Source organism: Spermophilus citellus, assembly GCF_964194105.1.
Source record: "Spermophilus citellus genome assembly, chromosome: 14".
NCBI classification, from domain to species: Eukaryota; Metazoa; Chordata; class Mammalia; order Rodentia; family Sciuridae; genus Spermophilus; species Spermophilus citellus.
In genome coordinates this window covers 1159953-1401666 of record NC_138194.1, presented here as the reverse complement: position 1 = coordinate 1401666, position 241714 = coordinate 1159953, and the positions used below count along the sequence as shown (strand labels likewise).

General features: G+C 46.2%; 2 protein-coding genes and 1 pseudogene across 3 annotated transcripts; 2 read left to right on the top strand and 1 right to left on the bottom strand.

Moving 5' to 3' along the window:
* The first annotated feature begins 10622 nt into the window (after nt 1-10622).
* On the top strand, nt 10623-19656 carry LOC308633134 (1-acylglycerol-3-phosphate O-acyltransferase PNPLA3-like). Its single transcript, XM_081265681.1, has 6 exons — nt 10623-11378; nt 14355-14566; nt 15607-15682; nt 16481-16541; nt 18102-18305; nt 19357-19656. The coding sequence occupies exons 3-6, from the start codon at nt 15638-15640 to the stop codon at nt 19479-19481; spliced, it is 435 nt and encodes a 144-aa protein (XP_081121807.1). The 5' UTR covers nt 10623-11378; nt 14355-14566; nt 15607-15637; the 3' UTR covers nt 19482-19656.
* A 1399-nt stretch (nt 19657-21055) lies between these two features.
* LOC308633195 (beta-parvin-like) lies at nt 21056-43629 on the top strand (the record flags this gene model as incomplete). The annotated part of the gene is made up of 6 exons (XM_081265735.1): nt 21056-21214; nt 26984-27124; nt 32887-33002; nt 35232-35290; nt 38952-38971; nt 43493-43629. Exons 1-6 carry the CDS (start codon nt 21073-21075, stop codon nt 43627-43629), a joined length of 615 nt encoding a protein of 204 aa, XP_081121861.1. The 5' UTR covers nt 21056-21072.
* A 23966-nt stretch (nt 43630-67595) lies between these two features.
* LOC308633194 (vitrin-like) lies at nt 67596-201954 on the bottom strand (annotated as a pseudogene). Its single transcript has 5 exons — nt 201891-201954; nt 77357-77488; nt 73730-73960; nt 70324-70825; nt 67596-67774 (listed from the first exon to the last, which is right to left on the bottom strand). The product of its transcript is annotated as a vitrin-like (transcript).
* Between the last annotated feature and the right edge of the window lie 39760 nt (nt 201955-241714).

Genomic DNA, 241714 nt, shown 5'->3' with positions numbered 1-241714 from the left:
TTGTTCTTTAGAGCTAGGTCTACTTTATACTACATTCGTTGCCCTTATGCCTCAAATTATTTTTGGAAAATCTTATTTTCCTAAAGTACAGAAAATGTTGTTCATTTCAGTATCAACTACAGTGACAAAAGACAATAACATGTACACAGGAGAAATTTTGCAAGTGTTTTTGAAGAACTGGAATATAAACAGAATGAAATAAAGCAAGTGTGCATATTTTTAGACCAAAAATAAAAATAGAGACATAAAATACTGCGTTATTTCACAGCCTTGAAGGTAAACAGAAGTCAAGGAATGTTGGCATTATACTGTTTACCAAAGTATTGTTGACTTCTGCATTTTTTTTGCAAAACACTAGAATTCATAACAGTTAGGAAACATGCTCACAAATCTACTGCTACTTTTATATCAAATGTAAAAATCTCTCAGTCAAACATCCACGTTTCTTCCCCAACTTGCACACTGTTTCTCATACATCTTAAACCACTTTCATCCCTTGGCTTCCGTAACAATTCATTTTCTCTGCACACTCCTTGGCTCTTTGATCTCCTACTTACTCTTTTGTATATATCCTGTCATTTAAACACCTAATCATCTATTTTTATTCTTTATCCTCATATCATTTTTTACATAACATGACATTTTAACATATCTGTTTCTTTGTATGAACATAGCTCAGCTTTCACTGTTTTATAAAATTTTGTTCTCACTAAATCAATGCTATAGAATTACATTAAGTTTCACTGTTCTCTTACTATATCACCACTCCTACAATAACAGGAAAAATACCTCATTTATGATTTTGAAATTGTATTCTTCAGTTCTGGCCCCATATCATAGAATTCACAATCTTCAGGTTTAACTATTTATACCAAAGCAATAAATATTGTTCCTTTCATAATACACTTTATATATAGCATACCTTTATAGGGAATAGTACTATTTATGAAGACATTGAGTTATTATCTCAGAATGTAAACATACAAAATGGCCATTGAATAAAATTGTTTTGTTACAGAAAGAGTTTTCTGAACCATGGGTACAATGGAGCTACTTGTTAGCAGGTTAGAAAGTATCTTTGTAGTGGAAATCACTGCGCATCTGGTTTCTCCCAGCACCCAGCTTCAAAACACATTGAAATAGAACACGTTGCTTTTTTTTTCCTTTGTGAAATCTTTAAATAAATTTGGAGAAGATATTATCTCATCATGCTTTCTTTTAGAATAATGTTTCAGGACTTCAATTACAAACAAGAACAACAGAAACTATTTCACAAACATGTTCTATTTTTATCCTCATTGGTATTAACAATCATGCAGCATTCATTTTTTAGAAGTGATTTTTTTTTTGTGGAAAATAAAAGTATGTTTATGGTACAGTAAATGTACCTCAGATGCATAATGACACTTGACAGATTTTAGCCTCTAATGCATAAATCCTACTTCAACATCACTGATGTAATCTCTGAAAATCTAAGTATTAATTTGAGAGTATCATTTTGTTTACATCATCTGACAAGAGGATTCAGAGCGCATCTTATGTAAATTGCAATTATACCTAGAACACTTTTTAGAGCCATCTTCATATTACACTTTACATAATTTAATTGTATTCACTTGCTTTTTCTTTTGAATGGGAATGAAGGATACAGTCTAAACACAAGACACTAAAATTAAAATAACACTACTTGAATTCTAAATAGTAATATGATATTGTAAGAGCTATCGGGCAAAGGTATTTCTCCACTGAAGACTGAAAATGAGAATTTTTCCAAAAAATACATAATTAGAATTTTAAAGCACATAATTATCTGTCATTCTAAAATGTGTTTTATTTGAAATAACTTTAGATGTGCAAAGAAAGGTGAGAAAATATACATGATACCATATACTTTTCATCCAGTTTCTCCTAAATTTAACTTCTCATGTAATGATATTAATTATATATTCTTGGAATACAGGTGATATAAAATGATGCATTTAGTTGCCATATTTCCTTAGTTTCTTTCAAATTGCAATTCCTTGTCCCATATTATAATATATAATGTGTATATATTATATCAAATGTAAAAATCTCACATTATATAAATGTGAGTATATATTGTTATTAATTCTGTATAAAGTAGAATGCCCCTAGATTTGGGTTTGTCTGATGTTTCTATTACACTGGTCTATCAACTGTCGGGAAGAATACCGCAAAAGAGAAATGACTTTCTCATTATAACATTTATCATATCATGGGATTCAATGCCACGTGACCTTACTGGTTAACTGAGATGATTGAGTTAAGAGAGCATCTGCCAGTCTCTCATCTGTAAGGGTATTTACCTTTTTCTTTCCAGACTTTACTAGAAATGTGTCACCAAATGCAGCGCTCACTGAAAAGGGGAGGAATTAAACTCCTTCTTCTGGAGGATAAGTAGCAAAGAATTGTGGATGTTTAGTAAAGCACTGAATAATTAATAAGATTTTTAAGAAGATAGGTAAAATTATACAAATATACTGTTTTTCTTGATAGATTTACTACAAATTTGCATTTAATTTACCACTTTTAATTTACCTATTATGTTCCAGGAATATTAATATGTATCTGTAAATTATTATGTAAGATGTATATGATTTGGGGGCTGGGGATGTGGCTCAAGCAGTAGTGCACTTGCCTGGCATGCATGCGGCCCGGGTTCTATCCTCAGCACCACATACAAACAAAGATGTTGTGTCCGCCGAAAACTAAAAAATAATTATTAAAAAAACCTCTCTCTCTCTCTCTCTCTCTCTCTCTCTCTTTAAAAAAATATGTATGTGTTTAATGTTACATTCTTAAATTTATGACAAAATTTAATGTAAATAACATTAAAGGTGTATATGTACATATGTGTATATTTTTTTTAAATTCTTCTCTTAGTCCTATTGATTTATATTACCTCATTGCCATATGTCTTACTGAATTCTTATTTGTTAATCAAGGACAATATTTTATACATATATCTGTACAGTAAATGCTCTGAAAATGTTTGTGAGACTATACAAATGAATAAAATTGTGAAAAAAATCTCAAATGAATGAGGCTGGTCTTAAAAAAAATTATCAAATTAACATTCTGTGTATAAATATGAAATGTCAGTACTAGAATAGCTAGTTAGTTATTTTACAGTCAAAATAAAAAAAATTCATGTGTATTATATATACATATCTTCCTACCATATGTACCAATTTGTAAGCGCACATAGAAAAAATCTACCCAAAAGCAATCTTCTAAAGATTTCATTATATAGACTTAAAAAGATAACCATTTAAATATTTCCTACAACTCAAAATTTATTAAAAGAAACTATCCTGTTGTACAATTTTAGAAGTTGTATATTCATAAAAGTTAAAAGAGAGACTAGTGTGAAAAAGTTTTTGTATTATCATTATATTTGTGTTGAAAAAGTAACTCATATATTCCAAATACAAAATAGAAACTGAAAACAATTCTCACAGATTTGTACATCTGTGTTCCCTGTTTATTCCTTGGAAGCACCATTCAGGATGGCAAGAATGTGATATAAACCATCTCATTTACTGCAGCATTTAGGATCATCTGAAAAGCAGCCAATCACAGGGGAAAACTGCAAAGAACAAAGGTGAGCATTCAACAGTCTTTGAAATGTCTAGAGAAGGCCTCCACACACCTATGCGGCTTCCTGCTATACTGTTTTCAAATAGTACACATAACATTAGGAAGAACGAGAGAATAATCAGGGGAAGTAAAACCATATTGATTTACTTTTATATAGTCATGGATGAATTTAGTATATTTGATGTGTCAAAATTAGTAAAATCTATTTTTTTCAAAAGTATGCTTTTATGTTCCATTTTTATTAGTCAAGAGAAAAATTCCCAATATGAAAAGTAAAATAGCTGCTAGGTTTCTTTTGTGGAAGTAAAGTTATTGCAGTTTTTATTATTCATAGGCAACTTGTGGAAGTAAATTGGTTATCTAATGATTAAGTAGACTCATGGATTTTCAGTTTTTTCATCACTTATGAATGATTTAACATAAAAATATGATTCATTTAAATATTCAAAACTACTAAATATTGCAAATTTGTCTGTTTCAATAATAGTCTATTGAAAAAGACACTGTAGTACATTTGAATTTCTGAGATTAAGCATATGCAAAATAAATATTTTTTTTTCAGATTTCTAGAATACTTTTATCCAATGACTCAGGAGTTATAAAAGTGTGCAGTATGTGGGGCTATATTGTCAGTACTTCTAAATTTATCTAATTTCTCAATTTGTAAAATAATTATAGCATAATGCTGTGCATTAGGGATTTAATGGGTTAAAAATGTTCCAAAAATATAAATAACAGAATTCACAAAATATTTTAATAGAATCAAGATCATTCCCAAATAAGTAAATGTTTAAATTCCTTATTACCTAAATCTCAAAAATAATCAATTATGGAAATTCAAGAAAATCCATAAGTATTTTTCAAGTCACATTTGGTTGGGCATTCTAAGCAAAGAGTTTAATTTAAACCCTGAAATATTAATTAGCCAAAGTACATACATCTACTGTTTAATCGGTATATATGGAAAAAAATGCTCTCCCTATTTATTTATGAAAGTAATTTACTAGCATATAGGTCCATGAGAAAAAGTATTTTGATTATTTCACACCAACATTCTCTTAAAGGATTTTGAAACCATACATTCAAAGACACTCTGAGAATCCATACCAATGGGAGCTTCATTTCCAGATATCTTTGGTTTCCTACCATGTGGGATTCTCAAGTACCTCCTTGTTTTGTTACCATTTCTCCTTTATCAGAGTCAGAACAAAGAGGTTTGCACCAAGTTTCCTATTTCTTAGCTCCGCACTGGCTTTATCTAGACTTAAATCCAAAAGCACCTCCCTGCTCCAACATCATTTGCCACAACTTCATCATGAAATGGAAGAGAAAAGAAGGCACTTAGGGAAGAAAGATAAAGGCAGGCAGTGTTCTCATTCATTTCTAATCCCTTTATTCCTTCCTCTAAAATTCTACTCCTGAATAATATATAGGGACCACTAAGAACTCCATCTGTCTTTGAGCCTCTTTCTTATACTCTTAGCATGTGTCAGGCACCATGCTAATCAAATGGTGTGTGATGGTGGGCAAGGCAGCAGAGGTCATGTCCTCATTGACCAGAGCAGCTTCATGGTGGGGGGTAAGAAAAGCTTAAAAGCCACAGAGTTCTTTTATACTTATGCATATCCTCCTTAATAGTTTGAAAAGTAAGACTGTTATGTGTCCAAGTCAGATGGTAGCTGGCATGCACTTTAAAAATCTAAAATAAGCAACAGAATAAACTTGGTTAAAAGCACATTCAAGTATTTCTTTCCACTCAACATATCATTATGGTGACCCTCCCAGAACTGTCATTTTTACTGTGCATATAGCAATGAACAAGTCTGGAAAAAACTCTGCCCTCAAACAGCCTATACTCTGGTGAAAAGTGATAGATAATGTGAAAGTATGAGGTTAGCATTACCCTATCATCAAACCAGAGGAGAACATTATAAGAAAACTGCAGACCAGTATCTATAGATACAAATGTCCTTAATAAAATATTTGCACATCAAATACAACAGTGTATGAAAAGAATTATACTATACCCAAGTGGAATTTATCCCAGATATGCAACATCTGGGAAAATCAACTAGTGTAATCATTAAATCAAAAGGATAAAAGAGAGAAACCACGTGATCATATCCATAGATTCAGAAAAAGCATTTGACAACATAACACTCATTTATAGAAACTAAAAATAGAAGGGAACTTCTTCAACTTGAAAAAAATATATCTTTAAAAACCCAATAACTAGGGATGGAGTTGTGGCTCAGGGGTAGAGCACTTTCCTAGCATGTGTGAGGCACTAATTTATACATAATAAGGGAATTCTCACCTTTTCTTTGGTGGTAATAGGTCAAGAGATATAGATAAGTTTCCCTAGGGCCTGAATGGTGAGCTCATGATTGGAGATGTTTATAATTTAGGGAAACAAGATCTGGATCTTGATTGCAGAAGAGGCCAAGGTGTGGGATCATGAGAGAGAGAGAGAGAGAGAGAGAGAGAGAGAGAGAGAGAGAGAGAGAGAGAGAAATATAGACAGAGATACAGGGACCCAGGGCTAAGGGGTATGCTGCCAGGCACTGTTGCTGGGTACTCTGTCCAGCACATTGAACTTCACAATGACTCTTTTCTCCTCCAGGATACAGAGAACTTAAGCTCTCAGAGATTAAGCCATACCCACTAGGTCTATGGCAGAGCTCTGCCTTGCACCTTCTGTGGGGATGCATCAAGAAAGTGACCTCTACAAGGAACACACCTTCATCAGACATGTAATCTGCCAACACTTTGAACTTGGACTTGTCAGCCCACAGAATGGTGAGAAGTAAGTGATTGTGTATAAGCCACCTTGCTGGTGGTATTTTGTCACACCAGCCTGAATGGGGCACAGACAGGGCACCAGAAAGCATCTAGGCTTCAGCTTCCCAAACTCCGCCCCCCACCCTACACTGTCCTCTACTTACCCCCCTCAGCACCTGTCAATCACTATTTTTATTTATAAGTGATACTTTTGAAATGGAAACTTCATGTCATTTTCATTAAGTGAAAAATCCCTACCACTTGCCATGAGTCAAAGACAATCACACCAAAACGAACGAACCACCAACACAAACCCAAATCCAAACCCAACCAAAACCAAACCCGCAAGGAAACAAGCACACTAAATTCTATTCAGATGGTGGTGCCTACTTTAGGCTGGCTCTCCCTGCGATAAAGGCAAATGAGAAAGAGTCACAGGGATGTTAAGAACCCCAGTGGGCACCACCTGCGACTTTCTTCCGGACTCTGGAAAGGTGGTCCCCTCGGTGCAGAGCGCTGGACGCGTTGGAGTTCTGGACCACTCTGGAGTTGGGCGCGCCCCTGCTCCGCCCCACGCCGGGCTGGAGAGCGAGGGGGCGTCCTGCCGGTCCATTGGGTCTGCCGCGGGCTCATTTGCATGGTCCGAGGGGGCGGGACTGGAGGGTGACGTCACGCAGGGAATGCCTAGGGGGCTGCACCCGCTCCGGGCTGGGAGCGCCGGCCGGTGGAGTGGAGTGGCCGTGGCCTCCTCCCGACTCGCACCCAGATCCTGCCCAGCACTGTGCCCCGCCGCCGCCATGTACGACCCCGAGTGTGGCTGGAGCCTGTCCTTCGGGGGCAGCGGCTTCTTGGGCTTGTATTACGTTGGGGTGACCCACTGCCTGAGCGAGCGCGCTCCGTATCTCCTCCACAACGCGCGCATGATCTTGGGCTCCTCGGCCGGGGCGCTGCACGCCGCCACCTTCCTGTCCGGGATCCCGCTGGGTGCGTCCCGGGCCGCCGGCACTCCGCGCTGGGAGGGAGCGTCTGCTAGGCTCGGATGCCGCGATCCCCCGGGGCCCTCGGAGGAGCCGGGAAGGGTCACTGGACACTGCGAGTGCATCTTGTAGGTCCCCTACCCAGACTGATTGCCTCCTTCGCAGCGTCCTTTGGAGTACTGCAGTGTCGCTGGAGCTTGAGGGAGCTGTCACTGGACCCGGGAAGGGGGAGCACCCCAGAGAGGCTTTTCGGGCCAGCGCGGAGGTTCCAAGAGACGTTTGCGCCTTCGCACCTGAGGCCCTGTATGGTGCCCGGGCTTGAAGGGAGCTCCCCGCCCCAGAACTGAAAGTGAAGTATTTCGGAGGAGAGGGAGGGACGTGGGGTGTGGGGTGAGGCTGGTCCCTGAGGTCTGAGTTGCCGAGGGGCTGATTGGCCCTGGATGTGACCAAGTACAGAGTTTGACTCCCAAGGTGGGCGTGGATTGGAGGGACTGGAGACATCCGGACCTCTGCCCAGCTCTCCCGGGCAACCTTTGGGTGGACTCCGAGGCAGACCAGCTGGTTTGGAGTCCTGATCACCCCAGGGGCAGAGGGTGGAATAGGAAAGTTGTGAACTCTCCCTCCTTCTCCAGTGTTTGGGACCCTTCCTAGAGGAGTTGGAATGGATTCTTGGATATTCCCCATCCCATCCTCTTTCCAACCCCCCACCCCACCCCAGCTCACTGTCACTGTCAATGAAATCCCAGACATTTGGATTTTGGCCTGCTGAAACATTTATCCACGTGGTTGCTGTGGGAAGGGAGGAGCTGGGTTTGTTTCTCCCCAGGCCAAACTGCTGGTCTTGGCATCCTTCCCAGGACCCACATGCCATCGCTCAGGGATTTTGAGCCAATAGGCAGGGTGTGGGGCAAGTGGAAGCATGGAACTGATGATACCCAAAAGTGCCCAGGAAAATAATGCCCCTTATCAGTTTATCTGGGCTCTTTAACAATTTACTCTTTGGGGAGTGACTTGGCTCATTGGGGAAGCCCTTGCTGGTAAGCAAAGCTGTGCCATTGGGCAGGATTAGTGAGCAGACCCTGTGCTGACCGGGATTTGGGGATTAGAGAGAGGCTGCCCTGGCTGTCCGCCTGCTGGCTGTCTCCCTTGTGAGGGAGAAGGGAGCAAAGGGCAGACAGTTTGGCCTCTAGGAGGATTAGACCGGCCACGTGACCATCTGCACACCCTGGGCTTTAGCAATGATAAGAGCCACCTCTTGTATTCTGGAGTGATCTCTGTGCCTCTGCTTGAACAGATGTTTGATTGGGACAAGGTTTGTTTGATTAATTGTTCATTGGCACTGGGGATTGAACCCAGGGATACTCTACCACTGAGCTTCATCCCTAGCCCTATCTATCTATCTATTTATTTATTTATTTATTTATTTTTATTTTGGGACAGGGTCTCCCTAAACTGTCCAGCCAGGCCTCCAACTTGTGATCATTCTGCCGTAACCTCCTGTGTAGCTAGAGTTACATGCATGTGCCACCATACCAGGCTTTGGACGAAGTTTAAATGCACTGACCCAGGGGGCCTGAATGATACTAACTCCTTTACAGAGGGGGTTCCTAACTAGGCAGAGGACAGCACAGCCTGGGGCTATGGCTGTCAGGGCACATGGAGGCGCAGGGACCATCAAGTTCTGCAAAGTGGATCTCAGGTTTTGTTAGGAGCTACTCCCTGGAGACTCTGGTTCCTGTTCTAATCCCCTGTCCTACAGGAGGAAGCTGCCGAGGAGCATTTCCCAGGCCTGTCGCTTGGCACAGGTCCTCAGAGCATCTGAGTGGAGGCTGGGTTTGGCAGGAGAGATAGACAGACTGCCAGCAGTGGCAAATTCACCACGCTGGCCAGGCTCAGAGCTCGTGGTCGGGAGAGGGTGTGGGTTGTGAGTCTGTGAGTTGAGGTCAGGGTTGGATCGAACAGGCTGCCTGTCCTTGGGCAACCCTGAATTTATGGCTGGCCAGGTCTGAGGCTGGACGAGATGGTCCATGTACAGAACAGAGGGGGCCAGACCAGATAGAGCATGACCGTGCTCTACATCTGCATTCGGTCTGGTATTTCTGGCATTAGAAACTTAAGGTTGAGACTAATTATTTATTAGTGGTCTCTTCTGAGTGGAACATCTTGCCGATCATATTTTACCTAATCTCTGTCTCTAAAAGTTGGATAGATTTTGTCCTACATGGGGAAGGTGGTGTGACATTTGGGCAGGTGGTAAAGCACCTTGCTGAGGTCACTCCATTACCAAGACCTGGAAGCGGGATTCTAACTTGTGTGCAAGGCTACATTCTTTCTCCTGCACCCTCCAAAGTGGAGACCATCGGCGTGGAGGCTGAGATGCTGCTGTGTTCTGGCTCGGGCTTTGTGGGCATTGCATTGGGGTGCTGTCAGACCCACAGGCTGCTGCAAGGGGGAGGCTTTTCCTGTGGCTGAAGCAGTAGAAATGCACCATAAACCCCGTGAACCGTTTCATGTTTCCTGGTGGCCATGTTGACTAAAGTCAAAGACTCAGAGAAATGTCACTGAGTCCACTAAGCTCAACATAGTATCATTTTACATCTAGTCAGTATAAATCATTATTAATGAGGTATTTCCTACTAAGCCTTTGAAATCCAGAGTATATTTTACGGGTCTTGATTTGGACCAACCACGTTCAAGGGCTGAGTGGCCACGTGGGGCTACCGTATGTGTAGGGTTGCAGCTTCTTTGTGAATGCTTTCTGAGTGGCAGACAGTCTTCTGGTCTTGACAAAAGGTCTCTATCTCCAGGGTGGTAATCTTTTTCTATGCATTTGTCTCCTGTCCCCAGACCGGGTCCTGCAGGTCATCATGGACCTCACCTGGAAGGCCAGGAGACAGAACCTTGGTGTCCTGCACCCGTCCTTCAACATGGGCAAGTACCTCCGAGATGGTCTGCAGGAGAACCTCCCAGACAACGTCCACCAGCTCATCTCAGGCAAGATCGGCATATCGCTCACCAGGGTGTCTGACAGGAGGAACGTGCTGGTGTCAGACTTCCAGTCCAAAGCTGAAGTGGTGGACATGAGTGCTTTGCTTATCTGGGTGTCCTCACGTGAGAAAGCCACACCCAGGGCTGACGTGGGCCCTGCACAGGGCGACATACATTCTGTGCACACTGGGTGATTTGGTCTGCCCTGGCCGCATGGCCACACTGTCTAGGGACCTCTCCTGGCTCAGTTCCAGAGCTCCGCTGGCTCTCTGCAGATTTTATAATGAGGCGGGCTTCTCAAGCCAAGCCCCCCAAGGTGGGAGTGGCTTCTTTGTCTCCACTCTCAGGGTCTAGCATAGACTAGATATTTGCCATGAGACATTTGCTGATGTCTTTCCTAAGAGTTCCTTGAGGGAATGGCAGGGCAGTACAAAGGCACCCCCTGGCATGTACAGTCAGCACCCTGGCAGGCAAGTTCCTCCCGTTTCACTTTGCTTCTGGAAGCTTTATCTAAACAACCCGCACCTGCCAGTTCCTTCATGTATCCATCCTTGTCCCCCACTCTCCCCTGACCAGTGTGGCCTCCATCTCACACTGCAGCCCCAGGGTCTCCTGGAAGCTTGTCAGAACTACAGAATCTCTGGCCCTACCTGTGACCTGCTGCAGAACTACCTGGGGGCACAGAGCTGTGGTCCCACCAGCTTCCTGGGGACTCTCATGTGCATCAGCATTTGTGAAGCACTGTTCTAGCTACCCAGTCCACTACTGTGTCCCACCAGTGATGACCCAGTGTGGCTGTCCGGGAGGTCAAGCCCCAGGACAATTGTGTTGGCCAATTGTTCATGCCCCGTGTAGTAAGGCACCTACTCTTGCAGAGAGCATTCAAGGTTGGCGCCATGTTTGGAGAAGGCTGGAGAGGCCGGGCTCTCACTCTTGTCTCTGCAGGCCCTGCTCTGTTCCTGCTTCATCCCCTTCTACTCTGGCCTGATCCCTCCTACCTTCCGAGGAGTGGTAAGTGTGTGGGGGCGGCAGAGAGGGCTGCAACCTGGAGACCTCCTTTGAAATGCTCACTGCTCCCACCTACAAGGTTCGAGGCCCAGGTGCCCCCGGACCACGTCCCCATGCGGGTCCCTGGGCCTCTCAGTCTTGCAGACAGAATCCTTAGCAGCACCAGCTTCCAGGCACTGGGCAGCAAAACCTCCTCAATGTGTAATTAATGACCTTGCTGTGGGTAAGGTACACTGCAGGCTCACTTAACCCGCTCGTGAGCAGCGCAGGTAGGTTCCCACTGGCCTAGTTAAGGTGTCAGAGGCTTAAGAATCTACTGCTCCTAGGGAAGAGCTTTGTTTTCCAGAGAAGGCAGAACTGTCGTGTTTTCTAGCAGCAGCAACAAAAATCTGTACGTCTGGTCTGACACCCGTCTCTGCTCTGTTGTGTTTGCTCTTTTGTGAAGCTCAGGAGAAAGTTGGGGCTGTGGAATGCTCCCTTTTAGGGTCATTTTTAAACTCATGAGGAAGTAGCAGAATGATAAGACCCTGCCAGCCCCTCAGGAAGAGTGAGCTGGAGGTGGTGGTGGATCAACCCTCCTGAGGCGGGAGGTGCATGGCCACTGTGTCAGGGCTCTGCTGTCCCCCACCACAGGGCTTGTCTCATTCACTGCAAGGCAACTCTTGTCCCCACAGGTCAGTACCCAGGACAGGTGTCCACAGGGTCAATTGGGGACCTGGCCATTGAGTGACCAAAGCACATTTTGGATTCTGATGTTGGCCCCTTGTCCTGTTAGTGGCTTCAATATGTATTTCATCTTCTCAGAACTAAGCAGAGGGCCCCTGGGGCACTGTGGTGGTGACCCCAGATTCCCCAGTGCCCATTTCTGGCTTTTCCTCCTGGTAGGAAAAGCAGCCCAGAGCCCCCTTGGGGCATGCTTCCAGGTGGTGCCCCAGAGCCCTGCTCATCCCCCCACTTCAGGAGTTCCGTGCCAGACACATGTCCATCCTGATTTACAGATGAGAAAACTGAGGCCCCGGCTACAGTGTGGTCACTCCAAGCTCTGTGTGGCAGACACCTGGAATCAAGTTCTCACTCTCCCTCAGCATAGCTGTGACACTTTGGACATATTTCTGAACCTCTCTGAGACTGACATTGCAAAACGGGGTTCTTCACGCGGCATCAGGGTAGATGGAGAAGAGCTTGAGGTCAATAGTGCAGGTCCAGCTTAGACCAGAGCCTGCCAGGGGCGTGGCCAAGGTGGGCTACTTTATCATCATTGTCATCGTTCTTCTGCCCCGGGCCAGAGGCCACACCTAGAGATTGTCCCATCATTAGATCAGCTGGACACAGTGACCACCCAGTCAGCATGCTCAGGGGAGTCCTGCCAGAAACAGGGACAGACTTTCCTGAGAGTCAGCCAGAGCATTGCCCTGGCAGAGCGCTAAGCACCTGGAGAGGTTCCACATAGCAGAGGAATGTCCTTGAAGGAAAGATGGTCGCCCCTCCACAGCCTTCACCAAAGGTTCACATGCTAGGTCCGTGCTCCTTCATGCCCACGAGGCTCCCGATGCCCGGTTCCATCTGCCACTAAGCTGTGCAGCTGCACTGGGTGTGGGGCTGCTCAGTAGTCCTGTGCTCAAGGATGGAAGGAAGGAGGGACAGAAGGAGGGAAGGAAAGAGGGAAGGAAGGAGGGAAGGAGGGAAGGAAGGAGAGAGGGAAGGAAGGAGAGAGGGAGGGAAGGAAGGAGAGAGGGAAGGAGGGAGGGAGGGAAGGAGAGAGGGAGGAAGGAGGGAAGGAGGGAAGGAAAGAGGGAAGGAAGGAAGGAGGGAAGGAGGGAAGGAAAGAAAGAGGGAAAGAAGGCCGGACAAACATAACTACAATTGTGAACAAGTTGCAGGCTCACATCGGGTCAGTTTTGGACTCCAGGTGATAGTCTGTTGCTGGCCAAGGTGTGGCCAGCACTTCCATGCTTCGCTGGACCTGTTTTGGGCTGAGCTCTGCTCCCAAGGCTGGCTGGAAAGTCCTCCCTCTGTGGGCCCTGGTGGCTCTGCTGTGGTGGCTGTGACTGGGGATCATCCCAGACACTGATGCAGCTGTTCAAATGGTTGGAAAACCTCCCTACCTGGCTTAGCTATGGGCAATAAGGGTTTATGTCACACTGTGTCCCCAGTGCACAGAGCATCTCTAGTTTATGTGGCCCCTTTGTATGTGTTCTTTGGAAACACCGGTGGGGATCCCTCCAGCCTTGGCCAGCACAACAGGGTCTGGACCCCACCCTCCACCCGCCTCATTGCCAGGTGCCATCATGCAGTACAAACACCCCCTTACGACAGTATATAGCAACCCCGAGAGCCAGTGTAGAGCCTGGCCTTCCTACAAGGAACACAGAGGCGCCCAGTGAGCAAGAGTGGCTCTCGAAGCCCGTCTCCTGCTCTGTCCACCTGCAGTGGCTCCCAGAATTCCCCGCCAGCATCCTGAAGACACAGTAAAGGTAGCTGGTCCACCATGCGGCCAGCGCAATGGTTTCATTAATGAGGTTCTTGGCATAAAAGTTAGCTAGCAGAGATTGAAATAAAACACACAGACTCAGTTACCTTATTTCTATGGCCAGGTCCCAGACGGCTCCCCTCTCTGGTTCCCACCTCTAGCCGCCCAGCAGGGCAGCAAGGATTACTCAGGGATAGCAGGAGAGAGAGAGTGAACACGCCGGGGAGTAGCCTTTTATTGGGGAACAAGAAATTCAGGGGAGAATTCCATCCAATGAAGGTTGAGGGGGGACCGCACTCCAAGGTCAGGGTCAGTGATTGGGCCCCCGGGGTCAGTGGTCAGTCACACCCCCACACGGACGGGTTCTCTCATCAGGAGAGGGCCGGGAACGCTCCGACACAGCCAGAGCGCCTCAGACCCAAACCGGGAGTCGCCCAGTCTCGTGTGAGGATGGCTCCCCACAAGCTGGAGCTGCAGACGGCTTCAGTCCCTTTCTCCTTCCTTAAAAGCGTTACATAGATGGCGCATTCAGTGACAACCTACCCCTTGCGGATGTCAAGACCACCATCACTGTGTGCCCCTTCTACGGGGAGTTTGACATCTGCCCTAAAATCAAGTCTACAAACTTCCTTCACGTGCACGTCACCAACTTCAGCTTCCACCTCTGCCTGAGGAACTTCCACCTCCTGCCAGATCGATTTTCTTCCCCCCAGGCTTCAAGGTGAGTGGTGCTCGGGTGCCGGTCTTCTCTGTGATGGGGTGGCCAGCACCCTGGCAGAGCGAGAAGTGTGAAATAATCAGTAAGAAATAAGACAAAGCCAAAGACTGGATTTAAAAGTGGGCTCCTGATGGGTCTTTCAGCCCTGATGGGAACTGGAACTGAGCAAATTTAAAAGGCCCCATTCTTTATTTAAGGGGAAGTACATCAAAATCAGGGGTAAGGTTTCAGTGTGGGAGGGGTCTTGCTTAGGTGCCTGTTTCTCGGTGTGGCAGGGGCTCTTTGACCCTCAGGTTGTGAGCTCAGATGGCACCAGCATGATCTGGGCTCTCTCGAATGGGGGAGGTTTCACCAGTCGTTCCCAGAGAAGCAGCTTCTCTGTCTTAACGGCTTGAACAGACCCATAGTTCCTGTGTGGCCTGTGACATCTTTCCCCTGCTTTTTAAATTCAAACGATGGTCAGTTACTTGGGGTTCTTGGATCTTGGACCTAAGGATACGGCAACCTATTATCACGACACAAGAAAGAATTCGTAGCACACATATTATCCCAACAATAAACCAGGTAGAGTGTTTAACATATTTCCAGGGTTACAGCCGTTTAATTTATGAAGTATTGTTCAGCTAGAAACGCAGGGTCTGTGCGCCTGATCTTGCTTTTCTGCATACCCTGGGTGTGATCATGTGACTCCGTAGGTTCCAGCTATTATCATGGCTATGCCCAATGCCCCTCAGATGATTTTTAACCTTTCCCCAATCCCATTGGGAAGTGTGATATTTGGCTGTAGTAACACAGACACACTTAGAGTCAGCCTGGCATTTAAGCTTTTGTTCAAATTTGAGGGTAGAAAGCTGCTTACTGATATTTATGACAGTAGCTTTCAAAACACTGAATTTAGTCTCAATCTTTTCATCAATATTCACCTCATTGTATGGGCTTTGGAATTATTTTGAGCCAAATTATTAAGAAAATGAGCTTTAGCTTTAACATTTCTTAAAGTTACATGACATTTATCACCTTTTCTCCCTATTCTTACATTTCAGTAATTAAAGCATAAGGAGATTGAGCACAGGCATGCTGGCCGGAGCAGGGACCTTCCCTGTGCTTCCTGTCCATAAGGTTAGGGGAGCTGCTTCTCTGCTTTAGTGGCTCAACAAACCCATAATTTATACACGGCCTCCAACACTTCTCTGCCTCCCTGATGGGATTGTCTCTCGCTCAAGCAAACAAGAACAGCTCCAGGAAAAGCTGCTTGTCTCACGAGTTTGGTGATGGCCACCCTGACCATGGGCATCCCCAGGCCACATGGACATCCACATGGACAGGGCCAAGTGCTCCAAGTAGTGGGGGCTGTGGCTCAGGCATTAGGATTTCTCTTCCTTCTTTTTGCAGCGCTGGGTGGAACCCAGGGCCTTGCTGACACGCAGCCCAGGATTTTTTTACTTTTTTTTACCACCCTGGTTCTGACTGAGTCCCCCCAGGTGAGCAGGTGTGCCCTCTCCTGGTGGAGGTCTTAGAATCCTTGCACATTCACACAGTAAGGAAGGGTGTAGGGTGTGTGCTCACCAGCACTCACCTGCACCCGGGCTCCACGGACAGGAGGCTGTGCAGCTCAATGGACTCTCATGTCCTGCTGTCCCAGTCACAGCTAGGACGGGCCCTGAAATTTGTTGGTGGAGGCTTGTCCTACAGCCAGCAGAGCCCAGAGACACAGCACCTGGCAGCGAGGTCTCTGTGGAGAGGTGACATTCAGGCCAAGGCAGCAGGAAGGGCTCTCTTGGGAGCACCAAGACCTGTATCTGGGTACAGGCTAAGCAGCTCAGCCTGGAAGGTTCTGGGGGGATGTTGGTTTGGCTTTGAGATGACGTTTGAATAAGCGGTGCTCAGCGCCCCCCACACTTGCTGGCTTCCTTGCAGATGATGAGAGAGATATGCCTTCGGGGGTATTTGGACGCCTGCAGGTTCTTGGAAGAGAATGGTACGTGTGGGCTTTGTGGCCATCTCAGCCTGTGGGTAGCAGGATGTTCACATGGTGATGGGATTGCCTGATGTCATGATGCCCAGAATGTGTCCTTGTTGTTAAGCCGCACGCGTCTGTATTAGGGTGGAACCGTTATTACACGGTTCAGAACTGTTTGTCTTTAATGCTAAGAGTCAGTTGAGGGTTGAGGCTTTGGATTATCCTTCAGCTGAGGCCAAGGAGACAATATGAGGACCTTGGTGTATTTATCTACGCAGAAGGTCAGTGCTGGGCTATGTGCTAGGGACACTGCTGTGAGCAAATGTGGCCTCTGCGGGGCTGGGGATGTGGCTCAAGCGGTAGCGCGCTCGCCTGGCATGCGTGCGGCCCGGGTTCGATCCTCAGCACCACGTACCAACAAAGATGTTGTGTCCGCCAAGAACTAAAAAATAAATATCAAAAATTCTCCCTCTCTCTCTCTCTCTTTCTCTCTCTCTCTCTCTCTCTCTCTCTCTCTCTCTCTCTCTCTCCTCTCTTTAAAAAAAATGTGGCCTCTGCTGGGCTCAGGGAGAAGTGAGCAGATGGCCATGTGCTGTTGGGAGCCCTGCTCCAGGGTCACGCAGGAGGGATCTGCAAGTAGGACTGCCAGAGGCTGTGGCCCCCTGAGACCTCCTCTGAACAGGAGAGCTGGGTCTCAGAGGCTGCAGTGGGCCCGAGGCCTGCAGGCTGGGCTGCCAGGGGCAGGCGAGGGAGAAGGACCTGGGAATGACCGACGGGAGAGTCGGGAAGGGGCAGATCCAGGATGAAGTCCTGGCTCAGCTTCCACTCTGGGGCAGGGGAGATGGGGTCTGCTTGCTGCTCGGGGCCCTTGGGAGGGCCCGGGTTGGCTGGAAGCCGGGAGCGTGTTCTAGGGCCCCAATTCCATGGTGCAGACTTCAGAGTGGGGCGTGGGCGTGATAGAGATGTCCCTGTGCGCACACCTTGACCAGTGGCACCTTGGGCCTTCTGACCTGACCGCAAGCCCAAAGACACTGACACTGCCTGTGACCTGCCCAGCCCAGCAGTTTAGTCCTCTAAGGGCAGAGGCCACTCGTTGGGGTCAGGGGCCAGGTCCAGGCCCAGGGAAGGGCATGCACAGGGGCATGATACTACCTTGCCTCCTGCTGTCTTTCCAAGCCAACCCTGGCTCTGCCATGCATTAGCTGTGTGACTTTGGACAAATCTCTTGACCTCTCTGCTTCTGATTCCTTGGCAGGAAGATGGAGTCAGGAAAGTGGTGGGCTGCCCTGGAGCCTGACGGGCAGGGTTTAGCTCAAAGCCTGACGGTGCAGGCTCCACCCATGGGATTGCGATTAGAAATGAGCTATAATCCTTGTCTTTCAACCTTAAGAATCCAGGTGTAAAGCGGGGGTTGGCAAGCCACCAAGGCAGGAGCCAGTCACATCTGTCCACACGAAAGCTCCTTCCTCCCTGGCACCTAGCTGATCCTGGGCCTGAGGTCCCCGCTGGCCCCCTGGTAGCGCTGTGCTGGGTAGTCCCTGCTGCCCACCTCCTCTCAGGCCTTCTCTGCTCTCCTAGGCATCTGTGACCGGCCCGAGCTATGCCCAAGTTTGTCCTCAGAGGAGGAGGAGCCAGAGGCCATCTTGCCCTGCTGGGAGGACCAGAGGCAGCAGCTGTCCCTGATCCTGGGGCTGGCGGAGGGGGAGGAGCTGATGGAGCGCCTCAGCACCCTGCCTTGGGATGAGTACATCCTGGACACCTTGTCACCCAGGCTGGCCGCAGGTGGGGGTTCGTCTGGGGGTGGTCGGAAGGTGAACCCGAGAGCAAAAGTGCTTCTCTCCCGCGTTGTGGGGGCCACAGGGCAGAGTGAGACCAGCACCCAGCTGCACGCAGAGCCTCCCTTCCTCCCACGGGGTCATGACCAGGAGGAAGATGGACCCCAGCTGAGCCCAGTCCTGGTTGCCGGGCCCTCGGCTCAGCTTCCTGAGTGTCCCCCGGCCCAGCTAGGCTGGTGTTGGTGGAGCCGGGGCCAGGTCCCTGGGACGGGGCACAGTCCTTCAGAATGCCTTTCGGGTCCCTGCTCCCTGCCTGTCCCCCGCCCCTGGTTCCTTCCTCCAGATCCTCTCCTGGTTTCCCTCAAGTTAGACCTCTGTGTCATCGGTGCTGAAGGGACAGTGTTGGGGTCTGAGGGTTTTGTCCCCTCGAATCACAGGTTGAAGTCCTCTCCCCTCCCCAGGTTGTGGCATGAGGGGTGAGGGCTTGGGGGTGAACAGGTAGTGAGCAGGGTCCTCATGAGCGGATGAGTGCTCCTATGAAGGAGGTGCCTTCTGGGCAGGAGGGCCCTGGCCACACACCCAGACACCAGGATTCTGCTGGAGCCCTGGACGTGGGCCTCCCGGCCTCCGAACTGTGAGCCGCCGTCCCACAGCAGTTGTGGTGGCAGCCTGAGCAGGCCGGTCAGGTGGAGGAGGCCACAGGCCAGCTTCTGAGGCTGCATTTGGGGCCACCCAGAGCAGATGCAGTTCCTGGGCTTCACGATACTGGTGCCCTCGGAGCCGGAGACCCAGCTGCCTTGGCAACTCCAGACCCCCCTGTTGATTCCATCTTGTGTCACCTGCCACGGGGATGCCTGCCCCCCACCACCTCCGCAAGGGCTGCCCTCCCCATTGATCTTCCGTGGCTCCTGCTCTGAAGGAGCCACCTGGTAGAGCCCGCCCCACGGCCAGCCTGACGCTCCTGGGCTCCAGGCTGAGGGCACTGCCCACCGAGCTCCGCCTGGGTGAGTGGCCACCTCTTCTCTTGGTGAAGCCAGATCTCTCCTTGTCTCCCCCAGGACTGGCGGGAGCCATGAGCCACAGGCTTGGCTACCAGAGCAGGCTGTTCAGCCTCCTGCCTGTGCGGGTCATGTCCTTCGTCATGCTGCCCGTGGAGTCGGCCGTCGCCCTCCTGCACAGGTGAGCTTCCCGGCTGCCTCTCGTCTCCTGTGAGGGTTAAATGAGGGGACAGGTGAAGGCCCCGGCCCAGCCCGGCTCACAGCCTGCATGCGGTGCCCAGAGTTGCCCTGCTGTCCCGGGGGCCGGGGCAAGTCACCACCAACTCACAGACCCCGAGACTCCCGCAGCTGGCTGCGGCCTCTCGTAGCATCAGGCTCAGCAGCTTGTGACCTCATGGGGAAACTGAGGCCTGGAGACGCTGGGTCACAGCTGAGGTCTCGGAGCTGGCTGGTGGACCTGGCGGGGCCTGGTATTGTATCTTGCCCTTAGGCCTGTTCATTTATTTAGTGGTGCTCAAGAAATGAACAGAGTGTGGCCAGCAGTCCTGCTGTTTGTTTGGGCCCCTCCTGTGCTCCGTTCCTGCCCCTCTCCACCAAATAAATAAACAAAACACAAGTTGGAAAGAGAAAAGGGAGGAGGAGGAGAGCAAGAGTCGTCAGGCAGGGCCCAGAGCGGGCCAGGGTCCCGGGTGCAGGTCTCGGTGCTGTGCTGCAGGAGTCGGTTCTGGGGCCCAGGCCCAGGTCGGCCTTGGACAGCCCCCGTGACGTTCCAGGCCTGTGGTCAGGGGCAGGAGGCGTCTGCTTCCCTGGTGCACACGGTGCGCCTGGGGGACGTATGGACAATCAAGGCCGTCCAGGCTGCGCAGTCCCGTCCTGGGAGCAGGGCTGCTGCGGGCAGGGCTGGCCGGGGAGCACGGCTCTGGGACCTGCCAATCAGCAGAAGCAGCCCCAAAGCACCACCCGGAGCCCAACTGGGGAGTTTGTTGAGAAAAGGCTGCCTGGAAAGAGGGAAGTTCACCTCCACAGGCAGATGGGAACATGGAGGCCTCAGCCGTGCTCTTCACAGCACCAAAGTGCAGCAGCAGTGACCCAAACACACAGCGACTGATGAGAGGGTCAACAGCACATGTGTGCAGTGGAACAGTCTGCAGCCATAAAGAAGGAACAGGGTGGACCCAGGCTGCAATGTGGGCAGAGCCGGACAACAGGAGGAAGAAGGAAGAGAAAGAAGCCCGTCCCAGAAGGCCAGGAGCAGGAGGCCACAGGACAGAAGACAGGTCCTGGTTGGGAGGGCCCGAGAGGGACAGACGGGGCTTCTGTTCAGGGCGGTGGCGAGGTTCTAAAGTGGACGGGGCTTTTGCACAACTCTGAGGTGGTACCACACCCACTGGATGGTGTGGCAGTGGATTGTCTCTCACCAAAGCTGTTTTATAAAGTGCTGCAGGAAGCAGGGGCTGCGAGCTGGCCAGAGGCCAGGCTGACCCTCCAGCCACAGCCTGGGGCTCCCCCAGCCCTGAGGGGGGGCCCCTTCCTGCCTGGGGGCCGGGGGTGGCAGTACCAGCACTCACTCCCGTGCCCCCGCCTCGGGTCACCTCACCTCCTGGCTCACGTCATGCCCCCCGCAGGAAGGAGGCCCTCCTCACCCGGCGCTGGGAGCTCCCTGGGCAGCCCCGGCCTCCAGGGCAGGTGTGTGGGCTGCGTGGGCTGAGCCCCTCCTGCCCTGGCCGTGGGCTGGGAGAGGCCTGTCTGGTGGCCATCGTGGTGTGGGCTGCGGGGATGGCCGTCCCTTCCTTGGCTCACGGCCTGCTCCCCCAGGTCCTGCTGGACTGGGTCAATGACGTGCTGGTGGAGGACAGGATCATCGTGAAGCAGCTGGAGGAGGACCTCTACGACGACCAGGTGCTGCAGAAGCTGCTGGGTGAGTGGCAGAGCCCGGGCTGGGCCACCGTCCTCACAGGGCCACCCTGGCCGATGTCCTGATCGGAAGGGGTCCAGGGACAGTGGCCTCACACTTGAGGGTGTGGTTCAGGAGGGAGGCAGGAGTGGAGGCCGCAGTCACCCAGCTCCTTCCTGGGTCACCGGGGACAGAGCGCCACCCTGAACAGCGCACGTGGCACTCAGCGTGGCCGGCGCCCGGTCTGCGGTCACTGGGAGGACTTAAAATGAGAAAGACCACGGAGAAGCTGGCCAGGGTGGCTGCTGCCTGGCTCCCTGGGGTCCCCTGGTCCTCGGGGTGACTGGAGCCTGGCACATCTGTGGGTGGGGCGGGAAGGGTCCTGCAGTTTGGTGACCACGTGGATGGGGCCACTTCAGTGGGAAGGGGGGGGTGACGTGCGCGGGGCCTGCTGGCCTCGGCGCCCTGGACCCCCGCCTGCTGACTGTGGCATGGCTTCCCATCCTCGGGACGCTCTGGGGTGTCTTCAGGGCCAACACCTGGGAGAGCCTGTTCATGTGCCTCTTCAGTGTCACCCTGAGACTCCAGGCCCCCGCGTTGGGTGGGGTCGGCAGACCCGCATCAGGGCCTCCTTCCTCCCAGCACCCGCCCTGTGCTGGACCCCAAGCCAGCCTCGTCCTCCCTGCAGACCCCACGGAGGCCCCTCCCTGGGGACGGGGGCGGGGCAGAGGCTGGGGCGGGGGCTGCAGGACTCTGCGGGGTGTTGGGGGCCACGGACTGGAGAGAGAGCAGCTGGGGGCGCAGACAAGATGGGCTGCCTGGAGGAGGCGCCCTGGGGCTGGAGTAGGAGGGGAGCCTCTGCCCAGGGAGGGAGGCCAGACACCCAGGGCGGCCTCTGCAGAGCGAGGGTGTGGGGAGGCCCAGTCCTTCACTCTGGGCGATGTAAATGGCCCTGCCACCGTCTCACCTGCTGAGGGAGAGCGCTGGGTCACATCACCTCCTGGACGGCCGGGGAGTGTGCGGAGCCGCACTGAGTGACCACGCCCTCCAGTCCTGATGCCCACGGGGATCTGAGAGATGGCTGAGACTGGCGCGGTGCTGCCGGGACTCGGAACTTGGTCTTGTCCCCCTGCTGGGGTCCCAAGGCCAGTCTTCTGAGTAGGCGTGTCCCCCTGGGCTGAGCCACTTCACCTGTTCTGCTGCGGTCCCACCCCTTGCCTTGTTTGGGATAGAATGTTCCAGGGAAGTGCCCTGGTGTGTCCCCTTCTCTGCTCTGCCTTTGGCTGTGGCTTCCTAGATGTCACTCGACCTGCTGATAGTGGACATCAGGAAGCTAGACTCAGCCCCTGAAACCTGACCCCTGGCCTCGTTTGAATGGCTTCTCCCCAGTCAAAGGGGTCAGCCTGTGCTGGCTCTTTTCACTGACCCCTAGGGTCAGAGCAGCCGTCACAGGACCCAAAGAAGAAGGTGCCTCTGTCTCTGTGGGTTGTTTCGTGCCACCCAGTCCCTGGGGTGACCCTGGTGTTGTGTCGTGAGGAATGTGACAGGAGGGGTCCCCTGTCCTCCGGACTGCACTTGGAGGGAAGCTGTTGTCACCGTGAGGTCACCCGCTCCTTTGTTCAGGGGCTGGCAGTGCCAGGGCGGGTCTAGGCAACCCAGGCTCCAGACACAGGGTGAGCCTAAGGGCCACCAGGTGTGTGTTCCAGCCGAGGGTGGACAGAGGACGAGGTGCATGTGGACGGTTCAACCTGAAGCCTAAGGAGCCGCTGTGAGGGGCAGGGAGCCCGGGGGAGAGCAGCCTGTGGGCGCGGGGGCAGTTGTGGCACTGGACAGCCAGGGACCCCGCCCAGGAGCCGACCTGCGCACAGGACAGGGAAGGACGTCCAGGCCAAGGCTCTGACACCAGGAAGTGCCTGTTGTGTAGACGGTCAGTGGTGGGGGGGACAGCCGTGCAGACGCGGTCGTGGGACGAGGCTGGGAGGACAGATGGGGCCAGAGGGCGTCCAGCCTGGGAAGCAGCGCTTCTCTCCCACATGACAGGAGGCCACTAGAGGCCCTGAGCAGGGTCCTGACATGGTCTCAGCTGGAGATTTAAAAGGCCACGTGGGCTTCTGGGTGCAGAGAGATGGGAAGGAGGGTCAGGAATTGGCGCAGGGACGTTGACCAGGCTGTCTTTGCAGGTCTGACCAGGGCAGGAGTGTGACAGGGACAGTGTTCTGGGGGTGACAGCTGCCCGGGGAGGAGCTCTGCATCCTGAAGTCCACTGCTAGGCAGGAGTCTGGAGTCCAGCCGCAGAGTCCATGTGCGCTCAGGGTCCTGGATTGGACGGCGTCACCTGGAAGAGGGGGCTCCAAATTCCTTATTTGACTGAACTTCAGGTGGCCAACGAGGGACGTCGGTTTGGCTGAGGCAGGATCCCGTCTTAGGATGATTCTGGGGTTCCAGGATGAATCTGAAGTGTCCCTCAGGCTGTTTCATAGTTATCGTGACTTTGTTGTGAAGGGTCAGTGGGTGGGTGCCAATGTCCCTCTGTCCAGTGGAGCTGACTTCCTCGGGTGCTGTGCACAGCCATTTCCAGCAGCTGGGTGCTGGTGCAGACTCGTTCCCAGCAGCCAGGTGCTGGTCACTCTTTTCACACTGGACATGTGAGCTGGTGGAGACTGTCAACTGAGGAGTCCAGAGCAGCACACTGACCTTATCTGTCACTGTCCTCAAGGTACAATGGGTGGTGAAGCAGACTGGGCTCTCAGCTTCCCTCAGAAGGACTAGTGACTGTGAAGACTTAGCTCCTTGTGGACTCTGGGCCTCGGGGATCTGGCTGCTGGGGGGATGTTTTATTGAAGCCGTCGCTCAAGTTGGCCTTTTCTCTCTACCTGGAACAGACACTTCCTAGTGTTTTCATGAGCAAACTTGAGCCGTGCTCTTCTGAAACTTTTTGTTTTTATAAATGTGGATTTACCTCTTTGTTTCTGCTCCACCTGTCTCATCTCAAAAAAAAAAAAATGTCCCCAGGCCTTGCAGAGTGGTGTGAGGTTCAGTGACCGGATCTCAGGATCACAGGACAGGCTTGAATTTGTGTCGCATCAGCCGCGGTGGGGTATGAACAATGCCATCCCCCGCCCGCGTCAGGGCCATCCTTTGGAGCAGGCGTCCTTGTCCTCTGGCTGTACTTCATGTCCTTTCGGTTCCCTCTTCAGTTGGCCCCGCGAATGCAGCAGTTCCTCGAGCTGCAGTGGCCGCGAGCCTTGCTGCGCGCCTTTGTCTTGTGCCCAGCGTGGGGGAGGCTCCCTTGGCTCCGCAGCCTTGTCACAGTGGCCAGGCTGCTGGTCCTCCTTGTTTGAGGGTCCCCAATAAGTACTCGAAAGGCCACTTGAAAGTCTCTTGTTTGTCCATGGGTCAGTGTCCCACGTTGAAGACAAGGACAACGTTCAGGGATATTCAGCTGTCGACAGAACACCCCAACGTCGTGCCAGGTGTGGGACCTGTTGTGACCCTGAGGAGACGTGTTGGTAGCCCGCGTGACTCTTGAGCGAGGCCCAGATTCCAGGAGAGATCTTGCTGCAGGCATTTCACTCCTTGGCTACAAAAGGCAAAATCTAAAACCAAATACGGGATTTTGGCCGAGTACCAAGGCCAAAGTTGCCACCTGTGCATCTGAGGAGTGGGCTGTGGTGGTCAGCAGGAGTGGTCAGGAAGAAGAGGAGCCAGCAAAGCAGCTGGGCAGGATCGGCCACAAGGAGTGTTGTACTGGGAGGGACCGAGGGTGCGTCCAGGAGGCGGGGTGAGGAGTCCGGGACAGAGAGGGCCTCTGAGCTTGGCCATGTGGAGATTGCCGCGGGTGAGGACCCCGTGGCTGGTCCCAGAGGAGCTGCCAGTCTCCATGGCAGGCGGGTTTCTGGGGCACATCTGTGCTACGTTGCTCTTTATGGGCAGAGGGTGCCATGCCGACGGCCGTGGGGGCTCCCGGGCCGGCTACTGCTTCTGCTAGCCCACCCCTGCCCACTTCCTCTGTGTTTGCAGCCCCCATTGCTGTCACCATTGCCTCCCAACTCCCTGAGGTCCAGCGGCTTTTCTCTGTCTCTTTCTGAGCTGGGAAAAGAGTCCAGGCCCCGGCGAAGCCTGGGCTGCTCCCGTCTCAACAGTGGGCAGGGTGATGTCTGGTGGCCCAGCAGCCACGTCCCTGGTTCCCTGCCACGTGGAGTGCCACCCAGGACCCAGCCCAGGCCACCCCAGGCACAGCCAGCCTCCCTGGTCTCCGTTACGGCTGGGTGTGTCCCCCTAAAACTCACACGCTAAAGCCCGTCCACCCCACAGGGTGAGACTGTTTGGAGAAGTCGATTGAGGCCTCGTGGTGGGGGCTGGGCCACGGTGACTGGTGTCCTTATAAGGAGAAGAGATTGGGACCCAGACACACAGCGGGGCCATGCGAGGACAGGGAGAAGGTGGAGTCAAGGAGCCGGAGGAGGCTCAGGAGAAACCAGCCCAGCCGCCCGGCCTCAGGCGGGCAGCCCCGGACACGAGGACCACTCTCGGCTGTCCCCCTCCTCTGAGGCCTTGTCACGCTGCCTGGGGATGGGTGCAGTTTCCTTCTCTGTCTCTCCACCTCCACTTCCACCCCAGGTGACGTGGCTGGCAGGGGACAGGAGGGGTGTACCGGGTCCCCGTCTGTCCTACTGGACTGGGCTCCTGGGCCCCGGATCTGCCCTGTGCTAGGTCCTGGGACACTCATGCACCCGGCTTGCTGGGTTTCCAGGGTGTTTCTGGGACACTGGATTCTTCAGCAGGGCTGATGGAATCAGGTGGAGGGACCCGTGTGCCAGGCGTCACCGTCCCCAGGCCGGCGTGGTGGGCTCTTGTTTCCCTTCCTTCTTGCCCTCGGCCCAGCTGGATGGTGCGCAGTTGGTGTGTCCAGGACCCCCTCGGTCACCTCCCACCCAGCCTGTCTCTGCACTCGGGACCCCTTGTCCCTGCCTGCTGAGCTCCAGGACTCTGCCTGTCACCTAGCAGGTGGGGTTTTAAACGCCCTCCTGGGACCGTCCCGGGACACTTTGGCCGTTTGGAGGAGGTCTGGCCCCGACGTCTGAGCCTGGAATCTACGAGTGGGGGGGAACCGGGTCCTCCGCACGCTGCCCTCACCAGGGCGGCTGGAGCGCCGGTGCCCGCGTCTGCTGTCCCCTGCCCTCACCTGCTGCTGTGCTCGCTCCTCAGGGAAATTGAAGGAACGCAGGCCGCGGCCGGGTCTCTGGCTCAGTAATTGAATCTTGAGCGCAGGTGACAGTCCCTGTACTCGCCAGGCCCCTCCCGGTTGCTACTCCCTCTAGGGAACAACATGGCGCCAGCCCCGTGAAGCTCTAGCAAACTTCTCTGTGTGTCAGAACGTCCACGGGGCCAGTGGGAGTGGCACGCAGGAGGGAGGTGGCCCCAGAGCCTTCCTGGCCCCGCTAAGCTCATGTCCCCAGGACGGGCTCCTCACCGAGCTGCCCACTCCTCCAGGTGCCCCTTGCCCTCAGTGGGGTCTTCCGTGACTCTTCCATTTTGTGTTCATGGATTGATCTGGGGAGGGGGGGCTCCACGTTTCACCCCTGCAGGGGGGCTCCACGTTTCACCGTCATGCTCTTCCTTCTGGTGTGGAACGACCTTGGACTTGGGGTTCTTACTTTCACATCTCAAAACTCCCCGTGTCTTGCAGTCACCTGCTCCACCTCGGGGGCCTCAGTCAGCAGGTGACCAGGCCACCCTGGCCCCTCCTGCCTCCTCTGACACGCAGCCTCCAGTCTCGTCCTTCTCTTGCAGAGAAGCTGGCGGACCGCAAGCTGAACGTGGCTGAGGTGACCCAGTCTGAGATCGGGCAAAAGCAGAAGCTGCAGACAGTTCTGGACGCCGTGTTGGACCTGCTGCGGCAGCACGGCTGGGCGCTGAGGTGGAGCGTGGACTGTGAGTGGCGCAGGGAGGGCGTGTCTTTTGGGGGTTTGGGAGGTACCAGAGATTGAACCCAGGGGCACTCGACCACTGAGCCACGTCCCCAGCCCTATTTTGTGTTTATTTAGAGACAGGGCCTCACTGAGTTGCTTAGTGCCTCCCTGTTGCCGAGGCTGGCTTTGAACTCACCATCCTCCTCTCTCAGCCTCCTGAGCTGCTAGGATTACAGGCGTGTGCCACCGCGCCTGGCAGGGAGGGCGTGTTTGGATGGAGCCTTTGCCTCTGCACATTCCCCCCCCCCAAGGCACCTGGCCCTGGAGGTCAGAGACCTGCTCACCCTCCTGCCCCACGGGAGGGCAGTGCAGAGGGGAGGGGCAGGAGGCCACAAAGCGGGCTGCTGGGCACACCCTGAGGGCGGAGAGCAGAGGAGTGGCCCCAGCTGGACGGGTCAGGGAGACTTCAGAGGCAGGGCCGTCCCCAGGGGCTCTTGTGGGGACTCGACTCCTGCCGCAGTCTTGGCTGGGCACAGAATCACGAGCCACCACACAGCTTTGTAGATTCAAACAGCAAATCTTTATTCCCGAACTCACACCGGCCTCCACACACGTTCTGGGGCAATCCCAGTTCTGCTGCCGCCCAATTCACCTACTACACGAGGCTTTTTTCCCAAAATCCTCTCTGAATCTCACGAGAACTCCAAGGGAGCTCAGGTAGCAGGAACGCCCTAATTCCAGCAGCAATAATCCTCGACATCGAACTTCCCTAAAATCCAAGGTCTTAAACTGGGAACGCCCTTAACCCAAGGACCGGGATACTTCCTCAAACCTGATCAGCTCTAAACCCGGATCCGCCTTGGTCTTTGAGCAAGGTCACCTTACATGCAATGTCAACAGCGAAATCATTAACATGGGGTACTCTAGCAAGGAAATTTTGATGCGTCATTTCTACTTGGTAATGGCCCTCAGCATCTCCCCCCTTCTGATTAATTAAACAACAAGCAATGTGGCTTAAGGACCATGCCTGGTAGGTTGTCCAATTCAACATATGGTTCTTACCTGTCATGGGAAAACTGACCTTTAGGCGTCAGCCTCCTGTCTTAGGTTGAATCCACTGCAATCAGATCAACCCGTCACTGACTACCGGTCCAGCATTCAGCCATGCTTGTGGATAGGCCTATGCACCAGTGGGGGGGTGAGGTTCTTGCCTCACCTCTGTTGGCCCCCAAATTTAGCCTTGGTGCCAGTGGGGGGGTGAGGTTCTTGCCTCACCTCTGTTGGCCCCCAAAATTCTAGACCATCACTAGTAGAAGGGAGGAGGATACAGAAATGCCACGACACCAAGCCAATTGACAGCTCCTTTGGAAAAATTGTGTCACTGGTGACACCATCAGCAAAGATATGCCAGCATTACCACAATTAACATGGGGTGCGCTGGCAAGGAAATTGCATCACTGGTGACACCATCAGCAAAGATATGCCAGCAGTACCACAATTCGCTGCATCAGACGATAGTTCACAATGCATGCAACTGATATATAGTCCAGGCAAGTTCTGCAGGCAGTTCAAATCGGAGGAGTCTATCAATTTGTCCATTTCTTCCCAAAGTAAATCGAGTCCTTGATTGAGCATTACTTGTTGAGTTATATTCATTGATGCATCAGTTCATACAGTTTACTGTGATAGCTATCGTAGAAGCTGTAGTTTGGTTTTATCTTAGTCTTCACCGGCACTGGGATGGAGATGGGAATTCTGGCAATGATGCTAAAGAGACATTATCCTGAACAGAATTATTAAATATAATGAAAAGGAAAGGTGAAAGTAAACAAACAGATCTGTTAACCTCCTAAAAAACAATCCTTAACAGCTGTTTACCTAATTTAAATTAGTAAGCAAACAGATCTGTTAACCAGCTTTAAAAACAATCATTAACAGCTGTTTACCTAAATTAAATTAAACCATTTAAATCACGTGAATAAAAAAAAATTCGGATCCATTTTTTCATGAGCGTTCCTCACATATGAAATATGGACATACACACGTACTGACATACAACACAAAACAGTGCACACATAACATACAACACATAAGACAATAAAGGCCTTGTAGTTTTACCTAGGTGAAATCTCCATTGCAATGTTTAAAAACTCTACAGTCAAAAAATAAAACATAGTCAAAAAATAAAACTGATCAGAAAAACATTAACCTAGGTTTGTATGAGCTCAAAAAAATAAAATAGAACTTTACGATGTGGGAAAAATGCAATAATAAAATAGATATTGAAAAAAGCACCGTGGTTAATCACTGTCGCAGATGTAAGAATAGCCAAGCTGGAGCTCTGGATATCAGCTGTTATGGATTTGAGTCAAATCATCTTTTTCTTCTGTAGAAATTGCTTTAGTTAGTGTCTCTGGAATCCAAATTGGCTGCTGTTCTCCCTGTGGAAACAAACACAAACGGAACCCCGACTCCAGACAATAACTGGATCAGGACCTTTCCATTGTCCTGTTAGAATATCTTTCCAAAGTACCTTAGGCTTATGTACATTTTTCGGATACATATGTCTTTCCGAAGCACTAAGTCCTGATGAATCCAAATTTAGAAAGTTTAGAGTAAAAAGGGTTATTTTATCTTTGGGGGATATATACTCCTATAAGATCCTTTTAAATGTAAGTCATTCAAAAGCATTCTGCCTTAGTTCTTAGAATTACTTTAGTCCTTTTAATTTTTTGATGTGGTTTTAAACCATAGTTGTCTTAGCCTCTTGCATTTTCTATCTGAAATACCTTTCCTTGACATTTTCAACCATTTTCTATCTCATTTCTATCTTCTAGTTTTCTTCTAAGGTTTTTATATTTACCCTTAGTTGCTTTTTTCTCTCCTAGTTTTCTTTTGTTTCCTATTTTGTGGGTTTAAAATTCTTGTCTTTCTACATCTTTTTTTATCTTCCTATATCTTTTTTATCTTTCTACATCTTCTCTTTTTTTTTTCTTTACCTTTCTGTACTTCTGTTTTTAAAGTTTTCCACTTCAAATTTTTAATCTTCTTATCTAAATATCTTTTATCTTATTATCTTCCCATTTTCATGGTTTTTTTTTCCTCCATCATGAAGGCATCTTAACCTCCTTCAATTTGACCTTTTAAAGCCTTTTGCAACTTATTTAGACATTTTACAACTTTTTACGTTACCACACAAAGATTATCTCATCTCCCTCTTTTTGGTTTAATAAGTACATTTAAATAGTTTGATGAGTAAAGCAATCTTTTTTCCGCCATGAAGGTATCTCGACCACCTTCAATTTAACCTTTTAAAGCCTTCCAATTATCATCTATACTGTACTTTTAAATGTACTTTTTCACCACCTACAGCTTCACTCTTTTAAACGAGGCTTAGATTCTGTTTAAATCGCTTAATGTTAGTTTACATGGCTGCCCTTCAACCAAAGGCCTTTTTTTTACTCCATTAAGAAGCTTTGTCTCAATCTGCCATGTACAAATATCTTTCTCTTCTTTCTTCCTTTCTCAAGCTTTTAAATTAAGTCTAGTTTCCTCAAAATCTTTTTAAATGGCATTTTACAACTTTTTACTTTACCACAAAGAGATTATCTCATCTAGAAACATTTCTTTTTCCTTTAACCTTTTATATTAAAATATATTTCCACATCTTGAATATTTTTATCTCTTTTTAACCGTTAACCCTTTTTATAAATTCACATTCTGAAACAACCCTTATAAAATTTCTGATTTAGACAAATTACTCCACTTTAATAAGATGAAATAATTTCATGTTTTTTAAGGTACTATAATATTGTAATTGAAACCCAACTGAAACTTCTTATACTTTTTGTATATAAATTACACATGATAGAATCTTAAGACTTAGTAACCTTGTTTCAGCAAAGACACAGACCAAAGCAATATTAAACTTTTTTCCATTTACCAATTTATGAAAACACACATAATGTTTAAATATATTACCTTATGGAACTTAGTAAGTAAAGAGTACTTGATTTCATATTTAGTGGTTGATATTTTAACACGTTAGCTTTGTAAATTAATCAGATGTCTGTAAAAACCAAGATCTTAGACAAGTATAGTAAACAGAACTAGGCATCTCTTTCTTGTTGAAGAAAAATCCTTCTACAGGATACCATGATGGTCCCATTGATATACTTAATAACTCGTCTTTAAAAAGCCATGGGCTACATTTTTGTATTGTATCAACATATGCCCTAACTGTTCTTGGTCTTACTGGGGTGCCTTCTTCCTCTAACAATTTCTCTTCCTCGGAGGCGAACAACTTCAAACCTTGAGTCAACCATTTTCCCCAGTTTGCCTGAGAAAGTTCTATGAACAGGCAACTTGAAATAAAAAAAAATAAATCACAACAAGAACACATTGGTTTTTGAAATGGTCACCCATTTTTTTTGCTGTCCTTCAGGAGTGAGCAAATTCACTTACCCCCAAGCTTCAGACATCCCGAGTACGGGCCACCAAATGCCGCAGTCTTGGCTGGGCACAGAATCACGAGCCACCACACAGCTTTGTAGATTCAAACAGCAAATCTTTATTCCCGAACTCACACCGGCCTCCACACACGTTCTGGGGCAATCCCAGTTCTGCTGCCGCCCAATTCACCTACTACACGAGGCTTTTTTCCCAAAATCCTCTCTGAATCTCACGAGAACTCCAAGGGAGCTCAGGTAGCAGGAACGCCCTAATTCCAGCAGCAATAATCCTCAACATCGAACTTCCCTAAAATCCAAGGTCTTAAACTGGGAACGCCCTTAACCCAAGGACCGGGATACTTCCTCAAACCTGATCAGCTCTAAACCCGGATCCGCCTTGGTCTTTGAGCAAGGTCACCTTACATGCAATGTCAACAGCGAAATCATTAACATGGGGTACTCTAGCAAGGAAATTTTGATGCGTCATTTCTACTTGGTAATGGCCCTCAGCAGACTCCAAACCCCCAGGACCTTCATTCTAAGAGAGCTGTTTTACCGAAGGCCCCCAAAGCAAGTCCCCAGGAACTTGGGCCAGCCTCAGGAAGGTGCCACAGGGTGAGCTGGCTGTAGGAGGGTGTGACGTCACAGTGTCCCCAGCCCAGGCACTCAGCGAGAGGGGAGAGCTGACCAACAGAAGCTGGACCACTCTGGTCCATTGCCCCCAACCCCTGCAGGGCAGTCGGGGTGCAGAGCTCTCCCTGCTGGCCCCGTGGCCCTGGGGCCTGGGGAGCTGGGCCCAGGCTGCGGAGAGGGCTCCTGCCCTGGCCTCTTGGCTGAGAACTTGGAGAGACCCAGCCTCGAGGGTGCAGGGGCCATGGGTGGGGATGGGCAGAGGTGGCAGCTGCCCAGCCTCGGCCTGCACTCTGGGGCTGGAGAGAGTGGGCGGCCACAGAGACTGACCTGGGCCAGGCGGGAGTCGGCATCCAGCATCCCAGAGACTCTGTCCTGGACAGCCCACCCCGATGGGACAGCCACTGGCCTCGAGGGAGAAGTCACTGGGAGCCAAAGATGATGGCGTCATTACTGTGGTGGCACGTGGCCGTGACTCGTCCTCCTCCCGGTTCACTGCTTTAAAAGCCAGGCTGCTTTAGAAAGTGGTCGTACGGTCACCCAGGGCAGAGGAAGGAAAGAACTAGAAAGGAGAGAGGAGCTCACGCTGGAGGCCCGGCGCGGTGCTGTCCACGGCCTGTCCTGTCCTTGCCTCTGAGGTCCGTGGGGACACCGCCCTGTGGACGGCCGGATTCCCTGAGCCTCTCTCTCCTCCCTGCCACAGCGATCCACGGGAAGAACCTGGTGGCCATCCTGCACCTCCTCATCGCCCTGGCCACCCACTTCCGGGCCCCCATCCGCCTCCCGGAGCACGTGTACGTGCAGGTGGTGGTCGTCCGGGTGAGTAGCCAGCGGGTGCGTCCTGCGTGGGGAAGGCAACGTGACGTCCCCTTCCGCAGCCTTCCATCTGCAGATTTTCCCTCTCAAGCGCCTACCTCTGGGTCTGGCCCTGGCTCCGAGGTGGACGGCGGGGGGCGGACAATGGCGCTGATTGGAGCAGAGGCAGCGGCTGCAGGGTGTTGAGGTTTAATTTTCCAGATTTTTGAAAAGAACATTCATTTCTCTCCAAAGCCAACTCGTTGGAATTCAATCCCTTGAATGTGCTTATTACTGGAGGAGGCTGGGCCGGCGGGAGGAAATAGATCCCCAAATTAAAGGCTCCGAGCATTTGCGGTGGAGCACGTCCCACATCCCCATTATCTCTTTTTTGGGATTCATTTCTCTTGATTCACTCGGAGAAGGACTGGGACCCCCGGGCCTGCCCTGCCCCCGCTACTTCCCCCGGCACTGGGTGCGGGGCCCCGGGGTGCGGGCACAGTTTTGTTGGTGAATGTACTGAGCAGCTCGCAGGCACCAGGCGCTCGCTGGGCTGCTGGGGTCTCGAGATGAGGAGACCCCCTCGGGCCTGAAGGAGCAGCTGCCTCTGCTCCTGGGAACCTGGGGGTCTCAGGGCTCTACGTCCCTGGAGACGTCCGGCCATGCGTTCTGATTTTTGGACTCACCAGTTCTGTGGCGCCTGCGGTCCACGAGAACCTGGCTGAGACGCTGTTTTCTGAAGCCATCTGACCGCCCCGTCACCCCGGGTGCTGGCTTGGCCTGGCTGGAAGGCCCCTCTCTGGCACTAAGCAAAGGTCACCTGCCTGCTCTGCCCGCTTCCTGCCTAAGGAGGATGTCTGTGGCCAGCACGGTGACGTGGGCCCCAGGAGGCCATCCTGTGGTCCCTATCTTGGATGCCTAGTCGCAGGCAGCCGGCCGGGAAAGGCTTCCCAAGGACACGGGGAGCCTGGTTTCCGAGCCCACCTAAGTCAGAGTCGGCCGGGCTGGCGCAGGCTCAGCGTCCGGGTGTCCCCTTTCAGGCTTGCGCTGGGTCCAAGGCAATCTTGGGTTTGCGGAATGTTTGACCCCAGCAAGTATTCGAGGTGCCTCCCACACTGACCGGGGTTCACAGGGCCACACCCAGCATGGAGGAAAGGGAGGGGGGGCTCCGAGCTGGCCGCACCGTTGCTCAGAGGCTGGCCTCCCGGCCTCGTTCGAGCCGCCCTGCCTGCCCTGCCATCCCCTGGTCTGTCCCCGCACGTCTGGACTTGCTCGGGCGTCCGGTTCGCTAGTCCAGGCGGGGCCATGCAAGGCCCGTGGGATTTCAAGGATGGAATAAACAGAGGCCAGGGCCACGTCCACCTCCTACCACAGGGCCTGGGCTGTACCACAGGGTCACTGACCTGCAGTGACTTCCCACCAGAGTCCACTACCTTTACACTCTTCGGCTTTAAGTCTCCAATACCTTGGCCTGGGCCCAGCACCCAGTAGGCACCTAGTGCGTGTTTGGTGTGTGAACAAGTGAACAGGACGTCTCTGGCCTCGCCGGGAAAACTCTTCTGAGACTCAGTCAGCCTGAGGCCCCGAGCAGGCTGCTGGCCAGGGCCAGCCGTTCCTCATTAACAGGGGCCAGCCCCAGAGGCTCAGGAGGCCACGCTCGGGAAGGAGGGAGACTCAGATCTCGGGTGGGCTCATGGGGGCCGCCGCCTCAGGAAGCGATCCCCCATCCTGCGAGGGGTCCGGCAGGGGCCTGCGGTGGTGGTGGCATTGAGTGGCCACCAGGGTCCCCCCAGAGCGCCTGCAGCTGTCACCCCACAGCACACCTCCATGACCTGTGTACCCGCCCAGCCCCGAGGAGCGGCCGGTGCCGTGGGGTAGCCCCCCGACTGCTGAGTCAGAGCAGCTGTAAGAGGGGAGGAGGGCAGGCGGACGGGAGAGCCAGAAGTCTGAGGTCAGGGGTCAGCAGGGAGCTGTTTCACTGGGTGTTTCCGGCTGTCACTCCCCATCCTTCAGACACCCTCCGCCCCTCCTTGGGGCACACTGAGTCCCTCTGGGGACTCTGAGCCGGGCGCTTCCTCCAAGACCCCCTCTGAGGCCCGCTGTCAGGCCACACGGGGGACAGTTGCCGTAGGTTCTCCCCGGCGGCCACCTGAAGAGCCTCTGAGCCGTGGGGAGGGAGCTCCTGCCCGGGGACCCTGTGCGTGGCGAGTCCTCTCACCTCCTCTCTCTGCTTCGCTTCCCGGGGACGAGCAGAAGCGGGAAGGCCTGCTGCACTCCAGCCACGTGTCGGAGGAGCTGACCTCGACCACAGAGTAAGTGGACCGTCGGGCCCTCCAGGCCCTGCGCCCGAGCGAGCCCAGGCTGCAGCTCAGCCAGGGACACCCGGGTCTGAGGGCTGTCCCTGTGTCCCTTGCCCTCCGGGAGCCTTTACGTGTAGGCCATCCTGGCCTCCCCTGCCAAACACACTCCAGCTTCGCCCTCGGAGTCCATTCTCCTTCCTGTAGAAGGGCTTTAGGGATGTTGGGTGGAGGCCGAAGGTGCAGGAAGGCCCTGGAGACCGGCCCTGCCGGGTACCTATCTGCAGCTCCCTCAGAGGGACGCCACGGGTCCAGTCCCCGCTTGCCTTGGACAAGTGAGGCTCTCTGGGAAGGCCAGAGGGCCACTTCTCAACTGTCTGAAAGGCTTCAAACCCCTCGGAAGTAGCAGATCCAATGGTCGGTTCTGTGGTGGCCGTCAGGACGCCCGCCGAGGACCTCAGAGTTCTCTGCCTCCGCACTAACCTGCTGCAGGTGAGGCAGGAGGTTCAAAGAATCCATCGTCAGCAGACCCACCAGCTCCGTGCACAGGGAGGGACACTGGGCTGTGGGTTCATGGACAGCCTTTCAAAGCTGGGAGAGGGGAAACCAGTCCCTCGCTCGCAGCCCGTGAGCTGTTGGGGAAGCTGTGTCGAGGTGGCTGCGTGTGTGTGGTCTGCCATGCGGCCCCTGGGTGCTCTAAGCCCTCGAGAGGGAATGAGGAGAGTTGGGGGGGACTGGTGCTGTGCCCGGCATCGTGGTCCCTGGGCAGCCGGGCGTCCAGCAGTGAGAAGCTGCTTGGGAGGAACTGGGATTGGGGTGGCGTCCGGCCGCCGACTGTCACCTGGACCCACCTTGGAGCCTGTTCATTTGCTGGCAGTATGTGGTCAGCGGCTTGGGCTGGGCTCAGCCGGGCGGTTCTTTGGCCAGTCTTGCCAGGGCTGCTGTGTGACTGTGGACATCCAAGGGCCACCATGGGGCTGGGCAGGCCTAAGTGAGTCCAGTAGAGTATTCCCCAGGTCCCCTCAGCACTCAGAGCATGTGACAGGTCTCCCTGGGCCAGGGGTGGAGACAGACCCCACCCTCCAATCAGGAGGGGTCCAGCCCATTGCTGCAGGCAGACGTGCAGCCCTGGACCACGCCACGGCCACCTTTCCCCACCCCCTACCTCCGAGGATAAAAGGACCGGAGAGGGGGGGGGGTCGTGAGCCCTGCAGCCAGCCTGGGTGAAGCCCGACAGGTGCAGAGGGGAGTAGGGTGGGAAGGTGGCCTTGACATCCACCAGCCAGGATCAGCACATGGGGGCCTGATGCCCGCCAGCCCCGGCTGGGCACAGAGAGGCTGTTGGACTTGGCTCCTCTCCTGAGGGCTGTGGGCCAGGGTGCAGGCAGAGAGCCTGTCAGCAGAACGCAGGATCCTGCCCGGGGCAGGTGGCGAGGTAGGTGGAGGGGGCAGGTGGAGAGGCAGGTGGAGGGGGCAGGTGGAGAGGCAGGTGGAGGGGGCAGGTGGCAGGGGCAGGTGGCGGGGGCAGGTGGTGGGGGCAGGTGGAGAGGCAGGTGGCGGGGGCAGATGGAGGGGCAGGTGGAGGGGGCAGGTGGAGAGGCAGGTGGAGAGGCAGGTGGAGGGGCAGGTAGAGAGGTGGCAGGGGCAGGTGGAGGTGGCAAGTGGAGGGGGCAGGTGGAGAGGCAGGTGGCGGGGGCAGGTGGAGAGGCAGGTGGAGGGGGCAGGTGGTGGGGCAGGTGGAGAGGCAGGTGGTGGGGGTAGGTGGAGAGGCAGGTGGCGGGGGCAGGTGGAGAGGCAGGTGGAGGGGGCAGGTGGTGGGGCAGGTGGAGAGGCAGGTGGAGAGGCAGGTGGAGGGGCAGGTGGAGAGGCAGGTGGAGGGGCAGGTAGAGAGGTGGCAGGGGCAGGTGGTGGGGGCAGGTGGAGGTGGCAAGTGGAGGGGGAAGGTGGTGGGGCAGGTGGAGAGGCAGGTGGAGGGGGCAGGTGGAGGGGGCAGGTGGTGGGGGCAGGTGGAGAGGCAGGTGGAGGGGGCAGGTGGAGAGGCAGGTGGAGAGGCAGGTGGAGGGGGCAGGTGGAGGGGCAGGTGGAGGGACGCGTCCCCGAGGGAGTCTTTGGGGGGATTTGCACACAGGCCGGCTGAGAGCCAGGGAGCCAGCCCGGGTTTCCCGGGTCTTGGGCTCTTCCGGGAGGGCAGTGCAGGGAGTGGAGGCTGTGGTCCCTTCCCGGGCCACGCCAGCCCCGTCCCACCAGCCTTCTCCTCACCTGCCCACTCTGGGTTGCTCCCTCCGCCCCTCGTCTCCCATGGCCACCGAGGATCTGGGGATCATCCTGCTGTGCTGCCTGTCCTCTGGTACCTCCCCACCGGGCCCTTGTGCGTCCTCCTGCGACGAGGCATGCTGAAGGCATCATGGCCACCACATCCCGTCTCTGTCCCTTCTGGTCTCTCTTAGCGGCAGCCCTGAGGTCACCCTCTCCAGAAACCTCCCCTGGGAGGCTCAGGTGTCTGTCTCACCTTTGGAGTCCCAGGCCGGGCCCTCCGTGTTGTCCCTGCGGTGTTTAGTTCTGTGTCTCCCTGGCCTGCACATAGTAGGTGCTTACATCAGCGTCTGTTAAACAAGACAGAACCCGAGCACCCGTGCTACAGGGATCTGGGGAGGAAACAGAGCTCAACTGCGGCCCCTCGGGAAGGTCGCGTGGGGCAGGGCTGTGCCCCGGGCACTGGCGCCTTCCAGAGAAACTAGTCGTCCTTGTCCTTCACGGGCTGGCCTCCTCACGGCATGCCCTCAGTGACATAGGGCTTGGGGCCATTGCAGCCCTGGACCCGAGGTCTGTGGCCCAGGCTGCTGGGAGACCTGCAGGACTGGGTCCCTCCTGTGACTCGTATGCAGCCCCTACAGAGGGCGACTCAGGTGGCTGGCGTGCCCACCGAGGGGGTGACCTGCTGCCAGTCTTGTGCAGTGTCAGCCCCTGCACCAGCCCCCTGCATGTGTCCACAGATGGACAGAAGGGAGCCAGGTGGGATTCGGGTCCCATCAGGGACACTTGAACTGGTCAGCCCTGCCCTGTCATGTTGCTTACTGAGCCGCTGATGACCGTCTGACAGCTCTCTCCCCCTCCCCTCTCTGTCTCCCTCTCTGTCTCTGTCTCTCGGTCTCTCTCTCTCTCTGTTCCTCTCTCTCTCTCTCTCTCTCTCTCCCCCTCTCTGTCCCCCTCTCTCTGTCCCTCTCTCCCTCTCTGTCCCCCTCCCTCTCTGTCCCCCTCTCTCTCTCTCTCTGTCCCCCTCTCTCTCTGTCTCTCTCTCTGTCTCTCTCTCTCTCCCTCTCTGTCCCTCTCTCCCTCTCTGTCCCCCTCCCTCTCTGTCCCCCTCTCTCTCCCTCTATGTCCCCCTCTCTCTCTGTCCCTCTCTGTCCCTCTCTCCCTCTCTGTCCCCCTCTCTCTGTCCCCCTCTCTCTCCCTCTATTTCCCCCTCTCTCTCTGTCCCTCTCTCCCTCTCTGTCCCCCTCCCTCTCTGTCCCTCTCTCCCTCTCTGTCCCCCTCCCTCTCTATCCCCCTCTCTCTCTGTCCCCTTCTCTCTCTGTCCCCCTCTCTCTGTCCCCCTCTCTCCCTGTCCCCCTCTCTCCCTGTCCCCTCTCTCCCTGTCCCCTCTCTCCTTGTCCCCCTCTCCCTCTTCTTGTTGCAGGCAGATGATGGGCCGGTTTGGTGAGTACCGGGGTGCCCTGGGGCTCATGGGTCACACGGGGAGTGGAGCCAGGGCCCAGGGCCGTGGGGCCCCAGGGCAGGAGGGGCAGGGTGGAGGAGGGAGGGGACTGCCTGTGTGACCGCGGGTGACTGGGTGCCTCTGGGAGGGAGGGAGGGGCCTTTGTGGAGTGGGCTCCTCACAGTCTCTGGTTTAACAGCCCTCCCTGGGGTCAGGCCACCGAGGCTCTCATTCCAGCTGGTGACCTTTCGCTGCCCCTTCATCTGTGTCCCTCCCCAGCAATGGGGAGAAAAGGGACAGAGGACCGAGTGACATGAGTGAGGGCCCTGCTCCCCTGCAGCTGGTTTTCCTGCAAGTTTTCAGGGGTGTCCCAAAGAGGGTCCTGACCACTTGCCCACCCCCCACTGAAGCCTGGGACCCCATCACCAATGAGGGGTGGCAGCACAGGGACCAGCCACGTGTGTTGGTGTCTGTACCCCCGAAGGTGGGCAGCCCAGCTGGCCTCCTGGACAGAGCCACCTGTGGGGGACTTTTCAAACCAGGAGCACTGGCCCCCAGGGCCTGTTCTCCAGCGGGTGGGGAGGGGCCGGCACCGTCAGGAGGAGAAGGCCCCGCCCGGCTGGCCCTGGTGCGGTCACTGGGGTCCTGGGTAGGATGCCCCTGAAGCCCAGCCCCGAGGCTGTTCTGGGGATGAGCCAGCGCCACGTCCTATGACTTCCCCAAGGCCTGGGATTCCAGAGGAGGCAGCACACTGTCCCCTGGGCTTCCTCGGGAGACCTCAGGCTGTGCCAGGACTCACCGCCACACGGGATTGTATTCTACCCTTTTTCATGTCGTTCTTATTAAGAAACAAATAAAGGAGGAGGGGGGAAGGCTGGTCACCAAGGGAGAGGCTGCAGGAGGGCAGCCCAGGGCTGGCGTGGGGCGCCCGAGAGTACCCGCCGGGCACCCTGCCCCTTCCTGCTCAGAGCAGCTCAGACCCTGGGGTGACACCGACAGAGGGGCCCAGGCCCTCGCGTCCTCTGCGGCCCGTAGACTCGGCTGTGGGAGGTCACGGAGCATCAGCTTGGTGGGGGCCCGGGAGTGGGCGGGCATGGGGCCCGGCCTGGCCTCTGAGGGGAGGCTGAGGCCACCAGAGGCCCGAGGGCTGTGCTCGCTCAGCTCTGAGCGCCACCCGGGGCTATTAGTGGGTGACAGGAGACTCGTCCTGCCCCCGGCCTGGGCTCCTGCTGACGCAGACAGCAAGCTCCTGGTCCCCCGGGCCTCAGGGGGGGCGGGCTGGGGAGCAGGGGTGGCCGAGGTGCACCTCCCGTGGCCCCCTTCAGCCCCGCTGCCCGGGTCTGACCACACACACTGCGTCCTCCAACGCCGTGGCCTCCCCACTTGCCCCTCGCAGCTGCCCCTCGCAGCTGCCGGGTTCTTTGCACTATCCATTTCTGGGGGGTCCTTAGCCTTCCTAATACATTCCTGCCTACCCGAGGGTCTCTCTGAGCACCCTTTGCACACCTCCCCTCTGGCCTCCAGGCCCTGCTCCCGTGTGGAGGCTCCACCTGAGGCCCCAGGCCTCCTGCCCCCTCAGGATTGCTCCACGCTCGTCCCGTCAGCTCCTGGCTCCGATGTCACTTACCCAGTGACTGCAGGTGCTCCCACCCGCCTCACCTATTGGCCGAGGGCTCTGCACAGGGAGTGTGTAGCTCTTGCCCGTGTCCATGTCTACACCCGCCGGGCTCCTCGTGCCTGGCAGACCAGGTGGACCTGTGGGCTCCTGCCCCTCCTCCCTGCTCAGGGCTCCTTGAACTGCAAGTGTCCTGTGGGCTGGACAGCCCAGGGCGGCACCCCAGCCCCCACCGAGTGCCTGAGTGCCCGCAGCAGCTCCTAGACACTCTGGGAGCTCCCAGGGCACCAGGTGGCCCCTGGTGACACTGCTGCTGGGCTTTGCCAGGAGCCCGCTCCTGCCTCTCTGTCCCCAGGGTCCTGCAGAGGTGGGGAGCAGGCTTTTCTCTGGGTGGAAGCGCTCTCCAGGGAGCCGAGGTTGTAGTCTGGTCTCCATGGCGATACCTGGCTGTGCCTCTTCTCGCTGGCAGCCGCCCCCGCCCCAGCACTGGGCCCTTCCCAGGCTGCGTGAGGACAGGGACACCGTGTGCTCCCTTCACCTCTCCTCCTCCTTACAGCCTGACCTCGCCCCTCCTGGCCTCCCGGTTCCGGCCAGCAGAGCTGGTTCTGAAACTGTAGCCTGACGCCACGGCACTGCCCAGTGCCCGCTGCTCCCACGGCGCCCGGCTGCCCCCGCCAGCTTGCTCACGCCCACCCCCCACTCTTGGCCTGACTCTGGGCTTCCTCGCCCTCTGTTCCACGTGCTGTTCCTCCGCCTGGAGCGCCGTCCTCCCTCCTCCTCTTGTCCAGAAAGCCCCCTCAAACTGCAGGACTCCTTCGTCCTCAGGGAGCACCAAGGGACAGAGGCCAGCCCTGACCTCCTGGACTGGGCTTTCCTGCACTCCCGCCTCCTCTTCCTGGACTGCAGTGGGCAGGGACCGTGCCCACTGCTTTCAGAGCAGGAAGTGCGCTTGGGGAGGAGGCCGTTCACCTCGAAGCCTGTGGACCTTGTGCCGCTGGGATCAGAGCCCGGACCCACCTTTATCCCCTCAGGCACACAGATGTGTGCTGGGTCCTGTGGCTAGTCCTCACTGTCCCCCTTCAGAGCCCTCCAGCCCCTGGTGCAGGTGAGCGGCAGCCGGCATGGGCGTCCCCTCCTGCCCGGCGGCCTCCCGTGTGGCCTGACTCCACCAGCCCAGCAGTGGCCTGGCTAAATATACCAGCTGACGTCAAGCGCTCTGCTCCCGGGGCCTCCGTCAGCAGTGTCTAAAGCTGGGTCTTGCCTGGTGACGTTGAGCCCTTTTTGTGCCCTTGACAGATTGTCTCATTGGGGACAACCTGATTTGATGGCGGTAAAGTCGTTCACATCTGCTGCGGTGGAGGCTGAGGCTGGGAGGCCGGCCGGGAGGGCCGTCCAGGCTCTGGGCGGAGGAGGCTTCTGCCCCCCCACCCCAGGCGCATGTGCAGGCTCCTGGGCCCCAGGAGCTCTGGGCTGGGCAGGCCAGCTGCAGCGTCCACCACCTCCTGTCCCTGGCCCTGGGGTGTCCAGCTCTTTCCCTTAGGGCCTGGAGGAGGGAGGAGGCAGCTGCTCCCTCCAGCAGTGGCCTGGCGGCTCCTCCCTCCTTCACTGTCCTGTGACAGGTTGGGGGTGACACAGATGCTGGCCTGGCCACCCCCGGGAGGGCAGGGAGGCCCCCATGCAGGGTTCAGGCCTCTGCTGTCCTCGTCTTGAGCACCGCCTGCCCCAGAGATCCCGAGGCAGAAGCCGGAGGCCCCAGGTCCCTTCCATGCGCTCTCCTGCTGGTCCCTTCTGCCAGCGGCCGTTCCCGCAGCTCTGTGCTCCTGTCCACCTGCCCCCCTCAGGGGTCAGCCAGCCAGCCCCGTGCCCTCCCACGTGCTCAGCCGTCAGGGGGCCACCCAGGTGGGGGTCAGAGCAGCGAGGGGCCCTCCTGGGAGGAGGAGGGTGGACGGGCACTGCAGGGGGCGTGAGCCACCCATCCCGTCCCTGAAGTTGTCCCTGTGGACGCAGACTCCCCGGGATGCTGTCGGGAGCTGCAGTGTCTCAGTTCCTTTGCTCTCTGCACGCTGGGGCCCACCCTTCCCCGAGCAGGAGCCAGCCAGTGCAGGGGACAGGCATCCACGGTCCCAGGCGTGGGGAGTGGATGGTCCAGCACAGAAGTGCCTCTCAGTGAAAGGACAGCTGGTGGAGGCTGGGAGCCCCTCAGAGGTGCCTAGGGGTGCAAGGCAGTGAGGCAGCCATAGGGCAGGTGCAAAGGCCCCGGGGCAGGCTGTGCCTGTAGCTCGTTGCAGGAGCAGTCAGAGGCCGGTGGGTGGAATGAAGTCAGGGGCCTGAGTGTGGAGGGTGCCTGATCCACCCCTGGGCCCACTGGAGGGAGAAGGGCCTCTACTCTAAGCATGGTGAGGAGCTGGGCTCAGTGGTTTGGGCGGGAGGATAAGGAAGGATTCAGTAGCGCTTTAAAGGGGAGGATGGGGAAAAGCCAGAGGCCCGCTGGGCAGGAGGCTGCAGGGCCCCAGGGTGCGGGCAGCCTGTGTGTGGGCCCAGCTGCTTTGGGGAGGCAGAGGTGACTGGATCTGCAGACGCCGTTCACAGGTAGACATAGGACGTGGAGAGGGAGAGTTGGGGACGGCTTGAGTGACAGGAGTGGCCGGGCAGCTGACCCAGTGCCATCCTGTGGCCCGTGGAGAGCTTCCCGCCCTGTTGAACAGCACTTCGGAGGCCTCCTGTGTGCGCGGTGCCGGGGCTCCCGGCTTGCCCAGCCTCCTTGAGGGCGCCCCCTTCAGTTCTGGCAGGAATTAGACTCTGGGCGGGCGGGAGCGTCAGGCAGAGCGTCCCGGGGAGGGGACCGGCCATCAGGGCATGAGTGGCCTCCATCAGCCCCTCTCCCGTCCCCTCCTGGCCTGTCTTGCAGAGCGAGACGCCTTCGACACGCTCTTCGATCACGCACCGGACAAGCTCAACTTGGTGAAGAAGGTGAGCCGGTCCCCCCACCTCCCTGACCTCTGTCTCGACACCTGCTGGGCAGAAAATAAAGTCAAAATGTGCTAGAGATGTAGTTCAGTATTATAGCACCCCTGAGTTCAATCCCCAACATAAATACATATGCCTGCATATATTTATATAAACAAATTTTGATAAATTAAATAAATAATTATGTGAACAGTGTAAACAACCACCACACTCTATACAAATCATAAACAAAACAGGGATAATATTTACATATGTAAGTAAAAGCATATATGACTTTATTAAAAATGAGAACATGGTTTACATGTGTTTTAATTTCAACTTATATTATCCTCAAGTAAAAAGTCAGAAAACTTTTATTTCAGTTCAAACATATAGATATAAAAATTAAAAAAAAATATTCATTGATCTGAGAAAGCCTACTGAACAATACTGAAACTACACTGTTATATATTTTGGAAATTATGATTTAAGTGAAACTTAAAAAGAGATATGATTTAGAGAAAATATAACCCACAAAATTCTGAATAACTCTATTACTTTAGAAATCCTTCTTTTTGAAGTTTTTGTAGTAATAGATGGACAGAATTCTGTTATTTACTTTGCTTTTTTATAAGTGATACTAAAGACCAAACCCAGTGCCTAACCTGTTTGTGTTGTGGGGGAACCTCAGACTCTGAGCTACAGCCTCAGCCTTATAAATCCTTCTTCAAACCACATTTATCAGCTATACTTATATTGTCATGAAGAGCAGATATTTTGAATCATTGCTATTCATTACAAGGCACAAAAAATTTTCATGGAGAATCCATATGTATTCATAAAAAGCTGTGATGAAAAACCTTTGAGTGAATATTTAAATTATATTAAAGTAGCAAAAATGGTGGAATGTGATGGACATCATTATCCAAAGTACATGTTTGAAGACAAGAGATATGAAAAATTGTGGTATGTAGAATTATAATGTAAAAAAAGAGAGTACATATATAAAGACATAAATTGGCATAAACATACTTTATACACAAAAATTATTAAGGAACATTACCTGTTTCCTATTTCTCTGCCCCCTATTATCTCAGTCCCATGAAGGCAAGGATTCTTGCATTTTGCTCACTGCTTGGTCTTTAGTTTCTTCAAAAATGTCTGACACATAGAAGATACTCGATTAATAATCATTGTGTTCAATAAATGACAACATTATATGAGAAGCTCCATAAGGAGGAAGAAGACAGCTTTATAGCCTCAGATTTCCCCACCTGCTTTTCCTTGGCAGAAAGAGAGAATTCCCACTTTATGACCAATGCAGAGCACCTGGCACAGCCCTGCAAAGCCCTGACTCTCCCCAGGGTCCTGCCAGGCCCAATGGGTGAGGAACATGGGGGCCTCCCATGTACTCCATGGAGCACATCCTGGCCCTAAGTCATCCACTTGCAGGTGATTTGGAAGGCACAGTGCTTGGAGCCCATTTCACAGCTGAGGAGACTGAGGCCCAGAACAAAGATAAAAAGAGCAAGGTCAGCCAGCAGGTCAGTGGGGAAGCTCAGCTTGGAGTCCAGGGCTCCTGCTCTCCTGATGGGCTCACGCTGTGAATCAGGGAAGGAAATCCACAAAGGATACCTTCAGGAACCCCCAACCTCTGGTGCCCATGTCAAGCCCACCACCTTGGCACACCTGGTGTTCGTTAACCACTGGGATTACCATCCTTTTCTTCCCCATATCACTGCTGTCCCTTCCTGAAGAGGAAGCACAGGCCCAAGCAGCTGTGCTTAGGGGCCTGTCACCTCTACTTGGGCCCCAGCCTCAGCCCACTCATCCTCAGATTGAAACTCTCTCAATTCCCTCTTGTTCCCTTTATATCTCTCTCCTCAGTTTTATGGGGGGCTGTGGCAAGAAAGAATTGGGGGCGGATGCCGCAGCACAGAGACTGTCCTTTCTCAGTTCTCTCTTCCCCGGGAAATGAGGGGCTTCAGCTGCCCGGTGATACAGGTGGGGGGAGCTGGCCTCTGGCTGCTGGGACGGCTGCACATCTGGGGGCAGGGGCCAGGGAGGGAGCTGAGATGCATCACCTGTGTGTGCTGGAGAGGCAACTGGGCATGTGGGCATGTGCCTGCCCCACTGGAATTAGGGGATCTAGGGACAGGCAGAGCCCCAGAGTGGGGGCAGGCTGTGGCAGTGCCTTGGAGACAAAGCCCAGCCCCCCTGAAAAAGAAGAAAGAGCTATTTTCTAAGTCAGGAGCCTGCCCTTCTCCACAACACCCCCTTCTAGCCACACCGCAGAGCCACACACTAGCCACCCCTCCCAGCCATCCAGAAGCCACCTCCAGCTGGGCCTCCCTCTCTCTATCCCTCTCCCCAGCTGGCAGGGGCACTCCATGATGCAGCCCAGGTCCTTGTCCATGAGAACTTGCATGCGCGTGTGCATAAACACACATACACACACACACACACACACACACACACAGACACACACATTTTATTTTTCTCAATATCTCCCCTCCACTACACACCTCCAAGTCTATCCCTGGCAACTCTTGGAGCTCTGCTACTTAGTTATTGTGTGGAGCCTCTCTTTTCCTCATCTGGAAAATGGAGCCAACCATTCCAAACAAGAATGTTTGACTTTGTTTTTTTTTTGTTGTTGTTGTTGTTGTTTTTTTGTTGTTTTTTTTTTTGTTTTTTTGTTTTTTTTTTTGCGGGGGAGCAGTAATAGGGATTGAACTCAGGGGCACTCGACCCCTGAGCCACATCACCAGCCCTATTTTGTATTTTATTTAGAGACAGGGTCTCACTGAGTGGCTTAGTATCCTGCTAAGTTGCTGAGGCTGGCTTTAAACTCCTGATCCTCCTGCCTCATCCTCCCAAGCTACTGGCATGCAACACCAACTGGCCACTGTTTGGAGTTTTTGAAATCATTCATAGGTAATCCTTGGCCCTCAGCTCATGTTCATGGCCAAAGGCAGGGGGAACAGAAAAAACTAGGGGTTTGGAGTTCAAATAGGGGTTCTGTAGCTGACTAGCTGAGAGACCTGAAAGAGGTGACTTACTAGATCCCTGAGCCTCAGTTTCCTCATCCGAAAAGCAGGAATGATAGGACCCACTGTACAAAGCAACTCAGAGACCCTGCGGGGAGAAGCCAGCCCTGTGCAAGCTGTGAAGTGTGCTGCCAGAAGGTGAGAGCCATCCTGATGTTCCCCTCCTCCCAGACTTCCCAGCCTGAGGCCCTCCACAGGAATGCACCTCCCCAGTTCCCCAGGTGCCAGGAGAGCTAGGAGGTGGCTAGGGGCAAAGAGCCAGGTGGTCTGAGTGGGGCCTAAAGGTGGTCTTCAGGGGACAGTGGACAGAGCCCCTCCTTCCCACACCTCCTGCCCCCCTCCAAAGATGCCATTCTGCAGCCATCCGAGTCCCTTGCTCTCCAGGAGGCCACCTCCTCTCTGACATCATCTGTAGTCAATTCCCCCAAGGGCCATCCCCAATTTTCATTTCCTCTCACTGATCCTCACACACAGTCCCTCTGCACACCCGGAACAGCCTCTGTCCTGAGCTGGCTCCGCTCACCAGATTTGTGTTGCAGCTCACAAACCCAGGCGCTCAGCTGGGACAGGCTTGCAGAGTGCATCATGTCCAGTCCCCTTCCTCCTCTGGGGCCTCATGGTGGGGATGGGAGTGGGAAGAGGAGCCAGGGCCCCACCCACCCATTCAGCACCTTTGTGTTGATTAGAAAAGGACACCCTCTGTAGGCAGAGGCCCTCTGGAGCAGCCTGCACAGGGTTGGTAAGCAGAAGGCAGGTGGGATTTCGGCCCCCACTCGCCCTTGGCCACGAACCTTGTGCAGTTTGCAACCTGGACCGCTCTCCACAGTGGCCCTGGCTGAGCCTAGGGAGGCATGCTCAGAAAACCGGGACTGGATGCCACTTGGAGTCCCTACAACAGAAATAATCCAAGAAGGTTATAGTAAGTCCTGGAACAGCTCAGGAGGTGAAAAGTCACCAAAGGAAGTTGATCTTCAAGCTGCATTTGAAGCAAATGTGAAGATGGAAAGGGCCTTCCATCTCTGGAATTCCTGTAGTTAGAGAGTGGGGTCCCGGGTTGGGAACAGATCGGAGCAATGGGCAGAGATAAGGTTCACAATGAAGACCAAAGGAAGACCTGGGGCCAGGCTCGGTGACGCATGCCTATGGTACTAGCAGCTCCAGAGGCTGAGGCAGGAGGATTGTGAGTTCAAAACCAACCTCAGCATTTAGCAAGGCCCTAAGCAACTCAGTGAAACTCTGTCTCTCAATAAAATACAAAAAGGGCCCCGGGGTGTGGCTCAGGGTTTAAGTGCCCCTGGGTTCAATCTCTAGTACAAACAAAAACAAAAAAGAAAACCAAGGAAGACTTGGGAGTCTGCAGTGTTGAACTTGAGGTTACATCAGGTGGTCAGGGCCCACGATGGATAAAGGGATAGGGAAGTCGGGTGCGAAACAGCTGATGGTCCTGTCTTAGGTCCTGTCACTGCCCGAGGTGGTAGAGAACTGGGTCTGTGTTCAAGTGCAGCCTCGCCCATGTGCCTGGTCTGGCCTGTGCCTCCTTCTGGCCCCAGGATCCCAAAGTTGTAAAGAATCACTAGAACAGCAAAACACATTCCGGCTTTCCCAAGGCTTGAAGGGAACCCGTTTCCATCCTCTGTCATCTACACCTGACTGATCGTTCAAGCCTAGTTCAAATATCACCTCTTCTGCGAGGCCTTCCCTGATGCCAAGCCCTGACATCTTCTCAGCTCCCATGACTTCTTGGACTCCAAGTGTCACCACACAGACATGGTTTCTCTCAGTTTCTTGGACACCCCCACCAAACTAAGAGCCTCTGAGCCTGGCTCTAGAGGACCAGGCAACAGGTTTGGTGGACGAGAGAAGCCAAGTGGACACATGCTCACACCTGGGTCTCGGAAGGACAGTCCACTGCACAACTGGGTCAAGGAGTAAAGGTTCACGGATATCCTCACAGCCAGGCCCCAGGCCATGATTGGCATCAGGGCCAGGGCTTGTCAGTGGGGGCAGGGAGGCAGGCTGGGAGGACTGGCCTATAGAGGGGGATTCCTGCCCATCCTAGCCCCTCCTCCTGCCTGTTCCCCTTCCCATAAGTCTCGTGTTAAGCTCTGGGTAAGCTCCAGGAAGCCAAGGCAGAGGATATCCAAGTGACATCTGACCCGTTCCTCTGATGGGCATCCTGCCCATGTTCTGTCTTGCTCCACATGCCAGAACAGTCCCTGGAGGGCTCTGCCTGATCTTCTAGGGATCCCAGGCCCTGTTCTGTATATCCACCGGCCATTCCTCCCACCCACTCGGACTGGACCCAGCATGGCCAAGCCAGGAGAAGGGAAGCCAGGGAGCCTGACTTCTGGGATTCTGGCCTCAGCTTCACCCTTAACCTATGGGGTTCCTGTAGTCGAGTGTGTGATCCTGGCTGACCCTCCGACTGTCCTCACTGAGGACTGAAAGGCTCCCTGAAGGTGAGAGGCTCCAGAGAAGGCCAGAAGAGGACTGATTGGGTGCCGAAGCCTGGCCCGGGCCCCAGGCTGAGGAAGCATGATCCTGCTGGGCTATTGCAGACCCAGTATCTCAGCTCAGCTCCTGCTTCCTGTGCAGGCCCCCAATTAGCCTGGTGCTTTGTTCTCAAGTGCGTTGGTCAGATCGCTTGGCCTGTACCTCTGGAAGAGGGAGAGGAGGGAGGGAGGGAGGGAGGGAGGGGGAGGAAGGGAAGGAGGGGGAGGGGGAGGGCAGTATTAGGGGGGAGAGCAGGGGGGAGGGGGGAGAGCAGGGGTTAGGGTGGGGGCGGGGATGGGGAGCCGGAGGAACTCGATGCTAATTAAGTCTCATTAAAAAAAGAAGACGACAATGAGGAATAAGGAGAAGAAAGAAAACCCCATTGGAGGCGGAGGGAGAGGCTTGCTGAGGAAGCAGAATAGCGGAGGGAGGGAGGGAGGGAGAGAGAGAGAGAGAGAGAGAGAGAGAAGCGCACAGGCACATGCATGCCCACAAAAAGACATGCGCACACACACCCCTCTCCCTTCTGGCAGGCTGTGCCCTGCTTCCCGCCCTTGGCCCTGCTCTGCAGCAGCCTGGCACCGTCCAGCTTAGGCCCAGAAGCCTGGGCTGCCTTCTGGTGCCCAGGGCTGTGGCACTCAGGACCCAGCACACTCAGACTCCAGTCCTGGCTCAGCGCCTCCCAAGCTCTGGGATTTGGGCTAATCTCCTCCCGGGACCTCAAATATATAAACCTCATATACATAAACTATATATATACCCAGCCATTGTCTTAGAACTTCCTTTGGCTGTTCTCTGTTCTTAGAACTCCTGTTTCCTGCATCCCGTGTTTTCTTTTTTGGATTATCCTTTAATTAAAAAAAAAATAGTTACACATGGACACAATATCTTTATTTTGTTTATTCCTTTTTATGTGGTGCTAAGGATCAAAGCCACTGACTCACGTGTGCAAGGCAAGTGCTCTGCACTGAACCAGCCCCATCCCTTCATTTTAGTAATATTGTTAGTCTCTTGAGAAAAGATATTTGGGACATAAGATTTGGAAATCTATATGAAAATGATTAGTTGATGGAATTTCAGGTTGAATATAATCTAAATATATTGCTTGATATTTTTTGGCAGTTTCAATATTATTCTGATTCTTGACTTTATATTTGTCTTATTTTTCCTCTTTTAGAAGCTTTTTATCTCTGATCTAACATTTCAGGATGATATACATTTAAAAATTTTCACTTATTCTGTTATATAGTTGTATATTTGTTTCTTTCAGTTCTTTTTTTAAGATTTATTTTCTTTTTAGTTATATATGACAGTAAAATGTATTTTGACTTATTATACATATATGAAATATAACTTTCCATTCTTATGGTTGTATAGAGTATGTCCAATTCATTTTATTCTATTCCCCTCCCTTCCTTTCATTCCCATTTGCCTAATCAAATGAACTTCTGTTGTTTCCCTTGCCCCTTATTGTGTGATAGCACCCATAGAGCAGAGAACATTCAGCCTTTGGTTTTTAGGGATTGGCTCATTTCACTTAGCATGATAGTCTTCAGTTCCATCCACGTACCGACAAATGCCATGATTTTATACTTCTTTATGGTTGAGTAATTGTATATTTATACCACAATTTCTTTATCCATTCATCTGTTAAAGGCACGTAGGTGGGTTCCAGAGCATAGCTATTGTGAAATGAGCTGTTGTAACCGCTGATGTGGCCACATCACTCTAGCATGCTGATTTTACGTTATTTGGGTATATGCCAAGGAGTGGGATTACTGGGTCAAATGGTGGTTCTATTCCAAGTTTTCGGAGAAATCTCCATGCGCCAATTTGCAGTCCTACCAGCAATATATTAGTATACCTTTCTCCCCACATCCCTGCCAATATTTGTTATTACTTGTATTCTTGATAATTTCCATCCTGGCTGTCCTTCAGTTCCATGAATTCTTTTAAACATTATTTCTTTGATATTCCCCTCTTTGATTTTCCCTGGTCTCCCCTTCTGGAATGATTATAATTGGATATTAGGCTTATTTATTTATTTTCATATTTGCCATCTGTTTTCCATTTTCTTTGCCTTTTGTTCTATTTTTCAGGAGAATCCTTCATTTTATCTTGATTTGTTTTTTTTCTCCTGTTTTGATTGTCATCATTTTGATTTCAGTGTTTTGATCTTTAAACATTTCCTTTTGTTTGGTGTATGTGATATTATCTCTAATTTCAGCAATGAAGATAACAATAGACTTTTTTTTAAGAGCTGTATGAAAATTAAGAGCAATCATACCAGTACATCACTTAGAAAAGTCCCTGGTACACAGAAAGCACTCAGTCATGTTAGCTTTTTTTTCTTTAAAGGTATCAGAGATCTTTTGAAGTTTTGTTCTGTGTCTGTATTTTCTGTTGTGGGTGTTTTGTCATCGTTGTTTTTGTCTTTCTTATTGGATGGAACCTTTTATCAAGTGTCTAAGGGGTTCAATAAGTGAACAGTTTTTTAAAACCATGACACTAAGAAGGTTACCCAAAGCTCTCTAGTTGTGGTTTTGGTGGATTGCCCTGGAGTCTTCCCTAAAGGATGTTCACGCCTTCACTCTTGGACAGTGTGATTTACATGAATTCCCTATTCTGCGGGAATGTCAGTCATGTTTAAGTGCCCCCTCTTTGGATTTATTCAGTTTTCCAGAAAAAATATTATCCAATTACTTTCCTTGGGAGAAGGAGTTTAGATAATAGGTATTATTGGAACCTATGTGGATAGTAGGTTATAGGTCTCACCCCAAAAAACATTTTATTTATTTATTTCTTGGTGAGGTGCCTCATTCTTGTCCCATACCATACCTGACTCTGTTAAGTTGGAGCATGTTCCTTTCAGTTTCTTCAGAGACCAAATTCTGATGTCTCGTAGAGACATTGCAAGGAGAGGCAGGTTCCTTGGAGATCAGACTACTTTACATACTTTCATATAAAATTTTTAAGTCTTGTAAATACATGATTCATCTATGCATTTCATATTTCTAACTTCTAAGCTTTTAAGGCACTTTGGAGAAAATATACTAGCTTCTTTTAGGAACTCCCTTGGATTTCTGAGCTGCTGAGTTAGTGACCTTTTTAAAAATTTTTCAGGGGCTGGAGATGTGGCTCAATTGGTAGCGTGCTCACCTAGAGTGTGTGAGGCACTTGGTTTGGTTCTCAGCACCACATAAATGTGAAATAAAGATACAGTGTCCATCTAAAAACTAAAGAAATAAATATTTAATTTTTTTTCTTTTGTATTTCTGGGAATTGAAACCCAGGGGAGTTCTCCCACTGAGATACATGCCCAGCCTTTTTTACATTTTATTTTGAGACGTGTCTCACAACACTTGAACTTGCAACTCTATTTTAGCCTTTCTGGTAAACTGAGCCTCCAAGCCCAGTTTAATGACTTTTTCTGAATCTGTTTTCTACCTTCCAAAAATAGGTAGTTATCACTTGACATTTGTCTTTTTTAATATTCTCTCTTGATGTTGTGGGTTTTTTAAAAAAAATTTAAATGTTTATTTTTGGTAAGTTTTTGGGAAGGGGCTGTTCTAGCATGTTTTAAAATCTAGTATGTATTTGCTTTCATCACTGTTAATTTTCCTTTTATTTTTTACTTCCTAGGATTCTTTGGATTTCCTATTTTTGTAATAGTTTTCTCATAAATCTATCAAGTTCTGTGAGTTATCCCAAAAGGCTTTTAAAAAATAAATAAAAATAAATAAATAAAGATATTGTGTCTATCTACAACTTAAAAAAAAGATTCTATCTTACCTCAGTCAGAATGGCTAGCATCAAGAATATAAAAAATAGCTGGACACTGTAGCATATGCCTGTAATCTCAGTGTCTTGAGAGGCTGTAGCAAAATCTATACATTAACTTCAATGGTGCTATCTTTGTTAAATTTTACAAATCAAGAGCGTTAGTGATCCCTTCCTTTATTTCTCTGAAGCTATTTAAGTTTAAATTAAGCAAAAGTATATAAAATAAAAATTTTAGTTCCTAGGCTGGAGATGGAGCTCAATGGTAGAGCACTTACATGCCTAGCATGTGTGAGTCCTTGGGTTCAGTCCTGATACCATCAAAAGTAATAATAATAAAAATAATACTTAAGTTTCTGAGTCTGACTAGTCACAATTTAAATACTCAGTAGCCATCTGTGGCTAGTGGCTGTCATAGCGTGCCACATAAATCGAGCATATTCCCATTATTATAGAAAGTTGAATTGGCAGTACTATTCTAGAATTTTAATATTTTCTTTAAATATATCTTTTGTTCTTGATGAAATTAAAATCAGTGTATTCATTTGTTATTCATCACTACTATAAAGTATATTAAGTGTCTAATGATAATAAATGGCATTATATGAAAAGGATATTGTAGAGAAATGTGGACAGGCCACATGTGCGATGAAGAGTTGTCGTTGCCTCCAGGTTGGTCTTTTGCTTTGTGAGGTTGAAAACTTTTATTTTATTATTTTGTCTTAACCATTTCAGATTCTGAGGGAATTGAGTCTTATTAACTAAGCTTATAAGAAATTAAATGCTAGTTTTAATATTTGTGGGGCTTTTGCCCTTTTTGTGACTAGAATAATTATAACCTATATCCAAGTACTACTGTAGAGAACCTGGGAAGTCAAATTAATAAAAAATCTGATACTAGAGTGAAGAGAGAGCCAATAAAATGGAAGAAAACATTTGCCAGTTCCTTCAACAGAGGATTAATATCCATATAAAAAACTCAAAATATATAAAGAACTCAAAAAACTTAGCACCTAAAAAACAAATAGCCCAATCAATGGATCAGCAAATGAACAGACACTTGTCAAAGAGGTACAGATGTCCAATAATTACATGGAAAAATGTGCATCTATATCTGTCAGGGAAATGCAAATCAAAACTACATTAAGGTTTCATCTTGCGGGAGCTGGGGTTGTGGCTCAGTGGTAGAGCGCTCACCTAGCATGCATTAGGCATTGGGTTTGATTCTCAGCACCACATAAGAATAAAATAAAAGTATTGTGTTCACCTACAACTAAAAAATATATATATTTAAACAACAACAAGAAGAAGATTCCATCTCCAGACTGGAGTTGTGGTCCAGTGGTAGAACACTTGCCTAGCATATATGAGGCACTTCAATGTTCAGCACCACATAAAAATAAATAAATAAAGATATTGTGTCTATCTACAACTAAAAAAAAAAGATTCCATCTTACCCCAGTCAGCATGGCTAGCATCAAGAATATAAAAAATAGCTGGACACTGTAGCATATGCCTGTAATCTCAGTGACTTGAGAGGCTGATGCAGAAGGATCACAAATTTGAGGCCAGCCTCAGCAACTTACTGAGTCCTTGTCTCAAAATAAATAAAAAGGATAGGGGATGTAGCTCAATGGTAAAGTGCCCCTGTGTCCAATCCCCAGTACAAACACAAAAACAAACAAAAAATAAATGCTGGTATGGACCTGTGAGAAGAGGAACTCTTATACACTGTTGACGGGAGTGTAAACTAGTACAGCCACTGTGGTAATCAGTGGGGAGTTTCCTCAAAACCTAAAAATAGAAATATCATATGATCTAACTGTACTATTCCTGGGTATATACCTGAAGGATACCTGCATACCTATGTTTATTGCAGCACATATCATATTAACTGTTATGTGCTATCAGCCTAAGTGCCTGTTGATGAATGAATAAAGAAAATGGAAATCATATACACAATGGAGTATTATTCAACTATAGAGAAAAATGAAATCGTGATCTGTAGGCAAATGGATAGAACTGGAGAAAAACATGGTATAAGAAATAAGCTAGACTCAGACAAATATCACATGTATTGTCATGTGTGATCTAGAGGGAAAAAGATACAGTAGAAGGGAGACTATTAAGAAAAAGGGCATCATCGGGGGAAGGATTGAAGGGAGAGTGGGTGAGAAGGGCAATTATGAATATACAAGTGTGAATATACCACAATGAAACTTGTTATTCTGTATAATTAATATGCACTGATAAGAATTTGGTTTTGGATTGGGCCTGTGCAGTGACCCCAAACCTCATGTCTTCCAGTTTAATTGCATCTCCTTTGCTTGAATTGTATTAAATATATATTGAAAATTCTTGTAATTTGTGTCAATCTTTATATTCTCCATGCAGAATCCCACCCTTGTATTCTACATCAGTGCTTTGAAAAATAGGTTGTTATACAATTTAGGCCTCAAAATACATGGCTATCATACCTGAACTTGAGTTTTCCAAGTTTCTGTTACTGAGGTACTTAACAGACTGCATTTAGCATAGAGAACTATAATAACTATTGAGCTACCTTATGTTGCTTTCATTGTTATTGTTGGAAGGTGACCATCTAAACTGTAGATAAGAGGAACAGTGCTGGTTATATGAACTGGTTTTATGTCCTGCTATTTTGCTAAATTATTGTATTTAAATTTTTCTAATTTCCTGAGTATTCTAAGTATACATTCTATTTCTAAAAATTAATACATTCCCCTTTTGTTAAATTATTATTTTCCTATTCAATAGTTCAAACATACTGTTGTATAATCATTTTTATTAGTATGTTAATGGAGTTTGGTTTATCTTTAGGTCTCCTACCTTAAGTTAATTGATACCAGTTCTGAGCATCTAAAGTCCCCCAAATGGCAATCCCCAAAGGTTAAATTTCTGAATTTTGAAATACTGAAAGTTGAAATTCCCAAAACCACAGTTCCCATTGTGGATACACAGGGGTAGGGGGGTATTTATATGAGAATAGTAGAAATTTGATGATAGGTAGGAAAGGGATTGGTGCTTTTTCAGTTGTATATGAGATAGCTGCATAATGATATAGAATGAATATTGGAAACCCAGTGAAACATTATTTTGGGTGTGTCTGTGAGGGTATTTCCAGTGGAGATTAGTAAGAGATTCTTGAGTGGACTAGAATCAGAAGATCCAGAAGCATAGCACACTGGATGGGACAATTTAATAGGGACTTCCTTTCATGTATAAATGAATTGTAGAAGAATTTTTTTAAACAGAGCAGTACTAGTTAGAAAATGAGCATGAATGGATTTTTTGAGGAACACCATATGCCCTAAAAGAAAAAAGAAGCTAATTATTATGATGTAAGACTTCAAAATATAATTAAAGATTGCCAGATCTTATAGACTCCTCTTGCAGTTGCCAATTCTCTATTCTTGCGATACATTTTTTTTTCACATGTCAGATTTTCTTTATAGTTTTTTTTAATTGAAATGCATTTTTAAATAATTTGCTATGGTGGGTATTTCATCTAGTATCATTTCTAATAGGGAGGTATAAATTGTGTAAAGAATTTTTTGAGTTCTAATTTGTTGTATGCATTTTCACAACATTGACTCTATGGGAGCATGGAATGTGTAAAAATGTAAAAAATTCCTCGGTAAATGAAGAGGTGTTCTTTTTTGTACATCTGTGTTTATGAAAGATTAACTCTGTCAGTATCTCCACTGTTTAGGTCATGACCTCTTGTGGGTTTTGATTGATTTAATCAAGAAACTTAGATTATTCATCTTTGTATTTCATACAACCATTCTTCTAACTCTGGGTACACAGAATTACCAGTTATAATGATATGCATTTGTACATTTACCCTGTTAACCTATTGAGTAGTTTGTATGCTCATAATTAATTATCTGTGCAGTTGTTTCTAGTATATTTGATTGTTCTTGCAAAAAATATATATTATTGCCTATTATAATTTGTAAAATGAAGTAATCTGACTAATAAGGAAATGAAAGTGTAACAAGGTTAAATAATTTATCATTATTAAATGGCAAAGGAAGATTAAAAGTGACTAGATGTTGAGTTGACTTTTTTGGAATTTGATTTCTACTTTGTATCACTATTGTGAAGAACAGAAAAGATTTATGTTCATAATATAGGTATATGAAATTGCTTTGTAAGAGTGCAGAAGATAGATGTTATCATTGCCTCTTGTTAGTATATTTCAGTATAATTTATGTTAGGTATTTGGTCTGTGAAAATGGCAAAAGTGACTTTGGAAAAAAATCACAGTAGAATGTGTTATTTGTATTTTAAAAAGTAAACTCACATACTTAAAATAATAAAGTTTATAGTATTGGTTTTATTTTAGGAATTAAAGCTTTCTTCAAATGTTTAATGTTTCTTGCAAAAACAAATACAGTTTATATCTAATAGAAGGGCAAAGATATCTGGAATTATATTTGAGTTGGCAGACATTTATCTAGTTTAATGAACTTGATAAGGAAGAGAGAGGGCTGGGTGTGTGGCTCAGTAGTAGAGCACTTGCCTAGCATGTTAAAGTTCTGGGTTCAATCCCTGAAATCTTCTCTTCAAATCTAGCAGAAGTACTTTCTGAAGAGATAAGAGATAAAGGATGATTACATGAAAAATCATAAAAAAGTTTCAATCAGAATCCATGAAACAGTGACAGGATGGACAATATTTTAAATATCAAGTAATTGTATGTTCTAAAATATTAAACACAGTATTAATGTAGTAGTTTTAATAACTTTTAAATTTGAAAGCACTGGGAAAAAGATTATAGGCCACTTTATGAAAATAAATACAAATAGCAAATAACAGGTGAGCTCAAGCCTTCTTATCCATTAAATACATGGCAAGGATTTAAACTAGGTTTAATTGGCTATACCTGCACTGCCTCTCAAAAGGTTTCTCAGGGCTGAGAGAGCAGCTCAGTTGCACATGATTTCGGGATTTTTTTTTTTTTTAAAGGGAGAGAGAGAGAGAGAGAATTTTTTAATATTTATTTTCAGTTTTTCAGTGGATACAACTTCTTTATTTTATTTTTATGTGGTGCTGAGGATCAAACCCAGCACCCCGTGCATGCCAGGCAAGCACGTTATCGCTTGAGCCACATCCCCAGTCCAATTCCGGGATTCTTACAATCAGCTTTCCTTAATTTCTTAAACTTTTGATCATACCAGATATGATCTTTTGAGAGAAAAATTAATCTTTATAATTCAAAATAACTTCAGGTTTGGTGAAATACTCATGGCCATGCTCATAGCATTCAGATTCATGATCACAGCCTCTTTGCTTTTCGTTGACCTGTTATTTCCATTTTTTCTTCTTACTTTTCTTTGTAGAACTATCTATTGGTAATGAGATTGTTTTAAAGTATGCTGTTTTTATTCCTCTTGTTACTGACAAGAGTGAATATTTCATAACCATTCTCTCTCTCTCTCTCTCTCTCTCTCTCTCTCTCTCTCTCTGGTCAGTCTGTAAGTTTCTTTCTCTCTCTCTCTCTCTCTCTCTGGTCAGTCTGTAAGTTTCTTTCTTTCTCTCTCTCTCTCTCTCTCTCTGGTCAGTCTGTAAGTTTCTTTCTTTCTTTCTTCTCTCTCTCTCTCTCTCTCTCTCTCTCTCTCTCTCTCTCTCACATACACACACACACACCCACTAATTTTTTTTGTTTTTGTCTTCAACTTTTTCTGAGTCCTAATGTCTTTTTTTTAAATTTAGTGCTGATTTTCAAAATCAGTGCCTCACACATGCTAGGCAAGCACTCTACCACATAGCTACAACCCCAGCCCAGTCCAACTGTCTTGATCCGAGAATTTTAGTATGTTGGCCTGGAAAATTCTGCCATCGTAAGTCATATTCTAAGCCTTGTATACAACAACATAGATTATTTCAGAAGGATAATTTTAAGACATTCTTTTTTATTGGGGGGAGGCAGCTATGGTGGATACCAGGGATTGAACCCAGGGCCACTGGGCTACTGAGCCACATCCCTAGCCCTATTTTGAATTTTTATTCAGAGACAGGGTCTCACTGAGTTGCTTAGTGTCTCACTGTTGCTGAGGCTAGCTTTGAACTCAGGATCTTACTGAATTTTAAGACATTCTTTTAGAAAATTTGCTTATAAAATGTGATACGTAATGTATTGCAAAAATAAAGAAAAAAGCCTGTGATCAGAATCAGAAGGCTAATTATGTATTTAATAACATCAAAGAAAAACAAATATGAGATAATTTATGCACTTATCATATTTTTTCCTATAATTTAGAAGATGACAACCCATGCTTATCTGAATCACCACCTTCCATCTTTCTTAAATACAGCATTGATAGTTATTTTTTTTATTTTCTGGGTTTCATCATCATAATGAAAGATTGTTTATTAGTCACTCCCACATATATAGTTAAGTCCTATACAGTATACTGCAAAATGTATAGATGCACACACACATATACACACATACACACATATGATATCAATTAATTTAAAGGATGGTATCTGTATTTATATAATTATTTAAAGATGGGATTTTACTGCATTGCCCTGGCTGGACTAGAACTCCTGGGCTGAAAGAGTTTTTCTGCCTCAGTCCTCTTAGTAGCTGGGAATGATACATCCTGCAACTGGCATGTGGGATGATTGCTAATTACTAGTTCAGTCTCTTAATACTTGTTAACATTTCATACAATATAGTTTGTGTTCCATAAACATGAATTTCTCCCTTAATCTCATCTAATTTTCTGACCTTTATCATTAGATAAAAGACTTTAATTTATTGCCTTGACTGGAGGAAAATAAGAAACCCAAACAGAATTAATCCTAATGTTTAGATTTTTATAGTTATTTTATTAATATATATTATTAAAGCAATTATATCTTTATACACCAAGGATAGCATTTTTTTATTGTGAAAGGGGGCAACTGGTTGCTTATATTCTTCAGAGAAAATAGAAACAAAGATTTTGTCTATATATAAAACAAAAAAATGACTTAAATGTCTTCATTCAAGGGGTTAGGCATTATAGTTTTTTTAAAGAAATTGTTTTCAGTCTGATTTTTTTATCATTTTTCTTTTTCCTGGATATTTAATATTTATGGTTTTCATGTTCTAAATTTTTTTTCTTATTTTATATTAGTAGAAGAAGCTGTAATTCACATTTTATGGTCACTTATATAGTAGACGAAAGAACTAAGAATTTAAAAAATTTTCAAATCTTTAAAGGTGGGAAAAATGCTTTCTAGCTTATAGTACTCATTTTTTAATATTTTATACACTCTTGTCTTAGTCTCTTCATTTAGTGCAATGAAAATTTTATCTTTTAAATCAAATAACATTGAATATTTACAACATTGCAAGATAGTATGTTTGGGGACAGAATAGTGTATTTGTTTATGAATCTACTGAGCATAACAGCTATATAATCTAGTACATAAAGTGCAAGAATTCTGCTTTTGTATCCTCAATATAAGCCAAGTTGGAAGCACTTAGTAGGAATTTAATGAATTCTTATTGAATGTATAAATGAAGATTTATGCCCGTAGGGGATTTATAATCTGATTGGAGATGAAATGAACCATAAACACTTGGAAAATTAAATGAAAGCAAGAAAATAATTACATAAGAATCCTGGCTTAATGAGATTAATTATATAAAGTGTTTAACAGAGTGCCTAATACATAGTAAATACTTTGAAGTGCTTATTTTCTTCTCTTTTGACTAAACACTAAAAGTTCCATAAAATGATATTTACATGTAGAGATTTGTTTTGTTTTTAAATAATAAATGCTCTTGAATTTCAGAGAGATTACTATGAGCTGAGTGGGCCCAAATTTGAAAATTGGTAGAATATGAAAAGAAAAGGTGTTTGGGGAGGTTAGCAGGAAAAGGGAAAGGCAAACAGCAAGGCATGGACCTGGAAAAGTTCAGTCCTATCTGAAGATTCATTGCTTCAGTTGAAGCACAGAGTGTGTGAGTAGGGATTATGAAAGGTGAAGCTAGGAAGAGTAGTTTGGGACAGATTGTGGATATCCTTATTCTGCTGGGAAGAGGCTTGGTGCAACAGTCTGGCTGGGCACAAATAACCAAGCCGCCACAAAGCCTTGTAAATTCAAACAGCCACTCTTTATTCCCCAACTGTCACCGGCACTGCACACACCACATGGGAACCCACTCCCTCCACTGGGCTCCGTCTAATCTCCTGGAACCCCACCCCCCAGAACTCATGGGAACTCCAAAGTAGCAGGCGCCTGAGGCAGCAAGAGCCGCCCCATTGCCCAACAGTAAAGGTTAAATATACAATTCAATCAATCCAGCATCACAGCAATTATATACAGCTTAACTCAAATCATCATCTCAATGGTTCACTGGCATCACCTTTCATCCATTCCCTCTGGCAAATGCCAGGTGTCATTCTGACTGGGACGTGTCTCTCAACAGGCTGGAATTTATATGACATCTGATATTTTTGGTTTGTACATAGAGAATGAATGCTTTAAATATAGAAAAGTAGGCCCCTTGAAGAATGCTACTTTAAGGATTAATGTACATATCAAAGGAATTTTATTGGTTTAAAATGTGTTTAGAACCCCTTTGGAGCCATAAACAACATCATACATTATAGAAGACTTGCCATTTGCATGGCATGCTTTCTGAGACCATTTCAAATCCTCAGATTTTAACATTGTAAGATTTTTGTTCAAATCTTTACTTGCTCTGAATGTATTTCTATTGAGTCTTATGTTTCTTGTATATACTACTATTCTACATGTTAATATTCTTTTCAACTTTAGTGAATGTTTTATTTTACTTTATGAATTATTTTTGCTCAGGTTGGAGTATTTGGCGAATCAGTTCAATGATTGTTTTTTTTTTTTTTTAATCTGAAACATTTGGTGGACTTGTTCACATTCATAGCTACAAGTTATTACCAAATTTGATAATCTGTTCCTTTTCAGGTAAAGAGCTATCATTTTCTTAGACTTTACATTTTCCCTTCTTCCAATATTGTTATTAACAGTTTGGCTTTCTTTGGTGGTGATGAGGAAAACATTCTTTACGAAGAAACTTTGTGGGCTGGAGTTGTGGCCCACTGGTAGAGTGCTTGCCTAGCATGTGCAAGCACTGGGTTTGGTCCTCAGCACCACATAAAGATAAATAAATAAAATAAAGATAATGTGTCTAACTACAACTAAAAAAAATATTTAACAAAAGAAACTCAGGGTTTTAAAAAATAACATTTTTTTATTAGTTGCTCAAGACAATACAATGATCTTGACATATCATACATTTGATTCAAATAGGGTATGAATTCTCATTTTTCCACGTGTACAAATTGCAGGAGTACATTGGTTATACATCCATGTGTATACATACAGCAATCCTAGTGTCAGTTGTATTCTGCTGCCTTCCCTATCCACCCCCTCCCCGCTCCTCCCCTCCCATCACCTCTCTCTACCCATTCTACTGTGACACTTATTTCTCTTTTTTTCTTCCCTTCCCCCTCACACCTTTGTATATGTATTTTGTGTAATCATGAGGGTCTCCTTCCATCTTCCGTGCAATTTCCCTTCTCCCTCCCATTCCCTCCCACCTCTTTTCCTTGTTTCATGGTAATCATCTTCTCATGCTCTTCCTCCCTACACTGTTTTTAGTCACCTCCCTTATATCAGAGAAGACATTTGGCATTTGTTTTTTAGGGATTGTCTAACTTTGCTTAGCATAATCTGCTCTAATGCCATCCATTTTCCTGCAAATGCCATGATTTTGTTATTTTTTAGTGCTGAGTAATATTCCATTATGTATAAATGCCACATTTTTTAATCCATTCATCTGTTGAAGGGCATCAAGGTTGGTTCCACAATCTAGCTATTGTGAATTGTGCCGCTATGAACATTGATGTAGCTGTGTCCCTGTAGTACGCTCTTAGGTACACTTGTACATTGCTGGTGGGACTGCAAATTGGTGCAGTCAATTTGGAGGGCAGTATGGAGATTCCTTGGAAAGCTGGGAATGGAACCACCATTTGACCCAGCTATTCCCCTTCTCGAACTATACCAAAAAAATAACACTTTTTAGTAATTGCCTTTGAACTCTGAGATGTAAATTAAAAACATTAGGCTAAACTCAAGTATTTTTAGTCTTTGAATTAGGCTTTAGCCTCTCCATTGCCTTCACAAAGTATCTTCTGCATGGGTAACCATGAGTGTCATAGTCTGATATACTGAATATGTTTGTAGAATTCTTCCCTTGATCAATATCTTCTTTTCTCACACTTCTTTGTGTGCCTGTATCTGTGTGTGTGTAGATATGTATACCATATGCATCTGGTTTCGTGTTTTTTTCAGTGACCTTTCTAGCCCCTTGAGCAAACATCAGGAACATTTGTAAATATTTAATATTTAAGAGAGTAAAATGTGCTATGGTAACTGATTGGTTGGGAACCCAAGTGAACCTTTATGAGATTGAAGAAACCTACTGCTGGGTGGTTACTTATATACTGAAATAAGGCAATGATATGGATATAATTAATTTAGTGGTTTGGGTAGTTGAGGGTTTTCTGTATGGAAAAACCAGTATTTGTTATCAGACATTTGGAGATGGCTTTGTGAAAGAATGCACCACTCTTTCCTATAGCATTTCAGAGGTAATATGTCATCTAAAAACTTCCTAATCTTTTTTGAAAAGGAATGATAGAGGGCTGGGGATGTGGCTCAAGCGGTAGCGTGCTCGCCTGGCATGCGTGCGGCCCGGGTTCAATCCTCAGCACCACATACCAACAAAGATGTTGTGTCCGCCGAGAACTAAAAAATAAATATTAAAAATTCTCTCTCTCTCTCTCTCTCTCTCTCTCTCTCTCTCTCTCTCCCCTCTCTCACTGTCTCTTAAAAAAAAAGAAAGAAAAGGAATGATAGACAAGTAAATGTAAATAGTACAGGAATTTTTTTATGCTAGTTACAGAATAAATACCAGGTCAAAAGTTTTTGAAAAGAGCAACAATTCTATATTTGTCTCCAAAATTAAATAGATGTCCCATTGTATTTTATTTGTGTTTGTTTTTATATTCACTGCTTTTGACTGTAACTGTTTCTATTGTAAGTACATCTATCACATGTTATTTGTACTCATGGTGTATATGACATGTTACATCTACTGGACTGTGAATACTGTTTTATTTCTATTGTTAGTCTTTTAATCCAGTAACTGTGCCTAGTACAGATTAGGTGCTCGATTAATATTGTGAGTTGAATGAATATGAATATTTGACTCTCATTTGAATTATCATTTATTAGAAGACTGTACTATCTTATCTTAGCTTTTCTTGTGGACTGGTCATGTACCCTAACTAGACTGGAAATGTGTTATGAGTAGGAACTTGATTTTGTCTTTCCTAAATTCTTATTTATAACACTTTGGGCTGTAGTGGATAATAGGTATTCTCAAACATGTGATTGAACTGAAATATGTTGGTAGTTTTTATTTCCTTATCAGGAGATTCCTAAAAACACAGCCATTAATAAGAAATTTGGAAGAGATTCAAAATGACAGTATATATACTTGTCTGTCAGCTTGTGGGCTTATGTAAGAATCCATACTTTCATGGAGTAAAGAGTTGTGGTTCTGGGTCCTTGCTTTTGAGTGGCCTAGTTGCTATATTTTGGCCTTCTACCTGTATCACAGATGATGTAAGTCAGTGGCTCTTCAAATGTGGTCTCAGATTAGAACATCACATAGGTACTTGCTAAAAATGCAGATTCTTCTGCCCCCTCCAGATCTACTAAATCAGAAACTGTGAGGGTGGAGCCCAATCTGTGTTTTAATTAGTCTTCTAGGTAATTTTGAAGGTGAATTTTGATGTTGCCATGTGATGTAACTATCTTTAAGAGAGGGGGCTAAAGGCAATGCTTATGTGCTAGAGAAAACCCAACTAGCAGCCTAGATTAATGTGAATAAGAAGAGTTTCTCAGCAAATCATAGGGGTGAGTTAGCACGTGTGAAGCCTTAGAACAGTGCCAAACCTGTGGCAAATACTTACTTCAAAACTACAATTTTATTTCTTATGAGGTCGATTGCAGTTGCCCGTCATGCATTTGGTGTATAAGCCCATGACAATGATATGACTTTAATTCTTCATGTGGTTTCCTGCCAGGCTATGAATCCCTCAAAGGCATTGGTTGAATAAATACCTTTTCCCAAAGCAATTGATATTGTAAAGGTAAAATTTCTAAGCTGTTTCTAAGCTGCAAAAGTCTGAGTTAAAGTGTAAAAGACTGGGCATTGTAAAGTCTCTAAATGGCGAGGCCTGGGCTAAAAAGTAAAAGACAAGGCATTGTTACAACTCCTCTGCTACCCCCGGAACCTGTAATCTCTGTAGCTGTTAGGACAATACCTGAACTGCCCAGTAAATATTTCTTCTGGTCCCCTGGTTGTTCAATAGCTAAGGGCTCTGAGTAGCACGGCACGTAAGCATCTAGGCTCCAAAACCAATCAGTTTAAATGTGTACCCCGCTTAGGAATGACCAATAACCCCTGCCCAGACTGTTCCCACCAATGAATGGACTAATCATGTATCAGAGTTGTTGTTCAATTTTCCCGAGCCTCATGATGATTTGTTCTGATGCATGCAAAGCCCCCTGCCCTCTCCAAAAAGTGTACTTAAGCTCTGCTTGACCTCTGCTCTGGGCTCTGGGCTGCTCTCCCTTCTTGAGTGAGCATGGAGCCCCAGCATGCTGGAATGGATCCCTAATAAATCCCCCTTGCCATTGCATGAAGCTAGTCTCATGTGGTCTCTTTCTCCGACGCTTCGACGGACCCTTACAATATCATGCTTTCAGCCGTATTTCCTGTTTACTATATTTATATACTGTAATCTAAGGGGAGCTCTTCTTTTAGTATTTTGACTAGAAAACAACATTGTTCTTTGGAAATTCTTCCTTGAGGCTGAAACATCCTTGGACACAAGAAGATTTCTTTAAACCCACACAGGCCCTTGAGGTGGCTGCCGGGAAAGTTATCTTATGAAGGTGCTGTTCAAAAGAATTAAAAAGCCCAAGAAAACAAGAAATATCTGGACCTTGTCATTTTGGCCAGAAATTTTTAGCAGAGCCTTATTGCAAAACTTTGACACTTGCAGGCATGGTGGCACACACCTACCTGTAATCCCAGTGACTTGGGAGGCTGAGGAAGGAGGATCACTAAGTTCCAGGACAGCTCTGGCAACTAAGTGATTTAAGCTAAGTGATTTAAACTTTGGAAACTAAGTGATTTAAAAATAAAAAGGGCTAGGGATGTGACTTAGTGGTAAAAGATTCCTGGGTTCAGTCTCCAATACCCCAAGCAAACATTGAACCTTAGCAAAAAACAAACAAACAACAAAAAAGGTTTTTTTTCCAAAGACCCTAATTCCTGAGAAAAATCAAGTCTAGTGGAGTTTTAGACATCACATATACCCAGACACTGAGTGAGCCCTTTTTAGGATTCTTTTGAATGTCTCCCCATTATACATGTATCTCACATCTTGACAGATATGTTCTTGGCAGAACATGGAAGTAAAAAGGAAAGTTGAACCAGATTTCTCCCAGCTTATTGTAATGCAAAAACATCAATAATAACATCTAGCTCTCAGCCTTCTGTGGTGGAGCATGCCTATAATAACCAGCAGCTCCGGAGGCTGAGGCAGGAAGATCTTGAGTTCAAAGCCAGCCTCAACAAAATCAAGGCACTAAGCAATTCAGTGACTCTGCTGTAAATAAAATACAAAATAGGCTGGGGATATTGCTCAATGGTTGAGTGTCCCTGGGTTTAATCCCTGGTACAAATAAATAATTAAATAAGAAACCTAGCTATCATTGAAAAATCCAGGACAAATGCTAAACTAGATGGATCCCTTAGGACAAGAGGCATGGAAACTTGTAGGAAATGACTGTAACACTGATCGCTCTGAGGTAGTGCAGTGGTTCTCAATCCTAGCAACCTCTAAGCATCACTGGGGAGCTCTTAAAACATGCCAATACTTGTTTTGGATTCCAGTTCTTCCCAGAGACTCAGATTTCACTGGTATTAAGATGGAACCTGAGAATCAGGATTTGGGGAGCACCACTTTCAAGCAAGATCTACTTGTTCCTTAAGGGCCAGTGTTCCAAAAGCAGCATGATGCAGGCATTCAGTGATTCAGACAATAGGAATAACAGGGACCCTACCATGTTCTCCATAACAGTGGGTATGTTGTTACCTTGGGCTGGAAGAGTGGAGGGTGGCCCACATCACAGAACTCCCACCCCATGACACATGACACAGTGAGAAAGAGTTCACGTGATCATTTAATTAAGCAACTCCTACACTGTCATGACAAAATGAAACTTGTTGAGGGTTACAGAGTTCTAATGAGAAATAAAAATAAAAAAATTCTCACAAAAGCTCCATTTAAGCCTATTATAAGTGCTGCACTCTCTTCTGAACATGGATTTTGAAAACAACTGTCAAAATGTAAATCCTCAGCACCCTAAAAATGACTTATCTTTTTGATTCAATCTATAAGTCGATGATCATATTTCCAGTGCCAAATTTTGACATATGAGAACTGCAATAGCAAAGAATAGAAATGCATCTTGTTTGCCCAAGCCCTCCCCAAGACTCGCCCACCCTGTGGGTTCCCCAGAAAACACAGGGATGGTCCAAAGAGCCAGTCAGTAAGGCAGCATTTGCTATGCTTTGCTGCTCTGAATTCAGTTCCACTGCTTTGCATTGAACTCTGTACAAATGTTCTGGATGATCCTGGGGTTGGATTTGTACAGGTTGTCAAACTCATCCACAAAGAAGGAGTGGTCACTGGCAGGGTGAGTGGCAATGACCTCCAGCTCGTCCTGTGCAGCCCATGCAACCCCTATTGCACAGGTGATCACTCCTATGGGGACAAAGATCAGATGAAACAAATGTCCCTAAGAAAAAGTTTTGTTGATGAATCTTTGCCTTTTTGCTGCCCTGTCAGCACAACCCAATCCCAAATCAGAAATATGTCAAGCAAAAGAAAAAAAAAACTCCCATGGAACTCTAGGTTCTAGAATTAAGACCAGGTATGGCCATTCATTCATCCATTCATTCAAGAAATACTTTTGAGCATCCACTTCAGAGAGGAGGTAACAATCTTTAGTGGGGAAAATGGAGAGACTGCCTGCTGTGATAGTTCTTGATTTGGTTGGGGGCAGTTGGATATCAGGTACTTGACCTTACTCTACAAACTCCTATTTCTATACCACCTTCAGGTTAACCAGGGTGGATGCACATGATGGCCAGGAAACAGAGGGCAGAACCTGAGGTGGTCTTCCTGCCCAGGCACCTGCCCTGCAGCCCCCTTTCTGCCAGTGGCTCATCTCATCTTCTAGGTGTACAGTCCTGCTTATTAGGAGCTATCAATGCTTCACATAGCTCTGGTCTAATATGCTTTCAGTTATCCATCATGCTGCATATGAACTGCCAGTCCCTTTTCTCACCTCTCCAGCTTCTTTTCTCTGAATATTGTCTCAATTAGGGGAAGTTAGCCTTGGGTTTTAAAATGCTGGTCAAGTGGCCATGGGAACTGAGCTTAGACTGAGCAAGCCCATGTTTCTGCTCAAAGAAAGAAAGAAAGAATATCTCCCGATAAAGACTAGAGAACAGTATGCAACTTTTCAGATCCTTGAGACCACCCTTGCACAGAACCTTCTACTGTCAATTCTGACAGATGGTTGTTAACTCTGGACTTGGATTATCCTAGGAACACAATGCTCATTGCATTTTTAGATGAATCACAGTGTTTGGCTGAGCAGGAACCCGTCTCCATGTAATTTGTATCTATTGGTTCCAGTTCTTTAAAGCTTCTCAGAATATGATCCCCTGAGAGCTCCCATTTCCAACAGTCTTCTCATTCCCTCACTTCCTGGGTGAGGCCCAAAGAAGGTTCCTAGAGAAATAAGTGAGGGTGGGACTGAACGTGAGCTTGGACAGATGTGCTAGAAAAATCCCTGGGCTGATGAGCCAAGAGCTGGCCTATGTGCCACTCACTCTGGGATTTGGAGCGGGTAGCTTATGACCCTTGAACCAACTCTGCTGATGTGAGACCAAGTGAATTTGTGACAACTGGCACAAAGAACATCACCATCTCACCATTGTTAAGGTGCCCCACAGACTCTGCAAAAGGCAAGTCCCTGAGAAGACTTTGCCTGAATGCATTGTCTAGATACTTTGGTTTCTGGAAGTCAGCACCACCCGTTCATTAAGAATTGTCTTAGGAAGGATTTAAAGCAGCTCTCAAGAATACAAAAAATCCTGAAAAAATAACCCATATTAAAAGTATGCACAGAAAAGGGAAAAATAATTGACCACTGCATTGTGTGAGTTTTGTACCCTAGCACTTAGAGGTCTCCAGTTCCACTGACTACTTTATTCAGTTTTATCATTGTTATTGTTACTATTTTTCTTTTTTTTAGTTGTAGATGGCTACAATACCTTTTATTTATTTATTTTTATGTGGTGCTAAGGATCAAACCCAATGCCTCACACTTGTTAGGCAAGCGCTCTACCACTGAGTTACAACGCCAGCCCATTTAATATTACTATTATTATTATCATTTTGGGTTTCTTCAGGCTATTATATTTTCATGCTATTTTATGGCACTTTTGAGAATATATATATATTTTTTCTCAAATATATATATATATATATATACATATATATATACATATATATATTAATTAATTCATGAATGTGATTTATTTTCTAAACACTTAAGTACTTTGTTCATTTTTGTGTTCTTTTAAATAATTATTTCTTAATTTTAGGTGGACACAATATCTTTATTTCATTTTTTGTATGTAGTGCTGAGGATCGGACCCAGTGCCCCATGCGAGCACACTATCACTTGAGCTACATCCTCAGCCCTCATTTTTTTTGTGTTTTTGAGCCTTCTCTCGACAACTTAGAAATATTTATATGGAAATATCACTTTTAAATATTCTGAATCAAAATTTCTTAGGGTTCCCCCCCCCAAACCCTCAATATCTAATTTACAAACATAGTACGACTTCCTTAAAGAACATTATTAGTCTTTAAAAGGTATTAAGGACAAAATGGTGTCTTCAACACAGCTAGGGATTTGTTTTTCTTTCATAGAAAGTGAAAAATAGAATTCCCCTTTAGTGTCTCAAGCCCTGGTGGGAAAAGCCTCAGGATGTAGGAGGTCAAGGAAAGGCTCCCTGTTTTCAAAGACACTGGGGGAGTCTCTGGCTGCCCTTCATCCTTCCCTCTTTGCTACTCAGACACCTGCAATATTTGCTCCTCTAATGGCTTTGAACATTTTTGAGAGTCACAGACAAAACCAACTCACAGAAAAGCAGAGCCTTCCTTGCCCTCCAAGGACAGCCTCTCCCTGCCCTAGAGAGGAGCCTCAGCAGCTGGCTGAGCCAGATTCCCCCTACCTTTCTGATGGGCGGCCATGGCTGGTATCCGCACGTCATCATAGGACCTGCCTTCGGTGATGAGGATCATCAGCTTCCTCTTGTTGGGCTTGGACTTCTTGAAGAGCTTCTCCAGGGCAGAGTGGATGGAGGCGCCAGTGCTGGTGCCACCACTCCAGTACCCCACCCTCTTGATGGCGTTGAGGATGTCAGGCTTGGTGCTGTACTTGTCAAACCCAAACTCCAGCTGCTGCTCGTAGGGTACTGCATGGCCTGATACGTGTGTCTGAGTCTGAAATCTCAAACTCCTTGCTGATGTTGGCCACAAACTGCAGGACTGTGCGGAAGTTGCCTGTCCCCACACTGCTGGAGCCGTCAATGACAAAGCCAATGTCGGCTGAATTTAAGCAGGTCTTGCTGCAGGCCAGGCTGTCGGTGTCACAGACCCGCTTCACCAGGGGCTGCATGGTCTTGGAGAAGCCCAACCAACTCTGCACGTTGAACCATTGGTTCTGCACACAGCCTGGAGGACAGAGGGGAGGGACACTCACCAGGTCAGCAGTCAAGTCCCCCAACCTGGCACCCTTACCTTGGGCCTCCAGGTGGGTGAAGAAGCAAACAGACTCCTGTTTACCGTGCTGGTCCTTGTTGATGGCTCTTTCCCTTTCTGTTCCCCTATGTAGGCACTTGCTGAGACAAAGACCTCTCCAGTAATCTCTGAAATCACTCCTGTCTCCACAGATAACAATGCCTCAGTGGGAAGCCCTTGTGCTAGGAAAACTCACAGGGAGATGTAAGTCACTGATTTCTGCTTCAGATTTATGCCTCTTCAGCTCAATTCATTTGTACTGGCATTGGTGGGCACCAATGCATGAGAAAATTAAAGAAAGCTTTTGTTATCCTGGGTAAAACAGAGCACACCTAAGAAGTGACTGAGGAATGTTTCCAGAGCAGGCTGCACCCACTGGGAAGGGGCCCCAGAGTTGCTGAGTAGTCACATGGGTCAGGGTCGTACTAGGTGCTCTTGGAGAGATTCTCTCATTCAATCCTCACCTCACCCTACAAGGGGAACAATGACCCCCCCATTGTTAGAGAACAAACTGAGGGCCACTACAAGGGGACATGCCTGAATTCCCCAAACTAGATTGCCTAGCTGTCTGCCTTCAAAACCCAAGCTCTGCCTTCCAGACAACCTTGCCAATAGGCAAACAAATATTTATTTACTTGTGCCTAAGCTTGTTCCAGAAAAAATTCAAGTCAGCTACAAATAAACATTGAGCAAACTTGCTGGTGTGTTCCTGGAAGTGACAGGGCTAGTGTTCCTTCTTCCTGTCCCTTCCTTTATGGGTCACAGAGCATGTCTGACCTCATGACTATGGATGAATCTGTATAATTAAAAAATTATTTTGAACTAGTAATGGCTTAAACATTCCAGGAAAAATACATGTTTTCTTTGATTTGTGAAAACCTAAGGCAGGTTACAAAACTTTCTATGGATGAGGCAACACAAGAGGTTGAGTGCTGGTAGGAAGCTGATCTTCTGGATGGAGAGGCAGTATCCCTATCGGACAGCCTGTGTGAGATTCCAGCAGCAGAGAGTTGTGGTGCTAGCCAGGGACAGGTGGCCATTGGCCTGAGCACAGGGCCTGTGTGGTGTCACAGCAGCAGGGCCAGAAGCAGGGTTGGGACCATGCTTTAGAAGGCCTCAAGAACAAAGAGAAACAGTGAAGGGTTTGGAGCAAGAGCCCCAAAGTTGGAAGAACTCTTTACAAGCATGAGTTGGGCTTCACTGTTAAATCTCTACACAGGAGACCCAGGAGAAAGGCAGGTAAGATGTTAAATACTGACTTGAAGTGGGGAGATGTCACTGGGCAAGAGAAAGAACAGAGAGAAAAGGGATGCAGTTTGGGAGCTGATGAGGAATTCTGGGATGGTTGGGGCTGTTCATGCAAAGTCCCGAGAAGGAGACAGTTTGGGTGGGAAAGATGATGATGAACTTGGCTTGCTGCATGTAGGACTTCAGGTTCTGACAGGGCTTCCAAGAAGGGAAAGGTCACCAGGTGTGATGGCACATGCCTACAATCACAATGACTTTGGAGTCTGAGGCAGGGGCAACAGCAAGAGACTGTCTAAAAATAAAAAGGGCTGGGATGTAGCTCAGTGGTAGAGCACCCTAGGGCTCAATCCATAGTATGGAGGTGCTGGGAGAAAGTCTTTCATCTGGACAGAGAAGACTGTACAGCTCAAGGGGTGAGGACTGAAGCTGTGGCCCTGGGGAGACTGGAGGAGGAGAAGATTGTGAGGGAAGATGGATGAACAGGATCTAAGTCCTGAAAAGGTCCATGTTCAGGGTACATAATGGAAGAAAAGAAAAGAGCAAGTGAAATAACAGCAGCACAGGGCCAGGAAGCCAATGAAGAGGATTTCATGGAGCAAGAAGAAGTCAGCAGCCTGCTATGCTGCAGGAGGTCCGGCCTTATTAGCTCCAAAAACATATAATAATAAAGTTGGAGGAGCATCACGGACAAGATTTTGCCAGGCGTGATGGCACAGGCCTGAGATTTCAGCAACTCAGGAGACAGAGGCAGGGATCCCAAGTTCAAGGCCAGCTTCTGCAACTTAGCAAGATTCTGTCTCAAATATATATAAATAAATAAATAAATAAATAAATAAATAAATAAATAAATAAATAAATAGACTTGAGGATGTAGCTCACTGGTAGAGCACCCCTAGAATCAAACCCCAGTATGAAAAAAAAAATAAAAAATAAAAGACAAGCTGTCCAAGCTTGCTGGCTCTGTTCCTCCCTCCCTCCATCCTTTCTTCTCTCCTTCTGTCCATCAGTTGAAGCTTTGCCTTTGAAGGAAGGTTTACGTGGACAGCCACTGGAAAACACCAAAGGTGGTTTAGTAGACTGGAACAGGAGGCCAACTATCCCATCTGTCCTGCCTCACGTCCACCCAGACATCTCAGCAGAACCCAGAAGTAGCATTGGAAACATGACCTGCCTGAAATGTCGCAACACCTCCCTTCTCTTGTTTATCAGATTGATTAATTTGTAGCATGTTTGTGTGAAAGTGCATGTGTGTGTGTCTGTGTGTGTGTGTACATACATGTGCATGCTCACATGTTTATATGAAGCCTTCCTGGACTGCCTGGTAGAGGTCCCTGATGCTGTGGGAGGAGCAAGGAAGAGCCTCCACATGAGACCTTTGGAACACTGCTCCTGCCTTCTGTTCCCAAGCTGCTGGCCTTGGGTGGGTGAGACTTTTCTTTGAGAGAGTAATTTGAGGTTCCTTCATTGGAGACACCACTACCTAGATGTGAGATTCATACACTTTTGAAAGCCCAAGAAAACAATCTTCCTGGAATTTCAGCTTTTCAGAGTACAGGGGAGCTTGACTGTGGGTGCGTCTCTGGAAATTACAAACCTTGTTGGCAAAGTTAGGCTCCATCACATACTGCTTCTCATTTTCTGCAGCAGCTTCTACAGTGATGAAGAAAATGTTGATTCCTGATTCTCTTGCAAGCCTTGAAGCCTCCTCCACTTTGTCTGTGGGCCAACCATCCACCATCACTATGGCCACATTGGGAGCACCACCTCTGTTTCCATTGGCTTTGGAAAAGAAGGTCTTGTTCACAAAGGAGATGGCCCAGCCTAGAAGAAAAAGACTCATGCTTGAAGGGATTATGCCAGTGGTAAATTCAGAAACAGATCACAGCAGCACAAAAAGGTCCAGAAAAACACACTCATTCCCTCCCAGTTTGACTGTTCTATTTTTTGAACCACTTTAGTTTTAGGTGTACAATTCAGCGGCATTTGTGAGTGTACAATTTAGTGGCACCGGGGCACATTCACAATGCAGCTGTCACATCACTCCCTTAGTTTCATTTTAAGCCTTTAATTTCTAATTGCCTTGAAAAAAGTTATAGGGACCAGCAAGTAGCAGGGAAAGACTTTCATAGAAATAAAGGGACTCTTATTTGCTTGGGTACCAGACTCACTCTAAGTCTCTAAGCTGCCTCACATTGTGTCCTAGAGCACAGGATGAGGGGAGTTGAACTGGAGTGACAGTAGCCTTCTCTGGGATTCCTAAATCCTGGGAGCTCCTGGGCCTGCAGGGCTGTATTCTGTGGTCAGCGGTCTTTCCGCCAGTTCCAAGCCAGGGGCCCAAGTTTGGCTGTCCAGGGAAGAGCTATACCAGGAACTGAGAGACTGTGTTCTAGCCCTGACTGTGCCAACCACTGGCTGTGTGGCCCTGGGTGGTCCCTAATGGTCTCTGGGTCTAGACTTCCAGGCCAATGATCTGCTTCAGTTGAGTGCAACAATCATGAGGCTTTGTGAAACCTTGAGATGCCTTTCTCCCATGTGAAGGGTCTCAGGACATTTTCAGAGTCAACTAGATGACAAAGTATCCTACTTTTCCAGCAATTTCCCAGTCTCAGTGCTAAAAGCCCAATTTCCCCTGGGGAAATTGGGATGACAAGGCTCCCTTGCTGGGTTGTGTGGAACCAGTGTGTGTGTGTATGTGTGTGTGAGAGAGATGTGTATGTATACCCATGCATTCTCTGAAATTATACACAGGATCTTGTGTATGAGTACTATCTGGGTAGCAAGGCCATACATATTCTTTTTGGAGATTCTCAAATGAGTCCCTAATAACAGCTAACAACCACCTTCTTTAAGTAAATATTATTACACTCAATGCTTCTCTGGTTTGGGCAGTATAATATTACCTGTCAAATGAAAGTATCAAATGGTCACATCTAAAGTCCTGGAGAAGTGTCTTAGTGAACCCCTGTGAACTGTCTGCACTGAACCTGGTTGCTGAGGGAAAACATTGGCTGCTGAAAACTGCTTCCATGGCCAAGGGATAATTTCCATCAAGTCCCAAAGCTTCCAGTAGTCCTTTCTGGCTCAATATTAGGCACCATAAGGGAGCCAAAAGATCACTTTGACCCCACCTAATCTTGAGTCTAGTTGAGCCCACAGTGAACCAGTGCTTGATGCACATTCCACCTACCTTGCAGTGGATTTTTATTGTTGTTGTTGATTCCTTCCTTCCTTCCTTCCTTCCTTCCTTCCTTTCCTCCTCCTCCTCCTCCTCCTCCTCCTCCTCCTCCTCCTCCTCCTCCTCTTCTTCTTCTGGTACTAGGGATTGAACTCAGGGGCACTTAACCAATGAGTCATATCATGAGCCATTTTTTAAAAAAAATATTTTATTTAGAGACAGGTTCTCACTGAATTGCTTAGGGCTTTGCTAAATTGCTGAGGCTGGCTTTGAACTTGCAATCCTCCTGCCTCAGCCTCCAGAGCTGATATATTACAGGCATACACCACTGTGCGGGGCTTGTAGTGGGTCTTCAAACCAGATGCTGGATGTCTGAAAACTACAATGTCCATACCCTCTTGCATCTAGATTTTCAGCTTTCTTTTACTTTCACAAATTGATGTATTTACATGAGATTTAGAAGATGACAGCAGGCAGGGGCTGTACTTTTCTTTCAGCAGTTTATGCTGATGAGAATCTGTAGAGTATTTGACTTCTCTTGGAGCACCATTGACAGACATGTTTGTGTTGGTTGCTAGCTTTGATGGTGTTAGGAGAGAGGGTGCAGAATAGCCCTTTTGTGGGTAAGAATGGGTCAGGGAGGACTTGGTTCTGGAGTGGCAGCTGTAGAAGAAGCCTCCTAATTGTAGGCTTCCTGATGAAGCAGGTTCCTGAATTGGTTATGGTGGCAGAATTCAGAAAGTTGTTTCTAGATCTTGGAAGAGGTAGCAGCAGCTCCTTTGGAAGCCCCATTTCCAAAAGAAGCTCCCAAATTCTGATTCTTCAGTCCTTTCTATAATTCTCATAATGTTTAATGCTCTGAAATAAATCACTTTATACCTGACCAGCTGGTTGGATTCTGTCCTCTGAACCCAAACTCTTAACCAGAGGCAGAATTCAAACCTGTGCTACACTGAAAAAGTTATACTGATTAGGTTGAAACACCTTTCTGATCTCCTCAGGGAAGTTAGTTGTCTTCTGAAGTTTTTCTCCGGTAAAATTTTGCTCATGGAAGGATTAAGTGGAGAACAAGTCAGAAATCAACTTTATCATGTTTGTAATGAACATGCTTTGGAATTTGGGGCATGGAGAACAGCAGCTTGGTCAGTGTTTATTTAACATTGTTCAAAAGTGACAGGCTCTGCATTTACTTGATTCTTATGTTTGATGGCTACAAAATGTTCTCTCAGGGTTGGGGGAAGAAAATAATTAATCAGATTTATTGTAACTCCCTCAAGGATAAGATAGTTCTACACCCTGCATGTAGATTCTCCGTGCCAAGCAAATGTGGCCCACATCTCCAGTCCTTTGGATTTTGATGGTATGAACAGGTTCCCTGAGAAGCATATAATCATCCCCCCTTGTGTCCCCCAAAATCAGGCTAACATGTATACATTAATTACACATTGGCATGGGTTCTTTGACAGTCTGAGCACGGTTAGTGTGAAAATGTGAAACTGTTGTTTCCTAATGCCCTGTCACCTCTGGGTGAAATGATAAAATGGAGTTTCTGAACCTGCTCCAGTGAGGATTACATCTTGAACTTCTGTTTCCCCCTCCAAAGGCTCAAACATCACAAAAGATTCATCTTGAAATAGAGGACAAGACTCTGTTTGCAAAGTCGTTGCTGCAACAGTAGCTGATTGGAACAAGACTCCCAAGGAGCACTGAACTGCTTTCTGATGGAATTGGTGGTGGGATTTAATGTTCAATCTTGGCAACTTGGAGTCCAACCAGGAAATAGTCACAACAGCAGTCCTGCTTGTCCTGAAGAATGTTGGCATCCCGAGGAACCAAGCAAGCTGGAACTAGATGACACACATGTTTTGACAATTCTTGCCACCTGAACTCATTATAATACTTTAGAAAAGACACAGATGTTACATGAGTCCTTTCTTGATGAATTCTTTTTTTTCCTCCTTTAATATAGAATGTTAGAAGACAACCACATAGAAAGAGAACCATGGCAACAAAATAGAATTATCTGAAGTGGGGTCACATACCTACATTAGAAAGCCCTCCTCTCTGGGTAATTTTCTCAATAGCTGTCTTCAGGTCTCAAGAATTCATGTGAGTTTTGAGGTTAAACTGTTTAGCAGGGTTGTCATTGAAGAGGTAGAACAAAAAAAAATTAGCTCAAAAGTTATTAAAGAAAGGTAAAAAAGAAAGGTAAAAATAATACTTAATTCTTTTATATACAAAGAGAAGCTGCTTCAAAGCCTTAAACTGTGGTTCATAAAATGTTCCACTGTGGGCAGAGTGATGGGAAGACAGAGACTGGGATCCTTCACAGGGCATGGAGAGAGGTTATTTCAGAACTGTGACCCACTGTACGGGTGTGCAATCCATGTAGTCAGATGGGGGTTGGTTTACTGCTTTGCTACCACCATTTGGGATTCTTAACAATTTTTGAAAGAGGACCTGCATATTATGAGGCTATTTTGGGCTATAGGTTACTAAGTCCTCAAGTGTGGGCATAGAGACCTTTTTTTTTTAATTTGATGGTATTGGGGATTGAACTCAGGGCCTCCTGCATGCTAGGCAAGAGTTTTACCACTGAGCTACACTCCCAACCTGGGAGGAGACTTTCAAAGCATCTTTTCCAAGATCCCCAGAAGTAGATCAATGAGAAGTTGCTTTGGGCAGCAAAGGTGCCTGACAGTAGATCCCTACTGAGTTCTTGGGGATAGACAATGCTGTCACCAGGGAACCAGTCACCAGGATCTAAGAGACAGGAGACATTCTCTGCTTCTTTTTCCACCCTTCCTTCTTCCCTCTTTTCTAATCTTCTTAGGTATCTCAAGGTGATCTGAGTTATTTCCATAAGCTGTGCTAATCAAAATGGCAGGTGATGTAAAGCTGGGGTGGGGATATAGAAAGCCACTTTCAGGGAAGACAGGAAATTTAAAATAAGTTCAACCAAGGTAAGGCCTCGGGGTAACTCCCCACCAGATGAAAACTAAGTCCCATGGTGAGGATTAAATGAAAACAAGTAAAAACAGCAAAGCAACCAGGAAATGGGGAATTTTGGACCTCTTAGCTGAGCATCAAGTGTCCTTATCTGAGGAGGTAGTCACACACTTACACTCTTACAAAGCAATCCAGTGATGGATGGAGGCTCAAACCTTTCTTTTTTTAATATTTATTTTTTAGTTGTAGTTGGACACAATACCTTTATTCTACTTAATTATTTTTATGTGGTGCTGAGGATCGAACCCAAGGTCTTGCACATGCTAGGCAAACGCTCTACGGCTGAGCCACAACCCCAGTCCTCAAACAATTTCTTTATAGTAACAAAACCCAGACTCATGTACTCCCATTGTTTGGCTTCATATTTTGGCTTTCAAAGCCTCCATGATTTGGTTCTAACTTATGGTGATACTCCTCTCTCTTTTTCTCTCTCTCCCAATTCTTTTTTTTTTTAGTTTTTTTTTAATTGGTTGTTCACAACATTACAAAGCTCTTGACATATCATATTTCATACATTAGATGGAAGTGGGTTATGAACCCCCAATTTTACCCCAAATGCAGATTGCAGAATCTATTCTAGTCAAAATGCCAAAATGAACTGCTCACTCTTTCCTGTATTCTATACCATCTTGTTACTTTGTTTTTGTTAGTGGTACTGGGGATGGCATCCATGGGTGCTTTTTGCCACCGAGGCTGGCTTTGAACTTGCGATCCTCCTGTTTCAGCCTTCTGAGTGGCTGAGATTACAGGCATGCATCATTACACCCAGCAAGTCTTGTTATTCCTTGTGGTCATGTTTTTCAGCCACCACAAGCACTGGCTTGTAGGGGACAGTGACGTGTTACCTAAAAGAAACACAGGGATCTGTTCCTGTGTACCTCTGGTCATAGTAGTATCATCAACAGATCAACACATTACCTATTTTACATGTGTTTGTCTTTGAAGATACTGAAAGTTAATATTTCTTAAAAATTAATGATATCTATTTTTTTAATAATACAACATTAGGTGAGAAGGGTTTAATACTTTTCTTGACCTTGGATAATGTGTAAATGTCTTTGGCTTTCAGTCTCATAACAATGCTGTCCATTAGGCTTTGTTTGGTGATTTGCTTTTTAGTCAGTTGTCACCTCATGAATTCCTGAGTTTGGTCTCTTTTCCATCTTTTCCACAGCTTTGCCACACATGGTAGATGTTACTTAAGCACTTTCTGAAGCACACTCACACACCAATCAGCAAATCTCCTCTCCTATTGCTGAATGTACCAAATTATCAATTAACATTGAGCTCACAACCAATGGCACTATATCTCATGCCTGAGAGAAGCTCATCTAACTTTTGTGACTTTCTCTGGAAGCCATAGCACAGCCTTCTTGTTACATCACTATTATCTATCAGAAGCAAAGAGGTTATTACAGGAAAAACATAGCTTTCCAAAAATTGAAGGAGCCAAATGGGGACCATAGACAACTTATAAATAGGTGGAGGATAGGTGTCCCATAAAAGCTCTCAAAACTACAAGGAAGATGTTGTTAAGTATACATCAGAGGCACCAGGCACAGTGGTGCATGCCTGTAATCCCACTGACTGAGGCGGCTCAGGCAAAAAGATGGCAAGTTTGGGGCCAGCCTCAGCAACTTAGTGAAACCGTGTCTCAGAATGAAAAATAAAAAGGGCTGGGGATGAACCTCAGTGATAAAGCATCCTGGGTTTAATCTCTAGCATGCCAAAAAAAAAAGAAAAAGAGGTACAATTTTGATTAAATAATAAATAGGAGCCACTCATATTAGGAGCTAAAGGTAAACTCAGCAGAGGAAAGGAGATGGTGGATTTCTTCCTTATGTTAATTTTTAAAAGTTGAAAAGATCACTATTCCCAAGTGCTTCCCTGCAACCAATGAGCCAGAAAACACTGTTTCAAGTATTGGACAGCACCCACAACATTCTAGGCCAATCTGACAAAAAATAAATGCAGATAAGTCACTGTGATTTAAATAGCATAAAAGGGATTAAGACCTAAAGGAGGATATGGAGAACTGGAGGCCATCCTGCAGATTGTAGCATTCCCGAGGGCTGCTGAGCTGGCAGGGTATGAAAATACAAAAGCACCTTGTACAAAACCAGGGTTCAAAATGGTAGGCAGGAGATTATAGGCCTTATATCTCCCTATTATGCCAAGTAAGCACATAGAGACTAAAATAAAAGATTGATTCACAGAACACTGATCAGCTGGGCTCTGCTGATCTAAGCTGGGCTGGGCCGGACAGCTCTGCTTCTTGCTGCTGGCCTGCGGGTTGGCGGGCGAATCTCTCTCTTCTACAAGGGTGTATTCTGGTGTTGGTGCTACTGCGACAGCAACTTTATAAGAGAAGTGCTCATGGCAAAGGCAAAGCAGCAAGAGGACAATGGAAAACACGTGGGGATGCTCAGAACTGGCACACTGTCATTTCTAGCAGGAAGTCCCATGACTAAGTCCAAAGCCAAGAAGCAAGAATCTACACTACTCAGGAAGAGGCTATGGCTAGAGTGTGAATCGGAGAGGAATGAAAAATTGGGACCAGTAGTAATCCAGTCTAACACACAGGGCCTTAATAGTCAGCCTTTCCTTTGTCCTTATGTTTATTGTGAATCTTGAAATAACATTCAACTGAATTTTTTTTAAAAAATCTAACTCATGAATCTCTCCATTTTATTGTTTAATTTATTTATATTTATTAGGATTACAAACATTGTTGGTTTTATTTAAGTTCATTACTTGTTTTTATGTACTATTCTTAACTTTATTTATTGATTTTTTTTAAAAAAATTATTAGTTGCTCAAAACATTACAATGATCTTGACCTATCATACATTTTATTCAAATGGGGTATGAATTCTTATTTTTCCACATGTACAGATTGCAGTATCACATTGGTTATGCAGCCACGTTATTTTTCTATCTTCTGATAGAATAACCACCTGTTCTATGTTCCCTCCTCCCTCTCTGTTAGTTTCAGAATTTACATATTATGCTTCTGAACTTTTATTGTTGTCCTTTCGTGCACAGCTATAAAAAATTTATTTTTTACTTGTATGCTCCTCTTAACCTGATGAGAATCCTAGGCCTCTTTAACTCTGACCTCATGTCCCATAGTTTTTGTTAATAATTTTAATATTACCCTTTTGCAATACAAACTAAAGTGTTATAATTCTTATTCAAAAAGATTCTTAGATTTAATAAATAAGCATATTTTATTAGGTCCAGGTTTGTCATTGTGTCCTTTTTCCCTGTACCTTCTTTCTGAATTTACATTTCTTCTTGTTGATAAAAAAACATTCAAAAAATAAGAATTGATAGATACTTAACATAATAACCTCTATGTCTTTAGATCTGAAACCTATTATCCTTGCTAGCTACTCTTCTGACAAAGGATTAATAGCCAGAATATATAATGAACACAAAAAATTAACACCAAAAAAACCCCAATCAATAAATGGACAAATGACCTAAGTAAATATTTCTCAAAAGAAGAAAGGCAAATGGCCAACAAATATATAAAAATGTTCAATCTCTTTAGCAATCAGGGAAATGTACATCAAAACTACACTGAGAGTTCATCTCACTCCAAATAGAATGCCAGTCATCAAGAATACAAATAATGGGATGGGGATATAGCTCAGTGGGTAGAGTGCTTGCCTGGAATGTACAAGGCCCTGAATTCAATCCCCAGCACATTTGTGGGATGTATTAATGTATAAAATGTTTAATTAACATAAGAGATTAATTACAAAGCACTTGAACTAAATGAATCCTAATTCTGATGAAAGCTGAACATAAACACTTCATTAGCAAAATGAAATGGCACTTGGAATAAAATGAAGTTCCCAGCCATGGGGCAGGTGAGCCGGAGTCCTCTGCATTGCTTGAAAGCCCCCAAATCAGGGCTCGGTGTCCAGCTAGAGGGTCCTGTCACTGTGCACAGTCCAGGATTGGCCCACTTGAACACCAAATTCCCTGATTTAGCAAAATTTTTGTATTCTCAGTGACTTCAAATCAGTCCTGTGACCTGGATAGACTGGGTGGGTTTATGCTCTCTATTGATCTCTGCTTCCTGCCAGCTTCCTTTCACCCTCCTTAGGTGGCTCTTCTGTCTGCTCCTGAGGCTCTGGCCTTCCTAGTGGTCTAGCCCCAACTGTTGCTTCTCCTCCCTCTTCCTCCTCAGTTTGTTTTATTCACATTCGTAGTTTTAATACTAAGTATATGATGAACTCTTTCAAATTCTTATCTCTAGACTCTCTTATAAGTTCCCTTAGCTATTATTTATCATCATCGTGATACTGCTGTTAAGGACTGAATATTTTTGTTACCCCACAATCAATATGTTGGAATCCTAGTCCCCAGTGGAGACTAGGCATGCAAAGATGGGCCTTTGGGAGGCAAATAGGTTAAGATGAGGTTACAAGGGTGGGGTCTTCATGATGGGATTAGTGTCCTTATATAGAGGAAGAAAGACCAGAAATCTCTCTGTCTACCATGTGAGAACAGAGAGAAGGCAACCATCTATAAGCCATGAAGAGGACCCTCCCCAGGAATCAAATCTGCAGGTACCTTGACATTAAACTTTAGAGTCTCCAGAATCATAAGAAAAAAAAATGTAGTTTAAGTCACCTAATTGATGAACTTTTGTTATGGCAGTCTGAGGCGACTAATACAACTTTGTAGACGTCTCAAACCAAACATGCAGAAAGAAGCTTGTAATCCTTCTGACTCCCTGTCCTGATTTGTGGTAGGCCCATCCACACAGATGGCCAGGTTGTAATCAGAGCATTGGTGCATCTCTTGATCTGGCTTCATCATTCTCCTTTTTCTTAAAAAATACTCCTTATTGAGGTATAATTCACATATTATAAAATCTACCTCTTTTAAGTGTGCAACTCAATGGCTTTTACTATGTTCACAGAGTTGTGTATCTACCCCCCCCCCCGGAATCAACATGTTTATCACTCCAGAAAGAAACCCCACAACTTTTGCCATTCCACTTTTTCTGTTCCTTCTGGTTACAATCAACTCTAGATTTACTAATTCTGTAAGTTTCATACAAATGGAATCATACAATATGTGACCCTTGTGACTTTCATTTAGCATAACGTTTTTGAGGTTTATCCCTGTTGTAGCATGGACCAGTTCTTTATTTCTTTTCAATGGATAGATAATCCTACCATAATTTCTTCTGTGGTAAATTGTATAAATTCCTGATTTGTTCCTTGCTTTAGTATTATTTCCTTTAGTGCTTTCTCCCCACTCTTCCCAGAGGAATCTGTAAGCATTACGCTGCTTAAATCCCACTTAAGATCTTCCAGTGCTTCCCACTGTTTGCAGGACATCCAAACTTCTGGGTGTGTCATAGCAGTCCTAAGGTGCTTCCCTTCACTACCCAGACTTTCCCACCCCATCCTACTGTGCCCTTGGCACAGTCATGGGGAGCATCTGTTTTGCCTGTGTCCTACAGGTGCATCCCCTCTCACCGAATGTCCTTCTGCCAAAATTCAGCCCGGAACACTCCGGCTCATCCTTCTTTACCTACTCGTCATCTCCTCTTTGGGTTTCCACAAGACCTTGAAGACAATTCTATTAGGCATGTGCCACTTGCTCTAAGGATTTCTGAGTACCTGTGAATTCCTTGAGTCCCTGTCTATCCTCAGGGCCTGGATTGTAATACAGGCAGAACTTGGTAAATGTTGAATAAATAAATGATTAGAGATAGAAAGAAATATACTATGTTGAATTACCCTGTTAGTGGCTCACAAAATAATAGCAATTGGAAGATTTTTATTTGAGCACATGTGTTGAAAACCTTCAGTTACTAAACATCATCCTATTCTTGGATAAACCCCAAGAATGGCAAATCAAATCTACCTTTAAAAGGGACACAAATTTTACTGCCTGGAAATAGCTTAATGTACTTATCAAAAATTCACTAGATATACTGCTGACCACTCTATTTTACCTTGACACTAATAGCTCAAGGATCTCAGTAAATAACTCTTTCATAGGAAGTACCTGCTTTTGAATTTCACTGAGCAAAACGCCCTTTGCACACATGCAATAAATTTCAATCATGTGATTCTTGTGACTGAAGGTATGATTAATAGATGTAGGTATCAAAGGGCTCTGTTGCCACATACTAAATCTAAGCAGCTCAAACGAATTCATTTTTAGGAAGTGGGTGGCTGATCCTCACTGAATGGTCAGTGTCCTTACCTTATTATGAAACTGAAATTAATTCCATGAATTTTGTTTAATACCATTTTTTAAAAATATTTAAGTTTGGTAGGGTTCCTACTCTTTCATTCATAGTGGCAGTATTAGGATACCTTCTGAAAAGTTAATGGTTTTGGGCAACAGGTTATATTCAGAGACAGAGTGTGGCCTCTATATTCAGAAGCACATAAGAAGCTTAAGTAAGAACTGAGGTTTGGGCTGAGTGGTAGAGCATTTGCCTATCATGGGTGAGGCACTGGGTTCGATCCTCAGCACCACATAAAATAAAGGCATTGTGTTCATCTACAACTAAGAGAAAAAGAAAAGGAAGAAGAAGGCTAAGTAAAATGATTGCCCCAAACATCAAGAGTTAGGGAAAATCAACATATCTACCCAAATACCTCTCCTTTCCATGTACATTCCTCTTCTACCTGGAAAATTACTTCAAGTAGCTGGCTGGACTTAGAATTCAAGTCCTGGACAGTAAAGCACTAGGAGTTTCCCTCCATCCCACACCCTAGGGCACTTCTCAGTTCTTTCAAATGTTTTCTTGGGTGAACCTGTGGCTGTTGAAGGCTCATAGGCAATAAGAAAAGCAATGAACCTCTATAAAGAACCTCACTTTCCATGTCCAAACCAGGGGACAAAACTTCATGTATGTTATCAAGATGATTATTACCTGACAATATTATTAGGCCATCTCAAAATCCTCCTCTTCTGGCACATGAAAAAGAGCAATGGCACTCAACTTCTGAAAAGGCTAGTCTTCCATATGCTCTATCCAAGGCAAAGAATTTTCAAAGAGTTTGGGTGATAGCATAGAACCTATGTTTGATTAAGAGAGTCATAGAAGGGGAAACCCCAAATCTATAGACTCCCTTCAAATTTTTGGCACATGTTCAAACATGATTGTATGGAATGAGATTCTGAGAATCCTCAGGGGAAAAAAAACATCAACAGGAAGACTTTAAAAATCAAGGAGAGATTTCTGCAAATATCCATTGTCGATGAGACAGAATTTGAATCCCATGTCCTGCTGAATTAGAGAGGCTTGGCAAATATCTCAGGTTTTTCATTGAGTCTACAGAAAGGGTATGACTTAGAATAAAAAACACTTTCCAGGATTAAGAAAACCACCATAGGGCTGTGGTTGTGGCTCAGTGGTAGAGTGCTTGCCTAGCACATATGAGGCATTGGGTTTGATCCTTAGCACCACATATAAATAAATTAAATAAAGGTATTGTGTCCATCTACAACTAAAAATATTTTTTAAAAAAAGAAAGAAGAAAACCACCATACGATTGATAGCAAAACCTATATAGATGACCCTGACAAAACTTAAAAATAAAACATAACAAAACCTTTTCAAGAGATATTTGATCCATCAATAACTTAATTGTTTGAAAAAATATAAGCAATATTTTCACAGGAAGATAACAGAATCGAGAGTTTCTAAAATGTATTATCCATAATGTTCAAAATACAATTTTTAAAAATGCTATACAAATGAATAACATAGGGGAATGTCATTCAGAGACAGGAGTAGGGTAACGGGTGGGAGTTGGGGAGGCAGTCAATAACAACAATATTAAAGGCGTGAGAGACAATCAGATCTTGGAGTTAGCAGACAAGGACTGTAAAAAAATATTCTGATAAATATGTTAAATAAGCATGTAAATATAATGGTAGACAAGGTGAAAATGTGAAATTGAAAGAATTACATGGGAATTCTTGATCTGAAAAGTACATTTGAAATTGCAAATTTATTGAATAGGATCAACAGATTGGACACAAGTGAATATACTTCAAGGTATGTCAGTAAAATTATTGAAAGAGTTTCAGAAGCACAGAAAATGGGGGAGGGGGAAATGAACAAATTTCAGTGACCTGTAGGATAGCATCAAATGGTGTAGCATATATATAACTGGAATCTAAAACAAAAGAGAGAGAAAAAGAGGTATTAAAAAATCACTTAAAGAAGTATTGGTCAAAATATTCCAACTTTTAGTGAATAAATGACAAAACAAAAATTATCAGAATACATATAAAAGAAAAACACATTTACGGACATAATGATATACTGCTCAAAATTCATCCAGAGGGAGGGAAAAAGACACATTATATACAGGAAAACAATGATAAAAAATGATTATTGAGTTGTCATGAGAATTATTGGAATCTAGGAAACAATGGGATGATGACACATTTTTAAGTGGCAAAAGAAAAGTCTACAAGTCTACTTGGAATTTAAATCCATTGGGAAAAAAAGAACTGTTTGCCATCAGTGGTATTGTTCCTAAGATAATTTCTAGAGTCATTCTTATTTGTTAGATTTGGAAAGTATCATAAAAAATTCAGTTTCCAGTAATGGTGCCCTACAGCAACTCTCCTATTGAAAACAGCTATAAATTCTGTACAAAATATTTTTACAATCTTCTTAAAAGAAACACAAAGCTGACAAGATAACAAAGAATGACATGGTCAAAATTTGACGAGACATGGGAATCCAGTTAAGTACATGGAATAAAAGCCATTTTTTCCCCTTTTGGGTATTGAACAATCAGAAAAAACTTGAACTTTAGTTTAGACGGCCATGTAAGACCCAAGGGAAAAAAATCAAAGACCCAGACAATCCAAAATAGAAGAGTCTGAGAGGTAACATACTTCACACTAAGCTAAGACACTAAAGAACAAACTCAAAGCAAAAATGGCATAAGTGTAGTGACACTCAGATGTATTTATAATCATAATTTATATCAGCTGGGTGTTCAAAAAATCTTAGAAATGAATTCACTTTAAAGTAGCTTTGAATTTTGATAATGCCTCCAGACATCCACAAGAAGCAAAAACAAAACCCTCCTGAAGAAGACACCTCTATCTCAGAGCTCATATTAGTCTTATACTTTCTAAAGGACAGTGAATAGAACACAAAAATAAACCAGGAATATAAAAGAATAAGTCAAGTCATCATGAGCAAGAACTAGAAAACAAGAGACCATTCAAAGGCTCCTCTAATATCTCAAGTGTAAGAACTACAGAGACAGTAATTATGAAATAACTACTAAGTTTAAAGAATAAAAGATCATTCTGAAAATATCTACTACAAACAGAATGTTATTTGGAGGGGGAGAAAAAATACCCAGCAGATTTGATTGAAAAAAGAACCAAGGTGAATGTCAACAAAACCAAAACTTCACTGGATAAAAGGATTAGAATTAAGACATGAGAAAATGAACTAGAAGATAAATGAGAATAAATTACCCAGAAAAAAACAGAGATGACATGCATGGTGGCACACACAAGTAATCCCAGCTACTTGGGGAATGAGGAGAAGATTGCAAGTTTGAGGGCATCATTAGCAACTCAGTGAGATCCAGGCTCAAAAAAAAATAGGAAAGAAAGAAATTCAGAGATAAAAAGTTGGAAAATATAGACTAGAGAAAAGGAGAGGACATACTATATACATATAATTAAAGCCTTTTTTCAAAAAGAGAAGAAAGTGCAATCGGAGACATATTTAAAGAAATTATGAGAATTAGGCAAAATTAAAGAAATGCCAACCTAAAGATTTAAGAAACCTAATAAAGTCCCAAACAAAACAAAAAGGAATCCATACTCTGACAAATCAATAAAACTACAAAACACTAAAGACAAAGAAAATATGAAATGTAAAATAGAAAGTGGCAAAACAATAAAATATTTGTGTCTGATATATTAAATAAAATAAGTAAAATGCATTTTGTCACATACAACTAAGGAGAACAAATAAAAATCATAATAATAAAAAGTAGCACTAGTGTGGCTCTGATTACTTCTGAAAGTTTTAGGAATGAAGGAGATATTAGGGCTAGGGTGTGCCTTAGTGGTAAGAGTGTGTTTAGCATGTCTAATGGCCTGAGTTCGAACCCCAGAACCAAAAAATAAATAAAATAAAATCAACAATAAAAAGAAAGATAGTGGGACTGGGGTTGTGTCTCAGTGGTAGAGTGCTCACCTAGCATGCATGAGGCACTGGGTTCAATACTCAGCACCACATTAAAAAATAAACAAAATAAAGGTTGTGGCCATCTACAACTAAAGAAGAAATTCTTTTTTTTTAAATTTTTTAAATATTTATTTTAGTTTTCGGTGGACACAACATCTTTGTTGGTATGTGGTGCTGAGGATCGAACCCGGGCCGCATGCATGCCAGGCAAGCGCGCTACCACTTGAGCCACATCCCCAGCCCAAGAAGAAATTCTTAAAAAAAAAAAGACTTTTTAAAAGAGTAGCTGGATCTGGGCATGATGGTACACACTTGTAATTTCAACAGCTCTGGAGGCTGAAGCAGGAGGATCTGGAGTCAAAACCAGCCTCAGCAACTTAGCAAGGTCATAAGCAACTCAGTGAGGCCCTATCTTTAAATAAAACACTAAAAGGGGGTGGTGGGGCTAGGGATGTGGCTCAGTGGTTAAGCGCCCATAGGTTCAATCCCCAATACCAAAAAGAAAAAAAGACATCTGGAAACTTAAGTGACAGAGCTTATAGAAAACTATTTCATTCTTGATCATTTAATCTCTCTCTCTGGCCTCACTTTACCTATACCTAAAGTAAGGGTTATTTTCAAAGTTTGGTCCAGCTCAAAGATTACACTGTCATTATATACTTCAGTCAGTGGGAGGTGATTCAAATTATAATATTCTACTGCCTAAAAATAAAATGCTAGCTATCATCAGAAAGAACAATGGAAATAAAAAAAGAAATCATATCCCAAATTCTATAAAGCTATCAATATATGGAAAACCAACACAAGTGTTGAAACTGCCAAACTTTTTTTAATATATACTGTGTGTTTTGTATATGTAAAAACAAAACAAAAAACAATAACTAAAGCACTTGTTCTTAAACCTTGCATATTACAACTATAAGGTAGCTTTAAAAAATGAACAAACAACAACAAAACCCAGTAATGCCAGGGACCATATTTCCAAAGATTCTGATAAATATTATTGATTGGTCTGGGGTGGAGCCCAGGGAATAGGTAACTTTTAAAGTTCCACACATTATTCTAAGACTTCAGCAAGGTTTGAGAAATGTTAAAACTTAAATAACAAATAACAAGATATGTTTTAAAAGAGTAAAACCTCATAATTAAAGCTTGTGAAATTATCAAGGCTATGAATAGAATGAAAAATGAACCTGCTCACAAAATTATACCATACCATCATGGGGTTTACCTGTTCCAAAAATAAAGGAGTAAGTTAAAGGACCAATTGAAATTGAGGATTAGTTGCATAGAGTAGTAAGTGTGTACAATGTTACCCAAGGTATAATGCAAACTTTAGATAATTATATTCAGAAGAGGTCACATGAATTCCAAGATAGCAGATGTCTGGGGATTATCAAAGAGAGCAAGTACTTTCAAAGTATATAACTATTTTGAAGCAGATACTCAAGATCATCATTCCTATTAAAATGTCCTTAGTGCAAGGGTCAGAACCAGAATACTAGACTGCATGGACCCAGGACGGCACATACATACTCTAGCTTTGAAAGAATTCATGACTGAAGATCATACTTTTCTCTGGGGATAAAAGAAATAGAGTAAAACTTAACACAGTGCATTTGCTTCTATTTTTTTATTCAGCACTTATTTGTGTTATGTACCACACCTGTACCAGATACTTTAAAATAACTCATTGAAGTCTCACAAGGCAATTAATTATCCTCACTTTACACACAAGAAATCAAGGCTCTGGAAGGTCATTTTGGCAAATATGTATTAAAGGCATGATATACAACAGTAAATTGTAGAGCATGGAATTAAACAAAGATCTATACCACTGTGCCTTTCACAATATTTTATACATTATCATAATAACAAAAATAAACATCATTTTAAGTGCTTACTTTTTACACTTAAATGCTTAGAAAGTCTTCTCCACAGTTTTATGAAGCCACTTCATCAAAAGATGTTTCAATCATTTTTGACTCCCCCTTTTCTCAAATTTTACATCCAATGCCTAGTACATCCTGCTGGTTCTATCTTCAAAGCTGTTCAGAATCCATTATACTTTGATGACATAACAAAAAATACATTCATATATCCCTGCCACCCTCACTCATTTCTAGCCTGAATTAACTCAGCCTCCTAACTAGTCTTCCTGCTTCTTCTACCCTTCCACATCTATTCTCATTTTGGCAAAGGGATCTTTTTAAAGACAGCCATTACCTCTACTCTCTGATTAAAACATTACAATGGCTGCCCATCTTGCTGAGGTATAATAGGCAAGACTCAGTACTTCTATGACATTATTTCTTCCATCAGCTTTCTCTACTCTTGCCACATCTGCCTCTTTGTTATTCCCCAAACATTGCAAGCATTCCCCCTTCTCGTGGCTGCTTCCCCTGCTTACACAGCTTCACTTCAGGTTATTACGTTTTCAGGTTTTAACTCAAATGGCATCTTATCAGTAAAAGCTTTCTTCCCCTCTCAAGTACTATACATCCCCCTTATCCCAACAGGGCATTTATCACCTTCCAATCTGTTATGTATGTATTTGTCACTGTCTGCTCCCAATTTAAACTTGATTAGAGCAAGATCTCTTCATTCTCTCTTCATTGTTGTATCTTTTCTGGTACCTCAAATGGGATACAGCATGAGGTAGGTACTTAAGAAATATATGCTGAATGAAAATATAAATTATTACTGACAAAACCCAGATTCATTAATACTCCAGCATACAACCTCCACACCACATGCCCTGCACAATCTTATAACCAACTACATACAATTCTAGCACTTTCTGGTAAATATCCAAGCCTCTTCCAATTCTACCACACATAATCATCAAAATCTAGGGCCAAGCCAGGAACAGTGAGTGGTGCACACTTATAATTCCAGTGACTTGGGAGGCTGAGGCAGGAGAATCATAAGTTCGAGGTCAGCCTCAGCAATTTAAAGAAACCCTGTTTCAATTTAAAAATTAACAACAAAAAAGGAGGGATGCTGAGGATGCAGCTCAGTGGTAAATCACCTCTGGGTTCAAACCCTAGTAATCCCCCAAAACCTAGGGCATAGGTTATGGGGAAGGACCAGGAATTAAACCCAGGGGCACATAATCACTGGGCCACATCCCCAGACTCCTTTTTACATTTTATTTTGAGACTGGATCCAAGTTGCTGAGGCTGGTTTTGAACCTGTGATCCTCCTGCCTCAACCTCCCAATCTGCTGGGGTGGTGAGCACTGTGCCACTGCTCCCAGCTAGGGCCACTAATTTTTGTGTTTCATATATTTGCTTTCCTAATAGTTAGAAATTTTCAAATACTGACCTTTGGGTTCACTTTAACTCAAAGCATTTTCCTCCAGCTCTCATTTCCTTCACTTTCAATTCTTCCCTCTTATGCTATTCTAAGAAAATTAACCTTCCTAGCAAATTAGAAACTCTGATTCTTCTACATATTGTTTATTTTCTATTATACTAACTAGACTACATGTTTCTTTGGGGTCTTTAGCACAATGTCTCACATACAGAAAATATTCTCAAATCTTATTAGTATTCCTTCTCCAATTCCTTTCACACATGTAAAGCTCAGTAATACCTTGATTATTCTGTTTTTCTCCCATGAATAGCCTATTCTCTTAGAGTGGGAGAACACTGCCAAAAGTTAATAGACAGTCTATTAAAATGTGCCTGGGGAAACAAATGACAAAAGTTTTCGGTACAATATAGCTGTTTCCTTACTCTCAAAATCTGAAGGTGGCAGAGGCAGGCCAGGTAGTTGGGACCTTGGATTGCCTTTGAAAACTCTGCCTTGTCGACTTGAAAGAGAAGAACTTACAGGTTCCTGAAGGGACAAATTAGACAGAATCTTAAATCTTTGTTGGTGTTAATAACATGAGAAGAAATTTTAAAATGATCCATATTTCATCAAAATTCATTTAACTATTTTATTTCCTTTTGTTTAATAGGAATATTTCTAATGGAGAAGAAGAAAAATGAAGTGAAATGTTTGAATTTAATGATGATCTGATGCAAAAAAAATGTTTTTTTAAATTTCCAATTTCACTAATAAGGGAGACAAAGATCACAGAATATTGCAAACCCTCTTCCCCTTTAATACTTAAGTTCATAATATATGACAGAGTTTTTCAGTTTCTCTATGGGAACTTAATTTTAGCACAAGTCAAGACACTGTAAAAATGTATTGTTCTTAATATGATGAGCATGAATGAGAAACCTACCTTAAGTTTAAAGTGTGCATGTGTGTGTCTGTGTCAAAAAGTAAAGATTGACAACACAGGAAAATCAAAAAGTTCAAATGTGAGGGAGAGGGTGAACAGGACAGGACGGATTAGAAATTCCCAAACTCCTACTTATAGTATTGAGTTCTTGTTTGTTTTTGACCAAATTAGCATGACTTATTTTACAATTCCTAAATCAGAAATTAAAATATAAGCAGCTATATAAAAAAATCATATCCTGAAAATGCACACATTAAAGTTAAGCCCTGCCTTTAACTCTTTCTTGAAGCCTGAAATCCACATGCTCATTTACACAATGCATTACTAATAAAGGTAAAAATGTATAAGCATTCAAACTTGTTGGGTACTATATAGACATGATCAGACTCATTCTAAGAAAACTTACAAATTTCAAATAGACTATATTAGAGCACCATAACAGTAGAAATGAAAGTCACCAAAGAATATAAACATACAACTGTAGAAATACAGACTTAGAAGAAATCATAGACACCATGGACCACTTTCACATTCATTCAACCGGTTCATCCATCATCTCCATGAGAGATCTTCCCTAATGATCCCATATAAAACAGCTGCCCCATCACACTTTATTCCTGTACCCTGACTTGTTTTTCCCCACAGCTGTTACCACTGTAAACCGTTATTCTACACAGCTGCACTTGCTGATTATTTGCCTTCAGACTAAAACAAACTCCACGAGGGCAGAAGCTCTGTAATTTTTGTTAATCCCATAACCTAGACACACATGGTGGGTATTCAGTAAACATGTCATGAATATAAATGATGAAAGTGAAGCCCATAGAGGTTAAAGGATTTCCTCAAGGTCACAGAGCTAGCAGCAAGCACGGTCCTTATTGATAACCCTGTCTACTATAATCTTGCCTTGTTGGTCTTTCCAGAACCACTTCTCCACAAAAGCAGTCTGTTTTAGCACATGATTCTACTTAACAGATTTTGCCCTCTCTCTGCCAAAGAAAATACATGTTACAAAAAGAGGTGGGGGGGGGTAAACTGGATAGCATTTTAACTTCAAGTACTTTACAAACAAAAACTGTACTCAAATTTCCTAAGCATATAGGATTAGCCCCTAAAACAGGCACAACCAATAACAGTTCTTTTAAGTTCCTCCTGAAATTAAGTGTGTGCTTTATAACTTTTAAGAACCAGCACTGAAAACCAACTTACCAACTCAGAATGGCCTGTAAAGTATCAACTCACTTTCATTCTTCTCAGGGCCCACAATAGCTCACCTCTGGATATATTTTATCTGGCAGATTATGTAAGGCAAGTAATTAATACTGAAGCCTCTTTAGCTCCTTTAAAAATACATGTCAATCTCACAAAACATGGAACATAAAATTAACTCTTGGCAAGTTTTAGATTCTGAGAACCAGAACCATCTGCAAACCATGACTGGACCACAATTACCTAGGTCCTTCATTCAAAATCCATGAAAGTAAACAAAACACAGGAGCGGTGAAAAAGAAGAAAAGGCCAGAAAAAAAAAGACATTCACATACAAAAAAAGGGAGTTGATATTTCTAACACTATTGCCCAACATCAGTCTCTCACTGAAAGCCAAGGCCCCACGGACACAACTTGGGCTGTCTTCTTGGATCACTTTCCTTGCAGAAAGAGAAATCAACTACCAATACCTTTGGCAGATAACGTGTCCAGACCTAGGATGGGACACGGTAGGACAGCATGTTTTGCTCAGTGTCTCTCAAAACTACTGTCAGCCCAATTAGTAAAGTAAAAGGGATGCCCTAAGATGTAGCATGGCAGGAGAGTGGAAATGAGTGGTGACCATTTTGTTCTCTTTGGCTAATCTTGACTGAAACTCTGCTTTGTTGGGTATGAGAATAGCTATTTCCAATTGCTTTTGAATTCATTGGCATGAAAAATCCTTTCACTTTGTCCTTAGATGTGTTTGCTGGTGATGTCTATCTTACAGACAACATACGTTTGGTCTTTTACAAATAGAAAAAAAACCCTATCCAACAATCTGTGTCTTTCAATTAGAGAAAACCATTTATGTACAGTGTTTATGAGTTATGTATTATTTTGTTTTATTTCTAATATTTGATTCATTCCTAATTCTAATTGGCTTATTTACTCTCCCAATGAGATTTAATTCTAATTGGCTTATTACTCTCCCAATGAGATATATTATTTCCAATGCATGCTTTCTCTCTTTCTATCATCTTCTTCTATGTAAGTTTGCCCTTCTTAGTGGTTTGACAGATGCAGATTTCAGAATTCTTTCTTTATCTGATTTTTCAGTTTTTAATTTTAAATTTTTGCATTATAACTATAATAAGTCCAGGGAAAGTTATTTTATGCTCAGATCTTTTTGGAGTTCTAAGTGCCTCCAGTACCTGCATTCCCAACTCATTCTCAAAATTAGGGAAATTTTCTGCTATTATGTCACTGAACAAATTTTCTTTGCCATTAACCTGTATCTTCACTCTCTATCCTCAAGACCTGTGTGTATTAAATTTGTTGTGGATATTGTCCCAGAGCTTCTCTACATTCTGTGGATACATCTTTCTTAATTTTTTCTTCATTACTATTAGAATGTTCTAAGATATTCACCTCATCTTTAAGCCCTGATATTCTCTCTAAGTGGGGAACCATGCACCCAAGCAGTGAAGTGAGTTCAGCTCCATTGACTGGGTTTCTTATTATCATAGAAAAAAATCATTTATGTTTCTTTGTGTTTGTGTGTGTGTGTTTTCAGAGAATGTATATCCTTCTGAAAAATTATTTCAATATTTTCCTTTCTACATTTGTAAATCTAGAAGATGAAAACTTTATGAACACAATGATTTTATTTTAATTTTATTATATTACCAACATGGTGGCATATCAGGAATAATGCTACTCAAATTCCTGTTTTCACAAGCCACTTCAGTAAAATAATGTTTAGCCCCCTGCAACTCCCTTACCCCAGAATTTATGATGTCTGCTGGATGATAAATAAATGCCAATGACCATGAATTGGGTGAACAAAATAAATAATATGAGAACACCTTGAAGGGGAATTGCAAGAAATATTGTAATCCCTGAGGATAATATGACTAGTCACTCATCTGTCTTTGGGGACACAGATAAAACAAGGGGGCAGTGTGTCCTGCCTTCCATTTTTATTGCTGTACATATTTTGTCCGCAAATAACCACCATGCTTCTTAATACCAGTATCTACTCTCAACATTAAAGAACAATTCTTGTCAATGACTTACTCTCAACATTAAAGAACAATTCTTGTCAATGACTTACTTACAGTAAAAAGGGAAACTATAATCTCTTCTTGATTTTGTCTCTTATCATTTATTTTTAAAGTATCTTTTATTGGATGTTAAATAAATCAGAAAAAAATAATGACATTTCTCTGAAAGTAAAAACAAACAAATTGAGGGTAATAAATCAAGTAATAGTTAGAGCTGCCTAACATAATTACTTTTAAACTTCCCATTTTATTTATTTATTTCTATTGCTGCATTGTAATTATACATAATAGTAGGAATCATTATGCCATATTTGTATACACACACAACACCATGTGCCTCTTTTTAACACCTGAATGGAGCAGCTTCTACTGCAGCTTCTGACCATGAGCTGCAGATGTCCAACCCCCCACTGTCCTCCCTTATGTTTTTAAATCTCCTTCCTGCCTGGGTCTTTGTTGGTGCTATTCCCTAGAAGTAAAATTCTTTCCCCCTTTGCTGCCTCACAGATCTGCCCTGAAAGTCATCCTGCATGAACCTCCTTTGAGCCCTCTGTCCTAAAGCTCCCATTAAATAGTCTTCTGTTAAGATTTCCTGTGTTTGGGGTTATGGACTGGCTGCTGGAACGAGGTACTCTTTCATAAAGGAGGTGGCTTAGGCAGCAGAGACTGATTCTCTCCTAGATCTACAGCCTATCCTCGGGATTATTGGTCAGTATGCTCAGATCTCTGCCTGTTTTCACGTGGTATTCTTTCCCATGTTTGTCTCTGTGTCCAGATTTCTCCCTTCTTGTAGTGTCAAGAGTCATAATACACTTGGAGCCCACCGTAATCCAGAAGGATTGGATTAAGAGTACCCTGATAAGGTGCAACTAATTTCAAACAGGGTTAAGTCTCAGGTTCTGTGGGCCTGAATTTTAGGGGGGCACTATTCAACCCAGTGCACTTTCATAGTACTTAGCACAGTTTCTATCTGTGTGGAATGATCTCCTGCTTAATTGTTATTATCTCTGTGTATTTCATATTGTATCCACAGTTGTATTACCAGTCTCTAGATGAGTACCAGACACACAGTAAGCTCTCAATAAATGCTTAATGAATGAGGAAGAGCATTCTTCATCCAGGAAGCACAGATTCCTGGGACAAAAATGGTAACACCTACTAGTTAAACCTGCAAACAGCTACTGAGGGCAATGCCTACATAAAACAACCTTGTCTTGGTCTACTTTTTGACTATCCGCTCTTGAGAGTGATGCATCAGTTTCAGTGACAATAATACTGAAATTCACATGATGTTCCTAATTCATTTATTAGCTTACTCTTAAATATCATTCAAAAAGGTAACTCTTTTGCTTATAATTCAATATTTGTACAAGAATATATGATGCAAATTAAATATATGCACAATCATCCCTTGCTATCTTCTGCAGACAATTGGTTCCAGAACCTCCCACCTCACTTAGATACCCCAATCCACAGATGCCTAAATATCTTGTAGAAAATGGTACAGTGTTTACATTAAATCATCTCTGGATTACTTATCATAAACAATACAACTCTCTATATGTAAATAGTTGTTATACTGTATTGTTTAAGGAATGATTACCCCCAAAATTATGGATATAATTTTGTTTTTCTGATATTTGTGACCTGTGGTTATTTGCTTATAATAAAATTCTTTATTTCCAACTAATTGAATTAATTTATTTGTGGTTAATGAACGTGGCTTTCGATTGCTGCTTTGAGCCCTTGTAAACAGTGATTTTAACAGAGCGATTGGAGCAAAGTATTGCTGCTTCCCCTTCTGCTACACAGTTGTCAAGATGTTGGGTTTTTGAAGTTTTTCCACAAATATCAATGGGCTATCAAGTGATAATACCTGTAAGATGAATGGAGTTCAAAATGCATGCTATGAATGGATGTAACAGTAGGAGTCCTATTTGGGGTGAGGCTATTTCGGAAGTTCCAATTTGGGAGCATATTCATCTTTGTGAGCTATTCCTACCCTGACTCTGGTTCAGGCTGCTGTATCCTTGATCACAGTGGCATGGAATGTCACTGATATCCACCAGCCTTACACCAAATTTCCTGGTCAACAGCCTCTGACCTCCAGGATAGTGTTCTGAGATTCTGTAACTACTGAGCAAGGCACTTGGGAGCAAAGCAGACCCGATCTTTCAGTGTCAACAGTTCCATTCTCTCCATCTGGAGCTAGCCTAAAGGTTGATTATATTTGAATTTTTTAGCATCATATTAAATTGGCACAAATCATTTTGATTTGTGGTTTTAGTATTCTGGCAGCTATTATTTACTCTTTGTATTTCCCCCTTTTAGTTGTATTCTTTTAAACTAAAAAGATGCAGAGGGGTCTAACCCTACAGTGTAGAAAGTAGCAACATAATCATTGTTAATCTATTTCTTCCTGCCATCAACTCTTTATTTTTTCTTTCAAAAAGTACTTTACATATTCTTTGCCTTGTTGTCATTTTGATACATTGTATGCAAAGCTCTTCCTACTGTGTGGCATTGTTGGTCCTTCAATAATCTTAGATTTGTTTAGATTTGCTCATCTGATGAATCAGCTTATCATATGACATTTGCAATAATAAGTTATTGCATGCATCCATTGCATTTTTAAAAATTCTCATTAGCAGGAAATTTTCAAATTTAATCTTCTTGTTTGAAAGAAATTCAGGATCTTCCACAATACAGCCTTAGACAGAATAGTAAATTTATTTGACTCATCTAACATAAAAGCTAAGAATAGATATTCTGTCTTCAGTTGTGGCTATTACCTGGTTTCTTTTCATTTATTTTTCAGGTCTGCTGAGTAATTATCAGACTCAGGTGGTCATTAAAGACAGACTGCCATCACCTCATATGCAAGTCTGTTAAAAAAAGATTATTGCTTTCTTATCAGTTTGAACAAGATTTGTGCATGACTTGCACCAGCACAAGTGCTGTTCCCAGTTATAAGTATCATGTAAATTACTGTACTTTTTTTTTTTTGTGTGTGTGTGTGGTGCTAGGGATTGAACCCAGGGCCTTGTGCATTCAAGACAAGCACTCTACAAACTGAGATGTGTCCTCAGCCCTATATTACTGGACCTCATTCTGATATCCAGTACAAAGGATTTATATTGCAAGCTGTTATAGCTTTCCTCATTGAGGATGTGTGATTTCCAGTGGTGAACCAATCATTTGATTGGTCATAAATCTAGAATTAGACTGAAACTGCTTCAACAAAGATCTGACCCATAGTGACCCATATTTCTGGAATATCACGGGCCATTTTTATATCCTGATATTCTTTTTTATTTGTTCATCTTACTATGATCCTATGCTTTTGCATTGACTATATTATAACTGTGTTTGTAATATTAATGATAATTACAAGCTATCTCTTGGTTGCTTTTATGGTTTAGATACAAAGTGTCCTCCAAAAGCTCAAGTGTGAGATAATGCAATAAAGTTCAGTGGTGAAATGACTAGATTATGAGAACTGAAGCCTAAGAGTGAATTAATCCACTGATGTGGATTAACTTCTTGGTAACTCCTGGTGGATAAGGCATGGCTGGAGGATGTAGGTCACTGGGGGCATGCTTTTAGGGTTTCTATTTTTATCATCAATAGAAATTGATGAATGGTTCTCTCTCTCTCTCTCTCTCTCTCTCTCTCTCTCTCTCTCTCTCTCTCTCTCTCTCCTTCCTGATTGTCATACCTGAGCCATTTTCCTCCATCACACGCTTCCAGCATGATATTCTGCCTACCTTGGTCTCAGAGCTATGGAGTCAGCTGACTCTGGACCAAACCTCTGAAATCATGAGTCAAAATAAACTTTTCCTCTTGTAAATTGTTCTTGTCAGGTCTTTTGGTTGCAGCCAGGCAAAAGCTAACAGAGTTGTTGAAAATGGTCAACTTGTTTGTTTTACCATGATATATTCTATGTGGGTCTGAAAAGTCTTGGATTGAGATTTCTGGAGTCAGATTTCAGTTCCCTCAGGTAATTTCCCTAAGTATGTGTTCTGTCCCCTCACCCCCCCCATAAAAAAGGACACTGAATGACTGGGATTAAGTTATTAATTGAAATAATAAAGGTAAAGGTTGAATGTGGGGTGTATTATGGTCCTGCCTAGATTTTATACCATATTTCCAGATAACTATTTATCTACTTGAATGTATGAATTCTTAATTTCTCTGCAACTATAGATGTCTAATGTACAAATCTTTATCAGGTCAACGAGTATAATTAGATGTCAGTGATTGAGTGATGTTCCAATTTTTTTCTAGTATTTTCTGTTTTCTATTTTTATGTTAAATTTTCTTTGTGATGTATGTCAGCTTTGTGATCTTTAAAAAACTTTTTGTTTTTAACAGAGGATTCTCTTTCTAGGTTGAAACATGGCTGATCAAGTCATAGCAGAACAGAGCAAGTACTGTTTTTTTGTTTGTTTGCTTGTTTTGGGTACCAGGGATTGAACTCACCTCAGGGGCACTCAACCACTGAGCCACCTCACCAGCCCTATTTTGTATTTTATTTAGAGACAGGGTCTCACTGAGTTGCTTAGCACCTCTCCTTTGCTGAGGCTGGCTTTGAACTCGGGATCCTACTGCCTCAACCTCCCAGAGTCACTGGGAGGATTACAGGTGTGTGCTATGGCACCCAGCCCAAATACTGGTTTTTGAGACCCTCCAATTGTAAGAGCTGAGATGAACCTTTTACTAGAGAGTATCTCAGGATTTGGTGAGTAGACATCCTATATTTTTCACAAAACATCAGGGCCCTGAAATATTTCTTTCTGAAAACAGATGGTTGACTCCAATTTATAATTTTAATGACTTTGATAGTTGGCTAAAAAAGTGTCTTTCTCTTCCTGGAGATTGATAGGAAAGAGAACACCAAATGTGGCTCATGGATGGTCCACGTAGAAGTAAAGGGAGACGAACACCCATCTGTGGACACTCTTGCCTTTTAAGACCCAGTTTCTTGCAAGGAGATAATGTAGCCCATGGGTCACTAGTAAACATGCAGCACAACTTTTGTGTTGTTTTTATTTGTGAAAAATGAACCGAGGTCATGTTTTGTTATGAAATACATTTTCAGAGAATAATATGTTAGTGCGTAGGTTAGTTATGGGATCTTACCAAAAATTATCAGTTGTTACCACCAAAGGTAAGAATATCAGCAAAAAACTAAAACTTACAGAATACTGTATTTTAATAAAGCTGTCTCAAATGCACAACATTATTGGATACATCCTGCTGAATTTTAAGGCCATGGGGGGCATATTCTCTCATTTTATAGATAAAAGTACCAAACACAAGAAAGGTTAAAGGTTTTGTTCAAGTTAACCCAGAGAGACTGGCTGAATTGGGAACAAAATCTGATTATTTTTATTTCTTGTCCAATGTCCTATTCACCACATTGTCTCTTCAAACATGTGAAATGAAATCCTTACTGATGAATCCAATGCCTACCTAAGGGGGGAGGGAAAGTAAGAAATTCTTTTCAAATGTGCAACAATCATTAGCTGACATGAATATTGGCATGCCACGTCCTTTTTTTTTTTTTTTTGTCGTTTAAACTTTCAGAAGGAGATTTTCACTACACTGAACTGAGAGAAATCAGATTTATGTTCATAGGACTGTGATTTCATTTATGTTTCCAAAAGCGTGGTGAGCTTTGCACAAAACAATTTTCCATCTTTTAAGTCCTGCTAATCCACTTTAAGCTTAGGCAAGAGTCACACACATCCCCTCAGCTGCTGTGATCACACACAAACCACCTCTGCTAATCTCCTCAAAGGGGATTTTCCTTTGCACAGGCAGACTGCACAGCATGGGACAGACAGTGAGTGCCTTGCAAAGCCTCCCAGGTTCATTTATAATTCAGCTTTTATCCTAAGACTATACCATGAAAGGTCTCTTCCCAACAATACCGGGCCCTTGCACCACGGCTCTGATTCTCTCCCTAGCTTTTTAATAACTGATGAAGGAGTGGCCGTCATTCCCACCATGTACTTGCAAATGGAAATAGAAAACTACGCTGATATTGAGCCCATTGGGTTTCCAGGTATCTGAGGATCTTGTTGGCTGGGTTTTCTTTGCTTGGTAAACGATAAAAGATAATAATAACTCTCTCTTGTGTGTCTGAATGCAATTTCCATCTTAGATCAGGCATTTGAGTATCTTAACCATGATTATCACCTAGTACATAATGAATGGCATTGTGAATAGGTTTTGAGTGCTTGGGCCAAATAAAAGCACAATTTTCCTTTAACAATGAGACAGAAATCTACAACTGAGAGGAATTGTAAATCCTGGCTTGACATATTTTCTCTTAAAACAAACAACCTACATATTTACATACATTCTAGGAAAAACAAAGAAATATGTTTCATCAGCAAATTCAACAGTATGAACATAAACACTTATTTTTCTATAATGATTATAATGATTAGCTGTAACTATGTGTCCTGATTCCTCAAACTTATAGTTCAGTAGATTGATTTTCATGGTCTCAGGTGTTAAAACTTTAGAAAAGTTTATTCTTTGGTGACACCATTGTGATTCAGTGAAACATTCCACCCGATTCCCTTCTAGTTCAGATGGTAGCTCAGTAGAGCATGCTCTTGTTAGCAGAGTGATGGCACATCACTTTGTTGTTATTTGCAAAATTCATAGGTTTCTAATTTTAATTTAGTGCATCTGCTGAGAATTGATACTCGAAATGTTGAAAAATTAGGCAGAAGCTCACTGAACATTCTTTCTCGAGGACCTAAAAACCACACCATTACAACCTCTTATTTCTCTAAACAAAATTATTCATAAAAAGTCTTAGCAAGGTGGGAAAATTTGCATAAGCATTTTCGAACTGGGAAATGCACATATTCTCAGGTTAGTTTTGTGTTTTAGATCATAGAGTGCCTGTCCTAATAACTACAACTAAGTGAAAGAAAGAAAATTAATTTCTCTTTATAAGTTATTTATTGAAATATCTTTTTATAAAAACCTTCCTTCTTCCTTCCTTTTCTTCTCTCTCTTCCTTTGTATCTAATAACCCTACAAAAGAGGAGTTAAGCTGACCCTCTACCTCTGCAAAAAAAAAGAAACATTAAATAAAAACTATGTGATCCCATGTAATCTTAAACCATCCTCTTCCTGACCAGATTTTAGATAAAGAAGGGGAAATATAGAAATACAGATTTTTTTCTGAAACCTTCAGTAAGTGACACCAAGCACCACCTTTTCTTTAAGCCAGGGGATTTTCCAGATTGTAGAAGGAAAAATTGCTGATTTGCACCTCACATTTCTGCCACTCTCTTGCTTGTTCCTGTGTGGTCTTGCCTTTGACCAAAAGAATGGATATTGTTTTAGTTATGTTTTCATTGCTGTGACCAAAACAGCCAACAAGAAAACCTCAGAGAAGGAAAAGGCTTATTTTGGCTCCTGATTTCAGAGGTTCAGTCTATATATGGCCAACTTATAGTGCTGGGTCCCAGGTGAGGCAGCCCATCATGGCTGGAAGGCTGTGACAGAGGAAAGCAGCCCAGGATGAGGTACCAGGAAGCACAACACATAAACTCCAAAGGCATGCCATCAATGGACTACAAACACACTCCAGCCAGAGCCTACCTGCCTACAGTTACCACCCAGTTAATCCACATCAGTGGATTAGTCCATGCCATTGATTAATCTAATAATCTAACCATTTCCACTCCTGAAAATTCTTGCATTGTCTCACACATGAACTTCTGTGTGTTGGGGGGGATACCTCCTATTTTAACCATAACAGATATGATATCTTCTGAATCCCCTTGTATTCCTGTGCAGTTTTTTCATTTTCAAAAGTAAAACTAGTCTAAGGAAAATAAACATGTCCCACTTTTAACAGGTGCTTTGTAGTAAGCGGCCGGGTGATTTTCTTTCACTATCAATTCTCCTTGCTGCCCGCACCGACCCGACCCTCCTCTTTCCAGGAGGCACAGAAATAATGAGATACATAATGACTTTGCTATTCTTTGCCATCTTCTTGCTTTCTAAAACATTACTTACATCAGCAAATAGCTCAGTGGAAAGAGAGATGTGTGGGAAAGAATGGGAGGCAGAATGATATCAAAAGCTCAGTTATCACTTCTGTGAGCCAGAATAACGGATACTAGCATAGGCCAGTTACTTTTGTGATGTTTAGTGTAGTAAATATTGCTAGGGTTGCATGTGGGGGGGTGGTGGTGCATCTTTTGATGGAAAAGGAGCACCTCTGGTTTTTCACATACCATATCCTTGGAAAACCAGGGCAGATTAGTTCAGTTATATCATTAGTGAGAAAAGCCAAGAGACTAGGAAGGGTGGCATATGCTTTGCCTCTGTTCTTAGTTCAGATGCTGATAATTCTCCTGGGATAGGAATCTAATCTCTTGATTTTGATTCTGTCTGTCTGGCTGCATCCCCTCACATCTGTATTCTAAACTTCAAGCTCCATTAATATGTAGAATACTAGGTAGAGTCCTGATGAAGGTTTATTTGGCACAGCGTTCGTCTTGTTATGCACAAGTGCATAGAATTAAAATAATAATTTCTAGTTGATTTCATGGTTCCGTAGCTTAATGGTCTCCGGTGCTCTGAGTAGATCCATTATACATATTTTGTACAGAAAAGATCCACTGAAAGAAAATGTCAGCTTTTGAATAAAACTGTGTCCAAATTTACTCCAAAATGAAATTGAAAAGAAAATTGGAAATGTGACTTTTAAAAGGATTTACTGCTCTCTCTTTTCTGGGTAATTTGATACCATGGTATTCATAATGATCAGCGAAGTACTAAGGACAATTTGGGGCTCATCTCTACTCCAACCTGACATCTCCTGTATTTTCTTTTAAGTGCACTGAATATAATTAGCCAACAGCTTGAGGCTTGATTAAAATGTCACATTTTATAAATTTATGGTCATCTTCTGTACCTTCCTGAAAGGGGAAGACTCAGAATTTGACTTGACCTACATGTTGATAAAGGTATTCATTCATTAAAGAAAAGGGAACAGTAGTTCCTGCTGGCGTGTAGGAATCTGTCTCCTTATAATGGACACATAAAATGGTTGATAAAAATCACACTTGGACATGATTAGGTGGATCTTGATGGTTAATTTCAAAAACAGAATCCATAAAATACATCCTCCTAATTATTAAAACTTAATAATAATAATAATAATAAAACTTCAATACAATCAATGTGATGCCTGTGAATTTCCTCATAAGGAAGTTGGAGGATTTCACTGGCCCAGGTTTTCACTCATCCCTGAACCCTTGCTCTTTGCCATGAAAGTGTGCAAGGCTTCCCAAAGCAGTTGAAGTGTTTTTTCCACCTCTCAACCTTCAACTCTGCTATGGCACTTGATTTGGCCTGTGGAAGGTGGTGGAGGGACAGTGGCCAGTTCTGAACCTAGGCCTTTGGAGAGTTTGTCTGCTTCTACTGGCTCCTCTGCCATCACATGAAAAGATGTTCCCCCAGGAAATAGTAGCCCTCACCTGGAGCAGACCTAGGTAAGACTCAAGCTCAGTCAGATGTGCAGCATATTGTGCTCACCAGAACAATCTCTCTCCCTACATCAGCCACCTGCCAATCAGCTAGCTGATCAATAAAAATATGAAGAATACATTTTTATCATCGTCTTTGGGATTTGGTAGTTGTAGCTTGGACAACTATGCTTGAATGATATAGAAATGTAGAAAAAGAATATTTTGCATCAACTAAATAGCACTGTCCGTAGGTAACTATTCTATTACCCAGCAGAAACAAGAAAATTACTGATTTGGGGGTAAAAGCTTTAACAAGTTAGTAGATTTATTTTAAAGTAATGAATTTAAAACCTACAGGTGTTGGGGTGATGGGAGCCAAAATTCTCTGTGTCAAATGATTTTTTTCTCTCTTTTTGAGAAGAAAGTAGTCATGAGCTATGAGTTATTTGTCAGATGGAGAAACAGAACAGTTTATTCATTGAACACAGAACAACTTCATGATTTTCTTCTATCTGAATCATACTGTGTTGGTCAAGGCTCTCATTTGGAGATGACAGAATCCATTCTTAGTCAATTAAGAATTGAGTGATTCATTCAGGGACTTACACGGCCAGTGGAATCATGGGGAAAACTAAGGAAATAAACTCCATTCTGAGCTTCCTTCCAGGAACGATTCTCCAAGCTCTTTACAATACAAGGCCACTGAGCCCAGAGATGGAAGTGCTGCCCCTGCTGTGGGTTCTAGAACCACTCAGCCCAAACTTGAGCCACACAAGTAACACTTTGCTTTCCTTGCAACTCAACTCAGCTTTGGATCAGTCTCCATGATGCATCTGATTCACAGAACACAAAGCTCCAAGAGGTCAGTAGATACTGTGGGAGGCCCATGGTGCCTAAGTGTGCCCAGCACTGGCTCAGGCATTGGAAGGATGGCAGGACAGACAACAGGGACCCCTGTCCTCAGGGACCTTACATACGCTGTTCCTGTGCAGTGGAAACTGAATGGAATACATAAGCTACATTGTGCTGGCTCTATGAACCATGAAGTCAGGGAAAAGCATTGAGAAGTGGGAACAGCAAGGTCCTGGGGAATGGGGAGAGCTGGACTTAAGTTCCCTGGGCACAGCAAGGAGGCTCCTATGAAATGAAAAATGGGGCTTGAGAGCAGAACTCAAGGATCTCTGCCAGGTCACAGGGCCAGACTGTGTAGAGCATGGGAAGGACCATGTCTTTAACCCTGAGTGAAGTAGAAGATGAAGGGTTTGAACTGCCCTTCTTTCCTACTTAAAAATTAAAAAAAAAAACTGAATCAAGGTGAAATACACACAATATAAAATCAATCCTTTTGAAGCGAATAGTTCAATGCTATTTAGTACATTTCACCTGCATTGAATTCCAATATATTTTCATCACCCCAAAGACAATTCGGTCCCATGAAGAAATCTTCATTCTTTCCCTCTCTCCACCAGTCTCTGGCAAACCCCAATATGTTTTCTGTCTCTACAGACCTCCTTATTCTGGTTATATCATTTAAACAGAATATGACACGTGATGTTTTTCACATAACTTCCTTCACTAAGCATAAAGTTTCCAAAGTTCATTCACATGACAGCTTGTACCAGCATTTCACTCTGTTTATGGGTAAATAATATGTACAACAATGGTATGTGCACAACACATTTTTTATGCAGTCATCTCTTGACATATCAGTTGTTTAAACCTTTTGGAAATAGTGAATAATATTGCTTTTTCCAGTATACTGTTTATTTGTGCAAAAGAATCTTTCCTTAGTACCCATTTTAAATTATTTTCTGTATACATCCAGCTACCCATCATAAGTTGTAGCAGATATCAGACACTACATATATTGCATGCAAATCTGGTTTATACATTTTTTCAGGAACACTAGTGCTGAACATAGCAATTTCACTTTGGGCTAAAGTGACTCTATAAGCAGGTAACTGCCCCATTTCATATATATTTTGAAAAAGCATTTATTATGAAGAGAAGACACACTCCTGACCATATACTTATTCACATTGGCTCATAAGATTAAAGATAGTAATGGGGACTTGTAAGTTAAAGAATGGATCAACGTCTAGATTGAAAGAATGAGAAGAATTAGAAATGAAGAAAATTCATAGGGGTTCACATATAATCCCTTAGGAAGGTGGAATAGAAATAGGAAAGATGGATTGGGTGAGGTTACTAAGAGCTCCTCACATTTGCAGTTATCTACACTGTGGAGTTTAGAAAGTCAAAAGAATTTGGGCTTTGATAGTCATTTTTCACTGAACCAATTCTGAAACCCTACTGGCTACATCAGTCTGTCATGTGGGTTCTTCATAGTGCTCCATGAAACACCAGGAATTATGTACAAAACCTATATGTGTGGATGCATTTTTAACCTTAATGATGGTCCATTCAATTCATGCTATCCCCCAATGGGCTTCAGGCACCAAGATAAGAATTGCAAGTTGTTGTGAAATTTAGAGAATGGAGAATTTACTTGAGTTTGGAATTTTGGAGGGAAACCTCATGGAGTGACTTACTAAGTGCAATAAAGACAGGTGATGAGAGAGATCTGCGGGAGAGAAATAGCTGAGTCTGTCTTTTCTTCTTTTCTTTTCTTTTTTTTTGCATTGTAGGGTTTTATTTTTCTTTCTATTATTTAATTAATTAATTTAAATGAGGTCTATGTGACAGCAGAATGCATTTTGATTCATTGTACACAATTGCAGCACAACTCTTCATGTCTCTGGTTGTACATGATGCAGTGTCGCACCCTGTGTGCAGTCAGTCATACATGTACCTAGGGTAATGATGTCCATCTCTTTCCACCATCTTTCCTGCTCCTTCCCCATCCCTCTCTCCCCTTTGACCCATCAAAGTTCTTCCATTTTCCCACGCTCCCCACTCCCCATTATGGATCAGTGTATTCACTTATCAGAGGGAACATTCAGCCTTTGGTTTTTTGGGATTGGCTTATTTCGCTTAGCAGGATATTCTCCAACTCCATCCATTTACTGAGAGTTAGGGCAAAAAGAAGGGCTGAATAATTCATCAATTTCCATAGGAGAGGTAACCTCAGACAGGACATCCCGTCCCCAAACTCATTGGTTCCTTTTTCAATAGATTGAATATGAACAAATTGAACTGACATATTCAGAAGTTAATGTCAAGATTGTTGCAGACCTGACACATCCCATCCTGGAGCCACATATGGTTCAGACCCTTGAAAAACAGCCAGTGCCACATATAGAAATGATACTGTTTTAGAGACTCATGCTATGTGGAGGCATACAGCAAGTATCTATGACATCACTTTAAAGTGTTGCCTTTTGTAATTTTTTTGAAGCTTCTAGAAAACTTTATATATGGGACTTTCATTATATTTCTACTAGAAACCAACAAAAATCCCGTCTTTATGGACCTGACATTCTAGTAAGAGAAGCTGGACAGTGAACTGTTAATATCCTATGTGAATGTTTTCATAGGTGGACGGTGATGAGTGGGATAGGAATTAGGAGAAACAGTGCAGCATCAGGTACAATAGGTGGTAGAGGACAATTCTCAGTATGAGGCTAAGGGCGGGTGGCTTTAAGAAATTTGAACAAGAATCATGTTTGGAGGAAGAATGTTGCAGGCAGTAAAAACACAGAGCAAAGAACTTAATGTGGAAGTCGGCCTGACTTGCTTGAAGAGTAACAAAGAGAGTTCAGGGTTGGAGCAGAGAGGGATTTAAGAGATGAGACGGTCATAGAGCCGGGTGCAGTGGGGCACACTTATAATCCCAGTGGCTTGGGAGGCTGAGATTGGAGGATCAGGAATTCAAAGCCAGCCTCAGCAACAGCAAGATGCTAAGCAGCTCAGTGAGACCCTGTCTCTAAATAAAATATAAAATAGGCCTGGGGATGTGGCTCAGTGATTGAGTGCTCCTGAGTTCAATCCTGGTGAAAGAGAGAGAGAGAGAGAGAGAGAGAGAGAGAGAGAGAGAGAGAGAGTCAGTCATAGGGACTGAGGTCCAGAGATGGGAGATATGGGAAATTTGACATTTCAGATGGAGATTGCAGAGTTGGAGACTTGATGTAAAATGGGGACCCTGTGGAGGACTTTGAGAAGAGGAATAGCCCAATTTGACTTACATTTCAAATGGATTGCCCTGGCTGGTACATTGTAGCTGAGCTGATCATAGAGACGTAAAGATGGCAACAGAGACCACAAACGGATTGCCCCAGCAATCCAGGTGGGAGATGCAGGTAGCCCAGACCCCAGGCTGGTGGTCTAGGTACCAAGAAAAGTTCAGATCTCCAATCCATGCAACTCACCTGCAAAATCCTTGCAAACCTTAGGACAAACCAGAGAGAGAAGTTTCCTGCCAAAATACATAGAACTTATTTCTTGGTCTGCTTATGTACAGATTTGAGCTCTGTTCTCTCTCTCTGTCTCGTTCTCTCTCTCTTTTTCAACACACACTTTTGAGTTATTTATATGTCACTTAAACAAGCTTGAGGCTTTATCTGGAAAACAATTATCCTTAGGAGTGAGGAGCTTTGCATATTTGATTATCAGATACACATTTCCTGTTCCGTGTCTTTCTGGAAATTCTATTTTCTACTGAACCTCAGATGGATGGCAATAATAAATGTTTGTTCAAGAGCAGCTGGTCCCAGATTGTTATCCTGTCGTGAACATATTTTATTTATTCATCTTTGTTTTTTTAACCTGTTTTGGTAGCCTTTCCTCTTCTCTAAGCGTTCTGCGCAAAATAGATATGTGTTCACTTTCAAGTTTCTCTTGCTGAATTAAGTACAATTGTATTTATACAAAAGCCCTCATGCCACTTGCTGCATATCGTTGCTGATTTAAATAAGAACCTAAAAATTGAAGGGGAAAAAAAAAACATCCAACATTGCGTAACGCGTTGGGACACATGTTCCTCTTTTTAAAAAGCCTTTATGCAGAGAGCCTTTAAAGTTGACTTTGTACTGCCGGGTGTGTTCTTTCAAAAGAATTAATCTGTGTTAGAATTGAAAGGCAAAGGGAAAGAATGAAAGGAAGAGCCCTCCCTGTAAAGTGCCCCACAGCTTCTTGTCCTAAGAGAAAATAATTCTCTTTAAAAAAAAACCTGGGTAGTAATATTTTGTTTATAGTCCTTGTAGTTGGGTGGCATACTTTATCTTTCTTTGTTTTTTTTTTTTTTTTGAACTTGGGATTGAACCCAGAGATGCTTTTACCACTGAGCAACATCCCTAGCCCTTGTAACTTTTTATTTTGAGACAGGGTCTCGCTAAGTTGCTTAGGGCCTAAGTTGCGGAGGCTGGCTTTGAACTGTGATCTTCCAGCCTTAGCCTCTGGAGCTGCTGGGGTTACAGGCATGCCTGGCTAAACTTTATCTTATAATTAATCCTATTATCTTATAATAATACTATCCAGACCTTAGGAAATACCACCAAATAGATGAATAAACTAGTCCAACCTGTTCTTGCCTCTGGATGCTTGCCTTTAAGTTGGTAATACTATCGAGTTTGGCGACAGACAAATCTAAACTCTGATCTGAACTAATCTATTAATCTACTAATTTTAGAACCCTGATAGTAATCAGTATTTCCAAGTGTTGGCCTTCTTCATCATAGAACTTGGAAAAATTACCTCATCGTGTTGCTTGAGCACAAAGGGGAAGTACTAACGGTGTGTTTGCTTTCAATTGCTGCTGGCCAATGACTATAATTTCAGTCCTCAACACCTGTCTTATTCTGCAGTTGTGTAGGTTAGAAGTTCAGATGGGCTCATGGGGTGCTCTGCTCACAGCCTCATGAGGCTAAAATGCAAGGTGGCAGACTTTGGCCTGCCAGGGCCCTTGTTTGGAACTTCTAGAAAAGGCTCGTCTCCAGACTCCAGTTCCTATGGTCTGATACTGATATCTTTGTTGCCTTGGTAGCTGTCAATCAGGTGTTCCCAGCTTCCAAAGGCCACCTGCATGCCCTGGCTTGGAGCACTGTTCATCATCCAAGGCAGGAACAACTTGTTGAATCTTTCTTGTGCTTAGATCTATTCTGACTTCTCTTTGGCAGATTCTCCCCAACCTTCCCTTCCAGCTCTATTGGGAGAGCTTTGGTAGCTACAGTGGGTCATCTATGCCATCTGGGCTCCTATTGCAATTAAAAAGTCAACCGATGATAGACCTCTGCCCACGTACATTTTGATAGTAAACATCTTCATGGAGGTAACACCAGGGAGCAAGGGTCACAGAGTTAAGCACACTCTGCTTAAAACAGAGTGGATGCTGAATGTTGGTTGTTTACAGAAACAAAAGACCTGACAATAACAATTAGAGGAGGAAAAGTTTATTTGGGAGTGCACAGTTTCAGAGGTCTCAGTCCATAGATGGCTGACTCCATTCCTCCGAGGTTCGAGGTGATGCAGGACATCATGACGGAGGACCGTGAAGGAGGAAAACAGCTGGGAACATAGCCCCAGGAAGTAGAGACAGAGCTGTCCTCACCACTATAAAATGTGTACCCCAAAGGCAGACCCTCAGGGACCCATCTCCTCCAGCCACACCCTACCTGTCTACAATTACCACCCAGTTAATCCATGTCAGTGGCTTAATGCACTGATTAGGTTAAGGCTGTCATAACCCCCAATTTCACCTCCAAACTCTCTTTCATGGTCTCACACATGAGCTTTTGGGGGACACCTCCCATCTAAACACCATAACATACCTCCATGAATGATGTGTGGGTTGATATATTCTAAATGAATTTTCTATCCTGAAGTCAATTCCAAGGGGCGTTTCTCTGGCTCTGCTAGGATGTCTTGTTGTGACACCTGCGATATCAGAGTATTTCAATGACATCTTTATTCACCTAAAACTGGGACCTCAAATCATCAAGGGAGTATTAATCCTTCCACCTCTTCTGAGGATTATACGACTGGGAGCCAAGTGGATTTGGTGATTAGACAGCTTCCTGCTCACAGTTAAGGAAACCCCAAGGTTAGGAATTCATGGATCAACGTGACAGGAGACACTGAAACGGCGGCCGCAATTTTAGCTATATAGAGTGAAGAAACATAGAGGATTTTGGGAAGAGTGTGGCTATTTCATTGGAGAGAAAAGGATATCCCAAGGAGACTCCTGGAGGAGAGGTGAAAATGGAGGATTCTGAGCATTATGCATGGTGGGAAGAAGGAACGGCATACCTATAATAACTGTAATCTAAACTGTGATGTTTAGCACTGTTTTGTAATATTGCAAGGACAAGCTGCCCTTGGAAGAAAATAGAATAAATACACCAAAGAGAAAGTCGTGATGGGGAGATAACTCCTGAAGCCTTTCTCAATCTTGGCACTGTTGACATGTTGCACAGGATGAATCTTTGCTGCCCTGGGTATCTTAGGATGTTCAACATCATCGCTTATCTCTACCCACTAGATGCCGGCAGTACACCTGTCACTCTTCAGCTAGGACTTCCAGCAATATCTCCAGATATTGCCAAAGGTCCCCTGAGGGCAACATCAGCCCTGCTTAAGAACGATGCTCTAGACCAGTGGTCCATACACCTGAGTGCTTCATCAGAGTCCCCTGGAGAAACAAAGATTCTGTATGAAACATTGAAGTTCCAATAATATGTATTGGGAACTGCTACAGGATTTTTGGTCCAAAAAAAAGGCATTTGCTGCTCTGGTCTAGCGACTACACATTGATAGCACTTTCGGCTGCCAACACCCGCTGCTCTCCCTGAAGGCTTTCTCTGGCCCAGGTATGAACAGCCTCCCCTGAGGCACAAATAAGATACCAGAGAATAAATGACCTTAGGAGCAGTAGTTAGCCAATGGAGAGGGGAGTTGGTGAAGGTCCCTTGCCTCTTGTGTAGATGAAAGTGAGCACACTCTTCACAGTCTCCCAGGGGTCCAGGCAGGATGAACCTTTTCGGGGATAGAGAAATAACCTGTTCATGAACTAGCTGCTGCAGACTTCCTTCCCATCTCTCTCTCATTTTCCTTCCTCTGCAGATGATTTCTGGGAGCACCCCCTAAATGAAGAACCTGCACCCAGATCCTGACCTCATGGTCATCTTCTGAGAAAACCCAAATTAAGGCACACATTGTAACTAAAATTTCCAGATTTTAATTTAAATTAAAAAAAACTAATGGTTTTACCCCCACCCCCTTGTTTTTGGTACTAGAGATTTAACCCAGGGATGCTCTACCACTTAGCTACATCTCCAGATATATAGATATATATATATTAATTTTGAGACAGGATCTCAAGTAAGTTGCTTAGGGCCTCACTAAGTTACTAAAGCTAGCCTGGAACTTGCAATCTTCCTGCCTCAGCTTCCTGAGTTGCTGGGATTCAGGTGTGTACCATAGCACCCAGCTAGTTCTGAGTTTTTTCCCAGGGTCAAATCTCCCTTCTTTGCCTTGGGACATTGGTCAGCAGGACAGAGACACTCATTTGTCACAGGTATGAGTGTGAGGTGCTACCTGTTAGCATCAATTGGGTAGAGGTCAGGGATGCTTCTAAACATCCTACAAGGATAAGACAGACCCTGCAGCAGAGAATTACCTGGTCCCAAATGCCAGGGTTGAGAAGCCAAGATCTGGCCTGAATGATTCCAAAAAGCCACATTCCCAGAAGTATGTAAGTGTCCTCTCTGGAATGACAAGCCTGAGGTCCAAGCTCAGGGACTGAGAAGATTCTGACACTGGGGCCACTCATCTGCCTCAGAAATCATGAGCCCATTCGTGTTATGGATTTTTTTTATCCTCTGGAGTGTTCCTGGACTAAGTTGGACAAGACCTCTGGACTCTTTAAAAAAAATAATCTTTCCAGAAATAAATGTTTGATTTTCAGTGGATAAAATTTTGTGAAGGAAAAAAAAATGCTGGTAATGGATAATTGTGTTTTGAAAAGCCTACATTTGTTGTCTTTCTCTTATTTCTCTCCATAAGGAAAGCAACCAAGGGTTTGTTGTTTGTGCTGAAGGGCAGCCAAGGTCAATGTCTGACACAATAGTACATGGCCGTCAGGAATGTCCAGATAAGTGAAGAGGGTGATCAGTTAGCTATTCCCATAGAAATATCAGATTAATTTTGGGCAGAAGATTGAATTGCCATTACATAGCTGAAATTGTTATATTTGGATAACTCCTTTCAGGTATTCTCCGCTGCTCTTATTGTTATGATTTAAAGCTGTTTCTGGATAGTTGACACAGAGGGTATTTTTCTCGGTGTAATTGTTTGAAATGCTGAATGCTAACAAACATGTTCAGATCAATCAATGCAAAAAATTAACCTTGATAAAAGTGTGATACAGGGTCACTAAAAATAGAAAAGTATCACCACATAGCAAGAAGAACTCCTTTTTAAAAACACATATTTGAGATAAAATAGCTAGCTTGTGGGTCACAGATTTGGAAAGGAGAGGAAATGTTAAGAATAGGAGAAGGAGGTTGATTTTAATACATTCTTTATAACAGCAACTTCTCAGAATGTTTTAAAATAAGTGATCATCTCAGTTTTTGAACTTGATAATGTATTCTTTCCAAAAATTCTACTTTTTTTGTTTTAGTAATCAAGAGTGTTTTTAGATTTGACTGATTTTTTTTAAAGTTCTAGCTATTTCTCAAAAATCTGACATCCACAATTGAAGACCTAAACTTTGGTTTAGTATGTTTGTTTTTACATGACAAAGCATGAGATATAACTGGTAAATTAGCATGAGATATAACTGGTAAATTAGCTATAGGTAAGTTCCACTTGCAATTATTACTCAAAGAAAAGGGCATATTAATTCTGGGTTGTGGAGGGAAACAGAAGGTCATTTTCCATCTTAGTACTTGATTCAGCTGAATTCTTGCTTATAAAAATCTAGTTGTAATACAATCACTACTTTCAAACTCACAGGAGATTTTTGCTGCCATATGGGAGATCATTTTTCTGTAAAATAGTAAAGTAAGAAATGTGCATGTGTGTAAATTTCTGTGTGCAAGAATGAGAGACTAAGAGATATTGGGTGGGGGACAGATGATGGATAAGAGAGGGAGGTTTGGGGTATCTAATTATAGAGAAATTTTTTTTAGAGAATACATTTCAGGAAAATCATTTAAATTATGGATTTCACTCTATGGACAATGTCACCTTTTGACTGTTAAAATGTAAATTAAGTTGGGATAATTATATATCCAATATCATCCAGGCTATTTCATGGCCATATTGTTGTGAGTTACTTGCTCCTTACTTGAACAAAAATTTCTAATATCAATATTTTCTGAAACTTCAATTTAGAAAGAAAATAAAATGTCATATTCTCAGAGATTAAAAAAATTTAAAAAAAAGCTCTAAACCCTTCAATTTGGGTATGACATGTCATTGTTTGCTTCCTTTGATCTTGAATGAGGATCCCAAGCTATAACGGACAGACTTTTCCCCCAAATCTGCTTTGAAACAGGAAGATGATTCTATTTATAATTCCAGGCAATTTGTAATACACAGTACTTTTCTAGGGGATAATTATACATCTAACTTAAGGATGTGTATACAGTTCATGAAGGCAACACAGCGGGGATTTAAATTGTTTTGGAGCACAGAATGAAAATTAAAAACCAATCCAGACTAAAAATGAATTTATATTCTTATGTCATTAGATGAGGTCAGCTTGTAGGCTTTGGTTATTAATTAACGGAATCCAGTTTAATTTATTACCTCTTTAATGCTACTTTGGGATTCAGCATGACTCTGTCTGCCCAGAATAGATTGATCAAAACAAATGGAAACTCTGCCTCATGTAACAATCAGATCCTTCAATTAGTAGTGGAAATTCCAGCGTCCTAAAGGGAAGATCAATCAGAATACTTTGTGTTATGGTTTGAACTTGGGATGTCCCCAAAGTCTCTGGTGTTGAAGTCTTGGTCCCCAGAGCAGCCAGCAGGGCTCAGAGGTGGTGCATTAGGGGAAGTGATTGGATCATGAGGGTTCTGACCTCATCGGGGGATTGAGGCATTGATACCTGAATAGACTTCTAGAATGTGGTAGAAAATATAGGTGCTGTGGCATGGTTGGAGGAGTTAGCTTACTAGGGTCTGCTCTGAAAGAATATTTCTTGTTCTGGGCTCCTTACTTTCCCCACCTCCACCCACTGGTTGCCATAAGCTGAACAGCTTTCCTTGGCCATGTCCTTCTGGCCTTGAAGCCAGCGGACCATGAATGGAAAACTTCTGAAACCATGAGCCAACACAAGTTCTTCCTCCTTTTAGTTGTGTATGTCCGGTATTTTGGTCATAGCAACAAATATCGAACACACTCCGATTACACACGTGGATTAGAAGTACATCTGTCTCCAAATAACTAGGATATCTGAGGCAAACCAGCCAGGAAGGAGCACTGCCATCTGCAACATGTCCTGCGAAGTCTGACTTAACACAGGGTCACCTTGTTGAACAAGCGTCATCAGATTCGGTACTCATGGGTGTTCTAAAACAGGAGGAGACAGGAATCTTACATTAGCAGGGACACACCAAATAGTATCCCGCTACCTGAAAGACTGACTGTCCACTTATAAGCATTCCAAGTCTATTAGGAAACAGGAGATGCTGACTCTAAGAAAATGCTTTGAATACTATCTAGAACAAAGGGCACACATGTAAGGGAATGCTGTTGTCTTGATTATTATTATCCATTAGATGCTGCCCTGAGTGGATCAGGTTCATGGGGCAAGACAAACTGCCAACTTGATTGTGTAATAACAAATTCAATAAAGTGAAAGTCCAGTAGGAAGGTGTGGAAAAAAATACTTGTCCACCCAGAATTCAGTTTCCAAAGTAGATGTCGTTGTTGTTGACTTTCTGGTTTGCGAAACTGTATTTAATGCAGAAACCTTGTGGAGTTGTGTGCGGATTGGTGACTAAGAATTATTTCATGATTTCCTTAGAAGGTCCGTGTGAGGCCAAAGATAATGGCTAATGAAGAAACTGAGGGCTCCTAAGGGCAAGGGAGAAATTAAGGTGATTATGGAGTCAGCAGCTGCATTTTGAGTAAGAAATCATTGCAGGTCAATTTCCTCTATCTCTGAAAGCCCTGTCTGGTGGTGGCTTTATATGAAAGAAGCCAGATGAATTCAAGAGAATGTGATTATCCAGGAAGCTGGCTAAAATGGAATCAAGTAAGAATTATTTTTATGTTTTACCACCGTCTCTATTAAAAATAATAAGAATAGCCAAGGCTCTCCCAGAGCCGAGTGTTTGGAGAGTCAGAACATTCTGTGGTTTTGCTTTGATGTCTTGCACTTTGCTTGTTTTAGATTGAAATACAGGTAGAATTTTTGACACCCCAAGCCAAATTTCTGATGCTATTGTTCCATGAGTGGGACAGGAAGACTGAGATAAAAGTATAGCTCGTTCTTTTCATATCTAAGGCATAAGACCCATTTTCAGTGTGAAGGATAAAACTATGAACCCTTCTGGCTACTAGACATCATGGGGCTTCATTTTTATTTCACTCCTTTGGCTTATGGAAAGAAAAGAAAAGTAGAAAAAAAAGAAGCACCAAATAATATACTTATATTTCCTTTTTGATTTTCTGCTTTGGGGAAAAAGGATGAGGGTATTAAACTCATATTTCGACTGTAGATTTTTCTATTTTTCATACAAAACTATCCTAACTTATTTTGGGCTAATAAAGTGAATAAGGTTAGGATAAAAAGTGGAAAGTATTTTCCAATCATACAATTTTCTTTTAAAACAAATACAACCCTGTGTGGGACGTGGAGTCCTCTCTGCGTGATCAGAAACCCAACTACTGAACAGGAAATAATTTGAAGGAATGAAAATGTTCTTGCCGGGCCCAGTGGTGCGTGCCTATAATCCCAGTGGCTTGGGAGGTTAAGATAGGAGGATCGTAAGTTCAAAGCCTGCCTCAGCAATGGCAAGGTACTAAGCAACTCAATGAGACCCTGTCTCTAAATAAAATACAAAATAGGGCTGGGGATGTGGCTCAGTGGCCAAGGGCCCCTGAGTTCAATCCCTGGTATTCCCCCCACCAAAAAAAGAAAAATAAAATAAAATGTTCTTATTGCCTCGAATTGTACTTCTTGCTCCCTCTCTATCAGAGAAACTATGTTTGCTCAATTCTATTTTTTTTTAGTGGGGGGAGATTGAACTAAGGGGTTCTTTACCACTGGACCACATCCATGGTGCTTCTTATTTTGAGACAGGGTCTGGCTAAATTACCTAGAGACTCCCTGAGCTGCTGAGGCTGGCTTTGAATTTAGGATCCTCTTGCCTTTGCTCCATTCTAAAGCAAAGCCTATGAGTCTTTCAGATAGAAATTAGAGATGAAAGAGAAAGCCATTAGAGTCAAACCTGTTCCTGGGTATAATGTGGATCAAGCCATTGTTTAGATAAGCCCCAAAGGAGATAGACCATTTAATTCAACAGCTTTTCTAGGAAAAGGACTCCATTGATCTATGTTTAAGTATGCTAAACCAGTCGTGGGCAATTCAGACCATAAACATCAAGTTGAACTAAAGGAAAGTTAACTGCTGTTTTAATTTTAAAGGAAATTGCAAAAGTTCGTGGTATATTTTTATGGATACCTCATGCACAATTACAGCAGGCGTGACTGGCCAGGGTGGATTATATTTTACACATAATTAGTCCAGGCACGTCCTTGGGCCTCTGAGAAGAGGCCAATGTGGCTGGTTCTGTAGACACTCCCAGTGCTTTGGGTACACTCATTTAAAAAGGGAGAGGTATTTGCCTTTGATTTTTTTTTAGGAGTAAAGTAGTTTTGTAATAATATTGAGTAAATAAATAGGTATCTTCCAAAGCTATATGTTATCTTAAGCAATTTATGTCCTTATTGATTTTTTTTCCTGTAATAAGAAAGTTAATGTTTGAAATTGTATGTAGTTGCTATAGAAACACACAAAAGTCTATTTCTCTTGAAGAGGAAGCATACTATTAATCTGTTTTTTAACCTAGTTTATTATGAGAATGTCTGCAGAATGTAATAACAGAGATCTGTAGTCCTAATAATTTTTATCTCTGTTTTTTTATGGCAACTGTCTAAATAATCTTTTCAGATTTTTTTTAAAAAAATGCTAATTAGTAGAATTGTTTTGAACTTGAGAAAAAAATAAGTGTATCATCTATAAAATATGCTTCTAAAATACTCAGCATCCTTTGTATTATTTTACATTTTATGGAGTTCATTAACGTTCTATCCAAACACATTTTAAATGAGTCTTTTATTACTTTTACATAATGCTTTTATTTAAAATGAAAATACGTTTAACTTAAGGTGGCAAATGTACCATTGCTCCAGAATATATTAGCATATTTTATTTTTATATCATGTAATATTCAGCTTGAATTTGCATGTGCATGTGTCTCTATTTCTGTTAATAGGTAGATTTCTTTCATATAAGCTGCTCCTAGAGTCTTCATCAATTAATACTAAGTGGCTTTTTAATGTCCATGATCAGTGGATATTAATCTAAATTTCCAAACCAGGGTCACAAAACCAAACAGCTCTAGGAGTCAGCCAGCCACTGGAAACCGGTGAAAACAGCCAGGTAGAAGACGGTGAAGAGGAATCTCTACAGTGAGGCCTCTGCCCTTTGCAAGCCCCAGGTGATTGTCCCCAGGTGAGTACAGAAGTGCACAATGTTTATCCAATCTTTTCTTGATTCCTAAAAGAGAATCCAGAATTCTGAGCGGCTGATGTGAAATGTATCGGCACATAAATCCAGAAAACCAAAGTACTGTAATTTTTAAAGAATAACCACAAAAGGTCAAAATCATCTGCAGTTTTCATGTGGTTCAGCTGCTGTCATGTTGTACAGCTTACTTACCTCCAGAGGAAATGACAGCCTTGGGAACAGAACATCATGAGATGTTGTTGCTTGTTGGTCTAACTAGAAAGTACTGGAATTTACATTTTATTTGTTTTCTTTTTCTTTTACGGATGCAGAAAGTAATATTTGACTGATTGACTGAAATTCACACCATATATCATTAGTCTTAAAAGAATGAATCCCCTCTTGCTATTTTAAAGTGAATTATGATCTTGGATCTAGTGATTAAAATTGTATGTTGAGATGAATGGAGGCCCAGGAGGGGAAGAATCATTGAGGAATAATAAAGTGGTTTGGATTTGGGCTCTAGGGGTTGCTGATTGAATTATGCAGAGGAACTTTGGCAGTTGGGCTGTGTAGAGAGTTGGGGCAGAAAGTGATTATCAGGGAACAAGTTGAGAGCAGAGAGGTTGAGATATGGCTGGAGGAAGAAAAATGGGGTGGGAGAAGAATTGATTAACAAGGGCATGGGATTTTGCTATTGTGAGTTGAAAGTAACTTCCTTTCTGACTTCTAATTACACTTTCAATAAAAACCCACATTTTTTATGCAATAGTTTCAGTAATGGGTATGTGTGGGTAACTGTTTATTGAATATCATTGTTGTTTGCTATTAAATACATATTAGAACATCTTCCTTATGGCCTCATGGAAAAAAACCAGGCAGCCGGAACATGACCAGTCATGTCACAGCCAGCTTGAATTATATTGATGTCATGGAATCCTTATGATCCGCTTGTTTTATTAAATGAAACACAATTAAGGAAGCAAATCATTTTGAAATGAGAAGTCAATGAGCGGCAATTTGAGAGGTTTTGTGGGCAGTTGGGTATAGAGGAGGAAGGGAAAGAAAAGCAAATGGAGAGTGGTGGAGCATACCATGGGGCCCAGTCCAGGGAGGCCCCAAGCCCGCAGTCCTGGGTGGAGGTGGCATCCGCTACTAGAACATCTTTTTTTGCTTCCATTTCATGATTTTTGAAATACGCATTCCTTTCAGCCTGCCTGATAATAGAGTCATGAAACATGATGGGCGGAATCCCAGCCTTTACAGGGGAGGCTGTACTCCATCCACCTCCCTTCACTACCTGGCCAGGAGGACCACCTGTGTCTCAGCCACAGATGGCGGGTGGGCTGGTGGTAGTGATGGATCAGTGGACCCAAGGATTGGGCTGCCCCAGATCATTAAGGGCTAGAGCAAAGCCTCTGTTAAAGGTGATATTTGAAAGTAGCCTCCGTGGCATTTTAGGAAGCATAATAAATTCGGACTTGTAGTCTCAGATTTGACAGGAAACACTGTAATTATTATTTTTTTAAGTACCTGGGTATCACAGAGCAAGTCACATCTCTTATTCATTTTTTGTAGAATGGCTATTATTTTATTTCCTATATATGTATTGATAAATCATATGTGTACATAATGGTGGAATTTGTTGTTCTGTGTGGGTCCATGGACACAATGTAACAATGTAATTTGGCCAGGATCATTCCCCAGTATTATCACTTTTTCTTTTCTCCTCCCAACCCCTGGTCCCTTTCCTCTCCTCTGCTGATCTCCCTTTGATTTTCACGAGATTCCACCCCCTCAACACTTTTCCTTCTTTCCTCCCTAGCTTCCACATATGAGAGAAAACATGACCCTTGACCTTCTGACTTTGGCTTATGTCTCTTAACACAAAGCTCTCGAGTTTCACCCAGTTTCCTGCAAATGCCATCATTTCATTCTTCTTTGTGACTGAATAAAACTCCATGGTGGATATAGTCCATGTTTTCTTTATCCGTCCACCTGTTCATGGACATTTAAGCTGGTTCTGTAGTGTGGCTATTGAGCATTAAAATCACATCACTTCTCATGCTCAATCCTAGGGCTGCAAACACCCCAATATACTGTTTTCCTGGCCCCAGATAAAGAATTTGGAAGATTCACTGGAGAGGTTTTGAACATTTGATTAATTACTGGGATTCAGTGGAGGAAGTCCTATGCCTGAGAGTAGAGGGCGTATATGGGGTGGGTGGCATGCCCACTACACAGGTGGATTTATGAGTACATTCTTTAATTCACAACCAAGGCCACCCTTCTTCGATTCTTACCTAGGGATTGGAAACAGGGGAAGGGCCATCTGCCCTCTCCATCCTTATCACATCTGAATCTCACTGCAAGCCTTCCTAGGCAAAGACTAGAGTTTAACCCCACAAGAGTTCTTTCCCCATAAGAGTACATCATAGTTTTCTTGTATTTTTAAAGCATGATCTTTTTTTTCTTTCATAAAAATAAAAGCATGTGATGATTAAGAAAGACTTTGATATATGATCTGAAAATATTTTGTCAGAATGAGCACTACAAAGAATAATGTCACCTTTCAGCATTTAAAGGAATTTTTACTAGAGAATGTTAAAGATCTAGTAAAAATTTAGTTCACAATAAAATAATAATCCACAATAAGTATGTTTCCATGAAGATAATACAATTATCAAAGGAATCAAATGAAGTAAAGCAAATTCTAAAGTAGTTAATATTAGTAACTTCTATTATTAATATTTATTAATAATTATTATTAATAATAAAATAGTTAATGATCTTTAACAAATTGTATGAGACATATACATATACATATACATATATGAACTATGTCTATATTATATATATATAAAATCTAAATATGCATCCTTCGAACAAAATACTTGATAACTTTTAAGAACAAAATTAAATTTGAAACAAACTAAGTGTGGGCTTTGGAAAAGTAAATCAAGAATTTGCAAAAATGGTTCACAGATTCCCCATATATCCTTCACTCGGCTTCTTCAAATCTTATCCTACATAGAGAACCATTTATCAAAAGCAGGAAATTAATATTGATTTGATTCTAGGAATTAATTTTCAAATCTTACTCGATTTTCTCCATTGTTCCATTAATTTATTATTTCTTGTCTGGGATTCACTCAAGGATCTTATATTGCCAGAGATTTCGAGTCTCCTTCGTCACCACTGATACCGGACCATTATACTTCTTTCTTTGTTACTTTTCCTTTTCAGAACATTGGCCAGTTGAAGTGTATTTTCCCCCATTTATCGGTGGCTGAGGTTTGCTGGCATTCAGCTGAGGTTCTACTGGCCCAGAGGCTGCCATATTCCTCCCGATGTTTCCTAGGAGCAAGTTCATTAAGTCAATATACCTCATTACTGCTCTTTTAATTTTGGTCTCTTGGTCAAGGTCACTTGGATTAATAACCAGATAAAATAAATGATAAAAGCCTGTTTCAGCCTTCCTTCAAAAAATATTTTTAGGGTCACAGAAGGTAGTGGGGAGGGTGGAGACAACCTGTCACAAGGAAACCCACTAATTTGTACAATCAGTAGGTGCCAATAATTAAACAAAAATGGGTGCATATAAAGGAAAGCATTCACTAAAAAATTTGTTGCAGTGCATTAGCTGGCTTTTTAGTAATGGCCAAAATACCCAACAAGAGCAAGGTAGAAGAGGAGAAGTTTAATTTGCTCTGGGCCTTAGTTGAGACTGACCATCATGGTAGCAGGACATAGTAGAGGTAAGCTGCTCAGCTCCTGAAAGCCAGGAAACAGAGATAGCAAGGAACTAGGAACAAAATATATAATCCCAAGGAATGCCCCCAGTCACCTACTTTCTCCTGTTGCACCTCAGTTGCCTACAGCTGCATCCAGTAATCCATTCATAGAATGGATCCATCAAATGGATGAATCCACTGATTAGTTTATAGCTTTCATAATCTAACCATGAGCTTTTGGGGGGACTCCTTATATTCAAACCATAACAGCAGTACATACTGCTCCTAATTAGATGCTACCATAAATTAAGATAATCGTATAGTAATGAAACCTCACTAGATTATAGCTTCTCATAATCACACGTTAAATTTTAATAACAGTTATATAAAATAAAATGCACATTCTTCTGACATTATGATTTTTTGTTATTATTCATTTGGATATGGAAAGTAATGTCCGTGACACTAGGAAGAAGTCCAAATTTAATTTATATGTCTGAGTTAGTAACAGAATACTACAACATGTGAGGAATATTTTCAGAGAAATTTCCCTCATTGCTGCTGCTGAAGATGTATTTTGAACTAAGATATCCATTTTACTGCTGGAATGTGACTTGTAGCTATCGATTCCTTTGGTATGTTGGAGCAGGGCTAGGTTCTTCAGCAGGTTAAAAAAATAAGGCACAACTAATAATGGGGAATCTAGCTGGCCTGGAGAGGCCCCAGAGAGCTAGTAGATGGCGCTATGTTGGTGTGCAGAGAACAAACTCAGCCTGGATATATTTCCTGTTGAAACCCAGCATTGAAAAGCGAGATAGAATAATTATTGTCAGCAGGGAAGGCATGGCAGAAAATTTAGTTTGAAACACCCAACCATGTCACCTCCTGTTTTTCAACAGAAACAGGTATTTGCTTCTATTAATATAAACCAGGTCCAAGATAAGCTTTGTCGATAGTTCAGATTGAACCATTGTGGCCAGAAAATCATAAGACTAGTTCTGAGAGCAAGGATTGTCTTCCTGGGTAATGACGAGGGAACATTCTGTGAAATAGAAGAGGTTGGTTCATAGCACCTAGGCTGCCTAGTAACACATAGACTTCCTGTGAGCTAGATTGAGAGACAGAAGATACCCAGGTATCCAGGGTCACATCCTTTCAGTACACTTCTCATGACACCTGAGGTTCTAGTGAAGAGTTCCTTAAGCATGCTAGCCCAACCTCACAATGACAGCGCCACACCTTAGGTGAGTGTCACTTGGTTTCTACTTATTCTGGGTTTTCTTGTGTTTTTGTTCAAGCTTGAAAGCATGGGAGTTAACACCCCTAAGAAAACCCTTAATAAAAATGGACACTATGAGCTTGTGGCCAAGTGACCCATCTTATTGTTCCTAAGGTGGAAAATTCTGAAGTCATCTTGGATATTTCTCCGGAGCCCCATGGGAATCAGTCTTCCATTACTAACTTCAAAATGCAGTCGAAAAATTCACTCCCCTCCCATCCTTATCTCATCCTTCTGTATGTTACCATTTATGATTCCTGGGAAACTTTTCAAACACACCAGTTGCACCAAAATCTTTGATACAGGTACTGCTTTGAGTGAAACCAAAATCGACAGAAAATTGACACCAGAAGTTGTGCTAGAAAGCAGACTGACGTGGTGGAATTTAGGAGCTGGATCATACTCATGGTTAGACATAACAAAGCACTCTCTGCTGGTAGTGGATGGGGTGGAGATGGTGCCAAGTGAGCTGTAGCATCATAATTCCTGGACAAAGTTCAGGTGGTGAGAAGCATGCAGTAGCTTTAGTTTGGGTGTAATCTCAAGGCCAGTGGTGTTTATAAGGCTATACACTTGTTAGCTGTCTTGGAAATTCTATGAAAGAGAACAAGTTCAACCAAGCCAAGGGCACTCTGTGAAAGCCTATGTACAAGTGTACCCCAGAGTATAAAAGGTGCAATCCCTATACAGTCCTCAATTGAAGGAAGGCAGAAGGTGGAGAATAAACACACCAGCTCACTACTTGCCTACAGCCTTGACATTTCTTAAGAGATCCTGCTGATCCCTGTTGCCACTTCAGTGAGGCCCATATCCTTCCATTGGTTTCTTCTATTTTTCTGTCTCACTCCTCCTTCTCGCTCATTCTTTCTGCCAAGGAAGCATTTCCCAAACAAACTACTTGCACAAGCACTGGTTCTAGGCTCTACTTTTGGTAGAACATAAACTCAGAGACTGGACAATCAGGAGGAGCTGTATTATCGGTGGGTACTGGGTCCATGAGTCCATGTAACAGAGTTTGAGTTACATACTTGGAGGATAAATCAGTTGATGATTGCCACTACACCTGCTGGCCTTGGGGTATCTCCCATGCTCGGGTTGTAGCTCTGGTGCTTGATCTAAGTCTGACTGCAAGCACATCAAATATCAGATCTCGGCCCCTTCCTCAACTTGATGCAGTTAATTATTGAGACATAGGAAGATATTCTCACAGTTCTCACCGCCTTCCATTTTTCTCTTTTTGACCCATGTTTTACAGGAATTTGAAACTTCCCTCCCTAAATTACAACCCACATATTTTTTTTTTCATTTCCTGAAAGGGCTTCAATAATTCATCACTACCTAATAAATTAAATACATACATCCAGTTTGGGATTTTAGGCCTCTGTGTTCTGAATTCAATTCATTTTTCTGATTTTCACTTCATCTATTTCTTTTAATTCTGAGATCCCAGCAAGAACTAGCTCATTTGCTATTCCTAAACATTCCCCTACTTTTGTTTCCATGACTTTACAGAGAAGAGCAAGAATTAGCCTTGGAATTTCCCTCGAGGGCCAGTTAATTTTCCTAACCTTATGTATACCCATTTTCTGAACTCCAAGAACCCTTTTAACTTCTCATATGGTATTAATCTTGCTCTAGCATTGAGTGCATCATCTGTGTCCTTGTCTAACCACTTCCAAACTGCCACACAGCTCTATAGCTAACTTTTTTTTTCTCTTCACTATAGAACAGAGCAAAAGAGGCCAAGTCTTGCTCATTCTGGAAATCTTCATGGTGTCTTGGGTATAGTGGGTAGTTAATAAAGAGTTGTGGGGTAGAATGTAGTTTGGTAATAGTTGAACTGAGTTGAATTAACCTTGGTAAATCCTGTCCTGATTGCAGTAGTGATAGAGATGACAATCACACCACAGTGAACAAAGAAGAAAGGGTTCCAGTCTGTTCTACAGGACAGCCAATTCTGCCCTGTAACAGAATAAATGAAGTGAAGCCAAAGTTTCATTTAAGTCCTGAGACCCTTTTCTCAGACTTTAGAGTCAAGAAGCCCAACAAATGAATGCTCACCTTCTATTTCCTTCTAAAGATATGGATTTCTATTTAGGGAATGAAATAATTATATTATGTAGAGAAGAACATGTCTTTTTAACAATTTGGAAACAGGCAGGGCCTGTTTAAAGAGAAAACGTGGTAATTGAGGATAAAAATGAATTAAAATCTTTTAAATGCATGGCCCTATTCAGCAGCAATGTATTGTTTTAATTCGCTAGTTGGTACATTATGAGAGCTTGGTAATTTGTTCATCCCTTTAATAGGTGCAAGATTGAAATGGGGCTGGGGAGGGGAAAATAACAATTGGCTGGATGAGCAGAATAATATGTTCTTTGAAATGAAGCATTCTTTGTAATGGATGTTTATTTCAGATGATTACATTGTACAGTGCATTTAAATGGGAAAAACAAACAGGAGGCCAGCTGCACTAATTTTATCTCCCTGGAGGGAATGTTGGCCCTGGAAGAGAGGGCACTCCTTGTCTATGGTGCTGATACGCTGGGGGCGCGTGGGACTTGAGCTCCTGGGGGTCAGTTCAAGGGGGACCCCAGGTTCTGTGGGCCAGGCTGCCCAGGGGAGGTCTCTGCTCTGTCCAGGGCGGCCACTGACAGCACTGGGCAGGGTGGAGCTGCTGGGAGCAGGCCGACCTCAAACCCCAGCCTCCAGTCCCCCTCGGCCCCTTCCCGCTGGCCCAGAGGACAGCCCTGCTCCCTGGGCCCAACCTCCTCCTTGTCAGAGCCTGCAACTCTGTCCCTGCTGCCACCACCACAGAGCCGCATGAGAATCCCGTGGACAGCAGGCTTGCGAGCGTGGAGAGTGGGTCAGGACTGGCAGGCCCAGCAGCGGCCCATCCTCTGCAGCAGCTGACCTTGTTTTGAGCAGCAAAGTTCCCAGTCACCACCAAAGCTGGGGCTAGCATTACAGTGTTTCTGCCAATAAGATGACGGTGGCAGTGCCGAGAGATCAGCCCCTGCTCTCCAGATGAAAGGGACATAACCCTAACCAACCACACCAGGCCGCCCTCATGGTGGGTAAGAGAAAAGAAGGCCTGCCTCGTGCCCTGGGGTGGGTGCTCAGTCCTCCCAGAGCCCTGGGCTGGGCCATGGGCTGCTGTAGCTCTGCTCCAAGCCTGGCTCTCCAGGGCACCCCTAAGGCCTCACCTCTGGGTCTGCAGGAGAGAGCCACAGAGCAGCTTGGAGGACTCTGAGCACCACGTCCTCATCAGGGCCACTCCAGGTGCAGATGGCCTTCCAGTTGCTCAGGGAAGACTCAGCAAAGCACGCAGCAGCAGTCTCCCCTGCAGGCGGGCAGCAGAAGGATGCCCAGAGAAGGCGCTTGGGCCAGACCTCACCAAACAGGCCAGGTTCTGGGGATTAAGCTCAGGGGGACAGCAGCCGGGTGCCGTCCTGCAAGTTCCCAAAGGACAACACAGGCCAGAGGGGGCGGGCCGTAGCAGCCAGTGGCTGGGTCATGCAGGGTCCATCACGTCAGGAGTACTGGGGGGTTCTGATGACTGGGCTCCCCTGGTGAGGCCAGGTGCTCACCCAGAGGGCTACAGATGTGGGCACCCAGGTGGAGGTCCCAGGATCACCCAGAGGGCTACGGATGTGGGCACCCAGGGTGGAGCTGAATCCAGGCTGTGAACAGGGCTGGATGCTCTGAGAGACCCCTGCCCTCCTCCCCAGGTGGGGTGCGTGATTTCTCAGCACAGGGTGTTTCTACACAGCCCTGCAGAGGGAGGCGTCCCCCTGGAGGCTGACAGGAAGGGCCAGGGAACAGCCAGCCACAGATCAGCAGCAAGGGTGACTTCCAGGTCGTGGCTGACTGCATGTGGGGGGTTCTGAAGTGGGGTACAAAGCCACAAAGGTATGGACCACGGGAGTCTGATGCCCAGTCGGTCCCCACCCGTCCCAGGAGGCACTTGTGACTCGGCTCTCCATGGGCTCTGGGCTGGCCCAGGACATTCCCTGGGGGTCTGTCTTCCAGGCTGGCTGTCCCTGCTGCAGCACAGGCCAGGGAGAGGCCACACATGAAGTCCCCCAACTCCCCCACAATGAGGACCATGTGGGGTGCTCTGCCTGCCAAAGAGCACGGTCACATGTTCCCAGGAGGTTGCGTAAGGGGATTGGGGAAGTGGGGTCATTTCTTCCTAAAACTGCCCAGAGTCCTAATTATAGGACGTGAAATTTGTTTTAGTCCCTTCAACGTCATGAGGGAACTCAGGGAATCTCAGGCTTCCTCTAGAAAAAGAAACAAGTCTTGCCAGAAAGCAGTGGGCAGATTAAAAAGAAACTGCCGCCCGGAGGAAGAGGCCACAGCGCGGGCGGGCTTGGGGTTGGGAGAGCCCGGGTCCCTGCTGGCCAGGGCAGGAAGGCTGGAAAGGGCAGTGGGCAGAGGCACCCTGGGGCCCCAGGTCTGCTGGGGCACAGGCTCTGCCCTGCACCTTCTTTCCTGGGCTGAGCCCCTGTTCCCAGCCCCCTTCCATCTGAGGCTCCTGGATAGTGGCCAGCTCTCTCTGTCCTCCACCGTCTCCCAGGCCTGACGCTTCCCGGCCCTCCCCTGCCTGACCCCGGATCTGCCATGACCCCTGCTCTGCCTTAGGCCTTCCCCTGCTCCAGTGCAAACTGCCCTGGACCAGCTTGTCCCCCATTGGGCCTAAATGTCACCCCTCCAAGGATCAGAAATCTGTGCGTCTGACACTCCTCCTCAAAATCCAGACCCCGTTCCAAATAGCCTCCAGTCCCCTCTACAGCCCCGTGCCCTCCTCCAACACAGCCCTCAGGCTCCCCAGGGCCATCTGGCTCCAGGCCCACCCTCCAGGTCTCCAGCCTCTTCCTGGCTGTCCACTGCCCTTGTCAGCAACTCCAAGGCCCCTGTGGTTTCCATACTGGAGATGCCGCCCTCAATGAGGATGAGCTTCTTCCTAGAGGCACGGGGGTCTTTTCCCAGCACCACAGATAAATAAATACATAAAAATAAAGGTTCATCCACTATATATATATATATATATATATATATATATATATATAATCTTAAAAAGACTTTTTAAAAACTGACATAAAGCTATAAAATGCCCTGGTCAATGGGACAGCTATAGTGTTAGCCTAAGCTGACACTTTGGGGACAATACTTAATTCTATAATTGACCTTGAAGCTAGAATCGCTCTTTTTATCTTGATACCTGGTCTCCACCATGACTCATGCACATGTGACCCAGTGAGTGGTCAGACCAGTGAGGCCCTGGACGGGCCAGAGGAGGCCACTGAGAAGCAGGGTGGGCAGTGCCTCAGGGACAGCCGTGGAAATCCTCTCTATTGGAGGCCAGCAGTGGAGACCCCAGAGGGACGGCAGAGCCTGCGAGGCCAGGGCAGGCCACTCCACGAACAGGACAGAGTCTCTGGGTATTGGAACTGCCCACCTCCCGTGCCAGGACAGCCAGGCTGTTCCCTCAGCCAGAGCCTGGAGTGTGCTGGGCAGCAGCTTCAAACGCCCAGGAGCCAGAGCCGAGTTCCTAAGACCGACGCTGACCAGTCGGGGCGGCAAAGAGGAAGGAGGTCACTGGTGAGCAGGTCCCTGGGGTCCTTCCTGCCTTCACCAGCCAGGCCACTCCCTTGGACCCACTGGGAGATCAGGAGAGGGGGGCAGGCACCTGGGACCCCAGATGCCTGGTGTGTCCAGACACTGGCCACTGTTGAAAATTTCATCCCACTCTCGCACACACACCTCCCCACACAGACCCGCCATCACACACACCTGCACACTCACACGCCTCACACTGACTGGGGGCAGTGGGTTGGCACAGTGGGGCATCTGCAGGCCCTGGGTTCTCTCCAAACACTCCTGAAGTTTGTCAGAGGTCCCCTAGTCCATGGTGCTCACAGAGCTGCCCCTCAGAGGTGGTGTCTTGAGGTCCGGCCAGCCCCCTGTGGGCTGCTGCTTACTGCCTGTGCCCGTTACACTGCCCCAGGGCCCCAGCTCAGCACCCTCCAGATGTCCACCACTCTCAGACCCACTTCCTACTGGCCCTGACCAGCTGCAGACGGCTCTTCCCAGTGCACTGGCCTCACAGCTACAGACCCTTTGCAGAACTCCATGGAGTCAGGGAAACGGGGTGGCCAGGGCAGAAGGTGAGCAGTGCCTTGAGCTGGGCACATTCATCCTCTCCTGGGAATGGAGATGGGGCTGCCCAGGCGAGGATCCCCATGGCCATGGGTTGGAATGGGGCCTGAGGGTGCCCAAGGACACAGCCACAGTTACACTCACCTGCATGAACGTCCAGAGAAACCCACCCGTCAGCTCGCTATGACCACAATCGCTATGGAAAAGGCAAACCCCTCAGTGCCCGGTGGGCAAGAGAGCCCTTGAGGTGCAGCTGCCCAGAGCATGGCTGTAGGTTAAGAGCTAAACCCCTACATGGCGACTTCCCAGCCTCAGGAAAGGGTCCTAAAGGCCCCCCAGGGCAGGCTCAGGGGACGCCACAGCGAGATGCACAGCACAGGAAGCTGAGGACAACTCACAATCACCTGGTCAGGAATGGCCTGACAAGGACAGCCATGAGGGGAAGGCAGAGCCCTGTCCTCAGAGCTCAGAGGAGGGCACACAAGCTGTCCGGAGGAGGAACCCGGAGTCTCAGTGCAGGCTGCCCTCAACCTGCTCCTAAGCTGGGGTGCAGGCCCCCTTGGCCCCTCCTGAGCTGGGGTGCAGGCTGCCCTTGACCTCCTCCTGAGCTGGGGTGCAGGCTGCCCTTGATCCCTCCTGAGCTGGGGTGAAGGCTGCCCTTGACCTGCCCCTGAGCTGGGGTGTGGGCTGCCCTTGACCTGCCCCTGTGCTGGGGTGCAGGCTGCCCTTGACCTCTCCTGTGCTGGGGTACACGCTGCCCTTGACCTCCTGAGCTGGGGTACACGCTGCCCTTGACCTCCTCCTGAGCTGGGGTGCACGCTGCCCTTGACCTCTCCTGTGCTGGTGTGCAGGCTGCCCTTGACCTCTCCTGAGCTGGGGTACACGCTGCCCTTGGCCCCTCCTGAGCTGGGGTGCAGGCTGCCATTGACCTGCCCCTGTGCAGAGAACAGTTAATGCACAGGGGCCAACACTCAGGCACTTCCCGTGAGGAGAGGGAGTGGTGGATGGTATTGTTTGGCTTTTTTTTTCTTTAGTTGTAGGTGGACACAGTGTCTTTATTTTACTTTATGTGGTGCTGAGGGTTGAACCCAGGGCCTCACACGCTAGGCGAGAGCTCTACCTCTGAGCCCCAGCCCCAGCCCTTGTTTGGCTCCTTTTAAATGACCTATACCTCTCAAGCTTTCTAAAAAACATACACACCAATTACATAATCTGCAAACATTAAATTCAAGAAAACGTAAAGTAATATTCCATTGATTTTAAAATTCCTTCCGTGTGTTGCTGTTGCGGGGAGAGCCCCTCAGGGTGTTCCCAGGACAGGGAGAACCGGGCCGGCTCTTTTCCCTACATCCCAGGAACCACAGTGAAGAAGGGGTGGAGGCCCCTCTGGGTCAGAGCCATCCTGCACACTAGAATGGTCCAAAGAGGCCTCGGCATATCTTATTATTGCTCTCAAGCTACCAGGCTTAGAGCTGGGTGCTGCCTACCCTCCAGGTGGCCAAGAGAAGATGGTGACACTACCCCAAAGCCACCCTGTGGACCACCATCCATTCCCTAAGCCTGGTGAGGACCACCCCATGACCATCAGTGGGCCCCTCGCCCCTGCTGACTGTTCCCAGCCGACCTCGTGTGCGTCTCTGGACCTGCCCACACCCCTTCCTTGGCCTGGAGACCTGGGGCTGAGGTCAGGAAGGTCTGAGGGGATGGACAGGGAACAGGTGAGGACAGGCGTCCCCCAGGGTCTTTGGGAGCAGTGTGCCTGGTTGGCTCTGGATCCCTATGAGTGGGAACAAAGCCACGCTCAACTCCAGCCAGAGCGTCTTGACCAGCCAGCGTGGACCCAGCGCACCCTGAGGACTAGCAGGAAGCCACGACACCAGCAAGCCACAGTCCCTGCGTGGCCTGTCTGCTGAGCAGGGGCCACGCTGGGTGGACGCGGAGCTTCAGCACTCTACAGCCAAGCCAGGAGGTGGAGCCCCGCTGCAACCACCCTGGAGACCACCTGGCATTGGTGCTAGGAAGGTGGCTTGGCCCCTCTTTGCCCAAGGGAGGACCGGCCAGAGCCCTTTCCAGGGAAGAAGGAAGCCAGTGCCCCAGACTGACCGGGCCAACTGGACCGCCTGGCAGCACGGTCCTCGGCCTGGTGACCTTCCACCTGGTGCCTGGCGTGCCCACCAGGGCCCTTGGAGGCCGTGCTGGCTACTTCTCTTTGTCCTGGCTCATGTCTTTATGCATTCACACGCAGTGCCCTGGCACTGACGGCTGGCGCTGCCGATCCCGCCAGGCCTCGGGCGTAAAAACGTTGGATCTTTGTTTCCTTTTCTTTTATGCAGCTGTGACTCATTTGGGGGCTTTCCTGGGGGGCTTTCTGGTTCTGATTTGTCAGGCCGCAATCTGGGGGAGCCTTGAGGCCCTTAGGCCTTCCAGAGGCTCCACGCTGGGGTCGCGGGAGGCAGCGCTGCCCGCACTCTGGTCTTTTTAGGGTCCTGGTCTCACCCAGGACTTCCTGGCCTCAAGCTGTCCTTCTTGTACCCCTGCTCCTGTGAACAGTCCCCAGCAGCCATGGCTCACCTTCCTGCCTCAGCCCGAGTGTCACTCTTTCCTTTCTGTAGACATTTGCTTACAGAGTTCGATCCCGGCACAGCTTCAAAGGAACTTGTCATTGTCATCTGAGCTCGACCACACTGTAGTGGAGGAATGAGGTTGTCACAGTGCAGAGCGGAAGCCCACCCATGCCCTTCCAAAGGAGCCCCAAACCCCTGCATGTAAGCCGTTTATGAGACGCTCCGCCTTTGCAGGAGAAATTGCTCCTCAGATCTCTAAAATCCACAGCCTGGGACGCTGGTCAGAGTTAGCGCACTTAGCCAGTCCAGAGCAGACCTGAGCCCATATCTGTGGGGGCTGTGCAAAGCCTAGGAATGGAAGGCCCTTCTGTCCACACCGCCTCCCACCCTGGAGAGTGTGGAGCAAGGGGCAGAGATGAAAGGGGCACTGGGCTGGGACGGAGCTCTGCTGGTAGAGGCTTGCCCAGCATGCACAGGCCCTGGGCTCAACCCAGCACCTCAATAAACAGACAAAGAGGCAGGACACGGGGAAATCCCTCCTTTAGGAACTCAGGGCGGAGCTGCTCTGGGGGCCCAGTGACCTGGGTTGGACGCCTGCTGCCCCTACCTCCTGGCTCGTCACATCTTCACTGCCCAGGCACATGCTTGGGTCTTCTGTGCCTTCAGTTGTCTCTGGGTCCCTTGTCACCAAGATAGAGTCTGGGATTCAAGGAGCCATGTCCCTGGGGGTGGGGGGGCCTTTTGTATATGGAAACTTCTTTCCCCCTCTGAGGACCAGGAAGACCAATCACCACCGTCCAAGAGAAGCAGACTCTGTCAAGTGGGTCTCAGCCGCAGTCCTGGGGCCTAGAGAGCTGGCCACACAGAGGGAGGGGCCGGCTCAAGGTTTCCATGCTCACAAAGTGCCAGGCAGGGGAGAGGGGTGACCCCTGTCACTATACACAGCACCAACAGCACAGCCAAGGCAGGAACCAGGCTGCTCGGGGGAAACCGAGGCAGCTGTGCCTGCCTCTGGAGGGGAAGCTCCCCGGGCCCCGGGGATCCGCTCCGAGACCCCACATCGGGCACCTCCGCTGCACAGCGACGGTGGGGAGGGCTCACAAAGGGGAAACGCTGGGCCCGGGCGAAGGTGGCCAGGCTGGAGAAGTTGGAGTGACCCCTCCAGGTGGAGAGGCCCGTCCCTGACAGTCCCCAGCTCTGCCCTTTCCTTCCACAGACCGCAGGCTCGTACCTGGCAAAGCTTCCCCTTTGCTTTCCCAAAGAAGACACTCTCCATGCCCAGTGCTACCCCTCAGTGGCCCAGGGAAGGCCTTTAACACCTCCAGCTGGGACCAGAGCCTTCCTCCCACCGGTGCTGGTTGGGCGGGTCCCCTCCATGTATGAGGACAGTGGATAAATGGTGGGTTTCAGTCCGTGCTGGTCAACTCAGGGCGTGGGCAAGTGATGCCCTGGAGGGCAGAGGCCAAAGGGCTTAGGGATGAACCCTGGAGTCAGCCACCGGCTCTGGTCTGAGCTTGGGTCTTCTGTGGCTGACATCCCCACAGTTGGGCAAAGGGGTCCTCACTTGACCAGTTCCATTGCCGGCTTCTTGGGCCTACAAATATCCTGCGTTTTCCAAAAAGAAAGAAATAGAGGAGGGTACCAGAGGAGGCCAGGGATGGCCCACAGCATAGGCTTGGTCCCTGTGGTGGTGCCTGAGCTGGCCAGCACCCTCCTCCTGCCTCCAGCCCTGGCCCTGAGCTCAGCTCTCTCTACCCGCATGTGACTGAGCACCTCTGCCCCGAGGCCCACTTCCCTGGCCCCCCACCTAAGGCCCCATGATCCCACCCCATGCTGAGCCCTGAGGGCCGTGCCAGAGCACCGGGGGGTGCTCAGGGTGCCCCTTCTGCTGACCCTAAATCCATCTCTGCTCCAGATCCCAGCCCAGGTTGAGCAGCTTTTGCTGAAGGTCCTCTTGCACAAACCCCACAGACCCCCTGGACATTCCAAATTAAGCCCCCAGTGGGTGCTGCAATTCTGACCCCCTGGCAAGTGGGCAGACATTGACCAGATCACAAAATGCTCTCTGATTTTTTTTTAGTAATTTCTGGGGAATCCTGGCCCAAATACAATCACCCCCCACACACACACACACCTGCTGCACACACACACACACACACACACACACACACACACCAGGAAACCAACAGAGCACTTCTTGAGGTTGGAGGAGACGGGCCTGGGTGCAGCAGCCCAGGACCACGGTGGGTGGGGCAGTGTAGCTAGAGACAGGGAGGGTGGGGGGCAGACTGAGGTCTCAGGAAGCAGAAGGGGCCAGGCCTGGCCAGGGTGTGGTGGGGCCAGAGGGCCATGACCAGGCCCCGACCAGGCCTCAGACCGCAGGCACCTGGCCCTCCCCAGCTTCTGGCACAGCCTTATGGGGGCCGGGAGCCTGCTGGAGGCATCAGAGTCGGAGGATTCTGGGTTACAATCCCCTGCAGAGCTTCCCGGGTGCCCATGGGTGCCCCTGCCCACTGCCCAAGGCTCCCTGCCTAAGGAGCTTCACGGAAACTGGTGCACGGGAGAGGCACCCGAGGTCACCTGCCCTCACTCACTGCCGCCCAGGCCACGTGCATGGAGGAGGGCAGTGCCCTGGGTGGTCCAGGAGCGTCCTCACAGCCCCAGCAGCAAGTTCCAGGGCAGTTCTTGGTGGGGACACTGACGCACCCAGCCCTGGCCCTGGGAGCCCTTCCAAGACGTCTCAGATTCCTTGCAGCTCCCACAGCCCCGGGCCACACAAGCTGGGCTACAGGTGAGGGTTAAGGGTTCTCAGCTGTGCACCCACAGCAGGCCCTCCTCATGTGCCTAGCTCTGGGGTGCTGACCAGGCCCCCCCCCACAGCAACGCCATTTCACAAGCCTTGCACTGGCCACGCCCGCACCATCTGCATCTGATTCCATTTCAATAGAAAGTTGTTCAAAGCTGCATTTCAAGACAGTTTTCCCCAGAGAGGCCTTCCCGGCCCTCAGCTCCCTGCCGAGGAGGCAGCAGGCTCGAAGCCTCCGTCCTCGTTAAAACCAGAACTTGTATCTGAAGATGGCATTTCTGCAGAGTGACTTATAAGTAGTGGTGCACAGGGCGGCGACTAGGAAGGGCATGGTCAAGATGCGCTACCTAGAGTCAGGTGGTGACGGCCACCGTGTGTCATGTAGGATCAGAGGTGCTGCCAGCACCACCGTCCCTGGGAAGGGGGACAGCGAGGAGCGCAGGGCTGGGGAGTGTGCGGCTGCGCCTGGGGCCCTTTGTGTCTGTGGAGCCTGTGACAGGCGGGTCACTTCTTTAAAGATCAAGTTGCTTCCTAAAGCGTGAAGCCTTGTGGAAAAGGGAGCCATGTGTCCCCACGTCCCCCTGCACACGCTGAGCTGCTTCGGGAAGGAAGGACAGGAAGATGATCCCAGACTGGTTTGGCGTATCAGGTGGCAACATCACGACCTTGAGAAATCAAGGGAAAGGTTCAGATAATTGTTTCCACATTAAAAGGACCCAGACGCACCTGCCCAGTGTTTTGCTGACCACAGCTCCCTGAAGGACGCCTCGGGGCTGCTGTTTCTACTGCCGTGGAAAATACTGGGGCAGTGTCTCAAACCCGAGGCATGGAACTGTGGCCAGCCCCGGCCACTCTCAATGGGGAGCTCTCAGCCCCAGGGGCAGACACCAGGCAGAGCCTGGGGCACCCAAGGGGACAGCAGCACGGCCCACAGGACGCAGAGGGGGACACAGCCAGCATCACCCAGTAGGACAGATGAATGAGACGTGGTCCAAACGCACAGTGGACTGTGATTCAACCTCAGAGGGAGGGACTCTGCCACATGCCACCACAGGAAGGGACCTTCAGGAGATGGCAGAAGGTGAAACAGCCAGGCAGAGGAAGACAAAGGACATGTGGGTCCCCTCAGGTCCCCGAGGAGCAACCCACAGAGCCAGGGAGCGGATGGCCGTGGGCAGGGTGTGGGGAGTGTGGTCGTCAGCTTCCGGCTCTGTGACAAAGTACCTGAGGAGACAACTTCAGAGGACACAGGTCGGCCTGGACTCGCAGCTTCAGAGGCTGCCTTCGGCCGTGGCCCCCAGCGCCACCGTGGCCCCCAGCGCCACCGTGGCCCCAGCGCCACCGTGGCCCCAGCACCACCGTGGCGGGAGCAGGTGGTACAGAAAGCTGCTCCCCTCTGGGGGCCAGGGAAGGCCAGGCCAGCACCCTCCAGGGGACAGCCCAGTGACCGGCTTCCTCCCCTTGTCCAGCTCCCGAAGCCTGCACCCCTCCCAGCTGCGCCTCAGGCCAGGAGGCCCCAGAGACGGCAACCTCACACTGTACTTGGGCCCCGAGGAGAGCTGGGGTAGACATGAGGACAGGTAGATTACAGGGGCAGCAACCCCAGGGAACAGTAGGGATCCCTGAGAAGATGGACACCGAGGAAGAGAGCAAATCTACAGTTTGGGGTGCTGCTGGTCAGAGCAAGGAAAGGGAGCGAGCCTCGGGGCAAGAGCTGGGCCCGAGGAGGGGCAGGGCTCCCCAGCAGGAGGGGCCGCAGCTGCTCCAGAGACGAGGTGCCCCGGCCACGCTGTGCCCGGTGGGCACAATAGGCTACCACCCTGGGGAGGCCACAGTCCAGGGAAATAAAGATGGGAGGGGACAGGAGCCATGCCAGGGACCGGCCAGCAACCCCTTCAGAGAGGGAGGGCCATCAAAGAGAAAGTGATGTTTAGGAGACACTCACAGGGTGACAGCTGGGGACACTTTAAAGTTGGGGGCATCACAGGAGCGCAGGGCCCAGGACGGAGGGCACCTGGCAGGTGGCCTGGCCAGGGCCTCAGTGCCCTTGGCCTTTGCCACCAAGCCCAGCAGCCTGAAGCAGCCCCATGTGATCCCTCCCACGTCCATAGGGGAGCTGACGGCCTGCCCCCCGGTGGAGTGCACGGAGGGCAGTGAGTCTGGCCAGTGGCTGGCCCTCTGGAGCGGCCTCACCCCTCGGCAGGTGTCTGCTGTCCTCCGGGGGCTCTGCCCAGCCGTCCTCAGGAGCAGAGCACCGGGCTTGGAAGCCCATCCTGAGCCTGCAGCCTCCCCTCCCAGCCTCCTGGGGGCAAGGAAGGCCCTGGTCACCTGTTCTCCAGAGGTGGGCGCCCATTACTCTCCCGGCCAGAGGCAGGAGGAGGACCGGGCTGCGCAGCACGTGCCCGCAGCCCAGGCAGCCGGCAGCACTCTCTGACTGGGAAAGTCACAGCATAACGTGTGTTTTCAGGAAGACAGCGGTCCAGCTGGCCATGCCCTCAGTCAGCACACGGCAAGCCTCCGTCTCTCGGCACTGTCCTCTCACTCTGTGCACAGACAGGAGGGAGCCTTCCTCCTGCAGGTGGCAGTCCCTCCAGGAGGAATCCTGGAAGATCAACACTGAAGTCCTCAGGACAAAGCCCCTACTCACAGATGGGACCAGAGGCCCCAGGGACAAAGGTGACCGCCCCAGGCCTAAGCACCATCTAGAGGCTGGAGGCTGGAGGTTGAAGGCTAGAACCTGGAGGCTAGAGGCTAGAGGCAAAAGCCTGGAGCTTGGAGTCTGGAGGCTGGAGGCTGGAGTCTGGAGGCTGGAGGCTGGCCAGCCTCCGCTCACCGGCGTTTCAGGCTTGCTCCTCGGTGGGCCTGTGGAAAGATGGAGGGCAACAAGCTGCAGGCTGGCCTAGGGAACGCGACATCCTCAGTCCTGGCTTCCACGTGTATTGAGTCAACCCAGGGCTTGGGCACAAAATGAAACAGCAACAAAAATCACAAAAAAAAGGGAAATCTCGACTGGAAACTTTTCCAATACAGTGCTCACAGCTTGAAGCCAGGCTCTGCGGCCTGTGGAGGTCCCTGCCAGCTCTTCCCAGGCCACTGGTGCATGAAGCAATGTCATATAGGGACTCAATTTTCTAAGGAATCAGTTGGCAATTAAACCCAGAGGGCAGGAACAGATATTGACTCTGGAGAGTGTCCCCCCTTCAACCTTGATAATAGGAGCAGCCAGGAAGGTCCCTTGAATTTCAGTAAGGAAATCATAAAAATGGAGGTCCAGTGCCCTTTGGGATTCTGTCAATGAATCAGTGGCCTTGACAGGTCCTAGATGCCAGCGGGGGCATTCTGGATGGTCTTACAGGTTTGTTCGCTTGTCCCAGTTACCTGATCTGGGGATATCCAGTCACGCGTCTCTGGAAGCACCAGCTGCTCTAGCAGATGATTCTAGAAATGCACTCCACCTGCCTAGGGACTATGCGCACGCCGCAGCCTGCACCCAGCGCACACACGGCTTAGAACAGGCCGTGTTTGGGGCACAGTACAGGGCACCAGGGCACGGCTGCCAATGCCACGGCAGGGCCCTCCTCGCGGACCTTGCCTTCCGTGTTCAGGAGCCTGAGTACCACAGGTGAGCCCTGGGGAGCCACAGGTGAGCCCTGGGGAGCCACAGGTGGGACCTCAGGGAGCCACAGGTGAGACCTCGGGGAGCCACAGGTGAGACCTCGGGAACCACAGGTGAGACCTCGAGAACCACAGGTGAGGCCTCGGGAACCACAGGTGAGACCTCGGGAACCACAGGTGAGACCTCGGGAACCACAGGTGGGACCTTGGGAACCACAGGTGGGACCTCAGGGAACCACAGGTGAGACCTCGGGAACCACAGGTGAGAACCAGGAGCTCTCGGGAGCCTGGGTAGCTGAGGAGGGACCTTGGGTGCCGTCCCCTCTCCTGCCCTCTAGCACCTCTGTGCCCCTGCACATCCTGCTGTCTCTCCGGGCACTGCAGGACGCTCTCCATGCTCACCTTGGCCTATCACCTCCCATCCACACATGTCCTCTCTTGCAACCTCCCAGCCAGCCTGGCCGAGGCTCGTCTGCGTCTGTGACCAGCCCTTCTTCCCGTCACCTGTGCCTGCCCAGCCACAGAAGAGAGGGGAGCCTCCTGCTCCGAGCCGTTGGTAGACCCTCCCTCACAATCGGGGAGACTGCCACGCGCTGGCCGTGGCCTTCAGGCCTCCCTGCCTGCCTGCCTGGCCCTCCCTTGCTGCGCAGTGCCCTAGACCCCTTCTGCAAACACCTGCAGGCGGACACACCCAGAATCGAGTGGAACCAGCCAGCCGAGTAGCTGCAGCCGGTCAAGGGGACAGAAAACCAACCCCATCGTCAGATGCTGCCCTTCCGAGCTGGAAGGGGCCTTTGTGGTGTCTGAGGCAGTGCGATCATCTGCTGGTGGCCTCTTACAGAAGTGACCGACTAACATGAGTGTGTTTCTCGCTCTGCTGGAGGGAGCTCCAGGGTGGGAGGGTTTTGTTCACGACTGTGTGCAGAGCCGGCAGAGTATCCGGAGGACCGTAGGCACTTAGTGAATGTTTGTGGAAAGAAGGAAGGAAGGAGAGCAATGATCCCGGTGCAGGACGAGGGTGATTCAAGTCCACTCGAGGGTGGCGACGGCCATGGCCTCTAAGTGGACAGAGATGTCCGACTCACCCTCCAGCACACTTGATTTTGCAGGTGCTTCCATTACCCCGACCCAGCACCCCTCCTTCGCAGGCACAGGAGCCTGGGAGCTCCTCGGAGCGTCTGTTCACACCACCCTGAGCCCGTATTTCCCGACGACGGTGCACGGGTGGAGAGGTAATTGAATTCTGCACCTGGGCAGAAGTGACCCCAAGGGGTCTCCTGCACCCCAGGAGCAGGAGAACGGGTGCCACAGGAGAACGGGTGCCACATGCATAAGATGGTGGCCACAGAGCAGAGAGTTGGCATTGGAGCCAAGAGCAGGGACTGTGGGGACCCAGTCACCCAAGGAGAGGGTTAAGGGAGGGGGAGGCTCTCCCTCTCCCCCCATGGCTTGTGGGGCTCTCACACTTTGGGCAAAGAGCCGTGTGAACAGGGGACTGGGCCCAGGGCAGGAGTGCCCCGAGGCAGTGGGAGCCACGGGGGCATCTCTTTGCCAATGGCTGTGGGAGCAGGGGAAGGGGACCGACATTCCAGGTCTCGGGCAAGGGCTTCAGGGCCGGCCACCTCGGTTCCTCTGATAGCCTGGGCCAGCACCAGGGGGCCTTGCTGTGGCCAAGCCCATGGCCCCAGATCCCAGAGGGGAGGGGTGGCCAGGGACATCAGAGCCCTGGGGTTCCCCGGGAAGAGAGTGACGGTGGCGCCGAGGAGGCAGAGGACAGTGTGAGGGGACGGGGAAGTGGGGTGCAACTGCAGGGAGGGACCTGCAAGGCCCTTGTCATGGGGTCCGCCCTGGAGGCCCTTCTAGAGGCCAACGCAGCACGTGTCCAGCACGGCCTGCAGCAGCCTTGGCCTGGCCAGCAGCTTGTGGGGCAGCCTGGGAAGGAGGGAGCCGGGCAGGTGCCAGGGACACAGCCGCATCCCCTGAGGCAGCAGCGTCCTGGGAGGCCTAGCCCTCAGTCCCCGGAGACACCCAGAGGGTTCCAAGGCCTTACTGGCTTCTTTTAAATGATTTCTCTTAGCAGACGGGTCAGACAGTTTTCCAACCCTGGGGCAAACACATGACCAAACATAAGAGGAGGAAGATTTGTTTTGGCACCTGGTCATTTGATCCATTGTCTCAGGGCCGGGGATGAGGTGAGTACAACACAGAGAGCACGGCTTCAGAAAAGCCCTCACCAAGAGAGAGAGCCAGCCGGCCCCAGTCCCCAGCCCTCCAGGAGAGAGCCAGCAGGCCCAGTCCCCAGCCCTCCAGGGGAGAGCCAGCAGGCCCAGTCCCCAGCCCTCCAGGAGAGAGAGAGCCAGCAGTGCCCAGGTCTCCAGCCCTCCAGGAGACAGAGAGCCAGCAGTGCCCAGGTCCCCAGCCCTCCAGGAGAGAGAGAGCCAGCAGGCCCAGTCCCCAGCCCTCCAGGAGAGAGCCAGCAGGCCCGGTCCCCAGCCCTCCAGGGGAGAGCCAGCAGGCCCAGTCCCCAGCCCTCCAGGAGAGAGAGAGCCAGCCGGCCCCGGTCCTCAGCCCTCCAGGAGACAGAGATCCAGCAGGGCCCAGTCCCCAGCCCTCCAGGAGAGAGAGAGCCAGCAGACCCAGTCCCCAGCCCTCCAGGAGACAGAGAGCCAGCAGTGGCCCAGGTCCCCAGCCCTCCAGGAGACAGAGAGCCAGCAGGGCCCAGTCCCCAGCCCTCCAGGAGAGAGAGAGCCAGCAGGGCCCAGGTCCCCAGCCCTCCAGGAGACAGAGAGCCCGCAGGGCCCAGTCCCCAGCCCTCCAGGAGACAGAGAGCCAGCAGTGGCCCAGGTCCCCAGCCCTCCAGGAGACAGAGAGCCAGCAGGGCCTAGGTCCGCAGCCCTCCAGGAGAGAGAGAGCCAGCAGGCCCAGTTCCCAGCCCTCCAGGAGACAGAGAGCCAGCAGGGCCCAGGTCCCCAGCCCTCCAGGAGAGAGAGAGCCAGCAGGCCCAGTCCCCAGCCCTCCAGGAGAGAGAGAGCCAGCAGGGCCAGTCCCCTGCCCTCTAGGAGACTCAGAGCCAGCCGGTCCTGGTCCCCAGCCCTCCAGGAGACAGAGAGCCAGCAGGGCCCAGTCCCCAGCCCTCCAGGAGAGAGAGAGCCAGCAGGGCCCAGGTCCCCAGCCCTCCAGGAGACAGAGAGCTAGCAGGGCCAAGGTCCCCAGCCCTCCAGGAGAGAGAGAGCCAGCAGGCCCAGTCCCCAGCCCTCCAGGAGACAGAGAGCCAGCAGGGCCAGTCCCCTGCCCTCCAGGAGACTCAGAGCCAGCCGGCCCTGGTCCCCAGCCCTCCAGGAGACAGAGAGCCAGCAGGGCCCAGTCCCCAGCCCTCCAGGAGAGAGAGAGCCAGCAGGGCCCAGGTCCCCAGCACTCCAGGAGACAGAGAGCCAGCAGGGCCCAGGTCCACAGCCCTCCAGGAGAGAGAGAGCCAGCAGGGCCCAGGTCCCCAGCCCTCCAGGAGACAGAGAGCCAGCAGGCCCATTTCCCAGCCCTCCAGGAGAGAGCCAGCGGGGCCCAGATCCCCAGCCCTCCAGGAGAGAGAGAGCCAGCAGGGCCCAGGTCCCCAGCCCTCCAGGAGACAGAGAGCCAGCAGACCCAGTCCCCAGCCCTCCAGGAGACAGAGAGCCAGCCGGCCCCGGTCCACAGCCCTCCAGGAGACAGAGAGCCAGCAGGGCCCAGTCCCCAGCCCTCCAGGAGACAGAGAGCCAGCAGACCCAGTCCCCAGCCCTCCAGGAGACAGAGCGCAAGCAGGGCCCAGGTCCCCAGCCCTCCAGGAGAGAGAGAGCCAGCAGGGTCCAAGTCCACAGCCCTCCAGGAGAGAGCCAGCCGGCCCAGGTCCCCAGCCCTCCAGGAGAGAGAGAGCCAGCAGGGCTCAAGTCCCCAGCCCTCCATGAGAGAGCCAGCGGGCCCAGGTCCTCAGCCCTCGAGGAGAGAGCGAGCCAGCAGGGTCCAGGTCTCCAGCCTTCCAGGAGACAGAGAGCCAGCAGGCCCAGTCCCCAGCCCTCCAGGAGACTGAGAGCCAGCCGGCCCCGGTCCCCAGAACTCCAGGAGACAGAGAGCCAGCCGGCCCCGGTCCCCAGAGCTCCAGGAGACAGAGAGCCAGCAGTGCCCAGGTCCTCAGCCCTCCAGGAGAGAGAGAGCCAGCAGTGCCCAGGTCCCCAGCCCTCCAGGAGACAGAGAGCCAGCAGGGCCCAGGTCCCCAGCCCTCCAGGAGAGAGAGAGACAGCAGACCCAGTCCCCAGCCCTCCAGGAGAGAGAGAGCCAGCAGACCCAGTCCCCAGCCCTCCAGGAGACAGAGAGCCAGCAGGGCCCAGTCCCCAGCCCTCCAGGAGACAGAGAGCCAGCAGACCCAGTCCCCAGCCCTCCAGGAGACAGAGAGCCAGCAGGGCCCAGTCCCCAGCCCTCCAGGAGACAGAGAGCCAGCAGACCCAGTCCCCAGCCCTCCAGGAGACAGAGAGCCAGCAGGGCCCAGGTCCCCAGCCCTCCAGGAGACAGAGAGCCAGCAGGGCCCACGTCCCCTGCCCTCCAGGAGAGAGAGAGCCAGCAGGCCCAGTCCCCAGCCCTCCTGGAGAGAGAGATCCAGCAGACCCAGTCCCCAGGCCTCCAGGAGACACAGAGCCAGCCGGCCCCGGTCCCCAGCCCTCCAGGAGACAGAGAGCCAGCAGGGCCCAGGTCCCCAACCCTCCAGGAGACAGAGAGCCAGCAGACCCAGTCCCCAGCCCTCCAGGAAACAGAGAGCCAGCCGGCCCCGGTCCCCAGCGCTCCAGGAGACAGAGAGCCAGCAGGGCCCAGTCCCCAGCCCTCCAGGAGACAGAGAGCCAGCAGGGCCCAGTCCCCAGCCCTCCAGGAGACAGAGAGCCAGCAGGGCCCAGTCCCCAGCCCTCCAGGAGAGACAGAGATCCAGCAGGGCCCAGGTCCCCAGCCCTCCAGGAGAGAGCCAACCGGCCCCGGTCCCCAGCCCTCCAGGAGAGAGAGAGCCAGCAGGGCCCAGGTCCCCAGCCCTCCAGGAGAGACAGAGAGCCAGCAGGGCCCAGGTCCCCAGCCCTCCAGGAGAGACAGAGAGCCAGCAGGGCCCCGTCCCCAGCCCTCCAGGAGACAGAGAGCCAGCCGGCCCCGGTCCCCAGCCCAAGGGACATACTTGCCTCCCATTGGGCCCCTCAGCCTGAAGGCCCCACCACCTCCCAGCAGCACCATGGGCTTGGGACAAGTCTTTAGCACAGGCCTTTGGGGGACACTTTCCAACTGCACCAACACAGGGCTAAGGAGGTGGTTATGGATCAGCTCTTCCTAGACAGTCGGTCAGGGGTTCATTCTTGTGATAAAGTCCAACCCCTAGGACCTCGTTGCATGACAATATTTATAGATGGAACCTGTTCTAAGGTGAACAAGGTCACAGGACAGGCCATAACCCAATGCAGTGGGCCAGGAGGAGGACTCGGTGCCTCTGCTCACCACACAGAGGGGCCACCCAGGCCGGCTGCACCCTGAGCCAGGGTCCAGTGTGCACAACCTGCCAATCCCCCCCAATGCCGCACAATGCTGCCCAGGAGATACTGCATCCATCTCTGGACAAGGATCCGTCAGCCAGCCTGCACACACATACAAGGAGCAGCGTGATGTGAACGAGGACGTGCTGGCAGGCTGGAGGAGGCCCAGACACGTCTTGCTGTTGGTTGTGAAAATGTGGTGGGTAGAGATGTGAAGCCTCCCGGTCTATTGATTAAATTCAGCCAACTCCCACTAATGTCGCAAGAGAAGGCTTTCTTGGAAAGTGGATTCTAGAACTCTAGTGCAAGTGTGAACCTGGAGAATTATCATGGGAGATGCCTCATTGTCCATAAATCAAACCACGGAGCAATATTAATCAAAGCAATTAGACACTAGCTAAGAAAACAGAAGTGATCAATGAGGTAGGTGGTTGGGTGTACCACAGAGCAGCCTGTCACAGATTCTCAACATGTATTTCAAACCGGGGCAGAAACAACTCAAGAAACAGCATTGAGACAATGGATTCCTGTCTGGAAGACTGTTACGTCCCATTCACACCAAAAACAAAGTCCTGACGAATATAGCATCTAAATAGCTTTGATTATGAACCAGCAGGGCCCAATGGACAATAAGAAGACAATATATAAAAGGCATTTTTCAAATAGTAGGAAAGGAAAAATCTTTATAATCAGGACGTGAAATCCAAAATTCACAAAGGAAAATATTGGCTGATTAGATCTCACGTGTCTTTTAAACTTCAGAAAAGTTAACAAAGTTAAAAGAAAACAGCAGATTAGAGTAAACACGTGAGGGTCAATGTCACCGATACCTGGCTAATGTCCAGGTTTTATAAAGCAAATTTTTTATTAGAAGCATAAATGCAAAAATGTCACAAAAATCTTATACACCGGTTTTCTTAAAAATCAGAAATTTGCTGGTAAAATGGCCAATGAGAACTGGGGCTTCAGGTGTCAGGCGTCCTGACCACTCGGTGTTTTCCCTGGGGTCAAACTGGGCAGACCTGCAAACCATAAAAGTGTGTAACTCTTGGTCAAGGTACACACACAGGATGAAGGGGCTCCAACAGGTTCTGTTGCAGTAAAAGTGGCTTAAAGCTGTGGAAAGGCCATCCACCAGCAGATGAGAGTTCAGATGCAGCCCCACTCCCATGTCCTGCCAGCCCCAGGGTTCTTCTGACCTCCTGTCCCCTCCCCCCAACCCCCGGCTGTTCCACAAGTTCCCCTGGAGGAACCCAGCCAGGCACCTGCCCCGTGGCCCTCCCTGTGCAGCCTGCGTGGCCAATCAGCAGCACTAGAGGTCCCTGCCCAAACAGCCCGGGGCCACAGATGCACCAGGGCTTCTCCCTGCCTGGCCTGGCCACCGTCCTGCTGGGACCCCAGCCATGACATTTGCTCTTCCTCAAGGCTCTCCCCTCACCAAGGAGAGGCCCAACCAGGGGGGCAGAGGTGGGCCGTGGGGCCCAGACAGACTTCCAGGCTGACGTTCCCCGACCTCAGAGCCTAGCACGACCATTGGGTGGTCTCTGTTAAGGAAGGCATGCCCACCTGCAGCCCTATGCCCCGGGACTGAGGAGCCGACGCTGGAATGACCCGGAAAACCAAGCACCCACCTCTGTCCCAGAGCAGCACACCACCCGTATCACCTCAGCCACGTTCTCCTGGGGTTGCCATAAAGCTGGACCACCAGGCCAGTGAATGCAGGGGCCCCAGGGCGCCCCCACGTGCACATTCTGTCCAGCTCCACTGTGTACACTCCATCTCACAAATGCTCGGAGGCGCTTGTCAGGCCTCTCACCAAGAGCACGTGGAAGGAACAGAAAAGATGAAGAGCCCACGAGCTCCCAGCATGCCACCCTGCCCCCCAGGCCTGAACAAGGGTCCTGGTGTCAGACTCAGATGGAAAGGGAAACCCTGAGGCCTCCCCGTGGACCCTGCTGCAGAGTCAAGCCAGCAGGGGGCCAGGAGGACAGCCCGGCCTTCCTGAGCCTCAGGGTGCTGCACTCAGTCAGTGTGTCTCAGGGTCAGGACAGGTCACCTGTGTGAGCCAGCTCTGCAGGCCTCCCCAGAAGGCACAGCGCTGTGGCCCACATGGCACCTGGGAGAGCCTGAGGCAGCATCCTCTGCTGCACGCTCGGTCCTAGGACGGCAGGACTGCACCCCTCATTCCCAGGAGGCCTCGGTCCATTTGAGTGCAGCAATCTCCTGGAGATGCATTGAATGAATTTCCATGTTTATAAAACCATGAATTATTGAAAAGCACTCAAGAATTTTTTTGTGTTCCATTTACACAAATCAATGAACAGGGCTGCGTTCAACTTTTGCACTGCCGCTTTACGGTTCATGAAGACAGGTAGCACCAACATCTATGTGCTGAGCACGAGCTGATTCACAGAATTTATTATTCAACAATAAGAAGAAAGGCTTTTAAAAGAAAGATTCAGAGCCTACAGGCGGCAGGGACTAGGTCGTCTTCTTGTTGGTGATCTCCAAATGTGCACCCGAGTGAGGAGACGGAATGGCAGCCTCCCAAGAGCCCGTCACCCCAAGTTAATAGGTATCAACATTTCACTCTTCCTGCCCCACTGACTCTCCATCGTTCTGAAAAACACATGGAAAGATAAGTGAACTGAAGTTCTGATAAACGTGAGCGTCCGTGATGTCGTGACCCTGACCAACACTCTCCAGTCACGTCTACGGAGGATCCGGAAAAATCCCAAGAGCAACGTTGTCACACACTCAAAATAATTCATTTATTTAGTCAGGAAGAGTGAAACACATTAAAACTTAAAAATGGCATCTGGAAAAGAGGAGGCTTTACATACTCTGTACTAAACTCTAAAGCCTCAAAAAGCCCCACTGAAACACAAATGGCCTTTTTCACCGCCTTGGTGTAGGAAGTGCTTCCTCAGTCTATCCTCAAAGCCAGAATCACACACGGAAATCCAGCTCAATTGGTCTGGTGAAAACAAGACCATTCCCATACTTACAAGTCTAAAATAATTGAAAGACAAACTGGTCCACCTCAGAGTTGAACTTGGGAGCTCGTGGATTTGGAGTCAGTGTGACAAGCAGCTGCCTTCCTCTGTGAGTCCCCAACAAGGAGGAATCAAACTGCCAAAGGCAGCATTTATAACAGCATCAGCAACATTACGTTACTGGAAATGAACCCAACAGAAGATGTACAAACCCTCTACTCGGAAACCACGGCCCGTTCTGAGAGACCAAAGCCGTTCTGGATGAGGGTGGATCTCAGGTCGTGCGGGACCTCCCGGGAAATCTGTATCTGAAGGTCTCAGCACATGCAAGGTTCCCTTGGTGGAGGGTGGGTTTCCACGATCAATGTCTAAACTCCGAGCAGCCCAGTCCCATCCCCCTGGGTTTTGCAGAAATTGACAAGTTCCAGGTCAACCTGGAAGATCAAGAACGCAGGCGTGAAGGGTCAAGACCCATGCTAAAGCCACCTGGCAGATACAGGTGACTTCAGCAGCAGGAGGGACTGGCCACTGCAGCGCGGAGCCGGACACACACACACACGGGGAGCCAGGTGGAGAGCGGAGGCCACCTCCCGCTGGTGCTTGGAGGCTCCTGGCGCCTAAGAAGGAAACGCCCTGTGGGAAAGCTCCGCCCTCACCACCCACCTGTAGAGCCCAGGGGCCTATTAGAGGCCAAACCCTTATCACCAAGTGTCATTCAAAAGGGATCTTGGCCAGCACTGCAGGGGACGGCTAGCAGCTGTGTCCATGGCTCGGGAGGCAGAGGGCCCTTTCCACTTTTACCGTGCAGTTGTCCGGCCCGTCCTCCTGCTGGACATCTGGCTCTCATATTCGTCCTGACTCAGTAGTAACTTCACACATTAAAGGTTCATTTCTTTATCTGACCCAGCACTTCCCTGTCCTCTGATGCCGACCGCAGTGCTGGTGGTGGGCTCTCCACAGGGTAGAGGGACTGGCCCCTACCGTCAGCCCTCAGAAGGAATCCCAGGGCCTGGCTGGGAGGAGCAGAGAGGGTTCCAGACCCGGCCCTGGCCCCATCCAGGGTTCTCCCCGGGGCATCTGCCTCTGCCCTCTAGAGGCAGGTGGGGTGGGGACCTGGCTGGGCTCCCCTGCTCCTCCTGGACCAGTGCCTCTCCCTATCCCGGCTGCTCATGTGTCTGAGCCTGTGTCCCTGGAGCCAGCGGCAAGGTGGGGTGACGTAAAGATCTTTATGTTGTCAAACCTGCTCATCTTGCATTCACAGGGTTTGCATCTGTTGAATCCTGAGAAATTTCTCTGCACTCCCATGATTATGTGAACATTAAATATTCATACCCTGAGCATCAACCCACCTGGCATAAGATGTAAAACAGAGACTATAACTTCATTTTTCTCCCCAAAGGCTTAGATAGATGTCACAATACCACTTATTGAATAATCAATCCTTGTGCCACTGATGTGAAATATCACCTTAATAATGCAGTGAATTACCGAGGACACCTGCACTGCTCATCCATCCATCAGGCCCGTCCCCCGTCCCGGCCAGGCCACACTATTTTAATTCTGTAGCTTAAGGCTTCCGTCTCTGGCAGGGCAGGGCCCTCGTTCCTCATCCTTCTTAGCAGGAACATTCATTCTGCCGTGTTCCTCCACCAAAGGACACACGCTTTTGCTCTCAGGTTTTTGACGACTCCGCAGCCCTCCTGGCCCGGGCACCTGGGCCTGCGCTAACAGCTTGATGGCTCCTTGACAAGCTGGTGCGTGTCCGAGAGCCTGTGCCCAACATTGGCTTTTTATTTTATTTCATTTTATCTGTGGAGTGGTGGGTGGAACCTAGGGTCTCACATGTGGGGACAAGCACCCACCACTAAGCTACACCCCGCCCTATCTACTTTTTGGGTCAGGGATTTGCTCAGTTGCCCAGGCTGGCCTGGAACCTGCACCCTCCGGCCTTGCCTCCTGGGTGGCTGAGATCACAGAGGCCTGGCTCCTTTACCTAGTGGACATTGGGAGGCCTGGCTCCTGCCCTCCCAAGCAGAGCACCTGCGTCAGGACTGCCCAGCCCACATGGCTGCGCAGGCTCTTTGTCCACCCTGTCTGTGTGGGGGGGCCACCGCAGCATGATGTCCTCCCTCCTAGATCTAAGTAACAGGAGGTGCCTTGGCTGCTCCTCCAGTGACCATGTCCTGCGTGCACTCCTCTCCCTACCCCTGTCCCCTGCCTGCCCATCTCTCGGCTGCAGAGAAGGAAGACAGAGTTGGGTTTGTGGTGGGAAGGAGTGTCCAGGCTGAGTGTCCCAGGACAGCTGTCCCACAGACACTGTGGCCCACATCCCTGTCACCCGGGGTGGCTGTGTGGGTGCTGCTGGAGCCCAGCTGGCCTACTGCGGGTTCCTCCCTGTGGCTGGTGCCATCCACCTGTTCCGGGGACTGCACTGAGGAGGAAAGGCCATGAGAGACGGGAGCTGCCCGTCTGGGGTCCAGCAGATGCTGACTGAATCAGCCACCCCTGGGGACAGAGAGCTCAGGTCCCCCTCGTCCTGGGAGGAGCTGACTGCCCGGGAGCCTCACCCCCTGTCCTCAGTGGCCAGTCCCGGGAGCAAGACTGAGGGGGACGGGCAGCACCACTGTCTTTCCTGGCGTGACCACACAGCATCTCAGGGGTGAGCCCAGAGCACTGAGGGGCAGCAGGGCCACTGTCCGGACACGCCTGGAGACCATTCCATGACGGACGTCCCCTGGGCAGGACAGGACTGAAGGACTGTCGCAGGAGACGCAAGAAGCCACAGAGCAGCAAAGTCCCCATCATGTGACGGGGGGGTGGGGGCAGGAGGTGGAGATGGGGAGAGAGGATCTGAGGCCGCACGGAGCTGCTCACATTGCTCCAGGTCTCCCATGACTAGAGAGTTGGGGAGATGTCACACCCAGCAAGCAAGTCCCCAGGGGTCTCCCAGCCCCTGTCTCTCCAGGCCCCCCGGGGGCTTCTCCTCACATGCATCACTCATTCCTTGCACTGCCCTGAGGCTGGACAGACTCCTGGTCCACAGAGGCCGTGACGGAGACTGTAACCTGGTCCTGAGTGGACACTAGTTCCACAGCCCTCTCGAGTGCCTCCCTGGTTCCCAGCCATGTCAGGCCCAGGCCTCTTGGCTCATTCTCTGTGGACAAGTGGCCTGGGCATGCCTGGATGGCAGCCGCCCATCTGTGCCACCTGCCCCTCGCCTCCTATGCGGGGCTCAGCTGGCCCTGCTGCAGAAGGCTCCAGGTGGCAAGCCCAGACCAGGGCAAGCTCGGCTGCAGGAGAGTCCTCCCTCCACCCCGAGACGGGCGGCCTGAGCTGCAGGCACTTCAGGAGACCAGACTCGGGTGGTGACGCCACCTGTGCCTGCTCTGTCCCAGCTGTCATCGTCCTGGGACAGCAGTCCCCAGGAGTGGCCCAGGAACATCAGCCCCTCACTGTTCTCTGTGGATCACATGCTCAACTTCTGCAAAGTGGGTGCAGTTTTCACCTCCAGTGCCACCTCCTGTGCACTCACTGCCACCTCCTGTGCACCCAGTGTCTTCATCTGTGCACCCGGTGCCACCATCTGTGCACCCAGTGCCACCTCCTGTGCACCCAATGCCACCACCTGTGCACCCGTTGTCCCCACTGTGCACCCACTGCCCCCACCTGTGTACCGACTGCCCCACCTCCCTAAAGTCGCCCCCCAGTTAGTCCACTCCCTCCATTCTGATCACTGATTAGGTTATGGCTCTCAGAAATGACCCTCTCATCCCTGAATATCGCTGCATTAACATAGGAGCTTTAGGGAACACCTAGACCCAAGCCATAACAAAGAAGGTAGGAGAAAATGAATCAGAAGTCAATTTCTCAAAACGCCATGTGTCATTCGTGGACATACAACCAGTAAAAGACAGATACATGTGAGGGACCTACTGGCAATATCTGAAGGTACAAAGTAGAAAGATGTGAGGCATCCTAAGGTCATAGGAGGATACTGGATATCAGGAAGGGTCAATAGTAGCATTTTCAGAGCTCAAAGAGACTGGATGCTTATAATTGTCAATCATTCTTAACAGTGACTGAATGCCAAGAACTGTTTCGAAGACTTTACAGGCAACATCCAATTTAATCCCAAAATAACCCCCAGGACAGGTATGATAACCAATTCCATTAACTGAATGAGGAACTGAGGCTCAGCATAGTGCTGTCTAAAATCACATGGTCAGATAAAGCCAGAGATCAGATTAGGGGCCCACTGTTCCAGCAAGCATTCACTGCAGATGAAGCAGGCTCTCAGGGGCCCATCTGCCAAAGCCCTTCCTTCGACATTTTGTTCTTTGGCACCTGACTCAGCATCCACACACACTCTAAGCTGGGTCCTTGTGTGGAGGTTCACATACTATATCAGTGTGCTGAGAAGCAGTCAAAGGTAACACACCAATTGTCATGGAGAATTGAGAGAGCAGGTCATCGGGGACAGAAGGTTCTGGGTAAAACGAGGAGTTCCCATCGGGATGAGGCCTGTTTGAGACCCTTTCAAATTAAACACCAGATCAATCAGATGTTCTACTTTCATTTCCTGTATTACATCTTCCAGTGACATAAGGTTTCAACCACTTCCTTAGGCATCCATTCAGCAGAAGCTATTTCCTCCTCCATGACAGGCACTGTGCTGCACGCTGGGTCTAGAGCAGGAAACGAGCAAATCTCAACCCTGAAATACACACGTGTCATGGGAGATGAGATGATGCAAATGAGGAAGTAAGATGGTGCAGGAAGTGATATGGGTCGTGAAGCAAAGAATGGCAAAATGAGAAGTGGGGGGAGACAGAGTGAGACTATTATTTTCAACTTTTCATTGAAGTATACACACAAAGAAGTGTACAAGTCAAGATTTCCAGCTGACTCAAACTTAACTCACTGAGCACCCAGATCAAAAAATGGAAGGCTCACTTCAGAAGACCCCACGTGCCTCCTTCCAGCCACAAGTCTGTTATGGCAAAGAAAGTGACATTAGAATAAGGACCCAAATAAAGGAAGAGACAATGAGTCATGTGAGTATTGAAAGAACATTCCAGGCAAAGGCAACAGCAAGAGCAAGAAGGAATGAAGAAAGCTATTTAAAGAATAGCAAGAAAGCTATGGAACCTATATACACAATGGAATATTATTCAGCCATAAAGAAGAATGAAATTATGGCATTGCTGGTAAATGTATGGAACTAGAGACTATCAAACTAAATGAAATAAGCTAATACCCAAAAAACAAAGGCCCCAAATGTTCTCTTTGATATGCAGATGCTGACTCACAATAGAGGGGGGCACCAAATTGGACAGGGTGTGAATGGGAAAGTCAGTAGAATGAATCAGACACAACTTTCCTATGCTCATATGTGAATACACGACCAGTGTAACTCCATATCACATACAGCCACAAAAATGGGAAGTTATATTCCATGTACACATGTCAAAATACATTCTATCATTATGTATGACTAACAAGAACAAATAAAAAAAGAATGGCAAGATAGCAACCGTAGCTGAGTAGATGATACGTGGATGAATGCATGCATGAATTTTAACAGCAGTAGGAAATCACTGGGTGATTCTTATGCAGGAATGATGTGATCTCAGCATTTTTAGAGCTCAAGGGAGAAGAGACTTGAGGACTAGAGTGGGGGTAACTTTTCACCCTTGAGTTGAAGTGAAAGAATCAAATTTCCCAAAACCTTTTCACAAGGCATATCAGATGGGAAGGGCCAAAGGCACTCTATCTGGAAACCATTTAGAAAGATCTTGATCCCTGGATACCCTCTCGGGCAGCCCTGGTCTCAGTCAAGATCCTCAAGTGGTCAAGCTAGACATGACTTGAAGCACTTCAAGGCTAAAGTCTGTAGAACACCAGCATTCTCTGAGAGAGAGAGAGAGAGAGAGAGAGAGAGAGAGAGAGAGAGAGAGAGAGACCCTGCAGACCCTTGTGGTCTGTCTTCATCAGACACTCAATGTTTCTCTATTCTCTAGCCCTAACCTTGACCCAGAACATAAGGATCTGATGTAGAAATCTTCCTGGAACCTGAAATGTTTCACATCTGTGTGTGGACAACCTCAGCATTAGCAGTTCAAACCTCATCTTCCTTAGAGCACAATGAAATGTCTGCCCCTAGTTGGAAGTTCCAGACCAAGATAAATGGAAAATTGATAAATTTTCAGGAAAAGGGAAGCAGGGCCATTCTTCTGGCCTGTAAACTGATCTTGCATCCCTGCCTGGCCCTGACTCTGGTGAAGAGCAAGCACTGCTCATGTTTTCTGTGGAGTGTGGAGTCCCCAGCTGATGTCTCTGTCTCTTCCTCCCCTCCCCAGCCTTGGTCCCAGGACCCCTCTCAGCCCTGAACAACAACAGGAGCTGCCTCCCCAGGCAACCTCCTCTGCTTCACCCACCACCAAAGCAGGTGAGTGGCAGAAAGGAGACATTCAAGTATTCTAGAGGTAGAAAACCAAGGAGTTCTGGCAAAATGGGCACCAAACACAATGCTCTGATTCTCAACCCAGAGCCACCAGTGAGGAGGGATGGGACAGGAGAGGCTGAGTGTAGAATTAGAACCAGGATGTGTGTTTCAGATCCTGGAAGAATCAGTGCTATTAGCAAGGCAGGAAGTAACAAGGTACTAGTAGAAAAGCTTGAATTATCTGCATAATCAATGCTAATCACAATCTTTTATGGGAATTGTTTTCTACTTTATTCCTAATTACACTCACTACAACAATGATAAAGCATATCTCTATATATAATCTCACATAAACTTTGTAGTCAGTTCTATTTGCTTATAAAAGTAAATTCTAGGCATGTTCAAGGAAGAATAACAAAGTGCCAAGTGATCCTAAATTAAAGTTCTCAAAGCATGCTCTTTACTAGTGGTCCAGCATCTAATAGATAGGCTCTGTGCACTTGTTTCTACATACTGTGATCATGTGTCCTGGCTCTTCTCAGAAGATCCTTATTTAGAATGCCTCATCCTTGTTGTCCTCATGGTCATTCAAATATATATAGGTCAAATCACAATTTCTACTTTGGGCTCAGAATTATGACGATGTAACTAGGACAATAGGGGATGCTAGCATGGGAAATGGCAAGTCAGGGTAGTCCAGGCATTTTGGAGCCACCGTCTCCCCCCAGCCAGGTTCAGGATCAGTTCCTGTCACTGCATAACAAAGTACATTCCTGCTTTTTTCTGCTTGCAGGCATTGACTCTTCCCTAGGGTTAGCATTTGGATACCTGGACAAAATCCAAGAAGATGGAGTCCCTTCTGCCCAGTAGGCCTGCATACGTTCACGGGAGGCCAACGATTACTAGTCCTGGTAAGGAAAGGCTGTTTTGATAGGACTATGACCTGGCATCTCACTGGATATCCAGAAGGAGATGCCTGCTACCAAGGCAATCAGCTGAAATAATTGCAATCTGATCCCATATAGCCTGGGGCATCTTATAGCCAGCAGGGATTGCTTCACCAGATATCATCCAGAATACAAGGTGAATCTGATATGTGGCTCAGCTTTTTCAGTAGGAAAGCTATACAGCCATGTATGTGGGTCCCAGCAATTCCTAGCAGCTGCCAACAGCTATAGCCAGCTCCTTCTCCACTCTCCCACCAGGCCCACTGGCCCATCACAAAATGTTTTAATTCTAGGAAGACTGTTGATTTATTTATAGGCAGATAATACTGGAGAGGAAACATTGTTTATAATCTCAGGGGACAGATATTATATCATGCTATAGTGACTAGCATTTATTAAGGTCTATGTAGGACCTACAATTGGCATGGAGAGGTGGCACATTTGGGCCAAACCCCTTCTCTTCAAGAGCCCAGGAGTTAGTCTTTTAGGTCACCCCTGCCTGAGGCTGGAGTCATTCTAGTATGTTGGTTAAAAGCACTCCTATGTGCAAAATACACATTTTAAATTAAACAATTTTTGTAACAATTTGGGAATTTATTTTTTAAACATATCTGGAGACTCAAAAATGTGAATTAGCTTGGGCCTGTAGAAAGCTAAGGGTTCCAGCACTATTACCTATTAAGTGAACTACCGGTTTAATGCACTGCTCAGCACTTTAGGTATATTATTCCTAATTCTCACAACAAAATTACAAGGCAGGTATTATTATTTTTATTATACAGCTGATATTAAGAGGTGGGCATTATGATAGCTATTTTAGAGTGAGGTTGAGAGGTAAATATTATCATTTCTATTATACGGATTAGGTTGCAAGATGAATAACATTATTCCTATCATGTCGATGCACTTGGGAGATTGATATTCTTTCTATTCTGGAGATGAAACTCTAAGAATGATATCTCCCTACAAATATAATTGAATATTACTTTTTTATCCAGATGAGGAAACAGAAACCAAAAGTTCCTAGAAACTTGCATGAGACAATTCAAACAGATGTAGCTATTAAATTGACAGAGGCCAACCCAGATGGAGGTGTGCAGGCTCAGTTGGCAGGAAGTTGTTTGTGCAGGTAGGGTTCATGTGGCCCTATAAGGGGGAAGAAACCACCTACAAACTTCCATGGAGACTTGCACCAGCCAGCCTGTGTCTTTTCACATGTGCCTCCCAGGAATCAGTGGTGTGAGGGGAGTTCTCTGCTGCCTCCATCCCCCAGCACCTGTCACAGAGGAGTTCCACTAATGGATGGGATGGGCCCTGGCTTTCAAAGCAATTTTGAAAAATGAATCTGAAATGGTACATGTCAAGGTTGCAGACAAGGCTGCTTCAATGACAAGCATCTGTAATAACATGACAGTATAGCTGCTAGCTAAACCAGGAAGCTCAGAAACTCCCTCCATTGCTGAGCAGACTGCAGCCATTTCCTACAGTTTGGTCAGGGCCCCGGCCCCAGAGTTCCCTGTGCCACACTTCACCAGGTAGGGAGAGTTACCCCCATTCAGACTTACAGTAGGACAGGGGCTGATTTGCCATGATGCATGCCACAAGAAGGTGCACACTCCTGAATGAGGTATAGTTCCAAGTCTCCATCAAGTCCCATGGGAGCAGGCCTTGCATGCTCTCAGGCCTTGACAATGTCTCCATCAAGTCCCAATGCTCTCAGGCCTTGACACCACCTGCCACCTGAGCTGTCCTGCTCTGTCTATGTGGAGGTGAGGGGCAGGGCTGGGTTCAGATTTGCCTTTTGCATATTGTCCCGTTTCCAGCTGGCCTAGAGTTACACAGGTGGCCAACATCCTACATCCTGTCCCTACTGGTGGCAGCCCGCCCCACAGTGCTCTTGACAAGGGTTTTCAACTGTATTCTGAAGAACCCTAGGTAACACAGAGTCATCTAGGGAGAAGAGGAGAAAGTCAAGCAGCCAGTTTTCCAAGATGCACACACCAGATTCGACCTAAGCAAACTCGCTTTGATCTACATTTTACATGGGGTTTTTGCATAAGGTACTTGTTGGTGAAAAAAAGAGTTTCATTGCTATTTTTTAAAAAGAAAGAAAGAAAAATAAAGGAAGCCCGCTTAAGGCCATCCAGGCCTGCTTCATTTGAAGAGATTCTTCTTGGAGAGACAGACATGTTCATAGGGGTGGGTATAAAATATCTTCCTAATAGGGCATCTGGACTTAAATTTTTAACAGTCTTCTCCTAAAAATCAAGGACTTTCTTCTCTCACATTTGTCTATCCTTAGGGCAGAGATTCTGAGGCACAAATTCAGGTGACTATAATAGCAGGCAGGCGATGCCCAGAGAGAAGGGGCCCGTGGGGCCTCCACTAAACTGGCTAATTCATTTTGCACTGAAAACTGTTCCTTAACTCCCCTTTGGGGTCATCTTGAGGGGTGGAGGGCCATTGTGATTTCCCAACACTTTAGCATGCACCTGGCCCACCTGAGGCATGTATCCATATGGATTTGAATACATTAATCCAGAACTCTATGCACTATTGGTCACCGTCCAGTGAATTTGTCAGAACTACCCAAGTTCCTTTGCCCTTCACCTTGGATTCCCTTCTGGATTCTGGCCATATCCTTGCCTGGTTGAATTTAGCCTCTCTCCTTGATTGGTGTGGTACCTGTTCCCAGACTTTCCCTAACTTTCTATCATTGAGCCCTGGCCTTTGAAGTCACTCCTCTCATCTTCTCTGTCTAGCCTGACCTTGGTCAATAGTTCTGCTACCCCTCTTATGTGTCTCCATAACCTAGTGATGCTGAACCCCACACTTCCTGTCCAGGACCTGCATGCTCCTGTGCCTCCCCTTTAATATCCATGGGAACCTGGTGAAGAAGGGAAAAATCGTCAGCTCTACTGCACAGGCAAGGAGACGAGAATTTCAAATATTCGTGCAGATTCAGTGTTGAATCCTATATCAATTCCATATCTTCTGGGCTCAGTGTTGGAGAATATGAGTAAGAAATCATCTCTAAGATCAAAGGAGATTAAAAACACAACACAACATCAGTTATCTGTTCTGTAGTTGTGATATGCTGTGCTTGTGTTTTTAATATCATCACCTCTGTATCCTAGCCTAGCCTGTTATAATTTATGTATGTTGTGACTTATTCAGACACATACAGTTAACAAATATTTGGGACTCAGGTAAGCCTAAGCAACTAGGATCAGGTACTTCTATTGTCAAAACAACAGCAGTAGTAGTGGTGGTAACAAGCATAGTAGCTAACATTTATCTGGAGCTTTGTATGTGCCAACAGGCTTTCTAATATTCCTACTTGCAGTGGTGGGTTGAAGAGTATCTCCTAAATCTCTATTTCCACCCAAAAACTCAGAACATGACTTTTTTTGAAAATAAGATCTTTGCAGATACAATTAAGGATCTTGAGATGTCCCAGTGGATTGATGAAGAGGAGAAGGCACAGAGACACACAGGGAAGAAGACCATGTGAAGACAGAGCCAGAGCCTGGAGTCATGCCAGCACAGCTAGGGAAAGCCAAGGTTTGCTGTGAGCAAAAGGGAGTGGGAGAGGCGAGCTCCTCCAGAGGGAGCAGCTTGCTAATACCTTGATTATGGATTTTGGCCACTTGAGACTGTAAGAGAATACATTCCTATTGTTTTAAGCCATCCAGTTTGTGTCTGTTTGTTATAGCACCCATAAAAAACTAATATGCACATTGTGCCACTTAATTGTCACAATAAAAAGGAAGTAGCTACTGTTGTTTTCCTATTCTACAAGTAAGAATGTTAGGGTTCAGGGTGGTTAGAGACTTGTAGGAGCCCACAACCAGGGAATTGCTGAATTAGTTGGAATACACGTAGTGGCTCCCTGAACCCCTGTGGCTGCAGGTGGCCATCAAAGGGCCTTCCTGGACCTCCCCAGACTAAGAGCAGAGTATCCCTGACCCTCTCATTGTCAGTCTATGCATTCTGCCCTGATGATTGACACCTTTTACCACCTTATCTTTGGGCACTTCTCCCTGTCATGTGCTCTAGCTTGTGTCCCAGAGATTTACCATGTTGTGCTGTAAGCTGGCTTGACTCTGCCCCTTCTTTCTCAAGTGACTTCCATCACTCAGTCCCAGCCTGCCCACAGCAGCCAGAACCAAGACAGGATGCAGCCCGTCATGGAGCCTCCCTCTTCTCCTGCTGCCTCTTCTTCTCCCTCCACCAAGCCCTTCTGCAGCCACCCAAGAACAGCAGAAAACCATTCACACAGAAACCTCTAGTGCAACCCTCACAGTTCCAGCTCAGAACATCAGACACTGAATTAGGCCCTTCTCCTGCTTCCAGCCCAGGTTGGGGGAGGGCAGAGTGAACATGGTAATTTTTCTAAGTGTCTTATTAAATCTCTGTCAAGTGGCTGAACATCTGTTCTCTTTCTGCTTGTGTTTTGAGGAACAGATCTAGCCTGGAATCCCAGGGCTTCAAGGGACCCTGGTTCATGTATAATCAAACCAGAGCTTTCTCTCAGGCCCTTGCCAAAGCAATTAGCAAAGCTGCTTTTAACCAATTAGGCCCATCTTTTCAGCTCCGTGCAGCAGAGGCTGCCTTCTCCCTCCCCACTGCTTGGCCTCCTAGGAGTCCATTTCAAAAGGCATAATTTGAACCAATTATGCCTGTCTTGTTATTATAATCATTAATCATCATCAGTCTAATGACAATAGGCTACTTCAAATCCCTTTCTGAAACATGATGGGGGCCTACATAAATAAAAAACAAATATTTTATAGAGTGCTTCCATGTTTTGCCCAGTCCTTTCACATCCATGATCCCAGTGATCTTGTGTGCTAAGAGGCGGGTTATCAATTTGCACGTGGAAGACAGCCTGGCACAGGCTCTGAAGTCACGAGGTCAGGCCACGGCCAATTGCTAAATCACAAACCGTGCTGGTTAAAAAAAGAGCAGGCCTGCAGTGTGGCATGATGGGGAGAGAAAAGGAAGAGCCCAGTAGGTCAGAGTGCATCATGATTCTCTCTCTCCTAAGATCCCTTTTTACCTCTGTTGGAGGATGGGCCCAGCCCACAGAGCTGTCATGAAGATCAACAACGTGGCCCTTGGAAAGTACCCAGCACCTCTGACAGCATAATGCTTGTCAAACAGCCACAGTAATGATATGGACTAAACTGAGAGCTCATGACAGGTGTCCAGCCTTGCACTTTGCCCACTGCACAAACACCACAGGCCTACGGCTGGTGCCAGTGTTCTGCCGCTTTACAGTTGAAGGCAACGATGCCAGGGTTGCCCAAAACCATGCAGCTTATGAAGACAAGGTGAGCCAAAGCAAGTGGCTCCCAAACAATAAGACAGGGAAGAAATCTTACCTGGGAAAGGCCAATTGTAGAGACAAAAGCTCCCTCGGCACTGTTCCCTTGGCTCTATGTCAAGGAGGAAGGGAAGAAGAATCTATGTAAGTGGTGTGCTCTGGCCACTATGTAGCATGACTTCTGATGTTACCCATGTAACTCCCAACTGTCGTATGAGTTGATGTCATCATCTCTGTGTTAGAGTGAGGACTCAGCACAGAGGGAGGCCAGCTCAGAGGGGTGGACTCAAGCCTATCTGCTTCTCCAGAGCCTGTGCCCTTCCACGGGTGTCCCCCGGCTTCTTGCTTCTGGCCCTCTCCCTTCCCTGAAGCTCTCATCATTGGCATTATGCCCATGTCCTCCAGTCCACTGCCTGGTCTCTGCTGCAGAGTCTAGTTTCCACCAAACTTCTAGATACACGAGAATTAGTGTGTAGATTTCCTCTGGTTTCCAGAGACTGGCCTTCCACTGAAGAGGAGCCAAGGAGCAGGACTGGCTCCAGCTGATCTCCCCTATCCAGCATAAGGCACTCAGCACTCGTTAATGGCAGCAGCCACAATGGCACATGCCACAGCTCCCTCCCCCTCTATCCATATCAGCCTCTTCCCCATGTCTTCATACCTACCTCTGTGCCTTTTGCCCACTGTTTTATATTTAGAATCTTTATCTCTGGCTGACATCTGGCCAACTGAGTTTCTCGTATACTTAAAAGGAGAGTTAAGATCTGGAACTCCGGAAACAAGAAACACTAAATTTGAACCTGGCTCAGACACTTGCCTCTCTGGGTCTCAGTTTCCTTTTCTATAAAATGAAGGAATAATAAAGTTGATCTCAGAGAATTGTTGAGGAAACTAAATGAGATAATACATAAAAACAGTTGAGCTCACTATTGAGCCGAGAATAAGCACTCAGTAATGAAAACTAGTCTCAGATGCATGTCATTCTTAGCAAATTCAACCCCTCAAATTTTCCTTACACTATGCAGGAGTTCATTGGGGGGTTTCCCTTTCCATCCCACAGGAGCATCTGGCCCTCTCCCTTCCATGAGGTCGGCCCTCCTGCAACCTCCTCACCAATCAGAGTCTGCACACAGGATGGCTCTTTCATCAACTGGATGGAGGTGAACTACACACCCCAGAGAATGAAGCTCACATAGGGGTGATGGCTTTATCTGATTAGTGCCAATCTTTGTGGAAACCAGCTGTACAGGCCTTAAAACTCGTGGGAAGACAAACAATGTTATATACAAAGTAGGATCAGGGTTCCCAAGAGCCAGCTTCAGGGCAGCTCTCACAGCCCAGAGCCTTGGTTTGGGGCCTTCTGGCTGGATTGATTTTGACTCTCTCACTGACTTAACCTATGCCAATAGGAATGTCAGTGGTGAAGGTTGTCAGAGATACTTTCCATGATGAAAAAAGTCACAGAATTGAGTTTCTAAAAAATGTGACCAATATAACTCCCAACCCAAGAGCCTCCCATGGCTCCTAACTGCCTATGGCAGTGCCTCTCAATCATTTTGGTCCCCATAGTTCATTTGCAATCTTAAAAAATATCAAGGGTCCCAAATATGGCTTACATCTATAAATATTTGCCATTTCAGAAATTAAAACTAAGAAGTGTTTAAATATTTATTTTTGTCCTTTAATAAACAATATAATAGGGCTGGGGATACAGCTCAGTTGGTAGAGTGCTTGCCTTGCATACACAAGGCCCTGGGTTCAATTCCCACCACCACAAAAAGTGTATGTGTATGTGTGTGTGTGTGTGTGTGTGTGTGTGTATGATAAATCTTTAGCAGTTCTTTAGCCATGTATAATTTTGTCAGAGTCAAAACTCTGCTACATACTAATGCTTGATATTGGACAAGTTATATAACCTTTCTGAGCTTCAGTTTCCTCACCTGTAAAGTAAGAATAATGACACTACCTATCTCATAGGAGAGTCACACATGAAATGTTCTATAAAAAGCACTTAACACTTCCTAGCACCAAGTAAAGTACCCAATAAATGGTATATGAATTTTTAGTAAGCCTTAGCAATATGATAGAGATGCTAATAGCATTAGGCACACAATACATGAAATCAAGGGGAGAGGGAAACCCATTCTGCATTGTGCAATAGGTCTTTAGACACAGGCCAATCTTCTTGCATTTCAAGAGCCTGAAGGAGAGAATGGGCTAAGCACCATGCTGTATTTCAGGCATGAGCAGGTGGAATCATGCCTTACTTGACCCAGAAACCCTTTGTGTCTGTATGATGCCTACACGCTGCTTATGCTCATTATCAAATAAACACCATGTAGTGAAAAGACAGCGGTTGAGCCCAAACACTCATCTTCATTTAGATGTGGCTTTTTCTCAGGTTCTCCATCTCTTGTTAGATTAACTATTCATATGTTTCACCTAACTGACACAAATATTGCTTTCACACGCTGAGGGGAGACTTCAATTTTAAACACTCAAACTTCTTAGAAGTTTCCTTTGCCACAAAAAATAATATGCCTTATTCTTTTAGAAGTCAGATCAAAGAAAAAGCAAACCTTTCCTCCAAAACCGGTAGCAACTTCTTCCAAAAAGACAGTGGTGTACACTTTCTCACCACTGCAAAGCAAGCCGACTGTGAGTCTGGTTCAATACCAGACAAGAGAGCCGTGAGCCAGGCTGGATGCTGAAACAGGCCCACTGCTGTTCAGTCTCCACAGGGCACCTGTTAGCCCACTCCTCCCATCCAGAACCCACACCTAACCCACTGCTTACCCTCCCCAAGGCTCCATGGCTCCCTGTGGTTACATTGATGGCTCCAGGCTTCCCTCTTGCTGGTCCGGCTACGATCTGCTTTATTTGCCTCTTTAATAGCCTGGCATTCCCCACAACAAAGGAAAACCTGTGCCTCACCAAGTTGAGCAAAAGGCAGCACACAGGGCTAAGAAGCCAACTGGAGTTCAGCTTCAATAGATGCCTCACAGGGGACCATCACCTGGAAAGGAGCAGAGCAGTACTGCTCTCATGAACAGAGCTGTAAAGTGAAATGTTTAGCAGGGATAAAGTAGGGACCTTACTTCGCTTCCCTACCCACAAGCAGGCTTCTCCAAGTGGTAAGGGCTCAGGGTTTCCTCACTCCAGCATGGAAAGCTTGCTCAGATACAAAAAGACCCACCCCTGGGGTGCCAATGTAGGGCCTCCAGGACCCCTTGGATACCTAGTCTCTACCAGCCTGTATTTCTAAGATGGACCAGCAGGAGAATTTCTAGCTACCCTGATCTCTTTGCATTAGCACTACTTGCATATTCTTCCATTAATTTTTATTTAATCAAGGACCTACCAAAACCAAATAAAATTAATTTTATGTCCATAGGTAGAAAGAGACCCACACACACATATACACATGATATATAATAAACTTTGCTTTCATGGAGTTTAAATTCTAAAGAGATGAGTGATATATGCAAATATCACTTACGTGGTATACGCAAATGTTCACAGCAGCATCATTCACAATAGTGAAATATGAGAACAATCCAAATGTTTATCAACAAAAGGCAGTAAATGTGATATACTTATGCCATAAAACATTATTCAGCAATCAAAAGGAACATTCCCTGAATGTACTACACATGCACCACACCAATGAACCTTGAAAACAATATGCAGAGAAGAAATGCACACACTACTGTCCGTTTCCATAAAAAGCCAAGGAGAGGAGATTCCATGCATCCAGAAAGCTGACCAGTGATTGCCAGGGCAGGGAGTTGGGAGGAATGGAGAGTGCCTGAAAGCAGGCAGGCAGAATGGACCTCTTGGTGATGGGAATGTTCTAGAACTAGATCATGGTGACATTTGCACAGACATACCCTTCAGTCTTGTGCATTGCCAGAAAACCTCACTGCAAATATAGGTGACTCTCCATATCCCATTGTTTGGTCCTCAGAAGTAGGTGGAGCCACAGCACAGGGCTCAAAAGGACCATGAAAAGAGGACAGAGTTGAGCATGCTGTAAGGAGATTGGTGGATTCCGGAGGGCTGTGTGCTGACCCACCCATCAGCCAAACTTCAGAGGATGTAACCATCAGGAAGGTGATGGGACTGCCATGGCCGTGAAGTCTAAAGCTGAACCACCTGCCGTGCTTTTCTTTGTCTGAGCGGGCATGAGGACAGGAAGATGTTAAGCACCACATGATGGCTGGCATTTAATAAGCCCACCCTGCATGCCAGGCACTGCTTTGAGATTTTCACATACAGGAATCTATTTAACAATCACAGCCACTTTATGAAATAGATACTATTGTAAGAGGTTTCTACATAAGTCAGGGTCCTGGCAGGATGAAGGGGCAAATAATAAACAATAAAAAACACACTTGCAAAGGCATAGAAAATGTCCACAAACCCAGCAAGCACTGGTTCAGTGCTTCAAGGCTAGCAACAGCAAGACGCCATCACTGCCTTGGGTCTGGAAGAGCTTCACAGCAGGAGGTGGGGATGAGAACCTGGAGGGAGCATCACAGCAAGGTAAAGAGATGACACCCACTGACAGTGAACCAGGGAGCTCCAGAAATAAAGACCATGGCCTTGCTGTTTCCCTTTCTCCAATTCCTTTCTGACCATTCCTATTGTACAAACTCATTCAGACACCTCAGGACAAGGAAGGCCACTGACAAAGCCATGTAACTCAACCTCTTAGGCACAAAGAAAGGTGTGAAAACTTGAGGAATTAATCTGGAAAGATAAATGGGAAATATCCAGTGTAGTAGTATTATCATTCACTCTTGATAATAAGGAAACTGAGATCTGAATCAGTCAAGGAATGTGCCCAAAGACATGTATCCAAAAGAGCTGGAAGAGGATCCAGGCATCCTGGTGGGTCTTCAGCACCACCTGGGCTGAAAGTGTTTCCCTGAATGCCAATCAGGCATAAAATCATCACTAAATGCCTAGAAAACATTACCCAGGCTCCCAGGATGAGGAAGATGGGAATCCAGAACCAAGACAGGTCACGTGATCTGCACTGCTCACATCCCCAACCCCTGGGTATTTCAGTCATGCTGCTTGCTGGGTATAAACTCTTTGGCTAGGTCACTTAATGGCTAAAGTACAAATCACCAGGCAAGAGGGTGATTTCAGACTCTTCCAAGTGGGTTTTGCTGTTCTGTGGTTTACAAACTGTGGGGAAAGCAAAGCTCTTGCAATCCCTGCTGACCCTCAGTAGAGAAAGCACCAACTGGGGAGATGCTTCAATTTGTATGGGAAAGATCTCTCTGGCCTTCACAGTACCTCTTCCTGCAGGATCAGGGAACCAAAGAACAGGATATGGGGTCTCTAATTCCCCATATGGACCTCATTTTGAAGTGTCCCCTTCATTTGACGTCTCAAATTGCACCAACTGGGGTTGTAGGGTTTCAGAGCTGTCCTAATAAGACCCTGATACTGGGGAAGACACCATATAGGAGTCACCTGGCTGGTGAGCTCAGCTCCAACCCTTAAGGCCCTGGTGGCTCCACAAGAGAAGCAGGTGAGGTAGGCCTATTGGCACAGGAGAAGCTGACATCTGAGTGTTGTGGTTGACATGAAAGGACAAGTCCATATGCCCCACTGGGCCTTTGGGATCAAACACCTCCTACAGAGCTCAGCAGCTGCAGCCACAGAATCACTTCGAAGCAAGCACAGGCAACTTTTCAGAAGCAGGTGCAGGACCTGCCATTAGCCAAGGCCCTGGAGGTTCCAAAACTACCTATTTCATCCTTGCCTTGCAGCTTTATGGTTCTGCAGAGGGGGAAGGGGTGGCTCTCCCTGTTTCCATCTCCTCCACTTTTGCTACCATGCACTATGATGGTATCTGCCCGCGGCAGGTTGCAGAATGGAGCCAGCTTTATGATTCCTTCTCCCTCTCTGCCCAGTCTGTAGATCTTTCTGTCCCAAATAAATCAATGTTACTATTTCTCTTTTTCTTCCTTATTCTCAGCAGGCCACTGCTCAGGCCATTTCTTTCAGATAATGAGCCAGGCATACTCTCAAGCTGGGCTGGTGTGGGGCCCAGACCAGAACACCACAGTCCAAACTAGAGGGTTTCTGAGCCTCTGTGCAGATTTCCTCTGACTGGGCCCATCACAGCCCTCCCTCCTCATGGTACACAGGAGTGTGGCTTGGGCAGGATGGTGAGGGTGGAGAGAGCAGGCGCAGAGTTGTGCTTCATTTCATCCCAAGCTACCCCCAGTGGACCCTTAGTGGGCTCATGGAACATGCTGCCTCTAGTCTGAAGAACTTTCAATTCGTTTCCACTTCAGACATCAAAAAGAAGAGCTCTAGAAGCCATTTAGCTAAGCAGTTTTCAAAATGAAACTTTGTTTTTAAAACATGCAAACGTTTACATGGAATCCTAAAATATAAGAGAGGTGAGTGTAGCACTGCCCTGGCAGGGGTTGGAAAGAAGGGTTCAAAATCCTCCCAGGGTTTTGAACTCTCCCTGTCAAACCCACAAGCTTCCCAAGTGTCTCAGAGCCCAGAGTTCTGCTAGGTGTGATTTGGAAACCCTCGGCCAGCCCTTTCCCTGGGCTAAAATCCCCTGTTCAGCCTTGCTGGTATGTTGTCAACTCCAGTCACCTATGGCCATTCCCCCATGAGTCTGTCCCTTTCTGGTATCTGCTGCCCTCCATGTAGCTCTACCTCCAGCTGACATTGCCCATCTGGAAACAACAGTCTGCTCTGTGGCCAGGCCCCTATCCCTGTGTTTCCAGGGTCCCTTTTTTACCTCTTGATGCCCATGAAAGCTGCCTTGACCTGCAAATCAACCAATTGCACTACAGGGTGGGTAATTTCCTGTAGCCTCAAACCTATGCCTTCTTGGCACTGAGATATCAGTCATTTTCATGGTTCTTGTATGAGGTAAAAGTCCAGCAATGTAACTCAAGTGTACTGTCTCTGCCTCTCCCATCTACCCACCCCAGACTGGCACTCACAGCCCAGCCTGGGGTGGGCTGGGCCACCAGCCAGTTCCTCCCTGCCAGGTATGCACACTTCAAGCCACACTGCCACCTGCTGGAAGCCTGAGTATGCTCCAGGGTACCCAGCCACAACAAAACTTTAATCATATGTTTATTTTATAAAAATCCATTCAACAAATATTTGTCGAGCACCCATATATTTCAGTTCCTGGAATTATATGGGTGCTCGACAAATAAATGAGACAAGATTTTTGCTCCTGTGAAGCTTACATTCCAAGGACTTTTTATCATAATATCCCCCTTAAAGAAGCCCAGAGGCAAAAGCTACTCTGAAAGCTGACAAAGGTCTCAAGAAAATGCCAATCCCACCCACCCACCCTGTGTTGCCCAAGTGCTTAGTGGAAGCCCCAAGGCTGAGAACAGAAGAGTAGGAGCATCACCATGATCGGAGCCAGCGTTTCCTGTCTCCTGGGCACAGAGCCTCCTTGTACCAGCTGACCACAGAACTGAATCCTGGCTCCCAGAATATGAGAAGTGCCTTCTAAGCCTGGTACATAAAAACTTGCTGCATGGGATGCTGCTCTTGTCTATTCTGGGCCGTCTTAATGAAGAGTTCCCCCATGAGACTTGGGAATCACCCAGGTAGGAAGAGCAGAATGGCAAGACAGAAGAAGCCCTCCCCTTGCCATGGAATTATTACTTGGAATCAAAGTTGCTCAACCAAGAAAACTATTCTGGGTTTAACAAGAGTGAGAAATTAACTTTGAAGTGTGTGGTTACATCTTCCACAGGTTACATAACATTAATGTAAAGATGTGCTGAGGTCCTACAGGGAGCAAAAGGAATTTGAATGAGAAATGAGATGGATGAAGAATCAACCAAATCCTGTTTTTCTCATGACTTTCTGTTCTTTAACATTAAAAAGTAAACATAGTTTATCCCCCCCACAGGCTCAGTAATAAAACATGAACCACAAAAGAGGATTATATGCCCCGTGTTTTTAAAAAATGAAAACACAATTTTAGTTTGACATGATTTCTTTCACAAAAGCAGAGGGGGGATAAAAGGAGGAAAAGTTCAAAGGAAGCTTTCAAAATGGTTGAAGATTACAGAGGCAGAATCACAGGCAAAGAGCGAGAGCGAGAGCGAGAGAGAGAAAGAGAGCGCGCACGCGAGCGCTCAAGGAACTTGGAGGACAGAGGAGCAGTTTCAAAGGATGAAAAAATTCTCAGACTCAGGGAGATGGGTTAACAGAAGATAGAAGCCTTATATTCTTGGCGCATATCAGGGTTTCAGGAAGAATCCAAGCAGCAGAACAGGTTACACAGAGTGATAGGGTACCAGAAGAGACTCCTTCAAAATAGCAATGAAACCACTTTCAAGGGGGTTTCTCAGACCATCAGCACAGACTCCCATATGCTAATTGAAACAAGGTTCTGGTTATTTTGGTCAGTCAAAACTGGAGAAACCCAACAGGTGAACAGATAAGCATAATATGGCTTGTCCACACAACAATATTTTATTCAGCAACAAAGATGAGCTACTGATACATGCAACATGTATGACTCTCAGGGATTATGGTAAGCCAAAGACCCAAGATTCAAAAGGCATACTGTAGGCTGCTGTTTATGGGGAACTCTAGGAAAGATGAAATCAACCTCTAGTGACAGGAAGCATGTTAGTGTGCCTGGGCAGCAAGAGGGGATGTGGTGAGCATCTGGGAAGTGGCGTGGAATGTGGGAAGGTTCACTAACCTGATAGCAATGGCAGCAGCACAGGCTTCCATTTGTCAAGATTCACCAAAATGTACACTTCAAATGGGCACATTTTCTTGTATGTAAAGTATATCTCATTAAACTTGATTTAAACATTAAGTTTTACAAAATGCCTACTAGCTAAAGCAACTCCCTAATAGCAATAAGCACATCTAGCACCCAGATGTTGGATTCTTGATACATTCTCCAGCACAAGGACCCAGGGCTCCATGGGGAAATGATTGATTCCAGAACAGGGTCAGGGAGTATACAAAATGAGCTGAGAGCTTCTGTAGTGCCAATAAGTAGCAAATACTAAAAACAAAAACCCACAATGTTGAAAACATGTCAAAGAGGCCCAGGGTCAACCGAAAGTGCTCCCAATGGCCACAGCTGAAACAACTTGAGCAAGAAAATAAAGTAGTGTTGGATACAATCCAAGGGTGTAATGTAAACAGCCATGTGTCCATACCAATATAAATAAGTGATAAGTAAATAAAATGGATGAAAAGACAAACTTCTCAAGCAGAAGAGATCTAAATAATTGATGGAGAAACTCCATTCTCTTGGGCAAAGCTTAACGCCCAACTCTTGGAGTGTCAAATGGTAAAATGACTCCCTTTCAAAGAGCACAGGGAAGACAGGTAAAAGAATAAGTGCCCTGTGGGGAAAACAGGAAACACCACCTCCACCAGGTGACAAAGGCAGCACTGGCCGCGACACATCAAGGCAGCCCGTGACCTGGTGTGATGAGAATGGCATCTGCCTCCCATTCCCTTCCCCAAACCACAGCCCCAGTCTGCTCATGAGAAGAACATCAGACACATCTCAATTGTGGGGCACTCTTCAAAATCACTCTCCAGCACTCCTCCAAGCTAGGAAGGTCATTAGAATAAAGGTAAGTCTGACACAAGGTCACAGCCAAGGACACACAGTGACTACCCAGCAAGTCCCCAACTCTGCCTTTGTCCATCCCCCTGTGCTCCTAGGGCACCCTGCCCAGCATCCTCTGCTTCCTCCACAGTGATCTGGTTCACACACGAGTCTCCTCTTCCTGGCTAGATTCTCCTTCCCTCTACAGCCTTCAAGACTTCTGTCAAATGTCCTACTCTCTGAAAACTTTCCAGATAATCCTAGAACATGGATGTTATTTTCTTCTCTTCCTACCACACATATCTGACACCTGTCTTTAGCACCCAGCTGACATTTGGGTGTTTCTACCCATTGTGGAAAGTGAACACCTTGAGGATAAGGAAAGGTCACTGTCACTCACACCTTATCACAATGCTGAGCAGAGTAGCTCTTCAATATTTGAGTGAGTGCCTAAGTAGATGCTTTAATGAGCAAACTCATTCTGGAGAGCTCAGTCTCATGCTAAGGAAAATGAAACTCTCTAGCTACAAGAACATCTCTCTGCATCAGATGGCCTGTCTATTTTTGTTCGTTTGCTTTGCAAGTGACATTCAAAATGTTTCCTTAATGTGTTTGTTAAGAACGACACATGCCAACTTAATGAAGAGGCTCTGCATACACATGCAAGTCAGAGTGCCAGTGCTTTGCTGGGACATACTGCAGGCACATGGACAGCACAGACTTATGGACCAGCCCAGAAGCAGCAAACACCTAGCAAGGTAGAGGGCAGGCAGAGGTGGGGCCAGGAGGCCACTGAATGATGGAGAGCATTTTCAGCACTCTCCTCTGCTCATCCTCAAGACTGCTTGTAATGCACGCAAGATGACCAGATTAAATCTCTTCTTTTTCATTAAAAGAAATGGAGGCTCAGAAAAGTGGGGATCTGAGACACCACAAAGTAGAGATGGACAGCAGTCCCTTCATTTACATTTGGGAAAGCTTTGTGAGAATGGTACACTCAGATCCATAGGACCACATGCTTCATCTTCAGAAGCAGTGCATAAGCGCCCTGAGCTCCCTCAGAGGAGCGTCTTCTTATAGTGGTGCAAAGCTTGGGCAAGGTGGTCTACAGAAAGGATCGAAGGCCACAAGCTACTTGGGGATCTGATAAGGGTTATGAACCTTCTTGCCAGGAGAGAAGTTGGTGCTCATGTTTTACATAAAAGCCAGAGTCTAAAGACCCTCTGAAACAAATACAGACAATGGAGCCCATGGGTACCACCAGGCAAGAATGCCTAAGCTAGATAGGATTAAGGTTCCTCCAAATCTTGACATCCTTTATCTTTCTTCACAACCAAAGTGCTTAGTACAAACTGTGACATAGTAATTACTCAACAACAGTGTGATGATAAATGCAGAATTATTTCCATTAGTTGAAAGCAATTAAAGCCCAACTAACTGATTTATAGAAGAGAGGGGCATTAAGAATATTCTACAACTAGCACAGCTAGACCCTGTGCTCACTTGAACTCATCTGGCATCTGGACTCTCACTTCTTGGTTTATCTTCCTTGAATCCTGGATCTCTTCCCAGCCAGGCACTCTCATTGACGAAGATGGTCCCTGGCTACTCCAAATGCACATTCAATCCTCACAGTAACTCAGAAGAAGAAACAAGCTTATTTTTCAATAGTTTTAGCAAAAATTCAGGGTGGTCCTATTTGGGTCACTTTGAGTCACTTCTCAGTCCTTGAACACAATTCTAAACCTGGCAATGGACTGGCTTTAGTCTAAGTCACACAAACAAGAACTAGAGGTGATGAGGCCAGTCTGCCACACTACTCTCAATAAGAGTGGGGAAAGGGTGGATCCCCAAGAAAAATCAACATGGAGAAGATGGCAGAATGACTCTGTGTGTGCAGAGGATCTCTGCCCACCACAATGATGATGAACCCAGTAGAATCTACTGGGCTACTGCTCTCTGAAATGGCCCCAGCATGCTAGTGTCTATTCAACACTGTCCCCAGTGACTTTTTACAAGGGATATGGTGACCCAAGGCAAAATGGGATGGAGCAGTTTGAAGGCATAGGAAGCCCATTGACTCCTCCTTATCAGAACCAGCCCAGCTTGCTCAGTTGGAGTCCTACCTCCTTTGGAGAGAGAAACCCTCCTGCCTCCTACAGTCCTGTGTCTGCCAGTTGATAGCCACTGTTAAAGGGAGAAGAAAAAGTCTCATACCACTTTGACAAGCCTCCTGCTCAGGTGTATTTTTGTTCCTTTACAAAGCCCTGAAGGCTATCTTTATTTTCTACCCTACTGAGTGATTTGGCGACTTTCTGCTTTAATCATTTTAGAGATATAGAAATTTGCTTGGGGGGGGAACTGTAATCCATACAGAACAGTGATACCTGAAGTGCTTTTTCTATTAATGACCCCAGCCCTGAAAGAGAGTCTGAGCACCAGTGATAGATTGCCACCCTCTGGGCCCTGGGAATGGGGACTTGTCTCTCTGCCCTCTTGTCCTCCATCAGCAGCTGGCCTGGGGACATCATTGGTCTGGATTAGATGAACTAAAGTGCTTTCAACTTCATGCTCTCTTTCTAGCCTACTCTGGGGCCACAGCCAGCTTAGGTAAGCACCTTCCTCTTGCTGCCACTCAAACAGCCATGCAGAAGTTCAGGAAGGAACGATCTGCCTGCAGCCTTGGCTGTCTAGATTTGTCAGAGCAGAGCTCAGTTCCTTTTGGGACAGACACAGAACTCAGCTTTGGATAGGAAGGAAGAGCATTGAGTGTGATGGGAATTAAAAGGTAGAAAGACTAAGAATTCCCATCTAAGCAGCCAAATTCTGTTTCTTCTTTTCTAAGAGCAAAAAGGAGGGTTTGGTGGTGATCTCTTCAAAATCAAACTGTCTGCTCCTGCTCAAAAGCCTTCTCTGGCTCCCTATTCTTTTCAGAGTATAGTCAGATCCCTGAGAATGCCTGCCAGGCTCCATGGATCTGGCCCTTGCTTATGTCTCCAGTTCCTTTCTGTTTTATCCCTCTACTTTCTATTTTATCCCTCTACTTGGTGCCCATATGTCATAGAGATCAGATCCTTCTCTCCTGCCAAACTTACAAGGTTTTCCCCTCTTCCTAAGATGAAAGTGTCTTGTCTCTGCTCTGACCCACTACCGTTAGTTTCCACTTGCTGCTATAGCAAGCACGACACACTGGTGGCTTAAAACAACACCAGTGTACTTTCTTACAATCTGAAGACCAAGGCCAAACATGGTTGCACTGGGCAGAAACCAAGGCACAGCAGGGCCCTGCTGGCTCTGGGGGTTCTGGAGAGAGTCCATTTTCTCACCTTCTCCAGGTTCTGGGGCAGCAGTCTCTGCCCCCCTGAGTCTTGGTCCTCTCCCAGCCCCACACAGCACAGTGCTTTTCTTCAGTGCCACACTGCCTTTCTTCCAGCAGTGGTCCCTATGGACACTTGTGATTGCATTTAGCATCCTTCCCAGTAACCATTCTCTCCATAACAGACAATACCCACTGGTACTGAGAGGTTAAGACATGCATGTCTTTTATGAGGCCTAGGGCCAGCTGACTGGACCACTTCCTATCCATGGGAAAGGGGTTACTTTGAACATCATCTACTCCAAGGGGCCCTCACCATCCCACTTCTCTTCTCAGCTGAATCTTCTGTGTCCCTTGCCACCCTACTTCTCTCCACATTGAGCATGCTACAGGACAAGACACTCGGGGCTGGCTGCCCCGCTGGCTAACCCATACCCTGATGGTCATGAAGGGCCTACAGAGCCACAAGCGGGAAACTGAAGCTACAGAGCCACAGGCACCTGAACTCTGGAATATGCAGCTCAGCTCTGACCCGAGATGGCCCCTGGAGACAGGCGCAGGGCTGGCAGTCAGGAAAGCAGCAAGACATCGCCTCTCCCAGATTACTGCAGCTTTTATCATGAGAATGTAAATGTTCATGAATTTCTTGCATATAAAATTTTTGAGAAGCATATTTGAGATTCTGTGATGGTTCCCAGCTTTCTATTTGAACAAACAGTTGTTTTATGTGCATTTGCATTGCCGAGCGGGCCCCCATTTAAAGATCTTTATAGGAAGACCACTTTGTCTCAAAGCTTCACAATTCAGAGGCCTCTGCCAGTAGCCGAAAATGATATCCCAAGGTTCCAAGTCCTAACACGTTTTCTTCTGAAAAGACCCATTTGGCATAGAACATGCAAAGAAAACACAGTCTCTGGTTTGTGTGGAGGCCACAGAGCCAGCATCTGCTAGGGCTTAAGGATGCCACACTGAACTGGGGACATTGCCCATGCACCCCTCCCAGAGCAGGGAAGGGGATCTGTGGCCATCACTTTCAGTGATAAATGTTACCCACCAGCCAGCAAGCAGCAGATGTCAGCAGGATGGAAACAAGCTAGTGGTTCTGATTAAAATATTACTCACTGCAGAAACCCTGTCTCACCTCAGCCAGCATTTGCCTTTGACACATAGTCCAAAGGAGCAAGTAGTGCCCAAAGAAACCCAGGTGTGGACACAGAAACATCTGTGAGAGTTGTGGGAAGATAGAGCTGGATATCTAGGGTAATGACACCACCAGCAGCAAGAAATTTCTGATAAACAAGGACAAGAGATGGGCAAGGAGACAATATTTGCCACATACATGGCAAAGGTTTCCTGTATGAATCTGCATATTTTAAAACTCCCTCAAATGAATAAGAAAAAAAGGTAAACAGCCCACTAGAAAAGTGAGCAAGAGATATGAACAAGTAATTTGCAGAAAAGGGATGGCAAATACATAAAAAAAATGCCCAGCTTCATTATGTGATCGAGAAAACATTGACGCTACTCTTGTTGTACTCTATTTAGAGACAGGCAAAATGTTAAAGTAGTTTGTGGGGGAAAAATGGTTATACCTAGAAACTTTAAGCCACCTATATCCTTCCACCTCACCAGAGCCAACCCTGGGGAAAATGCATATTCCTTTGAGAAAAAGCAGGGAACATGTTTTCATTATAACATTGCTAATTTTTGCGAAAATCTAGAAATAACCTAATTGTCCAATTATGCATAAATGGCCAATTACATTATAATATGAAACTGTTTAAAAGATAGCTCTATCATTATATACTAATATAAAAAAGAGCTCTAAGTCATTTTAGAAAAAAAAATTTAAAATATTGAGGAAATATATTTATAAATTATTTTATATATGTATGTTTATATAGAGAGACATTAATCAGGAAAATAGAATTCAAACCACTAATAGCAATGACAAGATTGGTTTTCTTTTAACTGTTTTCCCCAATATAATTGGTTCAAATGTAGTTAATAGAGTACAGAGAGAGATTAGAATATTAACTGATCATATAGGTTTAGTATCAGCCTGGTATCACAGAGAATGAAACAACTTATATCACCCTAACAGAATAGCTCCTTGGAGTTGTTAAACAAGAACAGCCAATGACCTTTGAGAATATCCTGATCTGCAAGCTCCATCCTTCCTCCTCCTCTGTTACTTTTATTACTGTTTGTGAAGTTGAATTACTCTACTTTTTTCTATTAATAATAGAGAAGACAATGATAAATAACCCCAGTATTGTTCTAGATTTTTCTGTGTATCACTTTGCTGTGCCCTTTTTGGCTTTATGCATTTGAAGCATCTACACATATCAGACTTGTATTTTCCTGACAGCCTACACTGCAGTACCCTTCTTCACCTCTGGTAATATTGCTTTCCCTCAAGATCTATTTCATCTGCTGGTTCTGGAGACCTGCAGCTCTGCAAGGGACTCTCAACCTGGTGTGTCTTCTGCCCTTCACCCTCAGTCTGGGTCTTTGCACTTAGACCATCACTCTTGTGGATGGCATTCAGTTAGGTCTCACTTTTGTTCACTTATATCTAAGCTGGTTATTGGGTAGGTCATGTTTAAGTCTAGTATTGGTATTTAGGTTTTCATTTACTCCGTTTATCCATCTGTTCCTTTGCTGCCTCCTTCTTCCTGGTTATTTTAGACAAAATGGATACTTTTTAGTACTCCAATTTATCTCCTTTATTTGGCTTTTTAGTTATATCATTGTACTATAGTTTTAGTAATTTCTCTAACAAATACACACATGTGTATTTACAGAATATCTAAATTCCCTAGTCATAGTAACAAAATTAAAAGAAACAGGTGACATCAACTTAACAGTCCATTTTATTTAACACCAAAATAGTGTCGTTTCAACATGTAACAACTCTGGAAACTATTGAGATGTTGTTCATTCTAACAGTACATTCTTACTGTGCATCATACTGTGACAGAAAGGCAGTCCTACCAGAATAAAACTGTGTTTCATAGAAAAATATTTATCCTGCTTCTGCTTTTCATTTCAGTTTTAACAAAAATTCCACAGTCCCTCAGTTTCACTCATCACATTTCAAGTGCTCAGTCGCCACTGGCTAAGATATTGATACAACTTGTAGGTTCATGTTTTCACAATCTAGCAAAAAACACCACCAATAACTTCATTCGCTTGATCATAAATTTTAATTCAATTCCAAAATCCCAAAGACAATTCTTCACAGAACTAGAAAAAGCAACCATGAAATTCATGTGGAAAAATAAGAGATGCAGAATAGCCAAAGCAATACTAAGCAAGAAGAGTGAAGTAAGACACATCATAATAGTATAGCTTAAACTGTACTACAGAGCCACGGTAACAAAAACAGCATTGCATTGGCACCAAAACAACAGAGACCAATGAACGGTACAGAATAGAAGACACAGAGACAAACTCACAAAATACCATTATATCATACTAGACAAAGGCACCAAAAACATACATTAAATTTAAAAAGTCTATTCAAGAAGTGGTGCAGGGAAAATTGCAAAGCCACATAAAACAAAAATAAAGTAAAACCCTCTCTCTCACTCTTCACAAAACTCAATTGAAAATGGATCAAAACTTAGGCAGTAGAACAGAAGACAACCTGTGCCTAATAGAAGAAAAAGTAGGCCCACATCTTGACTATGACAGCCTAAGACCTGACTTCCTTAAGCAGACTCCTACAATCCAAGAAGTAAATTCAAGAATTAATAAACAGGATAGATTCAAACTAAAAAGCATATTCTCAGCAAAGGAAACAATCAATAATGTGAAAAGACAGCCTACAGAATGGGAGAAAATCTTCCCCACATGCACCTCAGAGCATTAATCCCCAGGATATATGCAGAACTCAAAACACTTAACACCAAAAAAAAAAAATAACCAAATCAATAAATGGGCTAAGGAACTGAACAGACACTTCACAGAAGAAGCAACAAATACATGAAAAAAATGTTCAACGTTTAGCCATTAGAGGAAAGCAAATCAAAACTACTCAAAGATTTCATCTCACCCCAGTCACAAACATGATTATCCAGAATGCAATCATCAAATAACAATAAATGTTGGCGAGAATGTGGGGAAAGGTGCATGCACACATTGCTTCTGAGACTGCAAATTGGTGCAACTATTATGGAAAGCACTCTGGAGGTTCCTCAGAAAACGTGGAATGGAACCAATATCTGACACAGCTATCCCTTTCCTCATTTTATACACAAACGACTTAAAATCAACATATTACAATGACACAGCCACCTTATGTTTACAGCAGCTCAACTCATAACAGCTAAACTATGGAACTAACCTAGGTGCCTTTCAACAGATAAATGAATAAAGAAAATGTGGTGTGTATGAGTATAGATATACATGTGTGTGTGTATATATATTATATATATATACACACACAAACACACACACACAAAACAATTTTACACACACACACACATATATATGATGGAATACAACCCAGCCTTAAAGAAGAATGAAATTTTGACATTTGCTGGTAAATGGATGGAGCTTATCATGCTAAATGATAAGCCCATCCCAAAAAACAAAAGGTTGAAAGTTTTCCCTGATATGCTTATGCTAATCAGAGTATGAGAAGGTGGGGGAGTAGGAAAGTATACAGTTGCTTTAGATTGCATAGAGGAGTGAAGAGAGGGGAAGGAGTATATTGGGTAGAATGGATAGTAGAATGAATCAGACATTATCATCCAAAGTACATATACAAATACATGAGTAGTATGATGCTACATCCCGCACAACCAGAAACATGAGAAATCATACTATATTTACGTATAATATGTCAAAGTGCATTCCATTGTCATGTAGAATTAGAACAACTTTTTTTAAAAGTTGATTAAAGAAAACATACCAATTTGCAGAAAAATATATGACTATAGTATCTGCCCATAAATGGATTCACCTGGAGACAATCATGCTAATGAAGCTAAAGCAGTTTACAAAAAACAAAGGACAAAGGTTTTCTCTGATATGTGGAAGCTATCTCACAACAGGAGGGGTGATAGGAACAGAAGTACAGTAGATTAGACAATGGGGAATGGCAGGAAAGAAAGGCCATAAGCAAAGGAAAGACAGTGGAAAGACTCTGACACAGCTTTACCATGTATATACGTGGAAACAACACAGTGAATCCCACCGCCATGTACATCCTAAGAATGCAACTCTAAAAAGTTAAAGTACAATTATACAAATATGGACTATATCAAAATGAGTTTTATGGGTCAGGGTTGTGGCTCAGTGGTAGAGCACTTGCCTAGTATGTTGAGGAACTGGGTTTAATTCTCAGTACCGCATATAAATAAAATAAACAGTCCATTAACAACTTAAAAAAATTTTAAAAACGGATTTTATAACTAAAACAACCAATAAGTGAAAATTAATAATATGAAACATTTCCTCAGTTCCTTTAAACATTTTAATAACACTCAAATCAACATCAAATGAATGGAAAGAAAAAGGGCTTTTAAGGGCTTTTAAGAGTGGGTATAGTCTCTCCCACTTTTCTGCCAAATGACGACCCAACTATTGGGACACACTTTTTCTGGCTTCTTACCTCCAGAACTGTGGGAAATAATTTTCTATTCTTTATAAATCTCATAATTTTCACTATTAGAAATTAAAATTAACAAATTTCAATATTTAGACTAATTATCTAAAATATAACAATACCTTTGAAAGCTGAGTTCAAGGACGAAACTCCATGGCTTCTGCTGGCAGGTAGGGGGCTGCCCGCGAGGGGCAGGGAGGCTTCTGCAGCAGAGAGAAGTCCTAGCTCTTCATGGCGGGCTGCAGCAGACCCCAGCAGATCCTCAACCATTTCTTCTTCTTTCGGCAGTCTCTACGAAGTCGAGGAACCATCTCCGGGAAACAAAGCAGGCTGGAACTCCCGACGGAGCTCCGGTGGAACTCGACGACAGCAATCTGGATGGCCTCCGCAGCTTGCGGAGCTCCCAGCGAAGCTCCCGGCGAAGCTCCCGGCGAAGCTCCCGGCGAAGCTCCCGGCGAAGCTCCCGGCGAAGCTCCCGGCGAAACTCCGGCGAAGAAACTCGACGACTGCAATCTGGACGGCCTCCGCAGCTTCTCTTCCTCAGAACAGCCTCCAAGGGGTTTATATAGCACTTGGTCCAATGCTATTGGTCCAAACTTATGCTAATTAGGACTTGAAAAAAGTACCAATGCTATTGGTCCAAACTTATGCTAATTGGGTTGGACACATACTAATGCCATTGGTCAGTCTCTTTTTAATATTCATAGTAGATTCATTCATAGAATCAGCCCCAAATTCCCACGCTGACAATGAATGAATGGCCTGGGAAGCGATCAATGGCAAAGCCGCAAAGTGCTTGCCTCTCATTCCCAAAGCCATGGGTTTGATCCCTGTTCCAAAAAGAAAAATGAAAAACAAATTACAGATAAATCAACGTCAGCAAAAAGGAAATAAACAAACTATCAATACATAAATCTTATTCAAAAACATACCTGCTCTGAATTCTGCAGATCTCTGTCAAGTGTTGCCTTACCCTTTACCTCTTCAAAGCATTTTTTTCCCAAAACTTGAGAGTCATGGACCATGTCTTAGTTATCTCTCTTTCGCACCTATGCCAGAGGCAACGTGGATGTGTGGGATGTAATCCTGCTGAGGATCAAGGTCTGATTTGGGGCCAGCTTGGGAAGCATTGCTGGTGATATCAAATAATAGCTATCTATTAAAATTCAAATTCATGCATGAAAAAAATGATATAGAACAAAAAGATGGTATGATTAAAGGTCAACAAGAAGCAAATAGGGCTGAGGTTGTGACTCAGTGATAGAACCTTTGTCTCCCACGTGTGAGGCACTGGGTTTGACTCTCAGTACCTTCGATGAACAAATGAATAAAATAAAGGTCCAGAGATACCCACCGGAGCTCAGGCCCTTCCCAGATGCACTGGAGCTGCAGTGGGATGCTCAGGCCCAGCCCAGAATGCTTCTACTCACCTGCAGACACCAACCAGAGCTCATGTACAGTCCAGATCTGCCCCCGCTGACCTGGGCAGGAGGCCAGACACAGGGTAGGCCAGTGTACATCCCTCAACTGGGAGGCCTGCACCGAGCTCAAGTCTGGCCCAGGACCACGTCCCCACACTGGCAGACACCTGTTGGAACTCAGGCTCTGCCCAGATCAGCCTCACAAACCTGCATGGAGCCCAGGAAAGGGTAGGTCCAGGTCCATCCCAACACTGGCTGACCCTCCCCAGAGCTGAGCCTCGGGCCATGACTGCCTCTGCCCACCAGCAGACCACTTCAGGAGCTCAGATCCAGTCCAGAGTCACCGTGAGGACCTGTGCAGGAGACGGGGCCCAGGGTAGCCCTAGTCCATCCACTCATCTTGAGACTGGCACCAAAGTTCAGGTTCTGCTCAGGACTGCCTCCACCCTCCAGCAGCTACCTCCAGAGCTCAGGTTTGGACCAGGACAGACTGCCCACCAACAAACACTCTCTGGTGGCCAATCCTGGCCCATTTCAGCCTCAACGACCTGAGTGGTAGCTGAAGCCCAGAATAGGCCCTGGTCCATCCCACCACCAGCAGACCCCTGCTGTATCTCAGGCACCCACCAGATTAGCCTTGTAGATGGGCACAGGAGCCCGGGAAGAGGGTAGCCCTGGGAGCATATGTCCAACGCCACACCACCATCAGAGCTCAGGCTCGGCACAGGACTGACTCTGCCACAGGCAGAACCCTGCCAGAGCATATACAAGTCCCAGATCAGCCTCACTACCCTGCACAGGAGCCCAGGCAAGGGGAGGCCCTGTTGCAACCCGCCACCTGCAGAACCCCACCAGAGCTCCAGCTCTGCCCAGATCCAACTCAAAGACCTGGCAGGACAAAACCAGAGTCCAGGGTTGCCCTGTCCTTCCAGTCATCAAGAGGCTTGCATTGGAATTTGGGCTCTGCCCAGGACCGACTCTGCCCACTGACAGACAGCTGCAGAACTTCAGCCCCAACCAAGATCAGCCTCACTGACAGGCACGGGAGCCTAGTCCAAGGTAGACCTGGCACCAGCTGAAATAAGCAGGCCCCAAGAAGAGCTCAGGCCAGACACGGGACCACCTCCGATCAACAAGTGGAGCTCAAATTCAGCCAAGATTGGCCCCGCTGACCTGCTTGAAGGCAGAGGCAAAGATAGGCCCAATGTCATCTCGCCACATGCAAAACCCCACCAGACCTCCAGCTCTACCCAGATCCAACTCCATGATATGGCAGGAGATGACGTCCTAGCCCAGGGTAGCCCAAGGCAATCCAGTAAACATGAGACTAGCAGTTTCTGCCCAAAGGCCTACCCTACCAAAAGTCATTTTGGCAGCCACCCAGATCAGCCTTGCTGACAGGTGCAGGAACCTGGCCCAAGGTAGGCCTGGACCCAACTGCCACAAGCAGGCTCTGAGCAGAGCTCAGGCCAGAAACAAGACAGTCTCTACCCAAAGGCCCACCTCTGCCAGAGCTCATCTGTGCCCCAATCCACCTTGCTGATCCACTGAGAAGTCCTGACAGGGTAGATCCTGTTCCCTCCTGCCAACAGCTGACACCCTGCTGTATCTCAGCATCCAACCAGTTAACCCTTGCAGATGTGCACAGGAGCCCTTGAACAGGGTAACACTGGGAACATATGGCCACCACCAGACCTCCACCTCTGCTCAGGCTTGGCCCAGGACTGACTCTGCCCACAGGCAAGACACTCTCCAGAGCTCATTCCCAGCCCAGGTCTAGCTGGAGCATCTGCAGCAGAGCCAGGGAAAGGTTAGGAATGTTCCATTCCTCTACTGTCTGAGCCCTGCTGGAGCTCAGGCTTGGCCCAGGACCATCACCACCCTCATGCAGTCCCCTGCTGCTCATAAATGGCCCATATTTTCCTTGCTGACCTGCACAAGAGCCCAGGCAAGGGGAGGCTGAGCTCCATCCTGACAGCTGCAGACCCCCACCAGAGCTCCAGCTCTGCCCAGATCCAACTCGACAACATGGTAGGAGACAGAGGCAGAGCCTAGGGTAGCCCAAGTCCATCAAGTCGCCTTCAGACTGGTACCTGAGCTCAGGTTCCTCCCATAAATGACTGTCCACTGTCAGACAGTCACCAAAGTTCAGCCCCAGTCCAGATCTCCCTCTGACAGGCAAGCAAGCCTGCCCCAAGTTAGGCCTTGGACCAACTGCCACAAGCAGGCCCCAAGCAGCCCTAAGGCCAGACACAGGACCGTCTCTGCCCACAGGCAGAGCTCAAACATGGCCAAGATTGGCCTTGCTGACCTGCGCAGGATCCTGTGCAAGGGGAGGCCCAGTTCCATCCCGCCACCTGCAGAATCCCACCAGAGCTCCAGCTCTAACCAGATCCAACTCAGTGTCCTGGCAGGAGACAAAGCCAGAGCCCAGGGTAGCCCAAGTCGATCCAGTCATCATGAGACTGGCACCAAAGCTCAGGCTCTGCTCATGAATGACTCTACCCACTGACAATCAGTCACCCAAGTTCAACCCCACCCAGATCAGCAGTGCTGACAGGTGTGGGAGCCTGGTCCAAGGTAGGCCTGGGATCAACTGCCACAAGTAGGCCCCTGGTAGAGCTCAGGCCACAAGCTCTACAGCCTCACCCCAAAGGCAGACACTTTCTGGACTCTGGTTCTTCTCCGATCAGCCTAGTCCACCTACTTGGGAGCCCACACATGGATAGACATAGTGCCATCCCACCAGTGTCTGATCCCCCTGGAGCTTAGACTCAGGACAATACCACCTCTATCTATGGTCAGATGCACACCAGACTCAGGCCTGGGCCAGAACTGCCTCTGCTCACTTGCTGACTACAGTTGGAGCTTGGGCTCAGCCCAGATTATCCTAGTACACCTGTGGGAGTCCAGTAGTAGGACTGAGATCATTTCTCCACTGCTAGATAGCAGGTGGAGCTTAGGCTTGGCTCAGGATTGCCTCACTGACCTGCACGGGAACCTTGGCAAGTGTAGGACTGGTTCCATCCCACCACCTGCACACCTCACCTGGACCTCAAGCTCTGCCCAGGAGCCAGGCCCCAGGGAAAGCCCTGGTTCTACCTGCTACCACCTGACATCTGTGGTTCTTTGGCTCAGCCCGGGACTTCCTCCACTCATTGCCAGACATCTTTGGGAGCTCAGGATCACCCCAGATCTGTGAGGACGACCTGCAGTGGAATCCTGGGCACAGAATGGCTACAGGTCCATTCCCCCACCAGCCAACCACTGCAGGAGCTTATGCCTAGATCTGATCTGCCTGGCCAAACTCTCCTGAGCTCATGCTCAGGGTAAGCCTAGGAGCATCCTGCCACTGGATGACCTCTTCTGGAGCTCAGGCTCTGTCCAGATCAGCCTATTGCAACCACATGGGTGTCCTTACCTAGGGTAGGCCTGAGTCCAGAAGACCCTCACCAGATTTGAGGCTCATCCCAGGATATCTCAGTCCACTGGCAGACACTTCCAGAACTCAGGCAGGGCCCAGGACTATATGCACCCATCAGCAGACTCCCAGGGGAGCTCAGGTAAGGCCAGATCCTCCTCATGGATCTGCATGGCTGCCAGAACCCTAATTAGGTATGGATCAATCCCACCAGGGGAAACCCCCCAGGAGCTGATGAATAAATAAATAGCCAAAACAATAAATAAATAAAGGAAGGAAGGAAAAAGAAAGAAAACTAGCTCATTCATATTCTTGATTTTATTCACATTTACTTTCAGTAGGACTTCATGGATTGACTCTATTCTTCATTGCAAGAGACTTACTTATATTACCTAAGCCTGATTTGGGTGACCTAAATGTTATCCATGTAAAAATTAAACATGATTCTAAAATATTGAAGATTTCTTCCCTGACTTTCACCAATATCAATCATATTCACCAGAATACTCCATCTGAAAAATTTGATTTCACATCTGAAATTTGGAAATAGAACCAGAATTCCCAAGCTGGCAAAGGGCTCTCTACATGAGGCCAAATTGTTCCCAGTTGGTAGAAAACAGTATTTTGATGATGTTCCTTTGGGTTTCCGAACAGCTCACTAGAGGTTAATCATATATGGAGCTCGTAAAATTCAAGAAAAAGAAACAAACACCTTAATAAAAATGGGAAAATACAAATGTAGGCTGTTTATAAAATATCACATACCATACACTTGAGATGGCATTTCATGTCAATATGGTAATCCAAAGAATATATAAAGTACATTTGTGTGTGTGCATATCACATAAAAAGAATAAAGAGAATGAGAAAACCTAATGTTGACAGTGTTGGAAAATGGAATTGTCATACTCTGATAATTGCAATGAAAAATTGTCATAACCCTTCTGCAGAGAAGTTTAAAATATATACCAAAATTTGAAGTGCACACTTTCCTTTAACCCAAGAATTCCAACTCAAATAACCTATGTATAGTTGTTGTGGCAAATTTTTAAATTTTACCATGAAATTGATCATTGTAATCAAGGTCCCCATTGGCTAGGAATCAGACCTCAGGTCCCTGGGGAAAGTCATTAGGCACCATTGCATTGCTCACACCCATGCCTTTCCTGGGGGTGGCTTACAATCATAAACAGACAACCCTCCTTCCAGAGATGTCTCTCTCAGCTCTTGGGCCATAGTTTCACTGGATTGGTAACATTTTTCCCATTAAACTCTAGGACATTCTTATATATTTTCGAAATTCAGATTCAAGTGTTTTCTCACATCTACAGGTTGTCTCCTGTGCTGATTTTTGTCCCCTTCTGTAGTATGGGCAGATGTTGTCCATTATCTATTCTTGCTTTTGTTGTCTGTGCTATAGATGTTGTATCAAGAAAGATAGAAAGAAAGAGAGAGAGAGAAAGAAAGAGAAAGAGAGAAAAGATGGAAGGAAGGAAGGAAGGAAGGAAGGAAAAAAGAAAGAAGTCAAAACTAATGAGAATGACTGGACAATGAAGGTTTTTTTTCCAGGAAATTTGTAGCCATAGGTCTTACACAGGTCCGCCTTGCTGTCCTGCACAGGAGATGGTGGCCAGGGTAACACAGGGTCCATTCCTCCACCAACTAACCCCTGCTGGATCTATGGTTCTGCCTAGATCTACATTGCCAACATGCCCAAGAGCCAGGGGATAGGGTAGCCCGGGTCCATAAAACCTCTGTGAGACCTCCACCAGAGCTCAGGTTTGGTCTGGACAACCTGCACCCACCAGCCAACCATGCTGGAGCTCAGGAATGCCTTCACCCACTGGAACTCTCTCCAGATCTCAGGCATGGCCCAGGATCTCCTCTGGCCACAGACAGACACCTGCTGGGGCCCAGATCAGGAGCACAGGGTAAGCCCTGGTCTTTCACGCTACCTGCAGACCCCAGCAGGAGCTCAGTCTCTGCCCAGATTGACCATGCAGATTTGCAAGGGAGCCTCAGCACAGGTTAGGCCCAAGTTCATCCCGCCAACAGGATACACTGGCTGGAGCTTAGCATCCACCCAGGATCACCTCTGCCAACAGGAAGACATGTTCTGGAGCTCATACACAGCCCAGGTCCTCCTCAACGACCTGTGCAGGAGCAAGAGTTCAGGATAGGCCCAGGGTTATCCCACCACCTGCAGAACCCCGCTGGAGCTCTTGCTCCTCCAAGATCTGACTTGCTGACATGCATGGGAGCCCATTGCACAGGATAGCCCTGGATCTATCCCGCCACCAGGAGATCCCCTGCAGGAACTCAGGAATAGCCCAGATCTTCTTTACCAACCTGCATGGCTTCCAGGGCTCAGATAAGGTGCAAGTCAATCCCTCCACCAGGAAAGTCCCCAGGAGCTCAACAAGAAACAAATAGCATAGATAGATAGATAGATAGATATAGATAGATAGATAGATAGATAGATAGATAGATAGATAGATGAATCTAGCTTATGCATATTCCTGATTTTATTTGCATTTCCTTTCAGTAGGACTTCATGGATTGACTCTATTTATTATTCAAGAGATTTATAGTACCTAATCCTGAATTGGGTGGGCCAAATGTTGTCCATGTAAAAATAAAACATGATTGTGAAATATTGAAATTATCTTCTCTGATTTGTCAACAATATCAACCATATTCACCAGAATATCTTATCTGAAATACTTGATATCACTCTGGAAACTTATAAGGAGAACCAGAATTTCCAAGCTGGAAAAGAGCTCTATACATGAGGCAAAACTGTTGACAGTTGCTTGAAAACAGTATTTTGGTGATGTTCCTGTGGGTGTCTGCACAGCTCACTCACCAGAGGTTAATCATACACTGAGCTCCTATAATTCAAGAAAAAGTAACAAACAGCCTATTAAAAATGGGAAAAGACAAATGTGGGTCATTTATAAAATATGACATACTATAAACTTTGTATAGCTATATTATTATTTCATAATAATATAGCTATACAAAGAGTATATAAAGTATGTGTATGTTCCTATCTAATAAAAGAATAAAAAGAATGAGAAAAATCTAATGTTGACAGGGTTGGAAAATGGAATTGTCATGCTCTGATAATTGCAATGCAAAATTGTCAGAGAAGTTTTAGAACATATACCAAAATTTAAAGTGCATGCTTACCTTTTGGCCAAGAATTTCAATTTAAGTAACCTATTTATTGTCATTGTGGCAATTCTTAAATTGATCATTGTAACCAAGATCCGAACCAGCTGGGAATCAGACCTCAGGTTCCTGGGGAAAGTCACTGGGCACCATTTCTCTGCTCACACCCATACCTTTCCCAGGGAGGTTGCTTAGGTTAATAAAGACAGGTCTCTTTGCAGAAATGTCTCTTCCAGTCCTTAGCCATGATTTCATTGGATTGGTAACTTTTTTGGCTATTAAACCCTAGGACCTTCTTATATATTTTGGAAATCCACAGTGTGAAAGCATTTCCTCCCTACTGCAGGTTATTTTCTGCCCTGACTTTGTTTGTTCCCTTCTGCAGTATGGGAAGATGTTGTCCACTATCTATTCTTGTTTTGTTGTCTGTGCTATAAATGTTGTGACAAAAAAACAAAACAAAACAAAAAAAAAAAGAAACAAGAAAGAAATCATTGCTAAGACTAATGAGAATGACTAGACAATGAAGGGATTTTTTCTCCTGTTTTTTTTTTCTAGGAAGTTTATAGCCATAGATCTCACATTTAAGTCTTCCACTCACTTTGAAGTGATTTGCATGTGGCAAAAGATAAGCATCTCGTTTCATCTTTTGGCATGTGGGCGTATTATTTCTCACTGATTTTTTTTATGGAGTTGTAATGTTTGCTATTGTTCTGCTTTACTTATTTCTCCAGCTCCAGGGAGTGAAGCCCAGGGCATTTCACACTGGGCAAGGGCTCCACCATAGAGCTACACTCACAACCCAGCAGAAAGCATTTCTGGAAGGAGTGAGAGGATGGACTGAATCCTCTCCTGAAAGGAACAAAATTGGGCTACTTCAATTATTTTTTCTACTTGGTCTCATGGCTTTTCAATTACAAAAGCCATGCATACTCTTTGTAAAAAAAAAACAAAAAACAAAGACCCATACTGCACGGAGGTTTATCAATTAAGTCTAAATTCCTCAGAGAACTGAGAAGAGTTCCCTTATTTTGACTTTCCAAAAAGTATAAGTATGTTAATATATACCTATTTTTGTTTCAAAAACATGGAAATGCATATCTCCTTAACAGATATTCAATTCAGCACAATGGCCTATGGTCAGAGAAATGAAGGAGGTTTTCATTCTCTACTTTTTGTTTAAGTGTTGACATTGAGGACCTTACTGTGTATACTTAAAATCTGATTAAAATGTTAGATATGTGGTGGTATTTTATAAACTAACCAGTGCACAGTACGATAGTTAACACCCAGTAAGCTGAATAGTAAGTATTAGTTTTTTGGGGATTGTGGGTGCCATGTGAAATTTTGGAGTTCAGTGTACCTCAAAAGCTGAAGTGAGGTAATGTGGGAATGATTAGAGGTGAAATTATTACATTAAGAGATTGGTGCCATAATTTATGAATAAATCCACTGGGTGGATTAATCATTTGAAGAAAAAGTACTACATTGGGTGGTAAATGAATAAAGAGGTATGTCTGGAAGAAGTAGATCACTGGGGGCATGTCCTTGGAGATTATATTTTGTCATTTCATCGTCCTTTCTTTCTGCTTCCTAGCATCCATGAATTTAGAGGCTTCCTGAAAAAATGCCCTTCTTCCATGATGTTCAGACTCTCCTCATGACCAGAGCAATGGAGCTGGCTTCCCATAGACTGAGACTTCTGGGACATGAGGTATTCTGCATTACCTTGGGCCACAGCACAGCAGCCAGCCCAACACAGACTGAGATCTCTGAGAAATGTGGTCCTAGGCAACAGCAAGAATATTGGATCCCATCGATATGGTTCACAAATAAAGATAGATATATTACAATAAAAGGGGCTTTATCCCAATCAAAATGTCCATATTTTGCCTGAAGCAAATATCAAAGAGTCAGGCACCATGACTGGTCCTGATTTCTCCTGGACTGTTCCTTCCACACACCATTCTAATGGTTTTCTAAAATTCTACTATGCAGAAAACGATTGAGAAACCATGAGTAGAGCTGCTCAGGGGCAATTGGTGGCAGTTTTGATTGAGTAATTGATAAATCTAGATGACCTCCTCATGTTAAGGAAAATCTATACAGGTATCATTTGGAGTCATGTGGTGTGAATGTCAAATAACATATAAGGAAGCAGCCCCAAATAACACTCTGAAGAGATGAGAATCATTTGGTTGGAAAAGAAGCATCGCAGAGTCCTGAGGAGCTCTACACTCAGACTAGCAGTGGACATTGGGCCTTGCTCCCTATCCTGGGGGCCTTCCTCTGACCAACAGGACTTGTCTCCAAGCCCTTTTGCTGTCATGCATCCCAGCCAGAAGTCACAACACTTCTGTGAACTCAACAGTGCTCCTTTGGTCTCCAGAGGAACAGGTGTCCCAGATGAGCTTCTTTGGTCTTGTCTCTAGTGTCAAATTGGACCTCACCATCTGATCTGAATGGTCAATTTCTGAGCAAGTGTGGTTGTGGGCTGTGCTACCTGGCCCTTTTGGACCATCAGGCACACCTGACCTGCAATTCTTTCACTCCATGGTAGAATCACCAAGCTGCTCCAGCAGCTTCCATCAGATATGTCTCCAGGAACTTCTGCCAGGATCTCCATCCTCCCAGGCCCAGACTATATGCCTCACAGGCCTTTTCCTGCAGGTGGTGCCATCTTGGGTGCCTCCCTGATAAATCCAATGCTGTCCTACACCAACCCATGGACGTTCTGACCATCCATAACAGTAAGGGTCTCTCCTCCTCACTGCAGTCCAGTACTCCTGCTTTCAAGAGTTGAGCAAGTCCATTGGACTGTGCAGATCATGACACCCAGCAAACACCCTATTCCTCATTCAGAGAAGGCAGAACTGACAATCAAAGTGCAGCCTGAAGAAATAGTGGTCCACCAAAAGGAGGTGAAGATTCACAAAGGAACAGACAGGCAGCAGGATCTGGAACTAGGTGCCTTGAGAATATAGGAAGAAACATCAGTAGAGCCCCTGGAGACCCAGGGAGACCTCAGTTCTCTGGAACTCAGTCCTGTGTCTGGAGAAGGAAACACCTTTCAAGAAAAGGCCCAGGTGTTTCCCAAAATCTTCTGTGTGAAAGGCCTGTTATCTGCAGCCCCCTCAGATCTGCTGCAGGAGGGCTGGCCATGGCTCAGGCTGATACAGAGGCAGCAGTGCTGCCAGAGCCAGACCCCAGCTGCTCCTCATTCCAGAGAAGTGGGCCAAAGAAAGGCTGGAGAAACACCATCTGTCCAGCTCTCCAGGGCTCAAGCATGGAGAAAAGCATTTCTGTGGTCCATCAGAGAGGTGTCCTCAAGCAAGAACGGCTACCTGGAGGCCCCAAAAGTAAAAGAAGCCAATGTCTATGACCCTGCCATCAAGATGCTCTGCTGCCTGTTAAGAGACCTGTTAAGAGTCCTCTAATGTGCTTGGAGAAGACATAGGCACCCTGCACACAGAAGTTCCAGGTACAAAGAACAAGCTGGAGGATAGTGTAGAGGCCTTGGAGGGGAGATAAGAAGCTGTGGAGGCCTCTACAACCAGGCTGCCTCTCTATTCTTGTGTCCCATCTGGGGCCCATAGTGAGACTACTAACACACAGACCCCACGCACAGACCCCTCCCACCTCCCAGATATCCAGCCAGCAATCAGTGGCAATTGCAGCCTGATGGACACCTAAACCTCTCTGTCTATCCTCCTTCCCCCTCACTAAGTAGTGATGAGTGGAGAATCCTGTCTTCTCTTCCCTTGCTTCATCCCACTAACCCTGATCTCTCATGAGGCCCAGTCCCAAGGAGGGAGTTACCCTACATTTTTTCATGTCCCTCCTCACCTGAAAATCACTGTGGCACCTCCCATTTTTTACCTTCCCACACCTCATATCCAGGTCCCTCTCCCCTGCAAGCCTACCCCCTGCAGAATACAATCCCCAACCTCCATGTGCCTTGATTCTGCTTCCTGTCTTTCTCCTCATCCATCTGTTCAATCTCCCAATGGTCCTCTTCCTGCTCTTCCTCCTAGTCCTTCTCCATTTCCTCCTCCTCTTCATCCTCCTCCTTTTACTCCTCCACTTGCTTCTGATCACTTGCTTCTCCTCTTCCTCCTCTTCCTGCTCCTGCTCCTCTCCATTCCTTTCCAAGGCCCACTCTAGTCCTTTCCACCTGCACCCCAATAGTCTTGGTCAGAACTTAACTGCTATACGAGTTTCCCCCACCCACACAGCCAAGTCCTCTGCTCACCTGACTCACCATCCACTGTGCTGAGGACATGGCCATGGACACTACTCCCTCTTCTATGGCACTAATATTTCTAATTGCACCTGCCTCCAATGACAGCTCCTGCCCTTGGCCCAGGTCCATGGCCCTAGGCAGCACAGGCAGCCCACTTGCTCCCCAAACCCCATTTGCATCAGGTCTCCCCCCAAATCCCCATTTGAATCATTCCTTTGTCTCACTACTCACACCTCAGCCCTCATCTGGCAGTCCCCCTTGGTTCCATGGAGAACGTGCATTCGCAATGCTGCCCTGCTTATAGTGATCCCAGTTATGGACCATGCACCCTCCCACCGGGCACACAGTGTCTCCGCCATCATCCTAGCCTGTAGCACAGAGGAATCTGTGGATACCACCCCTCCTTCCTAGGCTCTCCTAGCACAGTCCCTTCCTGCCTCTTGGAAAGTTTTTGGAACATAATATGAGCTGCTTCCTGGTTCAGGGAACCTCCATCACAGTGGCAGCATTGCCTCAACTCCAGTCTCCACCAGCTGGATTGCACAGCAGATGGAGGGAATAAGTGTAAGTATCCAGGTCCACAGCAGTTCTAGAGCCACTTCTCAGTCCTCATGTAGGAGCCCTGGTGGCTCCACATTCATTTAGGGTAACCCACCCAGGAAGCTCAGCCCAGGCTGTGGGCTTGAACTCACCAACCCTTCAACCCTGAATAGCAGCAATGGGCTGCTTGGACTTGTGGGTATGATATCACCCCAGATGCCCTTGTGCACATCACTCAACAGCAGGCCAGGCTTTCCTACAGTGCAGTGCAGGGGTTTTGAGTCAGGCTTGGACTTGCTCACAGGTGGGCTGGATATGGTACATCATATCCAGACTTCCCATTTTCCAGCTCCCCTCTCAGGCCTGCAGTGGTCTTGAAACTTGCACTGCTGGGACTGCAGGGGAAGCTGGTTTTGAAGTGCCCATTCCAGACCTGGGGTCCAAGTCTGCAGTCCAGAGTTTAACACTATGGATCTAAAACACTCACTGTTGAGCATAGAGGAGATCTACATATATGCCTGACATGACACCACCACAAAACCCACACTCTGGTTTGATGGTAACCTGTTTGATCTGAAGTGGGCAATTTTCTTGGCCTTCCACCTGGCTATGCTATTCACTGCTAGTTGAAGGGGCTTCCTAATCCCTCATATGTTTGCCTCCATGGCCTTAATCTTGGTCCCCAAATACATAAATTCTTATTGTTTCTACTTTGTCTGACTCTGTTTATGTATCTTCCTTGCTTTCTGATTAGATGTCAGAGAAAGACACGGTACATGTTCACCATAAGGTGTAGAGCGTGACAATATGCAAATTTGGAATAACAACATGTTTTGGGTGTGCAGAAGACAGATACAAAGTTGGTTTCCCACTGAGATTTACAGAAGGCGGGGGCTGTAGCTCAGTGGCAAAACGTTTACCTAGCATGTGTGAGGCACTGGGTTCAATCCTCAGCACCCACCACATAAAAATAAACAAACAAAGAGATTTACAGAAGGCTTTTTATGTTTCATTTTGTGACAGGGTCTCACTACTTTGGGGTTGCGGCCCTAGAGCTCAATAACTTCCTGACTAAGACAGTGAATGACTGGGATTACAGGAATGCACCACCACACCTGGATTGACTAATAATTTTAAGTCCCTTTCCCTTATTTCTTAAATTTGAACCCATACTTTTTAGAGGAAAGCCCCATCTTCACCATTGTATGGAATATTTTCCCCAACAAACAGCATTCGCCAGTGCTGCCTGAGAATCTGGGCTATGCACTGTGTGTCCTGGGCTCACTAGGTCACTTCTTGTCATCAATACTGGGAGTGGATTTGGCAACATGTATATATTGGGACTGGAAAATAACAAAGCTTTCCATCTCTGTTTGAGACAAGTGAGTGGCCAATGAGCCAGGAGGCCCTAGTGACCCTCAAGATCCTACCTCTGTGGTTAGGGCATTTATCATCCTTTGTGCTCTGTCTATCCCTCCAGATGTCAGCATAGCACCAGCATGTGGAGGAGAACCTGTTGCTACCCAGCAGCCCTGACTCTCACCATAAATCCTCCCATCTAGTGCCCCAGGACAGTGTTCAGACAAGCCATTGACCTTCCCTCTCCACAGCCTTTGTAGCACTAGTCAGTGCTTAAAATCACCTACTACAGCACTGGTCAATCTCTTTCCTCCTCTGTGGCTCCAGAACTCCAGGTTCATAGGCAGGTCTCTATCCAATTGTGACAGATAAATCCCTTCCTTTCAAGGCAGATGTCCCTTCTAGAACATCAAGGTGGTTCAGAGAGCAAATACAGGGATGAGTCCCATCCCTCTGCAGCCTCTCAGACCAAAGCTGCCCCTTCTGCATATAGAGGATCCACCCACCCTGGCCATACTTGTCTTCACAGCTTCCTTGGTCCCCTGGGCTCCAACAATGGAATGTGTGAGAGAAATGTGATTCTGGTACCAGGGGGTCAGCCCATATGATAAGACAGAGAGCCTTATAATGACTTGTCTTCAGACACAAGGAAATGGTAACTGCAACAGTGGGAGAGGTCCTGGGTGTGTGTGTGGAGAAAAAATACTATGAAACCATGGCTGCCTCTCCCTGAAATCTGAAAAGTTAAAACAGCAGAGCATCTCCACGCCCAGATATATACAGGTTGGCCCCAGGTAGCTCCCCTATTTAAGGGATACTCAGCTCCTTAGGTGACCCAAAGCCTGAAACTCAGGGACACAAAACCATCAAACTCATGAACCATCAAACATGGAACTCCCTGCCAGTGCCAAAAATGACTGGCACAGGACAGTAGAGGTGCTTTGATCCTGGGACAAAGGCCAGTGGTCTCCCCACACAGGGCACTATCCCCCAACCCAGCAGGGTTGCTCATGTATCAGCTAGATTTGAGGGCCCCCCTGCCCCTACTAGCCACACCCACCCCTGATTTCCCAAACACAATTATACCATCCCCACTACAGCAATCCTATGTACCAAGTGCCCACTGGGATACTGCCAGCCAAGTGGACCCACCCTTCTTCCTTTCACTGCAACAGGAGCCTGTGTCCCTAGAGATACACAGCTTAGAATCATAATTGGAGGGTCCTAGAGTCAAGGGGTCTCCTGGCCCTCCAGTTCTGACTACCATGTCCTGTGGGGAACTCCTAGCCCTCTGCTGTGTAAGATCCCCTCAGAACAACCACAATACTCTGGTTCTTATTTTCTCAGCCCCAGGCCCTGTCCTAAGACCCATTGCCCTCTTACTTTCATATTGGTCTTGGCAACACCAACAGGTCTAGCCATCCCCATGAAGATTGGCTTTTCCTGGTTACATTCAGATAGGGAGGGAGATATTCCAGCCACATCTGGTAGATGGCAGCCTGGGAGGAGTGGAAGGGAAGAGGACAGGATAAGCAGAGAGGCAGGGAGGGGAGCAGGAAGGAAAAGAGAACCTGCATTTGTCTGACCCAAGACCTTGGAACTCAAGTTGCCCACTAGGTGCCAGCAGAGGACAGGGTTCCTGGGACCTCAAGTAATGACAATCAGCAGAGTCTCTGCCTCCTGTGATCCCATGCAAGGTCTCAGGAGAGCATGAGGGACATCAGGCAGTGGCATCTGGGAAGAGGACATCAAGGGAAGGAGAGTATGAGACTGGACATACTTGGGTACTGAGAGAGCCAGGATCAGGCTTGCATTTGGGACATTGTGGTGGGCAGAAGAGCAGAGTCCTCTCATGCAAAAGGCACAGGTTACACAATGCAGGTTACATGATGTGCCCATATACTGCTCCCCCAAAGATCCATTTATTACTTGGTCTACAAAAGGGGGATTCTACTGACACCCACACAGACACTGGAGCTCACAGAGGTCACAGAATGCCCCTCACATTACCCATTTTTACATCTGCCAGCACCTGCTCCTTCCAATGTTGTGCTCACCCCACAAGGTGCTGAGCTTTCCTGGACAATGCAGGCCAAGAATGCCCACTGCTGAAGCCCAAGAGGTGCCGCCTCTTGGAGGTGCTAAACTGGGTCTAGTGTCTCCCTATCTCTGCCACTCCCTGACCATTTGCCTCAACTTACCCCTCTATGGCACAAGTTAAAATGCTACCCTGCATATCTAGGGGCCATGTAAGTCTGGTAAAAACAGTTCTGTGGCTGAAGCACATGCCAGTAGGGCAAAAAGGCTCTTGTCTTGACTCTCTTGCCGAGGAATGACATCCCTCAGGCCATAGTCAGACCAGCCTGCTGTGGAAGGCCAAGAACCCTGGGCTGCAGAACCTTGTTCCCAGGTCACATATCATAATTGAGGTCATCAATGCCCTGGGGAATCTGAGGTGGAATGGAAGTAGGCCAGCCCTTCATTGTCAAACCCTCACAGGTTATTCCAAGGTAGAAGGATCAAATTCAGACTCATTTCTAAAGCTGGTTATCTTCTGGAATTTGGGATTTGGAATGAAATGAAGTCTTGTGGTTACCATTTCCAAGCACTTGGTTTTTCCCACAGAACCTGGTTGTATCTGGAGTGTGGGAAGTGTTGTCAGGTAGTAGATTAATATCGTCTATGAAGTACAGGAATGCCACATGACCCTGAAGCCAAATAAAGTCTCCCCACCCAACACCTTACCCATAGATATTGTGCAAATGTATGTTTGTTTTTTTTAACCAGGTCTTGACTCAACAGGTCCTTTACAACTAAGCCACATCCCCAGACTGTTTTTTACATTTTATTTTGTGGCAAGGTCTCCCTACATTGCTTATGGCCTCTTTCTGTTGCTGAGGCTGGCTTTGCATATGTGATTCTCCTGCCTCAGCCTCCCAAGACACTGGGATTGCAGGCATGCTTCCTACAAATTCTTTAGAAAGTTAGAAAAGCTTGTGAGGGCAGTTGGAACCAGATGGAGGGAGATAAATGAGACCTTACTAGGGTTATCCCAATTAATCCTCACTCACTCATTCCTATATCCCTTTGTTCTTTGGCTGCTCATTCAGCTCAAACACAGAAGCAGGCCCTGTGCTGGGAGGTTTGGTAAGGGAAGCCCTGGGGGTTTGGGTGGAGCTCTGATCCCACCTGAGGCAGTCAGAAAAGATGTCTCAAGGCCCTGGGCTGCCTTGGGTCTGAGTGGGCATGAGCCTGGAAACCAGAGGGCAGCTGTAGGGGCAGGAGTGTTCGGAGGAGTCCTCCGGGCAGGAGGAACAGCACCTGTGGAGGCTCCAATAGGACTCCAGGTGTGTCAGGGAGCCCCTTGTGGTCCAGCTGGGGCTGACGTGGGCTCTTGGGCTGGCCCGAGGGCCGGGCTTTCTGCAGGCAGCAGGTGCTCTGAGGACTGGGGTGTGCCTGAGGAGTGGCCCGCTCTGGATGAGTTTCAGGACCCTCCTGGAGGCCGATGTGGGTGGCCGTGGCAATGGAGAGCCCAGAGCAGCAGAGCCCAGAAAAGGTTGGGGAGTGTGGTCAGAGGGGAGGGCAAGGCCAGACCTCCTCCCTAGCTGTCCTTCCGGACAGCCGGCGTCTGATGCCTGTTTGTGCCTTGTGTCTTGGCTAACACCCAGGTTCTTGTTTGAGTGCCCGGCCCCATGGGACTCCTGGCACCTCAGCAAATGGAAGCCTCTGAGAGGAAAGCTGCTTGCAAAAAGATAAGACTTGAAAAGCCAGCCCTGAAAACGAATGGGATTTTCAACAGGTGCTGGACAGGAGAGCCCGGGAGCCTCCAGATCGGGGTTCCTGGGCCTTTATGGAGGCTCGAGTGCAAGGCTAGCCCAGGAGGAAGCCTTGAAACTGCTCTCGCCCCCTGTTGTGGCTCCCTCCCCATGTCTGGTTGTTGCTGTCCCTCTCACCATTTGTGTATGAGGGGATGTCACTCCTTTGGCAGGTCACACTCTGGTCACTCAGCACCTCATCCTCCTGCTGTCTGCCATGTACACATTGTCACCTGCAGGCTCTCCTTCTGCATATTTATGGACTTATGTCCCCCATCATCTTCCTCCAGGCAGGACCTTGTTTTGTCACACCCTTTGGGCAGGGAGAGCAGTGACAGCCTGCAGCACTCTGGCGGTGATCCCGAGGACGAGGACGGAAGTGCCTAGTTCCTGCAAGGCCAGTCCTCCCGCCTCGCCCTCCCCCATCGCGCTAAGGAGGCGCCTGTTGCGCACCGGGGCGTGTGACTTGCTCAAGGTCACTCCGCGGGGCTGGACTCGCGGGGCTGGACGGGAGGGCGGGAGCCCCGCGGTGTCCCTCAGCGTCCCCGCGCTTGCCTGCGGTCTTTCGCGGACCAGGTGTAAGCGCTTCCCAGCTAAAAGCCGTTTGTTTGGAAATGCTGCTGTCCCCCGCGGACGGCAGCGGCGGAGGAAGCGCGGCTCCCCGCACGCGCGCTCGCTGCGGCTCCATAAATATTAAATGGGTATTAAAAGAAGGCTCTGCGCTCCCGGTTCCCCGGATTTCTCCAAGCGGGGCCACGGCGAACCCTCTTTATGTGAAAGGCAGCGTTTCACTGCGGAGCCAGGGCCCCGGGACGCGCGCCTTCCTGCGGCTGAGGCATCTGGTGCGGAGTCCCGCCACTGCCGCTGTCCCCTGGTTCCCCCGACTTGCCTTTCATGAGGGCTATGTCCAGCCTGGCCGGCCCCCTTGCTGGGGTAGGTGAGGCGCAGGGGCCCAGGGCTCCTCGGGATTTAGTCAACTGGCTGCACCCCTACCCTCTGCCAGGACTTCGGTGGCACCAGGGACAGGCTGAGTGGAGGAGCTGCGTCCATCTGCGCACCTGTTCATTCATCCTCCTTTTCCTTCATCCCTCCATCCATCCTCCGTCCACCCTCCATCCGGACATCCACTCGTTCAGCATGTGTGATGGGCTCTAGGGTGACCCAATGTGAGAATAATAGCTGACCTTTATTGAACACTTACTACACGCCAGGCCCTGTGACAGGCTGTTTACATGCCACCTCATTCAATCTTCTTGACTCTGTTAGGGAGTGTTGTCCTCTTCATTTTGTAGTTGAGGAAGCAACTTCTGGGGGGTTAAGCCAGTTGCTCAGGGTTGCAGAGCTGGTGACCTACAGGGGTGAGTGAAGGGGACCCAGCCCTACCCTCAGGGGACATCCTGGTTCTGCGCAGGCCCTGGAATGAGGGCCCTGGTCAAGGCCATGCCTTGTGTGAGAAAAGGGCACATTGGTTCTAGCTGGCTGAGAGGAGGGCAGAATGGCCCAGGTGGGAGGGGGCTGGTCCTGGGAGCCAGGCAGCCTGCGCTGGGTCCCGGCTCTGCCACCTACTTGCTGGGAAAGGCAGGGCCAGAGGCTCCCTTTCCTGCCATGTGCCTTCTCACTTGTAAAGTAGGGGCTAGGACAGTACCTGCCTCATAGGTGGAGAGCCTCACAGAGGGTGGCTTGGAACAAGAGCCTGGCACTCTTTGCCAAGACCACGGGGTGCACTAGTGTGCGGGGTTCTGGCCTGGGTGGCCGAGTGTGGGTAGACTAGGCCCTGCGGGGCCGAGTGGTCAAGGGTCCTCATCAGAGAGGCGTGCCAAGCACATCAGGCGTGCATTTGAGGAAGACTCAAGCTCCTGGCCCTGACAGGTGCTTTCTGCAGCTGAGCCAGCCCCAGGGCTCACGCTCCACAGCCCTGTGCTGGGTGTTCCAGCACCCGGGCAGCACTGGCACGTAGTAGGCCCCGAGCCCAGGCAGCCAACTTAACTGAGTAGTGATTACAATCGTCCAGCCAGTTTTAGCCAGGTATTGGTGCCTGCCAGGCATTGTGCTCAGGAGTCTGGCTGAATTCCTCTTTAACTGGCACACCCACCTTGGATGGTGGCATTACTATTATCAAATCCATTTTCTAGAACAGGAAGCTGAGGCTCAGCGAGGTCAGGAAGTTGGCCCAGGGCACACAGCAAGCCAGCACAATGCTGGGGCTCAAGTTCCCATCACACCCAGGTGGAACTGGCTCAGGGTAGGTAAATCCTCACTTCTGGCATCTTTGGCCTCTCCCCCAGCTTCTTGGTGCCTGGCAGCATTTCCAGGCGGACAGGCACAGGCTGCCTCTGTGAGCACCACAGTCAGGAGACCTGGCTCCCCCGCCTTCAATGCACACGTCCACTTAAGGACAATTAGTGACGAAGAGAAGGAGCAAATTCATCGGGGAAACACATTTATTTTTTCTCCTGGACTTCCTGAGTGGGAAGGGGGTGGTGTGAGTGGGGGTGGGTTTTGGGGGGCTGGGTTGGAGAGGGGGAGGACAACATCATTTCATTTTTACCTTGTATGAGGATGGCCGAGATTTTTTAAAAAAATTAATAACCCATTTCTCCTTTGCGCATAATTAAAATGTTCTCCAGTCTCTAATTTTTGTTGTTTTCCTTATCTAATTTGTTTTCCGAGTGTGTCGATTCTTCTACCAAGCGCAAAGCAAGGGGGATTTTTCCTTCTTCAACGTGATTGGGATCTGACTGTCCAGGACTAGTTTAAATTACATTATTTTCTCCTTGGTTAAATACAGTGTAAATGGAATTGTCAGAGGGTCTTAACGACCAAAACCTGAAAAACAACAACGACAAAAAAATCTTCAAAGCATCTCCTACATCCGCAGTTAAAAATATATATAATTATGAAAAGAAACAAGGGAAATCGGTGGTAGGAGTGCCCAGGCATCGGCCAGACCGTTGGGTGTGTTGGGGTAGGAGGGGTCTCACCGGCTCCTTTCCCGAAGTCCACCTGGAATCTGCCAGAGGGGCCTTTTAGCCCAGTAAATAGAAATCCCAGGAGAGGAAAAAAATCTAGAAATCATAGCATTGCCAGCTGCGATTTCAGAGGAATCCAGGATTGACGGAACCTCAGGATTCCTGCGATCCATGGGCAGAGGGTGGTGGGGCCTTGGGCTGGGGAAGGAAGGGTTATTTTCAAGTGATCCCTCACCCTGCGGCAGCCCTGTGCTGCGGAGGTGAGCGGCACTTGTCCCTGGGAAAATCCCTTCCCCGCCTGCTGAGCTGCTAAAGGCTCTTGAGGCAGAACTGACTGATGGGGAGGAAGGAATTTCTCCACCTGTCCGGGCTTGCCAGGTGCGGTGTGGGGCCCGGTGGGTGGGTTTGGGGGTTTGAGGGGAGGGGTGTGGCCGCAGGGGAATCCTTCCTGTCCCCCCATTGTGGAAAGTAAAACTTCACTTCCCTGTTAACAGAATACCAGCCATTGTCCGGGTCCTGCGGTGGCGGTGGCGGGTCTGGAGGTGCGGACTTGCCGGCCCTGGCTTGTTTGTTTTCTTTCCCTCCCTTCCCTTTTCTTTTTACCAAAGTATATTCATCAAACTGCTGAGTTGGAAAGATTTGTAATGATTTTTTGAGGCGTACGACTGTGTTTTTTCCCTCTCCCCCTGCCCTCTCCCTCTTTCTAAATCTTCATCTGACATTAAATAGAGCAAATCCCAAACAGATTAACTGTCGCACGGTTCTGCTCCGTCTCCTCAGTGTGTCTGCAGGTCTGGCGGGGGGCCGGGCGGCGGCGGCAGCGGCGGCGGCGGCAGCGGGAGATGCCCGGGTGGCCCGCGGAGGTCCATGTGGCGCTCTAGGTGGGATGCCGGCGTCCTGAAGGCCAAGGCCCTGGCCCTCCTGCCCTGCGGCCTGGGCATGGCGTTCTCCCAGTCCCACGTGATGGCCCCCGCGGCGGCACCAGCACAGCCGGCTCATGGTCCAGGTGGACGAGTACAGCTCCAACCCCACGCAGGCCTTCACCTTCTACAACATCAACCAGGGCCGCTTCCAGCCGCCCCACGTGCAGATGTAAGTGGGCGGCAGGGGTGCGGGCACCGGGGCCGGGGACTTGGGGGGCCAGAGGGAAGTGGCAGATGGGTGGCTTGGGGGCCGGGGCTGGCTCTGAGTCCTGCTCTATTTGACCTGGACCATGTTCTGCAAATATTTAAAAACCAGGCCTCGCTGGGCAACACTGAAAGGCCTGGCAGCTGGGCCACAGGTCCTGGGGCAGAGTCTGGGCATGGGGTTCCCGCCATCCATCTGGTTGTGCTGCTGTGGAAAAGCAGAGGTGCATTACCCAAAGGGCCGGCGGGTTCTTCCAGCCTGACCTTCTCCAGCCAGACCCTGCCCCCAGCACCAAACACTGTCCCTGGGCTCTGTCCCTCCCTGGCTCTTCTCTGAGGACCTGGAAGAGGTGGATGCACTCCTACTCCTGCTCTGGGCCCCTCCCGGGGTTTCTTTACCCCTGTTACCCCTCCCGTCTGCCCTGGGCTGCAGGCCCTACCTGATGAGGAACCAGGGGCCCAGGTGAGGTGACCCGCCCAGCCCCACACGGGCAATGCTGGCCTGGCACCAGGGCTGCCTGACTGCAGGCCCCCACCCCTGCCCCTCTTCAGGGCTAAGCATGGTGTCTGTAGAGGGACCACCCCCAGCAGACAGCACCGTCCCTCTCTGCTCAGCACCTTGGGTTCCTGTCCTTGTGCTGGTCTGAGCCCAGCTGAGCCCTCGTGGAGGAGAGCACAGAGGGTGAGGGTCATGGGTCCCCCTGGAAGCCCTCCTGACCACCTGTGCATCGGATGACCCCTGGGGACACAGGCCCCAAGCCTCCACTACGGGGGTGGCATCATTTCTGGGCAGAGTGTTCATGTGGGGTCCCAGCTGCCGTCCCTCGGGGAGACTGGAAAGGCCATCACGAGAACCTCTGCGGTGGGGGCTTCTGCTCCTGCTCACGTGGTTTCCTTCCCTCAGGCCCTGGCCTCTGTTGAAGGTGGGCTCAGGCAGGCTGTTCATCGGGGAGGCGGCGGGTGCAGGGCCTGGGTGGCCTCCGACACCAGGAGCGCCACCTTCCCTGTGGCGCTGGCTCTGGGTGGCTCATTCCGTGGGGGCACGGGGCCTGTGGTTGGAGGCTGCCTGTTGTATTTTTTGGTGGATTTGGGCAACTGTCTCTGACTGTCTTTTGGGGCCAAGTTGGTGGATTTGGACAGTATGGAGGCTGGGGCTGAGGCTCCCTGCTCCTTGAGGCCTGGCCCGGCTGCTGCCAGGTGTCTGCCCCAGGGTAGGTGAGGCTGGTTCTCCAGCCGTGAGGTTGGAGGTGACTGTGCCTGAGGTCCTGGAAGCCCTGCTGTGTCGCGACCCCCTTGCCCGCAAGGAAGACGCAACACCAGGAATCTTCTTTCAGCCGTTTATTCAGATCCTCGAATTTTCTTCTACTCTCCCCGGAAGCCCCTCCCAGTCTTAATAAAGTATCTTAAGCCCCAATGCGAAGCTGCCACGTGGAGCTTTCTCATAGGGTGTTAAAGAACCATGCGCCAACTCTCCCAAATAAGGAGTTGTTTGTCACAGACCACAACGAGGCCAGCGCCATCTTGTAATGGCGACCATAGTCCGCAGAAGCGGCTCACCACAGTTCCCCCTTTTGTTTTCTAAAAACAATACAGGCGAGAGTAGAGGTCCTATCCCACTGTGCAGAATTGGCTGCATAGTATGGCTCAGCCCCAAGGAGGCGCCTTCCCCAGGTCTGAGGCCATATCAGCCGACGCTTTTTCCGTGGGACGGGGCGTGGACGCGTCTAACCCGCATGCAATAGGACATGCTCTCCTTGAGGTCCACTCCAAGGATCACTCAAGTGCAGTGCCTTGCCTCGCATCCTGTATCGTGACGACGGTGGACGAAGGGGGATAGCTGAGGCTGAACTGTGGCTGTTTAGAAATACAACGACAAACACGTTGGCAACACCCTAAAAGAAAGGCACGGGTCTTAAAGCGATAGAAAAGCACTAGTGTGGAAACCCATCTGCGTGCAATGGCAGTAAAGCCGGCAGAGTGCAAGGGCTTTCCAACACTAAGAGAATAACAAGGAAAGACATGTCGTTCCCAGTGCAATGTTTGTAAAACTTGGGGTGCAACGACCATGTCACAGATCTACTGTTTAATCTGCGCAAGCCAAACTTGAGGTGAGTTGCCATTTTCTAAAGCTGCAAGAGCTTGTATGATCATAGCCTTATCATGAGCATTGCGGGCCTTGAGGCGACAGAGAAACCACAAGCAGAGAACCATACCGAAGCAACACATTGCACCAAAAATGCCTACCCCCACCCACTCTTTAAAAAAGGAAAAGGCAGAAGATATCCAATCGGTGAATTGACCCAAAGTTATGGGATCGACATGGGTACTATTCAAGACAGCTATCTGGGTTAGTTGAGACTGGATCATGTCTTCCGCTGCCATGGACCAATTTCCGGCCAAGTATTCGCCAATGATACGGGAGGCATTCCTGGAATCATTAAATCTGACAGAGGTTATACATAAATGTGCACGTTGGTCAACACAGCCCAAAAGCACCAAATCAGCCAATTCTTCTACCTGAGCTTGGAGTAAATCTATTCTTTGGTTGGCAGCTAAAATCCCTGACAAAATATGTTGATTAATTGCATTCTGGGATTCAAGTATGGTGGAAGTTTGTTGAACAACTTGATTAATAGTGGCAGCAGTCTGCACTTGATTGGCCATGGCCACTCCGGCCGTGACCGCTGCAGCAGCAGATACCGCCACGGCTGTCACTATAGCAGCCGTGATTCCAAAATCCCTGCGGACTCTAAGTAGCTCAACAATGGGGAATTTGTCAGGGTCCGCAGTGACTGGGATTGGGACAAAAGTTGGAATTTTCATAACCACTGCTACAGTCGAAGAACCATCCCAACATTCAGATAAGAGACAGGTAACATTAGAACAATCCAACATCTCTGATGAGGTGTCATTAGCCAAAAGGAGTAAGAACGGGGATTGAACACAAACCGCTGCAGGGGGCAATGTGGCATTATATAACAGAGAGTTGAACGAAACAGATGTGAGTCTATTACCTCGCTCACTCTCGTTAACAGTGCCAGAAACATTAGCCAGCCAACTTTTGGCCCCCAGCAATTGAGCCAGTGCAGAAATATCAGCTGAAGCCCCCTTTTCGTTGGAAATCAGCCATTGAAACCAGGACCAACCCGCTCCTGTAGAGGAGTTGGCACTGTTGTTAAAGTTGTAAACATACCTCTTAAGAGAGGGGGAAAGGGAGAAACCTTTAGCAACTTGACGTTTCTCCCAAGAATGATCCTGACAAGGCGTGAATGTTGGGGGGAAACCGAGATTAGGGGTACAGTAAGGAGAGGCCTTAAAATGAGTGGCATTATAAAGATTATTAGAAGAAGGAGGCACTGGGATTAGTACCTTGGAGATAATAGCCAAGGTAGTTATATTTAAAGCAGAGCTATTTACAGGGGTTCCTGAGCCTGATTGCTCCCCCGAAACTACTTGGCTCAATACAGCACTGAGAATGCTCCCTGAGACCTGACTGGACCGCAATGGATCCTCCCAGTTAGTCAAATTCTTGGTCTTAAGACTGATACAATGAGCGTTCCCAAGGCTAAAGCAAAAAACTCCTGTGAGATTAACTTGAGATTGATTGAAAATGCTTTCCACGTCTCCTCTAGGAGAGGCACAGGGAGCAGACATCTCACTTGAGATAGAGAAAAGAGTGGGAAGGACACTAGAATTACCATGAACCGGCATCGGCATTGGCCAAGCCCGTGCCACTGCCCACCACTGCATTGGTGTCGTCTGTGTCATCGGCATCAGCACCAGAGCCAGAGCACTCAGCAGAATGAAGATCCTCATCGCGGGATTGCCGTGGTAATTCTTGTTGCTGGGTAGCTGGCGTCAAGACTCTTCTTGTCAGGCGTTCAGGGACCCACAATGGTTCCGTGCGATCCTGGGGAAAAACACATACAGATCCTCGTGCCCATGTCAGCACGGGGTCGGGGCCGTTCCATTGGCCCGTAAGAACATCGTTCCACTTAACATAGCCAATCACAGAGGGCTGAGGGGACACATGTCTATCGGCCGCAGAGCGACCATGAATATCCAAATTCAAAAAATTAATGGTAAAGAGAGCTAAGGACAGACGTTCTTTAGGAGTATGTTCAGCTCCTATTCCCCCCTTTTGTTTTTGTAAAATTTCCTTTAAGGTGCGATGAGCACGCTCAACAATGCCTTGCCCTTGAGGATTGTAAGGCAAACCATGAGTAAGTTGTACTCCCATAGTAGAACAAAAAGATGTGAATTGTCTGCCAGTATAAGCAGGTCCATTATCAGTCTTAAGGGACGTAGGCGCACCCCACGCCGCCCAGGCCTCCAGGCAATGAGTAATAACATTACGTGCCTTTTCTCCTGATAAAGCAGAAGCATGAATAATTCCAGAGTACGTGTCAACAGAAACATGGACATACTTGAGGCTACCAAAGTCAGGTATGTGTGTCACATCCATTTGCCAGACAACCAATGGCTTCAATCCCCGTGGGTTCACTCCATAAGTAGGGGGATGAAGAAATGTGACACAATGGGGACAGTGTAATACTATCTGCCGAGCATCTGCTCTGGAAATGGAAAAACGCCTGCGCAGTGTTAAAGCATTAACATGGAAATTTTGGTGAAACAATTTAGCCTCCTCTAAGGAGGAAGCCAAACAGATCAACTGACCTCTAGTGGCTGAGTCCGCACAGGCATTACCCTGTGATAACGGACCAGGAAGAGAGGTGTGAGCCCGGATGTGCATTGGATAAAAAGGAGCAGTGCGGCTACAGATAAGCTGTTGAAGCTGATTAAAGTAAGCAGATACATTACGGGCATCACTAATAGCTCCCACAGCCTCCAGGATTTTTAATGCTTGCACCACATAGATGGAGTCCGAAATGAGATTAAAAGGAAAAGAACATTGTTTAAAAACCTCAATAACAATTTGTAGTTCTACCCATTGTGGATTTCCAGGAGCAAATTGATGCTGGACAGGGGGAGAATCATTAATTACATAAGCTCCCATTCCAGACTTGGAACCATCAGTAAAAATGTTAACAGCCCCCGGAATTGGACTAGATGAAGTTACTTTAGGGAAAATGATAGGATGTTCTTTAACAAAATGGAGTAACGGATGAGAAGGGTAATGATTATCAATATCCCCTTGAAACGAGCAGCATAGAATAGCCCAGTTATCTAGAGTAGCACTTAAAACACTAAGTTGAGCTTTAGTATAGGGTATAATAAGAGAAGAAGGTGATTGTCCGAAAAATTGAATGCTTTGTTGAATCCCTTTAAGTGCTAATGCTGCAACAGCATCAGGATAATATTCTAAGGATTTTCCTGGGGATACATGTGGGTGTATCCATAGCAAAGGTCCCTCTTGCCATAATACTCCAGTAGGTTGCCGCATAGTGGCAAGCACACATAGCTGGAAAGGTTTATCACTCTGGAGCCTGCATAAAGTTGCATGTTGTATAGCTTCTTCCACTGTCATAAGGGCCGCTCTAGCCTCTTTGGTGAGGCTACGAGGGGAGGTAAGATCTGGATCACCCCTAAGGGTAGCATACAAAGGCTGCAGCATAACATTAGAAATATGTAAATATCCTCGTATCCAATTAATATCTCCCAGCAGTTTTTGAAAATCATTTAGAGTTTGGAGATCCTGAGTTCGTATGGTGATTTTTTGTGGTCGTAATTTGTCACACCCAATTGTTGCTCCCAAATATTTAATAGAGTCCCCTGTTTGAACCTTTTCAGGTGCGATATGCAGTCCATATTGAGCTAACAATTTCACTAGGTCTTCATAGGCCTCATGAACTGTCTGCTCTGATTTAGCAGCCAATAATACATCATCCATATAATGAATGATCTTGATGGAGGAATACTTGTGCCTGAGAGGTGCGAGTGTCTTCCCCACATACATCTGACACATCGTGGGACTATTAGCCATTCCCTGCGGCAACACTACCCACTCGAACCTTTGATCTGGCTCCTCGTGGTTACACGAGGGAAGGGTGAAGGCAAAACGCTGCGAGTCTTTAGGATGCAAAGGAATAGAAAAGAAACAGTCTTTAATGTCAATAACAATAATGTGCCAGCCTTGAGGAACAGAGGAAAGCAGAGGCAGTCCTCTTTGAATGGGCCCCATAAGTTGCATTTGAGCATTAACTGCTCGTAGATCATGCAGTAGGCGCCACTTCCCTGATTTTTTCTTAATGACAAATATGGGAGTATTCCATGGAGAAGTAGAAGGTTGGATGTGCCCCAAGTCAAGCTGTTCTTTAACTAGAGCATGAGCTGCTGCCAATTTAACCGAGGGAAGAGGCCACTGAGGCACCCAAACAGGCTCCTCGGTGAGCCACGTTATGGGTATTTGAGCCTCAGCGGCCCCTAGGAAAAACCCAGACCAAATCTGTCAAGCTTTTGATGACCTTGTACAGGATGCTTACGCCCCTGTAAGTGTTTTCCTAGTCCCAGACCTGGCCTATACCCCATATTTTGCATAATTTGTTGGGACACTGGGGAATAGTCATTACTAAGAGTGAACCCCATGTCTTTCATCAGGTCACGGCCCCATAAAGAGATAGGTAAATCAAGCACATAAGGCTGAAAAGTACCATTATGTCCTTCCGGGTCCTTCCAAAATAGATGCCTGCAGCTAATCTGAGGAGCTTGGGCATATCCAAGTCCTCTCAGAGACTGATCAGAAGTCTGCACTGGCCATCCCTTAGACCAGTCCTTAAGTGCTATAATGCTACGGTCTGCCCCTGTATCAAGTAATCCCACAATAGATTTACCCTCTATGCTTAATTCCAAAGTAGGGTGATTGCTCATATCTAGGGACAAATAAGCACAATTCCCTCCAGTGATGCCAATCTCATTCCCTGTCCGTGACCTCAAGTCAGCAGGGAAGTGATCATGTAAACTAGGCAAAATTAGTAATTGAGCAATCCGATCCCCTGGGGAGATGGACACAATGCCCCTTGGAGCTTCCACCATAACCTTTACTATCCCAACAGTATCAGGACTTATGACTCCAGGGAAAACATGAAGACCTTGTAAAATAGAGGATGCACGTCCAATTAGCAAACCTACAGTGCCAGGTGGTAGAGGCCCTTTGAACTCAGTTTCCACCAATTGGACTCCCATCTTAGGTGTTAACACGAGTCTGGAGGTGGAACAGAGGTCCAATCTCGCGGCACCTGTAGTGGCTCTCCGCGTTTCATGGGATGGCGTAGAGATGGCCATGTCTCGGGTTCGGGTGTGACATTCTCCACTGCCCCATATATTTGCGGGCCCTGGGGTCGGGGGCCCCGTCGGCCGTTTTTTGGCCCAGCTGAAATAAGTTGTCCATGGACGTCCCTCACTGATCTGCACTCTCTTGCCCAATGCTTCCCCTTTTTGCATCTTGGACACAATCCCGGTGGACGAAGGCCATTGGAAGGGCCACCGTGAGGAGGTCCAGTAAAATTGCCACCGTGAGGAGGTCCAGTAAAATTGTCTTTTTTGGGACACTCACGTCTGACATGACCGGGTTGACCACAATGGAAGCATGTTCCGGCGGCAGGACCGCCCCCTTTTGTAATCCGAAGGACAGCAGCTGCAAGACCTGCATTAGTTAAAGGTCCTCCAATCTCTCTACACACCTTCATCCATGCTTCTATGCCTTTGTTCTTATAAGGAGCGATTGCTGCTTTACATTCCTTGGTGCATTGCTCAAAGACCAATTGCTTGACAAGGGGCATGGCTCTATCAGGATCCCCAAAAATCTTTCCAGCAGCATCCACCATCCTTGCTACGAAATCTGAAAAGGGTTCTGTAGGGCCTTGTAAAATCTTGGTCAAATTACCAGATACCTCTCCTCTATTTGGAAGTGACTTCCATGCCCGAATGCAAATGTTATTAATTTGATCATATACCTCAAGAGGGAATCCTGTCTGTTGATTAGCAAATCTACCTTGCCCCAAAAGCATGTCCTTATCCCAATGAGGATGTCCCGCCGCATGGTTTTGGGCGGCCTGTTCTATTGCGCCCTCTAACACAAATGTTCTCCAGACCAAATATTTACCTGGGGAAACACAAGCCCGAACAAGGCTAGCCCAATCAGAGGGAGTCATACAGTATCTAGACAGACTCTCCACCTGAGTTAGTGTGAAGGCGGCATCCACCCCATAAGTGCGCACAGACTCCGCCAGGGTCTTCACAATTTTAAAATCTAAAGGCTCATGGAATCTTCCCCTATTATCGTCCTGAAAAACTGGATAAGCAAGACCCATCTCAGCGTGAACAGCCTTCCATGTTTGAGCATGGAAAGCTCTCCCCAAAACACCCCCACCATACGGCGGTGGATCCGGAGGATCACATTTCTTGAGCCCCTGTTTATCTTTGCTCCCTTCTCCTACAGCTAAACTCCCTAGCTGGCGAGACAGCCTCCCAAGCTCCTCCTCCTCATTCTCCTCTTCCTCTGACCCACTTTCACATGGGGGTGTGCGCAGCGCACTGAGATCTGGATACAATCGCCTCTTCCCCTGTTTCACGCTCCGCACACTTCCATCCTCCCGAGATACCTCACTTCCTGCCGTCTCTGATTTCTCCTCATGTAATTGTTCTAAAACTTCCTGTCCTTTAGTAAGTGCGTCATGACATCTGTCATCTGTGAGGCAACTACGGACTATTCTCCAAAGGGGTATCACCCCGCCCTCTAATATGCCCTGCTCAGAAGCAAAGTCAAGATCTTTGCCTAATTTATCCCAACTAGGTATGGTAAGGCTGCCCAAAAATGCAAACCACGGTGCAGCAATATCTATCTTCTGTAAAAATCTCTGTAAAGTACGATGCTTCACTTCCAGGCCCTTGGAACGTAACAGGCCATCTAGGGCCAGGAGAAGCGGACTTGAAGATGCGGCACCCATGACACAACAACAAAAGAAACACAGAAAACAAAAGACACAGACGACAAAAGAAACACAGAAAACAAAAGTGAAAGTACACATTGCAGCTGCAATAAAATATGAGGCTCTCTCTTTCTTTGTAGAGGAGCTGACCCCGCTTTGGTCACGGATCCCACTTACTGGGACTATCCCCGCTTTGGTCGCGGGTCCCACTTACCTGGGACTATCCGGTGCACCACCCCTGATGACTGAAAGTTCTGGTTCCCGGGTCTCGGCACCACTTGTCGCGACCCCCTTGCCCGCAAGGAAGACGCAACACCAGGAATCTTCTTTCAGCCGTTTATTCAGATCCTCGAATTTTCTTCTACTCTCCCCGGAAGCCCCTCCCAGTCTTAATAAAGTATCTTAAGCCCCAATGCGAAGCTGCCACGTGGAGCTTTCTCATAGGGTGTTAAAGAACCATGCGCCAACTCTCCCAAATAAGGAGTTGTTTGTCACAGACCACAACGAGGCCAGCGCCATCTTGTAATGGCGACCATAGTCCGCAGAAGCGGCTCACCACACTGCTGGTGTGACATGGGAGAGCATCAGCCTTCGGACAGAGCAGGCCACGTGGGTGTGTGCCGGTGCCCGTATCACCCCTCTGAGGGTCCCTGGGCCAGGGATGACACCACGCAGAGCTGTCATTGACTGTACCTCTGTCTTGGCCTGGTGGACACCCAGGGTCTAGGGAGACCCTGGTCTGGGAATGACGCCAGGGAGACAGGAGGACAGGAGAGGAGAGCCAAGGAGGCCAGTTCAGGAAGGAGCCCAGCAAGGAGGCTGAGGCCGGGGACAGAGGGAGCAGTGGATCTGGAAGGGGCGTGAGGAGGAGCGGGCCAGGCAGGGGGCAGCAGGGAGCAGCTGGGCAGAGGGGTGTCTTGAGGGTCCTGAGGATGGTCATGGAGTGAGTGACCCCGTGAGGCACCACTGATGTCCCTCTCTTGACCAGTGTGCAGCGGAGGGTCCTGTCTCTCCCCAGTGCTTCCTATGTCAGGGCTTGAAGAGCTGTAGATGTGGCCTCAAGCTCCCACTTCCATCAGCATCTGATTCGGGGCCTCACCCGGGGGTTATCTGGCCATCTTGGGGACTGCCCCGTCCTTTGTGGTACAGCTCTCCTCCACAAGGGGCTGTTAGGATATAAAGCAAGCCCTGCTTCGACTCAGAGTCTAGAGAAGGGTTCCTGGATTTGGGGGACAGGTCTACCTGTACTCATTCACCAAACATTTTCCAGCACCTAATATGTGCAACCACTGTGCTAAATACTGTGGAAATTAATTGGAACGCTTCTGCCAGGCAGCGGGAGGAAGGTCAGACCTAACCAGCCCGCAGCCCCTGCCTGAGGGTTCACCTGACCACAGCCCAAGCCTCTCACACCCTCCAGCCCACATCTCCAACAGTTTGGGGGCATTTCCTCTTGGATGTGGAAGCAAGCTGAGTCCTGCGCTGAGCCGCTCCACACTGTAGACAACGGTGGCTTTCAGGCTGCACCTGCCTGGAGCTACTCCATTTGGTAGCAAGTGCAAAGGACTTCTGCAAGGCCCAGAATGTCCTGATGTTGGACATTCAGGGATTGTCAAAAAGAATGGCCCAGCCGTGCAACAGAGTCATAGGGCACAAACTCATAAATAATCGTGCTAATAAAAAATCACCCTCTTAAACTCTCTGAATTAAAGCAGAGGCACAGAGATACACGGATGTCCCTAACCCATGGCAGAGAAACAGCCCATGAGCTGAGCAAGCCCACCAGACCTCTGAGTGCTGCGCCCGTCCCTGAGGCCCACTTGGGAGGGGCACCTGAGATGTCATCTGTCATCTCGTCAGGCCAGCTGGTGGCAGGCAACGAACTCCTGACCATTCCCCGTGGCTTCAGCTTGGTTAGCTCTCCCTGTGACGCAGCCCACTTCAGAACTGCTGTCGTCCACTCCTGAGCTGCGGTGAGCCCCACGCTTTGAATGAGTTCAGCACCTGAGCAGAGCCACCAGCCTTGAACAGGCTCAAGGGTCCACTCATGCTGCGGGCTGCCCAGCTGGGTTCTGAACCCACTGACCCCCCTGCAGTGACTTCTTTTGCATCTGTGTCCACTCTCTGCCTTTGCTTGCAGTTCTGCCTCTTTAAACCTGAGGCCACTGTTAACCTTATTGGAGCCACTCTGTGATCAATAGATCTTTGTGCAAAGTGTCCTGTGTGACTGGAGTATTATAGATATTAGTAATAAGACTGGTGTGTGTGTGCGTGTGCACGCGTGTGCGTGTGCGCACAGAGCTGGGGTGGAGGCTGGGGCCTCGTGCATGCTGGGCAAGTGCTCCACCACTGAGCTACAGCCCAGCCCTAGTCATTAAGATTGCGGTGTATAAAAGAACTTGTGACTGACCTGCTCATGGCTACCAAGTGAACCGTGAATACTTGGTGGTTAAAATCAATGAACTTGATGTAGCTACTTAATTTGCTGTTATTCAATAAATCCTGACATTGTGGAAAGACGAACATGTGTGGTCTCTGGTAAGGACAAGGCTCTCTTGCAACAGACGTCAAACTGAACAAGGCCAAAATGAAACCTGGGTGCCAACCCTGCCCCCACATTCCTCCCCAGGATCTCTCTTCTTGGCAATGACAGCTCACTGTTTTAGGCGCTCAGACCACATATCTCCAAGTCCCGCTGATCCCTCCCTTTCCCTCTCGCCCCACAGGCACCTGCTGGCCCTTCTCCCTGTCCCACTGCCTCCACCCCCTCCCAGGACCCAGGATTCCCCAGGAGGCTGCACAGGCTCCTGGCTCCCAGATCAGAGCCCCACACCGACAAGACTGACCCGCAAGGCCAGTGCCCAGGACAGGCTGGGAGTGGAAAACCAAGCGCTGAAAAGTGACTGACCCTACTGCGGCCTCACTGTCACATCCCGTCTGGTTTCAGAAGGCACAGGGCACAGGGGCACCTGCCGGACCCAAGGGCATGCCGGTCCAGGGAAGCCGGCTGCAGCATCCTTCCTAGCCACATTTCCAGGTGAGCCCCAGGCCGACGCTAGCCCACGGGGGGGCCCCAGAGGGCCTGGGTGTGGCTCTGCACGGGACATGTCCAGGTCACCAAGGGGGTCTGTCCCTGCTTCCCCACTACCATGGCAGCTCGAGTCCTGGGTCTGGGCTGTCAGGTGTGATGAACTATCTCAGCCTGGCTGTGGGCTGTAGACTGGCCAGGGCTGAGATGGCCATCTGGGTCCATTGTGACAGGGCAATGACACCAGAGTGCAGCTCTTTGAACTAATCAGAAAGTTCACAAACACAAAACAGTGTGGGTTTGGGTTTTTTTTCTTCTTCTTCTTCATACTGATGAGGTGAATGTTCAAGGACAGGCGCTCAGTAGGTCAAGTGAAGGGTTAGACCTTCTCATTCCAAATTCCAGACATGCGCTCAGTCCACCGGGCATCCCTGTGAGGACAGGAGCAAGCCCCAGGGAGCCCAGGCAATCTGCACCCTGGCCTATCTCCTCCCAAAACTAGTGATGGGTCACACCTTTGTTTTACCCCCAGGTTTAAAATTCCTAGAGTGGGTGTCAGTGAGGTCTCTTCAATCAACTCGTTGTTTAATTATTTAAAATAGACATTGCCTTAGGACATGCAGGACAGTGCTCCCTGTAGCCACGCAATGCTGAAGGAGGGAAGGAAGCTGTGGGGCTGGTCCCTCCCCAACGGGGACAACAGGGAGGAGAGGGGCTGGAGAGGGGCCTGGGCTGTGACGTGCAGGGCAGTGTCAGCAGCTGCCTGGCCTCTGTCTACTGGCAACAGGTAGAGGCCCACCAGGGTCCAGCACGTTGGGGCCAGCTGCTCCTGTCCTTCCTCTCTCCCTCCAGCAGCCACACTGCCCACCCGGCTGGGCTTCCTTCTTCAGAGAACCTGGCCTTCCCCACCCAGAACTCCTGCCTTCCCCACACTGGGCAGGCACCCTGAGGACTCCCAGAGTGCTCTGCTTGGCCGGGTGTCAGGGTGGACTCCATAGTGAGGACTAACCCTTCTCCACATGTGCACATGGTGCCCACAGTTTCTCAAAGCAAAAATTAGGACTCACGGCCTGACGAGAGCACAGAATGTTCTAGTCAGACCCCTGCAGGAGAATACCAGCTAGATGGCCATCATGAGTAGGCTCATTTAAAAATGGAAGCTTTGTAGCCAAGATGGACCTCCAGGCAGCGATCAGAATGGGGAAGATGGTTCAGAGCACACCACACCCCCTCACCCTTGCTCGGAGTGGGCTACCTCCTGCTTGTCCCTCCACCCACTGGGTCAGGGTGCCCTCTAAGGCAGGTCCCTCTACCCCTCCTGGAGCTCACAACCCCTCTTTGGCTTCTCAGCAGAGTCAGGGCAGTCATTCCTGCCTCTGCATAGGGAAGGCTGCTGTCCACTTCAGTTTGATCTGTCCCAATGCCCACTTGCACCTCCGCATCAGGAGCCTGGTGCCTCTCCCAGAGCTGGCCCTGTCCACCCACCCTGGCGTGGACGGCCAGTCTGTGCCTCGCTCCCTCTCTTCCTGGCCTGCATAGGTTAGGGCTTAAGAGTCCATGCAGGGCTTCCTTTCCCGCCGAGTCCACCCTGAATGGCCTTTCCCACAGCCCACTTGCCCCTCCGCAGCAGCCAACTGCAGTGAACATGGACTGTCCTTCACCCTGGTGTCTCAGGGGCTCCTGCCCTCCATCCCCAGCATTTAGCACAGACTCCAGCACACGGTGAGTGTGACACTTGTTTGGTGAGTTAACGAGTGGAATGGAACAGATACTCACTGTGTCATGGGTGGCCATCCCCCCCAATGCCAGGAGGGGTCCCCTTACTTCTAGCAGGAACACAGGAGGGGAAGGAGGGACCTCAGCGTGAGGCTCTCCACACGCTCCAGGGCCTGCACCTCTCTAACAGCATTGAGGGCCTGGGGAGAGCCGTGTACCCCTGGTGGCCCAGCGTGTCCGGGCACCAGGACCCACATGGGTGGCTGTGCCATGGGGCGGGATAGGTGGATCCGCAGGTGGTCCTGGTTACCTGGAAGTGCTCCTTCAGTTTCCTGGGGAAGAGCTTCAGGCACTCCTGGGCTGTGATGAAGAACCCAGCTGGAGTCTGAGGGGGCGTGGCTTCCTGCCGCCTGTGGTCTGCAAGGAGACAGGGCAGCCCTGAGCGCTTCCTCCTGCTTCCCTGCTTTCCTCCCCTTCCCAAGTCCTGCCGAGACGCCCGCCGCAGCCCCACACCCCGTGTCTGGCTCCCCCTCCTTCCAGGTCTCGGGAAAGCTCCCCTTACTGCTGGAGGGGCTGTCCCGACCGCAGGGACGGGTCCCCCAGCTGCACCACAGGTTTATGTCTGCAGTCTCCGTCCTTCCATCCTCTCATTCATCTACTGATGCCCAGAGGCACAGGCAGGAAGCTGCCTCTTCCTTGGTCTCTAGATCCATGCCATAAGGACAGGAATGTGTCATGTATCCCCTATCATCAACTTGACAGCCACTTCTTGACCACCAATCTGTTAGATGTCATGCAGGGGCCGTCACACAGTTTTTGATTCTTCTAACAACCCAAAGAAGTGGACTCTCGTGCCTTGTTTAAGCCCAAGGAAGTTCACCATAGCTATTCACAGAGGATGACAGGGGCTCAGAGGGCTCCCCAGCCTGCCCAGGTAGGGTTCTTACAGCACAGCTGTTCAGGCCAACTGGCTTCCAGCGCCCAGCTGGTATGGTGCCCTCTCCCTTCCCTAAACTGAGAGAGAAAGTGCAACCTCTACTCAAAACCCAGTCCGTTCCACCAGGCCTGATCATCTGAGCATGACCTTGTCTAAAGCCAGGCCACCACCCGGACATGGTTGTAGACATGACTCTCTGCATGTTGCAGACAAGCTGGCCCTACCCCCACAGGGTGTGATTTGCAGGAGATGGCCAGGGACAGGGCGCCCAGAGCTTGTGGGCACCCTCTGGTCCAGTCTTGAGCCTGGCTTCTGCCCCACCCCTACCTCACAGTGGGGGTTGGCTTCCACATGGGGATGCCCTGCCCCCTCCACAGGGGCCCACCACCCGCCCCAGCATGGGGCTGTCAAAGCCTGGCTTTCCTGCCACACAGCACCTGGCCCTGTGGGGGGCTGGTGAAGGATGCCAGGCTGCTCACAGGAGCACAGGGGACAGGTCATGGGGCAGAAGAGCAGGAAAGGGATGGGCAGAGGACAGGGATGGATGCTGACTCTGGTCTGCTCAGTGGTGGCCTCACTGGCTGGGTCTCAGGCAGGCATCCTTCCCACCTACTCTGGTCCCTTCTCTGAAGGAGGATGCACCATGTGGCAGAGCGGTGACCTGTGCTGTAGGCTCCTCCCCCCGACTTTCATTTTCCTTCAGGGGATCAGACATACCCAGGGCAAGCGTCAGAACTCTAGAGGGCCATGCTGCTCACTCTGCCTTCCTCCCTCAGCAGGGGACCTCCTGAAGTTGGCAGACGGGAAGCTGGCTGGGGCTGGGAGGACCTCTGGTGCTGACACAGAGTAGCAGCCACCTCCCAGAGCCAGCAGCAGGAGAAGGGCTGCGCACACAGGGCTGCTGTGGCCCAGCCAGCCTGGCCAGTGTGTGCAGAGAGAGAGAGAAGGGAATTCCACCTACCGCATGCCTGGCCCCTGCAGTTTTGTGCCAGGGCCTCAAGCAGACAGGGCAGGAGGCCCCTGTCCCTGCCCTGGGGCAGGACTGAACTGTCAGCCTGAGCATGGAGGACAGCAGAAGGAGGTGATGTGGCTGGGGGAGGGACCCAGCAGGGGCGGGGGACCCAGCCCACCTTGACCTCTCACACCAGATGGGTTTCCTAATTTCCTCACAACTGTTGGGGTGGGGGGTAGGAACCGTGGCTGGGTGACCTTGGGCACATCAGTGAATCTTCTAGAATCTCTGCCTCCACATCTGTCAGCAGAGAAGGGTAAGAACTGCCCTGCCTGCTGATAGCATTATTAAATACAGGTCACCAGCATAATTTCAGGCAGAAAAATCCTAAGGGACATGAGGTCTGACTGGGGTCTCAGGGAAGACACAGGCTTGGGAGTCCATTTTAGAACCATTAGGGTCCTGGGTTTGCAAAAGACCCAGGCCCAGTTCCACCCTCGCACTCTGTTTAACTTAGTAAAAGGAAGGGCTGAAACCCTAAGATTAAGCAAAGTGCCTGAGCCCAGTCCAGGACACAGGTGGCTCAGCACCCCGTGGAGGCCCCAGCAGGCTGGGGTGCCCAGGCTTGGCCTTGGTACCTTCGAATCCTGCCGCAAAGTCAAGGTAGCTCATCCCCTCCTTCTTAAAGCCGATCTTTGTAGTCAGCTGAGAGAACTGGGTGTCGTCCATGGTCATTCCGCTGTCTTCCAGTACCTGGCGAAGGGAGGTGAGGGTGGAGAGGCCTTGGTCACCCTGGCCACTGCTCAGCGACCACCTCCCACCCTGATTGTTGCTCCACTCCCAGTCCAGCAGCTGAGGGCGGGGCCCCCGGGTCCCTGGGCCCAGCACAAGGCTTGTGTTTGTTGAGCATGTGATGAACAAAGGACCCCGCCGCAGCCCTGGCTCAGCTAGTGAGGCCCCGGCCCAGGGCACTCAGCAGGCCTCTGCAAAGGCCCTGCCACCCACCCACGTCCCTGTGGTGGCCACTGCAGGGGCTTTGGAGTTTACACTCACATACATTCAGGGAAACACAAAACAAAGCAAGGCAGTGTGAGGAGGGAAGACAGATTTCTACAAGTCTAACAGGACCCACAGGTCACACGGCAAGCTATGTGGCTGGTGACGGGGGGATCCATGGCCACCCCGCCCCCTCCCTGTGCTAGCCCACTCCCTATAGGTTGTTCCTGACCCACCAACACCTGTCCCCCCTGTGCATGTGGGGGTGTGAGCACCTGGGAAAGCACCCTTCCCTGCATGACAAACATCACGGTAAACATCACCATGGAACTGTCCCCATACCATCTCCAGAGAGGCAGGTGGCCGGAGCTGCTCCAGGGCAGACAATGACCTTTGACCACGGCCAGCGGGTCCACAGCCCAGACAGAGCTGCCTGCCTGAAGAGACGGCACCCAGAAGGGATGCTGGGGGACCCCGGCCGACGGAGCACACCGCGCTGGTGCTCCCACAGTGGCGAGGGAAACGGGAAAGCCCTGCTCCCCTCCCAGCCGAGGACACAGAACCACAGCTCCACATGCCCAGAGTCATCCAGGATGACCGACCTCCCGCGTGGGACAGAGGACAGAGGCTTTTTTGCAGGGCTGAGTGTGCAGAGGGTGGTGGAGAAGGGGATGGGGCAGACGCGGACTTAACGCATGCCAGATGGTTCTGGAGCCACAGGAAGCCCCTGTCTCCCAGTGGAAGGCTGGAGGAGCAAAGCCCTTTCTGGGGAGTCCAGGTGCGGCTGGGGACAGGATCAGGTAGGACCAAGGCACAAGTCTACATGGGCAGCACCGTTATGGTCACCAGTGTGGCAGTGTTCGTTGCCACTTCCAGCACTGGGCTGGGCTCTCTCCAGACCCTGCCCAAAGCTCATTTGATCCTTATCATGAGCCCTGAGAAAGACACTCTTCCAAACCTGACTGACCTGGGAACGGAGGCTTGCCCTGATGGCCTGACCAGGGAGCAGCAGGCTCAGGGTTCAAACCCGGTTCTGAGTCCTAACTGCTCTGATGAGCCCCATGGGGGATGGGTCACCGGGCTGGACAAAGCCGGGGAGGTGGAAAGGACAGGAAGCCAGTCGGCAGAAAGTAGGGGAGCCGCCCTGCCCTGGACCCTGGCACCCCCGACCCCAGCATCCAAATTGGCCACACAGGAAAGGCTAAGTGGAGCCCTGGTGACAGGAGAGGGCAGGAGGCTGGGAGGCCGGGGTCCAGGAGGAGAGCCCCTCTCCCACGCAGGGACCAGTGAGCATTCGGCTGCAGTTCAGATCTGGCTGGCTCTCGGCAGGGACCCGCAGGATGGCAGGGCTACCTCCCGCTCCTATTGTCTTGGTGTCACCCTCTGTGGTGTGCAGGAAGAGGACGGGGACCTGTGGCTTGCTCTTTGTCTCCTGCCTACACAGTGATCTGACCCATCTGAATGTGGAAGTGGTCACTGCCTCTTTCCCGGCCCAGGCGGGGCTGCCGGAAGCTGAGAGTGAACCAGCCACAATGGGCTGGAAGTGTCCCTCTCCCTGGGGAGGCTGGGCTGGGGGCCCAGTGAACAGGAGGCTGCAGGTAGCCACACAGGGGGTGACAGGGGAGCAGATGGATTCCAAGGCCTTCCCCAGGGCCTGCCTGGGCATGCTGTGCCATCTGCACGGGAGCCTCGGCCCAGCCCTGTGGAGCAGCCGGGCCCAGCCCGGATGGCAACAGCACAGAGGGGAGGCCACAGCCCACGCACCAGCACCCGGAGGCAGTCGGCATCTGCAGCGAATAGATGGGCTGCTTGCTTTGAAAAATAACTTTATATTTTGAAAACAATGACACATGAATTGTTCATGGTGAATTCCTCCTGCTCCATCCCTTCACAAAAAACATATGTAAAGAAGGGAAGAAAACGACCGTAGGCGAATGTTTCCCAGCCTGAGGGCTGTGAGCACCGTGGGTTGTGGTAGGCCTCGGGCAGCCTGTCGGGGCTTAGGCGCAATCCCGGAGGGGTCGCGCAGCGCACAGAACCCAGCCAGCCGCTGCTCGGAGGTGCCCCAGAGCCTTCCACCAACACCAGCGTCTGGATCCTCCCTGGCTGCGCCCCACACTTCATTTCTCAGATGGACACAGCCGCAGATCAGCTGGATTTATCACAAGCTCAGAGGCGATTTACAATGCCACGTAAGGTGGGTGACACAGTGACAGATTCAAAATGTTCACCCATGCGCGTCGTTTTCTCGGGCCTTTTCTGGAAGTGTTTCTGAGAAACTTCGCGCAGAGTGACAAACGATGGTCTGGCATTTTCTGATTCACCAAATTGTTACTTCTGTCACCACTGGGACCTACCATTTCCGTCCTAGCTGGGCTCTCCGAAGGCAGGTGCTGGCGTGGGTGGTGGCTGCGTGGGAATCAGACTTGTCTAAGCCCCGACTGCAGAGAGCCTCTGAGAGAGTCCCCCCCCCCCCACCGGCTTCCGCGGGGGACACCTGTCCTCCAAGCCTCTCGGCACCCGGCGGTGGTGTTTCTCTAGGAACCGCAACACGCGCAGACCACTCGGAGTCAATATCGTGCCACCCCCACTTAAAAAGGTAGAGACCTTGCGACCACACAGGCCCGTCCCTTTCCTAACCATGGCTGTCACTGTTTCCATCTACATTTGTCACAAACCCCAAAAGACAAGGCTGGGATTTGTGTATGGACATTTCTATGCATTTTTTTATAATTCAGAAAAAGCACTCCTTTATATTTAACCAGATATTTACCATTTCTAATGTTCCTCTTCCTTTCATGAACATCTGGGTCCCCCTGGCATCAAATTTCTTGGGTCCCAGAACGTCCCGTAGTACTGCTGGGAGGCAAGATGTGTCACAATGCATTATCTTTTTGTTCTTGCTCTGTTTTTCTTAATCTGAGAACATCACCCTCATTCTTAAAAGGACACTGGCTGACGGCGAATTCTGAGTCTGAGGCTTCGGCAGCCCCTGGCTTGGCTCCACCCTTCAGTCCATCGGCCCAGTGTTTCTTGGTCTCCGTTGTCTCTGATGAGGGGTCAGTGGTCATTCAAATCATGGCCTCTTGGTCGTAAGGCATCACTTTTCTCATACTTCCTTTAAGATTTCCTTCTTCAATTCTTGTTTTCAGAAGTTTTTCTGTGATTTTCTTTGGATTTATCTTAGTCTGAGTTTCCTAAATCTATAAATGTAGGCCTTTCGCCAACATTCAGAAGTTGTGGTCATGATTTCTTCACATAAGTCTTCTCCAGTCTCCCTCTTGCTCCCTCCCTGGGTTTTCATTGCACCAGTGTTAGACCTTTTCATATTATTTCCCATGACCTGGCGGCACTATGCTTGTTTATTTATATAATTTGTTGATTTTTTTTCTCTCTCTTCTTTAGTTTGTAGAATTGATTCTTCCTTTTTTCATCTGTGGTTAAGACATTGGGTAAGGTTTTTTTTATTAGTTCTGGATTTTCCACTGGTTTCTTCTTATAATTTTTATTTCTCTACTGAGAGGTCCTACATTTTCAATAATTCTGAATATATTGTTCTTTGTTCACTGAGCATTTTTATAACAGTTAAAGATTTTTAGAGTTAATTCTAACACCTGGTCATTGCAGTCTTTTCTCTTGAGAAAGGATTTATTTTCTGTTTCTCCACATGTTGAGCACTTTGGGATGACATCCTGGACACTGTGAACGTTACGTGTCATGACTCTGGATTCTGTTCACATCATCTATGGACAAGTTGGTTGCTATTCCTTTCTTTATTTGAGGAAGCCACAGACTTGGTTGGCCTGGATCTGAGAAAGGCTGTCTTTTCAGACTTTCAGGATACAGTTTGAACTTCGGCCCACTTCTTTGATCCTTGGGTGGGCTGCTTGCAATCTGCCTGGCTCACAGATGGTTCAGGGTCAATCAGGGACTTAGGGAGAACTTCTGCACCAGTTTGGAGCCCCTGCTGTCTGGCTGTCTCCATTTCAAACTTTGCCTCGCCTCCCCCCCCCATTTACTCTCCAGGGATGTAGATGCTCAGACCTCATCCCCCTGGTTCTGTAGGCCAGAAACAGGACTGGCGGTCTGTTGGTGTTTTGTCTGCGCTGGGTGGTACCAACCTCGTCCTTCACACAGGTGAAAACCTGGGGACCAGGGCACCTCCAACTCATGCTATTCCCACCTCAGGACCAACTCTCCCCCAGAATCCTCTTGCTCAGCTTCAGCCTGCAGGGTCCTCTTGATCTACCTCTCCAACCTCATCCAGCATTTCTATGTGGGATCTCTCTCTCTCTCTTTCTCTCTCTCTCTCTCTCTCTCTCTCTCTCTCTCTCTCTCTCTCTCTCTTTCTTTCTGTTTTAACAGCAAGAGTTCCATAAGAAGAGCAAGGATGAGATCAAAGAGCAAACTTACTTTCCTGCTCCCTACTTTTCTCTTCCTTTTTAGTCATCACACTCCTTTCTTTTCATATTCTGTACTTCATCTCTCAGAAGACTACTGTGCATTTGTTTTATCACCTATTGGACATAATTCTCCAGAGAGAAGTAGTGCCTCTGTGACACATTATAACTCATGCCAATAATTCCCCACAGTATCAAGAAAAATTCCTTTACACAGTGATGAAGTTGCCTTCAAACAGCCAAGAAAGGAAACACCGCTCCACCACATGTGCACTGTAATAGAAACTTCATGCACTTTGGGTTTTTTTTTTTTTTTTTTTTTTTTTTTTTTTTTGCTATCTGACAGCCCTGCACTCTTGGAAGCTAAGCAGAATGGGGTCTGCTTAGTATGTGAAAAGGAGACAGTCAGAGGATATCCAGTACTGTAGAGTTTCCCTCCTCCTACCCCCATTCCCCCATTCCCCTCACTTCACCTGTTCAGAGCAGCTTGAAGGTAGAAAAAGCATTTTGAATTCCAGATGGGCAGTGGAGTGATTCAAGAATTTTCTATGAATTACAAACCTTCACTGTGCCCACATTCTTAAGACAGATTTTTAAAGGTCTATTCCAACTCTTAAAAGTCTAAAATAAAATTTTATAATAAAAGTCTATTTGTCTGTAATGGTTGGAAATAGAATATGATGACAGGTTACTTTATTCTACTTGAAGAAGTCAAGTTAAATGTAGGCAACATTGGAAGTACTCTGAATTTGCATTCAGCCTTTTTTTCCTGCATTATTTTTCCTTGCTACTCTCAAATCTTGTTGTTGTTTTTCTCTACTCTGCCTATATAAGTTTTATTTTCATCCCCCAAATGTAACTCAAGTCTAATATTGTGACAATGCTAAGATTTCTGGTTGTTGGCACAACATAGAAAAATTTGTTGATGTATTATTATTCCTTAATGATTTGAAAAGAGTTTTTGTTTGTTTGTTTGTTTTTTAAGTATTTCAGGATCATCATTACAAAAATCAGTTTCCAGGGCTGGGGTTGTAGCTCAGTGGTAGAGCGCTTGCCTAGCATGTGTGAGGCACTGGGTTCGATTCTCAGCACCACATATAAATAAAATGAAGGTACATTGAAAACTAAAAAATATATTCTAAAAAAAGTAAGTTTCTAGGGCTGGGGATGTGGCTCAAGCAGGAGCTCGCTAGCCTGGCATGCGTGCGGCCCAGGTTCTATCCTCAGCATCATATACAAACAAAGATGTGTCCGCCAAAAACAAAAAAATAAATATTAAAATTCTCTCTCTCTCTCTCTCTCTCTCTCTCTCTCTCTCTCAAAAAAAAAAAAAGTCAGTTTCTACTGGGCAGCATATCAGACTAAGGATGGGACAGTCCTTAAATCACTTTAAAGTGACTTGATATTGACCTTAGCATTGACCTTATTTTAGATGTTGATGTTAAAAAGAAAAATCCCTCTTAATATCTATTCTTGCTTTTTCTCTGCTCCTCTGAAATAAAAGGTGGCCAAATATGTTTGAGTTTGTTGATAGTTCCTATTAAAAATAAGGTAGAATTTACCATATTCCCATTTTTTAAATTTATCATATCTGCTAAAAATTCTTAAGCAACAAAGAGGGCAGCTTTCAATGTTTGCCACGTGATGAGTAGTTTAAATAGCAAGTGTTGAGTACTTTAAATAAATATAGTAGTCTTTTAATCCTCACAAAATTCTAAGAGATGAAATTATTATTGTTCTTATCATTATACCATTTTGTGGATATGGAAGTTCTTAGTAAAATTAGGAATCCTGCCTAAGCAAGTCATATGAAAGTGATGAAAACAGGATTTGTGTCTATCTCCGTGACAATCTAAAGCCCTCTAACTTGACCACCAATAATAACACTGAGGTTCTATGGAATCTTAATGGCTCTATTAATAAAAGTAGGAATTAACTCCATAATCAATATGAAATAATGAAATTTATCAAAAGGTTCGCTGGCAGTCTTTAAAGAGATTGAAAGACTAATTGGGAACAGAATGCAATGCCTCAGTAAAGCTCTGAATAAAAAAAAAGAAATAAAAAATGAATGGAGAAGAAAAATGCAACAGGCATTTCATATGGAGAACTGCAAAACTTAATGATCATGAAAGAGTCCAAGGTTTACACTTTGGTGATTAAAAGGATAGAAAGTCAAGTATCCAGGAGGAAACACAGGTATAAGGGAAAAGCAGATCACTTTATTTAGGGCAACTGTGAGGTGTCAGCAGTACATTTCATGAGCATGTTCAATAGGTGTTTGTGACATCATCAAGGTGGCAAAAAAGAAAGCAGAAGTGCTTACATACACCCTTTGAAGAACACCAATTTAACAATGATACACGGACCAACTACCTTTGTGAGAAATCTAGGCTCTAGTTAAGAAACTGTAGTACCCAAAATAAGCACAAAGCCAAGAAAAGCCACACTGACATGGGTAATGAGACCAATTTTACTTTACCTGCCTCCCTCCATACCTTACCCAAACTAGCACAGTCCAGTACCAAAAGAGGCCACCTGAGTCTGCAATATTTCACTCAAGGGAATTATATCAAATTTTAAAATGTATGCCAATATGTGATCAATTAAAAATTTATCTGCACATATTTCTCCAACCATATCTGAAATTTAAACAAAAATGAGCTCTACTAGGAAAGAGACTTAATTTTACTTCATGTATGATGCTTGTCATATTTCCCCAAAGCCTAAAGTAATAAAAATATCTTTAACCTGACATCTTTAAATGCTTCTGTGTACTTCAAGGAAATAAATTTGCCAAACAATCCATCAAAATTCTCTGTATATAGGCACAACTAGTGTTAAGAGCTGTTTCACTGGAAGTTGTTAATTTGGGACTCCAACTATGCTGTTAAAGGTTTTTGTTTATTTATTTATTTATTTATTTATTTATTTATTTATTTATTTTTACTAACTGTTTTTTTTTCCTTTTCCTGGTACCCGTGAATCAATAATGTAATTTAATACATTATTTCAAAAACCAACATCAGACAGAAGTTCTAAAAGACTTCTTGGAGAAAATATCCTGAGGAGGGATGAAGGAATGAATAGGAAAATATCAGGATCAGCCAGCCATTGAACATTTAAGAATCAAATCTACATATTCTTTGAAAGTTTATGGACAACTAAGAGATTTTCTTTTTATCCTTATGTAGTCACTTAACACCTAGGCAAATTAATATCATATTGTCATTTAAGCATCTATAATTCACGGTGTTGACTTAAGCCATGGTGATAAACATGATTAAAAAACTATTCAGAAAAAAAGAACAAAAGATGTAAAGCAATTACTTCAGATGACATTTTAAATGGCTGTGAATACATTGAAGTGAGAATAAAATGTACAGTTATAAAGTCCTATAGTTAAATGCTTTGATATAAAGTATTTCTAACACCAATGAGATCAAGAAAGCTGAAATATACAATGATATTTAATATGATTGAAGAAATAAAAACTTGAATACACGGATAACTTACACTTTCCCTGAGGCAGAATATTTAAAGAAGAGAAAGGCATCCCAGACCCTTCAAATAGGGCAAGAAAAATATTGATGGGAATTCGCATGAAAGATTTTGAAACAGAATATTCACCCCCACACACACACTCCTGGACCTCTCTCTCTATTATGAGAAGTTACTAGAAATCTTTAAGGAAATTCCTGATAAGAGCACAAATGGTTGCAACAGCAGCAAAAGCAATAGTAGTTAAGTTTGCCCATTTCTTCACTGGGTAGTTTTTCCTATTCATTCATAAGAAAAAGAAAAAAATGTGTATGTATGTATGTATGTGTGTGTGTGTGTGTATATATATATATACACACACACACACACAATTATATATACTATAATCAATCTTCTATTATTATATATAGTTATATATTTATTTGTAAGCATATAGAATAATATCTATATTAATATATTCTGGATAGTTACTAGAACTATTAATCCCATATATGTGTGTGTATGTGTGTGTATGTATTGCAAGGATCTTCCAATGGTTTACCTCTCTACTTTTTTATGATGATTTTGATGAAGGTAAGTTCTTAATATAACTTTGAATTTATTCAGCTTTCTTGATCTGAGGATTGTATTAAAAAAATCCTGGAGAACTTTTTTTTAATACTATCTTTCCCATTGATTCTAGAATTTACTTCCAGAACTCTAATTAAAAATACTTTAGACTCTCCCCAACCCTGCATTCTCCACAACTATTAGCTTTTCTATCAGTCTTCTTTCATCTCTCTGGACTGTACTTTTGAATAATTTCTTAATAAATGACTTCACAAGTTTTATCTTCTGCTATGTCTAAGTCTACTGGTTGATCTTACCATTGAGTTTTACATTTTATTACTTTACTGATTTCTGTTTACTTTAAAAATGCACTTGTTACCTATATATTCAAGGTTTTATTTCTTCAAACATATTAAATGTCATTGTATATTCTGTTTGATAACTCTGATGTTTATATGGTTTTAGGGGTCTACTTTTGGGACCTAGTGTTTTGGTTGATTCTTATGATGTCTCCTTGGGTGGTTTATGATTTTTTGATTATAGTGTTTAATCTTCCTTACAACTCTCTATATGTAGAATGTGGTTGAGGCCTCATTTGAAGTGAATTCCTTCAAATGATTTTTATTTGTTTTTACCAGGCACCTGAGTGGTCTTACTAGCCAAGAACATTCAAGGTTAAATTCACTTCAGGTTCTTCTCAGACTCTTTGAGGACTAACCTATACTTATTTTCAAGTAAGTTCTTACCCCCTCCACCCACTTACCTCATACTAGTGTTAATACAGCCAAGTTTCCTTAGCATATTTTTCTTCTTCTCAGATTTACACATCTTATCTTTGTATAGGGGTATCCTATTAGGTCCTCTACCAAAGGTGGACCCTAAATTTTAATTAGTATCCTCCATGTCCCAAGAAGCTACCAATATAGAAAACTAGCATTCAGGATTTAGCTGAAATCCTCAGAACAAAACTTAGATGTGATACTTATCTTTTATGGCTTCTGGTTTACTTTATTTTTAGACATGAGGATCCCCCCCCAAACTCACCAATACGTTTAAAAATAATAGAGATGTTTTATTTTATACAGTTTTTTTAAAATCAGTTCAAAAGGCAGTTGTGGATATCCAATCTTCAGAGTCATATACAGATATACATCTTCTTTTAGTGATCAACTCAACTTTCTTGCTTCCCATGTTGTAATATGCCTCCTGTCTCATCTTTGTTCTAGTGCTATGCATCTTGGATGTAAGATCTATAGTTCTCTACTATAGCATATGGGCTTCTTCCCTATGGCAAAAGGCTAAACTGATTTGATTAACACATGTGGCTAAATCAGGCCTATCAGGCTAGTCTGGCTTTAGGTGGGTCCAGAGATAGAGTTTTGAGTTTCTGGAAAAAGACCCAGTGTTTTAGTAAACTTTTTCACTGCTGTGACTAAAAGACCTGACAAGAAAAATTTTAGAAGAGGAAAAGTTTATTTGGGGGCTCACAGTTTCATCGGTCTCAGTCTATACACAGCTGACTCCATTCCTCAGGCTCAAGGTGAGGCAGGACATCATGGCAGAAGAGTGTGGTGGAAGGAAGTGGCTCATATGATGATCAGAAAGAAAACAGAGACTAAGCTCGGTTCACCCAATATATACCCAAAAGTTATGCTCCCAAGGCCTATCTCCTTCAGCCACACCCTACCTTTCTACAGTCATCACTTAGTTTATCCTCATCAGGGGATTAATTCACTAATTGGGTTAAGACTCTAATAACCCAATCATTTCACCTCTGAATGTTGTTCTTGCATTGTTTCACAATGTGTTTTTGTGGGACACTTAATATCTAAAGCAACACATGGTAGGTCAATTCAAATAAACCAAGGTTGTTATATCTAGAGTGGAAAAAGGACTTTCATGGATCTCTGAGGATATAGTGTTTTTCTTTTTTTTTTTAACATCTGTACTTTATTCTGATGCTCAATGTTGTTGAAAGGCTGATTTTTGGATTAAAAACATTATCATACAATTTCATAAACTAGTATACTGCATACAGTTATCATAAAAGGCTTATTTATTTGAAATCAGTTATTGGTTTAATCATGATAACAAATGCTTCTCCGTAAATACTCATCTGTGTCCAAAAGTATATGTGAATTTCTGATGACACTTATTTCACTGAAGGAACCAAGTTCATCAATAGACAGCTGATTTTTGTAATCAAGGCAAGGTTAGAGATTAGGAGAGATAAGTAGGTGGGAGGAGATTAACATCAGAAACAGGAAAGTGAGGATACATTTGCCACCTGAGAAATATGGTATGGTCTATCTATGTAACCAAAAGCATTATTTATTTATTTACTTATTGCCATACTGGAGAGATTTAACCCAAGATCTCACACATGTTAGGCAAGTGCTCTACCACTGAGTTATATCTTCATCCCTAAAAGCAGCAAACATTCAATATGTATATGAAAACTCTATCAACTTGGGTTTAGAGAAGTTTTATTTTTCTGTAGAGAAAGTTGGATGATTTTCCCAGATATGGAATATTATAATAAATAAAGTATTACACTAAATAAAAATGTCTCTAGATTCAAAAAAATCAAAGCAGGACAATAATTTGCATGTCTACCCTGAAATTTCATGTTAGAAAAATGTTTTGTTCTTAATCCAACTCTCTTTTATATTTTGGCATGAATAAAACAGTCAGATGGAATTATAAAATAATTTTAAAGCTCAATTGATAGAACTGTGCACAAACAGCTCTAATTATCTAAGAAGTGAAAGAATACATTAGATCACACTCTATAAAAATTATTGATTAGCATTTAAAGTGAAGTTAGAATGTACAAGCTAGTAGAATCATGTAAGTTTTAAAAATGAAGCAGAAATACAACTGAGGGAAGACTTCAACTTCTACTCAAAAGATTAGATTGATGGATTTGAGTATATTACAATATATCTCCTTTCTGAGCATAATTAGACACTGTTATTTTGCTCATCATAAATCCACACAATACACAGACCTGAGCATTAGTGTCAGTAAACTTTGTCTTTGGTACAAACTTTAGATTGGATCATAGCTTTAGTCCCCTTGAATCAATTTTTCTCCATTAGTTAATCAGAAGAATATGTAGAACTAACCAGATACTTCAACAGTGAAGAAATTTGTTTTGGTGTGATCCAAAAAGAAGGGGGTGGAGGAAGCAGGAAACTTGGAAAGCTCAGGTCATTTTAGACCAAATCCAGGCTACTGCACATGGTCTGTAACTCTTCTTTGGCAGCTTCCAAAACAGCTATATGCACCATGAAGGTTCAGCAGTTAAGTCTTAAAAATGTGTGGCCTGAGTTGGCATTCACCAGCTGACTATCTTATTTCCTGCAATCCAAATCAGCCACAATGTTAAACATCTTCTCCTTAAATCATACTCAGTGAAAAGCTTCCAGGCAGGCAAATGGCAGAACAGGTCTGTTAGCTTTCAAGATGCAAGAACTAGTGATTTATTCAAATCATAGAAAAACTTGATTTTCGTTCAATCCCTTCATTTGATGAAAAAGTAGCTGAATAATCCTAAGAATTCAGCAAATACCATAGCATATCAGAGTTGTACTTAGTGATTTAGTAAGAGAAAAATAATTGGTGACCCTTAATATACTTGGTAAGCTAAGGAGGTCATCTTTCACCATGGGTAGAAATCAGATTCCATTTCTCATCTTAGGTTCAAAGGATTTGATACTGTTGAATTATCTTCCTACTAGTATCTTTGTTGGAAATTAAAATTATTAAAAATATAGTGTTTTATGGTATAGAATGTTTTGTATAAAACTTATAATTTATGTTACAGAACAGTTTATTTTATTTTTATCACTTGGGTGAGTAAAGTTGTCCATGATTTGAGTTTTTGACTCTTAGTCCTAATCTCAAAAGCTTTCTGCCTAGCTGCTTTTGTAAGAAAAATATGAGCCTTTGGGTCTATGTAAAAGACCCCACATCTACTTAAGATTGGTATTTTCAAGCACATACTACGTTAACTCAGGTCCTAAAAGACATTTATCTGTTCCAGATTCCCTTTGATGTAATTTTTTTTCCTTTATATGGGTCTTCCTAACTTTTAATGCAAAAGAAACAATCCTACATTAAAGTATTAAGACAGACATATCCTTACGTACAACAGAAAGAGAACACCAGCTCCTACTCCCACCCTATAAAAATCTGGATCTTATTTTATCATTTGCTCTTAAACAAATAAAGGTCTATTAAGTATAAGGTAACATTTTATATGGTAATATACTGACTCCTTTTACTCATTTTCAAAAGTAAGGCCGTGATGGAACATTTGTGTTTCTGATTTCTTCCTTCATTTGGTATGTAACTGGCTTGCTATTTACCAAGTGATATTTTATTTCAGGGTTTTGTTGAAATGCTAATAATCTTATTCATTTCCTTGTTACCAAGATTCAATAATTTACTGTGAGCCAGTGTTTTAAGTGTTGCATAAAAAACTAAAATTAAATGAAATGGTATATTAATCTTGTAATATAGTGTCATCATTAACAGATGTGCAACAAATTGGTATCTTCTGTTTTCTTTTATTTGGTGTGAATCTATTTGATAGTATTCTAAATTGAGTCAAATTTGAATGTTCATAAGTAGAATTTCTGTGAATTGACTATCTAGGCGAGTGACAGTCCCTAAGTAGAAGACATTAGTTATCTTTCTGCATATATTTTCATGATACTGAACAGATTTTTCAAACTATTTTGCATACCTTCCTGAAAGAGCATTTCCATTACTTACAGGACTATGTCCAAAACCTGAGTGCTAGAATTAAAAATATATCTTTATAACTGAAACTATATTTTTTTATCTGAATCTCTAAATTAAAAAATTGTGTTTACTGATTTAAAAAAAAAAGAAAATGTTAGATGAGACTTGCACCAGGGGGTTTCTAAGTTCTTAAAGTAAAATTAATATACATATCTTATTTTAAATTCTATCCAGAACTGAATCTAAAGGCCAGAACTGAATCTAACATTATTTTCAATCACATTGAAGGGAAATACTTTTTCAATGTCTATTCTTTGTTATAGATATATTAATAAACATTTTCTCTTCCAAGCTATTTTTTAAAAATTATGTGAATTTTATCTTAGTTCTGATTTTAGTATGGAGGATGAATGGTATCTCCTATATAACTAATTGACTAATATAAAACTTTAGAACTCCTTGTAGCTTCAATTTAAAAAGACAAGTGCATTTAGAATTTGTTAAAGTAGACTTCAAGCATGATTTTGAAATCTTATAATAAGTGCACATATTATTTATCTATTTCCTATCAAACATTACATCATTGAGACAGTCTGATAAACAGATTTTTTACTAGATTTCATGCTCTTTCTCACCTACTACATCTAGTTCATCAACAAATCTTACATATTTTAAGTTTTAATGATTCTCAAATCTGCCCATTTCTCTCTTTTGATCCCTACCACAATTCCAGTGTTTTCCCATGTGGACTGCTCTGCCTATAAACTTTCTCTGCCAGCTCAAGTCTGTTTTCAGTACACCAACTATAGGGCTAATAAGATAATGTTACTTCAATGTGGACAATGCTTTAGTAGATTTCCATCACTTACATCAGCTCTATAGTATGACATACAAGGCTATTGATAATCTGGCTACTTTCCATTTCTTCTTTCAAATTCCTACCACAACCTGCTTTTTATTCAATGAATATTTATTAAATTGAGTTTGCCTAAGTACCTTCTTCTGTGAGTTATGTATCCATATACTTTGCTCATTTTTATTGACTTTTAAAAAATTCATAAATATGCATTGAATTATACTGCTTTTTCTTCATCATATTAAAATACTAGCATTAGTACATTTTTATATAAGAAATTCTTTAGAGTTTTAAGTTGTCATAAATTTAAGATAGAAAAAATAATATTTAAATTAGTATTTTCCACTGGTCTTGACTCACAGTGGCTATAATAGGAAAGGCTAGAATATGGGAGAGGTGGGAAGTACAATCTTAGACTCTAGAGGCAGATCCAGATGACCTATTTGCCATGCATCTTTGTTTTTCATCTTTTTTCACCTTTTTTTTTTAGTCTGGAAGTTCATTCTTTTTTATTTATTTTTATTTATTTATTTTTATTTATTCTTTTTAAATATACATGACAGGAGAATGTATTTTGGCATATTATGCATACATGAAGTATAACTTATTTTAATTAGGATCCTATTATTGTGATTGTACATGATGCAGTTACCTTGGCTGTGTATATAATATATGAACATAGGAAATTATGTCAGATTCATTTTAGTGTCCTTCCTATTCCTCTCTCCCTCCCTTCCATTCAGTCTCCTTTGTCTAATCCAATGGACTTCTATTCTTCCCTTCCCAACCAACCCTTGTTGTGAGTTACATCTACATATCAGAGAGAACATTTGGCCTTTGATTTTTGGGGACTGGCTTATTTCACTTAGCATGATATTCTCCAGTTCCATTCATTTACCAGCAAATGCCATAATTTTATTCTTCTTTATGGCTAATATTCCATTGTGTATACACATTACTCTTTAAAATCCATTCATCTGTTGAAAACACCTATATTGCCTTAATTTAATACCATTTTCAAATCATAAGTCCTGTGGATCACCCCCTCAGAGTGCCTTTATCCTCTGGGTCTTTATTCATTAAGGCCTAAATTGATTATTTCAAGACCATTTTAATCTGTAATCAATATCAGTCATGCACTATCAAGATCACAGTCTGGTGCCTGTTCTAGGCAAAACCCTGTGCTAAGCCTTAGCACACACTTGAAGCATAAGGCACAATTCCAATGTGAAAGACAAACATGTCTTCTGAATGTCACAGAATGTGGCTTTGCCTCTTCTGTATGATGAAACCTGTCCTCCAAAAACTCTGGCAATTCTGGCCATCTTTTCTGAGGTCTTATTTTAGTCGTTCTCCCTGACAGATTTAATGTAGACTCAGTAATTATTAGGTATCTTTAGTTCTTCTTACTTCACAGCTGTTTTCTTCCATTCTAACAAGCCCTTACCTTTCTTCTCTCCTTTCCATATTCTCTTTTCCTTAAGAATTATATGGAAGTTTATGCCTTCCTTAGCTCCCCTATTTTATCATTTCACAAATAGGAATCCTCAAGGTTTACAAAGTTCTTCTTAAAGATGATGTTAAATTTGCTAATTGTATCTATTTCAGTACCTATTAAAAATGTAAATAAGTTTTTAAAAAATATATTCATTTCAAATGGAACATTTGGAGAGTCTGAGAGTGTAAGCAAAGTAAGAATGACGATGATTATTAGAAATCAGCCTAAAGTGCTCCAGGTGCAGTTACTGTCTGTTTAAGGCTCAACAGAGAACAGCTGGTCTTCACTGCAAGCAAGGTATTAATCATTACTTAGTTTTAGATCATCCATTTTAGATTTCTTAATACCTAATTTATACGGATAATCAGTCAATGGTTGATGAAAGATAACAAAAAAGTTGAAATATATGTTAGTGAGGAGTACAAATGTAAGTATGTAAATTTATTTTAAATGATATTCCTTAGACCCATTCGTTTGTCTCTTCATAATTCTTTAAAAATGCACCAATATTTCTTAGACCTCAAGAAATAATAAAATAAACTACAATGACAATTATACCCAACTTGACTTGAACTGGGAGTAAAAGCCACATTTACAACACATTTGTGGAGCTAAACTAACAATTAACAGCATTGTCTCTTATGCTGTCATCTGAGAATAAAATATAATAATTCTGAAAACATTTTTGCCAAAATTTCCTTATTAATATGCCATAGAAACATTGGAAAATAATCTTCTAAATTCTTGAGTTGGCAAGACCATGCATTGTTGTGAAAGAGATCATTCATCCAAAAGGTTGGGAAATAATGACCTACATCAGTGGTTCCCAAAATATATTATTCCTTAGAACAGTAGCTGCATGAAATTTTTCAATTTTAAGAATCATGTCTGGGACTGGAGTTGTGGCTCAGCAGTCTAACGCTTGCCTAGCACATGTGGGGCCCTGGGTTTGATCCTCAGCACCACATAAAAATAAATAAATAAAATTAAAGGTATTGTGTCCAACTTAAAAAAAATCATGTCTTTATTTTTTTAGAAAAAAATGCCTGTTCAGTTTAGAAAGTATATCAAAGTACAAGGAAGAAACCTAAAATTCTATCATTTCACCATCAAAAAGTATCCACTTCCAACTTAGATTGAGCAGCTCTATGCATATGTAGTTTAGAAAGCACATTTCATATGAACAGACAGAATTTAAGAAAAACTGGATTAACATGATGATTTTTAACAGATTTCTTAAAACTTAGAAAGCAACACTCAAATTTAGACAAATATTCACCTCCACAGAAAATATGGGTTGCTAAATAAAACATCTTTTTAAAGGTAAGAAGAAAATTTTAAGAATCTTTAATGTAACTTTGAAACTATTAAATGGAAGATTAAATAAATTATCACTCTTCTTGTAGCCATTATCCACCCTGCCTTAACTTTTGTTTTTCTCCTGATCATCAATGCTTAAATGTATGCTTTGTCCATTTATAGTTCATAAAAATAATTCCTAGTTCCATATTTTTAAAATAGGAATAATGATACTGTGTACCAGGTATTTAAATTAAATTAAAATTACATAGACATCCTTTATAACTTAATAATTTATATATGACAGCAGAATGCATTACAATTCTTATTACACTTTTAGAGCACAATTTTTCATATCTCTGGTTTTATATAAAGTATATTCATACTGAATCGTGTCTTCATACATGTACTTTGAATAATAATGTCCATCACATTCCACCATCATTTCTAACCCCATGGCCCCTCCCTTCCTTTCCCACTCCTCTTCCCTATCTAGAGTTCCTCTATTCCTCCCATGCTCCCCCTCCTTACCCCACTATGAATCAGCCTCCTTATATCAGCATTTGGATTTTGGGGATTGGCAACTTCACTTAGCATTATCTTCTCTTCTCCACAAGTCTTTACAAAACCCTCCAGCTTTCAATTGCATCTTCATTTGAGATACATATCATAAACATATTAATTTACTAAACAATGAAGATTCACTCCTATTGACCTACTGGAAAATTGTTGGCTGATTACAAACTGAAAGTTTTTATTCTTCTATGGTGTGGTTCAGTGGTAGAGTGTCTGCCAGGAATGCACAAGGACCCAGGTTCAATTCCTGGCACCACAAAAACAAAGAACTGAAAAAAAAAGGTGGCATGTCAACTGATGAGGCATGCTATTTAGTTTTTAATTTTGCATTCTTAATATTGTTATAAAAGCTTATTACACTACAAACCAGTTACACATGGAATAACTAGGGAACACACTGCAGTTGCATTTGGTGTTCTTGGAATATATGGATGCAAGTAACAAGAAGCTACTGCTTCATTGCCAAGAAGTCAAGTTTAATTTGCTTTCTTTTCCCCTCTCTCTTCAACTGGCCGAAATACAAATTCCACTGCAAATGCAACAACCAGCAAACACAGATGCCATCATAAATACATGGTGTTGCCAAGTAGGAAACCCTACATTGACGAATAACAGAACTCCCCATAGCAACTAGAAGATATTCTGGGTCACATATTTTAAAGCTTGAGACAATCTTATAACTAAAGAGTATACATTCCTTATAATTGAAAATAAGTTTTTGGTTTTTTAGCACTGACATTTACTGTAACTCAGTGGGTAAGTTTTCTGTCTGGTTCATATTCATAGTGGATTGGGAAATTTCATAAATCTTTCATTTTGAACTTCTGCAATATGTAACTGCTATCAAGGAGTTCCTGCTGAGCCTTAAATAAAATTTGCCATATTCAATTTAAAAAAATCTACAAACAACTTTCAAACTTTGCTAATCAAATTCATATTCTGATAATTTAATTTGAGTGTTAAAGTTTAGCAGCTCCATGACACTTCTCACTGACATCACTTGGCATGGAGACAAAATATGAAATCAACAAATATTCATAAACATCCACTGTGGGGCTAATATATGTTAGATACTGTAGAGGAAAAGAAAATCTCCAGGATATTTTTCCCTCTACTCTGTAGAAATCATTAATACAGGACACTAACAAGTCAAAGCAGTATTTCATTAAAGAACTGCTCTTATGGACCAAGTTGTAAGAAATATCATTTGTCTCCAATTGCTCCCAAATCTGAACATCCTAAAATAAAAATTCCAAGTATTATATTTCAATGGATACAAAAATCAGGAAAGAAAATAATCTTTTAAAGCAAAGTTAATATTGAAGATCTTGATCTCTAAAAGCAACTCTGCTTTTAAATTCAGAAAGATTTGTATTAATTTTTATGAAATTTTCCCTATCACAAGCATTATGACATGGTAATGCTTTTTAGCATCGCCCAGTTGAAGAAGCCTGGGAAGGCCTCAACATTTTATTTTTTTTCAAATATTTTATTTTTTAGTTTTCGGCGGACACAACATCTTTGTTTGTATGTGGTGCTGAGGATCGAACCTGGGCCGCACGCATGCCAGGTGAGCGTGCTACCGTTTGAGCCACATCCCCAGCCCAACATTTTACTTATTCTCAGTAAAGATATTTAGGTCAGTGGATGAATTTGAAAAACAGTTCTCCCTATTTTTTCCTCCAAAATAAATATACGTACCTGAAAATGCCTACTTGAAAAGCCATGAGGCCAAATAAAAGATTTTTTATTTACATTTTATAAGCATTTGAAAAATATTACATGCTATGTATACAAATTATCCATTACTAATGTCATCTACTATTAAAATGTAAAAATCCATTGAGCATGCCAAGGTTAATGGGCATTGTGTGTTTGTGTGTGTGTGTGTATATAATATCTTTTCCTAATTTTTGAAGCTGGTAATAACATTAAAATTTATTCTAATGCTACAGAATCAGGCTTTAAAAAATTATAACTTGTGAACTTGATTTGTTATCTCAAATGGGCATACTGGCTGAAGTACTTAAATTGAAACAACTAACAAAAATAGAATATTTCTTTTATAGTGATATAAAGAAAGCTACCTCTAAAAACAAAGATTACATATATAACAAATTCAATAATTATTCTAATATTTGGCATGATTTTGATTAAAATGTGGCTTTTAAAAAATTTTTACATAACATCTACACAGCCTGAAGTTTTTAATCATTAAAAATTTTTAAAACTCTAGGTGGCGTACTTCTACAAGTTTGTAGAAGGAAACACAAAATTGATCAAGCTTTTTATTATTTCTAATCAACTGTTGAAACTATAAATCGAGCAACCAGTCCACTGAAATCTGAGATTTGTTAATAGAAAATTATATGTAAGTTTAAATCTATTAATCTAAATAAAAGCCACAAAAGATTGTGAGTTTGTTTACATTAGTGAATATTTACGTGTGGGAAATGAGTTGCATGCAGAAGAAACATTTTAACAGTGCCTACCTCAAAATGAAAAGAAACAGCATTGTATTCAACTACTTTGACATCTTTAACTTTCATATATTAAAAAATTCCCTCTAACATTTGTAAGACTACATTTGTGTAAGCATTGGTGTCATTTCCAAATATACATCTCATTACTATTTGAAAATTATCCTGTTTACATATAAAGACAACAGTATATCTGTCAGATGACCCTCGCACACTAACCAGTTTCTGACACCATGGGGGCTGTTTGCAAGGGCAGCTCTGGCTCTTGATTGTCACTGGGGATGCAACTATTTGTTTGACACCATGTCTATTTCCCAATGATATTACAATTCATTTATATGGTGCCATGTGAAGTTCTTTTTAGTAAGACGATTTTATATAGTGTTTCTTCAAATGTTTTATTTGGAATCACTCAACTTAGGTTCCCCTCACAAGAATGATGACCATATTTATATGCAAGCAGGTCTTTTTTTTTCCCCCAGTCATTTGGGAATTATCAACCTATAGGGCTGTATTGTCTCTGATCCTCTCTGACCTACTGAGTATGACAGGTAGACCAGTATCATGAAACTAGACCTAAAATCAGTTGTCATTTGAGCCCCACTCTGGAAACCATTGGCTATAGTTACCACTCTGGAAACTTTCAATGATTTTAAATGGATGTCATGTTGACAGCATACATTATTTCCTAAGGTTTTCAAAAGATGTGATAAACTCATCATTTCACATAATTCTTACCCATGTTTTCATGTAATATTTGTTGACTAGAAAAAGAACTGAATTCATACGAAAAGGAAATTCTTAGTAATGTATCTCTCAAGTCAGTTGAGCATGAGTTCAGATTTATTTTCATTTCTAATCCATTCTGTCTTTGAAAGGTTGATCATTACTTAGATTTCTGCAGAGAGACGTTGTTCCAGTAGTGACTTATTTGCAAGATTAATGTCCTAAGCTTATTGCTGTTGGCAGCAGTTTGTTGAGGTAGAATAGTTTTGGGGGATCTAAAGTCTTGAAATTGAGTTGTATAATCTTATTTTTTTAATTTTATTACATTGAATAGTAGATATGTACTTCACCCTATTGGAATTCACTCACTTGTAAACAAAAGTGGTTGTTTCAATGTGTTAATTTAATTTGGGGAGGCACCTAAATTTAATTATTAATCAGTTTTTTTAATATTAAGAAACAACGAGTATAGAAATAAATATTAATTCTTGCTTTGCTATGATATAATATAAAGCTTATATATCTTCTATCACCCATTATGGTTATTACAATTGGGTACAAAATAAACACAAATTTGCACTTATACTATGTATATATACAATCATAGGTACACACAGATATGTATAGTGCACATATGAACATATATGTATACAAATATATAGGTACTTTTTCTCCTTTTAAAGATCACTTACTTATCTTTATTCTCTTCTTTTAAAAATATAGTTTTTAAAAAAGCTATTGATGGCTACTCATATAAATCAAAAGAATTAAGCTTAACTTATGAGAAGTGAAATAGTAATAATTCAACTCATATGCTAATTTTAAAATTACATCGACAAAAATATCCTATTAAAAACACAAAAGAAGTATACCTCAGTTCTTTATTATGGCATTCAGGAAGAATGGGATTGTAGAAATAAATTGAATGGGACAAAGTGGGGGAAACATACAAAGCAGAAGAGGGCAAAACATAAAGAATGTTACAAACACAATACAAGGAACAAAGGTACTTTCTGATCTCTATGGAATCATTTGCTTCTTTCAATCTGTTTTCCAAAACTGAGTCTAGTGTACACCAATAGTTCTCCAATTTTGGTGAGCCTTAGGAATACCCATTTAAAACAAATTGCTGGACCCCATCCTCATTCCATGGTCCTAGGGTGGGGCCCCCCAAAATATGTAATTCTAAGTTTCCAAGTGGCCATACTGTGGGAATCACTTATTAGATCTTTCTAGGTCCTGATAGTTGGGGGGAATATTCTGAGGCTACTATGAATTCCTCTAGCTTATATTCTGAAAGTAGTCAAATTGTTAGGTAGGGGTTTTTCCCTATCATTTTTGTGGCATATAGATGATTTTCATGGCAGCATTACAGTACTGTTCATGATATGCAGACTAGATTTTTGAAATGACTTTCCAATTTCTTTTATCAGGAAACTAAGTGAGGAAATGGAGTTAAATTATTTCTGAAAGTATAGTTTGTTAAATAAATTACAACTAAGTGTGCATAGTATTTCTAATTCACTCAAATATGGGTGTAATCATTTATAGTTTTTGGCAATTAGATCCTGTGTTTTGTTAAATTTATACAAAGTATAATTTTTTGAGTGATTATAAAATTTTGTATACATTGCTAGCACACAGAAATTAAGTTTGGGGTATTAATCTTGAATTTATGATTTTATTAAATCTACTTATTATAGTACATTCTTGGAGATTTCTTGAGACTTTCCATGTAGATAATATTATCTGCAAATAAGGACATTTTATTTTTCAATCTGTATGTTTTTCATTTCCTTAGGGTATTTAAATGTAAAGTGCCACGTTGAATAGAAGTAGAACAGAAGCAATGACAACACATGTCCTTCCCTTATTCCCAGTCTTAGGGAGAATGCATTCAGTCTTTTATCATTAAGTTGTTGTAGATGCTATTTACTAAGCTGAAGATGTTTTCTTTTGTTTCTGAGGTTTGGTTTGGTTTTGAATCATAAATGGGTATTGTTTTGCAAAATGTTTATTCTGTATTTTTCTGATTTTCTTCCTAATGTGATGAAATACATCGAATTTAAAGTATTCAATCAGACCTGAATTCCTGTCTTTCACAAATTCGAACTGCTGATATTTTGTGTCTATTTCATGAAAGCACTGGTCTCCACTTCTCTTTTCTTATGATCACTTTTTCTTATTTTCTTATTTTGATATCAGAATAATGTTGGTTTCAACTAATCAGGTGGGAGGTATTCCCTTTTCCTGTATTTTCTGAAAGAGATAATGTAAAATTGCTGTTATTTATTCTTAAATATTTGGCAGTTTCTAATAAGGGTAATTATGCATTTACCATACAACCC

What these genes read in the sequence shown, in the direction of transcription:
- LOC308633134 (XM_081265681.1), top strand. Translation starts at nt 15,638, where the DNA reads ATGCTGGCCGGAGCAGGGACCTTCCCTGTGCTTCCTGTCCATAAG. An exon ending in CAGGTTCTTGGAAGAGAATG is followed by an intron (nt 16,542 to 18,101) that starts GTACGTGTGGGC and finishes CTGCTCTCCTAG; the next exon opens with GCATCTGTGACCGGCCCGAG. An exon ending in GTCACCCAGGCTGGCCGCAG is followed by an intron (nt 18,306 to 19,356) that starts GTGGGGGTTCGT and finishes TGTCTCCCCCAG; the next exon opens with GACTGGCGGGAGCCATGAGC.